This window comes from Lissotriton vulgaris, chromosome 9, assembly GCF_964263255.1.
Source record: "Lissotriton vulgaris chromosome 9, aLisVul1.2, whole genome shotgun sequence".
NCBI lineage: Eukaryota > Metazoa > Chordata > Amphibia > Caudata > Salamandridae > Lissotriton > Lissotriton vulgaris.
In genome coordinates this window covers 119,827,776-120,116,133 of record NC_141697.1, presented here as the reverse complement: position 1 = coordinate 120,116,133, position 288,358 = coordinate 119,827,776, and positions in this window count along the sequence as shown.

Below are 288,358 nucleotides of genomic sequence, written 5' to 3'. Positions count from 1 at the left end.
AAAAAGTCCCTGTAACAAAATCGGCCCCCAGGGGCCAAAAACCACCTCCCACCCATGCGGCGCACCGGGGATTGCCCGGTGCCCGCTACGGCCAGTCCGGCAGTGCTGACCACACATTGATCACCAACTACCGCACAAACACCACCACTTTTGGCTGGGATAAAATCCACGGCATATCTAGTCTGTTCCGAATATATCCACATACTTTCCAACTGAGTGGTGATGTCACCCAAAGCTGCCTCTGTGGTATTAGATAGAATTTGCAGCTTGCATCCGAAGTATTCTCTAGCTTTTTCACCCCTGGCCATGGAAGTACCACCAATCTGAAAATAGACGAAAGGATGTATCCAAAAGTGATATCATTACTGTAATTATTGACCTCCATATCAGTCACTCACTCACAGAATTTTTTTGTTAGTGTCCTTTTAACACATCGTATTTTAGGCTTTGTGTATTTACATGGCACACCCAAAGGCAATACCATTCCAAGAGCTATATCATCTGTACCATTATTGACATTGGAATAAGTCCCATTAGACAAAAATAAAAACCCTGGGTTTGCATAAATCGGTCCCTCATATTCCACTGTAGCATACCTAGAATTCATTTCAGATGTAATTTGATCCTCTTATTCACTAAGTGATCGTGTGTTTGTGCCGCACTATTCCAGAGAAATTTATATACAATGAAGTATTAGTGCTGTTCACAATAGGACAACAAGCAGGGTAATAACCAGCTTCTCGAGGGACTGTCAACTCCTGATAATGGCAACCTACTAATGTTACATTCTGTTCTTCCATATAAAAATGATGGCAATATGTATTGTTATCACAACCCGGATAACCCATCCCCAGTGGCTTTCTATGGTATAAAGACAGCTCCGGATACCCAAAACCAAACACTCTTTTCACTTCGGTAAATTGGGGTGGTCGAGTATATGTGTATTTACAAGTGACAATGGATATGCAGTCCACAGACTGGTGACAGATTGAGTGAGGTAACACCCTGTCCCTTTGCCAAAGAATCTCTTATGTGTTTCCAAACATACAAATATAAATATATAAATATAGAATACATTACTCGGAACTGTTCTTTTACTTCGCCCCGGGGAAATAACCTTTCCCTTACTGCGTATAGGCACACTTTGGGCATCTCCCAAAACCCATGCTACCCCACTCAGTATTATTATCATCAAAATCAAAAGAACAACACATATTATTTTGCTTTTTCTTGACCAGCATCGTATTATGCTGTGCAGTAGAGACCATTGACTGCTCCTCCTCCTCTATAACCTTTCTGCCAAAAGGGTGCATACTGAATTCAAAGGAGTAAAATACAAGAAAATAGAAAGTTCCCATTGTCCGTCACAGCCTCACTGGTACAATCCCCTATTGTCCATCAATAAGTTGGCGCTCTTGAGCACCAATGGTGCAGCTTGCTCTGTTGTAAGCTTTTCTAATCTATCCCACGCGGATACAGGTGGTATACCTTAAAAGTACAAAGGCAAAGTAAGCACAGAATTTCCAATTATTTTGTTGGTACTGTTACTCAGCACTACCCATCTTGTACAGTTCGTCCCTAATCTTTGTTTTCCTTTCACTCAATAGCCCCCAGTCGAGGGCACAAATTGTACCTGGCAGCCCAAGGCGCTGTATGATCAGTGATTAAAGGCTCCTGAGCAGCTCGTATTTCTGATGGAACAGCTTCATTCAAAACATCTTCATTTTCCTCATCTGTCTGTGTCCAGTTCACATTGGCATCACTGAAAGGAACAAACCTGGGTACTTTCTCACATCCGGTGTCACCTATTCCCTCTTTGGCCCACTGGTCGTATGGCAACAGTAAAGGAATCCCCCGACAGTGGGTGGCATGCACCCAGTTCTTTTGACCAACAACCTTTACAGATGTCCATGTCACCAACATAACCTGCTCAGGTCCTTGCCAGCAGGGCTCCAGATTTTTCTTCCTCTGGAAGTTCCCCTGGGTCCCTCGGGTATTGGAGGTAGGGACTCCCACACCTGTTGGTGAAAAGAGCGTAAACTTTCTGTTAACTGGCCACGATTATCAAGCAGCACAGTATATTCAATATCTGATTATTTACGAGTACGCAGGATGCCCTATACATTTGCTCGACATCCAAACACAATCTCATAAGGTGACAATCCTGTTCTAGAATGGCCTGTAGTTCTTGTTGACAGAAGAACTAACGGTAAAGCATCTGGCCATTTAAACACTGTCTTCTCCTGAATCTTACCCAATTTCAGTTTTAGAGTACCATTGTACTTCTCAACCAAACCCGCTGACAGCGGATGATTGGGAGCATGAAATATTTGTCTAATATGCAAACCTTCACAAATCAATGTAATCACTTTCCCATTAAAATGACTCCCGTTGTCACTCCAGAGAATTCGCAGCAAGCTGAACCGAGGAAAGTACTCTTCAAGTAGTACCTTCACAGTCAAAGTGGCAGTATTATCCTTAGGGGGGTACGCCTCAACCCACTGGCTGAATGCACAGATACCCAGTAAAACACACTTAAGATTATTACATCTCTCTAGTTCAATGTAATCCTTCTGGATGACTGCAAAAGGAAAAGTAGGTGGGATGTTTGACCAAATGTGCAGCTGTATTGGAGATGTTATCATTATGCCATACTGGGGATAACAATTTTCAAATGCCTTTCGCACTAATATGAGCTAGACCATCAGCCATAATAACCACAGGAAGTACATATGCATCGGGCAACATCCATTTCTATTGTCCAGATTTATCAATCCAACACCCTTCCTCATTTTAACTATGCTGTACTCTCCTGCCTTTTTACTAATTCCTCTATTGTACTTTCACTTTGCATCTCCTTCACACTTTCAACAGTGTTTTCAAACATAGCAGCTTCAGAAACACACCTAGCTGGACCTGCAACGAACAGGCGTTTCATTTTACTTCGGGCCATCTCCTTGCCTACCTGATCTGCAAATGCATTTCCTCTACCCACATCATCAGTAACCATCCTATGTGAGCTGTACTTAATTGTTGCTAATCTCTCGGAGTGTTAACACCATGCGTGCGGGCTCATTTTCCCGCTGTGCGCTGACTTTTTAAAAAACCCACGGTTCATGACGAGCTCAGCTCGTCATGAGCGTACGAGAGGTGTAACTCATGACGAGCTGAGCTCGTCATGAGCGTCGAAGGGGTTAAATCAGACAAAAACTGCAATATAAGGTGTCCATGCTGAATCTTGGCACAATGAGAGGTAAGGTACCCTCTCTCCACTCACATTTGCCCAAAATTATGCGCAACCCTGAATGCATACTGCCTGTCAGTATAAATATTGACAACCAGTCCTTCACTTAATTCACAAGCTCCGATAAGGCCAGCGAGCTCAGCGGCTTGAGCCAACTGATAGGTGGCCCATGACATAGTGATAGCATAAGCTGCAGTGGTGGTGCCATCTGCTAATTTAAAACCAGAGGCATCAACATATAGGAGAATATTACCAAGGGTGGCGATAGGCAATTATCGCCGGTTTAGCGGCCGTTTTCGCCCGCTAGGCGGTGACAATTCTATCGCTCTATTAGCAAGTTGTCCTAGCTGATGTTAGCGACAGGTTTTAGGCGATAGCGAGCGGTTTGGGGCCCGCTTTGCATGTCAGCGATATTTATCGCTAATGACATGCAAAGTGGGAGTACCCAACCTGTTAGCGACTGAAAGCAGTCGCTAACATCGCTATCGCCTATTAGCAAGGCAGGCGTAGCGATGGAAATATTCCGCTATCGCCAAAAACTAACGCCTGCTCAGACCAGTTCTTAGCCATGTTATCCAAAGGGAGGTGGATAACATGGCTAAAAGCATTTCGTCACTAATGCGTGAATATCGCCATATTCACGCATTTCGCCGCTATCGCTGGATATTTTAGCACAATTGAGAAAAACGTTGCTAATAGCATGTTTTCTCCGCTAACATATCCAGCGATAGGCAGCAATAAAAAAAATCGTCGATAAATATCGCTACTTGTTGGTAATATGCCCCACAGTTTCCCTTGAGGATCAGATTGGGGAACCTCAGTCAGGTCTACCTGTCCTTTTGTCTCTTCTTCCGTCCGGAAAATACAGTCATGTTTGTTAACTAGATCGTTCTCAGAATGGAGGTACAGTAACATGGCTGGTTTCCATGTTGCACATCTTTTGATCGTAATATGTTTAGCAAACAATGTCAATTCATAACCGGTAAGAAGTGCACTGTTGAGGTGCTGTGTCTTTGTCTTATTCAAAAGTGTATCCACGGCATTGGGTACCATTACTCTGAGGTCTTTATCAAGCATGAGTCCAGCTGATCAACTGATTGAAGTGGCCACAGCCGCACCCACTCTCAGACAACTCGGAAGGGCCCTAGTGACAGGGTCAAGCACAGTAGAAAAATAAGCGCAAGGCCTCTGTTTATCCCCAAATTTTTGTGTTAAGACAGAAAGGGCACAACCAGCCATCTCATGAACATAGAGCACAAACGCTTTCTATAATTATGTGTGGCAAGCACCGGAGCTTAACAAAGGACAGTTGTTAATTGCTCAAAAGACTGCTGGCATTCTGGTGTTCAAGGCAAAGGGCTCATGCACTACTGTCGTGTTAATGCAAGCAAAGCTTTGATTAGTAACAAATAATTTGGGATACACTGGTGACAGTAGGAAGCAATACCTATGAAAGTGCGTACACCTCTCTGAGTTAATGGAATGGTCATTTTATTAATGGTACTGATGCGCTCAGGGGTCAGTCTCCTATCTTCCTTCGACAGTAGGTCACCTAAGTCGGTAACTTCCTGTCGACAATACTGAAATTTCGAAAGAGAGAACTTATGTCCATGACGTGGCAAATGCAACAGCAGTTTCATTGTACTATCCTTACAACCTAGTTCCGTATCAGAAGCAATTTGCAAACCATCAACATACTTCACCAATACATTAACTGGAGAAAGTGAGAGTGGATCCAACTGCTTTTTAAATGCCTGACTATAGATACTAGGACTCTATATATAGCCGTGAGGAGCACAACAGAATCTAAAGCTTCTGCCGGCCAGTGTAAATCCCAACAAATGCCTACTGTCCGGGTGGATAGATATACTAAAGAATGTATTTTTCAAATGAATAACAGAAAAGAACTTTGCACTAGATGGGATCATCGTCAAAAGCGTAGTGATGTCAGGAACCACTGTAAACTGCAAAACTAGAATTTTATTAACCTCTCGCAAATCAATTACAAGGCGATAGACATCATCAATATCCTCAGAGGAACCAGAGGGTGCCCTCTTAAGGATGGGAAGAATAGGACTATTGAAAATGTTGGCAGATGTTACTCAACCACTCCCTTCCACATCAAATCTTGAATAATCTGAAGAAGGGCCCCTTTAAACTGCCTGCAGTATTTTATATTGGGGAATACTGGGCAGAAAAGCATTATATTTACCTGTACAGAGACTTGTGGTATATGCAACAAACCTACAACTGTATCACCTGTGGCCCATAGTGTGGATGGTATTTCAGTAAATTCGGCTGGGACGGGCGCATTCTGAGACAATCACTGTCTAATACTCACATCTGGACCCATGGTAATATAAACATCAGCAGAGGGGCAATAAATAGTAGCATGTAACTTCTTCAATAAGTCCAAAACCATCACATTTTCACCACAATTAGATGTTAACAAGAATGGAGAATCCACAGTGAAAGGACTAACAGTAAGTGCAAGGGGCGTGAAATGGGGCTGACAACCGGTACACCTGAAAAACCTACCAAAACTTTATTTTGGCCAGACAGGGCCACTCCAGGGGCCATATGTTGAGAAACAGAACTCTTTGTTGCACCTGTGTCTACCAAAAATTCCTTAGAAGAATCTTGCAAATTCGCTGTGCCACAGGTATCTGAACTTGTCCCCCATCGTGTCCTTGGCTGTCCTTAATACAAGACATACCTGTGACACCCTCCACATCATAATTATCATGATAATACTGCCCATCTCTAGGGTCATTGAAATAACTATTATCAGAGTGGGCCACAGGAGCTGCAGCATTCTGATTTCTTTCGGTCCCACGGCCTCTACCACCAGAACCCTGTCCTCTAGGGGATGCAACCTTCTGTAAAAGCACAGGGCACTGGCTATGCCAATATCCTTCCTCTATCCAATATGCACACTGATTTTGTACCAAAGTTATCATTGAAGGCTGCCTAGTATGTGGGAGTTGTTGAGAAGGACTTCCCCATCCCCTATCATTTCCCTGAAATGCCTGTTGCAATAACACTTTCGTCTTTAAGTCCTTGTATTTTTTTATCTGTTTTATCCTTTTCCTCCTGGTCTTGATCCTCAGAATAGTGAGCCATATTATAAATAAGAGAGGTAAAAGAAGTAGACCAAGTACTTTTTGATGCCTGCAACCTAGTCATAATTTATGGAAGAAGATTAGTAACAAATCTGTTAACAAAGAAACAAACTCCTACCTCCAGGGACATATCCTGCCTACTGTAATTCAAAAAGTTATCTACAAACCTAGTGAAGAAATCAGATACACTCTCATCCTTCTTCTGTTGATAAGCTGTCAATGTATCCCAACTTACTTTCTTTTGGTGGAATAAGGGTATGCATATATGTAATAATATGACCAGGCAAGGCATGTATCTCCACACATGGCTTATCTCCTGGATTCCTTTTTTGATCTCATCCCTTAATCACATCCCATGTACCACCCAACTCAGCAACTTGATCTTGAGTATGCACCTGCCTTCAAAATATTGACCAGAATAACAAGACCAAAAAACATTTCCATCTCAGCAAGAGACATTGAATATGTGAATTTATTCCGCAGCCTTTTCCCCCGCAGGGAATCACAACGCGGTCGTTACAACGACCATTACTCCGCAAGTCGGAACAACGGCTTGCGGAGGGGGGCGCTGGATGTTAAAATAGTATAATTTCCTATTCCAACATCAGTCTGTGTGGACACTAGGGAAGTTGTTGGATTTTAAATCCAACACCTTTTTTCCCCCTCCACAAGTCGGTGTTCCGACTTGCGGAGTAATGGTATGCTGAATCACAACGCGGTTCGTTGTAACGACCGTGTTGTGATTCCCTGCATTAAAAAAGTTTAGGGGTAAACGTTGTTAACCAGAGACATTACAGTAGAAGAGGCAGCCTCTGTTAGGGGCATATTATCAAGCAGGGCGTTAAAAATTATCGCTGTTTTAGTGGCAAAAAACTGCAGCTAAAGCGGTGATAATGGGCTTGATAAAATGGCCTTGTGAATTCCAATAGAAACCCATGTTCTGGTGTGATCATGGGCTTCTATTGGAATTCTGCAGGGCATATTATCAAGCCCTTTATCTCAGCTTTATCAGGACGCGAAGACGCCGACAAGAGGGACTAAAAATATCAGCCCTCATCAACAACACTGCCATCAGAGTCCTTTTAATATGGAAACTTCATTTTAGCATTCATGAATGTTTTAAGAAGAAAAATAATATCTACAAAAGATAAAAGAGACTTCTCTTTAGATCTGGACACTATTCTCTAAGAAATCCTTATGCTTATCATTGCTGTGGATCTATCTAATAATATTTATGAGATCCTGATCAAGAATATATTTATTGGACTATCCTCCATCAGAAAATCAACTATTGGTGTGATAGTAAAGTGTTTCATCAAGTTAAAGTGTGGACTTCCCGACGAAGACGCAGCTTGCATCGAAACATGCGTCGAAGATTTCTAATTTCTTTGCCACAAGAAACGCTGTTATTAATTAGAATTGTTTTTATTGAAATGTAATAGGAAATATTGATGTTTGTATACATAGTTATATGAGATATGACATGCTAGGCATGTTTTATTGTGTTTATATTTTAATAAAACTATGTTTTTAACTTGAAAAATATAGCTTTAATTGTTATACTTCAGTTGTTCTTTCATTTAACTGCATTTATGACAAGCATTGAGATATAAAGATATATGACATATGTTTATTTGTAAGATTGCTTAGGGATATACATTTGACTTGAATAGTCCCTGCCCTAGGAATTGTTGAATCAATTCTACAGGGGGTCCTAGTTAATTTTCAATAGAAGCAGGAAGAGAAAACAGCGTTGACTTGCTTGGTCATAGAGTGTGTTGAGTCCAAGATGAACTCCGGGTTGCTTGCGTTGTTGGTGGGTGTTAGACAACTCCCAATGTGGTCGCCACCAGGAGTCGTCCCATGCATTGGGGGAGGAGCCGAAGATGAGGACCTTCGTTTTGTCAGAGTTCAGTTTCAGACGGCTGGTCTTCATCCACTCTACAACAGCCTTCATTCCCTCGTGAAGGTTGGATTTGGCGGTGGCTGGGTCCTTGGTGAGGGAGAGGGTCAGCTGGGTGTCGTCGGCGTAAGAGATGATATTGAGGTGGTGCGCTCGGACGAGCGGTACCATGTAGATGTTGAAAAGGGTCGGGCTGAGGGTTGATCTTTGGGGTACGCCACAGGGGATCGTGGGGGCTTTGGATCATAATGGGGGAGGCAGACTCTCTGGGTTCTGCCGGTGAGGAAGGAGGTGATCCAGTTCAGGGTTTTGTTCCGGATCCCTGCCTCGTGATGGCCTGTACGCAGGGTGTGGTGGCAGACGGTGTCAATGGCGGCCAAGAGGTGTAGGAGGATGAGGGCCACTGTTTTGATGTTGTCCAGCAGGGTCCGCATGTCGTCAGTGGCAGCTATGAGGGCGGTTTCGGTGCTGTGGTTGCTACGGAAACCTGATTGGGAGGAGTCCAGGATGTTGTTCTCTTCCAGGAAGAGGGACAGTTGTTGGTTTGTGGGCTTCTCAATTACTTTCACTGGGAGCGAGAGCAGGGAGATGGGTTGAAAGTAGTTGAGGTCCTTTGGGTTTCCTTTGGGATTTTTGAGAAGGGTGTTGATTTCGGCGTGTTTCCAGCTCTCCATGAAGGTGGCGGTTACGACGGAGCTGTTGATGATTTTTCGGAATTGGGGTGCGATAATGGAGCTTGCTTTGTTGAAGATGTGGTGGGGGCAGGGGTCGGAGGGTGAGCCCGAGTGGATGGTGTCTTCGTCTTTGACGTTGTTCCAGGAGAGCAGGAGGTCAGTGTGCTTGGAGGGCGTTGAGAGCGTGTTGGCGACTGTCGTCGGTGTCTGGGTGTCAAAGCTGTTGTGGATATCTGCGATCTTGCAGTGGAAGAAGGTGGCCAGGGAGTTGCAAAGTTCTTGCGACGGCTGGATGTCGTTGGAGCTGGAGTGGGGGAGGCAAGTTCTTTCATGATGCTGAAGAGCTCTTTGCTGTTGTGTGCATTGTTGTTGATGCATTCATTGAAGAAGGTCCTTTTGCTGGATCAGATGAGTTGGTGGTGCTTGCGTCTGGCATCCTTGAGGGCTGTGTGGTTGTCTGGTGTCTGGTCCTGACACCACTGCTCCTCGAGTCTTTGGCAGGTTTGCTTGGTAGTCTGGAGGTCAGCGTTGAACCAGATGGCTCTTGTGTTGGTGTGCCTTGTTGAGGTTCCCCTGAACGGGGCGAGGGTGTTGACGTAGTGGTCGATCCGTTGTCTGAATTTGGGGGCTGCTGCGTTGGTGTCTGTGGGCTCGGATGGGGGGCCTTGGGCGAGGGTGGTGATGTGGGATTAATTGCGGTTGGCTGTGCGCTGTGTGTTTCTTGAAGGAGAAGTGGATGCTGTGGTGGTCGGTCCAGTGAAGTTTGGTGGTGTGGCAGAAGGTGACGTGATTGCTGGCGGAGAAATGGGGTCAAGCGTGTGTCCACCAGAGTAGGTGGGAGTTGTGAAGAGCTAGTTGAGTCCGAGGTTGGCGAGGTTGTCGATCAAGGTTGTGGCGTTGCTGTCGTTGGCGTTCTCGAGGTGGAAGTTCAGGTCTCCAAGGAGGTCGTAGTCTGTGGAGGTGAGGACGTGCGTGCTGATGAGGTCAGTGATGGTGTCTTATGTATTGGTTTAACCTTTGCACTGTGTTAAGTTGGCATGTGTTAGTTAGAGTTTTAAACACCATTTTTCCTTTCCTGCTGCCTCTGCACACAACACATTTTTGCCTAATTAGGTATTGGGCTTTACACGAGAATAACATGTTTGCTTATAATATCAGTCTTGCTTGGTTATGATATTTCTGTACAGTGAGTGCCAAGGCCTTCAAGGTTATCTCAACACAACGCTTATTGTTTGGATTGATCAGAGCACAGAGTAGACATAATATGGATGCAGCTGTGGCCAACTTTGGATTTAGGTGCGAAGGATATTGCACTGCGCAAGGCAGGAGACACACACTTGATGAATATCCGTATGCAGAGTGTTGGTGTAGGAGATGATGTGGTCAATTTGCACTGAACCTAAAGGTATGGGCCCGCCCCTCTATACCCAAAGAGACCTTCTGTAGATATCATATAATATACTAGCTAGGGAGGGTAAACTGAAGTTCTATTTAGACCTGTTTCCTTTAGCATTTTAATATGCTTTCACCCTTTGTATTTTATGGAATAGTAACTATGCTTATAAACTTGATCTTTATAATATGTTTGCTTGTATTAGCTAAGATACTGCGTTTGAGAACACTGCATTAGAAGAAATAAACATTTCAAACTCTCATGTGTCCTTATTGACTCCTCGTTCTGGGTTGATACGTTAGTATAACGAAAGAGTGTTAATGTGTTCCACGTTACCTGAGGTGTTCTAAGTCCATTTTCTGGGTTGTCTAAATCATTGGGGTTTTGTAAGTACCAATGAGACACTGGTTGCTAGTCTGGTAGGGGATTTTGGACACTAAGGGGAGTTTTGGCACACCCTAATTCACTGAGGTTCTAAGTCTCTATGCACAGTTCTGTAAAGGAGCAGAAATACCTGCTACAATGGAGTCGCTGAACTGTGGTCGGGGGCCCGGGGGTCTGTAGACAAGTTTTCCTATGAGGTTGGTGTTGTGATCGGCGTGGATCTGGAAGTGTAGGTTTTTGGCCATGCTGATGGAGTCTTTGGTTTTGGTCGAACTTCTGATGATGTTCCTGTGGATGATGGCGATTCCTCCTCCCGCTTTTTGTTGTTTCGGTCCCTGCGGGTGATCTTGTAGCCGTCCGGGATGGCTATGACTATGTTGGGCACCGAGGAGGCATTCATCCAGGTCTCCATCAGGAAGGCGACGTCCGGGGAGGAAGAATCGAGAACGTCCCAGACTTCGACGGCATGCTTGTTGACTGAGCATGTGTTGAGTAGTATGCATCTGAGATTGGTGTGGCTGTGCAGCACGCACTGGAGCACGCTGGCTGGTGTAGCTGCAGTTTCGGCAGGTAAAAGGTCTGTGGGTGAGCTTCGGAGTGGCCTGGAAGCAAATACAGTTTTGGTCGGTGATGAGTGCGTGGAGGGAGTTGGCGTCATATTGGCATCTGGTGTTGTGGCGTTTGCTGGGGCCAGGGGGTCTGGTGCTGAGCATGGTCCAGGCGCAGACCGGCGCAGACCAGCTTGCCTTAGGTGCGCACGTGGCACGCCCACACAGTAGTCTAGACTAAGTAGGGGCGGGGGAGGAGCAGCTGGGAGGCGGGAGCGGCGTGGGCGGGAAGCAGATGGTGAAATGGACATCGGGGAACTCAGAGAGGAGTCAGCGGGGGCAAAATCAAAACAGTCAAGACAAACCAAAAACAAACAAATACAATGCAGACAAGCCTAAAAACAGTGTCACAATGCAAGCAGAAATGCGGAGGAGAAAAAAAATTGCAGGACCGGCGCCAGGCACCAGCAAGGTACAGCCTCAAACCCTGCCTGGGAGGAACACAGGCAGAGGACAGTACAAAGGAGATGCTGGGGAAGTGCTGACTTCTGGCCGAGGGTCAGGGGTATTTGTATGAAAATATTAATTTTTTGCCTCAATATTTATTGAGAAGATCAATAGGGTACTTCTCTAGGAGTGGTACAAGGGATCATTTAGTCTGGCCCTGATAAAAAGCCTAAGGAAATAGGCTTGAAACATGTAGACCAGGAAACACCCACCCATCACAGCGTATTTCTCAAACATCTCCATTTTATCAATACTAGCCACAGGATTTAATAAAACTTAGGTTCCACATAGCCAGGTATTTTTTTAACTTACAAGTCTGACCCTCCCACACCCTACAAAGTGCTCCCACGTCTCAGTTAGTCGTAGCACACCCCATCCTCAGTGGGAAGAACCCGATGATGAAGCATGCCACCCAGGGATATTTTAGTGGGTGGGGGTTATTTTAAGCAAACTTATAGTTTTCCTTAAATACTACCAAGATCACTGCAAGGATAGTTATTTGAAGTACGGGCGGACTCTCTTTGGTTATTCATGTAAGATAGAAGGATGAGTCCACAGCAAACCTGACATCTTCTTCCCCCTTTCATTTGATTCGTAAGTTAACCCCTCCCTTGCTCACGATGAGCTCAGCTCGTCATGAGGCATGATTGCGCTGTGCTCATGACGAGCTTGTCATGAACCGCGTGGTGCTCACATGCAGGGATAATTCCCCTGCTGTGATGAACATTCCACGAAAATGGGTGTGGTCATGACGAGCTGAGCTCGTCATGAGCACAGCACCACCGTGCAGCGTGACGAGCTGAGCTCGTCACAAACACCGTGGCGCTGCGCGCGCCCTCCCTCCCCCCAGCACCGCGGGGGAATTAGCCTTGTGGCGAAGGGGCTAAATCAGCAACTGTGCCGCAATACCAGGTGCTGTTTTATGTCCACAGAACTTCTACAAAAAGGCTAAACAATATAGATCTCATGGTTCTGATTGGAGCCAGCAACCCAAATATGGACCCCCACTGCACAGGAAAGCCCTAGTGAATGGTACTATGCACAATAAAGTGGGCTCTGTACATGCTTTTACGACCAAATGGCAACCTGTGTAATCTCAGCAAATTAAATTTAATAATACATTTTAATATTCTAGTTGAAATGCAATAATGGCTAATGCTACAGTGACCCTCTCCAGTTCCTCAAAATATTTCTCCTGCTCGCAATAATTTTACATTTATATCCACAATATTTACTCAAGGGTAACCTGAAATGTTCTGTCCAGCTGTAAATCCATCCAGCATCTTATGGTTTATTTTAACAAGAAATGTGCTGATCACCTGTAGCTTAATCAAGCTTCTTATGGTTTATTTGAACAAGATAGAGTGATTAAGGCATCTCTGATATACAAATTAGTCACTCCCCAATTCAATCTTCTCAAACAATGATTACAATAATCCCAGGCATCAGTCGGGTGTTATCACCATAACTGATCAGAAGTATCAGTTGGGTACTGTCTACATAAATGTCGAAACCAACTCCTGTACTTTGGAACAGAACCAAAAGGGCCTTTATAAAAGTAGAATCATTGCCAATGATTGTGTATTATGATTTAACATTAGCCACAATTTCTTGTCCCCTCCTATCGACATGGTTGACGCTAAAGACCTCACTAAGCAATATTTTAGCTCTATATCCAACACTCTGGACTCCATTGTGCAAATCCATTATACAGGAAGGATGTCCTGGCTGACATCTCCTAACACCTAAAAACACTGGGGCTTATTTACAAGCCTCTTGTGCCACTGGTGAGTCACTCCTACTACCCTTATGGACCTGAATTATCAAAATATCTAATATGCAAGGCTCTATTCCTGACTGTCTAAAAAGCGGACAAATCCCCCCATTTTTAACAAACCCTGATGCCGACCTCTTTGAACTCATCAACTACTGCCTCATATCTAGCATCCCAACCTTAGCCAAGCTCTTAGAAAAATGTGTGCATCAGCAACTCTGCAATCATATTGCTCAATTCCAAGTCCTCAACCATTACCAATCTGGTTTCAGACTGGGTCACAGTACTGAAACTGCCATGGTCCATGTTGTCAACAGCACATTGCGCACATTGCGCTCACTCAACCAAAATTAATCCTGTTTATTAATCCTACGTGACCTATCAGCAGCATTTGACACGGTCAAACAGGAGGCTCTCCTTAACTTCTTAGAACACAGGATGGGTCTTGCAGGTATTTTTAGGAGAGTAGGATCTGCTTTTTATAGGTACCCCCACTTTTTGCTGATGTATCACTGTTTTCGACTTAGACTGACTGGGATCCTGCTATCCAGGACCCCAATCAAACTGCTTTCTCCTCTAAATGCATTGCATGTACTTTAGGTATACTCCAGATTGGATACTGGGGTACCCTTATCAGTCCCTAGTATATGGTACAAAATTGATGCTGCCAGCAACAGACATGCGTCTGCCCTCCTGCTGCTCAGCTGCGCTTGAGCAGGGGAGGCTTGACAATAGGTTTCCTGTCACAGGAACGTGTGACCACCTCCCAGCCAGGATTTAGTGTATTGGGGCTGGGTGGGTGCACTCTGAGTCTGCACTGGGGGCACATTTGGTCTCCCTGTGCATAGTCCAGTTCAAACCGGTTGCAGGAGCCATTCGCTCCTGCTCTGGCACAAAACTGGACAAAGGACTTGGGTGTAATCACCCCTCTGTCCTGACTCTCCCATGGGTGGGTCCCCAGAGTTTTTCCAACCCCTTACTTGGGTATAAAGTAGGAACCCTGACTACAGGACTTTGGATGTTATCTGGACTAAACTCTGCAAAGAGAAATCAAGTACTTTGATGATCTACAATATGCTGGATGCCTGAAGAATCTCCCTAGGAATAAAGGAGTTACTCCCCTGCAAGGCAGGCACCTTTAATGCATCTGAACGGTTTGCATCTCTGGAGCTCCTGAGGAATCTGAAGATTTCTGCAACACAGGAGGTGGGTTCTTGAGCATCCCTGAGGTTGATCTGCCCTCTCAGCAATCATGAGACCAGTATCCCTCATGGGGACCATGCAACCCAAACCCCTGTGCACTGTGTACTTTTGCAGCAGCATATGCTTTTTGGCAATCCCTAAGTCTGTGCATTGGGCTACGTGTAGTCTCAACCGCGATCAGTAATTGCACTGAAGATTTCTGGCCTACACTCCATGAGTGTTCTGTGGGCTGGTATTTTGTGATTCAGCTCAAAGTCCCTTTGTGATCCCTGGTCTATTGGTCTGTGGGTCCCTTTGAATATACATTTGATTTCTCTTGTGCTTTCCTGGTTGCTCCAGATGTGCCCTGTCACCCCTTAGTGTGGAGAGTCTCCTGGATCTTGCTGGTACTAACAGCGACAGGTTTCTTCTGTCACCAAGGGTTGCATTTGCCAAGGCTTGTTGGTGTTCAATCCGGACACTGACCCCTCAGCACTCTACATCCTTTGTGGGACAGCTTACCTCTGGACTTTGGTCCATTGACATCTCCTGGTCCCGTGGTTGCTGAGTCAAGCATCCCGTGATCTCTCCTGTAGCACCCGACATCTGTGGGCATCTGTCTACTGAGCTTCTGGTCCCCCTGAAATGACCCAGCCTCTGTCCTCTCTGCTTTCAGGTTTTTCACACCTCGGATACAGACTTGTATTCCACCGGACACTTTTCATCTTCCCGGCAGCAGCATTTCTTTGAGTCACGTCATTGAAAACGATCAAGGTTTCCGACTTCACTTGACACCCATGCACCCAGCGACCCTGGGATAGGTAACATGGATACTTTGGTACTCAGAAGGGTGCTGGCCCTAGAACTTTCTATGTTCCAAAGGGTTTGCTTGAAGTCCTCTCCAAAGTGTCCTTAATCTGTAATTTTCCAACCGTGACTTTCCCATAGAGTTGTACGGAACTCGCTTCTGTGTTCTCACACTGCACCCGTCCTCCGTGGGTCCCCTGTGTCACTACTTTGGGTGGTTCACTGGGGTCCCAGCAATTATATGTGCTCTAGGCACTGTGTATAGTCAAGTTATGGTTGTTATAACACTTTCTTAGTATATGGTTTGGTCTCCCCCTGGAGCCCACTGTGTATTGTGCTATTTACTGTTGTTCTATTGATTAATAATAATTGAGTGCCTTGTACTCTAATCTCGTATAGAGGTTAGTAGAGAGTGTTTAGTATTAAATACATATATTTTGTATATCTCTTGTCTGGTTCTCCTTTTATTTGGCTATTCAGGAGGTTCTAATCTGGTAAAACAAGCTGCTTTACATTCCTTCGAGACTTTGCCTGAAGGCTGCACTCCACAGCTACCACTAGGATAACTGTCTTTAATGGTTGTCTTTGACCTAATCATCAATAAGTGTTGTTTGGACTTTTGCAAGATGATCTTAGTCCTGAAGAAGGAACTGTCTCAGAGGAACTTGAACCTGATCAGATTGGGACAGGGCGCCCTTCCAGGGCAGATCTGAGCCAGGAGCAGCTGAGCTGCCCCTCTTTTGAACCCCTCCGACAGCAAGCTGCTGCTGAGGCTGCTGAGAGTGACAGTGGGTCCCATAGGATTTACTGGGATGATGGACTCTTATACCCAGAGAGTAGAGACCCCAAGCCTGTTGTTACCAGGAGGTTGGTTATACGTTTAGGGGTTTCTATTCTCACTGGCACATGATATCCCATTAGCAGGTCACTTAGGCCAAAACAAGACTTGGGACAGACTAGTTCCTCACTTTCATTGGCCACATATGTCAAAGGAGTGTTGTCGCTCCTGTGTCACTTTTCAAGCCAGTGGTAAGGCTGGTGGTACTACCAAGGCCTCCATGATACCACTACTTGTAGTGGGGGTTCCCTTTGAGGTGGTTGGGATTGACATTTTTGGTCCCATGGATCCTCAAACTGCATCTTGGCACAGAGTCATACTAGTGGTGGTGGACCATGCCACTAGGTATCCAGAGACATTGATAATGAATACTCAAAAAGTTACATGCCACCAAAATACGACTTGATACACAGTACATACATTCCAAATCAATTGTGATCAAAAACCATTACATAAGACATCAAGGGAAAAGACAGTCCTTTGACTAAAATACCAGTGGACAGGCGGAACTAGAGATTGAATAGAACTGCCTGCCTGTCTCACAAAACCGGTGACGGAGTATTTGATATGATTGCAAGTAAGGGCCCACAACAGTGGAATTGGTTGATCCCTAGCTGCACCCTTCTTTCTTGTCAAGGGCTGGGGGTCACCGCGTTTCGAACCAAAACAATTACAGGTTCTCCTCAGGACAGGGACTGGCTATAGACTTCACTGCACAGCGAGCAAAGGGATTGCAGGAGTGGAGGTAGACTGTGAATCAAGGAAAACTGTCTGTATAAAGTTGTGGAGATGTCAGGACACAGGGCGCCCGCGAAGCAGTGCGCTGTTGGATCGTAACAGGGCTCACATTCTTTGTATCAACTGCATGCCGCATGCCAAGTTGAACGGCTGTATTTGGGACGAAGCCGGAGAGTCTTTAGTTAATTAGTTTTGTTTGTTTTGTTTCGCGCGGGTATAATTCAGCCGCACGGAGCCGGTGTGCACTGGGGATTCATTCCATTCAGATGCCGGGGGCGTTAAGGAAATCCATGGATGGATCGATGGATTTCCTTAATGCCCCCGGCATCTGAATAGATTGAATCCCCAGTGCACACCGGCTCCGTGTCTAGATTTTGATGTAATTGTTTGATTTCTTTTTCCAGGTCTTCAATTACTTTAGCAAGTTCTTCCACTATTAGGAGGATTAGGTCGAGGGAACATCGGTTGAGAATCGCATACCAGCGTTCAGTTAAGAAGGCATCCAAAAACCTTGAGGCTAGCCAGGAATTGGAAAAGGACTGGCATGACCAAAAGGCTGTGTTGACTGTTCATCCGCCAGGACAGAAAGATTAGGGTGTTGGAGCCTGTGGTCCCAGCAGCCCTCCAAGACAAGTGGAGTGGCCCTCATATGATCATTGATCAGAAGGGAGAGGTTACCTACCTGGTGGACCTTGGAACTTTGGGGATCCCCCATAGGGTGCTTTATTTGAACAGGCTCATACTATATGTTGACAGGGAAGACATGGGCTTGCTCATGGCTACTGATGAGGGACAGGAGGAAGAGAGTTATCCACTCCCTGACCTTACAGAGCCTTGATGATGGTTCAGTTGATGATGGAGCCTTGGCAAGCAGCCTCACTGGCCAGCAGCAAACTGACCTGGTGTACTCATGAAGTGGACACTGGTGACAGTCTGCCTGTTAAAAATAAGATTTACAGGCAACCTGACCATGTCAGGGACTGCATCAGGTCTGCAGTCCAGAAAATGTTGGATTTGGAAGTACTTGAGCCCTCAGATAGCCCTTGGGCTAGTCCAGTAGTCTTGGTACCAAAACCTCACACCCAGAATGGCAAGAGAGAGATGTGGTTCTGAGTTGACTACAGGGCTCTCAATGCAGTCACCAGGAGTGATGCCCATCCAATACCAAGGGCAGTTGAGCTGTTTGGGCAGTTTGTTCTCAGCCGAGTTTCTGAGCACATTTGACCTGACAGCTGGCTACTGGCAAATCAGATTAGCTGAGGATGGAAAGCCAAAACATCATTCTCAACCCCTAGTGGGCGCTACCAATTTGTTGTGATGCCCTTTGTCTTGAAGAATGTACCAGCCACTTTTCAAAGGTTGGTGAATAAAGACCTTACAGGTCTGGAAGCCTATAGTGCAGCTTATCTAGATGATATTGCTGTCTTTAGCTCCACCTGGGAGGATCACCTGGTCCACCTGAGGAATGTTCTGGTGGCCCTGCAGAAAGCAGGCCTCGCTATTAAGGCCACAAAGTGCCAGATAGGGCAGATTGAGGTTGTATACCCTCCTCCTTGTTGGTGGAGGTCAGGTTCAAAATCCAGACCATCATAGACTGGGTTGCTCCAACCACCCAGACTCAGGTCAGAGCTTTCTTAGGCCTGACTGGGTACTATAGGAGGTTTGTCAAAGGATATGGATCCATAGTGACCCCTTTGAATGATCTAACTTCCAAAGGAATGACTAAGAAAGTTCAGTGGACAGTTAGCTGTCAAAGGGCATTTTGATGACCTGAATCAGGCCATGTGCACTGCTCCCATTCTGAAAAGTCCTGACTATTCCAAACAATTCATTGTTCAAACTGATTCATCTGAGTTGGGGGTAGGGGCTGTGTTATCACAACTGAATGAAGAGGGTCAGCCAGTAGCATTTATTAGCAGAATGTTGACCCCCAGAGAGAAACGTTGGTCAGCTATTGAGAGGGAAGCCTTTGCTGTGGTTTGGACTCTGAAGAAGCTAAGGCCATACTTGTTTGGAACTCGCTTAATTGTTCAGACAGACCAAAGCCCCTCTTATGGCTAAAACAGATAAAGGGTGAAAACTTCAAACTTTTGAGGTGGTCCATTTTCCTACAGGGGATGGACTATACAGGGGAACATAGACCTGGGAGTAACCATGCCAATGCAGTTGGACTCTCAAGAAATTTCCGCTTAGAACATGAAGACTTAACTGGTCAAGATTAGTTTAATGTCCATACGTTTGGGGGGTGGGGGTTATGTAGGAGAGTAGGATTTGCTTCTTATAGTTACACACACTGTTTGCTGATGTATCACTGTTTTCAACTTAGACTGACTGGGATCCTTCTATCCAGGACCCCAGTCAAGCTGCTTTCTCCTCTAAATTGATTGCATGTACTTTAGGTACAGATTGGCTACTGGGGTACCCTTATCAGTCCCTAGTATATGGTACACTATGTACCTAGGGCATAGGTACTCCAGAGGCCTCTCCGGAGCTGCAGCATGTATTGTGCCACCCCTGAGAGACCATTCAAAGTGACATGACAGGGCTGCTACTGCAGCCTGTGTAAGGTGGTGCATGCAACCCTTACTTAAATATTGGTTACCTATATCTATTCTAAATCACTGCACAAATAAACCTATAGGTTACCCCTATGGCAGGCCTTATCAGTCATGAAGGCAGGGTGCTGGGTTTTTATGTGAGAGTGTACTCCTGCATGAGCAGAGCCCCTCTGAAGCCTTCAGAACCTATTTTCTAGGATTGTTTGTGAAGCAGCCAATCATACATGATTAAGTGCATTATAACGCGGTAAATGCTATCTTTAAAACGGCTGCTTAGAAACATGTTGTGTTTGGTGTCAAACACCTTGAAATCATACCTCCACAACTGTAACTGGTGTGGGAGGTATGATTCCTCCCTTGTGGATGCACTACTGTGGGTCACCGGGCTACCCGGTACCAGCTTTCTCGACCTGGGCACCACAAAATAGATGCTGCCAGCCACAGAAACTTGTCTGCCCTTCTGCTGCTGAGCTGAGCTCGAGCAAGGGAGGCTGGACAATAGGCTTCCTGTCTCAGGGAGGTGTGACCACCTCCCAGATAGGATTTAGTGTATTGGGGCTGGGTGGGTGCACTCTGAGAGTGCCTGACCATCTGCACTCGGGGCACATTTGGTGTCCCTGCGCATAGTCCAGTTCAAACTGGTTGCAGGAGCCATTTAATCCTGCTCTGGTGTGAAACTGGACAAAGGACATGGGTGTAACCATCTCTCTGTCCTGACCCTCCCATAGGTGGGTGCCCAGAGTTTGTTCAGCCCCTTCCTTTGGTATAAAGTAAAAACCCTGACTACAGGACTTTAGATGTTACCTAGACTAAACTCTGCAAGCAGAAACCAAGTAATTTGACGATCTACACTACGCTGAATGACTGAAGAATCTCCCTTAGAGTAAAGGAGTTACTCCCCTGCCAGGCTGACACCTTTAATGCATCTGACCGGTTTGCATCTCCTGAGCTCCTGAGGACTCCAAAGATTTCTGCAACACAGGAGGTTGGTTCCTGAGCATCCCTGAGGTCGATCTGCCCTCTCAGCAATTCTGAGACCAGTATCCTTCGTGGTACTGTGCAACCCGTAACCCTGTGCACTGTGTTCTTTTGCAGCAGCATATGCTTTTTGGCAATCCCTGAGGCAGTGCTTTGGGCTATGTGTAGTCCTGACCCCAAACAGTAATTTGTTTATTCCGGACAGTGACCCCTCAGCACTCGACATCCCCTGTGGTACAGCTCACCTCTGGACTTTGGTCATTGTCTTCTCCTGGTCCCAGTGGCTGCGGAGTCAAGCATCCTGTCATCTCACCTGAAGCACCTGACATCGGTGGCCATTCGTCACCGAGCCCCTGGTCACCCTGAAGTGACCCCGACTCTGTCCTCTCTGCTTTCAGGTTCTTTTCACCACGGATCCAGGCTTGGATTCCACCAGACACTTTTCATCTTCCCGGCAGCAGCACTTCTTTGAGTCACACCATTGAAAACGACAAAGGTTTCCGACATCAATTGACACCTATGCACCCGGCTCCCCTTGGATAGGTAATATGGGTACTTCAGTACTTAAAAGGGTGCTGGCCTTAGAACCTTCTAGGTTCCAAAGGGTTTGCTTGAAGTCCTCTCCGAAGTGTCCTTAAACTGTAATTTCCCAACTACGACTTTCCCATAGAGTTGTACAAAGCTCGCGTCTGTGTTCTCACACTGCACCCATCCTCCGTGGGTCCCCTGTGTCACTACTTTGGGTTGTTCCTTGGGGTCCCAGCGATTCTATGTGCTCTAGGCTCTGTGTCTAGTCAGGTCATGGTTGTTATACCACTTTCTTAGTATATGGTTCGATCTCCCCCTGTAGCCCGCTGTGTATTGTGCTATGTACTGTTGTTCTGTTGATTAATAATTGTGTGCCTTGTGCTCTAGTATCGCATAGAGGTTAGTAGAGAGTGTTTAGTAATACATACATATATTTTATATATCTCTTGTGTGGTTCTCCTTTCATTTGCTTATTCAGGAGGTTCTAATCTGGTAAAACATTCCTTCGAGACTTAGCCTGAAGGTTGCTCTCCACAGCTACCACTAGGATAGCTTTCTTTAAAGGTTGTCTTTGACCTAATCATCAATAAGGGTCGATTGGACTGGTGCATGGTGCCCACTTTAATTAGTGGACAGCATATACCAGGCCAACTTCTCACAGTATTGTCTTTAAATAGTTTGGCTCAAAGAGTCCTTATTAATCAAGTTTTTCTCTTACTGCTCCTCCCTCAACACTACTTATGGATACTCTACAATTACATAACCCAGCAGTCAGTGCTTGTGTTATCACCCTCTGATTCTGTGTCTTATTTGTGCCCTATACATGGTTGTTACCATTGCATGGCATTCTGACATCCCCCTGTGATCTTATATATAACTCCTGGTACATTCTACTCTATTGTATGCTGTACAGTGCTCTGATACCCGAATTGGTCTTATTTGTGGAATTTAAAACTTCATAAATGAAAATAGATAAATAAAACATTTAAACACATGCATGCACAAGTGTGCATTTGTGCATACCTGACCAACGAGGAGCAGACACAAGGAGAGACAGGGAGAAGTAAAATAGTTTGTCTTGCTTTGTAATGCCCTCCATTATTGGTAGAAGCACACACCTAATCAACCAATTTCATTAGGTGAGAGAGATATAGTCATCTGTGCTGGGCCAAAATGTGATTGGATAAGCCTCAAGCCAATGACTGAAAAAGGCTGGTCAAAATCAAACCCAAACCCTGCTTTGTGTATATCAGAAGCAATTGAGCTGTTTTGACAACTGCACTGTCAAACCCGGACATAGAGGGCCCGATTCACAGAATGAACTTAAGACTCAATCCTAAACTTACTACTGTTTTGGCATTCACAGAATGCGCTTACTACTTTTGGTATTCACAAAGTTAGGATTTTGTCTTAAATTTGTCTTAAGACAAACTTAAGACAGACTTAAGTTAGGATGTTGTCTTAAGTCTGTCTGAAATCTGTCTTAAGTCTGTCTTAAGTTTGCCTTAAGTCTGTTTTAAGTCTGTCTTAAGTTTGTCTTAAGACAAACTTTAGACAAAATCCTAACTTCTGTGAATACCAAAAGTGGTAAGTTCACTCTGTGAATACCAAAATAGTAGTAAGTTTAGGATTGAGTCTTAAGTTCATTCTGTGAATCGGGCCCAAAAAGAATTGGAGGTGGGCGAGTCATTGTGGACACCACATGTCACTTCAGGCAGGGAAGAAAACCTCACCTGAAAGGCATTTTTCTACTTCCGTTCCTTGAAAGTGAATTGGATAAAGGAGTTTTTGTAGGTGTATCCAGTAATATTGTTGTATATTAAGTATATTAAACACAACTGCACAGGCGGAAATGTAAGGCGCGTGCACTAGCTTTCAACTTTGGACTGTATAAACAGCCGCGGTACGTCCGTTGGGGCGTAGGGGCGTAGCCCTACCAGCCACATGGACCCACATCGCGGCCGCCGGCCGCAATCCATTCCATTCCTATCTACATAAATTACTGTGACTGTAACATAATACCAGCGGCAGCCGCCGGGAATTGCGCAGGGGGGGTGGCCTGCTGCAGCTTGAGTGACACAGTCCACACACTCAGGCTGCAGCAGACCGTAGTGCGCAAGTGCAAGTTTGTGTGCAACTTGCACAAGCATGCGCACTCACCGCACTGTAAGGTCCCCAGCGGGGCCTTGCTCGCCTGACACAGCCCGGGTTTACAAGGGGCGACAGGGCGAGCAGCAAATGGGCCCCCCGCAGCGCCAGGATTGGCTGGTCCACCGGCGCGCAGCATCCCATTGGATGCCGCGTGTGGGGGGGGTGGGACATCCTGTCCAGCAAAGAGCTCTGTCGCGGCCAGGGTTGGCATCTCTTTCGTGTCGTGTGCTTCAGATCTCGGCCTTAACATGCTGAGGAACTCAGGCTCACACCGAGTGGAAGAAGACGAAGAGTTCCTGGAATATGGTGAGTCACTCTGTCGGCTGACGAGGGTCACAGGGTGAGTGGTGAGGCACGGGATTGAGAGGTACATAAAGATATGGGCACTGTTTGAGATGCGGACCGGGGTCATTAAATCATGGGGGGGGGGGGAGACGGGCACAGCACAGTGATTACTGCGAGCCTGGGGGCGCCCGGCAGCTCCACGATGAGAGACGCTCAGGACATGTGCACTTCTCGTTAGCAGGCCTGCAAATGTCACCGGCTCCTGCTCTTAGTTGTCTGCTTTTTTTTTTTGTTAACTTAAAAAAATAAAACTTGGAATACTTTCCATATTTCTTCTCTCCTGACTAATAGCGCAGTCTTTAAAGATAAGTGCTCCTTGGTTTTCATTGCCATGTGATGGACTATATTCGATGCTGACTTGTGACTAAATTAGGGCTAAGTTTCGCTGCCAATGATTTTATATTTATTTGCATTTTGAAATGAGCGACTAATGCCATTTGCCTTCTGTGTTGATTCCGAAATTTTTATTAAACCTTCAGTGGTTGCAGTCTGAACCTTGCCTTGTGTATTTTCCCGAGTAAAACTTTCTATGAATTTCCTCTGGGTTTATAGGATTTTCGGTTAGGGCTTTCATGTTTAATACTGACACAAAGCCCAGATCCCTCAATCTGCCCTTTAAATGCTGTAAAGCGTTGATACCGTTTACACTTTTTTTTAAACCCCTCCCAGGCACAATATCGCACATCAACTGCTTCACGGCGCTTCATAGCTTTCTCTAGTGTAATGATTATTTACTTCCTGGTGCAGGACAATGACTAAAAGACAACGTGCATTTTAAATATTTCATCTATGCTCTGACCCCTTGAAGCAGTGGGAGTATAAAAGAAATGTGTAATTTGTATTGCCTCGTAGTGCCTTGGAGAATTATTTGGGGGTGCCTGTAGCAAAGCAAGCCAGGCTGATTTATGTCCTGTTGAAGTTTTCAAATCTCCACTGATATGAGGAGTGGGAAGCCAAACACAAATGGATTTACTTGCTTCTTGATATTTCTCTTTATTTTTTGTAACAGGATATAACACATCACAAAATCAAAGAAGAATCATAGCACACACCCCACAGATGCCATGTAAGCATTTCAAATTCAAACAATTAGCGAATTATGCTTACCTTTGGGAAGCTTCGAGTTTCAATTCAGGAACTAAGCAGTAGGGGACAGATTTACTAAGGACTTGTGTTTACCTTAATAGAGTTTTATAGAGCGCGAACTAGACCCGGTATGGGTATCAGAGCGCTTTACATGAGCTGTTACAGTTAAATTTATGAAATATATCCAGTGAGTTGTCGATTTATAGTGATAAAAAATAGGAAGGTGGCAAGGGAATATTAATGTAGAGCATGTAGTTCTGGCTTACCTGCCTGATCATATGTGAAGTTATGCAAATTCTCATTATATTACAATAGAATTAGATTAACATGCTGCTTGACAAGAACCACAATGTTTCTAAATCGGATCCCAGCTTTGGTATTTGGTATTTGGGTATGAACTGGATAAATGCAACACAATAGATCTGCGAGCACATTAAAAACCAAGGAAAGGCTGTTTACTTCACTTTGCATTTTGAAACACTTGAATGTAATTTTAGTTATCTTACATTTATAAGTGCAAGGTTACAACTACTAAAACTCAAATCAAGGCAAGGCCTACTCACTGACATGGGGCAAGCTGATATCTCTAAATGTAGGCTGTGATCTGTGTTTGCCAGAATCTGGAATTGTGAATTTAGAGAATGGGATAATGGGAAATGTGTATTTTTACAAATTAACTTTCACTGACATGAAGAAAGTTTTAAGACAGTAAAATCTAGACTATCATCATTTTTTGCCAAACAAAACCACGGGTCTCCAATTAATGTTGACATGTTGCCTGTACATCTTGATATTTACCACGTCCACAACAGTCCTTTGCAATTTCGCTGTACTGAATGATCACATCATATTAGTAACATGTATAAATTCCTTTGAGGTGGCCCTGGAGAGAATATCCATACATTTAATAATTACTCTTTGATGTCATTGACAGCGGTACCTGTTTTCTAACATAGTTCCAGAATTAATCAGTTTGTGAGAAAAATGCTAAGACTGAAATTGGAAGGGAGCCTAGTTTTGAAAGTCTGACTACTTCAGTGTGTAAAATGTTAGCTGTTGTGATAAAAGTCAGTGTAAGGCAATAACTGTGCAGGATGCCGCTTGCAATCACTCAACTCTACATTTCATAGGCCTGAGATCGGAGTGGAGAGCCAGACTGCCTCTTGGACTTGTTAGAGTCCCATAAGGGCATAGGAAGTAAAGCAGGTGACTCAGTAATAAAACATCAACCAGCAGGTTTAAGAATATTTCTGAGGCCCACAGCTGGAAGTGATATTTTAGAACCACTGCAGTCTAGGAAAGTAGTTCAGGACTTTGATCTTGCTTTTGAAAGTTGTTGGCTATTTTTGAGAGTAAGACGACCCAAAGGAGGCAAAACACAATCATGTGTATATTGAAAATTACAGGTCTCTTTAAATTAGTAGCCATCTGCAGCCCAGTCACATTCTTTAAGAAAATACACCTCCCCCATGTCTTTCTGGTAATGTGAGTTATGAAAAAACAGGACATACATCTACAGGTAGTTTGTGCAACACAGGTTCCATGTGAACATTCAATTGTGAGTGTTTTGTATTTAAAAAATGCTTCCCTTCATTTATGAAGAAAAACCAAAGGTGGTGATGGACGGAGCGTTGACAATACAAACACTCACCCCCAGTCAACTGATCTGGGTTTAATCCATCACAGTTTTTTAGCTCACTCCGCCACCCCAGTTCAGACATGGCCATATGCAAATCAGTCTGGACCTGTGCCTCATGGGAACAGTCCAGCCCGAACTGCCAAGCCATGTCTTCCCTGGACTGGAATCAAGCTTCCGAGGAACGGTTTCTGGCATTCCAGCCGTCTTCAGCCGGGCTTGCTTGACTCCAGTGGCAAAGTGAGCAAGGGACTCACGTCTGAGCATACCCTGCCAACTTTGCCTCAAGTTTGCCTCTTGAGTATTGAACGACCACTGATCTCTCACTGGCTGAAAGGACTTGTGTGACAAGCATCAGTTCCCAAAGTGGATGTGGTTTTTAATAGGATGGATGGATGTACACTTTTAATGGGATATGCTAAAGTATTACCAAAGTATTCCTAAGTGCCCCCGGCTCCTGGTTGTGCAAGCACACCCGCACACAGCAACCTCGAAATGGAAATAAAAACAACAAAAAACTCAGAGATAGTGCAGGAGGCACTGAAAGGTTTGAAAAAATTGGAAGAGAAGTGTTGGGAAAGGGTTAGAAGGCATGGGAAGGTGTGCCAGGCAACAAATGGCTAGGGGCTAATGGGGAAAAGGTGAAATATTTTATAATAAGTTGAGCGGGATGGGGACGAGCAGAGGAAGCTATGGACGAGTAGAGGGAAGCAACAATGAAAGTGACGAGGTGGGGGAAACTAAAGGGGAAGCAGCACACAGAGGAGAGAGAAAGAGAACACACACATTCCTGAGCAAGAGACGGCAGCAACACAATCTCTCAAAAGCCAGTGCTTCTCTCAGACCCAGAGCATTTCTGCTGCAGATACATGGCGGTGAATGCATTAAAACCACATAATCTTAGGGTCTCCCCCAGATTTGTGCACTGGTTCTTCCGGATAGCCGTCCAACTGTGTTCATGGCTCTGTAGCCAGCCCTTGTAGTTCTTCTACCCTCTCTAGGAGGGAGAGCAGCCTACCGCTGGGTTGCTATTACATGCATATCTGATATTTTATTAATTTTACTAGTTTTTTATCACGCTGTAAATTTTGCTCTGTCATTTCTCTTTTTTGCCCATGTATGTTTCCTATTCCTCCCCTGTTTTTTGTTATTTGACTAGTTCATTCATCCTCTTTTGTATGGTTTATGGGAGGGGTAGTTCCACTAGTGGAGTAGTGTGGCTCACTGGTTAGAGGCGGCAGGCCCGAGAGCAGAAGTCGGCCCGGGACCAGGGTTCATTTCCCGACGCGGCAGGGTTGTGGACCTTGGTCAGCGGACTCGATAATTCTCGCTTCAGTGCTTACTCTAATCAGGGGTTCCACTCGGCAACTCTGGGCATTAGCTTGCCTAATCTCCACAACGGCCCCACCAATTCCGGGGATGCCTGGCTCCACCTTGGGGACCCCCAGCAAAGGACCATCCCACAGGGAAAGCCAGGACGGGTTCCCCAGAGTTATACAGCGCCGGGACGCCCTCTTGCTGGGGCAGCTGTGCGCTTTACAAGTATACTACATTTACATTTGTTTTGTTCTGCTTTAGAATATGCTGTAGAACCGTGCATGGTCATTCTGTCGTTATACAGAATAAGCAGCTACCTATGTTATGCCATCTATTAATGTAATAACTGCACTTTCACAATTGCTTTATTAACCTTCCTGCTTTCTCAAATTTGCTTGAAAATGCACGATTTTTCTTCTTTTTTTCCAAAATTTTTTTGGGGGGGGTTATCCCCTCCAAACCCCCCTTTTGGGGTTCATGGTTTGCTCGCTGCGCTCGCTCGCTACGGTGCAGTATGCTAATCCTTTTGCGCCCCACCACTTTCAAATGTCACCCACTGCCCCTGTGTATAAATGCTGCACAAAGATTTGAGCAAACGTCCACTGAAAATGAGGGTTTCAATTTGAAGATGCCAGTCATCCTTAACATAAATAAAAAGTTCTCCAGAATAAATTGAAAGAGTGGGCGCGAGGGGATATGCTTTCAGAGGAAGTAGAAGAAAGAAAGCAGGCTCTTGTCTATGAACACAAACATCTGACAAGTTAATGGTGCAGAATTGCATCAAGCAAAAAAATAGACCTATTATAGATAATGACTTTCTTGGTTTTGCTGTGAGAAGTAGACATTCTCTTTGATTCTCGGCTCTACAAAAAAACAGAGAAACCATAAGAACACAAAGGGAAGTAAACTGCATATTTTTGTTTGAATAATAATATGTCAGAAAACAGTGTTGAGATACTCTTGCCAGGGGAAAAATAGACGGCCTGTGTTTACCGGGTTTGCTTAAGTGTTTTCCTTTCACTGGCCTCTGCAGGAGAGCAGTGTGTGGCTCCCCATGGCTGTGACGGGAGCATATTCAATGTCAATCAAACCGAGCGCCTCATTTACAAATAATTGGCATAGGGCATTTGCTGTGCTGTCCTACGCCAACTTGAAAGGGCAGGAATGCACTGTATTTATGAAATACGGTGCATTCTTTTTTTTTTAAATAGATTTTTATTGATTTTCAGAAAAAAAGACAGATGAACAGTCCCATGGGCATGCACAGTAGCAGTTAGGAAGACAAAATATGTTGTAAATACAGTCATTAGTATTCCTGAAGTCCTCACAGAGCCAGTCGCACCGACTTCCCATCAAAGAGCCCCTACGGGCGTTCTACTGGCCCCCTTCCCTCCGGGTGGGAGCATACAGGTCAGCACATCCCTGCATCTGGTACAGCCCAATAGCAAGGTTCAAATAAGAACTCTACGGTGCATTCTTGCCCTTTCTGCCTGCACCAGCGCACAATTTGGTGCCTAGCGCCAACACAGGCACCCTTGCACCATGGTGCAATGGTATCTGCATTGCTGACAGGATTGTTTTTGTGCAGGAAGGGGCCCTTTCCTTCAGAAAAACAATTCATGGAGGCGTTTTCCTCATTTCATGTGTGCTGCACAATGCAGTACATATGGAAAGAGGAAACCACTAGGAGAAATGGATCTTTTTCTCCATGTTACTCCTGCTCTGGTGAGGCGTAAGGTTTTGGCGCTGCCCCTGGTTTAGGTGATTTTGTAAATCTGGTACAGCGTCAAAATCCTTGTTTTTTGTGTGTAGGAAAGTACCCCTTTTGACCTGGTTACCCCCCACTTGTTGCCTGACTCTAATGCATCTTTGATTTAGTGTGCAGTGAGTTGTTGCTAACCAGGTTTCCAGTGATTGTGTTCTTTTCCAAAATTGTACCTTTGTTTCCAGGGATAAGTCCCTTATCAAATGTATCAGTGGTACCAAGAACCTTGTGACCAGTGAGGGTCTTGAAGGGCTGCCCCTTAGGGTGGCATAATACATATGCCACCCTGAGGGTGGCATATGTATTATGCCACCCTAATTATTATTGTATGATGATAATAATAATATTAATTATAATAATAATAATAATAATAATATCAATAATAATAACAATAATAATAATCATAATGACAATAACAACAATAACCTCTTTGTTGTGCCCGTTGGCCGAAGCGGCCCCGCCCACTCTTCAAAGCCGTCGCCCCACAGCGGAATTGCTGCCACAGTTAAGGTGTTAGGAGTATGAATAATATCAATAAAAATAATAATAATAACAAAAAGAAGAAGAAGAAGAAGAAGAAGGAGAAGAAGAAGAAGAAGTAGAATTGCTTTCACTGCACTACAGTTGTTCCTAAATGTTATAAAGCAGCTCAATATCTAGTATACAGTTAATTAGACTTGGAAGAAGTCTATTTTCCGTCGCCAATGGCACAAAATATCAGTTGAGAATCTGTGTGAACACTGGCAACAACCCCAATTCACCGAAGGAGACTCTGCTGAAGAGGCACTGGAAAAATACAATAAATCTCTTAAATCAGCTATTGATTCTCTTGCCCCATTAAAACTTCACAAACAGTACCCTCCTACTAAACAAGAGAAGTGGTACACTTTGGATCTTAGGAAGGAAAAACAGAAATGCAGGAGATTAGAAAAAGCATGGAGGAAATCAAAAAATGAGCAAGAAAGGAAAATGTTTTTAGAAGCTCAGTCAAAATATTATAAAAACATAAAACTTGCAAGGAAAAATGATTTATCCCTACAACTAGAAGAGGCGGGAAACTGTCCGAGGGAATTATTTAAAATCTTGCTAAGTTTTGTCAAGCCATCAGCTAGTGAGAGCCCTGACGATGCCTCACAGACACTGTGTGACGAAATCTCCATGTTCTTTGAGGACAAAATAAATCTGATTTATAATAAAATCCTGGCTTCACAAGGCGCAGTAACAGGGCCCCCCCCTCCATGTGCACTCCCTGCACAGATTAAAAACACCTTTCTTACCATTCCTCCAGTCAGTGATTTAGATCTCCCACTCCTCATCAACCATATGAAAACTGGCTCCCCGAGCGATCACCTTCCTGCAAAAATGGTGGCCCCGTTAATTTCCATCTTGGGGCCCTCCATCCAGTCAGTTATGAACATCTCTCTGACGAAAGGACAAGTCCCGAGAGAATGGAAGATAGCGGTGGTAAACCCTATTAGGAAGAAGGCGGCTCTCCCCTGGACAGACTTGTCCAACCTTCGGCCCATTTCCCTCCTACCCTACATCGGTAAGATGACGGTGAAGCACGTTAACACCCACCTATCGAATCACCTTGAAGCAGCAGAAGGCCTGGACCCCTCTCAATCTGGGTTCAGGCCAAACCACAGTACCGAATCGGCCCTACTAGAAGTGACCAATAACATCAGGTTGACACTTGATAGTGGGGGGTCTATGATTCTGGTGCTGTTGGATTTGTCTGCTGCTTTCGATACGGTGTCTCATGAAGTGCTTCTCGATCGTCTGAGGGGTGTAGGGCTGGGAGGAACGGCCCTGTCTTGGGTAGAAAGCTTCCTTTCCTCCGCTCTCAAGAAGTCAGGCTGGGCTCCCATAAATCCATCTCTAGGGAGCTCACCAGGGGTGTGCCACAAGGCTCATGCCTTAGCCCCACATTATTTAATGTGTATTTGGCCCCCCTGGCCGACTTAGTGAGGCCATTTGGGTTTACCCCGATATCCTACGCTGATGACACCCAGCTGCTGTTCCCCTTTAAAACCTTCTCACCTGCTCTGCAAAAATCTTTTGCAGAAGGCATGAGGGCTGTGTCATGTTGGATGGCTGAGAATTGCCTACAATGCAATGTGGGCAAAACAGAGGTTTTATTGTTTGGGGAGGCAACATTATGGTCTGGGGAGAGGTGGCCCACAGAATTAGGACCAGTTCCTGTCCCAAAGCAGACTGTCAAAAACTTGGGGGTGCTATTCGATCAAGCCTTGACTTTTAAACATCATGTCAACCAAGTTGCGGGCACCTGCTTCAGAGCCATCGGACTTTTGAAAAGGGTGTTCCCCTATATACCCGATGGTCACAGGAAAACTTTAGTCCAGGCACTAGTGATCAGTAGATTGGACTACTGTAATGGCCTTCTTTTGTCAACTAATGAAGGCCAATTAAACAAACTACAAGTAGTCCAAAATACGGCGGCGAGGTTAGTTCTCAATGTACCATCTAGAACTCCCTCCCGCCCCCTACTAGCCAAACTTCACTGGTTACCAGTGCGGCAACGCACAAAGTTAAAAATTCTGTGTACCATTCATAGGTGTCTGATAGGAAAGGGTCCCAAATATTTGACTAAAGCTTTTCTACCCTATGTACCAGGCCGATCACTTCGATCGAGTAATCTTCACCTATTACAGGTCCCAAAAATTAAAAAATCTCGCCAGGGAGGCCGTGCATTGGCACATACAGGACCTGTCCTTTGGAACTCCCTTCCCATTCAACTGAAACTCATTACCAACCATTTATCCTTTCGCAAAAACCTTAAGACTCACCTTTTCTCTTCCAACTAATCAGTTTATGATTTACTATTTCTGTTTATGATCAGGCATGGGTCAAATGTACTTGTTCCATCATAAGCGCAGAGATATCCTTTCGGGGATCTAGTCAGGCGCTATAGAAGCACATAAAATAAATAAATAAAATAAGAAGGAAAGGCTGACTAGGCTTGCTGTGTTTGGAACATATGATTTGCACTTCATAGTGGCAAATATTAACTAATTGAGTTAGCTTGTAAAAAGAATTGCAAACAACTCTTCTTCCTTAGTTTCCTTTGCTCTGCAAGATTTGTCGTTGGAGTAAGCTGAGTGTGACACCCATGACTGCCTATGAATGAGATGGCTCATCTCATTCTTGATGGGTTTGTAGCTATTGATAAACATTCAAACAGATGGGACGTCTGTGTTACAGCAAGTGTTACCATCGCTGAGAAAATCCAACAAGGCAGCTAGTATTTCTCAAGGTGGTTTAGGCGTAGTTAATGGCTAATGAAGCACAGCTAGCCTCTGGACAGTTGTTGGTGTTTATCTCATTTTACCTTATCTTATCTTGTCTTATCTTGTCGTGTAGTTCTCATAAAACCTATACAGGATCTGCACGTTTGGAAATCATACACTGTAGGATTGGTGTCAGACTGATTCTGAACACCCCCACTGAATATGTATGTTATGTTATGTTGGATTGCGTTTATAGAGCGCCTATCACCGTGAAGTCTCTAAGCGCTTACAAATAAATCAGAGGGCCAGGATCCCTACACGCAGCTGCCAACAAACCACAAATGAGTAAGCGTATCTAAACGCCTCAGTAAAGAGAAGGGTTTTGAGTCTCCTCCTAAATCCTCTTGAATCAGCTAGCTCACAGTGTCACTAGAATCTCCTCTTACCAGGGAGAGAATAGTTCTTGGCAACCATCGAACATGACAATTCTGATCCCTCAGGACCATAGAAACAATATACATCTTTTCGCTCAGTCACTCGTGCTTACTTGGTCTGTCTTAGAGAGATGCACAGAATAAACGGTTGGGCGTTTTTCAGTAAGTGTTTATTGAACAGTTGTTATTCTGGTGTAGAATAGATGAGCAGCCACAATCGTTAGACAGTAAAATATATAAATGATTAGCAGTATTATGAAAGTAAATGGATGGTATAACTTTAAAATCTTGCAGTAATCATACGAGTATATAAAATACATGATAATTTAAAGATGCGTACTCCTACGATGCACTCCCTAACTAGATGTACCTACGTGTACCTAACATATGTGTAGGTGTTGAGCCAATAATACCTCTGGGATAAAGTCAACCCCATTACCTGGATTGAGAGACGTTGGGACCCCGTCCTGGTCTTGGGTTGGACACCCAGCAAGGGATGTTAGACCACTGCGAGCTGGAGAGTCTGCATGCAGGAACCTCAGCGTCTCTGGTCAGTGTGTCGGCCGGGAAGTCCTGTTATTCTCCTACCTTGCTGTATTACTGTGTTGGTGTAAGGATGACGCCTAGTATGAACTTTATACTTAGATATTATGCAGAAGATGGTAGTCCTGCTGCGCTTCCAAGAATCCTCATGCATAATGTAGGATATTTTGAACTGGGGAAAACCTGCGTTCTGAATGCAGTGTCGTATCTAGGTAAAAGGTCAATCCCTGTAAACCGTTATAAGTGTAATGTAGGGAATAATATAGATGAAGGGTAAAAAAGTTACCTGGGCCATTATTATTGTACCTATATGGAATATAACAATCTTACCTTATCTTATGCTGTGGTTCAACGAGTGGCGATGTGCTGTGCCCACCGCTCGATCCGTCGAGTGGAGGATTGGCTTTGTGATGCAGCATATTACGAGGGCCAGCTGGCAGCTTACTGTGATCTAATGCTCGTCCATGCGCTACCTTGATATATCTGGGGCCGTTTGCAGATCTACCTGAGGTTGTGGGTACAAGATGGGAGGCAATCCCCACCACCATACCCCATGTGTGATGACCTGATGTCAAAGAGAGTGATGATTGTCATTAATGTCTCTCTGTGTACGTGATGTAAGCTGAGGCGGTCAGTCTTCCTCCTCCTTTCCCTCTTTCTCCCCCTCTCTTGCCCTTTCTCCCTGTCCCTCTAATCTACTAGTTCTAGAGTTATCGAATTAAAAGACTTGCCTTATATATGTACACCATGATGGTATAGTGCTCCTGTACTAAATGATTCTGTGTAAGAAATGTATTGTTTCAAACAAAACTACAATGATACTGTACTACTACACTCTCTATTATGTACTGACCTATATCTTCAATAAACAGAAAAACATCTTATGCCGTAGTTAATGGCTACTGAAGTACAGCTAACCTTCATGGAGGTGATGATGTTTATCTTATCTTATCCTAAGTTATCTTATCTTATTTTATCTTATATTATGTAATCTTATTTAATCTTATCTTGTCTTGTCTTGTCTTGTCTTGTCTTGCCTTGTCTTGGCTTTTCTTGGCTTGGCTTGGCTTGGCTTTACCTGGCTTAGCTTATCTTGTGTTGTAGTTAAAGGCTACTGAAGCACAGCTAGCCTCCAGGGGGGTATTGATGTTTATCTTATCATAAATGTTCCTTCTTTTGCCCTACCCTGCCCTGTCCTGTCTTGTCTTGTCCTGTATTGTCTTGGCATTGACTGTAAATCTACAGCATGAGGCACCAACAGCACCGACAACTGGAAAAACCTACGGGCTTATGTACAAGCCCATTGTGCCGCCGGTATGTCACTTTTTGTGACGTGCCAGTGGTTAATTTTACTGCCCCATGTTTACAAGGACATGCAAAGCTACATTGCGTGTCCTTGTAAATACAGCCCCTTTTCGCGCAGCCCTTTGCGTTGGCGAGTGGCAGACAAATATGTCGCATACCTGTGCAGTTAAATGGCCTGCGGTGCAACAATGAGTCACTTTCTTGTAGAAAAGGCCCCAGGTTTATAGGCCTTTCCTGGAGGGAAGAAACTAATGCTTGAGTCACAAATAAAGAGAAAGCAACTTTACATCTGCTGTGGAGAAAGCACTACATCTAATTCTCAAATAGGTATTATGAAAACGATCCAAATGAACGATGAGGTAATACTACTGTCAAGGAATAGGGAGGACGGGCAAATGTAGACTTGTCATCTGTGACCAAAATGTGCAGTCGGGGCAGGTAGTAATGTAAATGATCATCCCTACGAAGGCCGCCTTATGACCTTGCAGCAGCAATTTAAGCTCATTGCTGAGCATTTTGAACTTGTTGATACAAGCTTTCCAGGCAGTGCAAGGTACATCCTGCTGCAGTAATTCACCTGGGACTAGGCCAGTGCATTGACCACAGTGAATGCAAGTGGTGGATTACACTAAGGTACCTCTAGGCAGCTGCTCCTGAATATTATAGATGCTGCATTTGCCTTGTCTCACCACAATCCCACCTTTTCTATAACATTTTCTGAGGTAGCAGGGGATGGTATTCACAGAAGGCACTTACTCATCAATGAGTAAGTGCCTTCTGTGAATCCTAAACTTACTCATTGATGAGTAAGTGCCTTCTGTGAATACCAAAATGGTAGTAAGTTTTGGATTTTGTCTTAAGTTAGTTCTGTGAATTGGGCCCAGTATCCCTGTCATCGCTGCCAAAACAACTACCAACCAGCTTTCTCGCCTGCAAGTGCGGCAACTCAGATTATTCCAGGTCCCCAAAGCTAAAGGAATGGCTTGTGAGGAAGGTATTACACATTTTTATATAGGGACTTATTCACAAGCCCCTTGCACCACCCTTACTTCACTTTTCCCATGTTAAAAGCCCCATGCGCCATTTTTGCACCACTTTTGCGCTACTTTTGTGACGCGGCAGTGGCGTAAAAGTTGCGGTCCATTTACAATGTGACACATCCAGGGAGATGTGTCACGTTGTTAATCCCTGCATCACATTATACCTTTGCGTCAGGTATAATGTATGCAGGGTGGGCGTTTCAATGCAAAAAAAGCCTTGTAGAAGTGATGCAGTGAAATCTACAAGATTTCACTGCGCCACTGCGTCAAAACCTTATGCCTGCTTCAAGGGGAAACATCCTTTACGATGCAACTTTTACCACGCAGTACCTTTACAACGTAGGTTTTTCAACGCAAGTCATTACAACGACTTGCGCTGGGGGGGGCGCTCTAAGATAGGTAATAGTTTAATTTACTATTCAACACCTTCCCTACTATTCACAGGGACTGGAGTTGGAATAGTAAATTAAACTATTCACTATCCAGTACCCCCCAACGCAAGTCGTCGTAATGACTTGCGTTGAAAAACCTGCGTTGTAAAGGCATGCGTGGTAAAAGCATGCGTTGTAACAACGTTCATCCGCTTCAAGCAGGCATAAGGAGTGACGCAGCACAATGTAAATGTAAATGTATATGTGGGTGTACTTGTAAAGCGCACTGCGACACCATGGAGTATCCTGGCGCTGAAGACCGCTGGGGAACCCGTCCTGGTTTTCCCTGTGAGAGGGTCCCTTTCTTGGTATCTCCAAGGTGAAACCAGGCATCCCCAGCGTCTGTGGGGGGCCGTTGTAGAGATTGTGAGAAGTTGGCCTGGTATATAATGCTCACTAATTCTTAGTGATCACTTTGTACCATGCCAAGCAACCCTTATGATGATGGTTGTAATTCAACCTTGTAGACCAGTTATCCTAGTGGTAACGTGGACAAAGCAGTCTTAGGCTAAACTCTGAAAGGCATGTGAAGCCAGCTGTTATACCATACACAACCCCCTTGAATACCAAATGAAAGGGACACCACACAGATATATATTGAAAATATATATTGATTTATTAACTATAAAATCCCCTGGACTCTTTATGAGCACAGAAGCACAAGCGTTAAATCACAAGACAGTTTAAAATACACAAAAGTTGCACAATATGGATGAGCCCTAGGGGCCACCTAAACCATATACTAAGAAAGTGGTATAAGAGATACCAGGAGGAAAGTGAAGAGGCCTAGGGCCTTGGGAATCGCTGGAGCTATTCGGGACTGGCAATGACTAAGTCGGGAAAGGCCCACGGGACTCGGGTGCAGTGTTCAAAGTGCACGCACTTTCCAATACAAAGTCTATGGTGCGTAAAAAGTACAAAGTTAGAAAGTTAGGAACCTTCCGAGTGACCTACGGAGTTAAAACTTTAGACACAGGCCCTTGAGATGTGTACCAGTGCAGGAGCACTGGCGGAGCTGAGTTACCTCACCCACAGGAAGCGGGTGCACAGGGTCGAAGTAGTGTCGGGTTTCGTCACGCTGGTCGATGGTGCTTGGAGCTGAAGATGCTGCAGGCGGCTCGATGAGAAGAGTTCCGGTGGATCCAAGGGTGGATCTGAAGATGTGAAGACCTGAAAGCAGAGGGGACAGTGTTCAAAGTCACTAGCCAGTGACTACCGTGGAACCAGATTGGAACCAGGCGATGTCGGGTGCAAACAGGCGTTGTTGGGTAGCTTCTTTCTGCAGCCACGTGGATACCCGGGGTCGAGGACGTCCAGGAGTCGGTCACGAGCTGTCCCACGCAGGCTTCTCGCTGTTGGCGGTGTCGGCACCTCGATCGGAGCAAACAGGCCTTGGCAAAGGCAAGCCAGGCAGAAGTTGAAAGATGCTTAACACTCGGACCAGCAAGGTCAGAGCGGGTGCTCCTTTTCACAGGAGCTTGGGTAGGTCTGGAGCAACCAGACCTGCTGTGTAAATCTTCGGGTTCGTCGCCAAGATGGCCGCTGACCACGTGGCTAGTGGCCGGGATGGCGCGTCGAGTGGCACAATGCAAAAGGGCCCTACGCAGATCGTGGAGATGCTGGAGGGCTGATCTTCGGTGCAAGGGCTGCTCGGTGGTGGGGGTTCTCAGTCCCCAAAGCACAACGTCGAGGATGCCTCAGAAGCTGCGCAGTCAGCTTTTCGAGTGTCTTCCAAGAGGTCCGGTCCCACGTCACTCGGTGCCTCCACGGGTCCCTTCTTCGCAGGGACTGTGGATCGGGCTCTGAGAGGTCTGGGAGTCTGGTTCTTGTCGGGCTCTGGGCTCGGTCTCCGGCGGGAGGCGGCGGCAAAGCAGACGTCGAGTTGCTGGTTGGTACCTGTGTTCACAGGGTGGCCACTCCTAGGCCACAAGGGAGATTCTCTTCAGTCTTCTGTGCAGCAGAATGTCGAAGTCCAGTCTTCTTCTTGTTTAAAGTTGATTTCAGGATGATCTGCTGTGCAATGGCACTGCTCCCTCTCTTATTCCCATCTGAGGGGTGGATCTCCTGCTAGGTCCCTCCCCTATGGGTGGGACCAGGAAGGGGGGCGGCTACACCCCCTTTCCTTTGTCCAGCTCCTCGCCAGGACTGGGGCTGGAAAGCCCCAGAACCGGTTTGGGCTGGCTTATGCACAGGGACACCTTGTGTGCCCCAGGCATGTCTCAATCTATTCAGCCCTGTCCTACCCAATACACAAAACCCTGTCTGGGGTGGTGCTCGCACCTCCCCAGGCAGGAAACCCTTTGTCCAGGCCCTCCTCGCTGGAAGGACTCCCAGCAGCAGGAGGTCAGACATGTGTCTGTGGTGGCAGCATCCATTTTGTGATGCTGAGGCTCTGGTTAACTTTAACCGGGGTTAAGGCTACACACATGTCGTGTCCCTCTAGAAGGGTGGAATGCTATCCCCGTCGCCAGAACTGGCGAGGGGATAGTATTCCAATTCGTATGACACCTTACTCGACATGTTTTGATAAAGCCAAACCAAAGATAGCATTTAACAGCGAGGATTATAATGCACTTAAGAGTATATGGTATGGCAATATCCCGGAACAGCTTAGGGAGTGGTTCCCGACAGCTGCAGACAGGCTCAGCTCATGCTAGAGCACCATCTCACATATTTCCAAGCACTCTGCCTCCAGGATTGATGAGGCCTTCCATAGGAGTGGCTGATAGGAACATATGTGTCCAGTTTAGGGTTAGGCACAGACATACTGTACCTAAGTAAGAGGTGATTACACCAACTTACCCCAGCTGAGTGATCAGCCAGTTGTGTCAAATATGGAGGCCAGGCCAGGGGTGGCACAATACATGCTGCAGCCCCTGGCAGGCCTTGGCTACACCTATGCCCTGGGTACCTATGGTACACTGTTACAGGGGCCTATAAGGTGAACCAATTCCAATTGTGTTATGCACCTAAGGTACATGGAGTCCATTTTAAGGAGAGAGCAATCAGCCTGGGGCCCTGAATAGCAGGATCCCAGGCCAACTAAGTCAAAAACCAGCTAAACACCAGGCAAAAAGTTTGGGGGTAACCATAGTCAGATATCCACCTTCCTACATAACCCCCCCCCCCCCCAAACGAAAGGAGATAAGGCTATCCTTGACCAGGTAAGCCTATATTGCCTAAGTGGCCATATAAGGAAGTACCAGCTCTGGCTTGGTAACCCCCTGTCTCATGGTCCACTAAGCAATCCCTCACCCTAAGGGTATCTGAGGGTCTCCACCATAGGGAATCTCTACCTGTGGTGTGTCTTTGCAAAGTCAAAGCCTGGTGTTGAGATGGAGTACTGAAGTGAGTTTCCTCTGTAGGGCTCAGCTTCCTCCAATCACTCTCCACCATGTGTGCCTTTCTTTCTCTGACTGAGTTGCACTGTGCTCTCAGGGTCAACCTCTGGCTACCTAAAGCTGGAGGCTGGGTCCCTCTGTTTGGATTACTGGAGGGACAGGTCAGGTTTGGGGCCTTTTGGTCCCAGGTTTGGTTGTGCCCAACAATATCCATCTGGGGGAGGTCCCTAACTACTTTTAAGGGGGATCCCTCAGGAGTTTTTAAAGTTTTCACCTCATTAGGGCTACTAGTTTCGGTGCCCCTAATCTGTTGATGGGGGTGCTTTATTTGACAGGGGGCCCTTTGGGTCTCACTGTCCTTCTTGTCCTCTGCAGCCCTGGGCTGAGTAAGGCAAGGTAGAGAGGGGCAGGTTACCTGCTCCAGACTGGGTCCCTCCTGAGAAGGGTCCACTGCCATCAGAGGCTCTGTCAGGCCAGGCCTAACAACCTCTGGGACAGTTCCTTCATCAGGGGTAAGATCAGTTCCCTGAGGAGGCTGATCCTTTCCTAAAGTCTGGTGGGAGGGAGATTTCTCTTCCTCCTCAATGCTCTCTGTTTGGGTGGAGTGATCCATCATTTCAGGCTTCACTACCCAGGTATCGGTTTGAGTTTGGGCTGTGGCCATCACAGCCCCACCAACCTTTTCAGGAGGAGACTCAGTTTGGGTATGGGCTGTTACTAGTACAGCCCTGCTACTCTTTCTAGGAGGGAGGTTATCTAAAGATGGGGCTGAGGTTTGCTCAGCCCTCCCAACCTTTTCAGGAAGGACATCTTGGATTGGGGCTGTAGCCATCACAGCCCCACTAACCTTTCCATGGAGATTTACCATTCTAGAATGGGTTTGCTGTTCAACCTCAGCCCAGGCTGAGATTTCCAAATCATTACCCAGTAGGCAATCTACAGGCAAGTGGGCTGACACTGCCACTCTCTTTGGGCCAGTGACACCTCCCCAGCTAAGATTGACTACTACCATGGGATGATTGGTTTCTATGCCATCAATGTTTGTCACCTGATATCTGGCATCAGGTAAAAGTTGCCTTGAGGGGACTAGTCATTCAGCCACCATGGTGATGCTAGCCCCTGTGTCTCTGAAGGCCTCAACTTTCAAGCCATTGATGAGGGGCTCCTGTCGATACTTGCTCAAAGTGTTTGGGCAAGCAGTGAAATTGGCAAACCCCATGCCAGTCTCATAGACAAGAGTATCTGAGTTAGGGGACCTGGATAGGCCAGAGTCCACCTGTCCTCCAAAAGTAAACCCACCCAAATTCTTGGGGGTGCTCCCACCACCTGGGGGACCACTGCTAACAGTGACAGGAGGTGTTGGAGCCTTACCTGGAGGTATATTCTCCTTATTGCCATTCTTGGGACAACAGCTATCTGTTTTGTAATGCCCCACCTGTTTACAGGTATGACAATAAGGCTTTTTCTGGGTTGTAGAAGTGTCTGGGGACCCACCCCCATTCTTGGAGTTTTGGGGCCCTGGGGAAGTCTTTTCCTTACTTTTATCCCCACCCTTCTCTTGAGGCTTGGTAGTCTCTTTCTTTTGGTCACCACCCTGGTTCTTAGGCCTTATCTGACCCATTTGTCTGCCCTCCTACCCAATTCTTGTGGGGAGGTCAGATCAGAGTCAACCAGGTGCTGATGTAGAAGCTGATTTTGACAATTACTTAAGATTTGCTCTCTCATAATTAAATTATACAATCCTGTATAGTCAGTAACCTTACTTCCCAGCAACCAGCCCTCCAGAGCCTTAGTGGCACATTCAACACATTCAGACCAGTCCTGAGTCTGTGTCTTCTGGGTATCTCTGAACATTAACCTGTACTGTTCAGTGGTTAAGCCTAACCCATCAATCAGAGCACTCTTCAGGACCATGTAGTTTCTAGAATCCTCATCACTAACTGTGAGGAGTCTGTCTCTGCCTCTACCTTCAAAGGAGAGCCACAAGATTGCTGCCCACTGCTCCTGAGGGATCTGCTGTACCATGCAGGCTCTCTCAAGTGCAGTCATCCATTTGTGGATATCATCCCCAGCTTTGTAGGGGGGCACAATCTTACTCAGGTTTCTTGTATCAAAAGACCTGTCTTTATCCTTCTGGATAGTGCTGCCACCAGTGGATCCTAATCCACTCTCTCTAGGCTGTCTTGCTCTAGCAAGTTTCTCCTTGGCCAGGGCAACCTCTAGTTCTTGCCTCTGAATCCTAAGCTCAGCCTCTCTCATCTTGGCCTCATGTTCCCTTCTCTGAGGGCTAGTCATCTCCTTTCTGGAGTGACCATGAGAACCTCTAGAAGCATGGGAGTTGTCAGAGTCACCTGAGTGAGTCCTTCTCCTCCTAGGCTTCTGGTTAAGTCCACCTGGGGGTCTGAATGGGTTGTTACCTGATTCATTCCCAAGTAAGCTTAAGTTAGCCTGGTTCAGTCTACTGACCAGCACCTGACTATCTCTGTCATCATCTGACTCACTGCTTTCCACCTCCTCCTCCTCTTCTTCTTCCTCTACATCTACCTGAGGAGCTCCAGTGGTGGAGGCTTCCTCATCTACCAGGATGATAGGGGCAGGGGTGTCTACAGTGTCATCCTCTGAAGGATGGCCTCCTTCAGCATCCCCTGTGGGGTTTGCCTTAGAGGGCTTTAGAGTCTCAGACTGGTCTAAGAGCTCTCTTAGGTGGTCTGTAGTGGGGGAAGGCCCTGTCTTCAGACCCCTTAAGACACAAAGCTGTCTTAATTCCTTAAAGGAAAAAATAGCAAATTTGGATGGTGCCCTTGGAGGGTCACTCTCAACAGGAGTAAGTCCACTGGACCCCTCTGCTCCAGACATTGCTCTAGTGTGGGTGGATGTGTTGCAATCTACCTACACTGGTGTTTACCTACTAAACCTATCTAGTAGTTGTAGCTAGGGTGTGCTACTCCCTTTGCTCTACAACAACTAAGTTCAGTAGAACTTAAGTATACTAGTCTTGTTTTATATGTACCTAGCAGGTACCTGTATGATCTTTCAAATGATAATCTCAAAGATTGTAATGGTAAAACAACAGCAAGCTCAGATCCCAATCCGCTGCTCACCAATGTGAGAAGTTGGCCTGGTATATAATGCTCACTAATTCTTAGGGATCACTTTGTACCATGCCAAGCAACCCTTATGATGATGGTTGTAATTCAACCTTGTAGACCAGTTATCCTAGTGGTAACGTGGACAAAGCAGTCTTAGGCTAAACTCTGAAAGGCATGTGAAGCCAGCTGTTATACCATACACAACCCCCTTGAATACCAAATGAAAGGGACACCACACAGATATATATTGAAAATATATATTGATTTATTAACTATAAAATCCCCTGGACTCTTTATGAGCACAGAAGCACAAGCGTTAAATCACAAGACAGTTTAAAATACACAAAAGTTGCACAATATGGATGAGCCCTAGGGGCCACCTAAACCATATACTAAGAAAGTGGTATAAGAGATACCAGGAGGAAAGTGAAGAGGCCTAGGGCCTTGGGAATCGCTGGAGCTATTCGAGACTGGCAATGACTAAGTCGGGAAAGGCCCACGGGACTCGGGTGCAGTGTTCAAAGTGCACGCACTTTCCAATACAAAGTCTATGGTGCGTAAAAAGTACAAAGTTAGAAAGTTAGGAACCTTCCGAGTGACCTACGGAGTTAAAACTTTAGACACAGGCCCTTGAGATGTGTACCAGTGCAGGAGCACTGGCGGAGCTGAGTTACCTCACCCACAGGAAGCGGGTGCACAGGGTCGAAGTAGTGTCGGGTTTCGTCACGCTGGTCGATGGTGCTTGGAGCTGAAGATGCTGCAGGCGGCTCGATGAGAAGAGTTCCGGTGGATCCAAGGGTGGATCTGAAGATGTGAAGACCTGAAAGCAGAGGGGACAGTGTTCAAAGTCACTAGCCAGTGACTACCGTGGAACCAGATTGGAACCAGGCGATGTCGGGTGCAAACAGGCATTGTCGGGTAGCTTCTTTCTGCAGCCACGTGGATACCCGGGGTCGAGGACGTCCAGGAGTCGGTCACGAGCTGTCCCACGCAGGCTTCTCGCTGTTGGCGGTGTCGGCACCTCGATCGGAGCGAACAGGCCTTGGCAAAGGCAAGCCAGGCAGAAGTTGAAAGATGCTTAACACTCGGACCAGCAAGGTCAGAGCGGGTGCTCCTTTTCACAGGAGCTTGGGTAGGTCTGGAGCAACCAGACCTGCTGTGTAAATCTTCGGGTTCGTCGCCAAGATGGCCGCTGACCACGTGGCTAGTGGCCGGGATGGCGCGTCGAGTGGCACAATGCAAAAGGGCCCCCCGCAGATCGTGGAGATGCTGGAGGGCTGATCTTCGGTGCAAGGGCTGCTCGGTGGTGGGGGCTCTCAGTCCCCAAAGCACAACGTCGAGGATGCCTCAGAAGCTGCGCAGTCAGCTTTTCAAGTGTCTTCCAAGAGGTCCGGTCCCACGTCACTCGGTGCCTCCACGGGTCCCTTCTTCGCAGGGACTGTGGATCGGGCTCTGAAAGGTCTGGGAGTCTGGTTCTTGTCGGGCTCTGGGCTCGGTCTCCGGCGGGAGGCGGCGGCAAAGCAGACGTCGAGTTGCTGGTTGGTACCTGTGTTCACAGGGTGGCCACTCCTAGGCCACAAGGGAGATTCTCTTCAGTCTTCTGTGCAGCAGAATGTCGAAGTCCAGTCTTCTTCTTGTTTAAAGTTGATTTCAGGATGATCTGCTGTGCAATGGCACTGCTCCCTCTCTTATTCCCATCTGAGGGGTGGATCTCCTGCTAGGTCCCTCCCCTATGGGTGGGACCAGGAAGGGGGGCGGCTACACCCCCTTTCCTTTGTCCAGCTCCTCGCCAGGACTGGGGCTGGAAAGCCCCAGAACCGGTTTGGGCTGGCTTATGCACAGGGACACCTTGTGTGCCCCAGGCATGTCTCAATCTATTCAGCCCTGTCCTACCCAATACACAAAACCCTGTCTGGGGTGGTGCTCGCACCTCCCCAGGCAGGAAACCCTTTGTCCAGGCCCTCCTCGCTGGAAGGACTCCCAGCAGCAGGAGGTCAGACATGTGTCTGTGGTGGCAGCATCCATTTTGTGATGCTGAGGCTCTGGTTAACTTTAACCGGGGTTAAGGCTACACACATGTCGTGTCCCTCTAGAAGGGTGGAATGCTATCCCCGTCGCCAGAACTGGCGAGGGGATAGTATTCCAATTCGTATGACACCTTACTCGACATGTTTTGATAAAGCCAAACCAAAGATAGCATTTAACCGCGAGGATTATAATGCACTTAAGAGTATATGGTATGGCAATATCCCGGAAAAGCTTAGAGAGTGGTTCCCGACAGCTGCAGACAGGCTCAGCTCATGCTAGAGCACCATCTCACATATTTCCAAGCACTCTGCCTCCAGGATTGATGAGGCCTTCCATAGGAGTGGCTGATAGGAACATATGTGTCCAGTTTAGGGTTAGGCACAGACATACTGTACCTAAGTAAGAGGTGATTACACCAACTTACCCCAGCTGAGTGATCAGCCAGTTGTGTCAAATATGGAGGCCAGGCCAGGGGTGGCACAATACATGCTGCAGCCCCTGGCAGGCCTTGGCTACACCTATGCCCTGGGTACCTATGGTACACTGTTACAGGGGCCTATAAGGTGAACCAATTCCAATTGTGTTATGCACCTAAGGTACATGGAGTCCATTTTAAGGAGAGATCAATCAGCCTGGGGCCCTGAATAGCAGGATCCCAGGCCAACTAAGTCAAAAACCAGCTAAACACCAGGCAAAAAGTTTGGGGGTAACCATAGTCAGATATCCACCTTCCTACAGAGATGAGGCAAGCTTAATGCCCAGAGTTGCTGAGTGCGTTCCCTGGTTAGAGTAGGCACCGAGGCGAGAATTACTGAGTCCATTTTGACCCTGGTCCACGACCCTGCCGCTTCAGGAATTGAACCCTGGTCTTAGGCCGTTCTCTGCTTTCAGGTCTGCCGCCTCTAACCAGTGAGCCACACCACTCCACCAATGAGGATAGGCCTCTTCCTGGATTGCTGGAGTTGCAGCGTGCTTGTGACCCGACTCCAGCAATGCGTGACTTTTGCGTCAACAAATGTGTCAGAATTTCTGACGCATCTGTCCATGGTGCTCCGTGTTGTAAATACGACACATCCATAGTGGCGCAAAGGTTTCTAATGGTGGCGCAGGGAAAGTGATGCATCTTTACATATGCATCACTTTCTTGTAAATCTGCCCTATAATGCCGATGCTAAGCACTGGAAACCACCAAAAGGCCCTTATATTCAGTCAGTCAGTCAGTCATATTGTATTGTATTGTAATTGCATTTATATATCGCTTACTACCCCTGACGAGGCGCCGAAGCGCTTTTTCGGCGGATAGCGCGCTACTCCGGGACCCACAGAGGATTAGTGTTGAATTAGTATAGTGAAACTGCAAGTACATTTTAAGTGGTGGATAGGTTAGTCAGTTATTTGGATTTGGAATGATAGCAGAAGGATAGAGTAGGACAAAGGTTTGTATTTATTTATCGCTCGCTTGTTGACGCATGCTATTCAGGTAGCCTATAAAGGATTAGTGGTGAATTAATATGGTGAAATATGAGGTAATTTCAGTGGTGGATATTAGTCTGTTACTTGGAGTGAGAAGGATAGCGGATGGATAAAAGGGGAAGAAAGATTTGCATTCATATAGCACTTGTTACCCCTGATGGGTGTTGAAGCATTTTTTTGGTGATTAGTACGCCACTCGGGAACCCATAAAGGATTACTGTTGAAAATTTGTATAGTATAAATATGAAGTAATTTGAGTAGTAGATATGGTATTCAGTTATTCGGGCAGTATATTAGTATAGTTGAATATGGAATATGGAATTTGAGAAGTGAACATGTTAGTCTGTTAATTTTGATAGAAAAAGGACAGTGGAGGGATAAAAGAGTGGAGGATTTTTTTTTTTTACTTTTTTTTTAAGTCAACTGATGGAAGGATCATTACATATTTGTTAGTGATAAAAGGTGGACGGTTAGGGTTAATTACAGCAGGGAGAGTGTGTCTGAAAGGGATGTAGGTATTTATGGTGTTGGCAGCACCGTTATTGAAGAACATGGTAGCTGCTCTTGCCGAACCCATTACTTTAGATTTTCGGACTATTGACTACAGTAAGAGTACCGGGCAGTTCTGCTGCAATCCAGAACCACAAACCCTATCAGTGTAAATATAAAAAGATCCGCAATTCATTATATAGTTACTGACAAAGTCCTATTCATCAACAACCTCACACCAAACAATTACGAAGCAATAGCGAGCAGCGAATCAAATACTGCAATTTATATGTTTTTTCCAGACATGGAAATCTTTTTCTGCCTACTACGAAACGCTGCACGCCACAGTCTACATCAGGCTTCTCCGACCAGTAGCTTTCCAGCTACCTGCAAGGAGCTCTCCACCAGTATACAGCTTACTGAGGGGCATATTACCAAGGGCCACTATCGCCGGTTTATCTGGACTTTTTCCCACTAAAGCGGTGATAATTTGATCGCCCAATTACCAAGCTGTCGCTAACACCAGTTAGCGACAGCTAGTAGGCAATAGCGATCATCTTGGGGCCCACATTGCCTGTCAGCAACAATTTTCGCTAATGACATGGTGAAGAAGTGTGGCTCAAATGGTTAGAGCAGCAGACCTTGATGCAGAGCTCAGGCCTGGGACCAGGGTTCGATTCCTGCCTCGGCGGGTCTCGGGCTCATAAATTCCTCTGACCTGATATTCTCGCCTCAGTGCCTATTCTAATCATGGGCCCCACGCTGCAACTCTGGGCAATAGCTTGCTTAATCTCCACAACGGCCCCAAACAGCACTGGGAATGCCTGGTTTAACCATGGGGGTGTCCAGGAGTGGACACTTCACAAGGAAAGCCAGGAAGCGTTCCTCAGCGGTATGAGTACAAGCGCCGGGAGACCCTTGTTGGGTAGCTGTGTGCTATACAAGTACAAAACATTTACATGCAAAGTGGGCGTGCCAAGATGTTAGCGACTGGAAACAGTCGCTAGTATCGCTATCTCCTATTACCAACAATGGCTTAGTTTTGGAAATATTCGCGCTAAGCGCGAATATCTCCAAAAGCGAACGCCTACCTAGAGCAGTTCTTAGCCATGTTATCCAATGGAAAGTGGATAACATGGCTAAGAGCATTGTCACGATAATGTGTGAATATCGCTGTATTTACAGCGATATTCACGCGTTTCGTCTGCTTTTTATCGTTTTAGAGATATACCTTGCTAATAGCAAGTTATCTGTGCGATAAAAACAGGTGATCTGCGGCGATAATATTTTCACCGCTGAGCCTACTTAGCGATAAATATCGCTGTGGATTGGTAATATGCCCCTAAATTCGAAGCTTTTGCTTTGTTGAATTAATGACCTATATCAAAATTAGGAGTGTATATTTAAGCTGATATATGGAGAAAAATGGCTGACTTCTAAAATATATATTAAGCTGCTATATGAGTGGTACATCATGTAACATTGGAGAGACATTTCACACATTTATTTATTTATTTATTTATTTATGCATTTTTATATAGCGCGGACTTTACCCGAAGGCGTCAGAGCGCTTCACATGTTACTACCTTGGTGCCGTGAGGCAGTGCAGCTGTGGCTGTTAGCTATCACCTCTGTAGATGCATTCCAAATTGAAAAAGCCTTTTATTTACATTTCTACTGGCAACATGACGTACTGAGGATATTACTGATAGTAATCCTACTGGTAGTAATCTAGTTTATGGAGGCCACGAATGTGAAGGTGTCTGACGTGCCAATGTGTTACAACACTTATTAGTAGCTGTCGACGAGTTTCATTGAAAATAAATAGCTCCTATTACAGAAAAGGTTTGATACCCCTGGTTTACGTACAACGTAATCATGCATTGTACCGCTGCATAAAAAATTGGCTGAGAAAAAAACCCATGGTTCATTTCCTCTGTATGTAATTGACCACTAGATGGCAGTACAGTGCAAGATTTGGAAACTGAAAAATTTACTTTTTCTTCTCGTACTTGATATAATTTTTAGACTAATGAGAAGAACACAAGTAACATTGGGTCTCATGAAAATAAGTCAAGAGAAAGGGAAACAATGAAATAACTAAAACAATCAGCAATTCTGTGGATTTATGGAGGTCACAAACCTAACTCCATCCGAACCACATTCAGCATTCAATCCTTCTGAGACGGAAAATTATGAACCAAATATTATTACATACAGGTATTTACCGCACCTGGCAATTTCTGATTCCCAGGGGCCAAGTATTTAGTAAAGTAAATAATGCTAAGTCTTACTGCACCAGGTTAAATGAGAAATAACATTGAAACCAAGATCCTTATTACACCTTTGTCTGAATGCATCAGAGTTTTCCTCCCATTTTCCACCTGATACGATGCACATGACACAGTGGAAAACCTGGAAGTCAGGCCCTGTGGTCAGGCCCGCTGCTACCATGCTATGGGCAGTGGGGTTGGCCTCTCATGCAGTGTTGGGGGCAGGGCCTGGACAGAGGTAAGGTACAGTGCCCAACCTTTACTGTGTGTTTCTGTAGGATATTCACTCTGGGTATTGGCCATCTGCACAGAGTTGGGTACAGGGGACGGCCAGATGCCAGGCTCTACCTCCAACGCCCCAGCGAACAAGGCCAAGAAAGCCATTTACAGAAGAAGCTGGTGCAAGGCCTGACCAAAGGCCAATGGAGAGTGCCTTAGGCCAACCCTCCAGCGCAATTACAAGGTGTTGTATATTGATTCTTCTTGTAATATGGCTGACAGTAGTCTTTAGCCCTTCCTTAGTGTTCTTACCTCCTTAGCTTCCCAGAACACCTGTGAGTGTTCTAATCTATCAGTTAATGGTCTGGTCAGCTGGCGAGGTTTTGTACTCAGCTGTGTCCTACAATAAATCTACATGTAATCAACTAGAAGTATCCTGTCATCTATCTTCATTTACCTACAACACAAGGCTGTGCGCAACAGGTGTTAGCTGCCTGCAATGAGTTGGGTACAGCGAATGGGCAGAAGCCAGGCCCTCTGGCCACTTCCTGCTGCACCCATCTGAAGGCCATGCGCAATAGTAGGTGGCCACTTGCAGAGTCCTGGCCCTGTGGTGCAAGGCCTTTGGTAGTGCACAATGAGGGATGGCCCCCCATCGAGTGTTGGGCATAGGCTGTGGTTGTCGGTGGTTGGCCCCATCTAGGGGCATCCTTGGTTCCAGTCTCTTTGCGTTTGGGATCTATCTGCTCCATTCTTTGCACATTTCCTTCCAGTTGAAGTATTTTGAAACCGTGTTATTTGCATTTATCTGTTCCCAGGGGAGAATATTTCTAATTTTTTCTAATTGTTTTTTATTATTTTTTTTGCTTTATAGCCTGTTCGGAGCTGCTGTTCATGAGAAGTGTATATGTTTTGTACCCAGGATGTATCTGTAATAATACCCACGACGCCTGTCTCTCCCCATCCTAGTGCTCTTTCTAGACTCACAAGTCGCCAGTGCCCTGAGGAAGGTGATGGCTACTTACTAGCCAAGCACCGAAACGCGTGTCGGCACCGTGCAACCAGAAACCATTGGGCGACAAACTACTGATTGCACTTAATAGATGCGATATTGCCCTCTATTTACTTTGAGTTTCTGCCTTTTAGACATATGGGGCCTCATTTACAAGAAGTGGCGCATCGCTGTGTGAAAGCAGCGATGCGCCACTTCTCAGTGCATCCTCCTTGCGACACCAATGATGCGTCATATTTGCAATATGAAGCATCATGTCGCAAGGAAGGACAGATACATCAGTATAACTGACGTATCTGTCAGTGCAAAACGTGGCGCATTGCTGGAGTTGTGTTAGAAGCCTGACGCAACTCCAGCAATATTCCTTTCACATGGGGCAAGCCCCATGTGAAAGGGCCTGTGTCACCCTTACGCCTGCCATGAGGCAGGAGTAAGGTTTTGACGCAATGCCAACCTAGAAGTGGCAAAGCAAAATCTCATAGATTTCGCCGCTGCGCCACTCCTACGACCCTTTCTTGCGGGGGAACGCCCACCCTTCACACATTAAACCTGGCACAGGTATAATGTAGCGCAGGGGTTTACGAACTGACACTTTCCTCCCTTGCTCTTGAGGGTGTACCTTTCCCTACCTCCAACGCCCCAGTGGACATGGCAAAGAAAGCCATTTGCAGTAGAAGCTGGTACAGGGCCTGGCCAAAGGCCAATGAAGAGTGACTGTGACCAACCCTCCAGGGCAATTCCCAGGCTGTGAGCAACAGGTGTTGACTGCCTGCAATGAGTTGGGTTCAGGGAATGGGCAGAGGCCAGGCCCTCTGGCCACTTCCTGCTGTACCCATCTGAAGGCCAAGTGCAGTAGTGGGTTGCCACTTGCAGAGTCCTGGCCCTGTGGTCTATCTACCCTGCAGTGCAAGGTCTTTGGCAGTGCACAATTAGGAATGGCCGCCCATTGAGTGTGGACATAGGTTGTGGTGTCTGGCCAGCCTCCACTGTCCAAGGCCGAAGGCTATATGCCATGGGTGTTGACCCCCTGCAGAGGGTTGAGACCAGGGCCTGGCTATCGGCCAGGCCCTGAGGTCGGCTGTGCTGGGCATGGTTAAAGACCATGCAGGCTCTTTATGGTGTGCCGCCTCTTGGATGTTGTATATCATTAAAAGTGAAGTTAGGGATAGCATCAGTTGTAACCCTGATTAATTCACATAAATATCACTTTTGAAGTGCATTACATCTGGTCTGTGAGTTATGGATTGCATGGCTTTTGTGCAAGTTAATGGTTGTTCTACTAATCAACACTTATGAGTTTTAGTGATTTTCTAGTTTTAATTCATAACACTAAGTAACTGCCCATCAATTGTAGCTTTTTAAGATAGTATTTTTAAGAATATGGTAAGGTCTAATAGCCAACGCTAAACATAGTTTCACTTTAACCTTCGGTTTTGGGCACAACTTTGTTTTGGGCACCACTGTGTAGTAATTGTTAAGTCATAGCTTCCATACTGCAGCTCGTTGAAGGATAGGTTTGCGGTGATTCATCAAGCGGGGAAGAAAGATAAAGGGTGGTCCCAAAATATCACCTGCCCATGATAATTTTGCAAAGCGAACAGAAAAAAATACCCAAAGGGAAATTTAGCAGAATGTTAGAACTTTCATTTTGATTTAATGCCAATTCAGTCATCCATATTCGAGAAATTTGCAATTAAAGAGGTGTTCGTGATGGTCATGAAGGTGTTAAAAATAAGTATAGCTGGACGGTTGGTTCAGCCGGAGTTCCAAGGGACATCCTTAATTCAATTCAATTTAATTCAATTAAATATACTTTATTCGGCATAAAACACAATACCATAAAAGTACAATTTATAAAAGAGACAAACATCACAATATCAATAGACGGAACCAAAAATACTTGTGCAATCCGTCGCAGACGTCAACCCTTCTCCTATATCGTTCTAATGCGGGTCATAAATAAATAGTCCTGGGTTTGAATGGGTCGAAGTGAATTAATAAGGGGGTGACATATAAAAACAGGCTCATAAAATGCACAAATAATGAATCCCTTGCACAAAAATGCCCTCCTCATTAGTAACACCTTTAGCAAGCCAGTACTACAACCCTGTATATTCACCCTTTGCCTCTTGTGTTTTTGAGTCTTAATGCCGACCTTAAAAAGTTTACAGTACAACAAAGTGTTAAAACCTCTGTGGACAGCTTCAGAAACAGTAAGGCCACCTTTGCCTACTTAAAACCGCCATTGTTTAAAACACTTTTAAAAAATAGCTTCCTGGGGCATGCATAGTAGGAACACAGTAAAACAAAGTGAAGGGTATCCTGCGGAGACCGTTGGTCTCAGCCGCATGGGCCCTTCAACTCTGTGGATGGTTTGTAACCTGCCTGCACTGCTAAACAATGATGTAATGTGTTTAGCCTAAAGCGTGTCTTTAAATCTGTCCTGGGCATTGTGGAAAAAATGACAAGTAAGGCTCAATACCCAGACAAGATTTGGTCAAAAGGTGTGCTCTCACAGAGGGTTTGATCAGCTCTCTGTCTTCCCTACGGGATACCACATGCTTAGGATTTTGTCTTCTAAGTCTGTCTTAAGTTTGTCTTAAGTTTGTCTTAAGACAAACTTAAGACAAAATCCTAACTTCGATGAATGTTATGTTATGTTAATTTCGATTTATATAGCGCCAACTCACCGACAGGTCTCTTAGCGCTTGCTTTGGGAACCCGTCCTGGCTTTCCCTGCGAGATAACCCCTACTGGGCATCCCCAAGGTGAAGACCAGGCATCCCATCGTGGTAGGGCCGTAGTGGAGATTAAGCAAGCTATTGCCCAGAGTTGCAGAGTGTGAACCCATGATTCAAGTAGGCACCAAGGCGAGAATTATCAAGTCCGTGGACATTTTGAGCTCAAGACCCTGCCGCGTTGGGAATTGAACCCTGGTCCCGGGTCTGACCTCTGCATCAGGGTCTGCCTCCTCTAACCAGTGAGCCACACTTCTCCACATACCAAAAGTAGTACGTGCATTCTGTGAATGCCAAAAGTAGTAAGTGCATTCTGTAAATACCAAAATAGTAGTAAGTTTAGGATTTAGTCTTAAGTTCATTCTGTGAATCGGGCCCATAGTGCAGTCGTCTGGGCTGTCCATAATGTCTATTGAAGTCTTCTAAATGTTTATGCTTTGCCAATTACCAACAATAAAATGTCAATGGCCAACGAGAATAAGATACTAGTTAATTTTTATATTGGATAGGAGGACATACTACTACTGTTGCAGGGGCTATACTGCACATACAGAACTATAGACAAGAAATAGGGCATTGGTTATAAATTATAATAGGCGCAATTAGACTTTCCACATACCTCAGTCATAACAGAAGTTGAATCCCCAATATCCTTACTGACTAGCTAGTGTGTCAGAGAGTCATTATTTAGCTCCCGAATGCAGCGATGATCCCCAATGACAACCCAGAACATAAGACTATGGAGTCAGAGTCCCGACCTCTCAGAGTCACGGACTCATGCTTGCAAATTGCAAACCCTTTGCTCACTCACTCATGACCAAAAACCACAGAGTCTATGTAAGTTTTAAAGCTCTATTAAAAGTAAAACAACTAGCTCTGTGTGTACTCTGTAAAAATTTAAATTGTGCATTATATAAAAGCATTTATTAAAATCAAAATCATATAACAAACGGTGAATGACTGAAAAGTGGCTGATTTCCCACATTAATTGTGGGAGAGCCCTCACCTGGTTGGAACTTAAAGTCTTGGTGGGGATGAATCGTTGACGACTCCTACAAACAAATGATGATGATCTTGCTCTTGTTCGTAGAAGGGAAGCTTCTGTCTGTTATGAGAAAAATGGTGCATGTTAAAAAGCAAGCATTTCATCAGTTGTGTCAAAAAGTGTAGCATCACATGTTATGGCTAAGCATAAATAAAAAACACCCTTTCTGAAGAAAGGGAAATTTTTTGTTTAGACATAGCATCCGCGTTTTTTTACTGTTTTGTGGGGGAGGCAGGGGTGGGTTAACTGTACGTTTGTTTTCCTGAAATTTAACTGACTGGTTGATTCAAATTGTCTAATCGCCCACATTTTTACAAACGTGCCACTGACAGAGTTAGTGAATTCAATTGTCCTACTACTTTACTAGTACTAGCGTCAGTCTCTCCTCTCTTCCTACTCCATTATTCTTCCTCCCCCAAAATGCTTATCTTACCTGTGATTCGTGTTTGAGAATAGGGCTAGGCACAGGGCTGGCTGCATGACAAATGGCGATTAAGGTTGGCTATAGAATCCTGGACGGATGAAATGTCATTGTTGTGGTGGTAGTAGTAGTGGTACACACTGGCAGTAGCAGCATATGAAAAAAAGGAAATGAAACATTGAGTGACCTGAGGGTAGCATTAGAAAAGTACGATAGATAGTATAGTACACAAGAACAGTGTCATAAATTGTAGCCTAAGCAATGCTAAAGTATTACAAACATAAGTACTAGTTGCGTGGAGTATGGCTACTACAAGAAATAGTACTGAAGGTGAAGGACACAGCAGAGTAAGCATTCGATTCGTCACGTGTAGGAGGAGGATGTTGTTGATGATCAATCCACTTGATGGCGCACATGAAATTTTGATTTGATTTGCAAATTCTCATGGTAGGTGTGTGTCAACTTGCGGAGTAAGAATAAGAATATATCCTCGGATTTCTTCACCAGCTTTGAAATTAATTTTCTGTTGCTTTGACCTTATCCTTCCCAGTAAGTGTTTGGAATTATTGTTGTCATTTAGTCACACCTCACTGAAAACCACACAGCCCGGGACAAGAGGGTTAGGGTTTGAAAATTGGATGGGAATTGGGGTTTTTGGGAAAGTTTTGTGGAGAGAGGAAAAAAAAACACAGCATGGACAAACAACAAATGAAGAAAAACAAATCTTGGGACATAAAGGAAGTGCACTACTGCATGCATGAAGTTGTTTGCTAAATGGATGGTTATGTTACTGAAAAGTTGTAATTACTACAACTTACTAACTATGAAGAAACAATTTGACAGTGAAGGGCTGCAGTAATTACGCAATTCCACTTGCCTATCTGCCCTCAGAAAGAATAAACACTTATTATTACATTAAATTAGTTTTAAAAATAGCAAAGAAACTTATCAAATAGCTGGATTTGAAGCAGAGAGCAAACAAACGCACAGAGTCACACTCATAGAAGTTCACACAATAACATTATTTAAAAGATAAGGAGAAGTGAAGAGGATACTGTAACTGTATGTTGTAGTTGTCCTGTTCAATTTGGGAAGTTGCATGCATCCAGCCATTCCTCTTATTCGCTGTACTCCTCCATTCCAAGTGACGCTCTGTCGATAAATCTTGGTGACCAGACAGACACACTGTCCACTGCCTGCCTGGCGGATGCAGAATTGCGTATCGCTAATGGTAAGCCTGAGTTAATAGTTTTTTCCCATCGCACAGGGTAAAAGCCGGCCTGTAATTGTTGATGGAAAAACAGGAAGTGATATTAAAAAACACAGCGGAGAAAAAAATATAAGGTACGGTGTGTAGTGCAAAAATAACACTTTCAGCTTCAGAGGCGATAGTATTACATACAAGCATCATTTCTAAAGTGCGTACGCTGAGTCTCCTTTTCAAGGATAGTAATTAGTACACAGCATGCCAGGGCCATGCAGATGGTCAAGGCAGGCACCACTGAGTGAAGCAACCTGATGTTGCATACCTCTTTGACACAGACAAACAAAGCATATCTAATTGTATGTAGCAAGCCACATAGCCGCAATTTTACATGAACTGCTGTGCTGCCTGTCTCTGGCATAACAACACTACACTGGCTCGACCACTCCACTCCATACCATAACTAGACAGACATGTAGTTCTGCTGTAGTTGTTGTTGACAGGTTTACCTGTTTGCCACTCACGAAATGGCCGTAGTTCTTCCGTATACCGATGATGATGATCCATCCATTCCAGTGAGTGACACTAAAGAAAAAAGATATTATGTAACTTTGATCATCAAGACTCATCATCATCATGGTATATTGGAAAACTCAATGTTGTTCATGCAGTCACAGTCTACACACACAGTGAGTCCAAGGACATTTTGCATATTAAAAAATGCAACGTAGTGGCCCCTGCAGTAGAGGTCCAATTTGAAATAAACATAGTAAAAAAACAGAGTAGACTTGAGTTACATTTAGTGTATAAAATATTAAATAATAACAGAAGACATATGATTCATTTCATGCACAACAAACAAACAGCAATTGCTTTCATCAGAGCCAGCCAGCCAGTGCTGTCCACTGCATGCCATCTCATTATTCATTACCTGTTCCACTTCTTGTTCTTAAAGTTAAGACTCACAGGGCAGCCTCTTGTGTCAATTTCAAAAGTAACTGTCAGCAATCAGCATATAGTCAGTAATTCCAGTCCCATTTCTTTTGAGGGGACTCGTCTATGAAGCTACAGTTTCCTCATTCTGCGTAATCCAGCCATCTGCCTTGAGGGAAATGGATAGGAGGAGTCTGGAGGAGGAGGCTAGAGGAGCATGACTGAGTTGTGAACTTGTGAACTTCAGGATTGCAGATAGCGGCACCTTCAATAAGGAAATAAGACGAAGACACTCAGTGCTGCTGATGGATTTGTTGTGATTAGAGTTTTGTTGTGGTAAAAGTTGAAAAACAAAGAAAGACACACAGGAGTAAAAGTGAATAAGGAGTCAGGATGAAAAAAAAGGAAGTCAATTTCAGGCCTAGGTGTCAGGGAAGTAGAGCTCATCCTCAAACTCTGCGAATTGAGACGGGAGTAGGTTAGCTAACAGAGAAGAACTTCCGTCACCTAAGTCGGTGTCCTCTTCTTCCTCCGCGGATTCATGTATTTTGTAATCTGGTGGTATGAAGTGCTGATTCATCTTGATCATTGTTAACCTCTCCACATTTTTGGGCAAGAGGCGGGTTCTTTTTGAAGTCACAATAGCACCAGCAGCACTGAAAACACGTTCAGAAGACACACTTGCGAGTGGGCAAGACAAATAATTTAGAGCCAGCTAGGTGATCAGTGGTCATTGACCCCTTTTCCCAGACCAATACAGCAATGGGTTCTGATCAATGTAAACCTCTGTTGGGTCATTCAGATAGGCCTGCACCATCCACTCAAGGCCATCCAGGGCTTCTCCACTTTGCGTACCATCTGTGGCCTCTGCATCAGCACTGGAACGAGCAAACCCTTGATGAGTTATCCAATCTGCTTCCGACAATATTATGGCTGGGCCTAGTGCAGGTGAGGATGATGATACGGTTGCTGGTGTCTGTAACGGCTGTGAGTGAAAGTGACTGCCTTCGGCCACAGAAGTGGACCTTGACGCCGGATGGCCTGCTGATTCAGTAGTAATTCTGCCGGTTCCTTCAATTTCCTGCCGCTCTTTTTCAAACCGAGTGGCGGACAGAGCTAGCAAATGTTTGTACTTTGAAACATCTGCTTCAGTAAAAGGAATGAATGCTTTGCTGGCCAGTGCCTTTTTGTACCATGGATCCAGAATAGTGGCACAAAGTAATGTTGTTCTGTATGTATTTTTTTAAGCCTTTCATTGTCAACTAGGCGGGTTAATAAGCTCTCCGCCAACTGATATGGTCTTGCTTGTCAGTATCATCTTGAACGTTGAAGACACCGCCTTCAGTTGGTGCTCTAGCATGTGCAACAATGGGATAGCTTTGCCCAAAGTACAGTCCTCCCTTCTCACGCGTGAAGACCTCTAAAGAACGAAGCATGTCTGTTAGGCTATTAACTAGGTCCCATTCCTCCAACTCTAGCCTCATGTCTTTCATAGAAGAACCCAGTGCAAAGACATACTCATTGATTACCAAGCACTGCTCAGACAGACACTCAAGCATGTAGAAGGTTGAGTTCCAACGTGTTACCACCTCCTGGATGAGTCCTCTGACTGGCACTCTACGGTCACGTTGAATGATCCTCAGCTGCTTCCGGGCCTTAAAAGAATGGCTGAAATGTGTGCAGATTCTTCGGGAGGTGGTCAGTAACTTGCTGACTTGGTTTTTTTTTTTCAAGAAATCTTGAACAACAATGTTATACTGTGCACCAAACACGGCACTCTGAAATAGCTACCATCATTCATGGCCCTAATTATATTACTGCCATTATCCGTGGAAACATAACCAATCATGCGCTTTCTTGGATGCAGCCATTCAAAGACCTTACTGTGAAACTGTCAAAGCCCAGCATAGCTGAGTTTCTGTTCAGTTCTGATGGAGGTTGAGGACAGTCCAACCCCACCCTGAAACTGCTTGTTCCAGCACACTAGTTTTAAAACAGTGCACTAAGAACCAGAAGCTCAAGGGAAGGGGGGAAGTGGATAAAATTAAAGAAAGACAACACCGTTCTTGCGTTTCTACTGTAGAAGAGCTGCTAAAATCTGCGGCCCTCTCTGACTTCTGTAGAAACTGGTGCCTAATGAAACATAAACAAAGAACAGATAAATTCAACCTATCCCTAAATGTGTTCCTGACTAAACCTTACTCTTATTAGAAATTCTCTTCTAAAAGTACCTCTTGGATCCTGGTCTCAAGCTTCCAGGTTTGGAATGTGTTACTGTTCTGGGATGTGCTTTCTATTACTGTAACACTTCTGTAAAATCAAACGAATATCATTACCAGAATCACCAACGTCTAACATTCACCTTAATATAACTAAAGTCTTAATTCTTAATAGCAAACTCACTTTTCACACATTTCCAGACTTTTTATAAAACAAATACTGTACTTTTACATCAAAATACAGGAGGTAATTTGTGCCAGTCCTTGATATACTGTTTGCCTTGCTGTCAATGGTTTCCTCTGTTCGATTCTTAAAAAAGTTCCATGTAAAACAATGTTTATTTCACAAAGTTCCACAAAGTATTCTTGTAACAAAGGGTTTGAACCACAAAGTTTGTGGGAGATATCTTGTTCCAAATTGTCTTTACATGAATCCAAAAATCGCCGATAAAGTTCTTTTAGGTAATAAAAGGTTTTGCACTTACTTGTTGCTGAAAATGAATATTGATCAGTCTAACCTTGACCTCTTTCTCTTTTGCAGGTCGATTGCAGTGGACAGAAGAGGGGCTCAGGCAAGAAGTAGCCGGAAACCAGAAGAAGGAAGAGCCAGACGCCGCACCCGTTGAAGTCAATGAAGGTCTGGAGAGAGCAGGAGCACTGGGTGAGGCTCAGGGGCTGCCTTTTATAGACAGGGCTGGGCGTGGTTCGAAGAGCTGGGTGTGGTTCAAAGAACTGGGTGTGGTTCTCACAAGCAGGTGTGCAGAGCTTCAGTTATTATGCTAATGAGTTGAAGTAACACATGGCCTAGGGAGGAGTGTTCTAAATAAGACTTGGTAAAAGTAAGGTCCAATGTTTTCTAAATAAGCCTTGGTAAAAGCAAGGTCCAATGTGCAAACAAGACTGCAATGTCCAAACTTGTGAATAGATTGAGCAACATACATAGAAGTCCTAGGGAGGGGCTGAGAGTACAAGAAAGGCTTTCAGTAGTATGTTTAAAGAGAGCTATTACAGAGACCACTAGTGCAATGAAAGGGGACATGCTCTTTGCTGTGCACAAACCCTAACAAAAACTCCCCCAAAATGTTTACTGCAGAATGAGTTCTCCATGGCAAACATGGCTACTGTTGCTTGTTTCCGCGTAGCTTGAAAAATTGTGGCAGTGTCAACACCTGCAGACATCTTGTCTCTAACCTCTGCAAAAGAGACCCAGTGTGCAGTGATGCACATGTAATCAAGGGCTTGGCAACTGGTCCACATGTCTGTTGTCAGGTGGATAGTGTGAACAGCACTCTTCTGTAAAGCTGCCCCAATCACCTCCAGCACATCTTAATGTAGTGCTGGAACCGCAACTCTGGCAAAATAGGACCGGCTAGGAACCTTCCATTTAGGGCAGATTGTTGCCACAAATTCTAGAAAACCCACCACGTCCACGAAAGAAAAAGGGAGAAGGTCCAGCGCTTACATTTTAGCCAGCATTGCATTATAAAGACATGCCGTTGGGTGGTTGCATTCCAATGGCGCCTCTGACCAAAAAATGCTTTTAATGGTGGGCAGGACGTGTTCATACGTGATGATGATGATCCAGACTTCTTCAACCCAGTTAGGCTCATTGATGTACTTTTTCGCATTGGTGTCTCTCCCAGACTCTTAGTGTGCGTCATTGATGTTGCTGGGGTAGAGGGTGTGGGCACTACCATTGCAGTGCTGCTGCCAGGGGTACTGTGTGTACCAGAAAAAATGTTGGTTGCTTCTTCACCTCCGCCTGCACGATCATCAGTCCCTCGTCATCATCAGATGCAATATCAATGGATACATTTGGATTTGTTGTACTTTTGGCTTCCCAGATCTTACTTAGGTGCGCCTCCCACTGAATAGTGTGGTGTTTTTGGAGATGACCTCTCTGGCCTCCGGTACCATAGTTGGTACCAAGCTTACCCTGACTAACTACAGTTTTACAAATCGAACAAATAACTAGGTTTTCCGCCTTTTTGCTAATACTAAAGAAGTCCCAAACTGGGGAGTTGAGATTTCTGGTGGTGGTGGTGGAGGTGCTACTTTCAATGCCAGATGAAGTGGAGGATGGGCGTGGCTGAATTTGACTCTGTTGTGTACTTACAGTTACAGCACCACTACTTGAGGTAACGGAGGTTGACCTGGATGGAGGTCCCAACCCACATCCCGCTCAGCAGCAATTCGGGATAGGGTAAAAATGCCTGTCTGCTGCATGCCCGCGGGGGCTGGAGTGACGACTGTGATGACTGGGTCATCATCGTCAGACTTCTCATCAGCAGTAGAATACACCACTTCTACCTCTTGTTCGTCATCATCACCCATAAGTGAAAGCCTTGCGGGAACCTTCCTTTTAGGCTTAGCTACCTTTGTCGGCTCATGCCGTGCCTCCCTCTCAGACTGCATTGGTGGGTTCCAATCAAGATCTAGATCATCAGAAGGAAGGGGGCTTGAAGAAGAACTTGTACTAGCCCTCCTTGACCTTTTTCTTGCTGGGGATCTGGAAGACAATAGATCATCAGGAGGGGTGGCTTGCTCAGATGATACCTCCGCTTGAATCTCAATTTCCTGATGTGCCCCTACTTCTGGAGGAACAAGCATTGTGGGCAGTTGTGCCTCTCCATGCGCCTCTACTTGCGCCTCTCCATGCGCCTCTCCATTCGCCTCTACTTGCGCCTCTACTTGCGCCACTCCTTGCGCCACTCCTTGCGCCACTCCTTGCACCTCTCCTTGCGCCTCTCCTTGCGCCTCTCCTTGTTGCACCTGTGGTTGTCGTTCCGGCTGTGATTGAACACTCGTCAGATGAGTTACACCCTGCGTTGATTGGATGCTACTTTCTTGCGATGAGTCAACGTCAACATCACTGGTCGATGGTGATTAAGCAATTAAAGTGGATGCCTCTGCGGCACTCATGGCCTTGGGCCTAACTTGGCGTGGTGGCACTGAGACAAATGAAGCTGAGGTGCTGCTCCCAGCTTGGTCCCCGGCGGACACTGCTGCTGCAGGCGTAGTTTTTTTCCCCCCAAAAAAGTGTCTGTGGGCACACCAGTCTCCTTGGTAAGTGGCGCCACTTGCTTCTTCTGCTCCTTCTTACTGGCAGTGGCACTGGCAACTTTCTTGGTAGAGGAGATAGGGCCACCTTTCTTTGGGCCCATCTTCTTCGGATGTCAGAACAGTAGGCCGCATTTGCACGAGTTGCAGAGTTGTCTGTGGCCACACGTGACGTCACGTGATGAAAATCACCATCACCACAATCCAATGCCATCCATGCCCTAAATGATGTTTAAATTCAAGACACCCCACAGAAAGACTTGGTCCATGCACCACTGAATACCCCTGGGCATAATGGCTGAAAGCAAGGCAGACTGGGTGCAGGCCTATGGCACAAAGCACACTGCCTGGCTTCAAAATAGCCCCTTGACCCCCACCCACATGGCAGGCCCTGCCTGGACCAGGCCTCATTGCCCCACCCACATGGCCAGGCCCAAACAACACCCCAAAAAATCGAAAAACACACAACAATCACCACAATCCAATGCCATCCATGCCCTAAATGATGTTTAAATTCAAGAGACCCCACAGAAAGCCTTGGTCCATGCACCACTGACTACCCCATGGCCTACTGGCTAGTGTGGCCTACACGCACCCCAAAATTAAAAAAAAAAATCCACATATAACAGGAACACGGCGGGGAATGCTGTGCTTCATGCAGCAAGCCATCATCCAAAAAGCTTGATCCAAAGCGTTCCCTATGGTGAATTCTTACGCTTAAAACGTAATTGCACAGTAACAGCAGAATTCACATTAGCGAAAAATGAGGCCAATAAAAGATTTCAAGTCAGGGGGTACAACAAACATACACTAAGACAAGCTGAAGATAAAGCCTCTAAAATACACAGGAAGGATCTCCTAGTGCTTAAACCAACTTCAAAATCGGAGGAACCTACTAGAATGATCACTAACTTCAGCACGAAGGCAGGTAAAATAGTGCAAATATTTAAGAAAAATTGGCACATCCTGACCACTGATCAGGTGCTCAAAAAAGTTCTTCCAGAGAAACCGTTGATAACATATCGACGCAGTCAATCTCTGGCCGACCACCTCGTCCATAGCCATTTCTCCCCAAAAACTCAACCGATGAAACTATCCAAAGCTAAAGGGTTCTTTCCATGTTTACGGTGCAAGGCCTGTAAAGGTAGTAAAAAGTATCCAGCTACCCAGGAAGAACAAATGAGAAAACACCTAACAGGGAGATCAGAAAACTTTTAAACTGCAACTCAGAGTACACCATATACTGCCTAGAATGTCTCTGTGGGAAACGGTACATAGGGAGCACCATTAACTCCACAAAGCTGAGAATTTTACAGCACATGCGTGCCATAACAAAGAACGATAGGTCTTATCCAGTGACATGCCACTTTGCAGAATTACACCAAAGCAACAGGGACCTGTTGAAATTTTACTGCATAGACCAAGTCGAACGCTCAGAAAGAGGGGGTGATAGGGTAAAGGCCTTACGTACTCTTGAATCAAAGTATATAATTGATCTAAAAACCATGGCACCTTGGGGGCTCAACAATGATGAAGAGATGTGGGTTCATCTGTAATGTCTGAACCATCTGACATATGAAAGAACTGAAGCCAAATAGAAAATCATGGAAGAAACAAAATTAATTTGGAAGTACAAAGACTGATAAGATCCATTAATGAACTCCGCATAATGAAAGACATTTTATAACCGTAGGATTTGAGTAGATCCATGCCCATTCAGGGCCATAAAACAACCACATAAGAATAAATATGCCCATTCAGGGCATAACAAACACAAATATAATGTAAAAAACAACTATGCACTTTATTCTTGTTCAAAGCCAGTATTCACTGTGATATGTTTTCAGTCTGCTGTCACATGTTTTTAAAGAGGGTATGCACTAGAGCACTTTATTTAAAAAAAAAACATTAAAAGGACACAAATAATATATGTAAAGTAACAGACTACAAGATGGCCGCCACAAAGGCTGCACAAATGTACCACACCATCTTATATTCAGCCATGGTATAGCTAAGAATTAGCATTTAAAAAACCTTAGAAATTCACTAAAATAAACATAGGTTTCACACATGTTATAGTTAACTGGACATTTCACTCATACAAAACCATTGAAATTCCCCCATTATAGTTAGTTCAGCTAACTATAACTCGCGTGCCCGCAATGCATTGCTGTTGACGTCACATATTACATCACTTATGACATGGTCAGTGACATCACTGATGATATCACTGATGACATCATCCAGTGAATGTGTGTCTTTCTGAAAAATAAATATTTTTTATGTATGTATATCTAGAGGTCGATGGAAGAATAAATGGGTAAATAAGTGTCTAAACAGATGTTTTTTTTGTAAAATTGATTGTATAACTGTCTTATAAAGGGTATCTTAGTGAATACATGTATTAACGAGTAATGTTTAAATATTTAAATATCTGTATCAGTGTCTCACTTTGTGAAAAAGTGGCTGCATGGGTTGGTGAGTAGCTACATGAGTCTGTATATGGGTTATTAGTTTGTTTTTTGAGTATCAGTATGCATGTCTGTATGGGTCGGTGGGGAATATTACCTAGCGTATAGATGCATGAATCAGTGACTCACTGTTTGTATGTGTTTTGTATAAGCATGGGCGAATTTTGCGAATTCACGATCTGCCAATTTGCGGATTTGCGAATTAGCAAACCGCAAACTTCGCAAATTTGCAGATTTTTTATTTTTGCGTGTTCGCTGGTGTTCGCGGGTGTTCGCGGGGAACTTTGCGTATTCGCAGGCGCTTTCCGTGTTCGCGTTTTTTTTTTGCCTGGTTCATCACTGCCTTTCTGCCCTCTGCCCCACTCTTGTTTGTGCCCTTATGCCCTCTGCCCCACTGGTTTCTGTGCCCTTCTGCCCTCTGCCTAACTCATGCCCTCTGTCCCACTTTGTGCCCTTCTGCCCTCAGCCATAAGTCAGCTTCAACAGGAAGCACTAATAGATAATGTATAAGCAGGTGCTTGAGTTGAAGGTCAAATTAAGTTACATAGTCATTAATCACCCCAAGATTGGGGTGATTAATGATTGTGTAACTGAATTTGAGATTCAACGCTAGCACCTGCTTTACTTTATCTATTAGTGCTTCCTGTTGAAGATGACTTTTGTAACTATTTTAGAGGCTCTGGCAGCTTGCCGGCGCCATTCTAAAATAGTTACAAAAAGTCAGCTTGAACTTTTGACCCAATCCGTTCCGCTCGCCGATTTTGCGGGAAATTCGCGAATCTCGCGGATTGCGAATTTACCGAAAATCCGCAAAATCCGCGAGCGGAACGGATTTTCCTCCCATGCTTAGTTTTGAAGACAGCAGGACTGTATGGGTGGATGAGTGTGTGTATGGGTGTGTTAGTAAGTGAATGACTGTTCCAATAGTGTCTTTATGAGTAACTACATATGTTTTAAACTAGTATATGTGAGTATTGATGTATTTAAGTGAGTATATGTGAGAGTGAGAGTTTGTAAGAGTTCCTGTATAAATAAGTATGTGTTTCTATAAGTGATTGTTTAAGAGAGTAAGTATGTTTCTGTAGAAGTAAGTGTAGTGGTGTGTGTATAGCTGGATATGCAAATACATGGATGTTTGATAGTTTATTTGCATGTGTAAGTATGTGTGTGAGTAACTCTATGGTATCGGTGTGGAACAGGATGTATAGGTGTAGGAGTACATATGCTGAGTGAGTACATGTATGAGTGACTTTGTGGATGTGTGTGTAGATGTTGGAATTACTGAATATGTTGTTGTAACTGGTATTGGTATCTCCATTTTTAAAACATTTTTAGTTTCTATTTTTGAATGTATGTATCAAAGGTAATATTAGGGTGGGAGGAGGTCTGCCACTCTTTCACAAGGATGATGTCATCAGTGATGTCATTTGAGATGTCATGAGTGATGTCATGAGTGATGTCACTGACCATGTCATGAGTGATGTAATATGTGACGTCATCAGCAATGAATTGCGGGCGTGCAAGTTATAGTTAGCTGAACTAACTATAACGGGGGAATTTCAATGGTTTTGTATGAGTGAAATGTCCAGCTAACTATAACATGTGTGAAACCTATTGTTTTTTCTATGAATTTCTAAGGTTTTTTAAATGCTACTTCCTAACTATAAGGTGGCTGAAACCTATGTTTTTTTCAGAGAATTTCTAAGGTTTTTTAAGTGCTAATTCCTAACTTTAACGTGGCTGAAACCTATGGTTTTTCAGTGAATTTCAAAGGTTTTGTAAATGATCATTTTTAAATGTATTGTATTATTTTTTATACTGATTTACTACATTGTTTTAAAGTATTTATTTTTAGATATTTTTTTTAAATTACATTACATATTTTTAATATAAATAGAAAAAAAATGTTTTTAAAAATATTGAAATTGTAATTTTTTTAATTTTATTTTATATTTTTTTAATTTATATATATTTTATATAGCAAACAATAATAACCTATGGAAGGAAATTCAAGTTACTGGTAAGTACGGTTAAAATTACTTCTCAGGAACAGTAGTGAGCTGAAAGATGCAGCACTGAGGTCTCTCCTGATAACAGGTGAGTAAATCGGAATTCGTAGTTCGGCTGATTTTAGAGTAATTTTTTCAAAGTTCCAAAACTCCACACTTAGAAGAATTTCCAAGTGAAACCAGTCAATGTTAGCCTATGGAAGGAAATTCAAGTTACTGTAACTATGATTAGAATTACTTTTCAAGATCAGTAGTGGGCTGAAAGATGCAGCACTGAGGTCTCTCCTGATAACAGGTGAGTAAATCGGAATTCGTAGTTCGGCTGATTTTAGAGGAATTTTTTAAAGTTCCAAAACTCCACACTTTGAAGAAGTTCCAAGTGAAACCAGTGAATGTTAGCCTATGGAAGGAAATTCAAGTTACTGTAACTACGATTAGAATTACTTTTCAGGATCAGTAGTGGGCTGAAAGATGCAGCACTGAGGTATCTCCTGATAACAGGTGAGCACATCGGAATTCGTAGTTCAGCTGATTTTAGAGGAATATTTGTATGTTTCAAAAATAGACACAGAAACTTTTTTGGTGAAAACCACACAATAAATTCCTATGGAAGGAAATACAAGTTACTGGTAAGTACACTTAGATTTACTTTTCAGGGTCCGTACTGCGCTCAAAGATGCAGCACTGATGTCTCTCATGATAACAGGTGAGTAAATCGGAATTCGTAGTTCGGCTGATTTTAGAGGAATATTTTGCTCAATAGTGAAGGAAGGGGGGCGGAGCCTGAGATGACATGTGTACAAACACGCCCTGTGGCGTGTTTTAGGTTGGGGAATTAATTCCTCTTCAATCCTGAGGTCCCCTTGTGAGCCAACTAGCTCTTGGCAGCTTGCCAACGCCATTCTAAGTGGGGCTGAGGGCAGAAGGGCACAAAAGTGGGACAGAGGGCAGAAGGGGACAAAAAATGAGTGGGGCAGAGGGCAGAAGGGCACAGAAACGAGTGGTACAGAGGGCAGATGGGCATAAAAAACGAGAGGGTGGCAGTGATTAAGCAGGCAAAAAAAAAACCCGCGAAATTGCAAAGCGCCTCGCGAACACCTGCAAACACGCAAAAATTAAAAAATCCACAAATTTGCACGAATTCGCGAATATTGCGGATTGCCAATTTGCAAATCCGCAAATTTGCGAATTGCCAATTCGCAAAATTCGCCCATGCTTATACATTGGAAGATCGCGTTGATACACGCCCGGCGTTTACGGCGCCAGTAAGTGAACATAGCCAGACACCTCGTATTACACGTTTTATATATTGGGTAGCATTGGAACATTGTCATTTAGTTTTATGGTTCACTTTATTGTCATTTAGAATTCTACGAGTTACATTGGCCCCTATTGCGTTTAAACATCGCTTTGCACAGAGTGAGCATTGAACTACACTTCAGTTGTTTCCCATTACCAGGTAGGCCACATTGTTGGCGTTTGAGTTATTGTTCATATATTAGAATTTTACATAACCATCTTGGTATTTACAAGTAACTTGTTTGTTTTCGTCGGCGAGCAGAAGTATTCAGCCAGGTACCCTTACTTTCAACTTGCATATCTATTCTTTCTCTTTTATTATTTTTCTCCTCATTTTTTCTTTTAAATGTTCCCACTTTGGTGAGGGTCACATTATGTGAATTCATTCTTTTTAGTATTTATTTTATTTTATTTATTTATTTTATTTACGTAATTTTTATAGCGCAACAAATACCCTGGGGTGTCTCGGCGCTTGAATTTCTCTCATGAATTCTAAGAAAGTTTTTTCACTTTTCACCTTTACCTTACCACAATATTTATTAAACTGTGGATCATGTAGCACATGTACTAATATATCTGGTGATTTGTGAATCTATAGCACATTATGACCCGCCTAAGGATTGGTTACTCTTCACAACATCAGGCATTTGCAGCAAGTAGTCAGTATCTTTTTTGTTAATCCTGAATCGTCGTTTTTTGTTTTTACAGATTTCCCCTGAAGAAGGGACATCAATGTCCCGAAATGCATTGGGCATAACATCAAATGTATCATTATCAATTTTAATAATGGAAGAGTTTGTTTCATTATTTAGTAGTATGTAATGGGTCACATGATTTCAATGGACCAGTGATATTTTTTGTTGTTGTATAATGAAATATTGAAATGCACTCAGCTATTGTTATAATCATTGAAAAGATATCATACATTAAAACACTGAAAAGTATAACTGAATAACAAGTTGTTTGCAATATTGTTTTACATGTAATGTTTTTTATATTAACTTGATGATCTGAATAGAGAGTCCCCACGGACTACATATGCACAGTGTGCAGCGTGTTCTGCCATCCTTGGTAGTCTTTTCATTTCATGTAATTTGCACTTGACAGACAGCAAGTGTTTCGCTGCAGCACCATTGTCATAAATTTGTTTATATCTGTTAAACCTGTTTGTTATTAAGCAGATAAGGGAGTGCGCTTCCAACCCTTCTCATTCATAGTTAGCTGCCTGGTTCTGGACCATCTGCAGCCGCTTGGTAAGGAAAAGTGCCATGCCCAGATGTACTGAGTTTGCATAGTCCAAGTGTGACAGTAGTTTGGCTATCACGACCTGTGTCAAGGCTTCCTGCGTGAGTACTCAGCAGATCTTCCTGATCTTCTGCAGCTGAAAGAAGCATTTCGAGATCACCATACTGACCTGGGTTTTTAATGAGAGATCATTGTTTAAGGTGACACCGAGAGTTTTGGCCGAGTGGGAGGGAAAGGGAGAGGATCCTAGCTCCGTTGGTCAGTAGTGTGGGCCCCAGAATTTATGGCTATCCCCTGTTAGGACTAGCTCTGTATTGCTGGGGTTTAGCTTTAGGTGGTTGTGATCCATCCATTGTTGGATGTGCAGGATGGTGGCCTGAAAATCGGTGACTGAGTCAGGTGAATTGTCGACAGTGAATGCCAGTTGAAGGTCGTTGGCATAATTAAAAACAGTCACCTTCCTATCTTTTAGGGACTGGAACAGAGAGAGGAGGTAGAGATTGAACAGGTGGGGGGAAAGTGAGGAACCTCGCGGCATCCCGCTGGTGGTTCCTAGTTTAGGAGCTGTGAACTTGCCTGAGCTAACAGCCTGGGACCGGTCTTCTAGGAAGGAGCTGAGCCAGCTAGAGCCAGCAAGCCTGACACAGTCGACTGTGTTAAAGGCGGCGTAGAAATCCAGTAGCATCAGGGCCTGGGGATAACCTCTGTCAGCTTTGTCTCGTAGAGTATCCAAAACCGCTAATATCACTGTTTCTGTTATGGGGGAAGCCCGCTTGATGAGAGTCAAGATAGTAAGATTCCTCAAGGAAATTGGCAAGCACCTTGCCGCATAGGCCTCCAGTACTTTAGCCAGATATGGGAGGAGGAGATGGGAGAATAATTAGATGGGCTCAAAGGGTCAGCTCCAGGTTTTTTCAGGATAGGAACCACCAAAGGCTTCTTTAAATGCTGTGGGAACGCAACCCAAGAAGAGGGACTCGTTCAGGAGGGCGAGAGCCGAGCCCGGGAAGATGGAAAGGGCGCCTTTTAGCCAGTTTTACTTTTTTGAGGGGTGCATGCTTATCGCTTGCCGCAAGCAGCCAGCCTGATAGATTTGCCTCAAAGATGTTGATATCGGAAGCAGCTATTGGGGCTGTGCTGACCAGTGTGTCCAGGAATTATTTTATCTCAAGTTGTTCTATTTGCTGGCAATCTCGCCTGCGACCGTGGGGGGTTTTACAGTGGCAAAGTTTTCGATAGTGAATTTTATTAGATGATGGTCTGACCATATGCAGGGGAGGTTTGTAGGTGCAGATATAATCAAGATGTTAGTTGAAACTTGATCCAGAATGTGCCCTTTGAGGTGTGTGGCTGAGGAGATTTGTTGAGTGAATGTCAGTTCATCTGACTGCAGCTCTCCATGTGGGTCATTATACCAGTAGTTGAAGTTACCATGCGAGAAAACAATTTTTACAATGGAGTCTTTGACCAGGTGCATTACCAGCAAGAGGAGGAGTCCCACTACCTGATGACTCGAAAGACTTTCTTTGAAGAAAAACAACATGCGCAATTCGAGCCCAGCTCTAGATGGGAGGGTTATGCTAAGCATGTGAATTTGCAGTTTAGCGATCTGTTCACTCAGCGATAGGGGGAATAGGGTGAGGGGGCCTATACACTACCACACAGATGATTGGGTCGAAGGCAGATTACAGTTTGATTATGACGTTTTCTGCTTCTGGGAGGCAGAGAAAGGTTAAGGCGCTAAATTTGAGTTTTGTATGAATAATAGCTGCTACCCCCCCCCCCCACACACAGTTTCCCTGGTGGATGGTTGGCGTGGATAATGTAGTAATCATTAGGTAGCACTGCAAACATGTCGGTGGTGGAGTAGAGTGTCAGTAAACTTTCATTCACCAGGAGGATGTCTGACTTATCAATTGCAAGGAGGAGAAAGATGTCAAGCTGGTGCTTGACTTGGGAGCGTGTATTGAGGTCATATTTTAGTAGTGACGGGCCTATGTTTATCAGGTCCCTGTAGTTATTGAGTGGAAGGGGTGGATTTACAGATTTCGGGGACCGAGCTCCATTTCTTGAAGATTTCCGTGTGGGTACTTGTTTCGGGGGAGGGCGAGGTGTGTCGAGTGGTGCTGTTCCAATGCCTCCAAGGAATACGTGATCAATCGGGCTTAGCGGCTGGGCCCTGGGCCCGGATGGGTGCAGACGGGCTTGCCTATGGCGCCCTGCCGGCGCACCCGCTGCGCACGTCCGCTGTGCTACTGCGCTGTGGCGGGCATATGTCTCCGTTGCCCACCCACTGCTTCTCCTTCTCTCAGCGTGATAGGCTGAGTCGGAAGGGAGTGATCAGGAGGAGCTGGAACGCCGGTGCAGCCACTTTACGCCCAATGAGCAGTTTTTTAAAAATGGTACATATCAAATTCATATAATTTTAAAAGAGATTCTAAAGGTAGCGATTCAGATGGGCTTGAAATTAGCCTCCCACTAGGCAGCGGCCCAAACCTAAAGTGACGTCTCCCGCGCTGCGACCGGCATATGTTTCCGGTCCCCATACGCTGATTCAGAGGGGAGTGATCAGGAGCAGCTGGGATGCCAGGGCAGCCGCTTTACGCGCAATTAGCAGTTTTTAAAACTGTACATATCAAAATCATACAATTTTAAAAGAGATTCTAAAATCAGAGATTCAGATGGGCTTGAAATTAGCTTACTGCTAGGCAGTGGCACAAACTTAAAGTTACTTCTCCCGCGCTGTGGCCGGCATATGTCTCTGGACCTCACCCACTGCTCCTCCCTCTCTCTGCGTGATAGGCTGATTCAGAATGGAGTGATCAGGAGCAGCTGGGACGCCAGTGCAGCTGCCTTACGCGCAATGAGCAGTTTTTAAAAACGGTACATACCAAATTCATTCAATTTTAAAAGTGATTATAAAAGCAGCGATTCAGATGGGCTTGAATTTAGCTTCCTGCCAGGCAGCGGCACAAAGCTAAATTGCTAAAAATGGTAATAGTAAATAGTAGTGTTTTCAAATGTTATATTTAAATTAATTTTTATATTTATAGTAGTTAGAATAGTAACTTTTATTTTTGTGTGATGTAAAGAATTTTTTTACTGTTTTTACTGTTGTTTTGTGTTAGGTGGGAGTACTTATTATTTATATTTATTTAGTATAAACATTTTTTTAAATGTAGTGGGAAATCTATATGTTTTTTTAGTTCTTAATAAATAATTTTATGTTGTAATTTATATAATGTGTTTGATCTATTATACAATTTACGAGTCATATTAAAATATTAGTTTATGTATATTTTTATATATCTATATGTTCAAATATATATATGTGTGTGTTTACATTTTTACAATTAATTTATTTTGTAATATTTGTTAAGAAATACATTTAAATGTATCTTATTTGTATACATTAATGTTAGTACTTAATATATGTTTATTTTAACATATTAACTAATATATATTTAAAACTGATACTACTATATTATTGTAAATTATATATATTTTGATATTTTTGTACTTACCTTTTTAAGTATAGTCAGTTGATATTTTTGTATTCTATATTTTTTCCTCAATATTTTAAGTGAGTGATTGGGAGTCTCACTGAATGTATGGGTGAGTGACTAGGTTGTGTGAATGCCTGTATCAGTCTATCAGTTTATGTCTAAGTGGCTATATTGGTTGGTGAGTGTGTACGTGGGTGGCTGTATGGGTCATTCATTGGTTGTCTGAGTATCTCTATGGGTGCATGAGTGTTTGTGTGGGTGGGTCAGGGTTTTTTTGTCTACCTACAAGGATAAGTGAGTGGGTGAATCAATGGCTGTATAGGTTAGTGAGTGTGTCTGTGAGGGGCTGCATGGGTGACTGAGTATGTGTATGGCAGTGTAAATGAGTGAATGGATGTGTCAGTGGTATATGGGTGAGTACTGAATATGTGAAAGGAAGTATAGGTGAGTGTTGGAATATATGAGTGACTGTGTGTGTGAGTGATTGTGAGAGTGGCTGTATGGGTGAGTGTGTGCTTGTGTCAGTGACTACATAGGTGAGCAAGTATGTGTTAGTATCTGTATAAATAAGTGAGTGGGCATGGAAAACTATATAGGTGAGTAAGTGGCTGTGTGATTCACCCTATGAGTGAGTAGGTGTGTGAGTAGCTCCATGGTGACTGACAGTGGGAAAGCCTGTCTGCTGTTTGTTTCACCCTGGGGGGACTGTGCTGAGGAAACCGAGGAACAACTCCGGGAACCAGGAAATGCTGAACTACACTCCCCAGCATCGCCCGCGGCACTCAGTGCAGCCGCGAACGTCTCTGCAGCTCTAGGAGGCGCATATTTAATCTCCCAAGGGCTCCTGTCCTTGCCTGTCAGTGTCCAAAAGAGGCTGGGTTGGGCCAACTCTCTTGGTCCTGCGGTCTGGGCAGACAAGTGAATTAATGGACACACGGAGTGCGCCATCAACCCTAGGGAGCTAAGGTACTTTTTCTAAAAGAGACGCTCTAACAGATGTACCAGTCAAGCTACGGTTAAAATAACACATGTGAAAAGGGGGTCTTAACTGCCTATTTTGTATAAGCTATACAGCCTCCTTAATATACATAACTGTGTGGTGTCAAGGGGTCTGAGAATCAAATCAAACAGACAGAATGGGGAATAGAAAAGCGGCAATTGCTCAGGCCCCAAATGTAAAAAAAAGTCCCAGGTGATACAAAGCAAACGTTATTGAGCTGCCTCACAGGTGCAAGGGGGGCAATAGAGAAGCAGATATCCTCTGTCGAGAGTCAGGCATGATAGGCATGCACGAAGGGCCAAATAATGAAAACGTAGGGGCGGGTCACTTACCACACAATATCGTAACCCAGTATGGTTGCATTCAAAATGTGAAAGACTCAGACCAAGCAATATTTAGCAATCATGACTCGTTTACACAACCCCCATAGAAGCGGCAAAAAAAACGACACAGACAAGCACCCAGAGATAGCTGAAGAAGGGGGGGAGGATAACATAACACTACAAAGATCACCGCGCCGAACACTGTCAAAACCGTTAAACTTGGCGAAAAAGCAACTGGAGTAAAAAAAGAACCTCCAAAAATGGTAGAAGAAAGAGGCAACAAGGTAACAACAAATCCCAGGGCATAGACATAAGGAACTTAACTATGTTAGTTGAAAAGCTAGACCTTTTTCTGAGAGACTCATTAGCTAAGATAGAGGAAAGAGTAGACCAGATAGAGGTACATTTGACAAATTTCTTATCCAGAGAGAAACCTACCAAACACATAACTAGTGACCACAGACAAGAGGGTAAGGGTAATGGTAAGCCTGAAATATGCATGAGTTCTAATTATCGGAGCGACCAATATTACATCAACAAGAATAGAGAAGCGATAAGGCCTAACACAATCAGACCCGACCAGTTAGGTCGCCCTCTTCCTACATGCACTCCCATACTTCATACAATAGCCCAATACCCAAATAGGGGCAACATGGGAGCAGCCACACAAGATTATAGTTCTAACTGGACTCCTTGTAACCAACCTTAAGCTCTCTTTCCTGCTAGGACAATTCTCACTGAACCATCCTATCTAGATTTACCACCAGCAGTTACACCATATACGGTTGTACTTGCAAATGTACCTAGGCTAAGGGCACAAGATAGCAAATCCCTAAGGAATAAAACACTTCATTGGTTAAGCTCAAAAGTTGGGTTCATGGAACAACTTTTCATGGAGTTTAAGATGGCCAGAAGGGTCAAGTGGGTTGGCAAAGACCGAAAAACCCTACCAGGTGATTGTGTGGTGCTCACGTTTAAAATGCCCCAGCTAGTGGAGAACATTTTATGGAAGGCAGGGAATAACATCAAGATCATGGGGGGTATTAACATACAACCCGTCGGCTTCTTTTACCAACCGCCCTTTGGGCTGGAGAGAGGTGGTAGCAGTGAAGATATTCAGGCAAGAAACAGTATACATATAACGTACCGGTGGAAATCGGTTTGCATTACTCCCCTCCCTAGAGGAGCTAGATTGACTTGATTAGTCACTCAAAGTCATTGTGAGCAATATGCATGCCCATACCTTTTTCGAACTAGAAATTACTGACACGAATCCTCAGAGAGCCCTTGCAGGAGAGGGTGATAGGTCACAGAAACACTACTTCACCAACTGTCGTAGCATGTGACACCCAAAATATACTAAGCGAGAACGAGAATAATATTATGATTTTGTACTGGAATATAGGGAGCCTACGTTCCAAACTAATTAATCACCTCTGGCATGAATTTGTGGGGAATTTCAACATCTTTTGTTTGCAAGAAACCTGGTCTCTGAATGAAATCCACATTGAAGGCTATAAGACCTATCACCCACCTGCTATACCATCCACACATGGGAGGCCCGAGGGAGGATTGAGTATATATGTCTCGAATCTGTTGGCAATAAACAAAATATCTTTCTTTATCACAGAACCCAATTACCAGTTTGTGATCATGAGTATGGATAAACAAAACTCTGTCATGCTGATTAACTATTTTAACAACGCACAGAAGTAGCAACTGGTGGAAATTCTAAAACAGTTTAGAAATACCGGACAGGAAATTCAGAATGGTTGTATAGAGAATGTTTTATTTGTGTGTGGGGGGGGGATTTAATACGACTTTTTGTTCACACAACAATGAAATAACATGCAGATTGTTGAATGAAGATAATTGCAACTTATCACACTTTCCGCATTCTGTCAAATACAATCAAATTGTATTTGTTTTGGACATGTGCTTTGTAAATGTATTACCTTCACGACCAATCCCTTTTACCCAGACTTATAACGGGAGAGGACTGAGCTCGATCATTGATTTTATAATAATCCCGAATAGGTTCGCCCTGCCTACTGAGATATAAAACATATAAGAATGCAATAAGTGACCATTTTCCCATATGTTTGACTATATCTCTTCCCTCAAAAACCAGTAGCCACCATAATAAGAGGATATACGTGGCCGATAACCTGGTAATCGATAAGATAAATAGTTAACCCTTAAAGTGGGATAAGGTAGAACCTCAGAAGATCACTAAGATAGTGGTCGAGAAAAGTTTTGAATCAATAATGAAATGTTTGAACAGCTCCACACCACATGAGGAAGTACCGGGTCCTATGCACAAATAACAAAAATGAATAGGAATACATTGAAAGTCAAAACAAAAAAGGGGAATGTGAAGAATAAGGGTTGGTTCAATAGTGAATGCACAAAAGCTTACACAAACTTAAAACATGCATTACACAAAAATGAAAGGGATAGAACTGAATAAATCAGTGCAGGAAGGCCTATGACCAGGCGTGAAAACACGTGAAGGAGAACCAAAAAACAAAACCTGGTCCGACATACACAAGGCAAGCGTCAAGACGGAGTACCGGTTGCCATCTTCAAAGACGACATGGAGCTATGGGGACCATTATAAACGCAAGTGTTAGCGGCCTGCTGCACGATCGGACTTATAAAAACATGGTCAGACTCCATTATGGTCCAGATCTTTAAAAAAGGTGACAGAAAGAATGCGGCATGTTACCGCCCCATCTCGCTGCTGGATTCTGTAGGCAAAGTGGCAGGTCGGATAGTCCTTAATCAGCTCCAACAAGGGGCTGAGGACAATAACATTCTATCCGACCTTCAATTTGGTTTTAGGGAGGGACTGGGTACAATAGAACAGGGCCTCAATTTAACCATTCTTATTGGAAAATATACAAAGGCAAGAAAGGGAAAAATGTACCTGGCCTTTGTTGACCTCACTGCCGCATTCGCCATGAAAAATTATGGAGTACCTTAGCGGCATTGGGGGTGGAGGCTCCTTTAATCCATTTCCTAAGAGAACTCCACACAAATGCAAGAGCTCAGGTGCGGTACTGACCCAAGGGAGAGTGTACAGCGTTGTTCCAAGTGGAGAGGGAGGTTGGACAGGGCTGTGTTCTGGCACCTTCCCTGTTCACTTATACATCACTGGCATGGAGAAAGCCATGCTGGAAAGGTGCCTGGACTCACCTCAGTTGCAAAAACGCCCTATGCCTGTCCTAATCTATGCAGACGATGCTTTAATCAAGCCCCAAACACCACTAGGGCTACAATGGGCTCTTGATAGCTACAATGAGTTCATGAAAAATGTAAATGTAAAAATAAACACTACCAAAACTTTCATAATAAACTGTGGGTGGGGCTGAAGGAAGCAGAGGGACATTTTTGTAGAGAGCAAAAAGGTAGAAGCCGCCACAACGTACCCCAATCTAGGAATCGTAATTGACCACAAGGGCTCGTGGCGTCAGGTCATTAAAAATAGGAAACTGCTCTTTATGAGAACAACGGCAGCCCTTGTAAACTTCTCACAAAAGCTAGGAAAGACGCCCCCAGAAGAGCTGATTAAAATCTACCAAGCCAAATGCGTTAGCACTGCTACCTATGGGGCGGGGATATGGGGTTATTGTGATGCAAATAAAATTCAGAGGGTAGAAAATGCATTTTTAAGGTATCTACTGGCCGTCCCAAGTGGTACATCAACCTATATTTGCCACACTGAGTTGGGGCTACCATATCTTACAGACATAATAAAGGTGCAACCAGCCCTATTATGGCACCAGATCTGGACCTCTTTAAAAACCACATTCAACAGGCACGTGTTAAGTGATAGTCTTAAGTTAGAATAAGCCTTAGATTTCAGGTGGTTGAAATATATAAAGAATTTATAACTGACCTGGGCCAGCCAGAATACTATCATAATACTTCCACGATGGGCTCCATCACTAGAAAGGTTTTTTAAAACAATGCATGACCCACATGGAGTCAAACAGGTTCACTAGTTAGGCTTCAAGGCCCACGGTTCAAAGTAATCAACTGATGCAGTCTACCACCACTATTCAACCATACTTATCTTCCACAACACGAGGGTGCAATAGATTTGTTCTCACGCGCCTTAGACTCGATATGTTCCCTTGTTTGGTAAGCTTTCATAACAAATTAATGACTGGTCAAAAATCCTACCAAATTGTCCTTGGGACGGAGTCTAACCCCAAACAACAATCCATGTTGACCTGTTCTGTAAATTCTATCTGGAACTGAGGAAGAGGTGGATCAAACCCTTACTGAAAATTTGGGGTATGAGGCAATGTCGCCCGGCACACCTTGCAGTGCCATATTTAGTTATTGAATGCTTTGTAAGAAACATTGCTCTATTCTTGAAGTGTACGATTAGACGTAGGAAACATATTTGAACGTTGTCCCTTTCTTAAAAGAAAAAATAAGCTACTAAATTGACAATTTTAACTACTTTTTTAACATGTATAATTTGTCCTAACTTTTATACTACTTCTTTTTACAATTATTGTAAAAAAATTAAAGTATTATGAAATGATAAAACTGTCCCAACTTTTTAAATTAATTCCATTTATTAATATTGCATAATAGTTGTAATGTGGTATTGTAAAACTGTGATTTTATGGGTTTTTTGTGCACGAAATTGAAAACCGAATAAAGCTAAATTCATTCACGACTGACAGTGTGTGAGTTGCTGTATGAGTGTATGAGTGGATATATCAGTAGCTGTATTAGTGAGTAAGTTGGTGTATGAGTGGCTGTATGGGTGACTGAGTGGATGTATGTGTAGATCTATGAATCAGTGAGTGGGTGTGTAAGTACTGGTATGGGTGTGTCAGTGGTTATGAGAATGCTAAGTGTTGAAGTTGGAGTGAGTCTATGAAAGGTCATATTGGAGTGTGAGTGGGTGCATCAGCGATTATGTGGATGACGTCATGAGTGATGTCACTGACCATGTCATGAGTATATATCATGTGAGGTCATAAGCAGTGCATTGCGGGGGCATGAGTATTAGTTATCTCAGCTAACTATACCAGTTGAATATCTCCAGTGTTGCAAGAGTAAAACCTGAGCCTGACTATAATGTCCCTGTAACCTTTGTTTTTTTCAGTGAATTTCCATGGTTTTTTAACTAGTAGTTGTGTTTGCTGAGTGATGGTGAAAGGGTGCTGGGACTCCAATCAGGAATCCCCGCTGTTACAGGAGGTACCAGAAGGGGTTCTTGGCCCCCAAAGTCCCTTAGATCCCACGGGAGTAAAGTGGACTTCATCCCCCAACCAGTAGTGCACCACAAGCTGCATTTGCAGGGTGGTGGAGAAAGGTGGCGTGTACTCTGAAGTTTACTAATCAATCCCTCTGTGTGAGACTTATTAGAGATAACAAGAGGGGTAGTCTGCCCCCAAGGACATTCTTCGGGGCAAACTACCCTTCCTATTACCTCCAGTAAGTCCCACAGAGCAGTATTGCTGAGAGTTGATAGTAGGCCATGCCCCCTTTCTCCACCACTCTTCAAATGTGCCTCCTGGAGCACTGCTAGTAGGGGATAAAGTCTCCCAGGCTATTGAAGGTCCTTGGGGGCCAACTACCCCTCCTGTTACCTTTAGCAAGTCCCAAACAGTAGGTTTGCTAAGAGGCTTTTGGTAGCCACCCGTGCCCCCTTTCTCCACAACTCTACAAACGTGCCTTCTGGTGCACTTCTCGTTGGGGGAAGAAGTCCCCTTTAGTCCCAAGGCCCTCAGTAAGCAAGGGGACCTCAACTCCCCAATAGCTGTGCACTGAGAGGCAAATTTGCAGAGTGGTAGTGAAAAGGGTGTGTGGCCTCCGACCACCTCTCAGCAATCCCACTGTGTGGAGCTCACTGGAGGTTTCAAGATGTCTTGTTGGCCCCTAAGGACCCTCAGCAGAGAAGGGGGCTTCAACCCCCCAAGCAGGTGAGCGCCAGGAGAACAGTTTGGAGAATATTGAAGAAGAGGGCGGGGCCTCCTGTGAGTTGCCGGCTTATGTTTTTGTTAGGAAGGGGGCCTTGTGGACTCCCTTCCCGGGACCATTTATGGCCCTGGGATCCACAATGAATAACATTGTGCGTAAAAAATACGAAACCACTCCTGATATCTCATATGGATTTTTCTGCCAAAATATAGCACCTGAAAGCAGATAGCACAAGGGTACAAAAACAGCCCAGGTGTATTTTCAGCAAGAGTAAGAGAGTCTCTTCACAAATTTGATGAAGAAGCGTTGTCGTAAGTGGATGATATTTATCTGAAAGACGACCATTTAGAGAGGCACTTGACCAGGGTAAGCACCATTATTATAGGATTTGCCACGGAGGACTATAAGTTCAACTTTAAAAAGTCTGAAATCGCCCACCTCAATGTTCTATTTTTGGGATATGAGCAGTCAAGTGAAGGCAAAAGTCTGGCAGCTAAAGTTTTAGAAAAGTGTGCATGGCTCCAGCCTCCAAAATCTTTTACAAAGTAACAATCAATATTAGGATTCCTAAATTTCCTCAGGACATACATTTTAGATTACGCACAAAGGGTAAAACCATTCTATGAATTAATAAAACCTGAATTTTCGGTCAAAGATTGGACACAAGAACATACTAATATTCTTTGTTTACTCCAGGAAGACATGATTGCTTCCAAACACTTCCAAACACTCATAAACGTACGCCACTTAGTGATCTGAATAATCGGGGGTCAATACGTATACACTTATTTTACCTTTAATGATGGAAATACTATACCAATCGCATACTGTAGTGTAGTTCTTATATTCACAATAGGCTCTGTGCATTGGAATAATATATCCTATAGATTTGACTTAGGACTGAGGTCTACTAGGTTTCTATCGAATATACTAAACTTAATAGTGAGTGCCAGCTAGCTCAGAGGTCACTAGAAACTTTCTCGAATTCACAAGAAGGGATTATTTTCTTACAACCGCATAAACTTTGTTTCCCAAGAAAAAGAAATATATCTCTCAGTCATAGAAACAATAGATAAGTATTTCACTCAGGCAATTGTGCATGCTTCCTTTCAACAGAGTTGTAGAGAAATAGAGACACAGCCGTTTTCAATAAAAAAGGTTTATTGAACAGTCTTCTTTCTCATACAAGAGAAGTGAACTCCTACAATCGTTATGCAGACTTCAAAGTATAATGCGTACAGCAAGAATAGTATTATAAAATAATACTGTATAAGCATTGTATGGTTTCTAAGCGATATAAAAATACATACATAAATATACAGGCTAAAATACTCAACTGGTGCTTCTATTGTATTATTGTGTAGCATAGGTTTAGTTGTTTTTGCCAAGAATCTACCAAAGCTTTCTCTAGGTTCTAATCAGCTCCATAGCTGAGTTAGAATGAAGGAGGTCTGGTATCTCAGTCTCGGGACTCGATTTACCCACACCCCGCAAGGGCAGCCTCTTGATCAGTGCGTCAGCTGGAGAGTCGGCTTCCTTCAGCGCTTGCTGAAGCAAGCTGCGTCGGGCAAGTAGATAGTCTAACTGCTCCGAACCACTGTGTCTTGCTAGAGCAATTAAAGGTATATTTATACCTTGAAGGTGTTTAGGAATGCCATAGTTTGATGTAAAGTTGGGCGTATGAACGTCAGGAAAGAACCCCTAGGGAATAGTTGTTCTTTGCAAAGTACATGAGATCTTAGACAAATCAATATTCAAGCAAGTGGAAGTTCCCTAACTGCTTTAGCCAATTTTCCAAGAAATCGTTATGACGTTTGGTACGGGTGGAAATAGCCATGCCTGCATTTGGGTAGCATGGGCTATGCCTAAATAAGGGATTGATTTCTTTGCCTGTATAAGGGCAATGTGAATTGTACCTATATAAGAGCATAAATTGGGCAAATTCCCTCGGAGCTCTAAACGCCACATAACACCCACTCCACTTTCTTATGTACGACATTACTAAGTTCTAAACACATTAAAACATATCTAAACATGATGTGTCAAAACCCGCCCGAAATACATAAAAATGCATTGGTACTGATTGTACACGAAAAAGCATATGTGCTGGACGCATTTAAAGCAATGTTTCCTTCAAAGCATATAGTTTTGATATATTGAAAATGTTATCCGAATGAATCACGAAAATACATTTATGAAATGGCTCTTAAATACAGAAAAAAAGTTGAGACAATTCCATGGCAGATTATATAAACTGATTGAATGTGCACAAGGTCAAATATTTACTTTAAGCAGATTACTTTGTGCCAAAAAATACAAATTTGGAAAAACAAAAGTTTGATCATAGAAAAAAGAAATAGAGTTAGAAACTTGTTTTGAAAGAATGAAGGTCGAATTCAGAGTCTTTCAGAACACTGCGTGTCAAATCAAAGGTCAGTGTTATTGTTTGGGGAGAACATCAGGTCTTTTAAGTCTTAAAAGAATTTGTCTACCATTGTAGGTGAAAGTTTGACTTCCTCGTTAAGTAGATCAATTGCACATAGATGTGAAGCATCGCTGTCAACGTTGGTCACGTTAGCAATGTTTGAATTGGATGGTACCTGTGTGCCGCTTTGCCCTCGTACCTCACGGTCAGCATTTTGGCCCGTGAGGTCTCAATGAATGCCGTCATCAGAATTGGTAGCCACTGGGTACAACACTGCGTATGGGCCTTTACCGCGTCCAGCAAAGTATCAACTTCCGTTGGCATGACTGATGGGACTGTGAAACAGATGTCTAACACGCATTCTTCTCCACATAGCAGGCATCGTAGAACAGGTAAAATGCAATCTTGTCAGATTGGTCTGAATGACATAAACCATGTGGTATTTAATTCCCTCAAACAAGTTATTCCCAAAATTTGGACCTTGCCCTCACAACACTTCATGGCCAGAAGAGTGTTCTCCACAGTGAACTGGGTATCGCTGGTGATTTGGCTTGTTATATCGGAGCAGAAGGAGCAAAAATAGTATCCCTGCTGCGAGTCCCAAAACGAGAGGCAGTCCGCCAAACACAGAGTGCATGAAGTTTGGAAATATTCCTAGGACTGCTTCAAAGGGTGCTAAGAGTCCCGAAAAAGTCATTTAAAATACATGCACAATACCACATGTATCAGACATGTTTAAGATACGACCTAACATTTCTGAGAAATGTACAGGGCAGTTTGTAGTTAATAGGGTGTGCATCTCTGCAGAAGTCCTTGCTACTTGCAGATCCTAGTTATCTTTGGCCGAGGTCAATAGCACAGATTTTTGTAAAAGAATGGCTTTCATTCTGCTTAAAGTATCAATTCGTATAGAAGAGATGTTCAGTGAAGGCCATAACAGCCACGGTCTGTCTTGGTTTTTGTAAACAGTACTTGCATACAGCAAGTGACCCTGGCTGACACAGTTATGAGATAGGCTAAACCTGGCAACATGCCGCAGCAGCTGTGATCATTCAACATAATGTACATTCCATTAGAAAATTTGCCTAAAAACTGGATTAATCACTGCAGCTGGTGACCCTTGCAGGTGGCAGGATAAATTGTTAGAGGAACCATCGCAGGCCCCGTGTAAGTTTATACCCTGACATAGGAGAGAACCGCTTAGGGTGTTTTCACAATTATTACCACTAAGAAACACTTCTTTCCCCCCACTCTAACATCTGTGTGTGTAAGGTAATTCCCAGGATGTCCTGATGTATTCTTTACCCAACCTTTCATATAGGCCTACTGGTATACGTTTTAAGCAATACTGAATATGGAAAATTCTAACAGGCAGAGTGATTGTACAGTTTATTATCCATTCAATAGCTGTTTTTTCAGCGACTGTAAATGGCAATCTTTTCAGTTGTTCAATGCTCAGCACTGTATAGTCTGCTCCCCTCTGTGCCAATTTGATTTGTTTATCTATGAGATTAAATTCATAAAACAGTGACGTTGTGTTGATTAAACGCCAAGGCACATAGCCTGAACGAAGGTTTTGTAACGTTCAGCCTAATAGCAATATAGAATGTATTGCGACTGACCATGTTGCAACATGACCAAGTTCTGTTCCATTATGTCTATGGCAGAGAATACTATGCTGTCCAAACAATATATCCTGGATGACAGAGTCGTTAACCCGTTGGAAACTACAAAGAGAGATTTCTCTATATTAATACGATCAATTTCTCGTATTTGTTCTGCAGTCTCTGCTTGCGTAATCTTCCACGCTTCATTATATAGAGCATGGATACCTGCGTATATAAAAGGTTTGCAACGCAGTTTAGTAGGTCCTTGTAAGAAGTCCCTCAGGTCAGCGCCATATTTAAGTAAAGATAAGTGTTGTTTTACTTCCTTCAGTGTAGACTTGTGTTGCCACTCAAGGTACAGTTTCCCTACACTGTATGTTGTTACTATCCCTGGATGCTGTCTCTGAACATATCTTGGATCTGGCCTAGTGAATGTGAACCCTTGTGTCTTATTCATGAATCTATCTTGACAGGTGTTTGCGTCTGGCCTAGTGAATGTGAACTCTTGTGTCTTATTCATGAATCTATCTTGACAGGTGTTTGCGTCTGTGGGCCAGATTAACCATTCTTTCCAATAAGGATCTGTTCTGTTGTGAAGCAAAATAGTATGTACGTTGACCTGCCCCTCTGAAGTGTTACTGCTATCAGGTGTAGGTATTGACGGTTTGTTTAAATCCTTTATCTTGGCTAACCCAAGACAAGATGTCTGTTAGACAGTGTCATTCAAAAACATTATTTGCTCTGGGATGATGCAGGCTCTAAATAAAGCTTCTAATCCCTGCACCTGCCAGTCTTTTGTGCCCCAGACAGTTTTTGCCTCAATTGTGTCTTTCCAAAAGTCAAAACCTAATGTAGACAGCTGAGCATAAAAGGCCGCAGAATAAATTTGCTTTGTATTTGTCAACATACTTTTCATTCCTGTCCTATTAACATTTTTAAAGTAAAATGATACTGGATTTGAAAGATTATACCTTGAAAATTATGGAAATTTGCCCAAAAATGTTTTTGAGCTACCCTTTGGTGGCTTAGGACAATGTTCCTATTGGTTAATACATTCTAGGATTTGCAGATGTATGCAAGAAATTATGACCAAAGTGATTATAATAGTACATTGGTTTATAATCTTGATGAACCTTCTAAGTCTCCATGATTAGTACATTTTGTAGACACTTCTAAGTCTGACATCATGTTATTAACAGTCTTGAAGTCCCAATCATCAGAAAAGGTACTAGATGAAACAAATTCATTCAAGGAAATCTTGAATTGGTGTAGTATTTTCCACAGCTCCGCCGGACCAAGAATGTCATATTCAGTTCTGTTGCAAGCTATACCACCAGGTATAGGAACAGCTGTGATGTTTACCAATGACAAGTCTCTTTGTTCGCAATGAGATGATTTTGTGTGACTTGAGGAGTAAGTTGATGTTCTTACTTGCTGTGTCCTTTTTAACATATCTTCCATTTATCAGCATTTCCAAAGAAAATACAAGAGTCAACCAAAGTAGAAGAAAAAGTACACCCAACACAATCCAAAGTTTAATCCACGGTGAAACCAGATACGTTTTTTCCTGTTGATGAAAAAGTTCTGTTCCATGTTCTTTAAAAGTTCTTTCAGCTGGCGTTGTTTCAGGTTCGCTTGGATCCTCGGAAAACATATCAAAGTTAATGAAATAGCCAGAGGCAGTTCTGTCAATTGTAGGGATTGCATCAGGATTCGTTGAAATCGCTGGAACAACTCGATCACTTGTTATATTAGTATAGTCAGATGCTATTTCACTGTAGACAGGCGTTTCTCGACAAACTGTTATTTGGGTATCAAGGGGTACAAGTTCCATGGCTTTGTTGCATAGTCCTTCTTTTCGCACTGCAGATTCTTCAAAGGTGATGAGTCTCTCAGTTTGAACCTCTTGGATGGTAGCTAGATTCGGGCGTCTGCTACATCTTTGGAGTCCACTTGGCCTACTGCTTATGATTGGCCACATGATGTGGTTTTACCAGGTCGATGGACACCAACCTGTTCTCCTTTTTACCAGCAATGGGTGGCAGTAATACTGTTCTTCATTCATGGATGGCTAGGACAGGTACTGGTTGTCTGTAAGAAGGCCCAAATTCCTTCTTGTCCAGGATTGTTTCTCTGACTAGATCCCCGATCTTTGGAATCCAGACAGGTCTTGCTGAGATGGATGGTTTTTCTTCAGTGGTTATTGGCTTCAGGACTACGTTCCTTTGTCTGGATCTTGTTTCATTCAAGTCTTACAAAACAGACAAACGTTCTTTGATATCAAAGGTATTTTTTTTCTACCACTGAAGTGTGACAATCGAGGTCCGGCACAATCATTCTAGTACCAAAAAGGATTTCATAGGGAGTAATGCCCCCTAGAGAACTTCTTGGCAGATTGTTAAGACTATCAATCAATCAATCAATCAAAGACATTTGTAGAGCGCACTACTTACCCGGAGGGTCTCAAGGCGCTTCGGGGGGGGGAGCTGCTACTGCTCGAACAGCCAGGTCTTGAGCTTTTTCCTGAAGGAGAGGTGGTCTTGGGTCAGGCGCAGGTCGGTCGGGAGGGAGTTCCAGGTCTTGGCGGCCAGGTAGGAGAAGGACCTTCCTCCTGTTGTCGCTCTTCGGATGCGGGGGACGGCGGTGAGGGCGTGGTTGGTCGATCGGAGGTGGCGTTTGGGAGCGTAGAAGTTGAGGCGGTTGTTGAGGTAGCTCGGGCCTTGGTCGTGTAGGGCTTTGTGTGCGTGGGTGAGGAGACGGAAGGTGATTCTCTTGTTGATGGGGAGCCAGTGCAGGTCTCTCAGATGTCCGGAGATGTGGCTGCGTCGGGGGATGTCGAGGATGAGTCTGGCTGAGGCGTTCTGGATCCGCTGGAGTCTCTTCTGGAGCTTGGCGGTGGTTCCGGCGTAGAGGACGTTGCCTTAGTCCAGTCGGCTGGTGACGAGGGCCTGGGTGACCGTCTTCCTGGTCTCGGTGGGGATCCACTGGAAGATCTTCTGTAGCATACGCAGGATGTTAAAACAGGACGCGGAGACGGCGTTGACTTGTCTGGTCATGGAGAGGGAGGAGTCCAGGATGAATCCCAGGTTGCGTGCGTGGTCTGTCGGTTTGGGTGCGGTGCCCAGGGCGGGGGGCCACCAGGAGTCGTCCCAGGCGGATGGCGAGGAGCCCAGGATGAGGACTTCCGTCTTGTCTGAGTTCAGTTTCAGGCGGCTGGTTGTCATCCACTCGGCTACGTCTTTCATCCCTTCGTGAAGGTCGGCTCTGGCGGCGGCGGGGTCGTTGGTCAGGGAGAGGATCAGCTGGGTGTCGTCAGTGTAGGAGATGATGTTGAGGTTGTGTTGGCGTGCGATGGCCGCGAGGGGGCTCATGTAGACGTTGAAGAGGGTGGGGCTCAGCGAGGATCCTTGTGGGACGCCGCAGATGACTTCGGTGGCCTCTGACTTGTACGGTGGTAGACGGACTCTCTGTGTTCTTCCGTCGAGGAAGGAGATGATCCATTCCAGTGCCTTCTCCTGGATTCCGACGTTGCTGAGGCGCTGCACTAGGGTGCGGTGGCAGACAGTGTCGAATGCCGCGGAGAGGTCTAGGAGGATGAGGGCCGCTGTTTCTCCGTTGTCCATCAGGACTCAGATGTCATCGGTGGCAGCGATGAGGGCGGTCTCGGTGCTGTACGGACTACGTTGGACACTTATTAGATGTTTGACCCACCCATCACCCGAGCCTAATAACCTAGCTGTTATAGACTGCTTTATGTCCTGTTTTTTTCTCTCCACTACCGAATTTCCCTAAGGATAGAATGGACTAGAGTACCCCAATGCAATGTCCATTTTGGCCATGGCCTCCTTGTAAGCTTGAGAGCTAAATGCAGGACCCTGGTCAGAATGTAGCGTGCCGACTGCGTATGTGCTGATAAAGACTCGCAAATCTTTTATAACAGTTCGAGCGTCAGCCGAGCTCTGAGGCCACATCCAAATGAATCTCGAGCACAAATCCACTGCGACCATGATATATCTAGAGTTACCATCCCTCTGTAAGGGACCGAAGCGATCCAGGTAAACGCAAGCTAATGATTTGTCTGAAATCAATAGGGGCGTCTGCGCAGGACATTTCACTGTAGACACTTTCATCTTTTGGCAGATTTCACATTCCAAAACATAGTTTCTGGTTTGCTTCCTCATGCGCAACCACCAGTATCTCTGTTTTAATAACCATACTGTAGTGGAAACACCTCCGTGTGCAGAAGCGAGCCCTTCATGTGCTTCTAAAATTAGTCCTAATCTATGTTCCATGTTTGGAATTACTCCATCCCCCACTCCAGGAATTTGAGCAAAAGGAACATTATTTGCATCAGTTATATTTGAGTGGAAAGCCTGTTGGTAATGTTTTACCACTGTCTTTGCTTGAAGCATTGACAGCTTGCATTATTTTGCCGTCTATTTTTGTTTTTGTACGAGTGATTGCAGCTACGGAAGCCGTTTGCACAGCTGCCTTCGTGGCTTCATCAGCCAATGAATTCCCTGCAACGTGAACGCCATCACGTTGATGACTCAGTGTATGTATCACGTGAGCCTTTTGCCAAAGCAACTTATGCTTGATTGTGCCACATTTTGTATCTTTGAAACCGTTTTCAATCCAGTTCTGAAAGTATTCATTGTAAGATTTAACTCAATAAAATGAATCGCACACTATAAGTGTGGGGAATTTGCGATCAGTAGTTTCAAGCGCCATCTTGAATGCTTGTAGTTCAGCTCGCTGAGCTGCCCAATCTTCCAGAGATTGTGTTTTAGTGACCATAGGTCAGAATTTATCATCGAGCCAGCGACCTTTAACAATCAGGCACGCTGCACTATAAGCGTGTTTACCCCCAATAGCGGGCTGTGCTGATCCGTCAGTATAAATGATACATTCACACTGTTCTACAGGCAGAATCTCAGTAGGCAGAGGACATTCTTGTTCATATTGTAGAAATTCTTGTGTTTTCAAATATGGGTCAAAAACGTATTCAACGTCTGTTGCAGCAAGAGAATTAACCCATTGTATCCATCTTGGATATAAAGCTCTACCATTCGGAATGCCTGCTTTTGTCACTGCAACAAAGGCAGGTACAGGTGTAACGACCATAATACCCATAATGCGCTTACCCTGTGCTCTCTCTTTTGCTACTGCAGTTTGAACCACTGTCAGAATTTTTTTTTAACTGTTTTAAAATCGGGTTTGATTAGTTTGTAGAGAGGTTGAACCCTTTCTGCGTAATTTAGTATGTATGTTCTTCCGAAATTTAGGAAACCTAGAATTGACTGTAAGTTTTTCAGTGTTTTTGGAGGTTGGAGCAGTGAACACTTTTCTAGGAAGTTGGCTGCCAGGCTTTTGCCTTCACTTGATAACTCATATCCTAGGAAAAGGACGTTGAGGTGGGCAATTCTTGATTTCTTAAAATTGAATATGTACCCTTCAGAGGCGAAGCCCAATATTATGGTGTACACCCTGTTCAAGTGCGTATCCAAGTCACTCCGTTACTCTAGCTGAAAGTAACTCTGGACTATTCTTGAATCCCTAGGGGAGACAACAGTATTGATGCTGTGTCCCTATAATTGAGAAAGCGGTCAAGTGCCTACTTTCTGGTGCAATGTTTTGACAGAAGAATCCGTTACAAATATCTAATGTGCTTTTGTATTTTTTACGCACGCACAATGTTATTCATTAGTGCTGCACTGTGTGCATTTTGTACTGCAAAAGTTTTGCAACAAGAGTTTTAAATGTCTGTAATCCAAAACTAGACGATATGTATTGTCTGGTTTGGAGACAGGAAACAAAGGATTGTTCATGGACAAGGTGCGTTTTTCAATCACCCCTCGGTATTCAAGTTGATCTAATATCTCCCTGACCTGTTTTTAGCTTCTTGCTTAACTGGATACTGCCTTTGTGCAGTTGGTTAAGTTTTTTACTGGATTTTATGTTGAGGAGAATCCTCATCCTATCCTACATGATTTTTGTATAATGTTGGAGCCTGGGCTACTGCCCATTTCCTGGCATAAGTGTATTTTAACTGACTTGGAATATGGTTGGAGAAAGCTGGCATAATGATGTTTTCGCCATGTGGGCACTCCCTGACAAATTCAGGTGACCAGTCCTGTTCAGCTAGAAGGATGTCATAACCCTAGGAGAGCTTCTCCCGAAAGAGTACTCTTATTTTTCTAGTTATGACCCCTCCATCCGGAGTGTTACTTCATATAAATGATGTGGGACACTAACCCTGGTGTCTGCAGTTTCAACTTGGATGTACTCAATCAAGTCCACTGTCTCCAGATAATCCTTCAAGTTCCTGTGAGCTATGGTGACTTCTGCTGCGCTGTCCAACATCGTTTGAGCCCATTCCCCGTTCTTGAGTTGTGTCCTCAATATCCTCGGCATGTCTGATTTTTAGACCTGCTACCTTTTACTTGGTGAATTGAGTTTTCTTATTTTTTGGAACGTGTTGATAGTTTTTGGACTTCACACATTCTTCCTTGTGTTTTGATCGTCCTCTTCTTTCCGATTTCTGTGATGAAGTCTGAAAGGTACGAGAGGAACGAGTATCAGTATCTTGATATCTATCAGGGTTTCTCAAATTATCCCTATTCCTGAGGTTATACCTCCTTTCAGAGGGCTCCTTTTGAGGAGACCTACCTCGGGATTGAGAATGCTTCACTTTAGAAGTTTGTTTAGTGTTCTCCCACTTATTCTTGGGAGGAGTAGTAGTGTTGTTAATAAAGACCTTTTCAGTCAGTTGTGGTTTCACTGGTTTACCACCCAAACTGTCTCTACGTAGTTCTTCATAGGATTTTTCAATTATTCTGGATAGTTCCTGAGGTTGCTCAGTTACATCAAATTCTCTTAACTTTTGGCGGATCGCCACGGATGCTGCTTCACCTTTAATATTAGCTAATATTATTGTTGAGACCTGTTTGAAATCCTTCAGTAATTTCATACCTAGATTTAAAGAAGGCTCTGCTCCATATTCATTTTGAATCTGTTTCAGGACGTCTGGGATTACCGCCATTGACTGAACACCAAGTGTTTTGGTGTATATTGCAGCAAAGACTGTACCCCAAGTGTCGCAGTCCTCCAGATGTGGTGCGAACCCCATTGGTAAACAGATTATTAGAATTCTGTGTTTCTCATGAGGGGTAGTATCAGGAAATACTGCCTCGATTTGAGTCATTTTTGAGCTATCCAAAATCTAATTTGTTCCCGTTTTGCAGGTAATTTACCAATGACCGATTGTATAGTCTGTGGTGTGATTTTATTTGGCTTCCCCTGGTAAGGGGTGTGTTGTGGAATCCTAATTGCCAGCTGGGTTGTAAGAGTCCGCATGACTTATTGGACCAATTGTCTGTGAATTTTAATTAGCTCTTTTAGTTGAACTAATAGTTTCCCATTTGTCATTTCTTCAATGGCAGGATGTGGTGTATAGCTGGCTAATACTGGCCATGTTGCTCCTGGTCTACCTAGTGGACCGTGTCTGGTTACGTGATTTATATGATTTAGGGCGCCTTTAAACCAGAGTCCATGCTCTTGGTATGTTAGTGGAATTTCAACATCCTCGAAAGGAATGTATTCCGTTGGGGGTTAATTTTCTTTATAGAAGTGAAACAATTTAATTACTGGATTTGCTTCAGTGAAGACTATCCATGAATAGAATACCTCTGTCTGATGATATTCATGTGCACCCTATCACAAAAACTACCCTACCACCTCTTGCTGATAGGCCATTTCTTATAAGTTTCATAGTGATGGCTCTCCTTAGATTTTCTGGAATGCCTATAGCATCATCGTCGTTGGCTTCATTAAGCCCTAATGCATTAAGAGCTCGTACAGCGTTTTCGTCTGTAGCACCACTGGCCTTGGTGCTGTTGCCGTTATTCAACATTGTTTAATGAAAGCTACAGAGCAAGTTTTCAAGGAAACAAAGATAAGGTGCACAATATTTTGGAACACTGTATCCTTCAACGTTAAAAAACAAAAAACTAATACATAGGATTTTCATCCTACTCAGCTATGGCGGATATTTTATCCCTTTACCCACTCCAGACGTCTATAGGAGTATTTTATGGGAAAAGGGGTCTCTGAGAAAAGCACGACTGAGTTACTTTAGTATCTAGCGTTAAAGTAGTGCCTTACCAAATGTTGGGCGCCAGCTATAGATTTGGCGAAGGACTGAGGTTGACTAGGTGTCTATCGAATATACTAAACTTAATAATGAGTGCCAGCTAGCTCAGAGGTCACTAGAAACTTTCTTGAATTCACAAGAAGGGATTAGTTTCTGACAACCACATAAACATGACAACTTTGTTTCCCAAGAATAAGAAAAATATCTCTCAGAGTCGTAGAAACAATAAATAAGTATCTCACTCAGTCAATCGTGCATGCTTTGTTTCAACAGAGTTGTAGAGAAATAGAGAGATGCGCATTTTCAATAAAAAGGTTTATTAAACAATCTTCTTTCTCATACAAGAGATTTGAACTGCTACAATCGTTAGGCAGACTGCAAAGTATAATGCGTACAGCGAGAATAGTATTATAAAATAATACTATAAAAGCATTGTATGGTTTCTAAGCCATATAAAATACATACATAAATATACAGGCTAAAATACTCAACTGGTGCTTCTAAAATACGCCCAACCCAATATACCTAACCTAAGTCTAGCACGCAGGAAGAAGTAAGTATTGTGTAGCATAGGTTTAGTTGTTTTTGCCAAGAATCTACCAAAGGTTTCTCTAGGTTCTAATCAGCTCCATACCTTAGTTAGAATGAAGGAGGTCTGGTATCTCAGACTCGGGACTCGATTTCCCCACACCCCGCAAGGGGAGCTTGTAAACACTGGAGCTGGATTCTCGGCAGGAGAAGGGCAGCCTCTTGATCAGTGCGTCAGCTGAAGAGTCGGCTTCCTTCGGCACTTGCTGTAGCGAGCTGCATCGGGCAAGTAGCTAGCCGAACTGCTTCGAACCACCGTGTCTTGCTAGAGCAAGTGAAGGTATATTCATACCTTGAAGGTGTTTAGGAATGCCATAGTTTGACGTAAAGTTGGGCATATGAACATCAGGAAAGAACCCCTAGGGTTCTTTGCAAAGTACATGAGTTCTTGGACAAATCAATATTCAAGCAAGGGGAAGGTCCCTAACTGCTTAAGCCGATTTTCCAAGAAATTCGTGTGACGTTTGGTACGGGTGGAAATAGCCATGCCTGTATTTGGGTAGCATGGGCTATGCCTAAATAAGGGATTGATTTCCTTGCCTATATAAGGGCAATGTGAATTGTACCTATATAAGGGTCTGAATCAGGAAAATTCACTCGGAGCTCTAAACGCCACACAACAATACAAATCACACCTGTACACAAACGCAGAAATGAATTTACCTTCAATAGAAAAAATCCTGACAGCAGTTCAGACAGCGGTAGTCAGAGAAAGAGTACTGGCTCAGGGGAAATGCATTATTGTCGTAACTCCAGTACTAGCTTTAGAAGCTGTTTCAAAAGCCAGCATTCCAAATGCAAAAGTGTTACATCGCAGGTGGATACAATGGGTTAATTCTCTTACTGCAACAGACGTTGAATACAGATTTGATCCCAGTTTAGAAACACAGGCATTCCTGCATTATGAAAAAGAATATCCTCTATTAAATGAAATCTTGCCTCTAGATCAGTATGAGTATATAATTTACACTGACGGATCTGCTCAACCGGCAATAGGGAGGAGGCAGAAATATTTTCCAGCGTTTGTAATCATAAAAGGTTGAATGCATGATGGCAAGTTCCATCCTAGTTGCACAAAGACGCAATCTCTAAGAGACTGCACAGCTCAGTTAGCAGAATTAAAAGCACTGATACTGGCACTTGTAAATACGGATCACAAATTCCCCACATTGTTCGTCTGTGATTCCTTTTACTATGTACAGTTGTACAATGAGTACTTACAACATTGGGAGCAGAACGGGTTTAAAGATGCAAAAGGTGGCACAATAAAGCATAAAATGCTATGGGAACAGGTAGCGGAATTGAAATCTTAACTACAGAGGACTCATGTGATCCACACATTGATTCATCAACGTGATGGCGTGCACGTTGGAGGGAATTCATTGACTGATGAAGCCGCAAAAGGGGCTGTATACACAGCTTCGGTATCTGCACTGACTCGTTCTAAAATGAGAATAGACAGAGAAATTATGATAGCTGTCATCACATCACGTAAAGGCAGCACAGTAGTACCTAAAACATTTCCACTCAAATACTCCTACAAGTTAGATGCACAAAACATTCCATATGCTCAGATTCTTGGAGTGGGCGACAGAGTAATACTAAACATGGATCGTAGGCAAGGGTTAATACTAGCTGCACTAGCTGCAGAGTTTGGGCTCTGCGCACACAGGCGTTACAGCAACTATTTCTTTACTGAAACAGCGTTATTGGTGGCTAGGGTTATCTAAGCAAACTAAAGACCATGGGGTCTATTAGGATGGCGGGCGGATCGCCACTGCCCTACCAGCGGTCCTCACCTTAGGTACTTCCCCTTCCGCCTGGGACGACTCTTGGTGGCCAGCGGCCCTAGGAAAAGCACCCATCCCAACGGACCACGCACGGAACCTGGGCGTCATCCTGGACTCCTCACTCTCGATGACCAAACAAGTCAACGCCGTCTCATCATCTTGCTTCAATATTCTTCGCATGCTCAAAAAAACATTTCGCTGGATCCCCACCGAAACTAGAAAAACGGTCACCCACGCACTAGTTACGAGTCGCCTGGACTACGGAAACACCCTATACGCCGGTACCACCGTAAAACTTCAGAAAAAACTCCAACGCATCCAGAACGCCTCAGCCAGACTCATACTAGACATCCCTCGCAAAGACCACATTTCTGGTCACCTTAAAGACCTCCACTGGCTCCCTGTCAATAAGAGGATAACATTCCGCCTCCTCACTCACGCACACAAAGCACTTTACGATCTTGGACCCGATTGCCTCAACACGCGACTTTCCTTCTACACCCCCTCCCGCCAGCTACGCTCTTCCAACCAAGCCCTTGCTGCGGTTCCACGCATCAACAAAACCACCATGGGAGGAATATCCTTCTCATACCTGGCAGCTAAAACCTGGGACTCCATCCCCACACACCTCCGCCTCACTCAAAACGACTTAGCCTTCAGAAAGCAACTTAAAACCTGGATATTCGACAAGTAAGTCCACACCCTTCCTCAAGCGCCTTGAGACCCTCTGGGTATGTAGCGCGCTATACAAATTATTTGACTTGACTTGACTTGACCCCACCGCCCATTTACCCCCCACCACATTAGCATGGCCGGGGTACAGTGGCAGACAGAAAGACCGTCCGCCGCTTTTCTGCCGGTAGGTAATCATCCCGATTGCCTACTGGGCGGAAAAGGCCCATAACATGGTGGCGTTGCCTGCATCCATATTATGATGTGGCATTTTAAACGTCTTTCCGTGGTGGAGACTCCGTCATGGAAAGGCATGCAGAGTTTTCTTTGGGGGCCCGTTGTGGGCCCCCAGGAGGGTGGGGAGGTGGGGGCAGCACTTGGTGGGTACCTATGGTACCCCCTAACATTGGCATGCACAAGGTGGCAGGCATCGTGTGGTGCCTGTCACGTTGTGCATGCCAATGCACAACATACATATATTGCATTGTGGCAGGTGCTGCTTACACCACCGCCCGCCACAATGTAATATATACGGAATGCCACCGCGACAGTGGCATCCTAATTGGCGGTGCGGAACCGCTGCTCCACTTGCAGCCAGACCCAGCACCTCTAGGGTGACGGGCAGACTGAAGTCCGCCCGCCATCGTAATAGACCCCCATGTCTTATAATGCAACATCTGCCAGCAGATGAAAGGCTCCACTGTGGCACAACCGGCACAGACGCCATTACTGAAGTCAGACAAACCTCTCACACGTGTCTACTTGGACCACTGCGGCCCCTTACAAATGGTCGGGCTTACAAATATATGATGGCAGCAGTGGATTCCTGCTCAAGGTTCCTATGGGTATGGCCCCAGCGTTCTGCTGACGCTCAAACTGTTATAAAAGATTTGCGAGTCTTTATCGGTACATATGCAGTTAGCAGGTTACACTCTGACCGCAGCCCTGCGTTTAGCTCGCAGGCTTACAAAGAGGCCATGGAAGAAATGGGCGTAGCATTGCGGTTCTCATCTCTGTATGATCCTGAGGGAAATTCTGTTGTGGAGAGAAAAACACAGACTTAAAGCAGTCTTTAACAGCTTGGGTATTAGGCAAGGGCGGTACTTGAGTCACACACCTTTATGGGGTTCAGCGAGCATTAAACTACCAGCCAAGATACTCACTAGGACGTGTCACTCCATATGAGGTCCTCCATGGGACACAAATTTGGGTACCTGATCTTGATTGTTAAAGCGCAGTGGCGGATGAAAAACCATTTGATTACCATGATCAGTTAGCTGTTTTACAGGATCTGAATGAATTAAAGACTAAACAAAGCAATGTCCATCTAAACCAGTCTGCCACTGAAGAAGTCAAGGCAAGACCTGTCTGGATATCAAAAGTCAGGGATCTGGTCAGAGAGAAAATTGCGGATAAAAAGGAATTTGGACCCTCTTACAGAAAACCTGTACCAGTCCTTGCAGTACACGGAACAAGAATTGTGCTGCTACGGCCTCTTGTCAGGAAAAAGGAGAAGGATTTGTCTCAATTGACTTAATCAAGCCACACTATGTGGCGAATACTAAACAGTTGGCCCATTGGAGTCCGATGTAGCAGATGTCCTCCTCTAGCTACAATCCAAGAAGTTCAAACAGAAAGACTCATCACGTTTGAAGAGCCACCTGTAAGGAATAAAGCACTGAGCAACAATGCTATGAAATTCTTTCCACTTGAACCGAACATTCAAAATCAAGATAAAAATCTGAATATTTCACAAGTTGCAATTTGACCATAGGCAGACGTCTACATCAACTTGCCTCATCGAGAGGATACTACCATTTCAACCAATCCCGATGCAATTCCTACAATTGATCAAACAGCATCTGGCTATTTCAATAACTTTGATAAGTTTTCACTGGATCCAAGTAAGCCAAATAAGACGCCAGCCAAAACACCATTCAAGCAAGAATGAAAGAACTTCCTTCTCTTTCTTCAAAAGACATACCTGGTATCACCTCTGCTTGAAATCTGGGTAATTTCTGGGATAATGTTTTTCTTTTATGGCTAGGTTTAGTATTGACTTTGATCATGCTTATTAATGGACATTATCTTCAACAAGATCCCACAGCCCGAAAGGTCAACATCCTCCTGAAGCCACACACATCGTCACATCATGAAGAAAGAGACTTGTCATAAGTGAACATCACTGTTGTTCCTGTACCTCATGGTATGCGACAAAGTTGATTTGAACATATTCGGACCGACCAAAGTTTTAAAATGTTTAAATCTCATTAAGTGATTTGATTAATTCCAGTACATGATTGGGACACTGAAACAGTTAATAACATGTTATCTGATCTGGAAAAAACTGCTGCATTTTCTAATACTGAAATGTTGGAGGGTTCATCAGACTATGACAAATTGTACTGTTATCAACTAGTAAAGTACAATAGATCAGACCCAAATTGGAAGGAGTGGGTGGTTTGGCCCTTAGACACAATAACGCCATGATAACGCCAGTGTTTGAGTTACTTTCCAATGGAAGTTTCTTGATGCTGAATGATGAAGGTTGCTGTGGCATGCTTCTATGCATTGCATATCAGGTAAACGTGAACACCAGGGTTACTTGCTGTATGCAAGTATTGTTTCGTCCAACAAATACAGCCAGGGAGGCACTAGTATGGCCTTCACTGAATGCTTCATTGATGCAGTTTGATGCTTTGAGCAGAATGAAAGCCATGCATTTACAGCAAACCGTGCCGTTAACCTCCGCTCGAGAAACCTTTGAATTGCAAATTGCAAGGACCTCGACAGAGACACAGGCACTAATCCACACCAACTGCCCCCTACATTTCATAGAAATGGTGGGTTGTATCTTTAACATGTCTGATACGAGTGGCATTTGTCACCTATTTAAGACCATAGGGTCCGGATTCCTTAGCACTGTCTAAAGAATCCTCGGAGTTATTCCTAACTTCATACACTCCGTGTTTGGGAGCAATTTCAGGGGTCTACCTCTGATACTGCTTGCTGTAGCTGAAATCCTGAATATCGTTTACCTGCTTCGCAATGGATGGACCATCCGGCAGCAAGATTACGAGAGCTCTACTGGAAAGATATTCCCCTCAGTGTATGGTACAGCATCTGCGTATACCTCGCCTACGGGAACTAAGTGCTTCTTGGTTCCTATTCTTCAGACCTATTTTTGAGGACTGCGTCGTACCTGTCTTCCGATGCCTGTTCTGCGCAAGCGATTGCGAGTTGGACATCTGTCTGACACCGGTGACGCCAGCGGTCCCATGCTCAACTCTGTCCCCAGCATATTCCCATCTTGACGCGTTTCTTCCTTGAGCAACCGCAGGTGCCTTTTTCGACTGAATTACATTTCAGCTCAAACATTGACACCGAGGTTTCGAATTCAGAAGCGGAAGCCCACATGCAAGCTGTTGGCAACGAGGAGTTACATCTATGCACACTTGATGTACTATGCGAGGTACTACAATGTTTGTCCACTGACTACAGCAGGCAGCAACAATGTTATGTCTCCCAGCCAGGACATTTAATCTAAATCTGGCTCACCATGTGTTGGCAACAAATATGGAACTTTTCCTTTCCCTTCGTTTATGCTCAAAATTATTTTATTTTCAAATTGACACTTTCTATCTCAGTGCATGGCCTTCTAAGTACGCGTACAGTAGTTCAACTTGTACGATCAAACTCATTTAAAACTGTGATATCCGGAACTTTACCACAATATCATACACTACCAAAGAATCTTTTTTCCTCCTTTTTTAAACTGTCTTTAAATGAAAATGTTAACGTTTTTAAACATTTCAAATGACTGTTTGATAATTTTATGCACTGACACTTTTATCAATATGTATTTAAAAAATGTGTATTATTATTGTTAAGTATTAGGTGGAGTGCGTGTTATATCTCATATCAGTACCCTAATATAGGTCCAGGGAACATCGTACACTTTACCTACATCAGTTCCCGTCATTTCATATAAACGAGCCTTATAAGAACATAACTCCAAATAAGGAAAAACTGTCTTCTATGGATATAACACTTTATAAGGTCTGCAGCCTTTTATGGACTAAACCTTTCACCTAGTTCATGACGAGGGTGGGTTCTGCCCGATCGATCCTGCTAAGACGTCATCCTTAGCACATATGAATAATTAATGAGTACACTCTTCAGGAGGTAAACCTCACCTCTCCTATCAACGCACAAGGTTTAATCCTACAACTTCATCCTCATACTGAACAATGGGTAACACACGTACATAGACTGTATAAATACAGCACCTCTTGCTATCATTCAGCAGGAAGGAACTGAGACTTCAAGGCTGACACACTGACCAGAGACGCTGCAGCTCTGGCAAGACATCCCTCCAGCTGACAGTGGTCTAACCATCTCTTGTGGGCTTTCAAACTCAAGTCCAGGATGGAGTCCCGCACTTTCACTATTCAGGTATGGGGTTCAAATAAATCCTAGTTGGATTCTTGGTTTTTAGATTCTAAGCTATTAGGCTCTTAGGCTCATTAGCTCTTTCGCACCTACTCACACGCTGGGTACACTTAGGTACATCTAGACAGGCATGTTAGGAGTACGCACTTTATTTTATAAATGCATTTCATATTCATGTATATGTTCGTGACTATTGCAAAAATTGTAGAATAATACTATTCCTTTTTATTCACTGTACTGCAGGTTCTATATCTCTGTTACTGTGTTACAGTCGTAACAGTGCACTTATTCTACATGAGAAGACCTACTGCCCAATAAATTCTTATTGTAAACCAGTTCAACTGTTTCTTCTCTGTATCTCTCTAGGAGCAAAAACAAACAAGCAAGAGCAATTGGGTGAAAAGTAATATATTGTTTCCACGAGTCTGAGGTTATTGTGTTCTAAAGTTGCACAAACTAACCTCTCTGATAACAGGAGATACTAGTGGCACTGCGAGCTAGCTAATGCAAACCATAGGCTAATATATGCGGTGGGGGTGTACAGAGTCAGTCCGTAATCGTCGTAGGTCCTGCATGACAGAGTACTTTTTAGGACAACACTACACTACAGAGACACCATAATCTGGGGCCATGCCACTTCATTGGGGACCATGAGGGGAGCTTGAAGATGTTTAATTTTCTGTCTTTTTCTGTCCCTCTCTCTGCCTGTCACACTATATTCCTGTCTTCTGCTTTCTTTCTTCTCTCATCTATTTCTTTGTTCTGCTTTCTCTCTCTTTCTGTCGATCTAACTATTCCAGCGTCTCTTTCTCGGTCCATCTCACCTATTCTCCAGTGCCTTTTCTGTTTCTCTTCCTTGCTGTTATGCTCTCTTGTGTGCTCTTTTCCTTTCTCTCAGTCATTTTTGCTTTAATTTATTTCTTCTATCAACCCCTAATCTCACTAATTTCTACCTCTGTTCCTCTTTCTGAAGTCCTCTTTCCAAAAACAGAGCAGTAGTATAAGAGACAGGAAACTTTCAATCTTGCCAAACCATGAAAACAAAAAAAATGTAATTGCACAGTATGCACTAATTAATAGCTCTGTAGAGCTTTGGCATGATTTGCACATCATAAAAAATACCATTACAGCATTAATGCTTAAAATACACTGTGGGCGGTATAGAGAGGGATCCACGCTTTCAAGAATGTGCAGTTGCTGACCTAAATTTCCAGAAGCTGGTGCGAAGTTATAGATTCAAGTAAGCAAACCCTCAAAATGACAAGATATCTCAGCAGTTCGTTTTTAAAAACCGGTGCAGAAGGTAAACTGAACCTGGTGATCCTGTAAGCATTTTATCTCAGCTGGATAATCCTCCTGTTCCGTCCACTAATGAAACTTGGGGGCAATCAGTCAATCAATCAATCAAAACATTTGTAAACGTGCACTACTTACCCGTGAGGGTTTCACGGCGCTGGGGGGAGGGGGGAAGAGGCTGCTACTACTTGAATAGCCAGGTCTTGAGGAGTCTTTGGAAGGTAAGCAGGGACTGGGTCTGTCATAGGAGGATGGGGAGGGTGTTCCAGGTCTAGGTGGCGGGGTGGGAGAATGATCCGCTGCCGGTGGTCGCTCTTCGGATATGGGGGACTGTGGCGAGGGGGAGGTCAGCAGAGCGGAGCTGGCGGTTGGGGGTGTAGAATCTGAGTCGTCTGTTGAGGTATGCTGGTCCGGTGTTGTGGAGTGCTTTGTGTGCATGGGTGAAGAGCTTGAAGGTGATCCTCTTGTTGATGGGAAGCCAGTGCAGGTCTCTCAGGTGGGGTGTGATGTGGCTGCGGCGAGGGATGTCATGGATCGGGTGTGCCGAGGCATTTTCGATGCGTTGAAGTCATTTCAGGAGTTTGGCCGAGGCTCCTGTGTAGAGGGCGTTTTCGTAGTTCAGCCTGCTGCTGACGAGGGCCTCGGTGATCGTTCTTCTTGTTTCGGTGGAGATCCACCGGTAGATCTTGGGGAGCATTCGGAGGGTGCTGAAGCAGGAAGACAAGACGCCGTTGACCTGCTTCGTCATGGAGAGAGTAGAGTCGAGGATGTACCCTAGGTTGCATGGGTGTTGGAGCTGTTCCCAGTGTGGTCGGCCACCAGGAGTTGTTCCAGGCTGACGGGGTGGAGCCGAGGATGAGGACTTCAAGGAGGTTGATTTTGGCAGTGAGGTGGTCCTTGGAGAGGGAGAGGATCAGCTGAGTGTCATCGGCGTAGGAGATGATGTTGAGGTCGTTCAGTCGGGCGATGTGGATGAGCTGTTCCATGTAGATGTTGAACAAAGTCGGGCTGAGGGATGAGTGCTGGGGTACGCCGCAGATGATCTCGGTGGCTTGGGAGCAGAAAGGGGGAGGCGGACTCTCTGGGTTCTGCCGGAGAGGAAGGAGGTGGTCCAGTTAAAAGCCTTGTCTTGGATTCCAGCATCGTGGATGGGTGTGCATATGGTACGGTGGCAGACTGTGTCGAAGGCGGCTGACATGTCCAGGAGGATGAGGGCCGTGGTTTCTTCGTTGTCCAGCAGGGCCCTGATGTCATTGGTGCCAGCAGGACCCTGCTTGCACCACTAGAGTTTCAGTTTTTTTGACGCACCGGTGGCGCAAGCCTCTCAATCATATCTATGAGGCTACACAAAGCCAGTCTGCGTGCCTTTGCATGGCCTCATAGATATGGAATAAAAAAGCTATTGCTGCCCCTCAGTTGCGGCTGATGTAGGTAAGAGCAGTGAAGCAGAAGCGGGCGTTGGGGGAGTGTAGTCGACATACGATGAGGGGGGAAAAAACACTTCCCTTGTGCTCGCCGTGAGTGCAAGGTGAGTGGATTTATTTTGGTTAATTTTATGTTCCCTCTTCATTGACTTCAGCCACCTAGGCCCTGCCCCACCCTGCAGCACCGCTCTAACCTGCACAGGCCGAAACTGCATTTCATGACCATTGCTGTGGGTTTTACCACGCAGCCCCCATGGATTTTGCTGCTGCCCCAAAATTACATAATCAGGTAAACCCGTTTTCATCCTTCTGAAATAGATATTATGAGTTTCATTGAGTTGAGGGATGATAGCACTTTTTATTTGAACACCTAGGCACTATTAGGTTTATGGGATATAATGGAGTCTCCAATCCTTCATCAATTCTACCTCAAATTTAGATGAACCAAAATGGCTTTCCAGTCCTAATAACTATCCCAATATATGCCCTTCAGCACATCATGTGCCCGTTGTTCTTTATGGTCTGATTCCCACATTCCTTGTCTATGAAGTTGAATCACTCACACCACGTTCAGGTTGAGTGATCTATCCTAATTCAAATGACTTCATTAGTTTACTTGTTGAGATCACTGCTGCGAGCATCCAAGTATTTTAAAATGTCACAACGCATCAGCATGGTTTGGTGTGGGCACTGGGAGGCAGCAACACATGTGGACCTCAGTTGGAGTCTGCAGAACAGACATTTATGCACCTGGGTACAGATTTACTAACATTTGGAGCAATGCAGCAAGAGACTTGCTGTGCTGTGCTGTATCACATGAAGAGAGGGGGAATGCACCATATTTACTAAGGCATAGCACATCCTGGCTCTGTCTATGTGCTGATGTATTGAGTACTGCAAAGTGCAAACACAGGCACTCTTGTGCGATGGTGCAAGCGTGCCTTCATTATAGACAGGATTTTTTGTGTGAAGGAAGGTACATCTTCCATCACAAAAACATTCCTCGGAGGCCTTTTTCTCTTCCTGTGTGTGCTGCAGAATGCAGCACATGTTGAAAGATGAAATAACAAGGAGAAATGAACACATTTCTCAGTGTTACGTCTCTGTTGGGATAGCATAGCATTTTGACACTTTCCCAGGTTCTCTATTCCAAGTATATCTGGGAGTATGCCAAAATCCATGGATGCATGGCAACTCCCACACTTCACCCATGGAACTCCTTCCCAATCTAGAGTAATGTCAGGCAACGAGTTGCAATGCTTTGCGTTACTCTAGATGAACTGATCCCTGCAGAGCCACACAAGGTGGCTTTTCATGGTCTAGTAAATCTGACTTAAGAGCTTGCGTTGTCTTGCGTGACACACCAGACAATGCAAATCTGAGCCCTAGTCTCAAATGTCCTGATGGTGGTCGTAGAATCTGAAACCTGTGCCATTTTGATGAATCTACTTCCTTGGCAACATCTTCTTTCCAGTGAGGTTTTACTAACGGTCCCTTGCAAAATGCACTAAATGCATGATATATAATGGGCATTATATATTGAGAAGAGTCACCCTTTGGTATGTAAATTGATCCGTCTTGAAGGATCATGTCCACAGCTCCCAGTAAATGCCTAGATGCAGAAGAGTTGCTTCTTTAACTTTCAGAATGGCAATGAAGAGCATTTCAAATGATGTCTCTGTGGGGTGTACTAGTAACTCACAGGTCAGCCTTACAGTGCTCAAAGGCGCATCTTCGAGCTCTCACACTGTGGGGTGGGACAGTCTGTCGTCAGACATGTCTCCTCCTGCCTGTCCTTGGCAGTAAATCTCTTGAAATGTAATTACATTAGCATTAAAAAGCCTTTCCTCTGTGTGTTGCTGAAGTACTGCAGGGTTTCTATTGTCACATCATTTCCCCTGACAGTGTGACTGCCAGGGAATTGATATACGACTTGGTTGATGCTAAACATTTAATGATCACGTTGACATAAAGAAGAACAGGAAACTTTGAAATAATTTACATTCTAAATGCAGTCATTTTTATGTGTGTATGAGCCTGTGTTTGTATAGACCACCGTCTATATTTTTGCTAAATTAAACGAACAGCTATCTAAATGGGACCCAAACTTTACCCTGCACACAGGCCTGACATCTCTAGGAAGGTATAACAAAACTTCAAGAATTTTTAACTAGTACCTGCCTGCCAGTGCTTTGCTGACATATCCGTTATTACATCTGCAATGACGTCACCTCATTTGTAAGGTCTCACATTTCACTGTTTTTACTGGGACCAATAAAAAATGGACTCGACATGCTTCTTACAGGGAAAACCCTAAAGAGACTAGTGGGCATTTCCCCTATTTAGGACTGAATAGGTTGAGATATCTTGAGTGCGATTGTGACAAGTGGGAAAAGATCTTGCAACTTTGTACATTTTTTTTTAAACTTCAAATGCTTCACAAAGTTTGAAGATTCCAAAATTTAATAAGAAAGAAAACGGGACAGAAAAGGAACACTTTTTCAGGTTTTCTGCAGTAGCTAGAAAACGTTTATGCAGTGGCTCATGATTGCGAGCAGCAGCAAGTAAAGAACTTAATGTGACCCCAGCTCCAAAAGATAGATGTAATGATGCTTAGATGAAAGGCAGTGTGCATATCAGTGAAGCAGGCCCTGGCATCGCAGACAGCTTGCTGACAGCAGTGTCTATTGAAGAGAAGTTGTTTTCTGGGGGAGGTTGCTAAAGGTTAGTGGGCATAGGCATAACATGTACTTGACACCTTTCGCCCAGTGCAAGTGGTATGGTGATAAACCTGTGCACTCTGCTGTTGGTGCATCTCAGAAACTAGTGTGAACTTTGAGATTGTCTTACCATGAGATGATTATGGTAAAACTTTACAGTACAAAAGGGGGTGGTAATGGACGGAGCAGCTTAACCAATCAAACACTCACACCCAGTCAAAAGAGCTGGGTTTAATGCATCACCGTTCTTTAGCCCACTCTGCCACCCCAGTATAGACATGGCTATATGCAAATCAGTCTGACCCTGTGCCTCATGGGAACAGTCTAGCCCGAACCGCCAAGCCATGCCTTCCTTGACCGGAAACAAGCTTCCGAGGACCGGTTTCTGGCATTCCAGCCGTCTTCAGCCCGGCTTGCTTGAATCCAATGGCAAAGTGAGCAAGGGACTCACGTCTGAGCATACCCTGCCACACTTATGGTGGCCTAAAGCGGTACAAAAGGGGGTGGTAATGGACGGAGCATCTGAACCAATCAAACACTCACACCCAGTCAAATGATCTGGGTTTAATCCATTACTGCTCTTTAGCCCACTCTGCCACCCCAGTTCAGACATGGCTATATGCAAATCAGTCTGACCCTGTGCCTCATGGGAACAGTCCAGCCCGAACCGTTCAAGGGGGCCTGGGTCCTTCTGTCTAGTTCCCCGTTAGTGATTTACCCTTAGAAGTGTCAAGTGCATATGTGAATTTATGGACGCTCCCTAGAGCTCGCTTTAAAAGGGGGCTGCCAACAAGAAACAGGTGCTTGGTTTCGTTATTGGTCCCTTGCCGAGTGATTCCTGTTCCTGTGTTTCTACCTTGTTTCCCTTCCCTTCCTTCGAGCTCCTTTCAAGTGGTCTTTTTTAGTTCTAGTGCTGGGTTTTGACCCCCTGCTTTCCCTGCCCTCCCCCCTCCCAGTTTTCCTGTTCCCTTGGGTATTTCTGAACCCTTTTAATTGGGACCTGTTTTTGATTTTTTGTGACGTTCCAGGATTCTTGGCTGCGTTTCCTTGAGTTGTATCGTCCCCGTAATTGTCCCTTTTTAGTCCAAAGAATTGTGAATTCCACCCCCTTAGTCATTCTCGGTGTTTCCCGAGGGGACGTGGTTGGTCTGGGGTTACGCAAAGAAACAACCAATACGATTGCAGTTGATGAATTCCTGTTTCGTATCAAGCTACACCCGCTTGTTATCCGGGGTAAGTAGGGAGGTCAGTGGTTTGCGTGTGTACTTGGCACTGGTCATAGTAATAGAGGTGTGTTTAACCTTGTCCCCTTCTTTCATTTTAGTGGTCTCATCTGTGTCAAGCTGTCTGCTGCCAAGAAGCCAGAGGAGACGAGTTGTGTTCCCCAAGACCTTGGGTTCCCTTGTTTTGTTACCCACCTTCTCCCGGTGTCGTGTTCTCCACCATACGTTTTGATTGCGGGTGTTGGGGGTCACGGTGGGGGTAGAGGATTGGGACATTTTTCACTCCTGCGGTGTTGGGCCGGTCGGCAACGGAACAGAAAACCAATACAACGAATTAACACACCACCCGAGTGAAGAATGGATGAAGAGGCAGCAGGGGGGGTGCTTCTTCGATACAGGATATTATGCAGGCTTTAGTGCATATACAGGGAGAAGTCCAATCCCTGCGTCAGGAGAATCAGGAATTAAGGGGGACACTGAGTGAAGCTAAGACTAAGCCCCCATTGATTCAACCAGCCACATTTAAATATGAGAGGAGTGGGGGGGCAGTGCGGTTCTTCTTCTCCTTTATCCTTTACAGTGAACACTCCTGTGCCAGTGCCTCTAGAAGCTCCAGAGAGGTTTTCCGGAGATAGTAGCAGATACGCTATATTTATGAACCAGTGCCATTTGCACTTTATGTGTCGACCAACCGCTTTTACTGACGACACTACTAAAGTTGCGTTTGTGATCTCATATATTTCGGGTACTGCAGCTAGTTGGGCGATCTCCTTAGTGGAAAACAATGATGCTGTATTGAATAGATTCCCAGCCTTTAAGAACCTGGGGCCTTATTTATGAAGGCCTTGCGCCACCGGTGCGCCACTTTTTCCCATTTTAAAAGTGACGCACCGGTGGCGCAAGGCCTTCATAAATAAGGCCCCAGATGCATAGTCTGTTTGCTAAGCATGCTTTTATGCAGGCAAGTTATGTTGAATTGTTAAAACTACGGCAGGGTAAGCAGGATCTTTTGGGTTATGTGGCTACTTTTAAACGCCTAGTAGCAGAGACACAATGGCCTATGACAAAAAGAACCTCTTTATTTTACCAGGGCTTGTGCGAGGACTTGAAAGATATAGTCTTCAGGTTGTAGACCCCCCTGCAAATTGTGTTGAGTTCATCGATTTGGTTGTGAAACTCAACCATCGAATGAGTGAAAGAAAAGGGGAAAAGAATAGGTTTCAACCCCCAAGAACAACTGTAACCAAGATAGAAACATCTGAGAATGGGGGCGTGAAAATAGATCCTGAACCTATGCCTTTGGGTGGGGTGCGGGGTCCCTTATCCAAGGAGGAAAAGGAGCGAAGGCGCTTGTTGCAGTTGTGTTTGTATTGTGGGAGGGCTGGACACTTTGCTCGAGAGTGTCCTGTGAAACCGTCCCGGACCCCGGAGAATAAGGCTGTGGCTTTTGTGGGAAGGGATTATGAGCGTCCTTTAGTCCATGATAGTGGATTTTATAACCCATGTGATGTACAAGGAGTGGTTCAAAGAGTCCCGCATCATTTCACGGTATTGGCTTGCTTCACTTATTCATATTGTGGTAGAGCCTCCTTGTCGGTATTACTGGATTGTGGGGCCACAGGGAACTTTATGGACATTGGGTTGGCTGAGTCGTTGATGGTTCCCTGTGTGATGAAGAAACAACCTGAACCGGTGAGGGCTATTGACGGCACGGAGCTAACTTCTGGGTCTATAGTACGACAAACCGAACCTTTGTTGATGACATTCGATAATGGGCATTCTGAGACAGTCTGTTTCGATCTGATTGCTGCACCGGTCTTTGGGGTGGTACTAGGGGTACCCTGGTTACAGGCCCATAATCCCAGAATCGATTGGGCGCGGAGGCTGGTTACGCTTGATTCGGAGTATTGTCTTCTTCACTGTTATTGTGAGGCGGCTGATTGGGTGTCTCCGTTGTCTTGTGTAGCGAGTGGTTGTGATCAGAACGGTTTGCCTTCTTCGTTGGTAGCATATAAGAAGGTGTTTGCTAAGGACCAGGCGTGTGAATGAATGAATTTGGGATTTCTATAGCGCATGGCTGCCCGTGAGTGTCCCAGAGCTGAGATTGCAAAACATCTGGGGTTGGAAGCAGAGGAGTAAGGAGGAGGGTTATTGCGGGAAAAGGTGGGTCTTGAGTATCTTCCGGAATTTCATATGGTTGGGCTCGGAGCGAAGTTGAATTGGCAAAGCGTTCCAGGTGGTTGCGGCGTTACCGAGAAGCGCCGTCCTCCAGTTCGAGCTTTTTTGGTTCTGTGAACTGTAGCCAGATTACCCTGGGCTGAGCGTAGGGGCCTGTTGGGTATATATGGGAAGATCATGGTCTTCAGCATTGGGGGCCCTTGATTTTGCATGGCTCTGTGAGTGGTACATAGGGCCTTAAATTTGACCCTTTCGCGGATCGGCAACCAATGTAGTGTCTTTAGGGCGGGTTTGGCTGAAGCTCTGCGGGAGGTCCCTGTGAAGATCCTTGCAGCGGCATTTTGTGTTCTTTGAAGAACATTGATCGTAGATTCTGGGGCAGCCAAGAAGAGAGCGTTGCAATAGTCTAATCTTGATAAGATTAGACCTTGGATGAGCATTTTTTGTGAGGGTGCAGGGAGTAATGGGAGAATCTTTCTGGTAGAGCGAAGTACACCCACATACGTACCGGCTGTTTTTTTTGCTTGCGTTTTCAAAGAGAGGTCCTGCTCAAGCCAAAAACCCAGACTTTTAAGTTCAGTCTTGGGTTGTGGGAGGGGTCCTAGGCATGCTGTCCACATAGCAGTGGGGAGGGATGACATTTTATGTCCCAGCAGCATGAGCTCAGTTTTCGAGCCATTGAGCTTGAGCCTTGAGTTGGACATCCACGCGTGAATTCCTTCTAAACAGTCATGGAGGTTTTTGAGTTTGTCCTCTTCCAGTGAGAATGATACAATCATTTGGGTGTCGTCAGCGTATGTGACGGCTTTTATCCCAAAGGGAGAAACCACATCCTCCAGGGGGGCCATGTATGTGTTAAAAAGTGTAGGGCTCAATGAAGAGCCCTGGGGGACCCCACACTGGAGGGGAAGGATATCCGATCGCATATTCCCTTCACAGACCTGAAATGTTCTGTCTTTCAGAAAGGATGAGAGCCAGCAAAGTGCCGTGCCCCTCACACCCAAACTGAATAGTCGCTGGATCAGGATCTTATGGTCCACCGTGTCAAATGCAGCGCTCAGATCCAGGAGGATCAGTAGAACCGATCCTCCCGAATCCAAGATGCATCTGGCCTCCTCAACCACTTTCAGGAGGGCTGTCTCAGTCCCCTGACCTGGACGGAAGCCTGTCTGTAAGGGGCGAAGGAGATTATTGGTTTCAAGGGAGGCTGACAGTTGCTGGTTGACCACCTTCTCTGCGATCTTACTTAAGCCTGGTAAGAGAGAGATTGGGCGGAGGTTGGTCAGATCTGAGGGGTCATGGCCTGGTTTTTTCTGTAGTGCCTTGACTATTGCGTGTTTCCAGTTGGGGGGGACCACTCCTTGACTAAGGGAGGCGTTAATAAGGTTGGAGGCCAAGTGAGAGATGGAAGGTCCGACTTGTTTGAGGATGCGGATGGGAGCTGGATCGTTGGGGGAGCCACTTTTCAAGTCTGAGAGGGCTTTCAGAAAGTCCTCATTGGACAGCTGTTTGAAGCTATCCAGAGTTGGGCTGGTGATAGGGGCTGAAGGAGCAGCAAGGGGGTTATTATCAGCTTTAGGTGGGAGTGAATGCAAAATATTAGTGATTTTACTTTGAAAGAAACAAGCTACTTGGTTGCATCTGGCAACTGTAGGTTGCTGAGTTGAGGGGGGATTGGGTATTTTGAGAAGCTCTTTGACTATTTTGTAAGTCTCTCGGGACGAGTTTGAGGCAGCTTTGATTTTCTTATCAAAGAAGGAAGCTTGAGCTGCTTTTCGCGCTACTTTGTAAGTCCTCATTGCTAATTTGTATTCTTCCTTGATGAGAGGGTCCCATTTTTTCCTCCATTTCCGCTCATGAATTTTGCAGATTTTTCTTAGGTTCCTGAGCTCTTGTGAGTACCATGGGGATTTAAAGGTCTTACTTTTTTTCTTTAGATCTTTCTTGGGAGCGACTATATCCAGAGTGGAGGTAAGCCAACTGGTAAAGTTGTCGTCAGCTTTCACGGGGTCGGGGTCTGCAAGAGGAGCGGAGCGTGTTAACTCCTGGGTCCAGCGTTCAAATGATATTCTGGACCATATTCTGTCACGTTCTCTCGGGGTTGGTATATGAGCAGTATTTACAATGGTTTGCCAAATAAATGGGATGAGAAAATGATCGGACCATGGGAGAGGGAGTGAGGGTCGAGCTTCAATCGTTGGCAGATTAGCGAAGAGAGGGTCCAAAAGATGTCCCTTGGTATGAGTTGCCTCTGAGTTGATTAAGTGAAGGTCAAGTACTTTTAGTTCTGAGATGAGGTCCCCAGCAGTTTTGTTTGTGCTGTCCTCAAAGTGTAAATTTAAATCACCAAGCAAGATGAAATTAGGGGCGAAGGTGCAGGAGGAGATTGTGGATTCTAATAGTGAGCTAACAAAGTTTCCTGGGCTGCCAGGTGGACGGTATATTAGGATACCTGAAAGGGATTTGTTGGGGGTTAATTGGAGTGAAAAATGGACACTTTCGCAGTCCTCAATTCCTCCTTCTTGTAGCCTGCATATGAAGGAGTTTCTGTAAACAATCGCTAAGCCACCTACTATTCCCTTTATTCTGTTCTGGTGCTGTATGAGGTAGTCCTGGGGTAGCATGTTAACAATGTCAGCTTCAGAGTGAGACGTCAACCAAGTTTCCGTGAGAAATAAAATATCTATTTTTGAATCTTGGATCAGTAATTTAATCTCTAGTGCGTGCTTAGGAGCTGATCTGCAGTTCAGTAGAGCAAGGCTGACGCTGTTGGCTGACTGGGAAGTGGATATCCCAGAAGACTCACCTTGGGGCGTGAGTGGAGGGGTGGGGGTAGGGGATGAGGCTGCCGAGCAAAATTGTAAAAGATAGTCGCGTAAATGTCTAATTCGGTGACCGTGCGAAACGGGTATAGTGGGTGGCCCTGTGCCCGGCCTGGCCCGGACGGGCCCAGACGGGCTTGTCTCTGGCACGCCTCCGGCGCGCCATCGGCGTGCCCGCTGAGCCCACCCGCTGCGCGGACGGGAAGATGGCTCCATTTTATAGTGGATTGGGCCCAAATCGCCCAGCCACTAGAGCGCTGTCCAGGCCCCGTTTCAAGATGGCGGCCGTGGATTCTTGCCTCGAGGGAAATTGTTAGTGGGACCGGTAGGCTAGAGAATGGCTTTGTGCCTTGGAATCAAATCTCCAATGATAGCGACTCAGTTCTGTCGTCAGGGGCGGTTTTGCAGAGTAATTTACAGAGAATACACAAGTTACACAGTAAAATCAATAAGGCAATTTATTTTTTAAAAAGCGCTATGCTGAAATAAAGTGGTTGGTAGCATATAAGGAGGTGTTTGCTAAGGACCAGGCGTGTGTGTTGCCACCACACAGGGCTTTTGATTGCCGTATTGATTTGGTTCCGGGGGTCATTTTGCCCTGTAGTAAGGTTTATGCATTGTCGGATCCAGAGGAGAAACATCTACGGCTGTATTTGGATGATATGTTAAAAGACCAGCTGCGACATGCCAAAGTGTTCACAATGCTTGCTTTAAGAGGTGCTTGCCATCTCGCTCGCGTCCGCGAGGGCAACGAATGGAAAACGGCGTTCCGTATTAAGTTTGGTTTGGTTGAATATTGCGTTATGCCTTTTGGTTTGTGTAACGCCCCTGTCGCTTTTCAGTTTTTTATAAATGAGGTTTTGCGTGAGTTTTTGGATGTCAGTGTGATTGTTTACATTGATGATATTTTGGCTTTGTCCCCGTCCTTTGAGGAACATGATGCTCATGTTTCGCAGGTTTTGTCTAAGTTGTTGGAACACCGTCTATTTGTCAAGCTTGATAAATGCACTTTTAGTGTGACACATGTTAAGTTTGTGGGATTCCTGATATCTGTGGATGGTATAAAGATGGATCCCCGGAAGATCGAGGCTATTGCTAACTGGCCCATACCCACATGTGTTAAGGATATACAGTTGCTACTTGGTTTCGCAAACTTCTACAAGCGTTTTATGCGTCTTTTCTCTGACATTGTTTCGCCTATGACTTCATTGTTGAAGAAGGGAGTGGTGTTTGAGTGGACGCCTGCGGCTCAGTTGGCTTTGGAAAGATTGATTGGGCTTTTTACATCTGCTCCTGGGTTGATGCATTCAATCGCGTATTTTTCAAAGAAACTACTACCTGCAGAGCAGAATTGTACTGTAGCCGAAAGGGAACTATTGGCCATAAAGCTGTCTTTTGAGGAATGGCGCCATTATCTTTGGGGGGCTTTTCACCCCATTACCATCTATACAGATCACAAGAACTTGGAGTATGAGGTCAGAACTGCTTTGAATTCCAAGTGGTTGAAGGGTTATCCCCCTGAGGATCGTTCTTCGGTTCCTGCAAGTAGGGTTCATGCTGCCCAGTTGGTTCGTTTGTTTCATCGCCTGCACCCTGGGAAGCCATGGCTTGTGGAGAGGCTTTCGGGAAGGGGTACTGTTGGGGTTCAAGGGGGCCTGGGTCCTTCTGTCTAGTTCCCCATTAGTGATTTACCCTTAGAAGTGCCAAGTGCATATGTGAATTTATGGGCGCTCCCTAGAGCTCGCTTTAAAAGGGGGCTGCCAACAAGAAAAAGGTGCTTGGTTTCGTTATTGGTCCCTTGCCGAGTGATTCCTGTTCCTGTGTTTCTACCTTGTTTCCCTTCCCTTCCTTCGAGCTCCTTTCCAGCGGTCTTTTTTAGTTCTAGTGCTGGGTTTTGACCCCCTTCTTTCCCTGCCTCCCCCCTCCCTGTTTTCCTGTTCCCTTGGGTATTTCTGAACCCTTTTCATTGGGACCTGTTTTTGATTTTTGGTGGTTTCCAGGATTCACGGCTGCGTTTCCTTGAGTTGTATCGTCTCCGTAATTGTCCCTTTTTTGTCCAAAGAATTGTGAATTCCACCCCCTTAGTCATTCTCGGTGTTTCCTGAGGGGGCGTGGTTGGTCTGGGGTTACGCAAAGAAACAACCAATACGATTGCAGTTGATGAATTCCTGTTTCGTATCAAGCTACACCCGTTTGTTATCCGGAGTAAGCAGGGAGGTCAGTGGTTTGCGTGTGTACTTCGCACTGGTCATAGTAATAGGGGTGTGTTTAACCTTCTCCCCTTCTTTCATTTTAGTGGTCTCATCTGTGTCAAGCTGTCAGCTGCCAAGAAGCCAGAGGAGACGAGTTGTGTTCCCCAAGACCTTGGGTTCCCTAGTTTTGTTACCCACCTTCTCCCGGTGTCATGTTCTCCACCATCCGTTTTGATTGCGGGTGTTGGGGGTCACGGTGAGGGTAGAGGATTGGGACGTTCTTCACTCCTGCGGTGTTGGGCCGGTCGGCAACGGAACACCTTCCCTGGACCGGAAACAAGCTTCCGAGGACCGGTTTCTGGCATTTTAGCCGTCTTCAGCCCGGCTTGCTTGAATCCAGTGGCAAAGTGAGCAAGGGACTCACGTCTGAGCATTCCCTGCCCCACTTATGGCGGCCAAAAGCGGTACAAAAGGGGGTGGTAATGGACGGAGCATCTGAACCAATCAAACACTCACACCCAGTCAAAAGATCTGGGTTTAATCCATCACCGTTCTTTAGACCACTCTGCCACCCAGTTCAGACATGGCTATATGCAAATCAGTCTGACCCTGTGCCTCATGGGAACAGTCCAGTCCGAACTGCCAAGCCATGCCTTCCCTTGACTGGAAACAAGCTTCCGAGGACCCGTTTCTGGCATTCCAGCCGTCTTCAGCCCGGCTTGCTTGAATCCAGTGGCAAAGTGAGCAAGAGACTCACGTCCGAGCATACGGTGCCACACTTATGGCGACCAAAAGCGGTACAAAAGGGGGTGGTAATGGATGGAGCATCTGAACCAATCAAACACTCACACCCAGTCAAAAGATCTGGGTTTAATCCATCACCGTTCTTTAGCCCACTCTGCCACCCCAGTTCAGACATGGCTATATGCAAATCAGTCTGACCCTGTGCCTCATGGGAACAGTCCAGGCCGAACCGCCAAGCCATGCCTTCCCTGGACCGGAAACAAGCTTCCGAGGACCGGTTTCTGGCATTCCAGCCGTCTTCAGCCTGGCTTGCTTGAATCCAGTGGCAAAGTGAGCAAGGGACTCACGTCTGAGCATACCCTGCCACACTTATGGCGGCCAAAAGCGGTACAAAAGGGGATGGTAATGGACGGAGCATCTGAACCAATCAAACACTCACATCCAAACTTTGCACAAACCCAGCGGCAAGAAAATTTAATGAAGGCAGTATTTTGACAGGGCCAGGTATGGTTTGAGAGGGCGCTGGAGGGGTATCAAGCGTGTGCTCCCAGTCTACAACCATGCTAAGGATCACTTCAGGGGACAAATGGCATCTGGCAATGAAACTCCCAGAGACATCACAAAATGTTGATCCTTTCCCTGTAAACTCAACTGTTCCTCCTCAACTTATTGTTTCTGAAAATGGCGGGCAAAGCTACAAAGACCTTTGCCGACATAAAGAATTCAAATAGTTGTTTGGTTTATGACATCATGTATTCTTGCTATGTATATGGCCTAGTGTCAGAAGTCACTAGGACTCTAGTACGCACTACAACAAAATTTTCTTGAAAACTATATCATTCAGTTTATTTTGAACCTTTTTTTTCAAAACCATCAAACATGTAATGTTTTCATTACTCTCGTCAATTGATATTTTCTATCAAAATGATACAGACATCAAAACAAATGATTAAATTGTAGGCAGCAAAAGCAACATTTTGTCAATGCCTAGGTTTGCCAAAGTATAATAACAGAAAAAAGAAAAAACCCAATGCATTTCGGGGTGATTGCCCCTTCGTTGGGGGTCTGAACAAGAAAAAGAATATAAGCAAACAAGGAGACTAATATGTGTCAGTTTATCACAATATATGAACACTTTACCCTGAAAAATTATTGACCAAGGCTTACCTAATAATTAAATGCTGGAATGTAACCTGCGTGTGGTTGTTCCTATTTAACCAAACAATTTCTGCAAGACCATGAAAAAAATGAATAATGAGGGACTTATCCAAGGAATATCTTTTTTTACTACGTAAGCTCAATGAAATGAGAATTGTGTGTTACCTGTCCTTTAGTCAAGTTTGCATCTACGGGGGAAAAAATAGTTTTCTATAAATGCATATAGCCCAATGTAAACAGATAATACATATGCATTTACCGAGAAATCAAGATCGTGAAGCTCACCTGCATATAAAACTTGTAAGCATGAAGGAAACCTAGTGAAACAAATAGTTTCTGTCAATGTGCTGTTCGATACTTTACACAGAAAAAGCGGGTTTACAAAAAGACGGCGTCTTTTACCTGCGTGTCTAAGCGTTGGCGTTTCGACCTCACTAATGTTTCTCTTCACAATGCTATTAAAACGAAAAGAGAAAGACTGTAACCATTGCCCATTGTGTCATGTAGAATGGCCTCATATGACAAGCGGAATGCTACAAACTAACTCACTGAGCAATATTCAAATATTCTCTTCTAAGGGTTGAACCGTCACCTAGCTAGCCGGCCGGCAGCTGTGTAAGATCTCAAAGTCCTTCATCTATTTCATGTGTTTACTAAGAAGAAGTAAACAGCGACGACAGACTATATCCCGATAGCATAAGCGATCAGCTTCTTTGCTCATGACAAAACTTTATTTGTTCAAAACGTGGTGAACATCAACAATAATACTCAGACACAAGGTCCGTTAGTAAAGACAGTTATATCATGATACATTATGAATCAAGCGTTTATAGTTGATGTTGGAGCATGTGAATCATCTGCTCCGACGAGCTTAATAACGGGATGTGAGAATATGGGAATCTTAATCACGGTCACTAATAGAAAAGAATGAACTATATGCGTCAAAAAATACGTGAGACCGAAACGACTATGAAAAGCCACAAAAGTCGCTCTATCAAACCTCCAATAGTTCAATTTAAATATTTTAATTGAAGATATTTTGTATGCCGTCAACGTATTTGTCATGAAAAACAATATACTAACACGAGGTCCGCTCATTCAAGCAATATAGACAGATGATAATGCGCGGTGATATTGATTACAAAGTTGATTCTTAACAAATGTATGTGTTAAAATCGATACATGGTTCGAAGATATGCGTTAAAGCGTCTGGCCTGTTGATTTTAGATTAACGTGTGTTCCTGAAAAAGATAATTGCACTGTAAAAAACAATCATTCCCTGCCTATTTACAAACTATGAACATGTTACAAATAGTAGAAGCAAACTAGTTACAGTGATAATGGTATACATACATTTTGGTAATAATAACTCTAGGTAATATAACAATGAGAGTGTTATATTAAATAGAGTTATATTAAATAATATAATATAATATAATATAATATAATATAATATAATATTAAATAGTGTTATATTAAATAGAGTGTTAACAGGGATATAGTCTGTCGTCGCTGTTTACTTCTTCTTAGTAAACACATGAAATAGATGAAGGACTTTGAGATCTTACACAGCTGCCGGCCGGCTAGCTAGGTGACGGTTCAACCCTTAGAAGAGAATATTTGAATATTGCACGGTGAGTTAGTTTGTAGCATTCCGCTTGTCATATGAGGCCATTCTACATGACACAATGGGCAATGGTTACAGTCTTTCTCTTTTCGTTTTAATAGCATTGTGAAGAGAAACATTAGCGAGGTCGAAACGCCAACGCTTAGACACGCAGGTAAAAGACGCCGTCTTTTTGTAAACCCGCTTTTTCTGTGTAAAGTATCGAACAGCGCATTGACAGAAACTATTTGTTTCACTAGGTTTCCTTCATGCTTACAAGTTTTATATGCAGGTGAGCTTCACGATCTTGATTTCTCGGTAAATGCATATGTATTATCTGTTTACATTGGGCTATATGCATTTATAGAAAACTATTTTTTCCCCCGTAGATGCAAACTTGACTAAAGGACAGGTAACACACAATTCTCATTTCATTGAGCTTACGTAGTAAAAAAAGATATTCCTTGGATAAGTCCCTCATTATTCATTTTTTTCATGGTCTTGCAGAAATTGTTTGGTTAAATAGGAACAACCACACGCAGGTTACATTCCAGCATTTAATTATTAGGTAAGCCTTGGTCAATAATTTTTCAGGGTAAAGTGTTCATATATTGTGATAAACTGACACATATTAGTCTCCTTGTTTGCTTATATTCTTTTTCTTTTTCAGACCCCCGTCGAAGGGGCAATCGCCCCGAAATGCATTGGGTTTTTTCTTTTTTCTGTTATTATACTTTGGCAAACCTGTGTATTGACACAATGTTGCTTTTGCTGCCTACAATTTAATGATTTGTTTTGATGTCTGTATCATTTTGATAGAAAATATCAATTGACGAGAGTAATGAAAACATTACATGTTTGATGGTTTTGAAAAAAAAGGTTCAAAATAAACTGAATGATATAAAGTTTTCAAGAAAATTTTGTTGTAGTGCGTACTAGAGTCCTAGTGACTTCTGACACTAGGCCATATACATAGTTTGAATATTAGTTGGCAGGCACTAATCTGGTACAGCACACGTATCACTATATAGGATTAAACCGCAGTAACAACCACGAGTGCAGCACCCTACTTCATTCATATCATGTATTCTTGGCCACCCTCTTTGTGATTGGTTGCTGTTGTAATATGTTTCACCCATAGAACAGTCTCAACTTTCACACACTGATCAGGGCCCATTTTAGAGATTGGACACACTGTTTTTGTTTGCACCACGGTGAACTTTTCTGTAAGTGCACCAGGCACAAACAAGGACAGTGCACCCTATTACAATTATTGTACTGCCATCAGGGCAGCTGTGAACCCACAACTGCCCTGGGGGCACTTCATTCAGTAAAATATTGAGCAGCTGTTCCCACACTAACCATGTTTCACAGTGCAGCTGCAGTGGCGCCTACACTTTAGAAGGGGAAAGAGATCCCCTAGCTGGCAAGTGCAGTGAGTACCTGCACCGGCCTGCAGAGGTGTACCTGGGAGACTATGAGATCTCCTTTGCCACCTCCAGAGGACTGGCCTCAGTGCGCTTATTTAGGGCCCTTTAGCCTCTGCGCACACGCCCATAGCTCAGGTGAAGAGTGGGCTGGTGCTGCATATGCACTATCATTATTACATCAGGGGCTGTTCAAGTGTCTGCAGCCCGTCTATAATACCATAGTGCATAGAAGGTGCAAATAGTTGGCACACATGCCTGTTGCATCCCCAGGGCCGTATGTGTACGGCCCCAGATAACTCTGGTCAGCTGGCCTCCTGCTCGCCCGCGCCCCTCACATCTGAAGAGCCAGAGCTGGGGCTGTGCCTTTTTGCACCTAGCTCACACAACCTGGCACAACCTCCCCCTCCACATCAGAGATGCCAGCAATATCATAGAATTCCACTGGAAAATGAAAACCTAGCTATTTAATAAGGCACTGTCAGGGCAACTCCCTTCCTTCTTAAGGTGCCAGGATACCTCCCTGGGTGATATCTCCCCATACATCTATAAATAACATAACACCACTATATTGTCCATCATCTAGCCTCAAGCCAAGCACGGCAGGAAAGTCATCCACCATGGCACTGAAACCTATTCCATCCCCACTGAAGCATGCCCACTTTGCTGTGATAACACCCCAACTTCCACCCCCTTAGTCACAGCTGGAGTGCTGACAGCCCTTAATAGTATGTGTTGGCTTGGAGAACTACAAGGTTGGTTGCACCTCTTAATGTTGTTAAATTATCAGAACTCCTAAACATACTTCTCAGACAGCTAGGCCATACTTCCTAATGTTTAATTAAATGTAGTGCAGCAACAAATACAGCACAGAGCCCTACTTAGTTAGATCAGTCTGCTGCTGCCATGGGAGTCCGCAGACATTTTCCCAGTGGGGGGTAGGGGGGCAAAATGTTAACGTCATCACCATCCTCCGACATGATGTGTGCCATGTGGGGCACAAGAAACACTGGGGCCCATAACTGTTATATACTCAATTAAATGCCAGGAATCCAGGACGGACATGTGACGGACCCTGCCACAGGCCAACAAACACTACCTGTAGGGAAAACGCTAAACTTTCTGACAAGGTGCTTTATCTCTGTCTGCTAGGTGTGCAGACTTCTGGGTCCTTGATCCAACACCAATCAAGGCTGTCTTCAGCATGATTCGATTGTTTTCAGAATACTTTAAAACAGCCTATGATTAAAGCACCAGAATAAATATACTGTATGCACAGTGTATGTTAGGGATTATTTGTAGCACACATATTTACCAATATTGGCTTCTTGGTGATAGAATTCATGATAAATGTTATCCAAAGTTGAAGCACAACGGCAAAGTTAGTAATAAATAATGCAGCAATCACACATGCTAGTGATGCGCCAATGGGTGCTCCCTTTACTAGAATTCCCCGGGCATAGCTACATTTTACACACATTCAATTAATTTATACAAAATATAATGTATAGGTCCAAATGTTAGCTATATTTTTTTAAAGAAACTTAGAGTCCCTCCGTGTGTAGTCAATGTCAAACTGACAACATGCGCACGTTTAGGGATACAAAAATGGCAAGCTCCCTTATGCGGAAGCCAGCACCGTAAATGTGTGGCACCTGCGGCGCCCGCAGCGGCGGCACATCACAGGTCCAGGGATGCTGAGTCTTACACAGTGGTCAAAGTGGGGGAAAAAAAAGTAGAGGAACGGTGGGCGGAGAATCAAAGGGCGGGAATAACCCAAGGATTGGATCTGTGGGTGGAGCCAGAGGTGTGGCCAGAATGCGCAGACATCCCAATTTTTAGTATTTGTTTGGCATTTCACTGCCCAGTGTAATCAACCAATGAATACACATGATTATGTAAGGTTATAATGAGTTATTGACATTAAAATATATTCACAAAGTGGGATATGCTTCTAATCACAGAATGTACCAAATACGATAAAATGTGGAAACACAAGCCATTTGTCTCCGAGCCATGGAGTTTCTGTCATCAGCACTACTCCCTTTTTCCACAACAGCAGTTCAAACATGAATGGCAAAATATCCTAGTTTGCAAATGTTTTCTCTAAAATGATGGCTCTGCCATATTTGCCTCATAATGCAAGATCTGCTGCATGATCTGACCATTTAAACTAATAAATTGTTTGTAGCTCAAACATATCAAAAGTTAATATAAAATGTGACTTGTGTTGCTGCGTAGTGGATGGCCTATTGTAAAGGTTGACTGGTCACCTTTCTCACTTCTGCGTTTGTATGTTACACTGGTACTATTAAGGCAAAATCTTTCCAGAGACTGTTAGCATGTGTACACACGTCAAAATAATAAAATATCAGAAAATATACTGCATTACGCTGCAGCATTTTTTTTATGCATAATTTAGTCAACACTATGGCATAATGTTGTCATCCTTTGCTGCATAATTAATTCCAGTGGTCCCACAGCAGGCAGCACATGTTAAAAGTGCTTGTTAATGAAGCAGGGACACTGTGAAGTTTGCAAACTTAGTTTTGTGTGCGTGCAAATCCTGCATTTCCAATCCCTGGTGAGTCGCAGCTACTACTTCTGAAACAAGGCCAATGGAGGTACCTATAGGTGAGGCAGACTGGCCTCAAGGCCACTAATGTGCATTAATGTTTGTTAGTCCCCCCCAATGACCACCTCTGCCATGGATTCCCTCACTACCATCCTTTAACTGTGCCCCCCAAGTTTCTATAACCACTCTCTCTCAGATGCATTTAATTTGATTTACAGCACCACTTATACCATTGTAGGGTGTCAGAGCACTTTACATCACAGACATTACACAGAGACAATCAATATCAGCCCGATTCATGAAGCTAAATAGCGCTCACAAAGGGCCAGATTCTGAGAATCTGGCCCTTTGCGAGTGCAATTTTTGCATTTGGGATATATCATCCCAAATGCAAAAATCGCTATTTGCGATATCGCATATTTGTGAGGAATTGCATTTAAGGAATCTCTATTAGAGATTCCTTAAATGCAATTCATAAACCAATTTTAAATTGCGAATTCGCAATATTTGGTCGCTATTTACCACGAAGTCTGACTTCGTGGTAAATAGCGAAAAAGTAGAAAAAAGCACGTTAGTGCATTTTTCTCTGTTACATGTTACACACACACACATGTCCTTTGGACATGTGTGTGCGCAACACCTGTGTAAATTTGCATTTCAGGGGTGCTACAGGGTGTCCTTTGGACACCCCTGGCACCCTTGAAATCGCTATCTCATTTGCAATTAGCAATTTGCTAATCGCAAATAAGGAATGTGTAGGAATCGCAATTTATTTTGCGATTCCTACATGAATCCCGTTTTGCGAGTCTGTAATAGCAATTCCTTATGAATCGCTATTAAAGACTCGCAAAACGGGTCTTTGATTAATCTACCTATATGTGTGTAAATCATTGTATAGAAAATGTTACATAAGACTAAGGACTACAAGGTGTAGGAGTCACATGACAACAATACTAGTAGCCTGTATAGTTCTATAGTGATTGGTCTGGAGAAACACAATACCCGGAATTTAAAACGTAATACCGTGGTTGAGGGTTCTCCTTAATAATCTGAATTGATTTCTGTCCAAAAGAACACTTTTTGGGACATTAGGATAATCAAAGACTGGGGGGGGGGGGAGAAACATAACGCTCTAATTTATACCTTGCAGTTTGTATGCAGCTCCTAGATGACAGATCATAGCTCACTGTTCTTAGTTAGGATTTTAACTTATAAACTGCAAGTAACAAAAGGATCTCTCTGACAAAAGCAGTAGCCCACTGACCTATTTACATTATGTGCACTTTGTGACCTGTAATTCGCATGTTCTTTGCAGCTGGTACATTAAACCTCTGAGCTACCTTTCCATGAGTTAAAACTTCCACTAGACAAAATTCTGATCTCTCTCTAGGAAGAACATTAATCACCAGAGTCATCATGACATTTGGGTGTTGCCGAAAATTGCTGGAGGCCAGGAAGGAGGCAGCAAGCATTTTTAAAACCATATTATACTTGCAAACATGTTGCCTCCACCTAAAGTCAACACCCGGTGTTTTTCACACTGGTTGAACCGCCCTAGAGATGGCCCTTCTCAAGGGTCCTGTGACCTCAGTAAATGTTGTTCTAGGGTGTGCTGCTTCATAGGCCTGCCCAAAAGACTGGAGGTGAACTTCAGTATGGATAGTGGTGGAAAAGCCTTGAAGGTTAACCTACACTTGTCATGCTAGGGTCCACCTGCTGGTGCGAAGACACCAGGACTTCTAAGGTGTTGCAAAGCCTTCAAAGGTGTAGCATGTGATTGTGCTCTCGCAGGAGAGTGGTCTGGTGGGCTGATTATTAAGGCTGAACCTGGTTCCCAGTTCCAAGTTCAGCAGCTCTGACCATAGTGCCACCTCCTCTCCCCCAATGAACACCGTACTGCCCAACTGAGAAAAACTCCCACTGTCTTCAACTACAACCCAATTGTTGCCCGCTATAAACACCTGAATGCGGCTCAATTTAAGTTACGCTCTAGAGAAGAGCAATATGCGGCCTACAAAAAAAAAAGTAACAACATCCTGGAAAAAGCAAACACTTATAGGGAATGCAAATTTTAGCAAACCATGGGAAATGTAAGCGGGAACAACATGGTTACCTTAATGCTTTTACACTCACTATTCAGAAATCAGTGAGTGCTTTTGCCTGAAACATTAAGGACACGACTACAGGGCCCTGAATGGACCCATTTCAATGGCCATTGTTTATATCCTTACAAAACATAAGCAGTGTGGTAAAAAGACCACATCCCTGGACGAGGAGCCGCAGCACACATTTTGTTTTCCAATCCACACATTGCAGTACCTCCAGGATTAGTGCACTCGTTGCAAGTCCAGGGAAAACAAAGACAAAGAAACAAAAATAGCGCTTCAGTGGCAAACTCTGTAAAAGTGGCGCTACTGTGTTTCAGTGTGAATAAAATCAGTTTGGCCAGTTTGCTACCACTCTGTCTTACTTTATTTAGTTATTTATCTATTTTTTTATATTTTTAGCCTGTTGGTCCCATTGCTACACTTTGGAATTAAAATGTCAGAAAAATACGGCATTTCCAGCAAAAGCGTCTTTCTTTTTCACAGAGAAGCAAATAAAAGAAAGGAGAGGAAAGCGAGTGAGAACCCTGCCTTGAAGTCATGGTTTTCATGGGTGTCTGAAGGGGGGCAAGGAGGGTCGCTCCAGTGGGGGCAAGCGCCCCTCCTTGACGCCCATGGCTGCTGCTGCTGTCAATCCCATGTGTGGCACGAGCGGTTTCCAGTGGTTTAAATGAATTCAAGCACTCCATCCATCACCTTGTTTTTGTTGTTGTTGCAGTTGACATCCTAGGTGAGACAGGAATGCTTAGCCATTGGTCCTGTGCTCAATGTGCCACTAGAACCAAGCTATTCCCATTGGATGAGCCGTAATCAGTGCGAAACCGGACTGGGGTGGCTTGTGTTCCAGTTCAGGGAGTACCTGGCTAGGCGGTTCATGCTGGACTGTTCCTATTGGAGCAGGGTCCAGGCTGATTTGCATATGACTGCATACAAACTGAGGTGCCATGGTGAGTGAAAAATGACAGACTGGGAGGCCACAGTAAGCGATTGCTAGTGGTGGAGACCAATTCTAGTATTCCATTCACCCTTTGTTGCAGTTAATGCTCTAGGTACGACAGGTATGCTCAGAGATAGGTCCCCTGCTCACTGTGCCATTAGAAGCAAGCTATACCCGACTAATGAGCCCAAATCAGGGAGAAATTGGTCTTTAGTTGCTTGTGCTGGGACAGTAACAACTAGCCTGACTGTTCAATCCGGACTGTCCCTTTTTGAGGAGGCTCAAGATTGATGTGCATATGGCTGGGTCCAACCTTAGGTTGCATGGCTGGCAAACATTGATGGACTGTGATGCGACCCCAAGCATTTGCCAGTAGCTGAGATTAATTCAAGCATTCAATCCATCACCTTGTTGCTGTTGCATTTGACTCCCTATGTGCTATAGTTATTTCCTGATGTTAGTCCCGTGTCCACTGGAACCAAGCTCTAAACTGGGTTAAAGTGATCTTGGGTCATTTGTGTTCAGGTTGAGGGAGGACAACATAACACCTGACCTGCCAGTTCAGACTGGACTGTTCCCATTGGAGCAGGATCACGACTGATTTTCACATGGCTAGGTCTAAACTGAGGTGGCCTGGTAGATGAAAAGCAATGGACTGAGATGCAGCCCTGAAAAATTGACAGTGGCTGAGATGAATTCAAGCTTTCCATTCACAACTTGCTGTTGGTGCAGTTGACACCATAAGTGCAAAGGATTTACCCAGATGTGGTTCCTGTGCTCACTGTACGACTGCAACTAAGCTATGCCTGACTGATGTGCCCTAATCAGGGAAATAATGGTTCAGGGCGAACCTGGCCTGGCAGTTCATTCTGGAATGTTCCTACTGGAGAAGGTTCCAGACTGATTTGCATATTTATGGTTCCAAACTGAGGTGGCATGATGGACGAAAAACAATGGACTGGGATGGCAGCCCCAAGTGATTGCCAGTGGCTGAGATTTATTCATCCATCACCTTATTGTTGCAGTTGTCTCACAGACAGGATGCCTTGCACAACACAAGCTTCACATCATGGCACCAAGAAGAGTGTGTAGGCAAACATCCTGAACAACAACTCCCAGTACAACGAGTTCCAGAGTCACGAAAGCTGAGCAACGACTTGCCTGTACAACGACTCAGCCAGCTGGGTCAGTCTAATGTTCGGGCAGGGCGGAGTTCATCGCAGCGTCGATGTATGTGATGCAGTGATTTGAAGCAAGACCCCGACACTAAACATTGTCTCCTGGGTGTGTGCTCTCAGCATGTTGTGTAAACCCTTCACAAAACTCCACACTATCACAATTACTGTAATACTGTCCGCTGCCACTGAGAAGTTGATGTCTGTTTAGAACAAGATACTAGTGCCAGCCCTCACTAGGGAAGCCGTGGTTGTGGAACTCGTTGTTTCAACATATAACTCAGTGTGTGCATTCTAGTATAAGATTTATACTGGAACCATAATCTTCCTGTGAAAAGACTTAAATGTTCTACGAAGTTACATAATAACAGTCCACAGCACACATATGTCAGGGGCAGCCAATGCAATTATTTCATAATGTTCATCCAGGAGTGCAGGGGGTCAACCCACCAAAATGCACAAGTTTCAAGCAGCGAGGGTAAAATGCTCTCCTAGGAGTGATAGAATAACAACCAATGACATGCCTTGGATAAAGGCAGTGTTAGACTTGGCATCCTTGGTGTGGTTCTCGTCAAACTTTTTTACCCTCAATGCTCATGTTTTGCTGACTTCGTTTTTGCTTGGCTTTAGGACTCTGCACATTTTACCACTGCTAACCAGTGCTAAAGTGCTTGTGCTCTCTCCCTCCTAGTAAAATTGTTTTGCACCCAATTGTCACATTTAATTTACCTGTAAATCTCTAGTAAAGTTGTACTGTCTGTACCCAGGGCCAGTAAATGAAATGCTACTATTGGGCCTGCAGCACTGATTGTGCCACCCACTTAAGCAGCCCTATTAAACATGTCTCAGGCCTGCTACTGTGCAGTTTTAAAACTGCTGTAGGAAGGTAGTATCCTTCTAGTATGGTTACCCCTACTCTTACCCTCATGTCAGTGTGTTTTCCACTAGTCTGCTGGAATGCTGTTAATCAGGACCCCAGCAAATATGCGTTTCCCTTAAATTGACATGGCAGGCTCTTCAGCGCTGAGGGTAGGGTGCTCAGTTACAAGTGTGAGGGTGTCCCTGCATGAACAGGACACCCATACAAACCCTGGAGTTGGTTCTCCAGTCTTTGTAAGTGCAGTCAGCCATTTAAAGACATATAGTGGACATCAGTCATTAGGAGATGTCCAGCTATTTAATGACTGCACTGAACTCAGTCATGTTTGGCATCAAACATGTTGGAATCATACCCTGATGCTGATTACAGTGTTGGAACTATGATCCCATGTACTGGGGTGCCTCTTAGGGGAACAGCCTTTCAGAGTCTGTCAGCAAACAAATGCTTCTGCCCTCCTACTGCTGAGCCAAGCTCGAGCAGGGGAAGGTAGAATAATAGTTTTCCTGTCACAGACAGGACTTAGAGTATTGGGCTGGGGTGGGGGCACTTGCCAGCGCTACCAGACTGCTTTGGAGGGCACATTTGATGCCCTCCCCACATACTCCTGTTTGAACCAGTTCAGGAACCCTTGGTTCCTCCTCTGGTATGAAACTGGACAGAGGATAATGGAGTATCTTCCTCTCTGTCCAGCCCCTCCTCTTGGTGGGACCCCAAGTCATCCCAGCCCTTTCTTCAGGGTACTAAAGGGATCCTCAGTGGGTGGGTCCTCAGACTCGTCTTGGGGCAGGCTCAACCCTGAAACTACATCGCTCTTCAATTGCTTGGACACTTGGACGTTGGCTGAATCTGAGACTGCATCAAGGAAGACTCCTGCTGCTCCTGGTCTCGCTGTTCTTCAAGTCTTCTGCATTGTCTGTGTTTCATCCAGGTACTCTAGAAGACCTGTGGGCATACTGGACATTCAAAGAAATCTCACTTGGAGTGAAGGAGTCACTCCCCTGCATCTGTAGGCACCACAAAAAAGATGGCCGGTCTGCTGCTCATGTCGTTCTACACACTTCCTGAAGCCCAGCAACACAGGAGGTGGTTCTTCAACTCTCTAGAGGCTTGACCTGTCTTCTCAGCAATTTTGAGGACAGTATCCCTCGTCGGGTCTGCTGGGACCAATCCCCTGTACACTACATTGACTTGCCATTTCCAAGGTGTGTTAGCTCTACACTCCAGAGATCTTCAGGCTACAAGAAACTCCAGCCTCCAACACCTCACTTCCTGAAGAACAGAGTCCTCCCTGCATCTCCTGCATCGTGGACCTCTGACTTTGATGAGCAGCTTGAGGTCCTCTTGGGACTCCTGTGCCTCTAGCCTATGGGTCCTCTCGACGGTCTCCATTTGCTTCAGTGGGCTTCCCTGTTTGCTCAGGGTCTGCTCTGACTCTCCTGTATTTGGTGAGTCCCTTGGATTTGGTTGGTCCCAACGTTTACTCCTTTTTGTTCTCCTTGCCAGTTGCGACTACCAAGGCTTTTTGGTGCTCCCACTGGACACTGACCACCTAGACACAAACATCCGATGTGGGACATCTTGTGTACAGCTCCTGGTTTTCCTCAGTGTCATCTGGTCTTCACAGCTGCAGCAACAAGCTCACCTTGTCTCTTCTGAACCTTCTGACATCGGTGGGCGTTGTGCTTCCGTGCCCCCCCCCCGTCACCTCCGAGTGGCATACACTCTGTCCCCTCCATTTGCAGGTTCTCTACTTCCAGCATCCAACTTTGGATTCCACAGGACTCCTTTGAAGTCTTCTCCTGAGGCTTCTTCTTTGAAGTCCCCCATTGTTGTCTACAGCAGGTTCCGATGTCACTTCACCCTCGTGCAGGTAACCTGATTTCTGGTAAGGATGGGCAGAGCTTGCAGAGTTGCACTATGTGGAATTCTGTGAAGTTGCAAAAAAGCTCAGTGGAATTCTGTGGAGGCTCCACTGGCCCACCTCTACTTTTGACAATGTGTTACAATAATCTAACAGTGAAAGTAATGTATCGTTGATGAAAATAAATGGTGGGGCATAACACAGAGGAAACTTCTTAATTTCCTGATAGTTATGAATTTAAAAAGGGTGCAGTGACTCTTCTTCAAGATGAGAACCTGGGATTTTAGTTACATGAATAAGTTAGAAATACTTTGATCACGATGTTCTGCCAGACCGTGTGGTGTTCACCTAGAAGGGCATTTTTAGTCACTGACTTACAGGAAATGGTCATCAAAGAAACAAAGAAGTCAGATGGCTGACACTCAAAATGAGAAGAAATGTGCAGGGTCCGGAACAGAGATATGTGTGTCTCCTGTTGAGGATGGAGGCCAGTTCAGCAGAGACTCTAAAGAAGCCCATTTTCGTTCTGAGACAGCACTCTGCATTCCTTTCTAAATACTCCTCACATTTTATTTTGAACACAAGCTACTGCTCTCAGGTCAGAAGGAAAACTACAGACTGTCTCACAGGCTGGAGACAAAAACGTTTAACCTAATCGCGAGGAGAGATAACATTAAATTGCTCATACCTGCCCGGCAGTCTTCTGGCTCTCAGGCTGAGCTGTGCACAACCATATCTATCCTTCCTTTAATGTATTAATTATTTAATTGTGGGTTTGTAATGCTCTAGAATCGACTCCTGAAGGAGTATCTCTGCGCAGTAGACTGCTGGGGAACCCGTCCTGGCTTTCCCTGTGAGATGGTCCCGACTGGGTATCTCCAAAGTGAAACCAGGCATCCCCAGCGTATGTGGGGGGACATTGTGGAGATGAGGCAAGCTAATGCCCAGAGTTGCCAAGTGTGATCCCTGGTTAGAGTAGGCACCGAGGTGAGAATTATCGAGTCCGCTGAACCTGGTCCATGACCCTGCCGTGTTGGGAATTGAACCCTGGTACCGGGCCGTCCTCTGCTCCCGGGTCTGCCACCTTTAACCAGTGAGCCACACCACTCCACTTTACCTCTGACTACCTTTTGTCCTGCTAACAAGGCAAAACCGAGAACAGCTCGAGATTGGCTCTAAACAAATCAGTTACAGGCCCTGACTATAGACCCATCTCTCCTTCCCTCTGGCATTTTCACGTCCGCATTGGTAGCTCTCCCAAGGACAGGCAGGCAGTGTAGAGCCAAAATTAGGGGGAGAACAAGCTGCCCCGGGCACGGCAATGACGCCCTTAGGAGGCGCAAAGAGGAAAGTGTCACCACACATTATTAGGACAGTTTAGCATGTTGTTTACTTACTTTGTTATAAACTCTCAGACAGCTGCGTGGCCCTCATGGAGGCGGCTCTGTTTCCTTGTCTGTTGTTTACCAGTCTCCATGGGTGACTCACCGCGCGAGGCCCACGCGTCCATCTGGAACTTGACCAGGGGCTGTTTGGTTAAATCAAAGCCACCTCGTTGAATCCCTGCCATTTTTAGATTATAATTACTTCACTAACAGCAGCGCTAGGCCTGAGAGGAGGGAGGCTAGGTGGGGAGGGAAGTGGAAGAGGGGAGGAGAGCTTGAGGCAGAGTGGTCCGGGTGTGTTACCTCATCATTGACTCTGCAATCCAATGTAATCAAATGGGAAGGATGATCATGGGACTCACAAGGGTTAGTTAAGCCTTGGCTCCTGTTCTACACACTTGCACTCACTCCGGGGCTCTCACTTTGGATACATAGGCCCCCATTAGGATGGCAGCCGGACTTCAGTTCGCCTGCCTCCCTAGCGATGCTGGACCACACGCCAGTGGTGTGGCGGTCCCACACCGCCAATTAGGATGTGACCGCCATCCCGGCGGTCGCATCCCACATCTTTGACATCACGGCGGGCAGTGCTGGAAGTAACACCTGCCGCAATGCCAAAGAGGCATGTTGTGCATTTGACGGAGCGAGGTGGAAAAATAAAATTTTATACACCACTCGTGAAATCATTTCCTCATAAAAGTAACCTTTATTAATTGTGTGGTTTGGAAAATATTAACCAACATAGTAATAGAATGCACACACATATACACGTGGGAATACTAATTTGCTTGTATGGCGAAAATATAACTAACTAATAAATGTTGTTGTCGTGATGTGAATTAATGCAAAGCTTCATAATAAACAAAAACGGCATAAGTGTGCTTTTTGTGCATGTATTTGTGGCAGAAACCGAAGGATAAGTCAGTATAAATTACATCTATGTGGCTTATTTGCTAGGTAATAACTTACAGGGAAACCTTAGCATGGGGGGAGGTAAACAGAAGGGCTATAGTTCCATATTAACATTATTTTGTGTTTGTTTCTATGATAGTTCCCATTCTGGCCTGTGAGGCCTAGTGAAAATAAGGCTGCTCTATCAACTGCGAATAGATGATGAACTGAGCATGCGCAGCCCAAGTCCGAGTTGAACGCGAGCTGCTTGTACACGAATGAAGATAGTTCAAGGCCAGTATACCTTGTAAGTCCTGATGACTGCCAAGAGGATGGACGTTTGAGTTACTGAACGTGAGAAAATTACACGAAGTTGCAAGTGGAGGATGTGACTAGGCTAAAGACTGTCTTAAACAAAGGACCTTTTAAATTTTCTCTGACATAACGGAATTGAATGTTAAAATGATGAGGTGATGCTCATCCACAACAAATTTGTCCAATCAGAAACTGAGTTTGCATTGGTAGTTACTTTTTGGATAGATAAAGTTAGTGAAATAGTGTATAAAAACCCCTGACTTTACTTAAAATTATGCTTCACTTCGATTTCTTCCCGAGATGCTGTCGGTATGCTGATTTTCCTGAGATGTAAGATTTCGTGAATAAATGTTTGTTTCTTTGAATGAGGCTGAGCTTTAGATGAGGGTATTAGTTAGGGAAGCTAGGAGAAAATGAATTTTGGGAACTATCTGTCTTTTGCTAAAACTTGTCTTTTCTGAAATCTAAATAATAATGTCTATTTACTGAGTCTTTTGAAATAAATGAAAATGACTATTTGAAATAAAAATGTTCTCTTTTAAAAGTTACTTTGAATAAAGAAATAATTAAAGCGAATAAACTGTCAAACTTGCTAAACTTTGCTTTTAATAAAAATTAGATAAATGGAGAATGAAGCTGGTCTTGTATTTTCCTACGCCTAATTTTTACTAGGGGATTAGTCGACCATTATGGTTGGTGTGTCTGAATAAAATGTCTTGTTAATGAACCATGGTAAAACTCATTTAAACTGCAGGTGTAAATAGAATAAGGATTTAGTTTTGATTTAGACACTCCAACATGATACAGCAGCTCTCCTTTGAATTTCACTGATCCATGAAGTAGGATGAAAGAGTATTGCGAGTAACTCACAGTTTTATGGGCCCCACTGATGAGTAAATGTGTGATTTGATACTTCAGGGAAAGGTGACATGGTTTTAGAAATTATTTCTGGAGTAGCGCTGCATCACATTACCATATTCAATGTGACAGGCACCATGTGGTGCCTGCCTCCTTGTGCATGGCAATGAGTACCCCCCCAGTGAAGCCACTCAGCCCCCAACCCCCGGGGACCTCCAACGGGCCCCAAAGTCATTCTCTGCATTTCTTTCCATGGCGGAGTCTCAACCATGGAAAGGCATGCCCACCGCAGTCATCATAATATGGATGCTGTGCCTGCAAGGCACTGCCACCATATTGTGGGCTTTTTCCGCCCGGCCAGAAATCGCGACGATTGCCAACCAGCAGAAAAGCATCGGACTGACTTTCCATCCGCTGCGGTACCCCCTGCCATAGTAATATGACGGGGGTAAATTGTGATGTGATGGCAGCCGGATCGCCACCACTGTCCGGGCGGTGGCAATCCACCCGCCATCATAATGGCCCCCATAGTGTAAGGACTTACTCATTGATGAGTCACTATTAACTAAGATTTTATTAAATGTGCATTATTTTACATGTTTGCTATAACTAGTGGTGGGTGCAACACCGCTATGTGGCGTAGGCAGAGCTTTTGCCAACCTCCACGCCCAAGCGGAGTGCAGAGTGATAACAACTCTGTGATCTCCACTGGCGGAGAAGAATTTGCTGCTCACGCTTAGTTTCTAGGACATCCATGGTGGGGTGGCTCTCCAACCTTCTGTCTTCCAAAGGGTTTCTTCAGGATGCTCCCGAAAGGGCCCTTCTTCTTTAAAACTGCAACCACAACTTTTCTATTGACCTCCATTGGGCATGCAGCTGGGTTCCTGCTCTGCACACAGCTTCTGTGGGGTTCCTGGGTACTTACCTTGGGTGGTTCCTGTTGTCCCCTGCACCTCTGGGTTTTCTGAACCAAGTCCCGTTATCCTATGCAAGCAATTTTCAAAGGAGACCCAGACCTTAAATACCACACTTGGCTACTTTTGGATAAACAATTTTTGTAATATCAAGACTAAAGGATTTCTCAATCAACAAACGCGGCTCCATAAATTTGATTGAGATCTACTGAAAGTGAATTTGAATTCTTTTGAGATATAATCTACTCTTCCAAATCAATATTGAAATAATCTGCCTCAATGATGATGTATTATTGGAGATAATCAAAACATAGTGGGTGCTGATCGTTTTGTTTCTGTTCTCCTATGCAGTTTGCATTCCACTTTCTTAATATATGGCTTGGTCTCCCCCGAGACCAGTGTATATTTGTGCTACTTACCTGATTATTGCAAAGTATTTCACTACTGAAGGCCCACCTCTCCCATAGGATAACATTGTAGATACTTTATTACATTTAATAAGCTTTAACTTCTAATTAGGAGCAGGTGACAAGACACATTTGGTGTCTAAAGAATTGTAATTTAAAGACCTTTCTAATGGTAAAGTTGGATTTTTACTCACAATTCTGAAAATCATTCCATCCATCATCATCTTGCTGTAGCAGATGAAGTAGATGACGTGTATACCCCGACATGGATCCTGTGTTCCCTGTGCCATTGGAACCAAGCTATAACTGATTGATGAGCCCTAATCAGGGCAAAACCTGTTCAAGGTTGGTCTGGCATGGAAGTTTGCGCCAGACTGTTTCTATTGAAGCAGGGTCAGTACTGATTTGCATGTGGCTGGGTCCAAACTGAGGTGGCATGGTAGGCAAAAAACGATGAACTGTGATACAGCCCTCAAGTGATTGCCAGTGACTGAGAATAATGTAAGCATTCCATCCATTGTTGCAGTTCATCCTCTTTGCTGGCACACAACTAGTGTGTGTTGCACAACACACAGCCTCATAGCATGGCCCCCAAGATGAGTGTGTACTGTCTAATATAGAATTTATTCTATATTAGACAAACGCAGAAAGATCATACACACACTGGAAGTGACCTGCTCAATGCAGACAGTATAGATTTTCTATGGTGTCCACGCAGGAAAGAAAGAAGTGTAACCCATGGGAATGCACAGGTTAGAGTCAGCCAGTCAACAAATGCTCCAAGAAGTTATATAATTCCAGTTCACAGAACACATATGTTAGGGGCAGTCAATGTAGTTGCATGAAGTCCAGCCATGAGTGCAGTGGATCACCTCACCAAAAGCAGCAGCCAGGGTAAAATGCTCACCCAGAAATGATAAAATGGCCGTACTTGGCTTGACTTGGGTATAGGCAACGTTAGGGCTGCCATTCTTGGATTCTACCTTAACAGTTTGCTTTCAATCCTCCTGCTTTGAAGGTAGAATTGGCTTACACCCAACTGGCACATTTAATTTACCTGTAAGTCTCTAGTAATATGGCAATGTCCGTCCTCAAGGACTGTAAACGAAATGCTACAAGTGGGCCTGCAGCACAGATTGTGCCAACCCCTTAAATACCCAGTTTAAACTTGTCTCAGGCCTGCCATTGTAGCTTGTGTATACAGTTTTAAAATTGCCAATTTTACCTGGCAAAATAATAAACCTTTGGCCTGGCTGAAAATTGCTGCTCTATGGTACTGCTGCACTACTGTGCTGACTTGCTGTCTGCTGTCCTCTTGCCTGTTTGAGAAGGACTACACCTGCATCTGTTGAACCAAGGAACCCAAAGTGACTTCAAGGGCTAGTTGGCTGGCCTCCTGATCAGATGCCTCAGGGACAGAAGGCTCTGACAACCTTGAACCCAGCACCTGGCCTCTGCCAATCTGTGAGTCCTAATCTGCAAAGTGGTGCCACTCCAGTCCTGGACACTTGGAAGTGGGCCTGAAGATGCTCTACCAGCTCATCTGTGAATCCTGCAGAACCAACGCATCTCCTCTGCTGTGCAGCGTAACCCCGAGCTGAGCTGATGCATCGCCTCTGCTGTATGGACTTCCCCAATGGAAGGACTTTTTTTCTAAATAGTGTGGGATATTTTTTCTGTTGAGTTTTCACGTCATTACTGTTTGAAGGGCTCCATACATACTTTACAAATTGCCTTTAAGTTAAGCCAGACTGTGCCAAGCTGTCAGAGTGTTGGAGCACAGGTCAATTAGTCGCTTTTGGCTTCATCCTGACAAGGATTGTGGTTCCTGTTTGAGTAGGGTTTCCCCCGCCCCAACCAGTGACCAAATTTCATAAAGGCAGCCAGTGCAGATGTAGAGTACAGTCATGAGAGACTTGCAGGAAACAATGCAGCAGGTGTTGGTGTTGAGTGATGGTGCTGGTAGAAAGGTAATGCTGTGGAAAGAGAATAATTAGTAAATTAAATGAATTGAAGAGAACAGGATAGGGAATATTTGTTTGAAAGTAGAGGCAGGGCTCTGGACAAGAGCAGCTTTAGGGCCAATCAGGGATAATACCATAGTGTAGTAACCTGGATTTGTGTTGCAGTTGTCTCCCACTTTTTGACCCAATTAGAACCACCAGATGCTGATTTTCAATTCTGACAGTGCACTGAAGACTGCTAACCAGGCTCCAGTGCCAGTGCTCTTTCCAAAGTATCTGTTCAATTGTACCCCAATTAGCAAATACTTTAGCATCCCTATAAGTCCCTAGAAAACTGTATCCCTGGTACCTAGGGCATGGGTACTTAAGGGGGTCCCTAAGGGCTGCAGCATATATTATGCCACCCTTGAAGACCCACTACCAAATCCATGCAGACTGACATTGCAGGCTGCATGAAATGGTGCAAACCATTGTAAAAACATAACATGACACATTTCCTGTGTGCCATGCAAAGGTTACTGCATATAATATATGTAATTCACACCCTACAGCAGGCCTTAAAGTCCTAAGGCAAGGTGAATTATATTTTATGTGAGGACATATCAGCATGAGCAGCTATGACCCTGTACTCTCTACAATTACTAGATAGTAAAAGAGAGCAAGGAAGCCATCTTTAGAATATGTACTGGGCACTGGTCATTACCGATTACCCAGCTACATGATGGCATTACTGAAACTTATAGTGTGTGGTATCAAAAACATTTTCTTAATAAATAAATCGGCACCAGGACAGGAGCGAAATTATTTATGCAGTAGGCGTGTTGCACCTCCAGGCCAGTCATACTTCTAAGGTGGTGTCCCTAATGTTCTCTGTGAAAGAAGGGATCCACCATGAAGTTTTTGGTGGAATTAGAAATTCTGGGATTGTGTTATGCCCACTTCCCACAGGAAGTGGTCATATGGGGTGTAGTGACCACAGTAATAAGTAGCCCATTAGCTTCTACCCTTCACTCCCTTAACACCACTAACATTTGTATTTATGTAATCCCTAGACACCAAGAACTCAGGTTCTTCTGTTTAAAAGAAGTAGAAGGACAAAATAGAGCCAAAATAGAGAACTCAACTGTAGACCAGCACCTAACCTTGTGCTGGTCTAACCTGGTGCAAAACCCTGCCTAGCTGCTGCACTCCTGATAATTACTGACACCAACTCATCCAGAAGTGGAACAGACACTCCAAACACTTGGAAGTCTGGCCAGCAATTCATCAACCTAGCAATATCTCCCTTTGAGTGGAGGAGCAACTTCCCTGTACCAGCATCTGACCGGTACAGCGTTCTGTTGTCCCCTGGGCCCACGGTGGGAGACGCACTTTAGAAAGAGTTCTTCATTGCTCCAGGGGGTCAGATCCATCTCCCTGCCCAGTTTGGGGATGCCAGGCCCCAGGTGCAGCCTAGCACCAATACACAAGCTACCAAAGTCAATTGCAAGCACCAAGGCTTGTCTGTGTTCAGTCAGAACACCATCATCGCCAAAACTTACCTGCTTGTCAAGGGACTTGGAGAGAGGCTGGCTCCATATCAAGAGTGGCCCTGTTGTGTTTCCTTTCCCCTTTCTGCAGGTGCACCAAGAACCATGAGAGCTTGTTACTTACTGACCTACTGGACAAAAAACCTCTGCACCCAGCTCCCAACTGGGGATCAAGTAAACCAATAGTGTTTCTGTAGTCCTGAGACCCTCAAGATCTGAGCCCTCCTCTCCTCGGCTCTGCCAGACTGGTCCCCCAGCCTTTTTCTTACAGATTCTTTTCCCATTGGCTATAGTGTGTAATGTTAGAGGCTACCACTGTGTACAGCACCTCTGTACCCGGAAACCTCAGGACAGAAAACTTGAATCTTTAGTGTTTTCTTGGACCGTGGCCCCTACTTACCTTAAGTTCAGGAGAACAGTCTTGTAAGTCATTGGTAAGTATACGTATGCAGAGGATATTTCTCCCTTAGGATAACATTATCGTGTTTGAGGCTCATGCCTCAAATATAACATCTGTCATTTTTGTATTGTTTTTACAGTAAAAATTGATAAAGTGTAAAGTACTTACCTGATTGCGATGATCTTGGTGTATAAAATTATGTGTAAATCTGTGTTATTTTTCTAAATTGGTCTCGTGTTTCTTCTTGAGTGTGTCTCAATTATTGATTCTGTGTGTACAACCATGCTTAACATCACCCTCTGATAAGCCTAACCTGCTCGCCCACACTTCACAAAGAGAGCATTTCGGAGTTATTAATTTAAGCCCTGTAAACCAATAATGGTTATCTTGGCTTTCTACATAAGATGAAGCCCTTAACTACTGACCATTTACCTAAATACTGAGTCAGGATATCCTGGGAAGAGAGGTTAAGTAGGGCCAGTCTAAGGCATTTGTTGGAAAGGAGTTCAAGGAAGTGACCCGAAAAAGGTCAACCGGGTCGTTTATAACCACCTAATCGCCTTCCAAAAAATGAAGAGCCGGGCCGACAGTAGAGAATACAAACAGTTATTTATTAGTAATACTCTGCAGAGGAGTTTAATCTGACCTGCATCCTAAGATGTCTGCCGAGAGACTGGCCCCCTAACAGTCTGCAACGCATAATCATTCCTCCAAGAACCCCCAACCATGCCCACAGTGGAAAGTTACTGGCTCAGGCCGAACATAAACAAAGGAGGCACAGAAGGATAGGCTACCACCTGCTAGATGGGTGCACGCTATTACTATCTCAAGGTTGCCTTGCAGGGGCTCGGTGTGTTCTAATGTGGGAGCAGAGTTACAAACAGGGATAGGCATGCAAGGGCAGAATGGCCTATTCAATAGTAAGTCAAAATCCAACCTTGAACAGAAAGGGAAAATAATAACTGAATACAGTGTTCTGCTGAGGCAAGCAATACAAAGAATGGGGATTAGTTCAGACACAGCCTAATAGTAATTACGAAATAAAAAATGGAGACACGCGCTAACTGAAGCTTACACATTGCAGGGATTACTCAGTGGGTTGCATAAAATGAATATGAATGATGCCTAATTTAGCCGCACACTGCTAACCTAATATAGCATAGAACAAGTGTATAATGATAAAGGATTTTCAAAACCTAACAAACCCTCCTTTTAGCAGTGGAGGCTAAATTACTTTATTGCCGCTATCAGGTAAGGGTCTTTACAATTCTAAGCAGGAGGAAAATGAATCCTCTCATGTATAGCAAAACATATTTAATATTAGAAAATACCCTCATCAATTTGCATAATATCCTGTATTTCTTGCATCATGATAACAGATTTCTAATCATCACATCCTGGCAATTTAGGGGTAGTGGTGATTTTACTCAAGCAATAGGTGCAACATGCTGGAAGGCAATTTACACATAGACAACACTAGAAGACAACGCCTGTTAACTGGACTACGTTACACTTTTTAGATAGGCTTAGATTGGCCCGCGAGGACCTGGAATTTCTGAAACCCTCACTTAGACGGCATTATATGCTAACAACCTCTCCTGCACCTGAGCCATATCTTAAGACCATAACCAAACCCTTTCATAGAGCCCTACTGACTAAATTCAGATTCAACCTGATACATTATTCCTTGGGTGGTTATCAATCGTGGTGCAAAACAGAAGATGGCCCGCCCTGTAATTGCGCCAACTTTTCGCAACAAGACACCATGCATTTCATTATGTTCTGTGGGTACTATGCGGGGATAAGGAAAAAATATTTGCTACCTATCTTGAAAAAGGCTGTTTTATCCAAGTCAGACCTGCTCTCATCCACCTTCAGATGTTGCGTAGTACCCGCATTAACTTCCATGTGGCTAGTTTTTTTGTGGCGGCAATTAGAATTAAAACGAAAAATACGCCATTGAATGTATTATTCTGAATTTTCTTATTAATTATTTTTAATTCATTCGGTAGAGCATATGCTTCAAAAGAGTTTTTGCACTGACTTTGTAAATACATGAATTGCTCTATTTTTATGAATGTATGTAAATTTGTATGCCTTTTATTATTTTAACAAATCGAATAAAGTGTATTTGACTGACTGGCAACACCTGTGATGGCCACTAGAAAAAGAAGTATCTTCCAACCCCAAGATATCAGACACCAAAACCACCCTGTCAAGGACCATGAACCATTGTCTTGATGAATGTCACACAACACATTCATTTGCATTGCAGAAATCTATAAATGTCATATCTGGAACGGGAGAACAGAATTGAAGGTGCGCCAATCTGAGCACTTGTATTATCAGTTTATGTCTTCCAGTTTTCCCCTGTATGAGGAGTTAAAGTAAGAAACATGTTCACAAGAGAAACAGATACTGTACGAACTTGGGAGCACAAAATACTTCTAATTCAGGGAGTAGGATATCCCTAACACTATTATTAGTGTAATAACAGATATGGATGCAACTTGTACTTTCTGTGTACCAACCCCGCTCTGGACAGGGAGGTGCAAAGGGCTATTTTCCTCATCAGTTGGGCGACCAAATGGATACATGGTGATTGGGAGAGAAATACAAAACAATAGAATTGGTGACCAGGGAACAAGAAGATTGGTAACACTCTTCTTTCCAGTGTCTCTCAAATTGCCATCACTGGCAGGCTCCTATTGTTCATCTGGCGTAGGCGCTGTTGAGCACTGGCGCTGAAGCTACTCGCCTAGCTCTTTCTGGAAAAATCCTCTTCACTCAGGATAGGGACCCCTCCCTCCTGGGAGGACACCCTCAACTAATCCGTCCAGTGTCCAGGCCAGTGCGCCAATATCCCTTACTTTGCTCCGTCCCTGGCACCTTAGGCAGGGCACCTGTACCCTATACTTCAGCCATGAAGTCCATCCCTACTATCGTCATCAATGAAGTCCAGCCCTACTCATTCAACTTTCCCTCTGGTGCACTGTCCTTCCGTCGGGGCAAAAATTGTGCCTCAATACTCCGGGCACAGGGGGGTAAAGGAAAACATGGGGCAGACTCAAAAGGACCAGGGGCAGAGGCTCAAACACAGGCGAGCCCACAGGTTGGGCTCAATGGGCTGGGACTCAAACACAGGTGGGTCAACGTACTAGGGCTCCTGAATTGCCCCTCTTCCTTTTATTTTTCGGTGGTCCTGCCTCATCCAGCACTTCTTTGCTCTGCAGCTCAGCCCCAGTCATATTCATATGGATGGTCCATAACGTGCAGCCAGGCTGTGCATCACATCCGGGCCCCTCTACCCTGACTGCCGGGCTTCCCGGACCTAATAGTGAATACAATTCAAACTTCAGTTAACCGGCAAGGATAAAACTATACACAATTAATTTATTTTCCCTCCCAACACCAAGTAGTGGGGTAAGCCTTAATTAATTTACCAAGCTCTGAAAGAACAATCCAGACAAACTTTAAGTCATTGCATCTGTCTATTCCTATATTATTCATCTGAAGAACTTCAAAAATGGAATTTCAAAGCAATGTCCTTTTTGTCTTTCTTGTCTTAGCAAGCTTGTGTTTAATAAATCATAGAGATCACGGCACACCTTCTACTTTTTGATCCGTCACTGTTGTGCAGATCTGTAGACACTTCTAGAATTATGTTTCCAAGGAGGCTTGCTGGGGCTTGGTGTCTTCTAACATGGAAGCAGAGTTACACACATGGATATGCATGCGAGGGCAGAATGGCTGATTCGTTAATAAGTCAGAATCCAACCTTGAACAGAAAAGGAAAATAGCAACTAAATACAGTGTTCTGCTGAGGCAAGCAATACGAATAATGAGGCCTAGTTCAGACACAGCCTAATAGTGATTACGAAATACAAAATGGAGTCACACGCGCTAACTGAAGCTTAAGCAATGCAGGGATAACTCAGTGAATATGAATGATGCCTAATTTGGACGCACACCGCTAACCTAATTTAGCATAGGACAAGTGTATAACGATAAAGGATTTTTCAAACCCAACAGGGTGTAAGGGATGGAAAGTGCTGACACATTAACTGGTTACGGTGGGAAGTGGGGGACACCCAGGCCCTCTGTCACTCCATGACTTTGGTTTACAAATTATGGCAGAGTAAGAAAAGTTGTCATCTAAAAGTCTGTACTGTACACAATTGAAAATCTGTGGGCCTTAAAAATTGATCTGCAAAATATTATTCTTACTCCCTTCAAACAATGTACCTAAAAAGTGGTCTTACACACAAGCCATATCCCCGACCCGCTGCATTCACTAAAGTGCATGAAAGTGAATAATTCATCCAGTTTTGTATCTGGAACACTTTCTACATGGCGTGGGAACAAAGAAAAGCAAAGACAGCAGAATCTAGTGACTCTATGATTAATAGTTTTGTTAAAGTGTGGCTGCTCCATCTAATCCATGTCTCTTATTACCAAGAAAGAGCAGACAATCACCAGGACCGCACAAGCTTATGAAACAGACTACTGATTGCGTGAGCACTTCGCTCCTCTTTGCTAGTGGCCCAGAGCAGTAGCCCAGATACAAGCGCTCCATATAATTCCAGCTTGCCCAGTGTTGGCAAGCCCAGAATCTGCAGACACAGACTCTGCATTTGCAAATTTCGGACCCATAATGGATTTTACCAAATGCCGGGCTGGTGAATGCCTGTTCAGTGCCCAACATGGTCTGTATTGTTAAACCATGCCCACAGGCAAAAACAATTGGGGCCTGTTTTCATGCAGTGCAGCAAATTACCTTGCAGTGCTGCACTGCGTGACAAGGAAAGGGCAGGAATGAGAGGTATTTAAGGAAATATGGTGCATTCCAGCCATTTCCTCTTCGATGGTGCTCTTTTGGTAGCCTATAGCCAATGCAGGTAGCCTTGCACCATGGTGGAGGAATGCCTGCGTTGCATGCAGGATTGTTTTTCTGTAGGAAGGGACACCTTCTGGCACAAAAAGGGGCAGATTAACTCACCTTACTGAGTTACCCTGCATCACAGGGAAAGGGAAGGAATGCACAGTATTTATCCAATATAGTGCATTCCTTTCCTTTTCCGTTGCTCTGCAGACGTTTTAGCAGCCTAGTGCCAATGCAGGCACACTTGCACCATGGTGTAAGGGTGTCTGTGTTGTAGGCAGGATTGTTTTTGTGCAGGAAGGGACACGTTCCAGCACAAAAACGATCCTGAGAGGCGTTTTTCTTTTTCTATGTGTGCAGCAGAATGCAGCACATAGAGAAAATGTGAGTAAAAATATTTCTTCTCATTGCACCACTCCTGGGGAGGCATATCTTTTTGGTGCAATCCCAGGTTTACCTGCTATTGTAAATCTGGGAATGCGTCGAAATCCATGTATGTTGCAATTGAACACCCGCGCAACACCCATGGAAATGCCTCCCTGGAGCAAAGTAATGCAATGCAGTGAATTCCACTGCATTACATTACTCAAGATTTATGAAGCCATGCAGGGCCAATCAAGGTGGCCTTGAGCTGCTTCCTTAATCTCATTTTCCATTTCCATCAACCTTGCACCATGTTGTGTGGTGCAAGAGCAATGCTAAGGGGTGTATAAATATGCCCCAAACAATCAAGAGAGGCATATTCCACTTTCTATCTGTGCAGCAGAATGCAGGACACATAAAAGAAGAAGTAACGAGGAGAAATAAAGATATTTCTCCTCATTATGCCTCTCTGGGGAAGACGTATCTTTTTGGTGCATTCCTAGGTTTACCAGTTCTGGTCAATCTGGGAATGCATAAAAAAATCATGGGAGTTGTTTGGAAACACCCACGTAAAGCCCATGGAATGCCTTCCCAGGGCAGAGTAGGGCAACACAATGCTTTGCGCTCCGTTGCCTTACTACAGATTTATGGAGCCACTCTGCGCCAGGTAAAGTGGCTTTGTGTGGCTTCATTAATCTCATTTATGACTTGCGTCGCTCTTGAACCACCTTGGGTGGTGCAAGAGTGAAGCAACTTCATCCATAAATGAGCCCCTCGGAGAGTGCTGCAAGTCCACAACCAGGGAATTGCAACAAATCTTGGGGCCTAATTATGATAATGTCACACAGTGCAGCGCAGCAAGTCCCCTTTCTGCACTGCACTGTACAGCAAGGAAAGGGCAGGATGCACTGTATTTAGGGCAATTCAGCACATTCCTGCCCTTTAACCTGCCTTTGGGCCCTTTTGGCAGCCTAGCACCTATGCTGGCACCCTTGGACAATGGTGCAAGGGTGACTCCATTGCATGCAGAATTATTTTTGGGCAGTAAGGAGCACCTTCCTGTACAAAAATAATCCTAGAGGTATAATCCTCTTTCTATGCGCCCAGCAGAATGCAGAACACATAAAAGGAGAAAGCAACAAAGAGAAATAAGGATATCTCGCTTTGTTAAGCCTCTCCTGGGAAGGCATATATCTTTGGGGTAGTTCTGGTAAATCTGGGAATGTGTCAAAAACCATCAAAGTTGCATGGGAACACCCACGCAACAGCCATGGAATGCCTTTCCATGTCAGAGTAGGGCAACACCGCCATTGGCCCTGCATTAATTGTGTGCTTATATTAATTGTGTGCTTATATAGCGCTGAAATCACTCCCGAAGGGGTACCTCCGCGCTTCGACCGCTGCGAAACCCTTCCTGGCTTCCCTGAGAGATGGTCCCTTAATGGGTATCTCCAGGGTGAGACCAGGCATCCCCAGCGGTCTGGTGGGGCCGTTAGTGAAGATGAGGCAAGCTAGTGCCCAGAGTTGCCGAGTGTGATCGCTGATCAGAGTGGGCACCGAGGCGAGAGAATTATCGAGTCCGCTGACCCTGGTCCAGAAACCTGCCGCGTCGGGAATCGAACCCTGGTCCCGGGCTGTCCTCTGCTCTCGGGTCTGCCGCCTCTAACCAGTGAGCCACACTATTGCCCTACTCTAGATTTATAGAGCAACTAAAGGGCTCTCAAAGTGGCCTTGAGTAGCTTCATAAATCACATTTAAGGTCACAATTTTTGGTTTATGGCGTGTACCACATTGTGTGGTGCATACCGGCTCAAAAGTAGGCCCCTCAGAGCAATTATGAATGCCCATTTCTGGAGTAACAGCCTAGACCTGAGCACAAGTCCTCAGTTTAACCCCTTCCATGCTGCCGTCGGCCATTGGCTGACGGCAGCACTACCTCCCCAGTGTTGCCGTCGGCCAATGGCCGACGCGGCCCCGCCCGTTTTATGGAAGTGCCACACTGCCGCGAAATCGTGGCAGCATGGAAGGGGTTAAATGTGCTCAGCTATGCACTCCTAAATATAAAGCCCTTCTGTGCAGATTCAGGCAAAGAAGGAAATTCCATTAAAATCCTATTAAGTGTGAAGTGCTGCAATGGAAAACTTGTTTTACAAAAAAGCCTCTTCATTATTGTTTGAAAAAAGGGATTGGTAGTTGGATACATTCTGTTCCAGAACAAGTTGAATTGAGTAACATTATTTTAAGCACTTCATGGATGTTTCCACAATAAACTGCACAGGACCCGAGGCAAGCTTGAAACAGGCACTTCTCTGATTTATTTTACATGAAAATGCATTGGACCTGGCCCTCCCATGCCCTCCAGGCTTCAAGGACAGGGTAGGGACTAGAGCTGTCAATGCCAGGCCAGGGCACCTGTCCAGATTACTTAGGGGATATGGTCTTTCCAAAGTCTTCAGTTTCAAATCGTTCTCTGTGAATTATCAGATCGGATACTCAAATTTATTCACACAGGAGAAAATTCAATTATTCATGGACAATTTAGACAGTAACGAGCTCGCTCCTGTGACATTTCAGTGATGCAGCGGTAGCACTCGCGCCTTCCTTTCCATAATTTATGCAGCCATTTTGCTCAGAGTTTAAGTGAGGAACTAGCTGTCTGCTCATCTCACTGGTAGGCTGCAAATATGTTAAGATGCAACTCTACACTGAGTGAGTTTTAAAAAAAATTCTTATGTGAGACTTTTTGGGATGATTGTGCTCCGTTAGGAGACATTCAGATTATTAAATTAAGGTTTTATGTATTGAAAGCCTTCTTCAGTGGCGGCAGGATTTATAATGTACTCCATAGCAGTGGCGGCTCCTCTGCTAAGGCGGAGGAGCATCACCCCACTGCCAGGAGCAGGAAAAAAATGAAAATAACGTAATGTTATTATCATTTTATTTTTTCCTCCTGCTGCAGTAGTACTTGAGGGGGCGGGAGGGGGGCAGCAGTGTTCCTACCAGCCCCCCTCCCCGGACCGGTTGGACATAACTGCCAGAGCTGGTTTGTGAACCCAGTCCGGCCCTGCCTACAGGCTCACTCATTTAAAGTTCCCCTGCTATGTGCTGAACTCACCCTTGGCCCACATCGATTTGGTGTGTTGTGATGCACAGTGCATGTGTTGTGCACATGTGCTGAACATAGGTGTGCCTGTGAATGGTACAATACTAAGGCAGGGTGCACTATACCTCATGTGAGGGCATGACAGCAGCAGCAGATATGCCACCATAGTTTCTAAGTCCATTCTTAGACATTGTAAGTGCACAGTGAAGCCAAACTGAGTACATGGGATGGAAGCTTTCACCACAAGTTCCACAGCTCCATGAAGGCTTCACTGAATTCTAAGATGTTTGGTACCAAACACCTCAGCTTAATTAACCCACACTGATGCCAGTTCATGATTTATTAAGAAATGCACCCAAAGGGTACCTTAGAGGTGACCTCTGAAATCCTACCACCTTGCTAGTGTGTTCCTGACTGGCCCTGACCAGCCTTCTACGTCTAGACATGTTTCTGACACTCAGGTGTTAGGCTTTTGCTCTTGTGGGTAAAAAGCACAGCCTAGACTGGGTGGAGGTGCTGCACACCTACCCCCAACAGTACTGAAAGGCAGTGAGCTTCAAAGGCTTCACATCATTTGTTATGCTGACCAAGGCCTCTCCAGCTAGTGGAGATGCTTGCCCCATGACCAAGCCCCATTTTGGCAGCATGGTCATCTGGGAAATTAGTAAGCAAGAGAGGTGTTTCCCCTCTCAGTCAGGACCTAAAGTACCATGAGCTGAAGTGACCCCCCACTTTGAGGATCCTCTATTTTGTTTTGCAGGATTCTAGTGTAGGAAAGTTTCCCTTTTTGCATGGCTATCCCCCACTTTTTGCATGATATCTGATGCACTATGACTGAATGTGCACTGGATCCCTGCCAATCAGGTTCCCAATGCCTGTGTTCATTCCCAAAACTCTACCTTTTCTTCCACACTTGACCCACCTCTGGCCCACATATAAGACCCTTGTAAAACATACCACTGGTACCAAGGGCCTTGTGTCAGAGAGGATCTCTAAGGGCCACTCTCAAAGACCCCTCACCTAACAAATACACTCTGCCATTGAAGCCTCTGTTGTTTGGTGCAGACAAAACGTAAGAGTCGGCATGGCATACCTGTGTGTGTGTGCCATGCCTATAAACGCTACTTGTGGCATAGGTAAGTCACCCCTCTGGCAGGCCTTCTGGCCTTAAGGCAGGATGCACTATGCCACAGGTCAGGGCATAGATGCATGAGCGATATGTCCCGACAGTGTCGAAATCCATTCTTAGACATTGTAAGTGCAGTGAAGCCATATTGAGTACATGGTTTGGAAGTTTGTCATTACAAACTTCATAGCTCCAGTATGGCTTTACTGAATGCTAAGAAGTTTGGTATCAAACATCCCAACTCTCTATTGTAAAGCTGGCTGGTTCTCACCAGCCTGTCACCCTCAGACATGTATCTGACCTGCTGAGGTGGGAGCCCTTGTGCTCTTGTGGGTCAGAAACAAAGTCTACTTGGTGTGCAGGCGCTTCTCACCTACCCCCAAGCAGGAACAGCACTCAGGGCAGTGAGTCTCAAAGGCTTCCTGCCCTTTGTTATGCTGACCAGGGCCTCTCCATCTAGTAGTTATGTTTACCCCCTCTGACCAAGCCCCACCTTTGGTGGCAAGGCCAGGGGGGAAATTAGTAAACAGGAGAGGTGTATCCCCTCTCTGCCAGGACCATCCCTAAGGTGCTCTGGACCGAGGTGACCCCCCTCCTAGAAAATCATCCATCTTGAATGGAAGGATTTTAGCCAATCAGGTTAGGGGATGCTCCCTCCTCAAAGTGAGGGGACATACAAAGGGTGTAGTCACCCTACAGGCAAGTAGCCCATTTGCTATCATCTGCCAGTACCTGTAATGCCCCGAAATCTAGTATTTAGGGGGTACCCCTGAACCTTGATCCTTAGATCCCTGCAACCTATGAAGAAGAAGGACGAAGAAGACGCCATTCAGCAAAACCTGCAGACGAGGACTAACTTAGCCCCAGCCCTACCTGCCTGTCTCCAGCTATAAAGACCCTGCAAAGAAGACCAGACCTGCCCTAAGGCCAGTGATTTCTAGAACCCATAGGAAGACTGCCTGCTCTTCAACAAATACCAGATTTCCCAAGGACAGTAGCCCTGTCCAGAAGAATCCAACTACAAGGACTCCGGATCAAGCAGGAACGGTGGCTCCTGCCCACTCTGCATCCGACACCCACGGCCGGAGTCCGAGTTTGCTCACCTGTTCAGTGAGGTCTACCCAGTGATCTTGACCTCAACACAATCTGTGAATGACCTCTCCTGGATTCCATGAAATGCCTGCAGCCTCATCACGAAGGGTCCCCCTCTTTATCTGAGCCAGCAGCCTCTTTGTGCGACCAAGATTCCCCTCTACTTGCATTGGGCGCCCGATGCTGATTTGCACCCTGCACCCAGCCACCCCTCTACTGCTGGTGGTATTTGGTTGATTCTGCCTTGTGGTCCCTCCCCCCTGTACATACTTTAACCCCAGGGCCTGTGCCCTGAAATCACATATACTTACATGCAACCAGCACCTCCTGTGGGTGCCCCCAGGCTCAATTGACTAAGATTGGTTCTAGTGATGTATGTATAATAGGGGGCTGCATATCTGGTACAGGCAGATAAGTGTTCTTCAGATTCCGGCCTAACACAATGGCATATTGTTTTGTGCCACGTCCTGAAGTGACTTTCTGTATTCCCAACTCTTTATTGAAAAGAGAGCACTTTTGAAAGAGGGGCTCGCACCAAAATAGTACTAAGAATTGCAAAGAAAGCTGCTTAGTAGTAGTTTGCCAAACTGGGGCCCTTTAAAAAGAAATCCATCACATTCCTCCATGTGCTCCCGCTTTACATTTGCCCTGCACCAACCTCGCTGCAGTTTTCAAACCCTGGACATTCAATACACTCAGCTGCCATTTACTATCAGTTTTAGAGAGGGGGTAGGTGTGTAATTCCCGAGTCAGAGTCTCTCTGAATGCCTCAAATTACATTTTCACTGAGATTGTTCTTGCCTAGGTAACGGTGAAGGTGATTTCTACTTATTTATTATGAAAACCTAAATTCTGTGGGGCTTAATTACAAGCCTGTTGCGCCACTTTTGCATCCTTTTTCCTATGTTAAAAATTCTGCAAAAGTGGTGCAAGGGGCTTGAGAATCTGCCCCTGTGTTCGTTACAACCTTGCTCTGTCTCTCCAGGTCACCTTTTGCATGTTCACTCCGTGAATCTGCTGGTGTTTTCAGGGACACAAAAGCATAGCATTATAATTGAACCTTAAGAATTACAGCGAATGTCATTTATCAATTCATTGTTATAATCATTCCAAGAGCGAAACTTTGAGGGGCATATTCACAAGGACTTACCTCTGATTTATCTTCACCTTAACGAATCAAAAGTGGAGATAGAACTAACACCTGATTCACAAGCTGCTGCAAACAGCAGACATCATCAGAATTCCCTCGATAACATCCCCAAAACGTACCCCACCAACTAACCCTAATGAGATGCAGAGTAGGCGTTCCCGTGCAGAAACACACGAAAAAACAACAACACTTTCACAACAAACTCACAGATCTGCAAAGCGAACCAAAGACAGGCAATAAGCCTCGGTAGCCGAGGTATTTAACACCTGCCTCAAGCAGGTGTAAAGACGGAAGACTACCTGCAGTAGGCAACGGAGCCCCGCACAGAGCCATACCCGCAGAACAAACAACGCCATGGAGCTACTCATCATGCAGCTCGGAGCTAACAAACAGGGCCACAACACCCACTGCCAAGACCCCCATGACCCCTACCACCCCCAGGACCCGTACCACCACTGAGGCAGCGCAGAATAAGACAGCGGACCTACCAAAAATGCTTCACTTTCACAGACCTAACGTTCGAGGAAGTCATTGCCCACTACAGGCTCAAAAGGACAATCATCATCCACATCATGACCCACATCGCCCACAGGTTGACTGTGGCAACACAGCGGAGAACCAACATCCCTCCGCAGACAAAGATGCTGGCTGTGCTGCGCCTGTTGGCCTCTGGTACCTTCCAAACAAGAACTGCCAGAGTCGGAGGTGTCTCAAAGCCAGCCCTATCAAAGTTCATCACACTTGTCCTGGATGCCATCCTCAGCGTCATACCCCAGTACCTTCACTTGCCCAACACTGTGCAGGAACAGCTGGAGACAAAACAAGGCTTCTGTGCCATATCTGGATTCCCGGCTGTGTTGGGGTCAATCGACTGCACACATGTCCCACTTGTGCCCCCTACGGATACTGGATTCATATGAGCTGTTTTATTTAAATCATTCAGGATGTGCCACAATATAAATACACTGGATTCGAGGCATGATTTCTCGATTGAAACTACACATATAATACTCTCACAACATGTTCCAGACACAACCTACAACTTAATAGACCATGACCAATAAGGTCGATAGGCACTGTACTAACAAAACTGGGATTTTAAAGTTTCATTGACATAGTGGTTGCATCTTACTTCGTAGCATCTGGCATATACATTTGTTGCAATTTTGCAGAGTTTCCGCAACAAACGTCTCATTGACCTGTTGATATATAGTTGGTATGATTGGCATACCGTCCATACCGTCCACACTGTCATTACTTTACTTGGACCTTAGGATTTATTACATAGCAGTATGCATTCCATTCTAATTTGGAGAATATGATGTATTACTCTGCGTGGCCCCAGCATTTAGGGTTCATGAGCTGGCTTCTTTCATACGTGTCACAAGAATATTTAAGAGCAACACATGCCCAGTTTCCTTTTTAGGGTTCATCACTATGTGTTTGTTTAGAATCATTTTTGCTATTTCCTTATGTCTAGCCATATAAGTTTCCGGTTAGGATCACTCTGGTCACAGCGGTTCAGTTACAATCAGATGTGTCGTCCTAGTACATACTGTACCGACAGGATTTTTGGACCAGATGGGATCAGCTCCTGAGAGCCCCTCTAACCCAGTGGGAACGTAACCATCTCCCTCCTCAGGACCATCTATCCAGGCACCTGGGTACCTACCTGAGGATGGGGAACTCGCAATATACAAGCTCATATTATCAGAAACACCACTAAATCTATAGGGATACTAAAAATACTCACTGATCACTAAGGATATCCATGCCCTACACCACACTCATACCTTATAGTCTCGCGGCCACTCAGACCCAGACTAATCTACCCTGGGGCAGATATGACACACAATCCGGCGTGTCTACACACGTGGGTCTGCAGCCCCAGTGCTCTCATTTTCCAAACGGTCCACAATCTGGCAGACCTCCACGCTGGTCTCCTCCCCAGCGCTCTCATTTACACACGGCCCGCAATCCGGCAGACCTCCACGCTGGTCTCCTCCCCAGCGCTTTCATTAACGCCACTTACCAATGACGACCACTTTCCTATGAATACCTTCAGCTCTCTGTCTCTTTATGTTGGGAAGTCTCTCTCTCTATTCACTAAGGGTTTGCTACTACAATAATATTATGGGATGGCGTATAAACTTTATCCCTTAGTTGCAGGTCTCCTATCCCCCTAATTACTCACTATTACTTACCTGATCAGGGGTAACATCTGTTCAAACAGTAATACCTGGCTAGGAAAACAAGGCTACCTTCACTGTATGGGGACAACGATATGCACCACACTAGTTCATTATGGCTTTCCAGATTACAATATGTACCTTCTGCTCCTGGCATCAAAGGTCCCCTCGCTTCCTATTTGTTTGGTCACTCCTTACCTGATCGGGATTTCACATCCGTTCATGCAAACAATGCTCAACTAGAAGCGTGAGATACCATGATTGAACAAGAATACAAGGCACATGTCAGTTCACTAAGAACTGGGGTTACTTTTATTACAACAATATAGACACATACACAGATCTGTATTATAATGGACACATCCACATGTAACTGACAAAGACTATAGATAGAACACACCGCTGCAAGGAAAAGGATTAGCAATACAATAGCCTAGGGAATAAAGACAAGATTAAGATATAAGTGTAAAGTAAACTAATATGACAGGACCGATATCACCTGATTAGTGTGAAGTCTTGTTTTAGCTGTCATCTGGGTTCCTCTCTCGTCTGTGCCTTGGCTCATCTCAGACTCTCTCTCTCTCTCCTGCACTCTTGGATACACCTCTGCGCTGATCACTGTGCACTGGACTCCTCTCCCCCACGAACTGTCTCCACCTTCCAGCTTCAGTCTAATGGTTTCTGCCGCTCTGATACTCGTTCATTCCACTAGCTTGTTCCTTCTGGATACGATCTCTGTGCCAATGTCCAATTAACTCCAGCTGCTCCCACAGGTTAATCCACGATATAACTTTAGTCTCTTCTAAAAGGCATTACTTCAGACTCCAGCTATTCACACCTCCTCCTGATAGGTAACTGCTTCTGACTGCTTCCTTCAGTTCCAGCTCACTGACTGTCTGTTTGTCTTCTCTCTGTTCCAAGCATTTTCTGTCTCTTCTCCTCTTGCAATTCCACTCCTCCAACTCTACCAACACTCTCTGCTCCTCCAATTCAACTAACTGCAACTTCAGCTCAGCTCTCTCTCTCTCTGCTCTTCCAACAACTCCTCTCTCTTCTACCACTCCAGCTCAACTCACTGGCTCCGCCTCTGCACTTCACTAATATAGAATGCTGTTTCCTCATGGAAAGTTCCAGCCATCAGCCTGCCGCCCACCAGATCCCTGCACCACTCCGCGTCAAGGACACACACCCAGCTGGCCAGCCTTTTGTGGTGTCTTCGACATAGAGAATAATACAGCCTACCGATAAGGGCTGGCCCAGACCGGTTCTCTCCAAGTGAACAACAGCTTTAACTATAAACTTTACCTTTACCCTTGAAGCCTCTCAGCTCCATCAAGATGGAGTCCCTCTAGTTCTAGGCCTGTAGGCCTGAAAAGGATGAAATAACCCTTAGCTCTGTCAGAGTACCTACATAAACCATACCAATGTGTAATATAAAGTCAGGACCACAGGATCCAACCTCTACTATAAGCAAAAATAACAGGCCAAAGCCAATAGGCAATAGATGGCCTCTTCTAGGTCTGGAAGAAAGGGCTTAAAAAGGCCAACACAAGCTAAGAATACCTATCCTAGATGTGAGCAAGATTAAAGTCTATATCACTGCTAAATAGAGCCAAAAACCCTGCCAAGACACATACTCAATATGGAGAGTGGCTATTGCGGATTATCGTAAGTTATTTTTTATATCGCTATCTTCACTGTGGTTACGCTGTTTACAGTGGTGCATGGTGGAAACCTAGTATGGATAGAAGACAGAGTGACCAATGCGTACTTATGGCAGTTTCTACCCAGTCTATTTTTACCTTGTAAACTTCTTTGCGGTTTACCCATTAGCTGTTTTTAATTAGGTTTATCTTTTTTGTTCTTTCGTTCATGACGGGCGTTTATTTCGTGCTTGACCTCTTCATCAACAACAGCGTGTCTATTATTAATATGAATTCCAATATGGCGGACTGTTCACATGGATTACGAAAGCTTTGGCGATACTGGTCCATTTTTAGTCTTCACACCGTAGGCTTTTGCGCAGTTTCTAGTCAATATTTAACAGCACTCATTGCACCTCAGACATGAGACCCCATGATCAGATAACTGAAGCGCCAAAGACATAATCACTGGTAAGCGGACTTAGAGTGTGTTGGTGAAATTAAATCGTTGTTTTCTTGTTCTTAGTTGGATTAGTCACCGGGTAGTTAGTAATTTTAAACTTGCCGGTCCCTTTCAGGAATCTATCATTGGGAGTAAGGCAGACTCGCTTGATGAACTCTTATGCTTGTAAGGTGAGCGAGAACACATTAGTTCTACAACAAATTGATTGTAGCACAGTCATCATACATAAATGATTTCACGTAAAAACATAAGTACTTTTTTAATTGTTCAATTATAGAATGCACAATGAAGTGGCATAAATACCAGGAATGGTACATTAGCACCCACAGTGCATGAAGGATCATTTTTGATGTAAAGAATATGCACTAAGTACTAGCATTATGGTACTAAGGATAATGAATTGATTATATGATGATCAAAAAATAAAATGTTTGAAAAAAGCAAAACAAAGCAAACTGTGGTTTAAATTGTGAGGAATTCAGTATGAATTGACGTGAATAGTGCACACCGCAACCAACAATGTGTTCTCGTAGATTTTGCTTCCCGTCTGATGCCTTATTAGATGTTGTTTTTAAGAGTGAAGTGTAAGACGCGATGACAGAGTATTTTCAGATGAATATTGGCTCTGTGCCCCACTACACTACCTTACGGGAGGCTGTTAAGGTGTATAATAGGGGCATCTGCATAGCTAAGCAAGCTGGGGTGCTGTGCACAATTCCCCGGGACCTGGATGCTACCGAATGGGAGCTGCTAGACTAGGATGTTAAGAAGCTGGTGGGTCCCGACCCCTCTCTGTTACATCAATGTGCTAAGCTATTGAAAGAGTTTCAGGAAATAGCGTTGCATGAGATCACTTATCTGGGGAAATATGAGCGCACCCATGTGTATGAGGAAGGAGAGGACGCACTTTGGCCCATTTGCTTGACCCTCAACACCATGTCACTTATATTACCCACATCCAGACAGAGATCCAATCTACCTTCTTGTCCTTCTACACTCGGTTATACACCACGTGCTCCCCTCCAAGCCCTTTCCGATTATCTAAATGACGTGGCGATGGTGTGGATGGAAAAATGATAGCAAGAATTGTTGGCATCGCCCATTAGTGCGGCCAAGATTATTGAAGCTATTGACAGTTTGGATGGCTCACGCACTCCCGGCACAGACGGACTTACTGGTGTGTTCTATAACCTATTAAATGCAATTAGTCCCACATCTCCTAGAGGTCTACGTGAAGGCACTGGACTCGAGTGGATTGTCCCTCACCATGCGGGAGGCAATTGTAAAATTGCTTCTTAAGCCGGGCAAGCCGCCTGATAGGTGTGCCTCATAGAGGCCTCTGTCACTCTTAAACCAAGATTATAAAATATTGGCAAAGGTACTCGCTACCCGGATATCGCTGCCTGGTTTCTCCTCTGCTTTTTATTATGGCGATAGACTCACTTGTGGGGCATCTTCAGGAACGGCACCTTCATCTAGAGATAGTGTGTCATCAGGGTGCCCTCCTGGCGTCCTTATATACGAACCATATTCTTCTCTTCATTCGAGAACCTGTTACAAGTCTCTCTATAATTATGTGGGAGGTGGTGTCGTTTGGCATCTGTTCCGGACTGGTCATCAACTGGAACATATCTGAAATATTCCCACTAACAGACGCCACTGCTCCATTCACGCTGGACTTCCCTCTGCGCTGGTGTGATGACCCCCCCGCACCTCACCAGATACCTTGGTGTAATTCTATGCCGCGCAACCTCGGAAGTTGTCCCACTTAATTATGGCCCGGCCATAGACCGCCTCTCTGGACAGATAGACCGCTGGATAGCACTCCCACTGTTGATGGCAGGCAGCATTGAGATCATTAAGAAGGTTGTTCTACCCCTGTTTTTATATTTGTTTTTAAATATCCCAATTCCAATCACAGTCACCTTTTTTAGCATGCTGATGCGGCTGGTCTGGGCGGCGAGACAAGCTGCAGATACTCCCTAAACCTTTAGAGCGAGGGGGGTTTGGGGTGCCCAACTTTTAATTGTGTTATCAAGTGGCACAGGCGCATTGTGCCTATTTTTGGTACCACCCAGATGTGCAATTACAATTCCTGAAGCCTGACTGCACCCAGGCCCACCCTTACCCCCTCTCAACTATTCTCCCCCTCAGACTCAGGAGGACACCGACCGAGATTCATACACTGCAGACCACAAACTGGGCTTGGGGATGTCTACGCATTTGCCGATTTTGAATAATCCGTGAATATCCACTACAAATGGAGTTTTAACTCAACTAGCTCTCACTCTTTGTTGGCTATAAACCATAGGAGGCATGTTTAAAGATGGACAACTGGGTTCAGTAACAGACTTGACAAAGGACCAGATATAACTATGTTAGACCGTTTTCTAGTGCACAGAAGACGAATATCAATGGTCACTGCATTGCGCCCTGAGACAGAGGAGCCCCCTGAGTTCCTTCCAATCACTACAATCCTTACAACTCCTGACAGCGCACACCTGGTTTCTAGAATGTACCATCTAGCACAGACACTTCGACCAATGGTGGGTGGTGGGGCGCGCGGCCTAAGAGAGAAGCCTGGAGCAGGCTATGACAGACACGATGTGGGCCTATTGCTGTGAACAAACTCGCCCGGTGTCAAATAATTACAAACTGAAACTCTTAAATTTTTAATATTTACATAGAATCTATATCATCCCCGTGATGCTAGCAAAAATGGACCACACGAAGCATAATAACTGTCAGAGATGTGCGATGGCGAATGCTGATTTTACCATGGCACCAGTGTTAATTGCTGTTGAATCCAGCTGAAGTTTTGTTCACAAATAAAGTTCCAAACAAAGGTAGTTTTGTTCAAAATAAATTGTATTCCCAATGGGTTCAAATGTCATCACATTGTAGATTAATAGCATGTAGCAACAATCTTGTTTAGTTCCTATGCATTTCGGTGAAATGAGTCACCTTCGTCAGGGAACATCTATAAACAAACGAAATGTGTACATTGTAATCATATGTGATAGAACCAAGTTTCAGTCACTTGTATAAAACGTTCTTTCTACTCTCTATGTGGCGCGTTGTAAATGTGCTTAACACGTTTAGTGCCTATGTTTAGAAGCTGGTGAGGGCTGATCTGCATTGTGTATTCAAGCGCGTGTACTTGGGACATTGCAGTCGCGCTGGTTTAGGGGTTTTAGCTGTAAAGTAATCTATAGCGTGTTTTTATGCGCGTGTCTTTAAACGTTGCTATGGGGTTGATTAGGAGCTAGAGCGGTCGAGTTATCTGTGGCATTACGCCGTGGCGGTTGACTAGGGTCGCGCTGCCGCTTACGCATGGACTCTGTGGGTCTAATTTTAGCTCACCGTTTGTTGCTCGTAATCTCTGTTACTCTCCGGTTCAAAGGAGTGTCCGCATATCGGGTTCAAGAAACGCCGCGTAGTTAGCGCATGCGCTGAATATCACTATATAGGAGTGGTTAAATTAAAGGTGCAGGCTATGCTTTCCGGGTCGTTTTTTTTAAAACTAGCGTGAAATTGACATACTAAAGCTTTAGTTAAATTAAAGGTGCAGGCTATTCTTCCGTGTCGTTTTTTTTGGCGAGTTAACAAAACGAAACTTTAGTTAACAAACATATCAGGTGTTACATTGCATGTTATACAAGTAGAGTTCAATCAAAAGGCCCCCTGTTAAAATTACAGGATGATATATTTAGCAGTTCCACATTTTATGATACCGGATACTTTACTGGTGTCTCATGTTGTTACAAATAACACAAAAGTTCTGTCCGATCATTGAGTCCATGTGGCTTAAGACAGTTCAGGTAGTATATCCAATGATTCTCTCTTTTGAGCAAATTTTTTTTGTTCAATGCTCCTTCTTTTTTTGGTACAATCTCTAGAATGCAAGCTCTCAGTTGATTTAAATTGTGGCGTTTTTCTGTAAAGTGAGTGGCTACTGTTGATTTGGTGGAGTGTGTACGGATGTTACTCTTATGTTCGGTTAACCTCACTTTTAGTTTTCTTTCCGTGTGTCCCACGTATACACTTCCACATGGGCATTTTAAAAGGTATACCACATTGGTGGTGTCGCAACTGGCATTTACTTTGAGTGGTATTTTGTGTCCTTTCATGGGGTGATTTATAGTTGACCCCTTCATGATGTTGTGACAGTTTGCGCAGTTCAAACATGGTACCGTTCCTCTGTAGATTTGATGCGGAAAGGTCTGTTTGGGTTGTTTCAATAGCTCCCCTAAGTTTTTGCCTCGGGTATGAGCGAATAGAGGTTGTTGATCAAATATGCCCTTAAAATCACTTTCCATTTGCACAATTTGCCAATTCTTGTAAATGATTCTCTTGAACTGGGAGCTGACATTTGAGTATTTGCTTACACATGTTATTCTCTGGGGTTTGGTGATGGTTTTATATGTCAGTAGTTCTTGTCTCGTTTTAGTAAGAACTCTTTTTTGAGATTCCTGGATTGTTTCTTTTGGATATCCTCGAGAGGAAAATCTGTCTGCCATGATTTGTAGTTGTTCTTGGCACTTCTGGTCCTCAGATACCACTTTCTTGACCCTAAGAAATTGGGTAAAGGGGAGGTGTTTTTTCAGCGTTGTGGGATGGTGGCTGGTGTAATGTAATAAGTTATTTCTGTCTGTGGGTTTCCGGTATAAATTTGTGGTGATGTTGCCATTGTTTAAAAACCTCCAGTAACTACATGCCACCAACATCACACAAAATGATCGACCTCTTTGAAAACTTATGCAAACAAGACATCAACAAAATCAATACCAGCAAAAGGTCCAAAAATTTAAACATGTCTTAGGGTCAAGACAGTTGTATCTGAGGACCAGAAGTGCCAAGAACAACTACAAATCATGGCAGACAGATTTTCCTCTCGATGATATCCAAAAGAAACAATCCAGGAATCTCAAAAAAGAGTTCTTACTAAAACGAGACAAGAACTACTGACATATAAAACCATCACCAAACCCCAGAGAATAACATGTGTAAGCAAATACTCAAATGTCAGCTCCCAGTTCAAGAGAATCATTTACAAGAATTGGCAAATTGTGCAAATGGAAAGTGATTTTAAGGGCATATTTGATCAACAACCTCTATTCGCTCATACCCGAGGCAAAAACTTAGGGGAGCTATTGAAACAACCCAAACAGACCTTTCCGCATCAAATCTACAGAGGAACGGTACCATGTTTGAACTGCGCATACTGTCACAACATCATGAAGGGGTCAACTATAAATCACCCCATGAAAGGACACAAAATACCACTCAATGTAAATGCCAGTTGCGACACCACCAAAGTGGTATACCTTTTAAAATGCCCATGTGGAAGTGTATACGTGGGACACACGGAAAGAAAACTAAAAGTGAGGTTAACCGAACATAAGAGTAACATCCGTACACACTCCACCAAATCAACAGTAGCCACTCACTTTACAGAAAAACGCCACAAATTTAAATCAACTGAGAGCTTGCATTCTAGAGATTGTACCAAAAAAAGAAGGAGCATTGAACAAAAAAAATTTGCTCAAAAGAGAGAATCATTGGATATACTACCTGAACTGTCTTAAGCCACATGGACTCAATGATCGGACAGAACTTTTGTGTTATTTGTAACAACATGAGACACCAGTAAAGTATCCGGTATCATAAAATGTGGAACTGCTAAATATATCATCCTGTAATTTTAACAGGGGGCCTTTTGATTGAACTCTACTTGTATAACATGCAATGTAACACCTGATATGTTTGTTAACTAAAGTTTCGTTTTGTTAACTCGCCAAAAAAAACGACACGGAAGAATAGCCTGCACCTTTAATTTAACTAAAGCTTTAGTATGTCAATTTCACGCTAGTTTTAAAAAAAACGACCCGGAAAGCATAGCCTGCACCTTTAATTTAACCACTCCTATATAGTGATATTCAGCGCATGCGCTAACTACGCGGCGTTTCTTGAACCCGATATGCGGACACTCCTTTGAACCGGAGAGTAACAGAGATTACGAGCAACAAACGGTGAGCTAAAATTAGACCCACAGAGTCCATGCGTAAGCGGCAGCGCGACCCTAGTCAACCGCCACGGCGTAATGCCACAGATAACTCGACCGCTCTAGCTCCTAATCAACCCCATAGCAACGTTTAAAGACATGCGCATAAAAACACGCTATAGATTACTTTACAGCTAAAACCCCTAAACCAGCGCGACTGCAATGTCCCAAGTACACGCGCTTGAATACACAATGCAGATCAGCCCTCACCAGCTTCTAAACATAGGCACTAAACGTGTTAAGCACATTTACAACGCGCCACATAGAGAGTAGAAAGAACGTTTTATACAAGTGACTGAAACTTGGTTCTATCACATATGATTACAATGTACACATTTCGTTTGTTTATAGATGTTCCCTGACGAAGGTGACTCATTTCACCGAAATGCATAGGAACTAAACAAGATTGTTGCTACATGCTATTAATCTACAATGTGATGACATTTGAACCCATTGGGAATACAATTTATTTTGAACAAAACTACCTTTGTTTGGAACTTTATTTGTGAACAAAACTTCAGCTGGATTCAACAGCAATTAACACTGGTGCCATGGGAGACACACCTATGGGCACATAGGTGCGCAACCAGATAGTTTGACTACATACACTCCAGGAGGGGAGTGATTCCCATGTCAGCACAGTAAAAGCAGATTCAGAACACAGGCGGTGCACATCCCTCTTCCATAAAGAATGCTGATTTTATTCACTTGGCATGGAACTGCCCCTCTGTCCTGGCATTCTTGAAAGCAGTATTTGGGCATTTGGAACTGATGGTCGAGACAGAACTCCCCCACACACCCTTAATGGCTTTGCTGGGGCACGTACTCCCTGTGAGTCCTGGGATCAGGTGGCTCACTGCGATTGCACTATTACTAGCCAGGAGACAGGTTTCCCTGAACTTGTAGGTAGTTGCATCGCTGGTGGTGAGGTTCTGGTTGAGGGATTTAATATACTGCGACACTACCAGTGACATTTATGCATCTTTGTTATCTCTTGCTTCCCGCCCCAAAAATATTTGGCAACCACTCCGCTCTTATTTGCTGCTCCATCCTGAACATACTGACTAAAATCTCATTCACCATAGCATGTTTGCTGGGTCAGCCAACCGGTAATACGGATCAGATTTATCAAAATCTTACTACTGTAAAAGCCTGTAATGTTGTTTTGATTTTGAAGTTTTTATGATTATTGCCTTTATGTATGATATTATAACTGCCAACGGTTGGTAAACATATTTGACATTGTAAGTGCAGTGATTTCTTAGTATATTCTTTTGAAAAATTGCAATAAAAACAAGTAAAAAAAACAAATCCTCTTGGATCATTTTCAACTGTGACGCATTTGCTGTACAGATGAGCTCCAGATCTTCCTCTAACAGTCTCAACTGAACTACATAATCAGCTATTGCCCCAGGCTGAATGTATATAATCATTGTTAGACCTAGGGGTCGCTAGTTGGCTGAGGTAGGTACCTTAAGCCAAATAGGGACCCTTGCTTCCACGTCAGGGAAAGGAAGGACACCTTCTCAGATGGCCCCCGCTCACCCCCTTGGTAGCTTTGCACGAGCAGCCAGGCTTATCTTCAAGGCAAGTGTGTAAAGTATTTGCAACCATGCTCTCAGTTACTCAATGATGACACCACAAATGGACTCCACATAAGTTTAATAAAAACTAGTAAAATTTATATAAAAAGATATATGATGAGACCACACAATATAAATCCAACATGTGCATATTTGTAATATTCCTCCTGGCCGGTTATTAGGTCGGCCAGCCCTTGTCAATTCTGGCGATATTAATAAGCAATTCTAAATGATCCACTGCAGTCCTAATACAATTCAATGCAGTTTGTAATGCAAGAATCAGGTACTTTGCAATGTAAAAATAATGCAGTTCATTATGGCACAATCAAGCAGTTCGTAATGCAAAAATAGTGCAATTCGTAATGCAACAATCAGGTAGTTCATTATGCAAATGAACGCAATGCATAATGCAACATTCAGGTACTTCGTTATGCAAACATAGGGCAATGCATAATGCAACAATCAGACAGTTCGTAATGCAGAAATAATGCAATGCGTAATGCAACGATCAGGTAGTTTGTAATGCAGAAATAATGCAATGTGTAATACACTTCATGTAGTTCATAATGCTCAAATAATGCAATTCGTATTACAACAATCAGTTGCAGGTAGAGGTGCAGGGAATGGCTTAGTACATGGAGCTGAATGGGTCACTAGAGGAGTGAAAGGGGAGTGACAGGGTGCTTGCTGGAAGTGTATGGATACTGACTTGGTAATTGAAGGTGTGAAAGACAAGTGTGTTAGTTAGTTATAAGACTGCATGCATAGTGGATAGGAGTTTGTAGCAGTCCATGTGCTAAAGCCTGGCTCACTGCATGAGTACTTAGGTACTGACTGAATGATTAGAGTACTGCAAGGAGAGTGCCTGCATGAATTTATAAGAGGTTGGTTTTTGGCATAGTGAATAGATTAGTACATCGTGCTGAATGGGTCACTAGAGGAGTGCAAGGGGAGTGACACGGTGCTTGCTGGATGTGTATGGATACTGACTGGTTAATTGAAGGTGTGAAAGACAAGTGTGTTGGTTAGTTAGGAGACTGCATGCATAGTGGACAGGGATTTGAAGCAGTCCATGTGCTAAAGCCTGACTCCCTGCATGAGTATTACTGTACTAACTGAATGATTAGAGTACTGCAAGGAGAGTGCCTGGGTAAATTTATAAGTGGTTAGGTTTTGGCGCAGTGAATAGATTAGTACATGGTGCTGAATGGGTCACTAGAGGAGTGCAAGGGGAGCGACAGGGTGCTTGCTGGAAGTGTATGGATACTGCCTGGGTAATTGTAGGTGTGAAAGACAAGTGTGTTGGTTAGTTATGGGACTGCATGCATAGTGGATAGGAGTTTGAAGCAGTCCATGTGCTAAGGCCTGGCTCACTGCCTGAGTACTTGGGTACTGACTGAATGAATAGAGTACTGCAAGGAGAGTGCCTGAGTGAATGTATAAGTGGCTGGGTTTTGGCACAGTGAATGGATTAGTACATAGTGCTGAATGGGTCGCTAGAGAAGTGCAAGGGGAGTAACAGGGTGCTTGTTGGAGTGTATGTATACTGCCTGTGGAATTGAAGGTCTGAAAGACAAGTGTGTAGGTGGTTAGAGGACTGCATGCAAGATGGATAGGCGTTTGAAGCAGTCTATGTGCCGAGGCCTGGCTCACTGGATGAGTACTTGGGTACTGACTGATTATTTACAGTACTGCAAGGAGAGTGCCTGGGTGAATTTATAAGTGCTTGGGTTTTTGCGCAGTGAATGGATTAGTACATGGTGCTGAAAGTGTCATTAGAGGAGAGCAAGGGATGTAACAGGGTGCTTCCTGGAAGTGTATGGATACTGACTAGGTAATTGAAAGTGTGTAAGACAAGTGTGTAGGTGGTTAGAGGACTGCATGCATAGTGGATAGGGGTTTGAATCGGTCCATGTGCTAAGGCATGGCTCACTGCATGAGTACTTGGGTACTGAATGAATGATTAGAGTACTGCAAGGAGAGTGCCTTGGTGAGTTTATAAGTGGTTGGGTTTAGGCACAGTGAATGGATTAGTACATGGTACTGAATGAGTCACTGGAGGAGTGCAAGGGGAGTGATAGGTTTTTAAACAGTGTCAGCAAAGACATGAAGTAACCAAATGTTTCTGTCACAATGGTTGCACAAATGCACACAGACTCACAGTGTGATTTTAGACAAGCAACGCTATTCCTTGGACTTTAGCAAAACAGACTCACTAGTCTGGAAGGGGTAAGGTGACTGCACACATTCTACATATTTCACTACTGCACTCTAGTGTGAATACCTGACTCATTCTGCGAATGCGTCAGCAATGACTGGCTTCTAATACTACCAAAACTTGACAACAGGATAGGTTTTTAAGCATTTATGTGTCAGCAAAGACATGAAGTAACCAAATGCTTGTCTTACAATGGTTGCACAAATGCACACAGACTCACAGTGTGATTCTAGACAAGCAATACAATTCCTTGGACTTTAGCAAAACAGACTTACTAGTCTGGAAGGGGTAAGGTGACTGCACACATTCTACATATTTCACTACTGCACTTTAGTGTGAATGCCTGACTCATTCTGCGAATGCATAAGCAATGACTGGCTTCTAATACTACTAAAACTTGATAACATGATAGGTTTTTAAACAGTTATGTGTCAGCAAAGACATGAAGTAACCAAATGCTTCTCTCACAATGGTTGCCCAAATGCACACAGATTCACAGTGTGATTCTAGACAAGCAAGACTATTCCCTGGACTTTAGCAGGAGAAACACAGTAGTCTTATTAAAAACAAAGGCACCACTAAAAACACCTCACAAATTAATACCTCACCTTTCAAATTGATTTGCAGATTAAGAAGTATCTCAATCACACACCAGATTTTCTTATACATAATTTCTGTAGTGCACTGCTCTTAGCAAAACTAAAACATGGCAAACTTTTCCTCTCATTTTGCACAGATACACATGTAAATATCAAATCCCATTGCTTCCCACATTAATTCAAACGCTAACACACATTTCTATTGGCTACATATTTCTAACCTTTCCAATTGACATAACTTTCAACCCTAGCCCCATTCAACCTAATGCCTGTTACCATAGTAACAGTTCATGGAACACTCAACTGAACACACAGGTCACAAGTTCAGAACACAATGTTGCAAATTCAAACAGCAAGTGTGCTTGACTTTTCAAAATATCAGCTTATCCTATGTAATGTTCCTTTCAAACTGTTTTTATTAACCAATAAGAAACATGCTTTTAAAACACAGAAACATGCACCCTACTTTTCAGCCTACAATGTTTTCAAACAGCCATTCATTTCTCTTCTTTGTTCAAAACTGCATCTTCTCCACCAGTTTAGAAAAATCTTAGTTTTCAAACTGCCCATTTCTCATACAGACACCTTCTGAGTACATCCAGACCTCCCATCAAGATGCTTAGAGTGTGGATTGGTGGGACACAGCTATATTTTCTGGAGCAAAAGGTAGGCAGAAAACAGAGGTATTGACAAAGATTTAGCTTTGCAAAATGTAGACATTAAATGGATTGGACAGAGAGGATTAAAGTGGCACCAATTGATGACATTGGTTAAATCCTTTTTGCATCTCCAACACCCTGACCTCATAATTGTGCACTGTGGTGGCAATGACCTAGGCACTTTGACTGGGGTAGGTCTGGAAATGCTTATGAAGGACACCTTTGGAGAATTAATGTCACTTCCCCCAAACTGCCTTTCTCTATTCTAACATATGCCGAAGACAGAAATGGAACTGGTCCAATCAATTTTGTCCACAGATTGAGAAAGCTAGGAAATATGTCAATAAAGTTGTTTCTGCTCATCTCAGAGATTATAGGATGGGGTCCATTTACCACAACAATCTGCTTTTTAATATGGATGGCATCTATAGGAGAGATGGTGTACATTTTACAGATGAAGGCAACTGAGTCGTCCTCAACATTTTTAGAATCTGCATAAGTACTTACTTATAGGTACCAAAATCTCTCAATAAACACAAGGGCTCTTTTCAGAGCCACCCAAGATCTAAACACATAAGCTTGATGTATATTTAAAAAATATTTTTAAAAAATGTGTTTGGAGTCTGGCACCCAACACGTTTTGGAGTCGCGCACCCAACGCATTCACACCAGGGGGTCGCGCTGGGAGTCGCGCACCCAACTTATTAACTCCAGGGGGCCGCGCTGAAATTTCTGTTCTCCCAGGGACCCCATCCTCCGGGCCTATATACAACATTGGGGACGGTGGGGGGAGCCCCAATACCCCCATGGTCCCGCCGGCTCCCCGCGTACTTCAGGAGCCAACATTGCTTTTCCACATGGGGAGCTGCTAACATGCAGCTCCCTTTGTGGAAAAGCAATCTGGTTTGCATTTTGAAAGCGAGAACAAGTTTCCCTGCTCTCTCTTTCAAAATCCAAACCAAGCTTGCTATGGCATTTTTGTAGACTCCTGAGGAAGGGTCCTAATAGTGACCCGAAATGCATTGGTACAATTCATGAAATTGATTGAATTTGTCGAGGATTAATGAGGAATTTATGAAACGAATGGAATAAAATAAAAGAAGTTCAACATAAAAAGGATACAAGTTTTCATTTAACCCTATCCATGCTGATGACGGAACCGCTCCGTCATCAGCCACGGTGGCGCTGTGCTGATGACGGAGCAGTTCCGTCATGGCCCGGCCGCGGCGCCTGCGCGGCGCTGATTTCGCGCCTGCGCGGCGCGTTCTATTGAGCGGGCGGGGCCATGACAGAACTGCTCTGTCATGAGCACAGCTCAACCGCGGCTGGTGACGGAGCGTTTCCGTCACCAGCATGCGCCCGCTGCGTGGCCACCCCGCCCCCTTAGCACTGTGGCAGAATAGCCAAGTGCAACGAATGGAGCAGCACTAAAACGATTGTTTGATTATTTTTGATTGAAAGTAACAGTGTGCTCAGAGCATCTTCTACATTATTTACTTTTCTTCGTCAACCTGACTTTGTGGCACCTGTAAAAATGGATTTTGAGGATATCGCTCAAATCACCACGAATAAAGCAGAGACACTAGTCTTTTCATCTGAAGAGGCATCAGGAATTTTTGATTTGATTCAGGGAGATAGAACTTTTAGCCCAAAAATCAACACGGTCACACAACTCTTAAAACAGCTGGAATATAGGAGTCGAAAAGAAATCAATCAATGCCTTCATGCAACCACGCTGATCCATTACCATAAAAATAATCGCATCCCACACGGTTTAAAAATAGCACTCAAGCCTATGCTGTGTCGAAACAATAAAAAATTTGTAGAGAAATGGTACCAAATACTAAATAAGTGTTCTTTGGACCTCATCTTGTTAATCGTGGAGGAATTATCTCATATTTTGAAAAATCTTGAAGAAGAACTGTCAGTTATCAAAAACAATTTGACTAAACATGAGAATCTACAAGAGATGTTGGAGGATATCAACAAAAAATTAGAGAAATATGAAAGGGAAATACATGAAAGAAAGATTAAAAAGTATCGCAGAGATACTATTGACTATAAACTTGAGGAAGTTTATACGTGGGCGGAAGTGTATAGCCAAAGAAAATGGCAACAGAAGACACAAACAAGCTCATCACAAGAAAACATGGTTTTAGATTTTGAAGTAGCCCAAAATAGGCCACCACTTTATGAAGAAGCAGGCACATCTGCTAAAGTGAGTATCACTCAAGGAACAAAAGGAGGAAAGGTGGCTTTTTTGTCCACAAGCCCGGCAGCAAACAATCCACCAAACATAGAAAAACCCGGAGGGGTAAAAGAAACAGAATCAGAAAAAGCAAAGAGATCACAGAGGAGTACAGTCAAGGTGACTTAGTCATCAACATTTCAAGCCTAGAACGTACACAAGATCAAATTCAAGTTCTTAACAAAGGCATATCATTCTGTCCGACATATAGTAGTAACATTGCTGAAACTGAAATTGCCATTTTTAAATTTCTACGTACACTCAGACTCAAACACTTTTTCAGTATTTTACGCACTATAGAAGAGAATACAACAAGTCCAGAGTATGTGGAATTCAAGAAAAAGAGCTCTTTCTGTGCACCATCATCTCATAAGACTATAGATATCTTTGAACGTTTGGTTAAAACCGATTGTAACAAAATCAATTTCGGTAAATCTAAGAAATCTAAGAACTCTAAGAAATCTAACTTTACAAAAAAGGAATGGAATATCCTTCAGAACTTGGCGAAGAATGCTAATCTTACCTTTCAAAAGGCAGATAAGGGCGGCGCACTAGTCGCAATGGTTTCAGATTTCTATCACAACAGTGTGTTAAAACACATACAAGATCAAGGTATCTATATGAAACTTGAAAAGGATCCAACAGAAGATTTTCAAAAGATTTTGAGAGAAAAACATATAATTTTCTGGATAATCAGTATCCTAGATGTCCACAATTTTATATGCTTCCAAAGGTTCATAAATGTTTAACATCACTGCCGTTCAGACCCATAGTGTCAGCATGTGGGTCTATTTCTGAGTCACTGGGTCAATACCTAGATCACTTTTTGCAGCCGATGGTACAAGACTGTAAGACTTACATAAAAGACACTACATCTTTTTTAAACCACTTGGCATCTCTTTCTAAAGAAGACATGACGAATTGGTCACTATGTACCATAGATGTAACCTCACTATACACCTCAATCTCTCATAATGAGGGTTTAGAAGCCATAGAGTGTTTTTTGTTGAACAACGAGTGTGCTGGAGCCAATAAAGTCTTTTTATTAGAATTAATGCATTTTGCTTTGTACTATAGTTACTTTGAGTGGGAAAATAACTTCTATGCCCAATTTAATGGAACATCTATGGGCTTTGCTGGAGCCCCCACTTACGCGAACATGTTCATGTTAAAATTTGAGCAAGAAAATATTCTTCAGGAACCAATTTGGATTGAACATCTAGTATCATCAAACAATATATAGATGACATCTTTTTAATTTGGGATGGAGAAGTAAGTCAGCTTATTGAGAACATTCAGAAATTAAACGAGTGTCATCATCACATCAAATTCACACATACCATCAATAAAAACTGTATACATTTCCTGGACTTGTTAGTACAAATCAAGGACCACACCCTTAAAACCAACGTGTTCACAAAACCCACCGATCGTAACAGTGGTTTACATTTCAACAGCTTTCACCAACTAGCTTTGAAAAGACAATTACCTTTTTCACAGTTTTTATGTTTGAAACGCATTACTAGCACAGAAGACGAGGCCAATCAAACCATTGATCTGTTTGCTGAAAGGTTCATCAAAAGAGGATATCCTGTAACCTTAATTAAGGAATCCAAACAAAAAGTAGGAATGATGGAAAGATGAATGCTTTTGAGACAGAGGGAAAAAGTGGAGAAGAACTTCAACATATGTGTGTTGAAATATTCTACTGAAGCGAACAAAATAAAAAATATCATCAAAAAACATTGGCATCTGATTGAAAAAGAGACTGATCTAGAATGCATAAATAAAAACAAAGTCATTTTTGCATTTCAAAGATCCTGCAATTTAAAGGAACTGTTGTCAAAGAAAACTACTGGAGATTCCACTATGAAATTCAAAGGGATGCAAATCTGTGGCAACTGCACACCTGTACACATTGTAACAATGTCATAAAAGGGTAAACAACTAACTCATCCTCTGAAAGGTTTTATCATTGATTTAAAACACACTAGTACCTGCGATTCTAAAAATGTGGTGTACTCTATTAAGTGCCCATGTGGCAAAATATACGTGGGTATTACTGAAAGGAAAATAAAGGTCCCTATCACGGAACACAAAAGCAACATCAGGTTGAAGAATGTAAAGTCAACTGTGGCCATGCACTGGCAAGAAGCAGGACATAATGTTTCACAGTTAAGATATACTGTACTTGAAGAGATCCGGGTACAGACCCACATAAACAATTACTAAAGGCAGAATTTCTTTGGATCAAAAAATTGAACACTTTACAGCCGTTTGGGTTGAATGACCGTATTGAATTATCGTGTTTTCTATAATGTCTCACAGAATGTCTTATTTCCAGATTAGATTGTTTATGTAACATTATTAACCATTTCTTTGAGATTTTGATTTAACGACTTATCATTTAGTCCATAAAAAACTAAGTGATTTTTTTAATGATTATTTCAGCCTTAGAACCTTAAACAACGATTTACTGTTAATATCAACTTCGCAAGTGAAGACATGTGACTTAGCAATTCACCATTAGAATCTACTGATTCTACTTTAACTTTATCTTCACGCAACTTTATTGCACAGGTTCACTTTAACAAACGTGTAATACTTTGACAGCACTTGCCACTTTAAATCTAGGGAAACTTTCAGCACGTGATCAGCTCACGATGCTACTCATATCACACATGACCGCACCAGGACGCTACTCGCAGAGCGCAAGAAAATAGTGCGTTTGTTACTGCCCGCTTAGAATGGCGTGCAGCGTGTACGAGAGTGTTTATTTTGATGAATTTCTAGTACGTTTAAATCTTTTGAGCTTTTTCATTTTCGTGGAAATAGTGCAGAATGACCCTTGAAGATACCTTAAGAATTCTAGAGGGGTGGAATCACAGTCTGTGATTACTGCGCTAAAGTAATTTATGTAGTAATGCTTTGAGATTATTTTTTTATACAATTGCATTTAGTTGATGTTCTAGAATTTTGTTTTTATATTTTGCGGCATTAATTTGCCTCTTAGTTGTAACCATAATTTTCTTTACAGTAACTAATATATATGGTATTCACAATAGTACCTGCATTTTCATTAGATTTGAAAAGAGGGATTATATTTTGTATTCAACATGATGTGTTTGAGATACTATTTATTTATTATTTATTTATGTATTTATGGATCTTGTAGAGCGCACAGCTACCTCCGTAGGAGGTGTCCCGGCGCTAAAAGACTGTCAGCGGAGATAAAGAGGAACCTATCTAAGATGAGGAAAATAGCCATGTTTTCAGGCGGCTGCGAAACAGTGCTTCAGATGAGGCAAATCTGAGGTCCAGAGGGAGGCAGTTCCAGTGTTTCGCAGCAAGGACAGCAAAAGCTCTGCCACCCATTCGAGCGCGGCAGAAGCGTGGCACAACCATAAGGCGTAGACTGTTGGAACGTAGGTCTCTCACTGAATGGGATAATGTCAGTCTCTTTCTCAGGTAATCTGGACCGGTACCGTTGAGAGCACGGAAGGCAAGAGTGAGTATTTTAAACTTAATCCGAGAGGCTATAGGAAGCCAATGGAGCTTTTTGCGAAACATGGAGATCGAATGTCGGAAAGGGATATTGCCAATCAGTCTTGCTGCCGCGTTTTGAACTGCTTGCAGGCGTTCAATTTGATACAGAGGGGCTCCCGCATAAAGACTGTTGGCATAGTCCAAATGGGACGTTATTAACGCCTGGGTAACTGTTCTGCGTGCATCCATTGGCAGGAATGGAAAGATTTTTTTCATCATTTTTAGCTTTCCAAAGCAGGCAGCCGTGACTTTATTAATTTGCGGGCCGCAGGAGAGCGTGTCGTCAAACTGGAATCCCAAATTACGGGCGGTGTGCACCGGAATAGGGGGGGGTTAAGTACCGTAGGCCACCACAGTGAGGGGGGTATTGTCATTTTTTGATTAAAGAACAGGACCTCCGTCTTATCCGCATTGAGACGAAGGTGGTTCGAGGCCATCCAAGAACAGATTTCTCCCAAACAGTGGCGGAAACTAGAGAGGCTGGAGTCAGAGTGATCTCTAAAGGAGAATATCAGCTGTGTATCATCAGCATATGAGATCACTCTGACTCCGCATGCCTCCACAACCTTTCAGATTTGATGTTTGGGATTAATTCGTTTTTTGCTTTTCATTTTTTTAGACCCCTGAGGAAGGGTCCTAATAGTGACCCGAAATGCATTGGGAACAATTCATGAAATTGATTGAATTTGTCGAGGATTAATGAGGAATTTATGAAACGAATGGAATAAAATAAAAGAAGTTCAACATAAAAAGGATACAAGTTTTCATTTAAGATACTGATAAGGAACCCATTGTTCCCTGAAAATAGTGCGCACTTTCAACAGGATGGGAAGTTTCCCAACCAGATCAGTTACCAAGAAAGGTCACCTTCCCAGCCTCGACAAAGCGCATGATATTTGGGGCTGATTAACTTTGCCATCGTGCCGAAGGGCGCTGGGGTCCCTCGAGTGAGCTGTCCATCATAATGTGTAAAGGGCGGGAAGACGGTGCACACCGCTAGTGTGTGGGGGGGACAATTCGGGGGGGGCTTCTTTGCGAGTTCACATGCCTCTTCTTGTGTGTATAAAAGGTCAGACACAGATCAGAGTAGCAGATGAGGAGAAAGAAGCTACTGGTTACAGGAACTGCACGGGGATTGCACTTGTGAAAGTCAAGGATGCAAAGGCCTCCATCAAGCATCATAGCTAATTTTCAACTGTAGATATGGGGAGAAAGCACACCTGCCCAGCCTCAACAAAGCGCACATTTTTTTGGGGCTGATTAAGGAGTTACTGAATTTGACCTTCAACTCAGGCACCTGCTTTATCTATATCTGTAAGTGTTTCCTGTTCACGGAGCCTCGTTGTCTACTTTTAACTATTCTCTGACCCTGCTTCGAAGGTCTGAGCAGGGGCAGAGAATAGTTGCAAGTAGGCAATGAGGCGCTGCTCAGGAAGTACTTACAGGGTTACAGCAGGTGCCCAAGTTGAAGTTAATTTCTTTGTAACCATTTTGTAAATGGTTACAAAGAAATTAGCTTCAACTTGGGCACCTGCTGTAAACCCTGTAAGTGCTTCCTGAGCAAAATTCGTCCCGCTCGCAAATTCTCGGATTTTGCCGCGATGTCGCGCGATTCGCAGATCTCAAAATCGCGGAAAATCCGCAAATTCCACGAGCGGAACACATTTTCCGCCCATACTTAAACTAACCAACACACGTGTGTTTCACACCTTCTGATAACCAGTCAGTATCCATACACTTCCAGCAAGCACCCTGTCACTCCCCTTGCACTCCTCTAGTGACCCATTCAGCACCATGCACTAAGCCATTCACTGCGCTAAAACACAACCATTTACAAGTTCTCCCAGGCACTCTCCTTGCAGTACTCTAAACATTCAGTCAGTACCCAAATACTCATGCAGTGAGCCAGGCCTTCGCACACAAACTGCTTCAAACTCCTATCACATGCAGTCCTCTAACCACCTATACAGTTGTCTTTCACACCTTCAATTCCCCAGTCAGTATCAAAGTCAAAGTCAAAGTCAAAAAGCTTTATTTCGATAAAATTTCATTATCATAAAAGCAAGTTTACAAGAATGATTAATTACTAAAAATAGATGTCACATATATCCAGTTAATAACAACAAGCATAACATTTGTTTAAAAGAATTTTTAAAAAAAGATTAAACAGTGTTATTTAAGCTTTCTGGCTCGAATAGCCCAGGCCCAGAAAAGAAATTTGGCTAAGGTACAGGCATAGGGTACATAGCAGTCTGAAACAAGTATCCTGATTGCCACATCATGGCTCCTGGTTCCCAGTTGTCGGCACAAGTTCTTCAGCCAGGCCCTTCTTGGCTTGGCATATTCGTCACATACAAACAGAAAATGGGCCAATGTCTCTGGGTAACCTAGACACGAAGGGCATAATTCAGTTTTATGTAAACAGGAGTTCCATTTCTTGGTAAAAGTATTCAAAGGCAAAGTACCCGTTCTAAATTTAAAATATAAGGATCGAGCAAATGGTTTCCCAATTATATCAAGATAGGGTTCACGCCTAGGAGTGTCTTTGAACTTCAAGAAGTCCTCGGAAAGCCTTCCAATAGAAACTCCGGAGTGCCTTTGGGAGCAAATCCAGTCTCGAAATAACTTTTTGAGTACTTGTTTTGGAGGAGAGGATTTGCTAAGCCAATAGTCCAGCAGTCCCAAATTCGACAGTATGGATTTCATGTCAGTTAGCCATTTGATTCTTGCCCAATGTGGTGACTCCATTATTTCTTTCAATCCTCTGGCATAAGCGCTCAGTTCTTCTACTCGCCAAATACGAGCCCATAGCAGCAAAGGGCGAAAGTTCGCAATTTCACTAATCTGCGTGCAGCCAAAGTCCAGAAATAAAGGTAAAAGTGGGGTGCTTTGGGGAAGTGACATTAATTGTCTGCAGAAGTTGTTCTCGGATTTTTGGAGAGCTTTTGTGGATGCGAAGCCCCAGAGTTCAGCTCCATAAAGTGCAGAGCTGACCCCCTTGGCGGCATAGATCTCAAGGACTGTTCCTATTGGTTTGAACGAACTGGAACGTTGCTCCCTCAATAGGGCACCTGTGATCCTTTTATGATTCAACAGCATCTTATCCAAATGAGGAGACCAGTCCATTTTGTCAGAGATGCGTATCCCTAAATAATCAAATACTTTCACCCTTTCCAGGGGCTCGGTGTTTAGAATAGGGGGACGCACATGTTGTTTGGGGGGGTTGAGAACAAGATATTTTGTTTTGTTGGTATTTATAATCAGACCCCGGTCAGTACAAAAGGACTGGAAATTATCCAAGAGTTTCTGCAGACCCATAGGCGTTTTGGAAATTAGGAGCGTGTCATCCGCGAAGAGGAGGGTCGGTACCCGTACCCCCGCCAGCGATGGTTCATCAGATGGAGTTTTAAGTAAGTGCTCAACCACCCCATTAATATACAAAGAAAAAAGGGTGGGAGCCAGCACACACCCCTGGCGGACCCCTCTCTCTACGGGAATGCAAGCCGTTTTCTCCCCACCAGGACCCCACCTAATTTGGGCAAAGCTATCCTGATGCAGCCTTACCAATAAGGAGAGCAAATACAATGGGAGCCCCATATTAGCCAGGACCTTCCACAAAAGGTCCCGAGGGACAAGGTCAAAGGCAGTCTTTAAATCGATAAATGCGAGATAAAGACTGCCCTTGCCTATCACTACCACCTTCCAGTAAATCATCATAAGCCTAAAAGCCTGCTCTATTGTTCCAGTGCCTTCTCTGAAGCCGGCCTGGAAATCGGTAAGTATTTTATTTTCGTCTACCCAGTTAAGGATCCTGAGTAGAATGACTTTACCGATAACTTTTTGGGTTATGTCTAGCAGGCTAATTGGCCTATAGTTGGACGGGTCATCCCTTGGGCCTTTCTTGTAAATGGGAACCACCTCTGCCCCCTTCCATGAGGCGGGAATGGGGGCTCCCTTGCAGATGGCAAGAAGAAGGGAGTGGATTATCTTTCCCCATGTAGCCCCATCAGATTTTAACAGGTCCCCCGGGATGCCGTCAGGTCCTGGAGCTTTTAGTGGTGTGATGGAGTTAATGGCATATTCTACCTCCTTTTGAGTAAACTCAGGGTCACTGGATAGAAAAATATAATTAGTGTGCGGAGAGGATTGGACAGGATCTCTCGCATTCAAATCATTATGGCAGGAATAAAGTTTAGCAAAATGGTCCTCCCATACCTGCCCCGGAATGTTGCAGGTTACAAGGTCGCTGTCTGGTTTATTCCGTACCCTTATGGCGTCCCAGAAGGATTTAGCGTCTTTCTTCATACTGGCTTCCTTAAGGGTTAGCCAAAAGGTATCCTCCCACTCCCTCTTGGCAACCTGTAGGACCCTTTTATGGTCTTTTCTAGCAGATTGAATTGCTAAAGGGGACTTTCCTTTGACTGCCTCTATCAGGCGAGTTTTGGCCTTCCTGCACGTTGCCGAGTACCAATCATGTTTGCCTTTTGTTTTTAGTAGGGATTTTTGTTTACCTACAGGCAATTGGACCCAGAAAAGGTCACCTATGATTTTAACGGCAGCTTCGAATATAACAGTAGCCTTATCTGCTGCAATAGATAAATCAATTGAGCCGATTTCAGCTTGCATATTCTTTGTCACTTCATCCATTGCCGTTAGTTTATCAATATTTAACATTATCTTGCTCCACTTTAGGCGTCTGCCGCAAGTGGCGACAGTGATCCCCTGTTGGCGACTTGGAGGGACTGGGGATTTATCAGCAGGCCAGGGGTCTTTTAAAGATAAGGAGAGTGGATTGTGGTCGCTCTCTGTAGTGTTTGAGATAACCATGTCAAGGACATGGCTCCAGAGTCCCCTATCCAGCAGAATATAGTCAATTCGTGTGCTTTGACCAACTCTGTTGAATGTGGGAGCACCATGGGGATCCGACCGCGTGCGACCGTTTACAGCTCTTAGGCCGAACTCCAAGGTGAGTGCATTTAGGTGGATTGCACTACGAGTCCAGCGTTTAATGGGTGGAATGGAGAGAGTGGGGATTCCCCATCTATTATCCTCTTCTGCTAGATCCAAATCTCCTTCTATGGGGAGGGGTTCATAAGTACAATTAAAATCCCCTGCTACTAGAATATGCCCAGGTCCACGCCGCTCTCCTAACTGAGCCTCAAGCTCTTCCATTGTGGGTGAGATACCCCCATTTTTTGTTCCTCTAATATATACATTAAAGAGGTCAATATTCATACTGCCCTGTAGGCCTAGTAGAGAGACACTAAGAATGTCAGGTGTTCTTGGCTTCTTAGTGATTATCCTGCAATTAAGGAGTGCACTTATCCATATAATAAGCCCTCCCGATGGCCGGCCCTTCCCTGTTTTAGGTTTTACAGCTGGTGAAAAGAAGGTAATATACCCCACCCGGTGTAGTGGTTCAGTAGCCCAGGTTTCTTGAAATATACAAATTGTATGGTCATCGACCAGGGCATTCCACTCGGGAAGACCTAATTTCCTTGATATCCCAGCAAGGTTCCAGCTGAGGATTTTAAAGTTGCCATTTGCTAGGATTCCATCTGGAGACACAGGGCATTGGTGATTAAAAGCTTCGGCACTGTCCCTAATCAGGGAGGGTAATACCACCTCTGAAATAATAGGGAGAGATGCACCAAGCTCTGGGTCATGTGTGCTGTTATTATCACTATGGAGGTCAGTATCTAAGCCTCCATTTTGAGGAAGTCAATCAACCTCATCCAAAACACAGTACCTGTTTGGGTGGGCAAACTGTGTGTAGGAAGGGTTGAAAGATAAAGGTAGAGATGGATCCTGCCATGGCTGCTGCCATTGCTGCTGCCATTGCTGGTTACTGGGTGGAGGCTGAGGTGGTCGTTGCCACTGCTGGGTGGGTTGGAAGAAAGGGGGGGGTAGGGGGGGAAGAGGTTGCTGCCACTGTAGCCCAGCATGAGGCGGGACTAAAGATGGAAAGTTGAACGGTTGCTGCCAATAGTTGGAGGCATAATGGGGGGGACGTACAGGCCCTTGGTTACCTGGGCGATGGGAATTGGGTCTAGTTGGAATGGGGAGGAAATAAGATAAGGGGAGTGGTTTGATCTGGGTGGCAGGACCGCTGTTGGATGCATTGCAAATAAAGGTCGCAGCTCCCACATCTCTGAAATTGACCGTAATTACATCCCCTGATATATTTTTCTTGCTTCTTCCCACCCAATCCCCTCTTCGGACAGTAAGGATTTCCCCACACATCCCACTAGGTAACGGTCTATGCACTTGAAGCCACTGGGCACATTTATTCCTTAACTCTACATGGGTTTCTCTAACTCCTTCCTTCAGTGGAGGGACAGCAGTCAGTACCACCACGAAGGGGGAAACTTCTGGCGGCAGACTAATAGACTTAAAACGGGTCTGTCTAGGTTTGGAGACTACAGGGTTTTTGGTAGAATCAAGGCCTGAAGCATTCGTGGGATTCCCTTTGGGGTCCACGACTTGGGGAGTTAAAGATTTCGGGCCAGCCGCTAGCTGCTGGACCGGTGAGATATTTTTCCCTGCTTTTGGTGATAATTGGGGAGGGTTATTCCCTGAGTGAGAAGGATGTGACCCAGATTGCTCTTTAGAGGGCTGAGGGGTTTTTACCTTGCCAGAAGTGGATTTAGTAGCCTTTGCTAGTGGATGGGGGTTGGATAGTGGTTCTCTGTGCCCTTGTTTCTGGGCATGCCCAGACTCATTGGACCTATTAGGCCATTTAGTATTAATGAGGGATATTAATTTGTCCAATTTGGAAATCAAGGGTTTGATTTGAGCCACTATTGTTGTTTCAAGGTCGTGCTTAAGGTCCGTGACCATGTTTTCAACCCAACATGGGATGCCAGGCATTGATTGGGGAATGGGTGCCACCAAGTTATGATTACTAACTTTATTCTTCGACTTCTCTTTGGGTTTAAGCTCCTTGGTTTTGAGCTTGGCTTCTGCTTTTGTAGGGGTGCAGATAGTCTTTCCCCTAGAGTCACTTGGTACATAAGGGGTCGACTTGGCAGATAATCCATCCAGGCCTGTCTCCGCTTCTCCGGTTATTTGACAAGCTTCTAGATCTGGGGTTGCCTCCAGATCCTCGAAGGACGGGTCAGACTCTGAACAGGTAACTGACAAGTCGACAGCGCTTGGTACTGTAACAGTGGCTGTAGAGGATAGGGGCAAGGGCAAGGAACAATTAGTCAAAACTTGCTGGGAGGGTGAATTAACATTTGCAAGGGCCCCCAATGAGGAGCGTTTGGCATGCATAAGATCCAAAGAGACTCTTTTCTCTAGGAGTACGATAGTCAGTATCCATACACTCCAGCAAGCATCCTGTCACTCCCCTTGCACTCGTCTAGTGACCCATCCAGCACCATGCACTAATCCATTCACTGCGCCAACACCCAACCACTTATAATTTCACCAAGGCACTCTCCTTGCAGTACTCTAATCCTCCTGACAGAACCATGGGCCATATGTATCATAGTTCCGTTTTGCGTTTCCTAAATAGCGATTTTTAAGGAATCGCTATTTACGAATCGCAAAATGGTATGCATGAAGAAAATCGCTCTTCATTAGCGATTCCATAAGCTTCCGTAATTGTGAATCTGCATTTTTCGAATTTGCAATTAAGAAATAATTTCCAATGCATTCCTATGGGCCAGGAGGCTCATAGAAATGATTTTCAAATAATTCTCAAATTGCAAATTCGCAATTTGCTAATCGCAATTTGCGAATTATTGCTAGGGTGCAGGGGTGTCTCAAGGACACCCTGCTGCACCCCTGTAAATTACATGTGTGTGCATATGGCGCACATACATGCCCAAATGACATGTATGTGCGTCATATGCCACCCTCACAAATGTACAATTGTGCATATTTACAAGAAATCGCAAATTACCACCAACTACAAGTTGGTGGTAATTTGCGATTTCTAAACCTGAAATCGCAATTCTTAAAAGCTTCATACATAGCATTTAAGGAATCGCAAAATTGCGATTCCTTAAATGCTATGGCAAATTAAGGAATCGCAAGTATTTGTGATTCCTTAAGATTCGATTGTTTCATACATATCAAACAATGCAAAATAGCCTTTTGCGATTCGCAAAGGCCGAAATTCGGCGAATTTCGGCCTGTGCGATTCACAAAAGGCTTGATACATATGGCCCTTAGTCCTTATCTAATCACTGTGCCAAAACCGAAGCTCATATAAACTCACCCTACTGTCAACTTGCAACACTCTAACTTTCCAGTGACTGTCAATGTACTTCTACAATGACACAGGCATTAACACATGCAGTGCTGCAATCAAATGTGCATAATCTATGCAGTCTCATTACCCTCTTCACAGTACTGATTCACTCCTTCAATTACACAAGTACTACCCATGCAATTCAGCAATTACACTGTCATTCCCTGTCCAGTCCTCAAATCATCCTAAAAGAACCTTATCTAATCACGTTGCCATAACCCAAGCACTTATAAACTCACCTTGCTGTCAACTTGCAACACTCTAACTATCCAGTCACTGTCCATGTACTTCTACAACGACTGAGGCATTAAAACATGCAGTACTATAATCAACTGTGCACAATCTATCCATTGCACTCTACTGATTCACTCCTTCAATTACACAGGTAGTACTCATGCAGTCCAACAATCACAATGCCACTCTCCAACCACTTTTCCAATCATCCATCATCATGTGTTACAAATACACTTGTTCAACGCATACTCTACTAATACACTCATATAATCACCATGCAATACTAATGCATTCTTTAAATTAATCATTCTCTATACATATACTCATGCAATCTTTCAGACATTCCCATGCAAATGTTTTCTTTTTTTAACCAGATAAGTTAGTTCTGAAAATAACTTTTTTTTGTATTTTTTTAACTATTTTGAAAAAAATGTTTTTTTTGAAAAACGAAAAACTACAAAATAAACTGAAGAACTTTGCAATTAAAGTACCATTGCAAAAACAATGCAAAAAACAAAAAAAATAACAGTAGTGGTTTCTTGCAGCACCACAAATAGCTTCAGTAGACTGTTCGCCACAGCATATTATTCTTTTGCACTTGATGCAGTGCTGCTCTAAATTTCTAAATTCTGAACGAATGTCTGGTGCATTGTTTACTCCAGAGGTGCTTGGTCCACCAGCCTGCTCTCTTTGTCTTCCTGCTTTCTGCACTTCACGTAGCTCTTCACGTGCCAAATGACGAGGATAGATGGTTCACATGTGGAGAAGTGTGGCTCACTGGTTAGAGCAGGCATACCCTGAAGCAGAGGTCAGACCCGGGAGCAGGGTTCAATTCCCGACGCGGGTCTTGAGCTCAAATGTCCATGGACTCGATAATTCTCGCTTCGGTGCCTGACCTAATCATGGGTTCACACTCTGCAACACTGGGCATTAAGCTTGCTTAATCTCCACAACGGCCCCCCGCGGCGGGATGCCTGGCTTTCACCTTGGGGATGCCCTGTAGGGGCTATCTCACAGGGAAAAGCCAGGACGGGTTCCCAAGGCAAGCGCTTAGAGACCCCTGGGTGATAAGCGCTGTATAAATCCAATATACAATACAATACAATACATGTGCTTCCACATGCTGGCAGTCCCGCAAGAATATTCTTTGGATTCGTCACCTCGTGAAAGCACTCATGGACACAAAGTGCAGCTCACCTTTGTCGCATTTACTTTTTTTCCCCTCTGGTATAGTAAAAAATTTCAAAACCAGAGACTCCTTCTTCTCCTTGACCTCCTGTATGTCTTCGTCTTCATCTTCCTCCAAGTTCTGATGTGGATTAGATGAAGCCATTTTTTTGATTTGCCCTAAACACCCAAAAAGAGTTTCAGGACAGCCAAAAAACAGGTGTGTCTTCAAAGATGTCCTAAAAGCAATAAAGGAAAGGGAGGGGCTCTTTCACATTCTAGAAAGCAAAGTTTTAAACCAATCAAATGCTTTCTTCTGAAGTCACATTGGATCGGCGCAACGTGCGCTCATGAAGCGCGCACCCTACGCGACTTCGCAAAATTGCATTTCAAAGTAATATAAGTTTATTACAAGTACAAATATATTATTTTTATGAATACCTTAGATAATGTCTTGCCCTAATATGTATATTAAAGACATAAATATATATAATTTTAGACATAAAAAAACGTTCACAGGAGTAGCGCACCCAACATGTCCAACACGCATATGACATCAAGCGAAAGCACGCGAGCATCTCGTACCGTAAGGAGCATGTGTCGCGAATGTGTGGGAGCTGGAGTCGCGTACCGGTCCCTAAACGATCGCGCAGGAAAATACACATCCATCGCACACCCTACACAGATCCTTCACAACATTCCTAAAATGGTGGCTAGGTTCCAGGCAGTGATCGAGAAAGGTACGCTTTGAGTGTGCGACTCCCCCCAAAAAATTGAAAATAATATAAATATATTAAAATAAAAATATAAAACAAAAAAAACAATATTTCAGTTTCTATACTTTAAAAAACATTTTTTTCCATTTATATAAAAAATATATAATGTAAATTAAAAAACAAAATAGGTAAAAATAAGGAGTTATAAACATGTAGAAAACCAGTATCAACAAAATAAATATAACTATTATTACATTTCAAGTCAAGTCAAAAACCACTTTATTCGATTTTGTTAAAAATCATAAAAGCATGCTACAACAATTAAAAGACAATCCAGGTACATGTTAAAAAAAAATTTCATACAATATAAAAACAGTAAAAGAGTCAGATTAAAAAAGAGATCATCGTGTGCAAAAAAGCGAGGTATACCACGTTCATCACAGTCCCCAATGTTCGACTTGTAATTTCCTCTTCCTAATCCGAACAGCAGCAACAAGATAATTTGCCACACTGAACATTACCAAGGGCGATTCAAGCATTTGTAAGAACAGAAGAGCTGGTTTTGCTTGTGTGAAAGCTTTCCCCTTCAACAAAGGTAGCAAATACTTCTGCCTTGGAACATTATAAAAGGGGCAGAACAACGTAAGGTGCATATTGTCTTGAATGGAGAAGTTATCACATTTGCAAACAGGTGCGTCCTCAGGCTTGAACCAACCCTGTCTATCACAGAGTACCAAATAAATCTGGTTAAATCGAAACTTAACGAGAAGCCACCTGTGAAACGGATTATTACATTTAAAAATTATCATTTAAAAAACCTTTGAAATTCACTGAAAAAAACGTAGGTTACAGATATGTTTTAGTTAGGAATTAGCATTTAAAAAACCTTCGAAATTCAATGAAAAAAACATAGGTTTCAGGGCTGTTATAGTTAGCTGGACATATCAGACGTACAAAACCATTGAAATTCCTTCCTTATAGTTAGTTCTACTAAATATGACTCGCACGCCTGCAATCCACTGCTGATGATGTCACATATTACATCATTCATGACATGGTCAGTGACGTCACTGATGACATCTCAAATGACATCACTGATGACATCACTGATGACATCATCCAGTGAATGCTCTGAGCTCTTACCCCGACAATTTTTTTAAGTTTCTAAAACCTAATATCTACGTTTTTAACGTAGATATTAAAGGTCGACAATATCTGCTTAAATGTAGAAAATGTTTTTTAACAACTTTTAACAACAGTATATTACTTTTTTGAGTAGTAACAAATCTCGCGAGGGTAAGTCTCACGTGCACGAAACGTAAGAGCACCATCCGCGCACCGTAAAAGCTTCAAGCTCTTACCCCCGAAAGTTTTATAAACTTTAAATCGTTATATCTACGTATTGATTGCACAATATAAAGGTACACATTACCTGGGATAATAAAGAACATGTTAATTTAAACTTCTAAAGACCATATATAACTTTATTTAAACAATTATAAATCTCCCGAGGGTGCGTCCTACGTAAACGCATCATAAGATTACGTTAGCGCTCTGTAAATAGAGCGTAAACGCAACGTCAGCTTATGTAAGCGCTCCGTAAACGCTCCGTAAGCTTACGTCCAACCATGTGACCTCAAACCAAAAGATTTAATTGGTTTATAATACTTCCAACTCCAATTCTTGAAAAACCCCTCCCATGTTCATCATTCTTCTTTGGCTTTCAGAGAAGCAACACCTTTTTACTACAGCTCCTAGCTACAGAAAAATACTTCCAAATGGCTGAACATCCAGACTCTGACCATTCTTCTAATGAAGACTTTGTTGAAGAGGACCCTCACCCAAGTAAGAAGAAGGAGTCCATAGTCAGGAATGTTTTCAGCTTTCCAGAACATCAAAAGAAGGTAAATGCACCACTAGTCACCTGCAAGATCTGTGACACAGTGTTATCAAGAGGAAATCCAAATAAGAAATATTCATTTGGAACCCACAGCATGGAATGCCATGTAAAAAATCTACACCCCAACAATTGGAGTAGAGCTGTGGTGCAAAGATCTCAGGAGGAGGACTCTTCTCCTAGTACATCTACAGCAACAACCGGAGTACCACCAATGCCATCTTCAATGGTGGCAAACATTCAGCCAGAACTGAAAAATGTAATGATGCAATGCACCCTATAAACTAAAAGATACAAACTGTAAGCACACACAGCTAACATTATGGAAAAAGATGAAAATATAATTCCTTAATTCACATACACACACAGTGTGATCCTTGTGAAAAATATTTTAGCCACACATTTCAGCAAAAATCATTTAACATGGTAAACCGATTTAGACACAGAACACAGCCCATTTCAATATGCACTACATTACATTGCTGAAACCTACCTCGTTTCAAAATGTCCTTTCTAATATGCACCATTCACTTAACATTATGGAAAAAGGTGAAAATATAATTCCTTAATTCACACAGACACTCACTGTGATCCTTGTCAAAAATCTTTAAGCCACACATTTTATCAAAAACATTTAGCATGGTAAATCATTTTACACATAGAGCACAACCCATTTAAATGAGCACTACACTACAATGCAAAAACCGGACTCATTTTCAAAATACAACAGTAATGAAGCCCAATATGCTTGTTATGCTTCCCAATACTGCAAACAGCACTCTCTCTATATTACTCACCTTTAAAATCGCTTTTGAAAATGTAAAACAGTGTGAAACACACACCAAATTTCAAGCACAATCCCTGAACTGCAGCTCAGACACTGGAAACAGAAATGGCAGTTTCCCACTCATTATTCTCACTTATTTCTGCTCATAACCAATGAAATGTCTTCCCACACTATTTCAAAACTAAACTAACATTTCAATTGGTTATGCATTTCCACACTTTCAAACTCACATAAAATTCACCCATCCCCCTACTGCTCATTCAACCTGTTACCATGGTAACTCCCACCTAAGGAAGAACAGAGTTTAAACGTTCATCATACTATGTTGCAAATAAATCCATCAAGGTTGTTAGAGCTTTCAATATAACAGCTAATCATGTGCAATGTTCCTTTCAATGATCTTTTCTGAACCATTAGAATTGCTTCTTCCAAAAAACAAACCTATGCACCCTAATATGCTCTTTTGCATTTTCAGAACACCAATCATTTCTTAAGCTTCAGGTGCAGTGAATGTCCTCCTCTTTTTTTTCTAAACTGCAAGCTTTCCAACTGCCATTTCATTTACAGCCCTCACCAGAGTACAACCAGATCTGCCTTGAATATGCTTTCAGTATGTTTTTTAGGACACAGCTTTGTATTCTGGTCTAAAAGGTATACAATAAACAGAGGAATTTTAAACCTTGATTTACCAAATGTGGATATTTTATGGATTGGCCAGAGAGGATTGAGATGTCGCCAATTGATACCATTGGTGAAATCCTTCATGCATCTCCCACATCCTGACCTCATAATTGTTCACTGTGGTGGAAATGACTTATGCACTTTGACTGGGGTTGGTCTGGAAATGCTATTGAAGGACATCTTTGGACAGGAGGAGGCATCGCTATCGTCCATAAGAACTCCATCCGCATCTCAACCAGCTCAGACGTCAACCTTGCTAGCGCCAAACACCTTCACTTCCAGATCCACACCGACCCCAAGACCACAATCAGAGGCACACTCCTCTACCGACCTCCAGGACCCCGTGCACAATTCAGCGACGTTATCACTGACTTTATCACCCCACACGCCCTCCCATCCGAGGAATACATTCTACTGGGAGACCTCAACTTTCACCTGGAAAAGAGCAATGACAGCAACGCCACCTCCCTTCTGGACAATCTCGCCAACCTCGGACTCAAACAACTTGTCACAACGCCCACCCACATCGCAGGTCACACACTCGACCCTATCTTCACCTCCAGCAAACATGTCTCCTTCAGTCACACCACTACTCTCCATTGGACGGACCACAGCTGCGTACACTTTATCTACAATAAAACCACAACTCACAACCATCCTCAACCTACTCTGCGAAGAAACTGGAACAAAATCACCATCGACCAGATCTCCTCATCGCTTCTTCAAAACCCCCCTGCCCACTCCTCAAACCCCGACCAAGCAGCCATTAACCTCACCCAATGGCTATCCAACAGCGCCGACATCCTAGCACCGCTGAAAAAACGTCAAATCAAACTAGGCAGCAAAAACGCCTCCTGGTTCAACGATGATCTTAAGAAATCGAAGAAACTCTGTCGCTCCCTCGAGAAGGCCTGGAAAAAAGACCCAAACACCAGCACCAGGGACGCCTTCAAAAACGCCACCCACATACACCACCAACTAATCCGATCTGCCAAGAAAGCCGCATTCAAAGACCGACTAGACAACAACGCCCACAACAGCAAGGAATTATTCAACATCGTCAAAGAATTTACCAACCCCTCAGCCAACTCCAATGATATCACCCCCTCTCAAGCCCTCTGCGACTCCCTAGCTTCGTTCTTCCACAACAAAATCGCAGACATCCACAACAGCTTCGACAACCGGCCTGGAGACCAACCCACCCAACCTTCTGCAGAACCTTCACCCCCCTTGAACATCCTTAATGACTGGAACCCAATCTCCACTGAGGACACCATCCACCTGATGAACTCCATCCACTCAGGATACCCCACAGACCCCTGCCCTCACCACATCTTCAACAAAGCAGACTCCATCATAGCACCACACCTCCGAGACGTCATCAACTGCTCCCTCAACTCCGCCACCTTCCCAGAAAGCTGGAAACACGCAGAACTTAGCGCCCTTCTGAAAAAACCCACAGCGGACCCCACCGAACTAAAAAACTACCGCCCCATCTCGCTCCTTCCATTCCCGGCCAAAGTCATCGAGAAAGCCGTCAACAACCAGCTCGCCGCCTTCCTCGAAAGCAACAAATCCCTCGACTCCTCACAGTCCGGCTTCCGAGCCAAACACAGCACGGAGACCGCCCTCATCGCAGCAATAGACGACATTTGAACTCTACTGGACAATGGAGACACAGTCGCCCTCATCCTCCTCGACCTCTCCGCAGCCTTCGACACAGTCTGCCATAGCACCCTTCTACAGCGCCTCAGAAACATCGGAATCCAAGGAAAAGCACTGGAATGGATCACCTCGTTCCTCACCGGAAGAACCCAGAGAGTCCGCCTCCCACCATTCAACTCAGAGGCCACTGAAGTCATCTGCGGCGTACCCCAAGGGTCCTCACTCAGTCCCACCCTCTTCAACGTATACATGAGCCCCCTCGCGGCCATCGCACGCCAACACAACCTCTACATCATCTCCTACGCTGATGACACTCAACTGATCCTATCACTCACCAAAGACCCTAACACCACCAAAACCAACCTACATGAAGGAATGAAAGAAGTAGCCGAGTGGATGAAGCACAGCCGTCTGAAACTGAACTCAGACAAAACAGAAGTCCTTATCTTAGGTACCTCCCCCTCCGCTTGGGATGACTCTTGGTGGCCAGAGGCCCTTGGAAAAGCACCCATCCCAACGGACCACGCACGGAACCTGGGCGTCATCCTGGACTCCTCACTCTCTATGAACAGACAAGTCAACGCCGTTTCATCATCATGCTTCAACATTCTTCGCATGCTCAAAAAAACATTTCGCTGGATCCCCACCGAAACCAGAAAAACAGTCACCCATGCACTGGTTACAAGCCGCCTGGACTACGGAAACACCCTATACACCGGTATCACCGCAAAACTCCAGAAAAAACTCCAACGCATCCAGAACGCATCAGCCAGACTCATACTAGACATCCCGCATAAAGACCACATCTCTAGTCACCTGAAAAACCTCCACTGGCTCCCCGTCAATAAGAGGATTACTTTCCGCCTCCTAACCCACGCACACAAAGCACTTTACGAACTTGGACCCAAATGCCTCAACACACGACTTTCCTTCTACACCCCCTCTCGCCAGCTACGATCTTCCAACCAAGCCCTTGCTACCATACCTCGCATCAATAAAACCACCATGGGAGGTAGATCCTTCTCCTACCTCGCAGCTAAAACCTGGAACTCACTCCCCACTCACCTTCGTCTCACTCAGAACCACCTAGCATTCAGAAAGAAACTTAAAATTTGGATATTTGACAAGTAATTCCCCACCCTTCTTCAAGCGCCTTGAGACCCTCCGGGTATGTAGCGCACTATACAAATCTTTTGACTTGACTTGACTGGACAATTGATGTCACTTTTTCCTCAAACTGCCTTTGTCTATTCCAATATATACCAAAGGCAAAAATGGAATTGGTCCAATCAATTTTGTCTTTCTCTGTAACATCAGACTCTGCATTGGTACTTACTTGTAGGTACCAAAAAAAAAACACAATGAACACAACGGCTCTTTTTAGAGCCAGCTAACATGTAAACACTCAAATATGATTTTTAACTTAATTTTTTTAATTAATTTTTTTACCGAGGTCCACGCACCGAGCATTCATTGAGCACTCCCTGTGCGCGGACCTATCGTGTTTTCTGGTATTTTTAAAATAAACATTATTTTTAACCTTAGGAGTCCTTGAAGAACTCCATGAAAAGACCTAAGGGGTCAGGGACACTCTACCCTACCCCCTTCCCACGTTTTTAAGTTATATTTTTCACTCTCTTCTGAAACCACAAAATGGCGGCGAAAGGGTTTGCGCACCGTGCATTCACCGAGCACTCACGGTGCGCGGACCAAATGGAATTTTTTTTATATAAAACTAGATGGAAATGGTCATTGTCTCCTCTGTAGATACCTTGAAGGTTGTAATGCAAGGTATTATGGTATATTGAATCCATACTGTAGTCTTTCAGGAAAGCAGAAACAGATTTGTTCACATGATTCCTTCCTTTCTCAATGTGTGGCCAGAATTGGCGTAGGAGGTCATGAGTTCGTACTCTGGTGAAACACACTTGCTATTCTATATAATTACTTATGTTGTAAACTAGTGAATCAGAGACAGTCAGTGAAAGAAAGGATGCAGGACATGAAGAACACAAAATTGTATCACTTTGCTACTACCTCATAAAGTACATTTAAATAATTATAAAAATTTAAAACAAATGTTTCATTAATAAATTCAAATTTATTTATCTGAATTTTCAAAATCTAAAAAAAATTGTAGCATTTCTTCATCAGGAATTTCATCTGTCAAAGTGTCTGAAAATGATTTGTCCAACTCAACAATGTCTACACACTCCATTAATTCCACGTGCAAGGACAGTGCAAGGACGGAGCATGCCCGTGCGCGCACCGTGTCCCGCCCATAGATATATTATTCGCAAAAAAGTCAATTTTCTCAACAATTACTGGAGGGATTTTCACCAACTATACAAAAGGCACTTCTGCATACCAGGCTCTACCATTTTGCCAAGTTTGTAGTAATTCCATTCAGCCGTTCGGGCTGTAGCTGAGTCTAAAGGTCCTATGGAAAATTGCATTGGACTCACTTCACATTCAATTTTCTCATAGACTACTGGAGGGATTTACACCAAACATACAAAAGGCACTGCTCCATACCAGTCCCTACCATGTTTCCAAATCTGGTGTAATTCCGTTCAGCCGTTCGAGCTGTAGCCTTGTCAAAATGTCCATATGGAAATTAACATGGGGAAAACACGTTTTGGGACCCCCCTTTTTCTCAGCCCCCGCGTGATGAATCCCCCTGAAACTTACAGGGGCGGAGCGCAACAAGGCAAATTTTAAAAAAATTACAGGCAGATCCCTCAATCGGTGCCAAAGTTATTCCCAATAGAATGTTCGGCATTTCCTATGGTAACTAGGTCCTAACTATATATACCTACTTGCTATCGCCAGTAGGTAATATATATATATATATATATATATATATATATATATATATATATATATATATATATATATATATATATATATATATATATATATATATATATATATATATTCAAAATAATTTATTTTACCATTATGTCTGATGCAGTATTATTTCAAGTCTCTGTCTCCATTTCTATGGGAAGGTTTTGCAGTACCTCTCAGTAGCCATGGGTGGTGCTGGACATACTCTAGGTCTGAGCTACAGTACATTTACTACTGTTTTGGGAATTGTATGGCTGCAGTACTTTTAGAAGTGCAGTTTGTAAATAGGTATAGGCATAGTCTTTTGTAGGTGGGTGCATGTTCCATCCCAACCTACTCCTTACTCCTCCTATAAACACCTCCTTGCTCCTCCATAAACCCAAACTATTTAGTTATTAGTATTCCCTGTTTTCCATCTGATTTTCCATCCTGCTATATTTTCTACAAATACAGGAGACAGAGTGATCTCCACAAGTAACAGATAGGAGAGTTAAAGTTGGAAAATTCCAGACACAGGTTTGTGAATAGCATTTTGTCATATCATCGTAGTACTACTAAATGTCCTTCAAAATGCACTCCATACCTGGACCCTTAAATGTGGGTTTAAAATGCCCAGCCATCCTCTGTGGATCCAGCAAACTGACACATCTCCTCTGCTGCATGGCGCATCCCTGAGCAGACTAGACACATCGCCGCAGCTGCTTATTTCGCAACCGTCACAAAGACCCGCATTGCATGTCTGCCTGTTGCCTCTTTGGAACTGCCACTGTGCGTTACGTCCCTGGGAAGGCCCTTGCATCCCTCGTCAACCCTGGGCTCCGCCTCACAGCTCATCGGAACCGACTTGTCGCCTCGACTGTGCAATGGATCTTCCTTTCGTCCTTCATTCTTTTTCTCCTTCACTCCTGAGCTCCTTATTTCCCTCCTTCCTTCCTTCTTTCTCCTTCGTCTCTCAGTGAGTTAAAGTATCTTCACAGACTTCTGTATGTAATCTGTATATTAAAGCTATACATCCCTTGGCCATATCACACAGATACTGTCATGGTATGCTGAAGTATTTTTATTAGCAAAAATAGCCTGTAGTTTTCCTTGCAGACTGGAAACTTGCAGCTGTAATTCCACCACAAAAGAAACAACTTGCAGATCCTGCTACCCTTTCCAATCTGCGTCCTATTTCTCTCTTACCCTGATTGAGTAAGATTACAGAAAAACTTGTCAATACTCAATTCACCACATATTTGCCGGAAGCAAATCTACACCACTCCAGTCAATTGGGATTCAGAGCCCAACACTCTACAGAATCTGCCTTATTACACACAGCTGAAACCCTAAGAGTAGCTCTCGATCAGGGGAAAAAAAGCAGTCTTGGTGCTGTTAGACCAGTCGACTGCTTTCGATACAGTCTCACCCGCTATTCTTTTAGACCGTCTCGCATCTTTTGGCAACTCTGGTACAGTCCTAGCCTGGATAAGGAACTTCCTGTAGGATCGTAGACATGTGATCACACTAGGTCAATACAAATCGCAAGAAAAACCACTGCTCTGTGGCGTACCCCAGGGTTTGGTCTTAGCCAGACCCTTTTCAATGCCTATATGGCTCCACTGATCATGCTGATATCATCCTTTAATATAGAGACTACCTCATATGCGGACGATATGCAGGTAATTTTGGTCTTGGACAATAACACCACTCAGGCGGAAGAAAATCTCCGCCTGTGCCTTACCGCTACTTTCAGCTGGATGAACTCTAACCATCCTAAGTGTAATTCCGAGGCCAAGTATCCTTTTTCTCTCCTAAGCCCTAGTGACCAGCGAATACCACCCCTTCACCAAACACATCACTGGCAGATGCCTTCACCTCTTTTCACATTATAAAAAGCCGAAATAAATTATTTGATCTGCTTCCCATCTCAGCCAGACAGACAGTTGTTGTTGTCCTAATCACCTCCAGACTGGATGATTGTAATAGCCTCTATGCAGGTATTAATAAGTCGGTCCTACACAAGCTTCAAATGGTCCAGCAAGCTGCAGCACATTTAGTGCTGAAATGGCCTAGGAGGTCATCTGCATCTGCAGCTTTAGAAACACTCCACTGGCTGCCAATCCATAAACGCGTCCTGTTCAAGGTCCTCATCATTACTTTTAGGGCATTCCATTCCTTGGGCCCTCAATATCTCAGAACCAGATTTATGCGCTACACTCCCTTCGAAGTCTAAAATCATCAAATGCCAATCTGTTGAAAATGCCGGCTTTTAGATTTGCCTCGAAGGGAGGAAAATTGCTTACAGTGATAGGATCAAAGGCATGGAATAAACTTCCTATTCAGCTCCGCCAGATCACATCCGAGTCTCTCTTTAGGAAGGCCCTAAAAAACGGGATCGTCACTGCATCAGACACTCTCTGCAAAACTCTGATATGAGGCTTCTTTCTTACAGATAGCAGTTAACCAGTTTTTCCCTCCTTCTCTGAGTTCTGCTTAGCGCCTTGATGCTTCTAGGAGTGACAGCTGCGCTATACAAATAGCCTATTACATGACATTATATTACATTATCACGAGCTACACAAATTATACCTATGCCTATGATGATTAGCACAGGCATATTTTAATCACTATCATTCTGAAACAAAATTGAGAAGTAAGATTTCACACTGTAAATAGTTATTAATCCATCGTTCAGTGTACAATTTGATCTTTGAATCTTGAATTGTGATTTTTTTAATGAATAAGACAACTATTTTATTCTTAAGGGCCACATTGTAGAACATCTAACATTGTTTGCCGAACTAATATTAACCCATTAATCATAAGCACATTTTTGTGCATTTTATTTGGCAAGGAAGGCGACAAGGGAAATATCAGGCCCTTTTTAGGCATTGTAACACTTTCACATCACCTAGTACTTCTCCATGTAATTCGGCCTTCAGGTGGATTCAGTACCTCCCTATAGTTTGTTATTTAATGATGTTGAAATAATAAACATTATTGCACTTTTAGATCTTTCCTCCATTTCTTACCTTGTCCATTTCCATCATTTCTCCCTTCTGTTCATTTTCCACTCCTCCCTTCTCTCCTTTCGTTCTCCTTACTTCATTTATTGCATCCATTCCTCTCCTCTCCTTCTCTATAATTCCACTTGCTATTATAATTTAATTTTCCATTTCTTTTAGCAAGCACTACTGTAATTGTGCAATGGATAATTAAACGCAGTCAGACCAGAGCTCGCAGTTAGCAACTCCTGTTTATAGGACTCTAAAAGGATCCGGCCTCCCTAGATAATTATCCTTCTATTGATTCCAGAACATTGCATTCATGACAAATTTAGTATTTTGACCTGAAACTGAGCTGCAAGAGGCTGAGGCAGCTTTTATGCCATTTTAAACGGAGCTATTTTACTGGCATCTTCAGCTTTACAAGACTCACGATTTATCTGATTTAAAAGGAATCATTCCACGGAATGACCGCGGGAGGTTTTCATTATCTTTGTGAAAAGCGATTAGTAACCGTAAATTGAGCATTAATTACCGCATCCAGTGTTAACAGTATGTGCCCTGAGAATTGTTGCAATCCTTTGGGAAATAAATTGACTTTTCTCAAAGTTTAATTCCCACAATGAACACACAGCTTGTACACTTTCTTTAGTTTGTTTTAGGCTGCTAGTCTAAACTGGAAATGTTAAGTGCAAGGTAGGAAAAAAAACAAAAAATATATATATATTGTGTACCTAAGTACTTTACTTACAGAGAACTCAAATCTGAATCGTGAACATCAATTTAATCATGCACTGGATTTCGAACTGAGGATGGCTGAATCAAATATTATTACCACTTACACTGCGCATAAAATACACTTCCGAGTTCGAAATGAGACAAAGGAGGGGGAATTACAGCACGTATATCCAAAGGTACCATCACATTCTTCAAAACTAGCCTCCAAGCATGATCCCCTACCTTCACACTTTCTATCATGCTAGTGTATAACCACCAGAGGAATCATGGCCTCTTTAATGTCATATTTTATGGAACCTGCTTCATTTTACGTAGTATCAACCCCCTCCCTCTCGCACTGGGATTTTAAGCTACACACTGAAAGCATCTATGACAAATTCATTGATTAAGTTTAATACACAAACAACATATTTTTCTTTAAAAGGCATTTTAAACTTTACCAGTAGATTTGTCAACTAAGGCTGAGGTGTAAATTGAAATTACAATGTAGAGAAACTCCCTTTGTGACCTATATTTCTTTCACAGATCAGAAATTTCATTCAACATGGGCTAACCAGCTATATGATGCCAACAGTGTGCTTCGAAAAGAGGAAAGACTTATATAGTTTGACATTTTGTCATTATTTCTTTAACCTCATTTTTATATTTTACAAATATATATTTTTTTCTTAGCTTATTTCTCCTTTTTTTGTATAAAAATAATATCTTCAACCTGTACATACAGATAAACACAATTGAAATATACAGAATAGAATGCAATACAATCTACCATAATTAACCCCTGAATGAAGGACGATACAAAAAATACATACATGCTACAACACCAACATACACTCTCATACCAATTCACACAACATTCACTGATGCGGTAATCTGGAAAGTGTGTGACAAAAGATTGCACTGTCTCCAAGATCAATTACAAAGTCTGCATTCAGCAGGATCTGAACATTATTGGTCGATGCACGTTTCGGTGGTAAAAAAGATGCTGATACCTTCTTCCTTAAGACCCTGGCCAGATGCCAAAAACACAGAAACACCCAGGGGATACTAGTATTGTTAAAAAAAAATAATATCAGCAGAGGAAGACACATCACTTAATTCTTCCATGATTTCCCAATGCCCAGAGGAAGCCCCAGGCTGGATGGTCGTGTAAAGGGGTGAAACATGTGCTGGCTGTCAGTCTGTTTTTCACTCACTCTCACGGATAGAGTGGCAAAACCTATAGAAACAACCAACAAAATGAATCCTTGTTTGATTGGAATTCTATCCTGAAATAGTATGAGAAACCAGTCTTGCCCTGACAACCACTTTGAATCTCAGATATGAATACTTCCTTGGGTAATCCATGTGTGGATCTTCAAAGCAAATTTACCTCTGTCCGACAAGATGTAGACTCTGTGGGCACCGGTACTATATACCTTGAAACTAAAGCACACGTCTTAGAACAGTGTCTCAACAAGGTGGAGGCTACAGCAAAGCATTTCCAGGATCAACTTCAGACATCTCTTTTAAAATACGAAGATCTAGGGAATAGATCTCGTAGGGAAAACATTTGCATTCGTAATCTGGAAGAAGGAGCAGAGGGACCGGATTTGAAAGCATATTCTCTGAACTGTTGGGTTCTGCCGGCCTAAAAGTAAAAACAGATAGAATACATAGAGTGGGACCACCAAACTCAAGGGGAAATAAGAGACCAAGAGACGTTTTGGTAAAATTAAACTCCTTCAAAATAAAAGAGGCAATCCGACAGATGGCATGGCGGGCTTGCGAGGAGACTTTTCAAGGCTTTTTAAGGCTTCACATGCAAACCAGTACTCTCAAGGAGCCAGCAACCTATCACTATGTGATATCAGGCAGAGTGAGGAGGAAGAACCCAGAGAGTCCGCCTTCCACCATTCAAGTCCGAGGCCTCTGAAGTCATCTGCGGCGTACCACAAGGATCCTCTCTCAGTCCCACCCTCTTCAACGTACATACATGAGCCCCCTCGCGGCCATCGCACGCCAACACAACCTCAACATCATCTCTTACGCGGATGACACTCAACTGATCCTTTCTCTCACCAATGACCCCAGCACCGCCAAAACTAACCTACACGAAGGAATGAAAGAAGTCGCCGAATGGATGAAACAAAGCCGTCTGAAACTGAACTCAGACAAAACAGAAGTCCTCATCTTAGGCACATCCCCCTCCGCATGGGATGACTCCTGGTGGCCGGAAGCCCTTGGAAAAGCTCCCATCCCGACAGACCACGCACGGAACCTAGGCATCATCCTGGACTCTTCACTCTCAATGAACAGACAAGTCAGCGCCGTATCCTCTTCCTGCTTCAACATTCTTTGCATGCTCAGAAAAACATTTCGCTGGATCCCCTCCGAAACAAGGAAAACAGTCACCCACGCTCTGGTCACGAGCCGACTGGACTACGGAAACACCCTCTACGCAGGTACTACCGCAAAACTCCAGAAGAAACTCCAACAAATCCAAAACGCCTCAGCCAGACTCATATTAGACATCCCACGCAGCGAACACATCTCTGGTCACCTTAAAGACCTCCACTGGCTACCCGTCAATAAGAGGATCACTTTCCGACTGCTTACCCACGCACACAAATCACTCTACGACATCGGTCCAGAATGCCTCAACTCACGACTGTCCTTCTACACCCCCTCCCGCCAACTACGCTCTTCCAGCCAAGCCCTCGCCACTGTACCTCGCATCAACAAGACCACCATGGGAGGCAGATCCTTTTCATACCTGGCTGCCAAAACATGGAACTCACTCCCCGCTTACCTGCGCCTCACCCAGAACCATTTAGCATTCAGAAAGCAACTTAAAACGTGGTTATTTGACAAGTAATCCTCCTCCCCTTCCTAAGCGCCTTGAAACCCGCTGGGTATGTAGTGCGCTATATAAATTCTTTGACTTGACTTGACTTGACTTGAGGAGAAGAGGGAGAGGATCCAGAGTTTGGAAAAGAAATGTCTGGTCCGTATCACTGGCAATCCTAGAAATTGCAGCATCAACAACACAAATATTGAAACTTTCGACGAAGAAGCTAATTTCCTCCTCAGCCCTGGTATGGATGCCACATAGATAAAGCTGATTTGCCATAGTCTCCTTGGGACATATAAATGTCTATTTTGAGGGGATGCTCGAGAATACTTTAGAATGCTCACTGTAATGAAGGGGTCCTGGATGCATGCCAGTAAGACCGTCTTTGTTGTACTACTAGAAGGTCTTAAGTTAGAAACAGTATGGTAAACCATTTTCACCTTACACCAGCAGATTCTGAGCTATATGCCCCAGTAAATGTTATCCTCATCGGAGAAGACAGTATTGCCTAGTTATTGTTCATATGTACAGACACATTGTGGATTTGTTTCTTCATTTTCTTCTTTCTGTTTAACCTAGAGAGTACATGGACATCAAAATGCTGTTAACTACTTCAGGAACATTGGGAGAAGGGACGATTTTCCACAGGTCTGGAGATGGGTGATGGGAGGAGCACACAGACACCTAGAGGTTCTCGAAACGCTACAGGGGGAGACAGTACGTGTGTTTAAGTCACAATGGTAGTAACCTCACTGACATGGAACGTTAAAGGACCTAACTCCCCAGCCAAGAGGCACAAATTGTGGAAGTATCTATTATACCAAAGGCATGATGTAGTAGCCTTACAAGAGTCATACATGAAACACTCCGAGGACTATACACTACATCAAAGGGCCTACCCGATTATATATAGATTGTCTGCGCCATCAAAACACAAGAGGTTGGCCCTACTATTCAGCCGGATGGATACAAGTCAGATAGGGAGGATTGGTTGGTCATTGTCAAAGGGCAAATCATGGAAGTATGTGCACTTTTGCCGCTGTATATGCTTCCAATAGTAACCAAGGTCAGTTTGTGTGCTCTATATTGTCGCTCCTGGGTGGATTTGCAGGAGGAGATACAGTGTTGATCGGGGATTTCAATCTCACCTGGAACTGGAGCGAGAATACCACAGGCCCAACACTTGTAGCTTATCGGGAACATTGAAAAGGGAATTTAAAGAATCAGGCCTTGTAGACACATGGCGCTCCATGCACCTCACTGGGAGAAACTATACCTTGTTCTCCCACAGCCACTGCACATATTCCCTCCAAGATTGCATTTTTGTAAACAAGGCACTGATAGGGGGGTGACCTCTGCCTCGATTCACCCAATCACGATATCCAACCACGCCCCAACTATTACTATGCAGTGGGACATGGCTCCAGCAAGACATTGCCGCTGGTTCTTCCCAAGTTCCTAGATTTTAGATTGACTGTGCAAGATGACCTTTGAAAAACCATCAATTTTTTTTTACTGAATACCCCCCCCAAGAGACAACACCAATAACATTGGGGATGCATTTAAGGCAGTACTTAGGGGCCAATGTATTGCTAATGTTGTAGCACTCAGTAAACAAAGAATGAAAGAGAGATTAGAAGTAGAAAAGGAGCTGAGAGGCAGGAAAAAACATTAAGAAACCCCAAAACTAACATTACAGAAGTAACAACACTTAGGGGGAAACTTAATGCCATTTATAGCAATAGGGCTGAGCTCACGAACGCACCACATATGAACAAGGTAACATAGTGGGTTCACATCTTGCCAGACAACTTAGGGTTAAATGGGAGAAAGAATACATATAAGATGTCCTATCCAACACGGCAGAGAGAGTAGTCACAGATTCTGGAAAGGCCCATGTGTTCGTCCACTGTTATAGACATCTATACACTGAGGAGACCTCAGATGAGAAAATCCAAATTGACTACCTAGAAGGGGTTGATCTCCCACAGGTGACCCTGGCTCAGAACGAACAATTAGGAGGCCCCATCACTGAAGAAGAAAGTTGCACGGTGACAAAAGGGCTCAATCTCCATAGATCCCCAGGACCAGGTGGGTTGACAGCCCAGTTTTATAAGACCTTTAGCTCAGAGCTACGTCTGCACCACGTACCATTATTTATCTCCATGATGGAAGGGTGCCCGTCTTTATGAATGAGGCCTTAATCTCAGTTACCCCGAAACCAGGGAAAGATTCTCAAAAATGTGAATCTTATCGCCCTATAGCACTCCTCAATCTAGATGTCAAACTATATACGAAGATCATAGCATCTAGGCTAGATAGCCTGCTCCCAGACCTCATCCACCCAGATCAATCAGGCTTCATAGCAAGTAGGCAGACACATGATAATCCACAAAGGGTGGTCCACCTGGTTGAAAAAGCTACAAAAAATTCAATGCCAGCGGCCCTTAGGGTGCCTGATGCAAAAAAGGCCTTTGACCGAGTGGACTGGTCCTTCTTATTTCATACCTTACAAAAGTTTGGCTTCTGTGACTGATTTGTGGATATGGTTAGGGCTACCTATATAAGGCCTTGCGCCTGGGTCCTGGGTCCTGGTCAATGGAGTGAGCTCTGAGATCTTTAATTTGTAGAGGGGAACTCAACAAGGGTGCCCCCTTACTCCACTACCATTTGCCTTTTGTATCGAGCCTCTGGTAGCAAAGATTAGATCATTACCCACTATCAAAGGCATTCACTTTGTCGGAGAAGAACATCTTTCTCTTTACCGATGGCTATTACAGACCCCATGAATATATTGATAGCCTTGCAGAGAGAGCTCCTAAACTTTGAATTTTCATCAGGCCTTCACATAAATGAGACGCAGGGGTTGATTACGATGAGTTAGGAAATGGCTCTGACTGTCGGTCGGAGACATTTCCTTACGCATTGTAATCAGTCAGTCGGATTCCTTTCCGACTGACCCATTTTGATGGTGTCGATCTCAAAGTAATCGGACTGGTCATTCCGAGTCCATCCGCCAATTGGAATGAGTTCAGTAATACCAAGGGCGGCTCTTTCTGCCTGAGGGATTACAATGTCAGATTCTGACAGCCTTTCTGTGCCGGACTTTCTGACACAGAAAGGCTGTCCAAAGTCGACCCCCAGAGGGGCCCCTATGGGTGCACGGCCTCTGGGTGCAGAAATTAAGTGCACCTCTTCATTTTACAATGAGAGCATGCATTCCGGTCAGAATGCATGCTCCCATTGTAAATAATTGGAGTGCAACCAAACACTGTTCGGTCACATCCTAATTGGTCAGTCGGGACAGTCGACAAGGGGGCGGCTGGTCCCACGACCAGAACGTAAGCCCGCCCAACATCGTAATTAGGCTCTAAATAGTTTCTCCTTAATTTGAATTTACCGCACAACGAAGAGGAGCGGATTGCGGAAGGCACTTCCTTCTGGTGGGCGAAAAGAAGGATTACTTATCTAGGCATTAAAATGACACCTAAACGCTCTGACCTTTTTAACGCTAACTATCCCCCACTTCTTCAACAGCTGAAAAATGACCATCAGCGATGGACTCCCCTTCACCTCTCCCGGATGGGCCGCATACACGCCATAAAAATGAATGTGCTGCCCCGACTATTGTACCTCTTTCAGGGACTACCAATCAAATTAGTTCACGGATTCCTCATCACCTTACGCTCCATGTTTCACAGAATTATCTGGCAAGGTAAAAGAACTTGTCTCGCATATAAACCGCTCCTCTTGCCAGGAATCCTGGGGAGTCTTGTGCTGCTAGACCTACCCCTCTACTATAAAGCCTCACAACTCGGGTGATTCAAGAATAGTCCACCAGAGTCTCCGATAAGCACTGGCTCCACATGGATTAGGCAGTGGCTTGGGGATGTATATGGGAACTCATATGGAAACCCAAGAAGGACAGCCCAATAAATACATATTTGAGCACTCCTAAAGGAACCACCCTTAAAGTCTGGGATGAAGTCAACCACTCAGCGTCTTGGACCAACTTTCCTTCTCCATACACCAAGATCCACAGCAACCCAGCATTTGCCTCAGCCCTACACACAGGCTCATTCAAAGCGTGGAAAGAGGGGGGCTCCTAACTGTTTCCGACCTCTTACACAAATGACATTTTAACATTTGAGCACTGTCGGAGAAGTTTTCAGGTTCCTACAGAGGAGCAATACCATTACACATAAGTTGGACATTGGGAGCTGGGGGCCGAAATGAGGGAGGCAGCAACAATGTACCTCACACCAATTGAATGCTTTGTGAAAGGGGTGCTTTCAACCCTCGAACACCCCTTCCCAAAACTCATCTCTTTCTGGGAGCGGATGCTAGATAAAGACATCTCTTTGGCCCAGTGGGGTAAGTTGAGGAGGGACATGCCTAAATTCAACCACTCCATGGGAATAAGAGAGACCCTTTACAAGGTGATTTTTGATTGGTACCTATTTCCGACCAAACTAAAGAAAATGTTCCCTACAACATCGGAGATGTGTTGGAGGGGGTGTAATATGCTAGGTGATTTCTTACACAAACGGTGGGATGGTCCCTCGATTAAACCCTTCTGGGTTGAAATTTTAGCACAGATTATGGAGATTTTAGGATACCCAATGCCAAATGATCCAGGCTCTGTACCTTTAGGTATAGATCAATTTTTTGCTTTGTCTAGAGGCAGTGAAAATGTCAGCGGCAGGAGCATGGAAAAAGACTGAGGATCTCCCTGTAAGACAATTGCATGCTCTTCTGTGACAGGCTTTAACAATGGAACATATGACACATATACTATCAGATACCTTTAAGAACTCTGAATATACATTGGACCCCTTGGTTCGTCACCTGTCTCGGGGACTGCAATTGTGCGCCTGCCCGACACAAACACAACCCTCCGTTTGTTCAAAATGTAATAATACCCTAGGAGATAACATGATAAGATGACCAAGTGACAGCTTGATACAAGCCTTGACTGTGTGACCCCCATCCTGCTTATGCTAAGACCTATAGTGTAAGCTTATTGTACTAACTTGAACATGTACCTTTCATTGTTGGATTTTTCTTTTGGTTCTTTTTTCCTTTTCCTTTTTTCTCAGGGGGAGGGAGGGTAGGGGATCACAGAGGAAACCAATGAGAGTTCTTAGTGGCAGTTACTTGAAAACCATGATGTACGTAGATAGTACCTGAGAATGTCTTGCAACTGTTCTTTCTAATAGCCTTTCTGTACGCTACAGGTACAATTATGATACCGCACAAAAACTAATGAGACTGTATAATTCTAACTTCTAAAAACGTAATAGAGAAAGTCTTGAGAAAAAAATGAAATAAAATCAGAAGCATAAAAGTTCAGTTGTTCCCGGCTATAAGAAAAGAAGACCTGTCTCTGGGTTTAAAACATACTGTCAAAGATGACGTGTGAGATTTCTTTGGGAAACAAATTTGATTTAAAATAAAGCTGAAACCAGGTACTATTTATTGTGACAGAAACAAAAAATGAGGATTCAGTTTTTAAAAAAAATCACAAGAGTCCGAAGTTTAGTTGTTCCAAGTTCAACATAAGAAGACCTAACTCTGGATGTAAGACATACTTTCAAAGATGAGGTGTGGGATTTCTCTGGATATAAAATTAGATTTTTAAAATTGATGAACCAGCTAAAGTAAAGGTGAAACCAGATGTAATTTTTCCTAGCACTAAACGGTATAGACTTTTGAAGGGTGCAGAGGATGGAATGAAGCTGGCAACTAAGGACTGGGACATAAGTAACTGAGTAGAATATGAAGAATGGTTCAGGATGTGAGAAAGATAAACCGAATTGTCATTCCATGTTGTCCTGTGGTAATGAAGCTCACAGTAATTTTGCTCTAAGTTTCCTCAAATGGAGAATGTAATACAGTCTTTGACTTATGCCAATTACTTTTCCCAAACCCTTTGCATTAGTAAAGTCAGCTCCTCTTTGTGTTTCATTTTCAAAATGAAGGTTTTGTTTGGGGTAAAATTCCACAAAGGGTATACAGAAAGTTCTTCAAATTGTAATTAAATCTTGATGAAAGATCTAGACAATTTGAGGTTGCTTATAACTCACTCTTACACAGTGTATAGATGATTTGCTAGTTGCATCCGAATCAAAAGAAGACTGTAAACTTGATACTATTACCCTTTTAAATCATCTAGCTTATAGTAGACATACAGTCTACCCCCAAACATGCAATACTGTTAAAGAGACATAATCTATCTTAGACATTATACTGAAAAAGGTGTGAGGAAAGTCTAAAAAAATGTGTTTCTGCAATCCTGTATTTGAGCCCACCTTCCACCAAGAGGGAGGTTTGTGTGGTTTCAGGAAATGTTGGCTACTGTTGTCAGTAGATACCAAACTCTTCCTTGGTTGCAAAGCCTTTTCAAGGCTTACCCACTGTGACATACAAGATATGGCTCCATTTGACACAATATTTTCTGAAGCATTCAAAGAATTCAGAGAGAATTAGTGTTGTGTACCACCATTAGGAAAGCCTGACTATACTCTAAATTGCTTTCTGTTTTGTCATGAAAAACAAGGATTTTTATTATTAATCCCTGCACAAAGGCATGGTGGTTGATGCAGTCAGTGGCATATTTTTCAGCCATATTGGATCCAACCTCAACTGGTGAAACAAATGAATCAACTGCAAGGGCACTACTTTGTCAGTCCAACAAAATGGAGCTGCAAATTGATTTCTATCAACAATAGCACAATGCTTGGTGGAGCTAAACAACAAGGTGGACTTCATAGAAAATAAGCTCAGTGACACGCAGGACACCCGACACTGTACTTTCACGTGCGCTGAACTCATCGATAAATGGGCAACACTCCCTAAAATCCTAACAGCCTTGGTAGCTGCACTGAAGGAACATACAAAAGGGACCACTTGCCAATCAAACAACAGTGGCATGGCATCCACAACAAACAGTGAAGAGCATCTAAGCCAATTTGGCTATATTTTCCCCGAGTAATTCCATAATAAAACCCGACAACCAAGCTGTACCCACATCCACCAAAGTTAACACCAGGTCATTAGGCCTCAACTCCAGCCCTAGATCTACACACCTAGCTAAAGTGCTTGAGAGCAACGATTCCACCCAGGGAAGAATGAAAGCTCCTCTCTCAAGGAGGGCTAAAAAAAAGATAAGGAAATTAGAGAAAAAAATAAAGGCTATTAAAAAGGTTGCCTGCTCCGTGTCAAGCTGTAATCAAATACCACAAGTCGACAATGGGAAAATCCGGAATTTCCAATCTTCACTATAAAACACGCTTTGAGCGATGAAATATCTACAGTATCAATTCCACCTGAAGCAAAACAAGTGACTGAAAGACCATTACAGTCAATTCCCCGAACGGGGACTCGCTTAATTCACTTGGTCTGGCAATAAATACACAATCAGTTCCCACACCAAACATCAACGTCAAGAAGTTGAAGCACAAAGATCAACTAAGTCCGCCTAATGAACAAGGATCTGATTTTGCTATCTGCGCCCCACAGGGCCCTTTCCCATTGGTTCCTTTGAGGACTAGTCCGCCAACAAAAAATCCTAGGACCGGCACAGAGACTATTTAGAGCGATATAGGCCCAAGCATCAACCAAAATATATTATACACTGGTCCAAACATCAATCATAAAGTAGAGCAAACCAGTAATTCAAGAAAAGTCTGCAAAAAAAAACCATGAGGTAATCCTTACGCCTAGATATTTCATCAAAGGCCAACATGACATCTTAATTAGGGGCAATATACTTTGTCTAATTAAACACATTCCGAGTTGTCAGGAACACACTCGGATGAATTAGTCTGGGTTAAGTTCCTTTGCCTTACCAGTGATACCCATGGGGATTAAATCTCAATGGGGCTGAGTCGCCACACCAGTATGGGGCTAACTCCAGAAGAAATATCGCAAATGGCAGCCTGGGGCATTGATATTGCCTACCCTGTCCCAGAGAAATATCTGCACGTGTTAGCGGCACCACCACCTACTAAGGAATTCTACTCAGTCCTAAATGGGACAGAGTGTAACTCACAAGTGAGAAAATTAGCCACTGAGCCGAGTATGTACCATACATTTAGGATCACAAGTACCTCTGAATACAGGACAGTGTATGCAAGTAGGCCAAGCCATCCCCCTGGGATGGGCACCAGGTCTCGTCCAGCAGAGCAGCAACTACTATGGCACCTCTAACACAGACAACATCTTAGTACTGGGCCACCTGTCTAACCGCGCTACCCAGACATCTCAGTTACTACTTTTCTGTTGCTTTGTGGATTATAGTGCAGCTTTTGATAGGGTTGATTGTGGGAAGCTGTGGGAAAAACTACATACTTGGGGAATCCCTCAACAGCTGCTAAAAGCCATAATTTCCCTATATCAGGGGACCTGGGTCCGCATTAAAATCAGTCAAACATTAGTCACTGCTAAGGTACCAACTAATAACGGCTTAAAACACGGGTACGTACTTACCCCTATACTTTTCAATCTGTACACAGCTGATCTGGGGAAAGCACGGCTCCAAATGCTCCAGTATGCAGATTACATTGTTATTGTGGATCACACAAGAACTGGCTTACAGAAGGCCCTAAAAGCTTTGCATGGATATAACCAACAGGACAAACTCCTGGTGAACCAGGAGAAGAGTAGGATACTTATATTCAGGAAGTACCCTCGTAAGAAGACCACACATTGGCAACTTGGGGCCTGCAAATTAAAACAAGTATGAGCTACAACTATTTGGGCTTCAGGCTATCGAAAGGGGCAAAACCGACAGCCCATCTGAAACATTTGAGAAGGAAAGCGGCTGGCATAATTTTCTCTTTAAAAAGCCTTAATCAGCGACTTCACAGTCCAACTGCTGAACCCATTTTGAAAGTTCTTAAGACAAAACTAGTGCCCTCTCTTTACTATGGCCATTAAGTTTTCCTCAGTGCCTTCAATAAGTTCCTCGTGAACCATCAAATTTTGGCTTACAAAAAGGTCCTAGCTCTCCCTAGACAGGCCAGGAGAGCAAGAGTAAGGCTTGAGTTGGGTCTCTCCAGTCTGGACATCACTTGCTCAAGTGATTTAATAAAATATTATAGCAGGACCACACAAGCACCAGAATTGCCATTAAAAAGACAAATTAAAATGCTCTTCGAAGAGGAGGGTTCCCCATGGCAGGTGCATTTGGCAGCAGGCATTAGATTATTGGAAATCAACATCCAAAATCTGCATAACCCTGACATCCCATTAACATCCTGGAGGAACACAGTGAATACTCAGGCAAAGAGAAAATCTTTTGAAAGGGACTTGGAAAGCCTGCATTACCAATTCAATATTTCCTTGCTGGACTCCTCATAGACCATGGAAAAACCGCAGCCCTACCTGGAGCATGCTTTGAGAGTCCTGGCTCGGGGAAGAATCACTTATATGAGACTTCTCGCTTTGCTCATCACAGATTTTAACCAAACTTGGGCCCGGCAGGATAATTCAGTGGCATGCCGACTCTGCAATTACCACCGTGAATCTTGGCTCCATCTGTTGTCCAGTTGCCCAAAGCTAGTCAGTGAGCGGCAGCACTTGGTTCTCCCCATCTGTAGGTTGCTTGGCCTACAAAGTTGCAAGGAAGTCTGCAACCTGTGCTTCTCTATTAAAACACCTCAAATTGCGGCCCGACTAGGGAAATTCACAAACTCAATACAAGCCAAACTGAAACTGAAAACTGGATTATAACAGTACTTAGTCGGCCATCAAGCAAGAGAGACTACGATAAAAACTTTTTCTTAAATCCATTACACAACACCTCACTGCTAGATAAAACAATAATCTTAATTACAGTCATTTCAATTACTTTAAATCTTTTTAAACGACTACTTCATTCTTAACTAAATGTGTGAGATCTTAAACAAGTTTTTGTTTTTAATGATAGAATATCGTAACAATTTTAATTAATTGAACAATAAAGATTCATTTCATATTGGATCGAGTAGCTGTAAGCCTTCCCGGATATTTTAAATTGGTTGCTGCTATTTGCATTGTTATTGAACAATGTTAAGGAATAGTGATGGGTCATATATTAATTGTATATACCCCTCACTCATTTGAGATTTTGATGACACGGCTAGAACTCAGCATATGACAAACAGTAGATTGACTTGTTATCTGCCAGTCAGTCTTGCAAGATAGAACATTTCTATTAAAAGGTGTAATTCCTTTAATCCAGAAATACTGCTTCTTATTTCAGACAAGAGCTGTGAACACACGGAAAGTGATGAAATTAGTGCCAATGATGACGAACCAGAACACAACTGCATTGTAGGTATAGAGTTTTGTATCAAACCAAGGCCAGATATTAAAGAAACTCCTTTGGAAATAGCTCATCTGATATAATTTGTTGATTGTACTTCTTTCAGAGACCAGTATTAAGAGCTGTCTATGCAGTGTGTTCTATTTTTTAAGCATCTGGAACCATCTTTTCTGCCGAATGTAACCTCAGCATAGGTGGCAGAAATATTAGTGTTAATGAGAGCTTGCTGCATATCAAAAGATTTGAATGTGACAATCTATACAGACAGATAGTATGAGTTTTGGAGTGGTTCATGATATTCGTCAACTGGTGTCACAGAAGGGCTTAATGACATCTTCTGGAGCTCCAGTAAAGCATAGTGCCTACATATTGGATTTATTGTCAGCAATATAAAAACCAAAGCAAATTGCAAGTGTGTTGGCCATAAATCTGAAAAATACTTAGTTACATTTGGTAATAAATATGGCGAACAAATTTCAAAATACTGTGCATTACAAAGTGAGACAGTAGTACAGGGAAATTAATCAAGAAAAACACCATACAAAATGGGGAAATTGTAAATTTATTCAATATGAGGTCAATTAAGACTTCTTTGGCTGAGGTGAGTCTTGCAGAAGGAAGCCTCAGATAATTAGACAATTTTAAGGGAGAAATTGTGCTACAAGAAAGATGATTAGAATGTATATGTTAATGCTGAAACTCTATACATTATCCCAGATGCAATGTTTTACACAGTGGGTAAATATCTACATAGTCAGACAAATGCAGGTAAAGATAGCATAATATGTGTAATTAGAAAATACTGGGAAAATACAGAATTTACAAATGAATCTGAGGGTTGTGAGAATTTATCTTTTTTGCCCTGATCACCCCCATTTTTTGCTGGATATTGGTGGTAACTCTGCTTGTGCTCTTGACTCTGCTTACCAGACCCAGGGCAAGTGCTCTGATTATAAGGTATATGGTAATTGGGGATCACTGACTACATATCAACGGACACAATATAGACTACCCAAAATATCGACGCCAAAATATCGACGGACAGAATATCGAAGTCCTATCTACAAACAGGTAAGTACCAAAATATCAAGTCCAAAATATCGTTTAAATATACATACATTGTAAAAATATCAAATTTGTTAAAAATGATGTAAAATTAAAAAATTCTTAAAAATAAATAGCTAAAATATACTTAAAAATACTTCAATTACCTTAAATTGATAAATAATTAATGTAACATAAAAAAAATACAATCATATCTGTTAAAACACATATCTATATATAAACATGATAATAATTAAAAATACACAATATTATTACCGTAGGATAGCGTAGGGGTAAAAATTACTATTCCAACTCTAGTGAGTGCAACAGTAGGGAAAACGTTGGATAGCGTAGGGGTAAAAATTACTATTCCCACTCCAGTGAGTGCAACAGTAGGGAAAGCGTTGGATAGCGTAGGGGTAAAAATGACTATTCCCACTCCAGTGAGTGCAACAGTAGGGAAAGCGTTGGATAGCGTAGGGGTAAAAATTACTATTCCCACTCCAGAGAGTGCAACAGTAGGGAAGGCGTTGGTTAGCATAGGGGTAAAAATTACTATTCCCACTCCAGTGAGTGCAACAGTAGGGAAAGCGTTGGATAGCGTAGGGGTAAAAATTACTATTCCCACTCCAGTGAGTGCAACAGTAGGGAAAACGTTGGATAGCGTAGGGGTAAAAATTAATATTACCACTCCACTGAGTGCAACAGTAGGGAAAGCGTTGGATAGCGTAGGGGTAAAAATTACTATTCCCACTCCAGAGAGTGCAACAGTAGGGAAGGCGTTGGATAGCATAGGGGTAAAAATTACTATTTCCACTCCAGTGAGTGAAACAGTAGGGAAAGCGTTGGATGGCGTAGGGGTAAAAGTTACTATTCCCACTCCAGTGAGTGCAAAGGTAGGGAAAGCGTTGGATAGCGTAGGGGTAAAAATTACTATTCCCACTCCAGAGAGTGCAACAGTAGGGAAAGCGTTGAATAGCATAGGGGTACATTTTCATATCCCCAGTGAAAATAAATTAATATAAATCACATAATTATAAATTAATCAATTATTACATTTTAATTACCAATTAAAAATTCATTTATTACCAATTAAAAATAATTACCAATTTATTCTAAATAAATACCAAATAATTCATTAACATGTTTAATTAAATATATTAAATTACTTCCCACCCTATTCCCCTATAAACCCACAACGAGCTACTAAAAATAAAATATTATTATTCACATAATTAATAATCAATCAATAAAAAATAATTATCAATTAACAATTAATTAATTACCAATTAAAAATTAATTGACAATTTATTTAAAAAAACAATTAATTAATGAACATGCCTAATTAATTATAATTAAATTACTTCCCACCCTATTCCCCTATAAACCCACAACCCGCTACTTAAAATAAAATAATATTATTCACATAATTATCAATTAATCAATTAATAAAAATTAATTATCAATTAACAATTAATTAATTAACAATTAAAAATTAATTAACAATGTTTTCAAAATAAATACCAATTAATTAATTAACATATTTAATTAATTATAATTAAATTACTTCCCACCCTATTCCCCTACAAACCCACAATCCGCTACAGAATTAAATTACACAAAAATTAAATAACATACAATAAATTACAAATAAATATACACTTTTCACACATAAACTAACATATAAAACACTTAAAAAAATTAGATATTAATAAAAAGTCGATATTTTTAATCACCTATATTATGTACTTCGATATTTTGACTGTCTATATTTTTAAATTCAATATTACAGTACTTACCTTCAAAACGATATTTTGGATGTCTGTATTCTGTCCAGTCGATATTTTGTCCATTCAATATTTTGGACTTGATATTTTGGTTACTCGATATTTTGAAATCGATATTTAGACCATTTACCGGTAATAAGGTGTAATTGCAATTCGTACTGACACCCTGGCAGTACATCTCTAGTATATAATAGGGCATGTAGGTTTAGAGGCAGAGTAAACCTAAAGCATTTGAATGTGCACTACCGTTTTGCCTGCTGCCATTTTAAAGGCAGCTGCAGAAGCAAAAGGCAGGATTGGGGTGGAGTAGCTAGACTAGTCTTCAAAGGAAGAATGATACTTTAGCCCAGGCTCACCCCAGCCACACAGGAGCCCCTGCAATTAGATTGCTGAAAGGGGAGTGTGAGGGGATCGTGTCCACAACAGTGGATTGGCTTAGCCAGATATGGCCCTCCAGTAAAATGTTTCTATGTTTTGGATTTTAGAAGAATATGGCTTTCTGGGATGCAAATATGCCAAAATTAAGATGAAGTGTTCATTCCTGAGGGAGGCAACCTGCATCCCATTGGTCAGGGGTGCCCCCCTGCTTGATGCCCAGCAACACTGAATAAATATGGAAGAGTTGCCAAGAAACTCAGATCTACTGCCTGAAACAAGAAGGACTGCCCTGCTGTTCGAGTAGTTCCACCTTGTGCAAGTGCCTGGATAACCCTCAGGTGATTAGAACATTCTTCAAGTTCTGATTGATTGAATGATTGATTTCTGTAACCCTGATCTGCACCCAAAGGAAGGCACTCTGAAGTACTGCACCTGCAGCAGCATCAGGTACTACAGCCCAAAGGACTTTGCTTTGCTACCAGAGGATTAAGGAGGGGACTCCCTGAATCCTACTGGCTAACAGAGCCCACGTGCATCATCTCAACCAAGAAGTCCCCATCCTGGAGTACGTCCAGTGGACTTTTAAGGAATTGATCAGGTGCATTGTGGGAATTGTAGTCTCAACATCCCAACGCCATCTCAGAGCTTCTAGACCATTGGATTGGTGTTTTAAACACTTTGAACCCACAAGAGGAACCTCAGGAAGAAGGTCCAAAAGTTTGGAGAAGTTTGGAGCAACTATTTGAAAAAGCTCCATAAAGTGGCTGACCTGACATCAAGCCACCGCGAATCTGTGCTGCTGGAGAAGCCCACTCGACATTGAGAGAAAATCTTCCAGAAAAGTTTCTAAGAGCAAAGGTAAAATTATGACTGATGTGTCCCACTTAGTGTATCTGACCAGGGCTTCATGGCAGTCGGCCTCAAACCTTGACTTTGTCCAGATCAAGCGCAACTAGACAACTCAAATTGGTGCTATTGTTTTTTAAGCCCTAGAAGTTGTTTATTCTTTAAAACCTATATCTCTGTTTCTCTACATTAGATGTTTGTCATTTTGGTGTCATTGTGTTCATGAAAATATAACCCACTTTTATACGTGAGTGATGAATTGTTATTGTGTGTTGTGTCTTATTTAATGTTTTGGTGTTTTTGAATACTTTACACACCAATATCTTAAATTACGCCTGCCTGCTCATTGCCAGCTATCAAGGGTTGAGTAAGAGAATAATTTATTGAGGCCTTCACTGAACCTTTTATCGTGTTTGTAGTAGTGGTAGGCCCCCACTTATTACTACTAATAAACAACTTTCCAACATGGAAATATGTGTAAGGTGTCTGGTATGTCACAGTTAGATGACATTTATAGTGATAAATCAGATTGGCAAATTAGAGAGCCCATTTACATGACTACAAACAAACTGTAGAGATGCCAACATACAATGGTTTAAAATACATCTTGGTCATTGTTTGCGTGTTTTCTAAATGGGTGGCGATCAGAAGGCATTACAGTTGACAAACTTTTGTTGAGGGATTTGATACCCAGATTTGGTACTCGAACGTCTCTTGAGACAGATTGTAGTATTTATTTTAGAACTGACATTTTGCAAATAATCTACACATCATTCTAGATAAATAAAACGTTCTATTGTAATTATCATCCTCAATATTTAGGATTTTTAAAGACAGCTAATGAGACCATAAAACAAAATTGGCCAAATTGAATGCCTCAAATGGTTTAAAGTAGCTTGATATACTTCCTCTTGTTTTGGTGAGCATGAGAAGTACTTCTGAAAGACTGGTTTATAGCTGCATGAGGAGACCATGGGAAGAGCAATGAGACTTGCGTACATTCCTTCAGCTGCATTAGCGTCAATAACTGATGATGACATTGTGCTTGTTCTTTGTAAAGGTCCGACAGATATGTTGAAATCTATCTCTTATCAGGTGAACGTAGTAATAGAAGCAACAAAGGACATCAACTGTCACAAAGTTAATCCTGGCAACTGGATAGGGATCTGGAAGCACATTGTGAAGAACTGCTTGGAAGAGTGGTAGTGTGGACCCTATCAGGTAATACTGATAACCAACACTCCAGAGTGCCACAGTGGATCCACACTGCACATGCAACAAGAGTGAGAGCAGCAGACGAAGTGGTAGAAACTAAATAATGAATCAGCCCCAGATTGACAAAGTCAAGCACAAAGTGAAGGCCAGCAAAAAGCTGACGTTTCCGTCATGGATCCAGCGGGAGGTTTTGTTGAATATTTTGAAACTGGTGAAGAAAGAAATGGGCTCGTAAAGTTTCAGGTAAGTGAGAGCTCTGATGAAGAACCTGAAAAGTGTAAAGTATCGTTTTTAAGAAAGTTTCAGAGTGAACAACTGTTACGTTGTAGGAGCCAAAAGCATGTGTGGCAAAAAAGAAGTAGTAGTCTCGGATCCAAGTTACTCAAACCCCCCTAGAAAAAAACTATTTGCGGTAAATTGTAAATACAAGGCTGATCAAAGCTTAAGCACACGTTCAAGTCCAAGTTTTTTAGAGAGTTAGGAAACCTTGATGAAGATTGTTGATGCAAATAGAAAAGCAGAATAAGAAATTACACAAAACAGTATTCGTAGAAGAAAACATTGTGAAGCAGAAAAGTTACAGAGATTATTAGATTCTGAAACCTGTGGGAGTTAATCACCTATTGTTAAAAGGTTGACAAGGTTGAGAAGGTTGACAAGGTTGACAAGGAGAAGAGTTCCAAATGGAAAATATGCTTCACCTGAATGGGCGAATCTAGCTACAGTGTCAGAAGAAGTGAAATCAAAGTTAGGAAGTTACAATTCAGTAAATCAAAATCAGTACAAATTTTAGAGTGAATCTGAGAGTGGACCAGAGACAAAAGTAGAACCACTTTGAATTAACAAAGAGACAGTTGAGACAATGTTAGATCAAGAAACAGTTGTAGAAAAGATAAAAGACTTACAATCACAAGACTGAAATGAACCTTTGAGATAAGTAACAAAAAGGATTATTTTGAATATTTGATTTGATGAACGTTTACAGAAATAAGAAGAAAATAAAAAATCTATCACTCAGTTAAAGAATTTTTTTGTTGCTTTTGATTTTTTGAAGTATCACAATGTTTGTTTTTCAAATCGAAGATGGAAAACAGTAGATGATATAAAACTGTAGGGTTAGTAATAATATTAACAATAATATCAGTCCTAGAGGGTCTGGTCTGCTTTCTGGCTCCAGTGGGACATGCCTCTATGAATGCTGAATTAATTACTAATAAAGATGAAAGGAAATATGATATGCTAGTGCACAAAGGAAGCTTGGTTAGTGTATTTCAAGATAACGGGTATACTAGAATGATGCATGAATATTATGAAAATTAAAGGTTGATTTGTTCGTGCTTTTCTATCTATTTCTGCTTCTGAGGGATCAACATATATTCAATGTCCGATTTCATATATAATGTCATATAATGTGTATGTTGCTATATTTAATAATGCTGAATTTCATTCTCCTTATCTGAATGGTTTTTACTGTGTCTTTAGAGAATGTACCTTTTAGAGAAGATAATAAAGCTGATAAACTCTGCATTTGGTAGGGTAGGTACGTGCTTTGAGCAGTGCCTAATTTGTAAAATATTAAGTGCCAGGGCTCTGATCAGTAGGCCACTGCAGTTTGCATCACCCATTGCCCTTGTCACCACTGTCAAAACAACAACTAATCGTCTCTCTTGGATGTAAATGCAACAGTTCACATTATTCCAGGCTCCCAAAGCTAAAGAAATGGCTGGGAGGCAAGTATTAGTAATTGTTTTTATGTCTATTGTTTTCCTCAACAACTGATATACTTCTCATCTCTAAATTACATGAGCAGGGCCACCTAGTGGCAGATAGCCCTAAGTGTGGTGTTGACAATCGGGTGCGGTTCCAAGCACCGGAAAGCAATTAAGTGCCGATGCTCAGCCCCGGAAAGCTCCTGCTCAAATTAAGCACTGGCTTTGAGTAGAGAAGAACATGATTTATTCGGGAATATACTGAGAAAAGAGTGAAGATTGTGAGAACTTGAAAAGAGGGAAAGCTATCATGGAACAGGTCAAGGAAAAGGAAGAACGTCGATTGTTGAATTTGCATCCTAGGTTGAAGATGGAGTAAGAATGAAAGTGAAAATTGTGCACAATATGTCGTAGTCCTTTAAAAGATAGAAAGTCTGAATATTCGGAAGAAAGAGCATGTGAACGAAATTATGAAGTAAGTGGGAAATATTTGTGGAGTGGGACGCTAATCCTAAAAGGAATTTATTATGTTTGCAAGAAGGCTGCCTAATTTAATTTGCCTCATAATTGGCTTGGATCTGGCTTTGATGTTTCATAGAGTTACCATAAAAAGGGATAATTGGTGAGATTGCCATTACAAGAGTGAAACAAAATTTTGGACATGTAGTTTTCGATATAGTAGGTGCTATAATTCCTTCTATGGTGACAATGAATGATAAGAAACTTGGACATCTATATACTTTAGCTGTTAAGCTTACAGTAGATACAGCAGGATCATAAATAAAATGTAAGGATGATAGCTACTAGGCCTATGGTCATGCATCATCGCTTAGCATTAGGTATTCTTCAGGTGAAGGAAGGTGGAGTTTGTAAGGTGATTAAAGAGAAGAGCTGCTGCACCATATCAAGATTATTAATTTTGACATCACTCTTATTACTAATATTTCACCCAAACTTCAATCTTTCAAAGACCATGGCTTAAAGGAGCCTGTAGGTTCCTGGTTAAGTGGGTTAGGAAAGGCATTGAATAGGGTTAGGAAAGTGTTAGATAATTTGGGTGGAAATGCATTGAGTAGATCGAGACTAAACTTAACACCTATACAAATGATAATGATTTGTGTAGTTGTCCTAGTTCTTGTTCTAAATTTTTGGGGGTGAGTGTTTTAAGTGTGTGGGAACTGAAGTAATAGGAATAATCTAATGTGGAAAAGATCCTAGGAATATGAAATGGAGTTTTATCAAGTATCACATCTACAACCAGCTAAAGATGGCAGAGGAGAGTTTCAGTAAGAAACAGAAATGTGTGCTGATTGATGATTTCCTGATTGATAATGGTATTAAAGGGTTTTAGTGATTATATAATATTCAGAGGTGCAAACTGTGGGAGTGTTTTTTTAAAAATCTAAATGATAGTACAATTAATGATAACAATTAGAAATAATGTCATCTTCTATCTAATACTCAAAAGGGGAGTTAATATGATTACAGTTGAAATGAGTCATAGAAGTGTATTTATTAATAGAAGTTTGTTGTGCCACATTTACATTACATATTAGATGTAGTTTCTTCATTCTATCCTGTATTCACCCCTCCCATCATGTTCCCCTGCTAACCTTAATCCTCACAAGCTCTGCAGACAGAAGACAGCTGATGCAATATTGACTTCCTACTGTCGTGAATTCAAAGCTTTCAATGAATTTTTTAGTGTTTTTGCAACATCAAAGGTCTTTCCCCTGTAGTCCGCTGCGTAGATGGGTCCTACTCATTTGTGTGAAATGTTATTGTTCAAATGTTTCATATCTTCTTTGAACATCTCTGGATGACAGTAGCACAGAAGATTCTGTGTGCTTAGTTAAAATGAGTTTGTGCTTACTTGTTAAGATAATGACGTTTACCTTCTGACTTGATAAAACATTGTTACTTAAGATCCTGCTATGATAAATCCACTGTTTTAACTAATTTGCTTTGCGATAATTGTGTCTAAGAGCCCCATGATTTGGGGGGTGGGCCTGAGATTTATTTAGATTACTGTGATGCTAATAAAGATTTCTGTCTGACATTTTTCTGATTTTGTTGCTCATTTGCAACTTAGAGATTTCCTATTTTTGACTATTCTGTATACCTCTACATTTGAGACTTCATAGCCTTTAGTCTGTATCCTTTGATTTTGAGATTTCCATACTAAAACTCTTTACGTTTTTCTTTTGATCTAGACTCAATTAATGAGTGCTCCAAGTTACTTACTTTTGATACTCCGCTAAAAAATGCTGCTAAAATGGTGTTGGGAAGGGTAATTATTTCTAGTGAGAGAACCGTATGGGTTATATTTTGGGGTTTAGAGCGCCATAAAACATTGGGGTGTATCTTTTTTTTGCAATTTTATTTTGCATTTTTAATACAAGAATATGACACACAGTTCATTTCTGGATGAAGCATGGTGGACATGAAAACATGGGTAGCACAATCTCCACACTCTTATTAACAATAATAATGATCATGCAGTTAGTATAGTCCCACCCAATGGGGATACACGCAACACCTGGGATCCCACCATCTTGTCCCAACAAGCCACAGTAATTAGGTCAGGCTTCTGGCTCCCAGTGAGCTAGCGTCCATGCCACAGGAGGTCATGATATTTATCTCAGATGCCCTCAATATTTTAGACATCGTTATTTGTAGCCACCTGCCCTATGTGGTGACCAAGTCTTAAACCACCACATAGTCAATGAAGGGGCTGTTGGCCTCACTAAACTGAGCAGCTAATAACAGGCGGGAGAGCAAGCACCCCTGAGGAGTCATTTTGGTGAAGAGTCTATCTGCCCCAGGCTCCCAAGAATGATCGTAGGGGTATCATGTGGTAACAAGACATTTGTGATGTCTTGGATCCAAAATATTTGGATTACCGGACCAGACCACCAAGTGTATAAAAGTGTGTTGCGCTGCCTGCGTACCTTGCAACATAAGTCAGAACCCCCAAAAATCTTTGTGGTTCTAACTGGTGTGAGATACAAAGTGTTATTGTTTTATATGCATTCTCTTTGTAGCGGGACATATGGCAGATTTAGCAGCTCTCTGCCATATGGTACCTCGGGGTTCATCAAAAATCTAGATGTCTAACTCTCTCTTTCATTGCGGCACATATGCATGTTTTTGATTCAGGGCAAGGGCCAAAATATATTGTTACAAACATGAAATGCCTTAGTAGCAAATGCTGTAGAGAAATAAGGTCTCAACAGGAGTGTCGTCCCATTTTAGAGCCAGGCATGCCAGAGGTCTACTCACCCAGTGTAGTGCCTGACTTAATCTGTAGGAGCCACATTGTCACGTCTGGTCAGTACGCATTCATCAATCAAGTACCCTCCTGGCCCCAAATCCCTTTCATCATAAAAGTCTTGCGGTACGGATGAGTGGGCCCAATTTCATCTAAAGAAGCCAGGGTTGTCTATGCCCGGGGAAAAGTCTGGATTGTGCCTTAACCTCTTCGCCGCTAATGACAAGGGTAACTCGTCATGGAGTTTCCATTGATTTCAATGGAAATTACATTGAAGTTCCACCAGAAGCATAGCATCCAAGTGGTTAAGGGGGTTAGCGGGAAAAGATAGGTCAGAAACGTCTAGCTCTGTCATACCTCCCGCCAACGCACTATGAGAGTAGATGTCAGTGGTAGGAGCTGAGACACCCCTGACTAGGCTGACAAGGGAAGCCACAATATGCCCAACAGAGGAACTAGGGAGAAAGCTTGTTCCCCCATACCCAAGGTTTGCCGACAGGGTTGTGGTTATAGTCAAGGGAGAGGCGGAGTTGTGCTGCAAGGATCTAGGTGAGAACATCTGGAAAACCCAGACCACCCTCTGCTACCGGAAACATAGAGATGCCCTCGCTACTCTTGGGGATTTGCCTCCCCACAAAATAGGGAATCGTTTTTGCCCTCACAATGAGATCAGATGCCCAAGATGGGCTTTACTGCAGTAAATGTCATTCTTGTTGCCATAATGTTGTTGTTGGAGTGCAGAGTCTTCATACAAGAACCAGGGGCCATTCAGGGAGAAAGTCATTATTCTATGTTAGGTCTTTAGTTTAAAGCCAAAGCAGGGAGGTCCTACCAGAACTCCATTCCTCCTCCACCTACACTTAACTTATAGGTTTCACCCTGCACACACACACTCACCAACATTCCTTGTGACATCACATTCTCACAGCATCTACACTCAATATTATACAGCAAACACACTCAGCCATGCATACATAGACACATCACATCCTTGCAACATCCCCCTTCCTCACACACCGGACAATGTACAGTGTCCTGTTAGGGAAATAGGACAGGGAGCTAGAACATAATTGTGTAAATTATGGGGTGGCTGACATTATATTGTCTCCCCAGGAAGGAATTCTGTCCTCTTTAATCCATCACAACATACATTGGTATGAGATTCTATGATACTTGTTGATGGGATGTACACACCTGATTCTGAAGTGGCATAAAATCCTTTAAACAGTCCTCAATCAGTTTTTTTGCTTCTTTATAAGTGTACTAGAAAAGAGAGTGGGTGTTTGACTGGACTGTTCAGGCCTTAGATGCTCTCAGTTAATTTGCTGCAGGAGCTCATCATCAATGCAGTAGACCTCCTGGTCTTGTCGCTCCACACTGTAACAGACCTGGTCACAATTTGGTGCAAGAAATTTGAACCACACATTAACTAGCAAAACTTGAACTTGTAATTTTGTCATCTGTCTTCAGCAACTTGCCTTAAATACTGCTTCTGTATGCCAACAATAAGCATGGGAATAGGCCTTGGTTCTTATTAAGTTTTTTTTATCTATGTAGTTCTTGAGGGTGAGAATGCTCTGGGCCATTTCCTCAAATTCTGCTCTGGTCAATAGACCTTTTTAGCAGCCTGAGTGGAAAAGGGGTTAACAACAATTTAAATATCCGGGTACAGTGTGATCACTAAGACCACACAATAAAAGTGAGTCAGTAACTTGAAGTTAAAAGATTCATTACAAACTCAAAGCCAGACCAATATAAATCAATCTCAAAAACATACTGTAGACATACAAGATTATTAAAGGAAGATCAAAATGTCTAACAATTGTAGTCCTCAACAGCAAAGAGCATGTAAGAATTTTGGTTGCGGCGATGCAAACTATAAGGAAAATGACTTGATGGCTGGATGTCTCAACTGTAAGCTTACGGCACTCAATCATGCTAACGTAACATTTCTCCTTTGCTTGCATATTTTATTCTATAACCTACATATAGTCTGATAAATGAAATTTTGAATATAAAATCAAACCAACTTATACTGTACTCTTATATGGTACACTATAACTGATACATGTATTTGTAAACAAAAACAGTAAGCATTCATTCAATTTTCACTAATCCACTGCATTAATTGAATTTTAGTGCCCCGCCTTATAATCCAAACCTATATAATACATCTCTGAAAAGGAAAACATTAGTTTGCAAAAACATGTATATATATCTAAACAAACAATAAAGCAGTGCATAATTTGAGCCAGTGCTCAGCACCTGCACCTAATCCTCAACACAGGCGCATATAGCACCAGTTAAGAACACACTAATTTGGAAGGCATGTGATTTTCCCCAGAATCACATGATGTTGAGCCAAGCCAAAACTCAAACCCGGTTCCCCAGCTCCCAAACGGCAGCTCTAGCCATTGGGCCAAGTCCTCTCCAGAAAAATAAGTGCCAGGGTGCTAGTAAGGAGTCAGTTTGCACCAGCACATTTCTCATGTTAGTTCTGCTTCATGAAGAGAGCCCCAGCAGCACTTTTGATTTTACATATTAACCACTGCAATAAAGGCACTTGCCATATAGTTTGTGAACCATATTCATTAATAGTAAGCATCACACGAGTACATAAGGCAAAATGTAGAAGGATGGACATACATTTAGGCTACTCCAAGGGTAAATGAGATTTAGTTTCGGTTTCTAAAGTGATGTTCATCATTGACGTCAGCACAAAAAAGACATGAGGTGAATGAAAAAAAATCATAATTTAGACCTTCACGTCATTGCCGCACATAGTAAAAAAAAACCTGTAAAGGCAAAACTCAAGTGAACTTTTACATTTAAAACCTACACGTACGCTGCAGCGTCTCTCTGTCTCAGAATTCCGTGGCCTCGCGTGAGCAATTGTTTCCATGACAGCAGGTCGAAGCAGCTCTTTATATGACGTCAGACTGTTCCGTGGCGCTTGTGCGTGTTCACCTCTGAACGTCGTGTAAAGGACCGTTTTCTGATAGCCTGTCATAAGTCTTAAACTTTCATATGTTTTTGGCGGGAGCTGCTACCAGGTGCGACTCTTGGATTTGAAATACCTTGCGAGATATGGATGACGAACTGGTAAGAGGCCTCGTGTTATCAATCATTTGGTATCCAAAATGGACGCAGATAAACAGTGTTTTCAGATTGTGAACAGCTACATAGTTCCTCTAGTATGGCTTTCGGTGTCTACAATGGTTTGATTGAGCGTGAGTTTTTTCACTGGAACAAATGAGGAGTTAAATTGCTAAGAAGTGTGAAGACTGTGTCACCCAGTGAATGGAACGCGTTTGCGCATAAGAATGGGATAGCATTTTAAACCATTGTGGATGAATGCTTTAACAAATGACTGTAGATGCACCCATTGCTTATGTTGCTAGTGGAAACCAGTCAGGTGCGTGATGAAAAACTCTTATTTTTCCTGACAAATAACTTAGTGTTCCTGTGTTGACATTTTCACTATATGTACAAAGAGCTCTTTTATTCCAAATACTCACGTTTTCAAAAAGGAAATAAAAGCATTTTATGGATGCAAATATTCCTCCTAAAGAAAGTATCGGGAATCAAAACATATTTGAAATTCAGTAGCTTCTTAAGTCGATCCACACGGAGTTTATTCAGAGTAGATTATTTGCATATATATTGTCAACAGGGCACAAGTCCTAAACAAGCATTTACAATGCAATGGTCTCGGCAATATTATAGGTAGAGCTATTGGCATTGCTTATTATTTATTTATTTATTTATTTTTATCCCTAAGTAAATGTTATTGCCATTTCTATTGTCAATAGCTTAAGTGTTTGCATATGTGTTCCATATTGCATTAGACATATTGCATTATCAGAGAGAGAGTGAGGTAGCGAGATAGAGAGGTAGTGATGGAGAGTGATGTTGTGAGGTAGTGAGATAGAGAAAGATTGATGTATTGAAAGAGAGGGTGAAGTAGTGAGTGTTAGTGATGTTGTGAGGTATTAAGATAGAAATGAAGTGATGTAGTGAGATAGTGAGGTAGTGGAAGAGAGCGTGTAAGTGACTTAGTGTATTTGAGAGTGAGGTAGTGAGATAGAGTGAATTAGTAATTTAGAAAGAGAGAGTGAAGTTGTGAGGTAGTGAGAGAGTGATGTAGTTATTTTTTGAGAGTGTGTGGTGATATTGTGAGGTAGTGAGAGTGAGATCGAAATAGATAGAGTGATGTAGTGATAGAGAGGTGGTGAGATAGAGAGAGAGTGAATTTTGAGTAGGGTGTTAGAGTGAGAGATAGTTACTGTTGTAGTGATATTGTGTTGCTGTGAGAAAGAGAGAGTTGAGTAGTGAGTTAGAGAGTTAGTGAGAGAGTGTAGTATAGTGAGAGATAGTGAGGTAGTGAGAGATAGTGAGGTAGTGAGAGATAGAGATGTAGTGAGAGTGTTAGTGAGAGAGTTAGGGAGAGAGAGAGTGACGTAGTGAGAGGTGTGGGGGAAGAGAGTGGTGTGGGGTAAGAGAGTGGTGTGGGGGAAGAGAGAGGTGTGGGGGTAGAGAGTGGTGTGGCACAATGCAATGGTCTCGGCATCATTAAAGGTAGAGCTATTGGCATTGCTCATGACATTTCTTTAAATCATAAATAAATGGCATTGTCATTTACATTGCCAATAGCTTAATCGTTAAATAAATGGCATTGTCATTTACAATGGGCAACTGCAAGACTTTGTTTGTAATGTAAGCCATGCTTTCGCAGTACTGTTGAATTTCATTATCGTCGCCTAGTGCTATTTTTCAGCCGTATATAGCGTGAGTTTTGTGGAGGTGCACCCTGCACGCTCACACACGCTCACCCTACACACTCACACACTGCTCACCCTGCGTAATGCGAAAAGACCTAGCTCTGCCCTTCGGCCTGTGTTGTAATCGTACAGTAGGTTGTGAGTAGCTGTGCTTGATTGGTTGAGGCATCCCCTCCTTGCTGCTCCCCTCATAGAGGGCCATCTGCCTCAATGAAGCTCCCACGCGTTCAGCTGTTCTTTGTTTTAGCTCCTGTGTGTCAGTGCACCGTGTAAGCGCACAAGCATACCCTGCTCTCTCTGGAACAGGCACTCAGCACTCACCACTCTGCACTCTGCACTCACTACTCTGCACTCACTACTCTGCACTCACACTCTGAGCAGATGCATGACTGGGTATACATACTTGTTTTTGTTAAGTCCTACACTGGATAGTAGGTGCCGTTGGTTCTCGTATTTGGCATCACTGGTAGTGGCCTGAAGTAGGGCAAGCAGCAGTGGCCTCCTCAGAAATATCTTGGGCCCTGGCACTTATTATGGCACAAATTAAACACTGCTAACAAGTGATTTTGCTTTCTAGCAACCACGTCACTGCCTCATTATTTACAGCTCTGTTTTTCACTTATGTTCATGGACACATCATTGTTTTGTGCTTCTGCGCCAGTGGCGCTTTCCGTTAATGTACTTGCACGCAAACCGCAACCTGTTGCATAACTTGCAGATTTCAACAAAAAACATACTGTGCCTGACCCGGCAGACTCCCGAGCAGCCTTCGAGGCACGCACCTCTGCCGAGCCGAGGCCCAGGAGGACAGGCTGGAGTGCACGCGCGCCCAGCATCATCCAGTCCTGACACTAAATGCACACGCTCCAGGAATGCCAAATACAGTTCCAAGGCTTCCGAGAGCAGACAGCAAAGAATGGTGCACGCGCGCCCACCATCTGGATTCAATTACGGCGCCCCCTGACAGCTGGTAATTGATAATTTATAGCCTTCTGCTGCGCGTCTCCGAACAGAATATGCAGGAAGTGGAGAAACTCCACAAACTATGGCCTATTGCGTGCTGCCTTGTAAAAAGACAGCCATGCGATGGCCAATTCCCATGCAGCTGCCATAAATAACTAACACAATTCACGCGCTTCTCTAGATTGTCTAGGTTACTTTGCCGAACTGCTCTCTAGAGGACACTGGCCACACCCACTTCGTGGGATGTAGGCTGAGCCCTAAAAACCGGGAAATCCTGTGCATGAGCCTAATTGGTGACTCCAACGACTGCAAGGGAGGAAGCACTGCAATCTGCTTCAAGAGGGGTTACTGCGCAATTCAGAGGCATCGCAAAGAATATGCGATCAGCGCTGCTAATTTTCCCCCCATGAGGCACTTCAGGCATCTCATGCAAAGGGTGACAATGACTTTCTACACCCATACGCCCGCTGCCCAGTAGCACAACAAAGTTAAATTGCTGCCATTACTTTATACTCCGAGATGGTTTCAGATGTGGTCTCTCTTGAAAACCTCAGTGACATGCACTATTTCTGTCATTCACTAGGTGGCACAAAGTTACTAACTTTGGCGCTCAGGGCCAACACACAATTTGTCATTCATAGCGTAAATAGAGAACTGCATTATTAATGTATACCATTGTATCTATTCCACTGCACACTTGGACTATTTAGAGTCTTGACTCGATTCATTTTACATCAGGAATATTCACCAGCGTTTGAACCTAAAATCATCGAGCCTGCACTGTTGTCGTAGAGGAAGCCACTAATGATGCATCGGGTCGTAATCCCAATAATTCTGTGACCCCGGCATAGATATTGACATCAGGTGGCAAAGTGGAGAGGCCCGGCTGGAGTGCGCCTGCGCACCAGTACAGCCTTGGCATGCAATGCCCCTGACTCCGAACTCAAGACACAGAGGACAGAGGTCGGACGGAATATTCTTGGTCCAGGGAGTGGAAAAATGTACAGTGAATGCATTCCTCGCTGGATATCTCTCGATACGCATACGTGCTTATGTCAGAGCGAGAGAGTGGCTGCACCGCTAAGCAATGTCATACTAACCTCAACACCCTACCACACAAGTAGATTCATTTATGGGCCGGTCCCCGTCACTCCTACAAGCCCTCTACCTTATATGCCCAACAAACACCTACCAAAACACAGCAGGACTCTACCATTAAAATTGGTCGACATTGTGAAACTCAGGGCACAGAAAGGCGCTCAGACACGACCCAGAGCATTGTTCGCATTCTCCCAACCAAGCGCCAATATGTGCGCGATCACAGCAGGAAAAGGGTTGACCGGGTGCCTTTCTTAGCGACATGAATGAGGGCAGGTCCTCCACGCAATCAAGTAGAGGACACTACCCAACCAGTATTGTTACTGTTACGAAAAGCAGGCACGGCCACCACTAAAACCTGACGGAAGCCTCTATCTGCGTCCACCGATTGCTACCTAGCTAGCGCTCCAAATTGCACAACACATGCGGGGTAAAACTTACGAAAAATCACCCGCCCCTGCGCCATCGCGCCATACACGACGGGATGGTGACGCTGACAAATCGGACGGGACAAACAGGACACATCGGATAGGACAAACAGCTCACAGGACACAGGGAAACACAGAAAGCAAACACAAAAAGAGAAAATATAAGCAAAAAATATAAAATAGCTTACCTGCCGGTCCTTGCATCACAGAGAAAGCAAGACGATCCTCATGGGAAGACAAACCAAATAATGGCGGACACACCGTTCAAGATTTTTCGGATTGGGGGCGTGTTCTGTGTTCTCAGAATGGGCGTGGCCAAAAAGTGGAAAGAAGATCACCGAACACACCTCCAAATCCGAAAAGGACAGAGCCTATTCGAAGGGACAGCTCTCTCTTCCAATGGCTGGCCTCCGTTTAGGAAGCCAGCCAATGGGCGAGAGGCAAAAACAGAGGCGGGACAAATAGTCCATACTAAGAAACATTAAATCTCGGTACTTCCAGTTCTGCCTTTGGCAGACCGGATATTACCTCGACCTAAAAAGAAGTGCGGGGACCAACCAAGTTAGGCAGTATACAAGTGACTTCATGGCGTGTGACATCACAGTGCATGGTGACATGGCAGGTGGCATCATAGGAAGTAACATCACAGGATGAGACGTCAGACATTAAGACCTCAAACGTATGTTTAACAGTTCTATCATGAGTACATATAGGCACATTACAAGATTTTGTGTTGGGCCAAAAAAGTGGGGCAACCCGACGCAAAATCTGTGCCACAACTAATAAATGCTTTTTTAAAAACCTTGCAGCATAGAAATCGGCAACAAGGAGAATCCTGGTAGTATATCTGTTATGCTTAATTGGTTGCAAAGTCTGCATTTTTCATTATTTTATTGGTATAAGGCACCTACTGCAGACACCTTTGTGTGCCCAGTACATCTAAGGGAATAATAACAAAGGTAAAATAACTCTGGAGGTACAGCTTTTTCTGGAGAGATCTGTGTTGTTTCTAGTCCCAGATTTTAATTAAAGTAATGTAGAAGGTTAAAGTGTTTCTCGTTGAGCACACCATGTAACTTTCAGATGACAGATTTCTTTTTTTTGGTAGATAGGTAAATGGGTTACTTCTTTTAACACAGAGATCCTTTAATTACTTACAGTTAATACATTTTAATCCTTCTATTAGAACATTGTAATGTTGAGAGCTCCATCAAAGTCACTGGAGCTGCAGTGGCCTATATGAACTGGTATAGGCACGCTGCACTCAACATTTCAAAGTTCTAATAAACTGCCTCTGTCTTTCTCTTTCTCTGCCTCTCCAAAATACATGGCGTAGGCAGGGGAAACAAAAGACTTACGCTGTGCTGCAGGGTGCAGAGGGGCCTTCCCCCTCCCTAGCTCAGAGTCACTTAAGCATCAGAAGGAGTCTGGGGGGGGGATTGTTGCTCAGGCCCTGTGTCAACCTGGCTTGGCTGAACTACAAACAAGCATTTCTAATGCAATAGGTCTCGCATTAGGAAAGTATGAGCTATTGGTACTGTAAATGAGATTTTTTTTATTTATGTGTTGGTTTTGAAAATAGCAAAATTAATAGCTTTGTCATTTACAATGCCAATAGTTATAACTTTCGCAAATGTGACACCTATAGCATTTATAATGCAATATGTGTTGTATTTACGTGACTTAGATGTATTGATATTACAAATAACAATGGCATTTTTTTATAATTAATACTTAAATAAAAGTTATTGTAATTTATAATGGCAATAGCTTAAACTTTTGTAAATATCTTTGAGAAGATTATGTTCAGTGTTTTTTATTGTGACGAAAATCCAAGAACAGAAGTGAAATATTAACATCTTTTTGTAACAATTGTAATAAAGCTTGAAACATTGAGAGAACATATTTGAACCAGTTGTTGTGGAATGGTTGCACAGATTGATGCTGTGGTAGCGCATAGTGATGTTGTGGTGCCCCTGAGTGATGCTGTAGTGGTGCTGAGTGTTGCTGTGGTGATGTAATAGATAGAGTGAGTGCGATAGATAGATAGAGTGAGGGCGATAGATAGATAGAGTGAGGGAGATAGATAGACAGAGTGAGGGCAATAGATTGATAGAGTGAGTGACGGCAATAGATAGATAGATGGAGTGAGGGAAATAGTTAGACAGATAGATAGATAGAGTGAGTGCAATAGATAGCGTGAGGGCAATAGATTGATAGATAGAGTGAGGGCGATAAATAGATAGATAGAGTGAGGGCGATAGATAGGTAGAAATATAGATAGATAGATAGATAGATAGATAGATAGATAGATAGATAGATAGATAGATAGGTAGATAGATAGATAGATAGATAGATAGATAGATAGATAGATAGATAGATAGATAGATAGATAGATAGATAGATAGATAGATAGATAGATAGATAGATAGATAGATAGATAGATAGATAGATAGATAGATAGATAGATAGATAGATAGATAGATAGATAGATAGATAGGTAGATGGACGGACGGACGGACGGACGGACGGACGGACGGACGGACGGACGGACGGACGGACGGACGGACGGACGGACGGACGGACGGACGGACGGACGGACAGACAGACAGACAGACAGACAGACAGACAGACAGATAGATAGATAGATAGATAGATAGATAGATAGATAGATAGATGGTTGAGTGTGTGGTTGTGGTTGTGTGTGCGGTTGTGGTTGTATGCGGTTGTGTGTGGTTGTGTGTGTGGTTGTGTATGTGGTTGTGGTTGTGTGTGTGTGGTTGTGTGTGTTATGCTATGCTATGTTTTGTTATGCTATGCTATGTTTTGTTGTGCTTTGTTATGCTATGCTATGTTTTGTTGTGTTTCACTATGTTTTGGTATGCTATGCTTTGTTTTGTTATGTTATGCTATGTTTTGTTATGTTATGCTATGTTTGGTTCTGCTATGTTTTGTTGTGTTTTGTTATGCTATGCTATGTTTTGCTATCTTATGCTATGTTTTGTTTTGCTATGCTTTGTTATGCTATGCTTTGTTTTGTTATGCTATGTTTAGTTATGCTATGCTATGTTTGTTGCATTTTGCTATGCTATGCTGTGTTGTGTTTTGCTATGCTATTTTTTGTTTTGTTATGCTATGCTATGTTTTGTTTTGCTATCCTATGCTTTGTTTTGTTATGATATGCAATGTTTTGCTATCCTATGCTTTGTTTTGTTATGCTATGCTATGCTGTGTTTTGTTATGCTATGCTACGTTTTGTTATGCTATGCTATGCTTTGCTATGCTATGCTTTGTTATGCTATGTTTTATGCTATGCTATGTTTTGTTGTGTTTCATTATGCTATGCTTTTTTGTTGCTATGCTACGTTTTGTTCTGCTATGTTTTGTTATGCTATGCTATGCTTTCTAATGCTATGTTGTGTTATTCTATGCTATGCTATGCTATGTTTTGTTGTGTTTTGTTATGCTATGCTATGTTTTGTTGTGTTTTGCAATGTTTTGTGCTTGTTATGCTATGCTTTGTTTTGTTATGCTATGTTTTGTTTTGCTATCCTATGCTTTGTTTTATTATGCTATGCTATGTTTTATTTTGCTAACCTATGCTTTGTTTTGTTATGCTATGCTATGTTTTGTTGTGTTTTGTTATGCTATGTTTTGTTATGCTATGATATGTTTTGTTGTGTTTTATTATGCTATGCTTTGTTTTGCTATGCTATTTTGTGCTATGCTGTGTTTTGTTATGTTATGCTATGCTTTGATATGCTATGTTTTGTTATGATATGCTATGTTTTGCTATGCTATGCTATGTTTTGTTATGCTATGCTGTTTTATTGTTTTTGTTATGCTATGCTTTGTTTTGCTATGCTATGTTTTGTTATGCTATGCTATGCTTTGTTATGCTATGTTTAGTTATGCTATGATGTTTTGTTGTCTTTTGTTATACTATGCTTTGCTATGGTATGTTTTGTTATGCTATGCTGTTTGTTGTTTTTTGTTATGCTATGTTTGGTTGTGTTTTGCTATGTTTTGTTATGCTATGCTATGCTTTGTTATGCTATGCTATGCTTTGGTATGCTGTTCTGTTTTGTTGTGTTTGTTATGCTATGCTTTGTTGTGTTTTGTTATGCTATGCTATGTTTTGTTATGTTTTGCTATATTTTTTTATGCTATGTTTTGTTGTGTTTTATTATGCTATGCTATGTGTTGTTGTTTTTTGCTATGATATGGTTTGTTTTATTATGCTGTGCTTTGTTATGCTATGCTATGTTTTGCTATGCTATGCTTTGTTTTGTAGTGTTATGCTATGCTGTGCTTAATTTTGTTATGCTATGCTATGTTTTGTTATGCTATGCTTTGTTTTGTTATGCATTGCTATGTTTGGTAGTGTTTTGTTATGATATACCATGCTATGCTTTGTTTTGTTAAGCTAGGTTTTGTTTTGTTATGGTAGGTTTTGTTTTGCTATGCTATGTTTTGTTATGCTATGCTTTGTTTTGCTATGCTACGTTATGCTATGCTATGTTTTGATGTGCTATGCTACTCTCTGTTTTGTTGCGATAATATATTCTTTGTTATGCTATTCTATGTTTTGTTATGCTATGTATTGTTATGATATCTCATGCTATGCTTTGTTTTTGTATGCTATGCTATGTTTTGTTTTGTTATGCTATGTTTTGTTGTGTATTGTTATGCTATGCTATGGTTTGTTCTGTTATGCGGTGCTTTGTTATGCTATGCTGTTTTGTTGTGTTTTATTATACTATGCTATGCTATGATATGTTTTGTTTTGTTATACTATGCTTTGCTATGCTATGTTTTGTTATGCTATGCTATGTTGTGTTGGGTTTTGTTATGCTATGCTATGTTTTGTTATGCTATGCTATGTTTTGTTGTGTTATGCTATGCTTTGCTTTATTTTGTTATGCTATGCTATGTTTTCTTATGCTTTGCTATGTTGTGTTTTGTTATGCTATGCTATGTTTTATGTTATGGTATGTTTTGTTTTGTTATGCTGTGCCTTGTTATGCTATGCTATGTTTTGTTATACTATGTTTTGTTGTGTTTTGTTATGCTATGCTCTGTTTTGTTATGCTATGTTTTGTTATGATATCTCATGCTATGCTTTGTTTTGTTATGCTTTGCTATGTTTTGTTTTGTTATGCTATGTTTTGTTGTGTATTGTTATGCTATGCTATGGTTTCTTTTGTTATGCTGAGCTTTGTTATGCTATGCTGTTTTGTTGTGTTTTATTATGCAATGCTTTGTTTTGCTACGCTATGTTTTGTTATGCTATGCTATGCTTTGTTATGCTTTGTTTAGTTCTGCTATGCTGTTTTGTTGTGATTTGTTATACTATGCTATGCTATGTTTTACTATGCTATGATATGTTTTGTTTTGTTACATTATGCTTTGCTATGCTATAATTTGCTATGCTATGCTATGTTGTGTTGGGTTTTGTTATGCTATGCTATGTGTTGTTATGCTATGCTATGTTTTGTTGTGTTATGCTATGCTTTGTTATGCTTTGTTTAGTTATGCTATGCTGTTTTGTTGTGATTTGTTATACTATGCTATGCTATGTTTTGCTATGTTATGATATGTTTTGTTTTGTTACATTATGCTTTGCTATGCTATAATTTGTTATGCTATGCTATGTTGTGTTGGGTTTTGTTATGCTATGCTATGTGTTGTTATGCTATGCTATGTTTTGTTGTGTTATGCTATGCTTTGCTTAATTTTGTTATGCTATGCTATGTTTTGTTATGCTATGCTATGTTTTGTTACGCTATGCTATGTTGTGTTTTGTTATGCTATGCTATGTTTTATGTTATGCTATGTTTTGTTTTGTTATGCTGTGCTTTGTTATGCTATACTATGTTTTGTTGTACTATGTTTTGTTGTGTTTTGATATGATATGCCATGCTATGCTTAGTTTTTTATTGTAGGTTTTGTTTTGTTTTGCTATGTTTTGTTATGCTATGATTTGTTATGCTATGCTTTGTTTTGCTATGCTATGTTATGCTATGCTATGTTTTGTTGTGCTTTGTTTTGTTGTATTTTGTTATGCTATGCTATGCTCTGTTTTGTTGCGATATGCTATGCTTTGTTATGCTATGTTTTGTTATGCTATGTTTTGTTGTGTTTTGTTATGCTAGGCTATGCTATGCTTTGGTATTCTATGCTATGTTTTGTTATGCTATGTTTTGTTGTGTTTTGTTAAGCTATGCTTTGTTATGCTAGGTTTTGTTTTGTTATGCTCTGTTATGCTATGTTTGTCATGCTATGCTATGCTTTGTTTTGTTATGCTATGCTACATTATGCTATGTTTTGTTATGCTATGCTATGTTTTGTTATGCTTTGCTTTGTTTTGTTATGCTATGCTATGTTTTGTGATGCTATGCTATGTTTTGTTGTGTTTTGTTATGCTACGCTATGCTTTGTTTTGTTATGCTATGTTTTGTTATGCTATGCTATGTTTTGTTGTGTTTTGTTATGCCACACTATGTTTTGTTATGCTATGCTATGTTTTGCTTTGCTATGTTATGTTTTGCTGGTGTGTGGTTGTGTGTGTGGGGTTGTGTGTGTGGGGTTGTGTGTGTTGGGTTGTGTGTGTGGGGTTTTTTGCGTGTGTGTGGTTGTGTGTTTTTGTGTGTGGGGGGTTTGTGTGTGGGGGTGTGTGTGGGGGTTGTGTGTGGGGGGTTGTGTGTGTGGGGGTTGTGTGTGGGGGGTTGTGTGTGTTTGGCGGTTGTGTGATGTGGGGTTGTGTGTGTGTGGTTGTGTGTGTGTGGGGTTGTGTGTGTGTGTTGGGTTGTGTGTGTGTGGGGTTTTGTGTGTGTGTGGTTGTGTGTTTTTGTGTCTGTGTTGGGGGTTGTGTATGTGTGGGGGGTGCGTGGGCGTTGTGTGTGGGGGGAGTTGTGTGTGTGGGGTGTTGTGTGTGTGTGGGGGGGGGGTGTGTGTGTTTGGGGGGTTGTGTGGTTTGGGGTTGTGTGTGGGGTGTGTTTGTGTGGGGGGGTTGTGTGGTGTGGGGTTGTGTGTGGGGGGTTTGTGGGGGGTTGTGTGGTTGTGTGTGTAGGGTTATATGTGTGTCGGGTTGTGGGGTTGTGTTGTGGGGTTTTGTTGTTGTGGGGTTGTGTGTGTGGGATTGAGTGTGGGGGTTGTGTGTGGGGGTGTGTGTGTGCGGTTGTGGGTGTGGGGGGTTGTGTGTGGGGGGTTGTGTGTGTGAGGTTGCATGTGGTTGCGTGTGGGGGGGGTTGTGTGTGTGTGTGGTGTGTGTGTGTGGGGGGGTTGTGTGTGTATGGGGTTGTGGTTGTGCATGTGTGTGGGGTTGTGGTTGTGTGTGGGGGGGGTTGTATGGTGTGGGGTTGTGAGTGGGGGTTGTGGTTGCTTGTGTGTGGGGGTTGTGTGTGGGGTTGTGTGGTTGTGTGATCGGGGTTGTGTGGTTGTGTGTGTGTGGGGTTGTGTGTGTGTGTGTGGTTGTGGGGTTGTATGTGTGTGGGGGTTGTGTGTGTGTGTGGGGCGGGTGTATGTGTGTGGGGGGTTGTGTGTGTGGGGGGGGTTGTGTGTGTGGGGCTATGTGTGTGGGAGTGTGGGGTTGTGTGCGTGTGGGGGGTTGTGTGTGGGGTTGTGTGTGTGTATTAGGGTTGTGTGTGGGGGTTGTGTGTGTATGTGTGTATGTGGCGATGTTTGTGTGACATTAATACTAAAAGCATCTCAAAATAAAGGAACACAAACATCGAGTTTGTGGAAAGAGAAAGCACATTGTAAGTCAAACGGGTGCAGCAAAGCATTAACACAACAACTTTCTTTGATGTTTGAAGTTCTTTGAATGAGAACATCAAAGGGGCGCTGCTTAAGTTTTCGTGGGTGAAAGTGACACATGTTCTTTGATGTTTGATGTTCTTGAAGGAGAACATCAAAGAGGAGCTGCTAAAGTGATTGCCAACGAAAGTGATCTTGAGCGCTTAATGAGGCTGACAAATGGTGCGCGCGCCAAGCGTACATGCACTGTACCCGATCCGCACTTTGGGAGCATTTTTTAAATCCCCTACTTAATATCTCGCCTAAGCATCGCTAATGTGATTGCTTATACGAGACCTAAATACAGCTGATGTAATAGCAGCGAAGGCGACAGTAGAGCAGAGGGGCACGGTGTAATAATGTGATAGTAGTGATAGTGAGAATATAGAAAAGGAGTACGATATAGTACTGTGATACTAGTGATGTTAGGGATAGAGTTGAATGAAGCTATAACATATATTGACGGCAGGCCCCACAAAAGGAATACTTTTAGCAAAAAAATATTCGCAATATTTCCAAACATAATGCAGACAAAATACATGTACAGTAACACAATTTCACTATAAGCCTGCGTATGTTTTTATTTGGTACACGCTATTGCCACACAAGTTTGTTAGCAGTAGCTTATACGTAACTCCTTGCAATATCCTGAGTATTTGTAACACAAGAGGGCTTTGGAAGATGGTGGGAGCCGCTAATGTACTTACTTTACTTGCGCAACACAGTGAGGTTAAGCATAACTGTATTCGGGAATCTGTTCTGGGCGGACGAAGTGCAAAAGCAAGATAGATATTTTGCGAGTATCTGCAAATGTTGTTGCTGAATTATGTGGCAGTTTATAAATGCTTACACTATTTCACTATAAGCCTGTGTAGTTTGTATTTACCACTCCTTGCAATATTAGCTGAGTATCAGTGGCAGAAAGGGGCTTTGGAACATGGCGCCAGTGAGACAGCCGCCCATGCCTTCACAACAAAGCAGGAAAGCAAGAAGCTAATTAAAGTGGCATGCCGCCAGCTAACCACGTGCTGTGTAACACTGGATGCTACCTCGTGTTTATGAGTGCGTTCACAAGTTAACCACTACACCATGCACTATAAAGCAGCAGTGTTAGCGACGACAAAGCACATTAATCATCAGATTTGTACATGTCAGTGCTGTCATAATACATAGCTAAGAATAGAGCAAAGGGGCACAATGTCATAGTGTAATAGTAGTGATGACGGAGGTACAGCGCAGTGTATAATGTTGTAGTGTAATAGCAGTGATGGCAAAGATAAAACAAAGAGGCACGGTGTTGCAGTATAATAGTGATAACATAATAGAAGAAAAGGGCATGAAGTCTTCGTGTGATAGCAGTGATGGCGGGAATATAGCTGAAAGACACAGTGTTGAAGTGCAATAATAATAATGGCGGGAGTAGAGCAGAGAGGCCCGGTGTAGTGTTGCGATAGCAGTGATGGCAAGGATACAGCAGAGGGGCACAATGTGATACTAGGATATTAGTAACGGTGAGAGTTCAGCTCAATGTTACTGTTTTGGAATAATAAGGCATAAGACATGCACGTAGTAATTATCTGTATGTAGCATATTTATAAATAAATATTTAAATGCATATGTTGTACTGTGATATTAGTTATGGCAATGATGCAGCACAGGGCACATTGTGGTAGTGCCATAGCAACTATTGCGAGGGTAGAGCAATATTTCTAAACATAATTATATAAGCATTTACACAATTTCACAATAAGTGTGTGCAGTTTTTATTTGGTTCACGCTATTGCCACACAAGTCTGTTAGCAGTACCTTTTACATCATTCTTTGCAATATGAGCCAAGTATCTCTGGCAAAAGGGGGCTTTAGAAGATGGGGGGAGCCGCTAGTGTCTTTCGTTTGCTTGCGCAACGCGGTGGGGTTAGGCATGGTGCTAGTGAGCTGTGGTTTTCGTGCGGACGATGTGCAGGAGAGAGATGGATATTGTGCAGGCACCTGCAGAGTTTGTTGATGTTGTCAATGCACAGAGAGGGCGCGCCTTGAATCACACTGCAGTTTGAGGGACACCAAAAGCAGTAGCAATACCGACAACACTGGAAATGTGCTAAATGTATTAATAAAGTACACAAAATGAAGCTGTAACATATTACATGTCTACTATTGAAAGCTGTAAAGACCACAATTGATAAACAGTAGCAGAGCGAATTTGCACGAAGTCCTACTGTGATAGCAGTAATGCCAACAAGAGCCTCCCGCTGGCACACCGACTATGTGTAAAGGGGGTACCATCGAGTAAAACATCGAGTAAAACAAGGAGGCGGGCTCCTCACACCTCCACGGAAGGCGCTGCCTTTAAGAATGCAGATGCTGCAATGACGCCGCAGACAAGCAGCATTGAGGTCAGGAAGCCAAAATGTGAGAGAATTTGATGGGGGAGGGCAATTAAAGGAAGGGGACGGAGAGGAGCCTGTGAGAACTCGCTGTGGAGATCAAAGGAAGGGTGGGAGGGACTTGGCGAGCGATCATATGGGGGTAAGGGGGTGTGCAGCCTGGTTAGCTGAATGCGCGTGGCAGAAGAGGCGGAGCAGGGAATGCGCGCAAGAAGTGTCTGGTGGCAAATGGAAGCTGTACACAATGCACGTAGTTGTTCTCACATGCACTGTGCCCGATCCGCACTTTGGGTGCACTTTTGAAAGCCCTTACTTTAATCTCGCCAAAGCATCCCTAACGAGATGGCTTCAGCGAGTCCTAAAAAGCAGTTCAGCTAATCCGGGGAGAACCAGGGTCTGATTTCAGCACCTTTTCACAGCTTTACCTGTGAATGTTTAAAAGCTAACAGAAATGGCCCTGCACGTGGCTGTTAGCTGTACAACATTCACAGTAACAGCTATGAACAAAGGCCTCACGGAGCCAGAGGGGATTTCAACCCTCTGGGGCTCCGTGAGGCCTTTGTTTTACTAATTAGAACATTATGTCCTGATGGGGAGGAATGTTCTAATCGCTTTATAGTCCCTTGTTGCCTGGCTATACCGCCATGAAAGGGCCCTTCAGCTGGCGCCTTTAACGCTGGTCCAGCCTGCTCTGGCGGGTTATAAAGCTATAATATAGCACTGTGAGCTAGGAAGGACATGTGACTCCTACACCTTGTACCTCTGCCGATGTGTGACTTGATATTTTTGTAATGTCTCCCAAAGATATTTTATATGTAACAAATAGATGTGTGTTCAGTATTTTGTATATGCCCGTTTTCTTTAGATTAGTTCATTTTCCAAAAATATTTACACATATGTGAATATTTGTCACTATTTGGGCTATTATTTCGGTGTTGATTTCTGAAAATGATGATTATGAATAATTCCCATCTCAGCCATTGGCTTTTACTGCTGACTATACCCACATTTTCAAGGGACTACTGGGTTGCCCTTTTCTGTATAACACACTTTTAGAAAGTTGTAATTTTTCCTGCCTTTAGCCCTTCTGTACCTGTAGCCTGTCCTGGGTCACATAACTCGGTGTAACTGACAGACTTCATGAATTCTTCCCAAACAGTCATACACTAGAGGGATCAGGTGTGTATTAATGGGCCATCTGCTGGCAGGATGAGGGGGCGGAGATGAGAACAGCCTCACTTGCAACTGAATAAAGAGTTCTCTACCCTCACACAAAGGATCTAACACCTACTCATAGTCACTGTAGTCAGTTTGGAGCCAGGGCAGGGAATTCAGGAAATTTCATGCACTTTAAAGCCACTGTCTAGGTAGCTTCTCCCACCTTTCATATTCAGGATATCAGGGTACAAAAGTAGGACCCCAGACACCAAATCTTGAGTACAATTCTGGTTCTGTGGATACTCCGTCAGAAAGAAAGACTGCTGTGCTGCTGGAAGGACTACCACTCTGCTGGACTGGTGCCCTGCTGGATTGCTGCCCTATTGCCTTGGAAAAAAGGTCTGGACTTGCAACTTAAACCCAAGACCAGCAGAGTGACTCTAAAGGGCTAGTTTGCTGGCCCTCAGATCTGATGGATGCTACAGCTCTCTGCCTCATCTCACTGGAGATGTTTGACTTTCATTTCAGAGACTAAGTCCAAAATAGAAATCTTCACTGCAACTTTGACCAAAGGTTATCTGATGACGATGCTCCCTGATCGGACACCTCCTGCAGCCATGCCCGATTGAACTTTATCTTCTGAGAACATTTTTCTCAGAATTGTTTTTAGTCCGAAGGCAAGTGCTGATCCGGCACAGAAAACTTCTCGTATTCGAACAGCGCTCCGTCGCAGTCACCCATATTCTTTTACTTTGACCTGGTCTCTAGTGACTAAATGTCCACGGTTTGCGCTTTGAACTTTTAGGTGCTCATTTTTACTAAATACTTTACAAATTCATAACTCTGGTTCTACTTATTGAATTTTTGTCATGTTGGTATCAAATAAGAAATTAAAATGTACTCTACTTTTCTAAATTTGGGATTTTTCTTGTGATGTGTTTTCCCTTGATTACTGTTTGTGTGCTATGTAAATACTTTACACATTGTCTCTAAGTTAAGCCCCACTGCTTTTTTGTGCCAAGCTACCATGGGCATAATCTCCTCTCTACTGTAAGACATCTTGAATTTTATGTCAGATGACCTTCAATTTAGCAAAAAGGAGAAATCTGATTTAGTTGACTGCCAGACGCAATCATAAATATATCGTCGATTGTTTTTTAAAAAAGTGTTGTTTGTCAGCAGAGTGTAAAATGGTTGTATACCTTTGTGAATTATTTAAAAAGTTAGACAGTCTTGAGAACATTAAGGTGGTTAGACACATTTGCCCCCTTTTCCTATACTTTTTGCTATTGTTTATACACGCTAGGCGCTTGGTAGACGTGTGCACTCCCAGTGACATCACACTATTCCTTTTTTGTGAGACAGGTAGCACTCTGGTCTTTAAGGTGTTTAACCGCTTCCTAATATGGGGTTTAAAGGTTAGCAGCCTGTGAGTAGAAACTGCCTCTTGTGATAAAGGAATTTCCAGCTGCTAGCTCAATCTGGAGTCTTTGTAGTTTTGCCTCCACCAGGAGGGGCATGGGCTGACTTTATTATTTTATTCTTGAATAACTCTGATGTGGAGGTCCAGAGATCTCCTCAAGTCATACCAGATGAGGATTTGTATTACTGTAAGCCGGTTATCGTATTGAAGCTGATGCCACTGTCTCATATGTATGAAAGGCTGTGCTTTTCAACATAAATAATAAATGCTAAGTAAGCATTATTGGGAAGGAACTCATCTGGGATAGGCTGCTCAAAAATAATTGAACATCTTGGGTGGTGAGTATCAGGTAGCTATGAAACACAATGGAAACGGATGGCATTGGATAAAACTACGTTGGTGGAAGGCACTCTTATGATGCCAGGCAGATAACTGCACTTTACGCAAAATTGGCGATCTAATAAAGGAGGTGGAGGGCTTACTTGCCACGAAGGAACCTGGGTATCATTGTGGAAGAGGGGTAAGTGGCTACACAGAAGGGCATTACCTTGTATTTTGTTAAATCAAACCCTAGCAGTATTTTGGGTGTCAGGAAAAAAGACTATACCCCTACCGGAGAGTCCCAAAGAGTGTTCCCAGCAACCTTGTTTGAACAAAAGCATATTCCCTCCTCCCTCATACCCAGCATTGATTGCTCAAACTGTATGCTGCACTAGAATCTATAGAAACCAACATAGTGCCAGATTAAGCAGGGTCTGATGCTCCCTTGGTTGCCAGCAGTAAGGGTGAACTAGAAACAGCTAATCAGATCAATGTATTTAGGGGAGAGATTGTTAGCTTGTGTGAGTGTATGTGTAAGTTGGTTAAGGTTCTAAATGAGAAACAAGATAACTTAGTGAACATTACATCAAATATAAATAGTCACATCGATGATGGCAAAAACAAATGGGATGTTATGGCCAGTAAACAGCTTTCTTCTCATAAAGTACTCCTTGTAGGTACAAAACAGAGGCACCATTAACCTCTTGTGCCCTGCGCTAATTATCCTGCTGTGCGGGAGAATTAGCGAGTGGGCGGGATTCGGATGGCCGCTGGCCGTCCTCCACACACGCCCACCATCACGTGTGATGGCCAGTGGCCGTCCGCTGCACCGAAGAGGTTAAAAGGCAACCATCATTGAGTGCATCTACTTTCTTGTGAGAAAAGTGATAAAGGGGAAGTGATAGGAGGCACCAATATACTTAAGACGAACTGTCCTCAAGGAAACTACATATCCTCAAGACAGAGTGACCCAAGGCTCCATAGGCATTTTAGTCACTTGGGTAACAGTAAATCTTCAGAGGCCAGGAACACATCGTATGATATCTTTTTGAGAAATGTCCCACAAATTGTCCCAGAAGATTGCACATCTCACGATTCATGTTTAATAAAGTGAATCACCTGTAGAAACACGTTAGAGGGTGTAGATCTATAATTAGGGAAGATATTTTGCAGGTGACATGGTTCAGTGACAGAGAGAGCCATTTTGACAGCATAGGGCTCAAATTAATGACAGAAGGCTGAACGGCTAATTGCTTTTGGGTTGAAGTTTAGGCCTCCTATCAATCCCAAATAAAACCTAAGCTGAATATCCCTGACCCACAAGTAAATAGCACAAGGTATCCAATCCGTAACTAGGCAGCTCCCCTTCAAGAGTTGCATAACCCAGAAGAGCTTTCTAATCTCGCCGAGATTGACTGACTGTATTCATGCTCAAGGGTTTTACCAGGCAAGCACCTCAATATAAGAATGATATCAATTCAACCTCTGGATTGGAGTCCTCTCACAAATTAATAGTGATTTAATGACTGCTGAAAATGTTTCTGTTAATACAGTACTCAAGAATTACTGTATAAACCAATATAGTGATGGGGATAGGATAAATGAGGATGATCTTCATAATCTATTATCAAGGAATCTAGCAGGGGTTAGAACGAAGGGCCTGATTTCAACTTTGGCGGTGCTGTGCCGACTTTGCACGGGCAAAGCCCAGCCAACGCCTCGCAAAGACCGCCCGCCAAATTTTGAGTTGACCATGTGCAGGCGGACGGTCCTTTTGCTGTTCCCACAGTGGTGCTTTGAAAAAGGGCACCACAATAGGAACGGCAAAAATGTTCCTGCACTGCATTGACTGTGAAGTTGATGCTGTGCTGAAACTGGGAGTTCAAGCAGACAGGAGGCACATTTTGTGCCCGCCTGAATGCATCGCAATGGTAGGGGGTGTATGGGGACCCCTTTGTTTCCCCACCACCAGCCTTTTCGTGGCAAGCTCACAGCTATGAAGAGCCTGGCAGTGGAGGAACTCTAAATATGCTTGCTGGGACAACAGCGCCAGTCCTGCTCAGCATATTGTATTGCTCCTTCTCAGCATCACCACCAGGGATGGCATTTCTCTCGCGCAGCCAGCGGTCTACCACCGGAATGAAGCAGAAGGTTATAATCCGGCAGTCAGACCACCGCAAGTCTGGCAGTCCATGGTCCGCCAGACTCGTAATTAAACACTAAGGCTATTTCAGGAAACGTTAGCAGTGGATCCGGTATTTAGAAGTGGTTATATAACATTTTATGTTAATGTTCTACTGTCCAGATCGGGAAGAGCTTCTGGTGGCCTAATTTGGTAGAGTACGGAACTATTCCCAACAGTTAATGTAGTTCCATTTAAAAGTATTGATCTCCTAGGATCAGAAATAACATTAACTACTCCACAAGGGCCTAGACATATTGTTATTGTGACTATGTATATTAGATTTAGATCAGTCTCTCAGAATAAACAATCTCCAATGTTGGATCACCTTGCAGAAGTTTCGACCCACTCACATTGGAGTGCTTTAAAAATATTTGCGGGGAACTGTAGTGCAAGACTCTATCTTGGTAAAAAAGATGTAGACCAGATTATAGGAACCTTTGATGCGGCATCCAGAACAGGAGCCCTGAAATAAGCTGCATCAAAGACAACTTCTTTGGCAGTACATTTGGAAGATATAATTGTTGAACATGTTGTTAGAATAGTTAATGGTAACACCAGATCAGATTACCCTCCATGCCCAACTTTTTGAAGAGGATCTACAACCAGGAATGTTGATTATATATTGCTGGACCAAGTGTTATGGCCATTCTTGATAGAGATGACAATTGTCCCAAGAACGGACAGCGACCATCAAGCTTTAGGTGCAAAATTTGACACATCGATGATTAGGAGCTCACACCTGGCGCCTTTAACCCAATTGAGACAGTAAATAATAGGAGAAATATCCAGTGAGCAAAATTTGCACCAAGCCCTACTATACAGAAACAAATATATGAAATATCTTTAGAGCCTTTTTCCAAACTGGGCCCAACGGATACAGCAAACTTTGATTTTGTCACTGTGCATTGCCAGTTTATGGAAAAATTAAGGCCACTCTTTGTTGAAGACCGAAAGCGGGGGTGCCACCAAACAATGTTACCTAGCTGGTACAGCGGAAACTGCAGGTATGGTAAGAACCGTCTACTAGATGCTTTGAAAAAGGGTAGTAAATCAGACATAGCCCTTGCAAGAAAAAATCACAAAAATCACCTTGCCAAAGCTGAAAGAAGCTAGGAAATGGAACAGTGGTCAGAGCTCACTAATGCACTTGATCACTAAAGCACAAAGGCTTTTTGGAAACTTGTGGCAGTTGGAAAGCAGACCATTGATAACCATCTAGAGGCTGTTGTTCAGCAAGGTAAGTGAGTCAGACACTTTGGGGCTATTGATAGTGAGTGGGACCAGAGAGAGAAACAGAACAAGAATAAGGTGAAGTATTGCGCAGCAGAGCAAGTAGTCCAAATCTCCCATGAGTGTAGTGAGGCTATAGCTCCCAGTGAGCCTACCTACTTCAACTTAAGTGAGCTGAAGCATACTCTTGAACAAATTAAGAAAGAAAAGGCTGATCTATAATTGTCACATCCTGAATTCTGGAGGCCAGATGTATGAGCATTTGAAATTGTGACTTGCAAATTGCGCTCGATTGTGAGTCACAATTTGCGAGTCACAATTTCAAATGTACAACAGTGTCTGAGACACTGATTGCGATTCCCAAAATGTGAGCCTCATCAATATTCATGAGGCACTCGCAATTTGCGACCCCATTGGGAATGTCTGGCCGTCCCAGGGATGGTAGCGTGCTGGGCTCAGCAGACCTCCATGTCTGGTACTGCTTTTAAATAAAGAAGTTTTTTTTTAAAATCAATCCGTTTTCCTTAAAGAAAAATGCATTAAAAAAAAAATTAAACGTTTTCATTTCCTTTTATAGTGCAGGTGGTGGTCCCTGGGACCACTGCCTGCCCCTAAAAAAATTTTTCCCCTGCATTTGCAAAGGGGAAGGGGTACCCAGGAGACCCATTCTCATTTGCAACTGCATTGCCACCCTCTTGAAGAAGGCAGTAAATTGCAAGTGCGGTCGCTAAACATTTGTATGTGGCTTGTGACTCGCTATTAGAAAGGGAACGTCCCTTTCTAATAGCTAGTCGGAAAACACTATATTGCGAGTCACAAATTATTTGCGACTCACAAAATAGTGTTTGTACATGGCCCAATCAGATTTAACATGCGCAAACGTGTCGCAAACCCGTTTGCGCATGCTAAATCTCGTCATACATCTGGGCTTGGATTCCCTACATTATTCATTTGGACCATATTATAATGAAAGGTAGTAATATTCCACCCTCCTGGCATGGTGCTGCTATGATCCCAATATATAAAAATGGGGGGAGAGAGATGCCGTCTAATTATAGACCTATCATGGTAAAAAACAACTTTTGTAGACGGGTAAACCAGATCTTAGAAGATACTCAGGCAGGGTTTAGGAAGAAAGTAGGTACTCTCAATGAGTTCTTTCACTTCCAGCTTCTGTGCTGGAAGTATGACACCAGGACCATTTATATGTTATCTTTATTGATTTGAGGTCAGCTTTTGACTTAGTACCGAGGGGTAACTTATGGAGGGTGTTGGATGCTTACGGGTTGCTGGTAGATCTTCTTTGGATCCTGAGAGTGCTCCATACAAATAGATATGCACAGGTGAGGTGGAACATGTGAGGTGATCTAACAGATAGGATTCCCATTAAAAGGGGAGCTAAACAGGGATGCCTACTTCCTCCAAAACTATTCAGTCTTTATATCAATGGGGCAGTCAAATGGGTATCTGAAACAAAATATGATGCACCCAAATCTGCAGGAACATCAGTCTCAATCTTTATGTTCATGGAGGATACCCTACTAATTTCACAAACTCCAATGGATCTGCGGATGGAATTAGACTACTCTGGTGCTTTTTGTAAAAATAGAAGCTTAGAAACAAATGCTTCAAAGACAGCATTTATGGGTATAAATCCACACAGGTCCTTTAGTGGTAACATGTTGATTGAAGGCTCCCCGATAGAACAGGTACTACTTAGGTATAGTATTGACAAATACTTTGAATTGGGCTAGAGTAAAATAGCACTTAATAAGCGAGCATTCCTAATTAGATGAAAGCACAAGGTAACTGCAGGAGGAACAAGTTCACCAGCGCTTAAAATGTATAAAGCTATGGCGGTGGCGGCAGCGCTCTTTGGGGCAAAAATATGGGGGTATGCTGACGCAACTTCTCTTACGTAAAAAGAGAATACATTCATCAGAGGCCTTCTTAACTTTCCAAGGAGTACTCCTCTTATTCTTTTGGGATTATATTTAGCACCTAATCTTATTCATCTGGTGTCCCTCTTAAAGTCGTCCACCTACTGGGTTCGGGTATGGGTAACGCCGGAGTTAACCTCTTATAGGGAGTCACTAGGAGTTTTAATTCCTTGCAACAGACATGTTTGTTCCCCGTGGCTGAAATATGTTAAGAAGCAGTGAGAATAGCTGAAATTGGGCAAATTGTGGAATACCCTTGCAGAAGTCGCTAAAGGTGTAAAACAAGGATATTGAAAATGAATATTGGGAAAATGTTATGCTCCGAATCAGGTTAGAGCACAAAGAGGGAAGCTCTACAGGCCAGTTCCAGAGTCACAAATGCTTACGTAAATTTGACATGGACATGAATAGAACATATATCCCAATGGCTTAATGTGCAGTTTAGAAGTGTTACGCTACTGATGGAGCGGTAATTTCTTCTGGTAATTTCTCAATGCACAACCTTCATGCTACCTCTAATTTACCACTGAAAAGGTGTTGGGCCCTTGACACCATGTATTACCTTCAGGAGATTTAAATAAACCTGAATAGTCAAAATGCAATCATTATTTAAGCCAATGAAGAGAGTTCTTGAGTATTTTAAAGGGTTTTATTTTTTAGTCAAAAGTTCATTTTTCTCTGACCCTTTATTCATTAGTAAAATATCAATCAGGTTACAGAATTTGGAAAACAGGAAAAATAGCATTAATACAGAACTTATTACAGTCTGCATATAAGCATTACATGTAGGAAAGAAAATGTGGCGCAAAATGTCAGTCAAAACTCTTAAAGAGTTTCCAAGAAAAAAATAGTCTTGCAAGGCTAATCACTAATTAAATAGTTCTTCTGCATCTCTGCCACTCTGATAGGAGCTGCTCCTTGAAAGCAACCCTCCTTCACCAGACCTTAAAGGAATGTGGCCTGGTGCCAAAATATGACATGCTAAGACTCTCTGAAAAAAACATGAGTAAGGGAACCCTCTATCTCCTCGGACGCAATCTTTACCCTCAGCAATCTCTTCCCGTGACGTTCTTGTTCCTAACCCATATGAATGAAGCAGAGCCTAAGCCAAAAGCCAAAATGAGCAAATAAGCCAACCACGCCTCCAAAGAGGTCATTATTTATACTCTATTTCTTGGCAGACTACACAAAAATGTTGCATCTTCAGGAAAACTTGTACATGATTGGTCAGCCATGATAGCATGAGGTCTCACTATCCTGACTCATTCTAAAATCCTGACTATACCAGTTTTAACAAAAGAAGCATAAATGAGTAAATACATTTTATAAGTTTGCAAAATTTGCTAGGAAAAATGTTTCTATCCTTTCCTCTTCCTTCTTTCCACAGTGCAGGCTAGAAGGATACTTTAGCTAACTGGTACATTGGCACAATCACAAGAATGTTCAAAGTTCAAAGTGGCCTTAACTCCTTCTGCAGTTTGAGTCAAGCTGGTGTCTGCGCATGCTCTCTACTCTTTAATGCAAGTCATAGCCTTGCTGGATTCACAGGCAACCATTTAATGGTAGGCCCAAAAGCAAAACAGACACAAAAGAGAATATTAATTTCATGTAAATCAGCCCATTATGTTTCCCTCCCTCATACTAATACCCCTTATACATGTTTACCTAGCCTAGCTAATAGTTTAAAGCAGCTTTTATGATTGGTTATGTACAACATGCAAAAATGTGCACTGTACAACATAGCATTTTTATGTTTTAGTGTACATTTTAAAAGCGCACACAGGTAATACAGTGCACATTGTTAATACAGCTCACACAGCAACATGCTTTAAAGTTTTAGGTAGCTTTTCATGCCAAAAAGCATTTAGCCCCATGTGTAGTGTTTGGTGCATTGCTAATTCACACACATTATAAAAAGAGCTGTTTTAAACTAAACTTGTTTATCAAAATATGCAATAAGTCAAAGTCTCTTAAGACAGAAATAGTGAATTTAGATTACAAGGGATGAGCTGGGAAGAGAGAAACACCTTCTATTAATCTTTAAAGCTAAAAAGGCCACTTGTCTCGACATTGCAAAAACACATGTTAATCAGCAAAAGCATTTCAGACTGACTAGGCCTTATTTTTCTTTATTTTCATGTGCCATGTTTTTAACTTGCACCAAAATGTGTGTGGCAATTTAAATGCAGTTTGTCTAAAGCACAAAATAAACAATGCCTGGCTCCAGATGAAATCTGCTCCATCACTACCTTTAAGATTGGGTACCTACCAGATGGGACAAAACAGGTATATCTCCAGTACACTGTCCTTTCTTTCTGCAGATAGAAGAAACAGAAGAACATTTCCTCCTATTATGTCCTAGATACAACATGCTTGCAAGAAATGAAAAATAGCAGTTTGCAAGGTCGAGGGCATATGGCATTATTGGGAGACGCTAAGAAGTGACCTTCAGGAAAGTATAGTTCTTTGCAGTGGAGATATACTTAACAAAGGGCCTGGGCTTGTAGACAGAAGGGGCTATCTGGGGGGAATTTTTAACCTACAACGAAAGGAGAAGGTATTAATCCTCCAGGGATGTAGAGCAACCTTTATGGATCTTGTAGAATAGCTGGATGTAATAGGCTATTATTTACAGATTAATTGAATATATTTATGCGTTGATTGTTTTATTTGGTCTTAATTCATTGATTGCGGAAATGTTAGAGTGGCATGTGATCTAGGTTCCTGAAAACCACTGATTGACATTGACTATTTCAACAGCATGGCATACACTGTTAGCCCACTTTCAGACTTTAGAGGCTTATGTTGTTAATGTTTTTTAGTGCAAAAACCACAGTTGATGGACAGAATGCAGAACAATGTCATACATTCACCCAAGTACAGAGATCTGGGCCTAAATCCATCGTTTTTTTGCACTCCAAACCAACCCAGTTCAGACATGGCCATATGCAAATCAGTCTGACCCTGTGTCTCATGGGAACAGTCCAGCCCGAACTGCCAAGCCATGCCTTCCCTGCACCGGAAACAAGCTTCTGAGGACCGGTTTCTGGTATTCCAGCCGTCTTCAGCCCGGCTTGCTTGAATCCAGTTGTGTGAAGAGCATGGGACTCAAGTCTGAGCATACCCATCCCACTCGGGTTGACAAATGCAAAATCCACAGTTGATGGACAGAATGCAGAACAATGTCATACATTCACCCCAGTACAGAGATCTGGGCCTAAATCCATCATTTTTTTGCGCTCCACACCACCCCAGTTCAGATATGGCCATATGCAAATCAGTCTTACCCTGTGCCTCATGGGAACAGTCCAGCCCGAACTGCCAGGCCTTGCCTTCCCTGGACCGGAAATACGCTTCTGAGGACCGATTTCTGGCATTCCAGCCGTCTTCAGCCCGGCTTGCTTGAATCCAGTGGTGTGGAGAGCATGGGACTCATGTCTGAGCATACCCATTCCACTCGGGGTGACAAATGCAAAAACCACAGTTGATGGACAGAATGCAGAACAATGTCATACATTCACCCCGGTACAGAGATCTGGGCCTAAATCCATCGTTTTTTTTGCACTCCACACCACCCCAGTTCAGACATGGCCATACATCGTTTTTTTGCACTCCACACCACCCCAGTTCAGATATGGCCATTCTGTCCATCACCTGTGGTTTTTGCATTTGTTAATGATTTTTAGAGCCTGATCATGTTGGGATAGTTAGGTCCTTGATGCCTTCACATGTGATATATATTTGTGTACTGTAATGTCTGTAATTTTAACCCCTTCCATGCTGATGACGGCCAGGAGCCGTCATGGCACACAGTGCTCGTATGCTGATGACGGCTCCCGGCCGTCATGACCGCACCCGCGATCGGAATGTGCCGCACAGGCGCAGAATCGCAGCCTCGCCCAAGGGGTTAAAATGTATTTATTTGAACTTTGCACTTTTATGGTCATTTGATCAAAATAAAATATATATGTATCCATACTAATATAATAAAGAGAGAGCCCAAACCTTTGAGGCGGGTAATCTCAGGAACCACAGCATCAATCACAACACCCAATACAGCATTGGAAAGGGCAGTTACAGCAGAAGGACATAGGCTATGCAGATGCCCACCATATACATTTAAAAGGTAAAAGAACTGCGCCAGTAAAGTAGTCCCTTGTGGGCGTGTCTGCGTTGTGCTGTGGGCGTGTGCTGGGGGGCGTGACAAACGCTGGGGGCGTGTGGTACGTTCCACCCTTCATGCCATGTCTCATATCGTGTGCTAATCCCACCCTGCTCCCTTTAAATACTTCTGCACCCCATAATCATAACCCACCCTTACTCCTTAAAATACCCCAACACCCTTAAACACTAACCCATCTTAACCCTATAAATATACCCTGTACCCCCAAACCCAAACCTATCCCTAAACCCTAAAAAATACCCCTGTACCCCAAAACCCAAACCTAGCTCTGAACCCTATAAATACCCCTGTACCTCAAAACCTAAACCTACCCCAGAACCGTAAAAATACCCCTGTACCCCAAAACCCAAACCTAGCCCTGAACCCTAAAAATACCACTGTACCACAAAACCCAAACCTACCTCTGAACACTAAAATACCCCTGTACCCCAAACCCAAACCTAGCTCTGAACCCTTAAAATACCCCTGTACCCCAAAACCCAAACCTACCCCTGAACCCTAAAAATACCCCTGTACCCCAAAACCCAAACCTAGCCCTGAACCCTAAAAATAACACTGTACCCCAAAACCCAAACCTACCCTTGAACCCTAAAATACCCCTGTACCCCAAAACCCAAACCTAGCCCTGAACCCTTAAAATACCCCTGTCCCCCAAAACCCAAACCTACCCCTGAACCCTAAAAACACCCCTATACCCCAAAACCCAAACCTAGCCCTGAACCCTAAAAATACCCCTGGACCCCAAAACCCATACTATCCCTAAACCCTAAAACTACCCCTGTACCCCATAACCCAAAACTATATCTGAACCCTTAAAATTCCCAAACACCCCAAAACATATACCTCAGTACCCCAAAACATATACCCCTATACCCATCCTTACCTTATCCAAACATTAAAAAAAACATGCTTTTACCATTCATGCATTTACAACGAATTTCGTTGTAAATGTATGCGTGGTAAAAGCATATAAAATGTAATGCCATGCGTTATAATGGCACTGCGGAGTCATGGTACTTTCGTAATGAAAGTATGCGGAGTGATGGTATGCCGAAAGAAAGTTGCGGAATAATGAGTGTTTACCCTCCCCCGGTAAGTACATTGGTGGCACGGCGGCCCACATCTCCAGCAACATACTCATATTTTTTCACCACCCATTTGAAAAATGCACAGGTCTCTCTCATTGATGGCCAGCGCCGACATACACTTTTAGACACACCACCCGCCATAAGTTCTAGAATTGCGAACTTTAGAGCTGGGGAGCTACGTCCGAATCTTGGCATCAGCTCAACATCCTGTGATTCCAGGCAAATCGCTTTGTGTCCCCGTGCCTACCACAAATGAATGTGTTCTTCTGTAATGTAAATTGTGCTAATGCCATGTTGCCGAGTTTGCGCTTTATAATATTGCAAGGAAAAATAAAGTAGGGAAACTCGAGTTTACACACTACTGAACGCGCACTCTTAAGTGCATCAGCAGTGCACTGTGAATCGGAGCGTTTCACAGGCCTGTCACAGATAAGAAATGCTGTCAAAACGAAATCCTACAAAACAATATACTACTGGCCGGCAGCAATTCATACCTGGACAACGTCGGGACGGGCTGCTAGTCTATCTATACTACTATTATAAAGAGAGAACTTGCACCTTTAGGCAAGGTAAACTCGGGAACCACAGCGCCAATCTACACACCGGATACACCGTTGAAATCGGCAGGGTGAGTAGATGGTCATAGGCTTTACATTTTTTTAAAATAAATGTTATATAAAAAGTTACATTTTTACAAAAAGTAGTTCCCCCAAAGTAGCGCCGGCCGCGACTGTGCATCGACACGTCAGGAGCAGGGGAGGAGCAGCGTCCCAGGAGCGGCGGACATGGCGCGCAGGGGAGAATTGGTGAAGTGAGGCCAGTGGCAGAGCGGAGAGGCGGATATGGCGCGGGGAGGAGCGGCAGCGGACAGGTGGTGAGTGGCAGAGCGGCGGAGCGGAGAAATATGGACCGGCGGTGTGAACAGCAGAGGCAAGGTAAGAATCCGGGGCAGCCAGGGTCGGGGTGGGCGGGGCACGGGCTGCTGGGGAATGTCAGGGCAGGCAGGGGTAGGGGAAGCCAGCATTTTAGTTTGCGTGCTCTCCCGCCCCGGCCCCGCCCGCCACAACATTGTCCGGAACACAGACACAATGTCGTGGCGGGCGGGGGCCTGGGAGGGAGAGCACGCAAACCTGAAATGCAGCCCCCAGCCCCCTTCTACCCCAGGCAACGCTGGGGCGGGCTGCTAGTATATATATATTTTTAAAACACTCACATCTCATTTAGTGGATTTTTGACTTAAGCCACAGATAGGTGAGTGTTCTTTTCTACACTGAACCTCAGGTACAGCTTCCTCTTGCCCGATGCAAGCTTATCATTATTATATACATATGTCTTTGACTCATTGGTAATTTTGGAAAATTAACCCCTCCCTTGAAGATAATATTGTGGATACTTGGTGATCCTAGCTGCTGGTTCCATTCTGAGCTGAAGGAGTCCTGTGGTTCCCAGGCACAGTATACATTGTCACATAGTGGTGAGCGTTTCATGTCCCACTTGGTCACATGCGCATTCCTTGTGCATTGCAGACCAGGTACTCATGATTTACAATTTATCCTACAGGGAATACCGCATTTTTTAATAATTTTCTCCTCATTTAAAGAACTTTGTGTGGCTACTGGTTGATCCTTTGCTGTGGGTTCCATCCTAGGTTGGAGAAGTCCCGTTCCCAAATAATCTTGTTGCAGCTAGGTGAATCACCATGGCATCCTCCTTAGGTTTTTAATTATTTTCATCACACAACACACATCATTCTTACATGAGGCTTTGTTTCCCTGTACAGGCTGTTCTTAATTTACTAGTCCAGAGGAAGACTTTCAGGGATTGTGTCCACTAACACATACACAAAGGGTCGAAACGTCAACAACAATCTTACTGGTCCATGTTCTTCGTCAACCATTTTTTAAGAAACTACTGATAATATTGGCTGTATGTTGAGCCAGTTGATACACAAAGGAAGGACATCTCTTTAACCCGTTAGTTCCTGCCATCGGCCAACGGCCGTCGCGCGCACTACCTTGGTAGTGCTGCGCACGTCCGTTGGCCGATGCCGCTCTGCCCACATTATAGAACCCCCCGCATTGCGGCGGAATTATCGCTGCGGTAAACGGGTTAATTGTTACTTGTGCATTTTTTGTACTATGTTCTGTCAAGTACTTTTTGTACTTTGTTGCACCTTTTCGCTAAGTCACTTTGTTTATTATTTCTGTGTTCATGACAGCCACATGAAAAGAAAATGACAGCCAACGAAAATAGTGCATATTATTTTGGTATGTGGTATATGATTTTGAATACACAAAATAATTAATGGTTGTGTTGTGTATTGTCTAGCCTTGCTCCTTAATTGTATTATGAGAGTGTTAAATATTGGTTGGATATAGGCCCAAACTCCTCTGTTGTTGCAGACCATGCATTGATCTGTATACATTGGCGATATATTTTAAACAACAATTATTCACGCAAAATGATTGCGATTCCCGACAGAACTTATTGTATTGTATATCATTATATACCCAGGTTCAGAGGGACATAGGGCAAACCCCATTATAGTTGACAGGAAAGCCAGACTCACTCACTATATTGCTTCCATATGTCTAGTTAGCACATTATGGGCAGTTTTATTTAATCAAGTAACTGTTTATTACTAGCTGGTAGTTAATGGAGGACAGGTAATTATGTGCAGGCATTACGAATCAACACAAGAATCTGTTATGCCCATTTAGCGGTTCATTCAAAGTTTTCATTATGCCCACTTACAACATTGTTGTCGCTTTCAAGTATGCACGTTGAACACAACCAAAATGGATTGTTCCTACATCAGGAAGGATTTTGCTGCTTAGGGCTAGGGTGTCCTTTAAGAATATTTTATATTCTCAGGACAGCGGTTTTCTCTTTGCACAAACTTACATGTCTAGAAATGACTATTTCCTTTCATCACTTCACTCTTTTCAGTAGTGCTGACATTCTTTTACAATAGAGTAATAGTAAATAGTCACCTCTATAACAAAAGGGGATACGTTGATGAAATTCTTTAACTGTGCATACTTCAGAAAACTACAGTTACAAATGCCTCCTCTAATACAAGTTAACAGAGATGAAGGGATTACAAAGGAATTATGAGTACCATTTCCTATGGACTTATAATTAAATAATGAAATGTGCCAATTGTGTGTATTCTAGTATTAACATTTTTTTCAGGGAGAGGAAAGGCATTTTACGACTGGTTAGCAGGGAAAGGTGCACAGAGTCCTAATGACAACTAAACCAAATACAGCAAAAAGCAGGGAAGTGAATGTGAAAAGTCTTGGGGACTACTACTCCAGAGGTGGTCAGGTCTAACACCCATCCTAGATTTGTGGCAAGGGAAATGAGCAATCCTTTCTCTGTGCATGCAAGTAGAAAACCAGTTCTGGAGGTAGCTCCTCTCCCACGGGGGTTGGTGCCTGGCTGACTAGCAGAACAAAGGAAGCGCCAGGCTGGTGTTAGTTACATCTGCCTGTGACATGGTCGAGCACGTTCATACCTCATAAACGAGCTATACAGGTCCTAGGTGAAAGATGGAAGCTCATGTAAATGAACTTCTAAAGGCTGTAGTCAAGTAATAGATACCACAAATTAAGTTTGTCTTTGTTTCGTAGGCCTATAGAAAAGCTAACCCTGAAAATGGCTTTTGGAGCCTTGCCCCTGCCTTATGGGAATTTAGGCAAACAAAGGAGCAGCATTAATATTTAAAAGGAAGATTGTGGGCATGTCAAAAGAGGTAATATTGATAGGTTGAATCATTAGCTTTAAAAGTGTGAAGACAGGGTTTACTAGCAGGCCTGCAGTTAGGTTGCATTGTCAATGTAGTTGGTGGCATTAGATGCTTCAATCTACAAGTGATATTTAACTTAACATCCCTTGGTACACTTTATACCATATATTAGGGACTTCCCGGAAAGGTAAGTATGCAAATTAGGAGTATAGCCAATTTCCATATGATGTTGGGATCAGAGCACATCAGCCCAAAAAAAAATGTGAATGATAAAGCAAAAAGAGGCATTATTTTTAAAATGACCTCACCACGTTACTGCTTTACTGTGCTAGTTCTATTGCACCCTTTATCTTCTACACTCCACTATCAAACGAGCTCCAAAATACAACACGTTGATCCTGCAGTTGAATTCCCTAACATTACTTTTCTCCCAATAGCAAACAATTTGATACTATGTCACCACATCCCCTCACCAATCACCACTCACCATTGTGACCCAGCATCCCTACACTATATCTCCAACACAGTAACTCTGTCCCGTACAGGTTTGTCACCCCAAAAAAAGCTCTTCCTTCTCTCATCCATATATCACACTATGCACCGTTATACTCCAATATCTACTCACAGAAACAGACAGTGTATTGACACAACTACACATCATATTTACTATAAATATGTCTGACCTGACAACACAGAAAAGCTTGTTTTGGGATATTGTAAGTACTTTCTAACTCTCTGTTTTATGCTAGAATGGACCAGAGACTGGCCAGCCAATAGGAGAACCCCGAACTGAAAAAGTAAGTGCATGTAACATGCAGCAGACTTTGTTGTAAATGTATAAGATTGTTTTAAAGTTCCTTCTCATGTCTATCTATATTCCTCAGTTTTTTTGTCCATAAACCCAACAAAGTAGATTTCCACTTGGAATTTCTTGTTCATGTAGCACTTTGTACTTCTTGCAGGACTGATTCCCCTAGTTATTCTTGTCATACTCTTGTCTAATATTTCATTTCTGGTGCCGTTGTGACTATATCCGTTGATACTCACCTTGGGTTAACAGTATGTACTGGTGACCACAATTGTTAGTGGTTAGAGCATGGGTACTACCTGTGTTTAAAAAAAAAAAAATGTGTTTGCAAATACGGCCGCAGCAGCGCAGACTCAGAGACTCTACTCTGTGGGGGCCGGGGGATTCCAGTGATTGTCAGAGGGGAGCTACAGGGGCGCTAACAGGTGAAATACAACAAAGCCTCATTAGCATGCAAATGGTCTTTTAAAGAAGTACTCAAGTGCGGCTGTGTGTGTGTGTGCGCTGAGGAAGCTGTCTCAGCCCGGGCTCAGGGCTGACACACACACAGGGTGAGATGACAGAGGGTGAGTGAGGGAGAGGGAGACAGAGGAAGAGGGAGGGAGGGAGGGTGACAGAGGGGGGGATGACAGAAGGAGGGAGGGTGACGGAGGGAGACAGAGGGAGGGAGAGGAAGGGAGACAGAGAGAGACAGAGAGAAGGAGACGGAAAGAGGGAGTGAGATAGAGGGAGGGAGACAGAGGGAGGGAGAGAGAGTGGGAGACAGAGGGACGGAGACAGAGGGAGGCAGAGAGTGAGGTAGACAGAGGGAGAGGGAGACAGAGGGAGGGAGACAGAGGGAGAAAGACTGAGACATAGGGAGGGAGACAGAGGGAGGGCGAGAGGCAAGGAGGGAGACAGAGGGAGGGAGAGAGACAGAGGGAGGGAGGGAGAAAGAGGGAGGTAGAGGAAGGGTGACTGAGAGAGACAGAGAGAGGGAGGCAGAGAGGGAGGGAGACAGAGGGAGAAGGAGACAGGGAGGGAGACAGAGGGAAGGAGGGAGACAGGGAGACAGAGAGGGAGGGAGAGGGAGGGAGACAGAGGGAGGGAGAGATAGGGAAGGAGACAGAGGGAGAGAGAGAGACAGGGAGGGAAACAGAGGGAAGAGACAGACAGAGAGGGAGACAGAGTTGATTGGTTGATTGATAGCTTTATTTCAATATGAAAAATATCATAAAAGCATTACAGAAATATACATAAAAAGTAGAACATTGAAACAGAAAAGACTGTACAAGTTAAAAAGCAGGGCAGATAAAAGTTCTATGAGCTGTATGACATTAAATTATTTAAAAAATAATTACATTCCCATTTGAGAAATTTAGATACGCCACAGACTATGGGGGAAGATGTATCGGTTAGTAAAATCCGTAAGGCCACCGTACACTGGCGGGTTCCCAACTGTCTACAAAGAGGTTTAAGCCAGTATCTTCTTGGGCGGATGTAATCAGGGCATTCGAAAAAGAAATGAGCCACAGTTTCGGGCCTACTTATACATAGTGCGCAGTGCGGTGACAAATGCGCGGGCGTGTTCCATCGTGAGAGCAGGTCTCCTAATGGCAAGGTGCCTACTCTGAATTTAATGTAAAGTGCCCGGTCAGCTGGGATTGTGATTAGATCCAGATATGGCTCATAAGCAACAACGTCTTTTATTTTCAAGTAGGCTGCGGTGGTATTGCAGTGACGTGGGTTGCTAATGAGCTGGGCAGAGACCCACTCCCAGTAAAAAAATTTCAGAGACACTTTCGGCGGGGCAGATCGTGTAGTCCAACATGTCCCCAAACCTAGGTCTCCCAGGAGGTTTTTAATGTCCCTTAGCCACTTTATCTTGTGCCGGCCGACTGTTCCCATCACTTCTGACAACCCATCCGCATATGATATCAGTTCTGGGACCCTCCACAAGCGAGCCAATAACAGAAGGGGCCGAAGACGAGCCTGGTCCTTAATTGATTTGCAGCCCGCATCCAGGAGCACCGGCACTGTTGGAGTGCTCAGCGGAATGGCCAGAAGGTCCTTCAGAAATTTGTTCTCTGCCTTGGATAGGGCTTCCACGTTACCAAGGCCCCATAACTCAGCCCCGTAAAGAGATGCCGTGACAGCTCTAGCTTTGTAGATGTCGATTACTGGAGCCACACATTGCTTTGAAGAGTTACGGTACTCACTCAACAGAGCACCCCCCACCCTTTTGTGACTAAGGGTCATTTTAGCAATGTGGGGTGACCAGCTCATGACCTCACTCACGCGGATCCCTAGATAGTCAAATTCTGAAACTCTCTCCAGGGGAACAGAGTTCAGTACAGGAGGGTGACCAATCCTGCGTGATGGGTGCATGGTCAAGTATTTGGTTTTGTCCACATTGATGGCAAGCCCTCTTTTTGTGCAGAAGACCTGAAAACGGTTCAAACGTTTCTGGAGGCCCTGAGGAGTCTTTGAAATGAGGAGGGTGTCGTCCGCAAACAATAGGGTTGGAATCCTCACGCCCCCCAGGGAGGGGGCGTCTGCTGGTTCTTCAAGCAGGTGCTCTACCACACCATTCACGTACAGAGAAAATAGTGTGGGAGCTAGTACGCAACCCTGTCGGACGCCCCTTTTTAATGGGATCCTGTCGGTCTTTTCCCTGTTCTGTCCCCATCGCACCTGGGCATAGTTGTCTTTATGTAGTTCAATGAGAAGCAGTAGGATATAGGGGGGCAGCCCAGGACCCTGTAAAACCCTCCAGAGCTCCTCCCTAGGAACTAGGTCAAAGGCAGTCTTTAGATCTATAAAGGCCAGGTATAGACTGCCTTTGCCCAGTTCCACCACCTTCCAGTGTAGAAGCAGTAGCCTGAACACTTGCTCAATAGTTCCTGTGCTGGAACGAAAGCCTGCCTGCAAATCCGACAATACGTGATTTTCATCCACCCAGTCGAGAATCCTCCCCAGAATCGCTTTTCCCGCCACTTTCTGGGTTGAGTCGATGAGGCTTATTGGCCTGTAGTTCCCCGGTTGGTCCCGACAACCCTTTTTGAAAATTGGAACTACCTCTGCCCCTTTCCATGACTCAGGGGCAGGACCTCCCTCTAGAATGGCGTTCAAAAGGGCGGAAATCATAATGCCCCATTCGCCCGGGTAGGCTCGGAGAAGATCCCCTGGTAACCCATCAGGACCAGCTGCTTTCAGGGGTGTCAAGGATTTGATCAGGTTTGAAACCTCCCGTGCAGTAAAGGGATCAGTGGCTCTGTCTAGTAGAAGTGGTGGAAGGGAGAATGGGTCATCAAGGGGGCCTTCTACAGCTGTATATAGGGCCTTAAAGTGGTTAAACCACGATTGTGCCGGGATCGTGCAGGTCCTCAGGGTGTCATCGGGACGATTCCTGCTGCCCACCATGTTCCATAAGCCCTTAGCATCTCTCCCTCGACTAGCAGTTTGAAGATCCTGCCAAAAGTTATCTTCCCATTCCTTTTTGGCAAGTTTCAGACATTGTGAATAGAGCCTTCTGGCCTCCCTGGTCCTAATTTGAGACTTTGATTTCACTACTTCAACAAGCAGTGTCTTGGCTACCCTACACTTATGATTAAACCAACCTTGTCTTTTCCGGGGACCCCTCTTCCTCCCGTTGCGACTGGGTGGGACAATAAACAAGTTGCTTATGGCCTGAGTTAGGTTGCAAAACCGGTCGAACAATTCCGCCGTCCCTCCCTCAAGGGAATCCAAGTTGTCTGAGGCTGTGGCTAAGAGCTGCGAGATAATGGACATCTTCTCGGCCGAGAGCGTGAGCTTAGCCCACTTCAGCCGCCTGCCACAGTTCGAGACAACTGATTCACCGGAAATGGTAGCACAAACGGGCAAGCCCCCTATGCCTTCAAACCACCCGGGAGACAAGGTGAGAGAGAGCAAGTTGTGATCGCTCTCAACGGAGGATATAATCTCCATATCTTCCACCGAGCTCCAAAGGTGGACGTCAAGCAGAATGTAGTCAATTCTTGACGTATGATTGGGCCTGTTGTACGTATGGGCTCCCGCTTTGTCCGAACTAGTCCTTCCATTAAGGGCCCTCAGATCATACTCCATGGTAAGGGAGTTAATCTGGAGTGCCACTTCCGTCCATCTCTTAATAGGGCTAAGCTCTAGGGCCGGTATTCCCCTCCTATAATCGTCCTCCTCCTGGTCTTGAGTGACTTCTGATCCAAGTGGCTCAAATGTGCAGTTGAAGTCACCGCGACCAGGGTACAAGACCTATAGGCGGAGGATCTTAGCAAACCTTCTAGCAGGGCTATGGTGGGTGATTGTTTGCCTCCCTTTGTACCCCGTGCATAGATATTAAAGATGTTAAGGATTACTCGGCCCCTGGAGTTTTTTAAAGTGATATTTAAAAGATCCGGACTGTTTGTTTGGTGTTCCTCCACCCTGCAATTAAGGGAGGAAGATACCCAGACAAGCAGCCCTCCCGAGGGACGTCCCCTGCCTGATACCGGGTAAACAGCAGGTGTATAATAGGAGGAGTAACCCGCCTTGTGTAGGGGCTCCCTACTCCATGTCTCCTGGAACACGCAAATGGAGTAGTCCTCCACCAGAGCGTTCCAGTCAGGCAAGGCCAACTTTCTGTCTGGTCCAGCTACGTTCCAGCTGAAAACCCTGAAAGATGGGTCTGTCACAGCTTCAGCGCAACTGGATGCGGCAGTATCACCCAAACCCACCTCTGTTGAAATAGTGTGGTCAGTGTGTGCTTCCCTTGGGTCCCTCCCCTCACCTGATTCTTGGCTAGCCATTGTGGCTGCCTGCTTCCCAGTTACAGTAGGTGAACCCGTCAGTTTTGGGGATGGGTAGAGTACTCCTACAGTTTTTGACGCCCCCTGAGCCTCCCCCAGGGAGTCAGCAAGTCAGTATCCTTTAGGACCCCAGCCCGGCCTCGGCCACACTGCGTGCGGCTGGAACAAAGGTATAGCCGGCTGCCATTGACTGCCAAGGTTGTTATGGCAGGTAGGAGTTGGCCAGGACAAATCGTGGGCGGTCGTGGGTAAAAGTATGTTACATCGACTGCATTGATACCGGGTCCTCCCGTGACCTGCTCGGGATTGCATATTGCGTGGGCAACTCTCGCATCTTGAAAGTTGACTATCACACAATTGCCCTCAAACGGTTTCTTCCCCTGTCCGATCCATTGAACCCTCCAAGAATCAACCCATCCACGCCCCTAGGAAGGGGTCTATTGGCTTTTAGCCAGTGGATGGTTTTGTTCTTCAGTGCCTGGTGATTCTCTGGCTGAGCATCCTTCAGGACGGGGACATTAGTAAGGACTGCAACATATGGATGGCAGTCTGGAGGGAGATGTACTGGTGGACATTTTCTAACCCGCTTCTGAGGTACGGCTACAGGAGGATGGGCTTCAAGGTGGTTCGTTGATGCATTGGCCTTTAAGACCGGGGTAGTTGCCCTCGCGTCAGCGGTTTGGTGAGCCAACCTTTTAGGCTTAGCAGGGGCCCCTCCCACTTGCGGCTTCTTTTGGACATGTTTGGGTTCTACATTCCTTACTATCGGGGTGGTACTGGCATGAACCTGTGCAGTGTGAGTTATGGTTCTCGGTTTAGTAGTTGCAGGGGTCTTGAGAACGTTAACCGAGTCCTTCCCTGCTGCTATATCTGGTACTGGCGCGGGAGGAGGTGTTGCCTGAATTAGGTCCCCTAAATCCCTCTTCCCGGCGTTCCCACCCACATTATCCTCCCTAGATTTGGATTGTAATTTTATAAGGACTTTGAGAGAAAAGAAGTTGTCCCGGGTAGACTGTTCAAAGCTGTCAAGCCTATCCCCCAGGCTCTTGTCTTGGTCAATGAGCGGGACCAGTAGGGACCTGACCATATCCTCAATGAGTTTGGGCGAAATTATTGGTGGTGCAGGATTGGTGGACTTTGCCTTTACGGTTTCTGCAACAGATACCGTTACCTTGGAATTATTTCCTCTAATTGGATCAGTGGTCGTTGTAGCGGGCCTATAGGTTTTGGGCAGGGCAGGGCATCTAGGGGCATGCTTCCTCGGACGCTTATGAAGCGAAATGAGGCTACCCTTCTGTGTACTGGTAACCCTTTTCCTTTTAGCACTAGTCAGTGAGGCACGTGCCAACCACGGTGGATTGCGCGTCAGGGAGGGGTTCTGAGGGGGCGGATGGTGCTCCTGGCTGTTAGAGGTGCAAGGGGGTGTGATAGGACGGGAGCAAGTGGCCACGGGACTAGAGCTAAGGGGCAGGGATTGCGCAACCATGCTTTCCAGCCTGTCAATACTTGGCCCTATTGCATCAATCCGTGGCTGTTCAGACAGAATCTCAGGGAGAGGGGAGGCAGGATGGGAAATATATGGAGACAGGGCATGAGCCACTGCCCCCAGCGAGGAGCGTCTAGCCGGAAAAGAGTCTTGTGAAAGACAGCGTTCCGTCATCACAATCTCCTTCTCAATGACCGCCGCTACTCTAGTAATAAATTTATTAATCGTGCCTATCACGGAATTCCCAGCAGACCCCTCTCCCCCTCCCCTCAAGGCTTTCCCAGAACGAGTAGACATGACAGCCTATGAGTCCCCAAAGGAACTACGAGTACTTGCCCACAGAGTGGTGGATGAAAGAGAGGTTGCCCAGCCCAGCCTCTGTCAGCCCCTGACTGCCACAGACAGCCCGCCCTTTGCTCGGGCTTCGCTCGGCGTCCCGCTCGCGTCCCGCTGAGCGTCCTGCGTGTTGTTAAGTGGGGGGCGTTGCAGACGCAGTGGGCGTGTATCTCTGGGGGCGCGGCCGTGCATGCCTGTGCAGCGCAGGGACTCCTGGTCTTTCGAGTCCCTGCGGCGCGCTCCCTCAGCAGCCTCCGAAGGTTAGCCCCTTGTGCCCCTTGTGCTTGCAGCCCTAAGCGTCCGGTTGACTTCTCCTGCCCCTCGCCTCTCACAGCGAAGCGCACCCGCGGAGCGGGTGCGGCGAGCTGCTGCAGGAAGCGGGAACCCTCTCGGGCAAGGGCAGGCTGGACCAGGTGAAGTGTTGCGTAGGTGTTTCCCACCGGTGGAAGGTGTAGCACGCCTTTTGTCTTCAGGCGCGGTGGGCGTGTCTCTCTGGGGGCGCGGCCGTGCACGCCTGTGCAGCGCAGGGACTCCTGGTTTTTCGAGTCCCTGCGGCGCGCTCCCTCAGCTGCCTCCGAAGGTTAGCCCCTTGTGCCCCTTGTGCTTGCAGCCCCAAGCGTCCGGTTGACTTCTCCTGCCCCTCGCCTCTCACAGCGAAGCGGCACCCGCGGAGCGGGTGCGGCGAGCTGCTGCAGGAAGCGGGTACCCTCTCGGGCAAGGGCATGCTGGACCAGGTGAAGTGTGGCGTAGGTGTTTCCCCAAGGGAGACAGAGTGAGGGAGACAGAGGAGGGAGGGAGACAGAGGGAGAGAGAGAGACAGGGAGGGAAACATAGGGAGGAGACAGACAGAAAGGGAGACAGAGGGAGGGAGACAGAGGGGTACAGAGACGGAGAGAGGGAGACAGAGCGAGAGACAAAAGGAGGAGGGCGACAGAGGGAGACAGACAGAGGAAGGAGGGCGACAGAGGGAGGAGGGCGACAGAGGAGGAAGGGAGACAGAGTGAGGGAGGCAGAGGGAGGGAGACAGAGGGAGGGAGACAGGGACCAAGAGAGAGTGGGAGACAGAGGGAGGGAAACAGAGAGGGAAGGAGACAGAGAGAGTGGGAGACAGAGAGGGAGGGAGACAGAGGGAGGGAGACAGAGAGAGTGGGAGACAGATAGAGTGGGAGACAGAGAGGGAGGGAGACAGAGGGAGAGAGACAGAGGGGGAGACAGAGTGGTAGACAGAGGGAGGATGGTGACAGAGGGAGACAGACAGGGACGGAGAGAGAGTGGGAGACAGATAGAGTGGGAGACAGAGAGGGAGGGAGACGGAGGGAGGGAGACAGAGAGGAAGGGAGACAGAGGGAGGGAGACAGAGGCGGGAGACCGAATGGGAGACAGAGAGGGAGGGAGACAGAGCGGGAAGGAGACAGAGAGGGAGACAGAGGGAGGGAGACAGAGGGAGGCAGACAGAGGGAGACAGAGTGAGGGTGACAGAGAGAGAGACAGAGGGAGGAGGGTGACTGAGGGAGACGGACAGAGGGAGGAGGGAGACAGATGGAGGGAGACAGAGGGAGGGAGAGAGAGTGGGGGACAGAGAAGGAGGGAGACAGAGGGCCAGAGACAGAGGGAGACAGAGAGGGAGAGAGACAGATAGGGAGACAGAGGGAGCGAGACATAGGGAGGGAGACAGAGAGAGTGGGAGACTATAGATAGAGTGGGAGACAGAAAGGGAGGAAGACAGAGGGGGGAGACAGAGTGGGAGACAGAGAGGGAGGGAGACAGAGAGGGATGGAGAGAGAGTGGGAGACAGGGAGGGAGGGAGACAGAGAGAGAGGGAGACAGAGAGAGTGGGAGACAGATAGAGTGGGAGATAGAGAGGGAGGGAGACAGAGGGAGGGAGACAGAGGGAGGAGGGCCACAGAGGGAGACAGACAGAGGGAGTGAGATAGAGGGAGGGAGACAGAGGACGGAAGACAGAGGGAGACAGACAGAGGGAGTGAGAGAGAGTGGGAGTCAGAGGGACGGAGACAGAGGGAGGGAGACAGAGAGAGTGGGAGACCGAGTGGGAGACAAAGAGGGAGGGAGCCAGAGAGGGAGAGAGATAGAGGGAGGGAGACAGAGGGAGGGAGACAGAGAGGGAGACAGAAGGAGGGAGACAGAGGAAGGGAGACAGAGGGGGTCAGAGAGAAGGAGACAGAGGGAGGAGGGCGACAGAGGGAGACAGGCAGAGGGAGGAGGGTGACAGAGGGAAGAGTTTGACAGAGGAGGGAGGGAGACAAAGGGAGGGAGACAGAGGGTGGGAGACAGAGGAAGAGAAACAGAGAGGGAGGGAGACAGAGGGAGGGAGACAGAGGGGGACGGAAACAGGGAGAGGGAGACAGCGCGAGAGACAAAGGGAGGAGGGCGACAGAGGGAAACAGACAGAGGAAGGAAGGCGACAGACAGAGGAGGGCAATAGAGGAGGGAGGGAGACAGAGGGAGGGAGACAGAGGGACAGAGAGAGAGTGGGAGACAGAGAGAGGTAGACAGAGAGGGAGGGAGACAGAGAGAGTGGGAGACAGGTAGATTGGGAGACAGAGAGGGAGGGAGACAGAGGGGAGAGAGAGTGGGAGGCAGAGAGGGGGGAGACAGAGAGGGAGGGACACAGATAGGGAGACAGAGGGAGGGAGACAGAGGGAGACAGAGAGAGTGACACAGAGAGAGGGAGACAGAGAGGGAGACAGAGGGAGGGAGAGAGAGGGAGGAAGACAGAGGGATGGAGACAGAGGGAGGGAGCGAGAGTGGGAGACAGAGAGGGAGGGAGGGAGACAGATGGACTGAGACAAAGGGAGGAGAGAGAGTGGGATACAGAGAGGGAGGGAGACGAGAGGGAGGGAGACAGAGAGGGAGGGAGACAGAGAGTGGGAGACAGAGTGGGAGACAGAGAGGAAGGGAGACAGAGAGGGAGGGAGACAGAGAGGGAGAGAGACAGAGGGAGGGAGACAGGGGGAGGGAGACAGACAGGGAGGGAGACAGAGAGGGAGAGAGACAGAGGGAGGGAGACAGAGAGGGAGACAGAGGGAGGGAGACATAGGGAGGGAGACAGAGAGACAAGGGCGACAGAGGGAGACAGACAGATGGAGGAGGGTGACAGAGGGAAGAGGGCGACAGAGGAGGGAGGGAGACAGAGGGAGGGAGACAGAGGGACGGAGACAGAGAGAGGGAGACAGAGAGGGAGACAGAGAGAGAGAGAGGGAGACAGAGGGAGGGCGACAGAGGGAGGGCGTCAGAGGGAGACAGATGGAGGGAGACAGACGGAGGCAGAGAGAGGGAGGGAGGGAGAGAGAGGGAGGGAGACAGAGGGAGGGAGACAGAGGGAGGAAGGGAGAGAGAGGGAGAGAGAGAAAGAGAGAAAGAGATGTGTGTATGCTGGGTCTGGTGGCTCAGTGGATGAAAGTGTCTGCTGCAGGGACATGTGTTCAACCTTATGGTCACAATTATTTTTTTGCTTTAGTCCTGCCCCCTCCCCCTCTGACCCTGCCCCCACCGGTGCAGGCCTCAGCCACAAACCACACTGTAAATTTGACCCCAGAGAGAAAGTTTGTGAGTCCCATGGGTTAGAGGGTGGAGGGCTGTTGAGGATTTAAATACTCCTCTAGGGTCACTACTTGATACATGTAAGCTATAATACCATTGCAAAGAACTACACTTATATCACCCTTAATGCAGCACTGACAATTACGTAATCACTACAAGCACTGGCTTTTTACTCCCACCACTACCTTTTGGATTCTTAAAGACAGGAAAAAGAGGGCTGTCGTGGAGATGGAGCAAACAATTATGTCTTGGGCTAGACTAAGATTTTTTGTGTATTGTGTATTTTAAGTGAAATAATCCTCTATCCCAGCGTGGAATTATGAAATAATGAAAGATAATAATTGAAAATCATCTGAAAAATGTAAAGCCCAGAAGAGAATTCACCAGCTAACAAATGTTTATCTGCTGAGATATAGGATGATCTAGAAAAAACGCAAAAGGCAGGTCCATATTACAGCATATGCATATTATGCATTTTCTGTATACATATTACAGCCAGAAACCGGTCTTAGGATGCTTGATTCCGGTCCAGGGAAGACATGGCTTGGTAGTTCAGTCTGGACTGTTCCCATGAGGCACAGGGTCAAGACTGATTTGCATATGACCATGTTTGAACTGGGGTGGCTTGGTGAGCAAAATAACCATGGATTAAACCCAGATCTGTGACTGGGGGTGAATGTTTAGCCATTGTACAACATTCCGTCCATCATCTTTTGTGTTTTGCTGTTCACCCTATGTGGGAAGGGTATGCCCAGATGTGGGTGCCGTGCTCATTACGCCCCTGGAGTCAAGCTATCCTGGCTGAAGACGGCTGACAGCCAGAAACCGGTCCTAGGATGCTTGATTCCGGTGCAGGGAAGACATAGCTTGGCAGTTCGGTCTGGACTGTTCCCATGAAGCACAGGGTCAAGACTGATTTGCATATGGCCATGTCTGAGCTGGGGTGGCTTGGTGAGCAAAATAACAATGGATTAAACCCAGATCTGTGACTGGGGGTGAATGTTTAGCCATTGTGCAACATTCCGTCCATCATCTTGTGTGTTTTTCCTATTTACATTGTCATACTTACTTTTTGCCTAATGTTAATGGTGATTGACTCTGAAAGTGTCTTGGGCTCTGCTATCCAGACACCGAGGGCCTGTTCTATTGACTCCTAAAACTGTACATTTGATTTGGTTATATCTAATTGACATGACATAACTTACATTATGTCCCTAGTATATTGTACCATGTGGGCCTAGGGCCTGTAAGTTAAGTGTCACTCGTGGCCTGCAACACTGATTGTGCCACCACGATGCTGAGAAGGGCAAACACAGCTCACAGACAACCAGTGCAGCCTGGAAGGGTAGTTTGAAAATTGCCAACTTGACCTTACCATTTAAATGAATGGCAAAGACCTAATGTTCCCTTGAATTACTTGTAAGCCACCTGTAAAGAAGGTATTTGATGCCAAGCAGGCATGATGCAAGGCATTGTAAGATGTGATAGATTTGTTATATCCCAACAGCAAAAATATATATATATATATTTTTTCTGTAGCAAGGCTGGCAGCCCCATAAGCTAACATGGGAGTTACCCCACTAAGCTAACTCTTCAATCAGCCACAAAAATGTGTAGTTTGGTATTAGAGACATTGTCTCATTAAACCTACATTTATTCCAAAGTCAGATGTAATGTACAATTATTACCAATGGCACTTTTAGTATGTTGCCATTTATTTGCCAGCAGCCTGGCTAGTACACATCTGATTGCTGTGCACTGTTTTATCGCCTGCCAAGGTTGGAACATCTCTCCTGATATGAGAACAAAGTGCTATGCAGGGCAGAGGTTACACCTCCTGACAGGCAGGGGCACAACAGATTGCTGGCTTCAACAAGCTGCTGTCTCTGGTGAGCAAATGTTGCCATTGTAGCCCCAGACAACCTGGCATCTTTGGGGAAGCAGTGAAACCCACATACAACCACATTCCCAAGAAGCATGTATGCCTTGGCTACCCACAGCAATGGGGCTTGTAAGATCAGCACGCTTATGCTATCCTCCTTTGGCAAGGAACAGTGACTTCTGGGATTATCAATGTCACACTTCTCAGAAAGAGGTCACCAGGGGGGTAGGGCAGCCTGGGGTGGTACTTGCTTATTGGCTAGTCTTCATCCACCTCCTCCCTGAGTGCGGTTATAGGGTTAAATTGTGCACCACTGACCCCCAGAGCTCATATCTGCTGAACAAACTGCAATGATTTGAGCCTATGAACCCAGAATGTACAAGAGAGAAGTGGTAGTAAGGACTGTGCCTGCTGCACATGCCTGGACATAACCAGACTGCGTCCTGCACTGGACAAAGGGAAGTTTCCAAATTGCAGCAGTGTCCCCAAGTACCCCAGAGAATCTCCCAAAAGCTAATAGTCCTAGCTCTTTGTCTGGACCACAGGCCTATAACAGGTTACAAGTCTGACCTGCACCAGACTATTGGGCCTGCAAAGGGAATCATCATTTGATGAATCAAGTGTATGGTGGGAGATGTACTCCTAATCCCTGAAGAGCATCAGAGACTTAGTCCTACTTACACCAATCCTAAGAACAACCACAGTGGATTATTTCTTGCACATCAATTAAGCACCTAGAGCACCAGAGGGCCAGTTGGGACTGGTCACCTGCTTGGCACCGTCGAGGATGCCGAGGAACATTAAGTCTCCTCACCCGGGGCCGAAATGCATATCGAGAACCACAGGAGTGGGCACCTTAGGACTCCCCTTGCATCCTCAACAACAGCAGTCACAAGGCTACACGCTTGGTCCTAAATCAAGATTTCACTCCAGGTGACTGTTGGAGACAAATTAGTAGGGTCCCCCTTAGTAGGGCTCTCCCTTTGTTGTGTCCCAAAAGTGCACTTTGTAGCCTCACTGATCAGTGTTCCACTTTTCTCCAGGGACCGCAAGACTTTTCTGACCAGATAACTTCCATTTTATGTGCATTCAAACTTATTTTTAAATGTTCTAAAGTCCACCATTCCAGAATTATCCTGTCACATTTTTTAAGTACAAGATGTCATTCATTTATTGGATTCTTTATTCGATGAATAAAAATCACCATAAAAGTACAAACATTCAATATACATTCAATTCATTTCTTTTTAAAAACAAACCATCAAATTAACATGAATCCTAATGTAAGTACAACAACAAATTCCCAGTGAATTAAATAAAATATTATAATCCATTAAAAACAATCACAGAAGTCTCACATTCCTCCCCCCCCCTCTAGTTGCTCTTAATCAAACAGCTACTTTAATAAAATTGATAACGCAGCACAATGTGAGGGGATCCGACGCCTGTTGCAAAAAAATCAAAGCCTCTTCAGCACGTTTTATATTAGATTTTTTCAGGATGTCTACCAAGAATCTACACCTGGGTTCAGAATAAAATGAACATAGCAATGCAAAATGAAGGGAATCCTGCGGAGACCTATTGTCGCAACCGCAGGTTCCCTTCTGCTCAATAGTAGATGAATACCCTAATGGTGATCACAATAAATATGGTAAAAAATTGAGCCTAAAATGGTTTGTTAAAAACCTTTCCTGTGCGTTGTGTAACAGATATAGGTACGGTTCCATTCCTTCTGTGGTTTTTACAAGGTTATATGCACACACCGTGGTTTTAGCCCTTTCTTGTTCTGTTCTCTGTGCGGCTTTATGTTCAAGGAACGATTTTTTAACAATTGTCTTATGCTGGGGGATGATCGCTTTCGGATTGGTAAAGAGATTCCCTAGGCCCAGGCTAACCAATACAGACTTTACGTAACTGAGCCACGGGATTTGCAACCATTTTTCTCTGCCCAAGCAGTCCTTCAATATTTCCCTGCTTAGGCTCGCCTCTGGGTTTATCCAGATTTTAAGCCAGGCTAAGATTGGCCAAACCTTTATCGAATCTTCAAGGTATGGTATCCCTAACTCCCTGTGTGCTATTGCAGCTGCTAAACTGTGGGGCTTTCAGGACGGAGCGTAGATGTTTATTCTCCTCCCGCTGCAGTTGGCAAGTATTTACAAAGCCCCACACCTCTTCCCCATAGATAACTTTAGAGCAATACATTGAGTTGTACAGGATCATCACCTGTTCGGGGCACCACCTCCCCAGCCTTCGGCCATATCCAGCTATTGCCCTATTGGCAGCATTCATTTTACGGCAACGATCCTCTATCAGGGCATTATATTTTAATAACCCGTCAAATAGTAAGCCTAGATATGAGAATGATTTAACCTTCTCTATCTTTTGACTCCCTATCGTGAAGGTGCATTTATTGGAGGGTTTTTTACCAGCAGATAAAACATAGGATTTACCCAAATTAACAGAAAGGTCTAATGAGCCCATAAAAGAAACAAAACCATCAATTAAAATCTGTAAACTCTTTGGTGTGCGTCCGAGGAGGACCGCGTCATCTGCGTAAAGTAACACAGGAACATGACGCAACCCTACTCGGGGACAGTCAGATCCCAACTGTAAGAGACACTGCTCAAGATTATTAATATAAAGGGAGAATATAAAAGGCGCCAGTATGCAGCCTTGGCGTACCCCACTGTTACATTGGAAGGAGTCAGTGCATCCACCCTCAATGTTATACCTGACTTGCGCTGAGGTATTACTGTGCAATTCCCTTAAGATGTTAATGAGGCCAACCTCTATCCCCATGCTGGTCATCATGTTCCAAAGCTTGCCTCTGTTGACATGATCAAAAGCAGCTGCCAGATCCATGGACCCCATATAAAGGGATTCATCACTGGCCATAGTGTATTTGGCTGCTATCATATAGAGGTTCAAGCATTGGTCACTCGTGGAACGACCCATCCTAAAACCATACTGTGCGTCTGAGATGATATTATTTTCTTCTGTCCACTCAGACAACCGGTTTAATATCCCCCTTCCCAGGATTTTGGCGGATACATCAATCAGAGAAATGGGGTGATAACATTGTGGATCGTCCCTGTTTACCCTTTTTGAAAATAGGAACAATGGTAGCAGTAGACCAGGAGGGCGGTAAGCCACAGCGGATTGCGGTATTAATAACTCTCGTCATTATAGGGGCCCATAATTCCACTGAACTAAGGAACAAATCAGGCAGGATTCCATCCGGGCCAGGTGCTTTATTTTTAGACAGCCCCTCAATCCCGACCTTAATTTCCTTTAAGGAAAAAACTACAAGCTGACCTTGGTCTACATTCCCTTTTTTCACACTGTGTGTCTGTCTCATGATTATATAGACCCCTATAATGAGTAATCCATTTTTTCAGGCGTAATGTTTGTTCCTAATTTGGGGGCCATGTCATCTTGGAAAGTGGGTCTGTTGATAATTCTCCAAAATTCTGTTATGTCCCTCTTTTCCCCCGCTTCTCTAAGGTCTGCCCAACCTTCTGCTTGTAATGCCTTTTTCCTCCTGCTCAGCTCACTTTTGTATTTTTTTCTGCAGGACGCAACCCGAGTGGGGTCCCTGGGCTTTGTTTTGATACTATATTTGAGCTCCCTCAGGGCTTTAGAGCAGTCTCGGTCGAACCATCGCGGCTGACTACCAGTCTCTTTTGACGGGGCTCTAGTCTTTAACATCCCATCTACCAAATGTGCTATGTGTCCAAATGCTATGAGTAGCTGCCGCCCTTCAATTGTCTCGTCTAAACACGCCTCTAAAGCTGTTTTCCCTTCTCCATCAGTGATTTGTAAAACCTTTCCCCGTCAATCTTAGACCACCTTAGGCGTCTGCCCTGGTCAGTAACCCTCTCAGATATCGCTACAGGCTTTCACCGAATTGGGGCAGACTGGTATAATCTGTCTAACACCAAAGGGTTATGATCGCTAAACGGGTTCCATTCAATGCCAACCCTAGAGATTCTGTTTGTAAAAGCCCTTGAGGCGATAATGTAGTCAATATACGATGAGCATCCTCTACCCTTAAAGGTAGGTGTCAGGATCTCGTCCTTTTGCATATGCACCATATCCATGGTGTGAACCAGATCCTGATTCAGCAAGAATTTTGTTAAGGCATCACCTTCTACTGTATGCTCAAAGTGGGCTCCATTATCCTCTGGGCATCGCAACCAAGTCACGTCTGTTGGAAATAGGACTGGGCAGAGGTGACAGTTAAAATCCCCCATGACTAGACAAATTAGTAGGGTCCCCATTAGTAGGGCTCTCCCTTTGTTGTGTCCCAAAAGTGCACTTTGTAGCCTCACTGATCAGTGTTCCACTTTTCTCCAGGGACCGCAAGACTTTTCTGACCAGATAACCTCCATTTTTATGTGCATTAAAACTTATTTTTAAATATTCTAAAGTCCACCATTCCAGAATTATCTTGTCACATTTTTTAAGTACAAGATGTCTAAACATTCTTAAAATGTATTACATTTTTAGTAATTAGTGTAGTCTTCTAATTTCTACCTAGTTCCCTGATTCAGTTATTTCTACCTAGTTCCCTGAGTCAGTTAGGATTGTCTGGACAGACCATCAGCATTGGCGTGTTCTGTACCAGAGCGGTGTTCCGTCTTGAAATCCATCCCCTGTAGGGAAACGGACCTCCTCAACAGCTTTGGATTCTCAACCCTCATCTGCATCAACCATATGAGGGGCCTGTGGTCTTTTTGAATCCGGAAGTGAGTCCCAGACAAGTATGGTCTCAACTTCTTCAGTGCCCAGACCACAGCAAATGCCTCATGCTCAATTGCACCCCACATCTGTTCCTGTGGAAGTAACCTCCTACTGATGAAGGCTACAGGTTGGTCTTGGCCCTCCTCAATAATCTATGATAGAATAGCCCCCACACCAAGCTCTGACGCGTCTGTTTGCACAATAAACTCTTTTGAGAAGTTGGGTGACAGGCGCACTGGCGCCGTCCACAGGCAGTCTTCAGGGAATAAAAAGATTTCTTACAGGAGTCAGTCCAAATCACTCTCTTAGGCTGCTTCCTGGAAGTCAGCTCTGTCAAGGGTGCAACAATGATGCCATACCCCTTGACAAACCTCCTGTATTACCCGGTTCCCACCTCTTTCCGGGTCTTGGGGGTTCCCAAGCCAGGATGGTTTCAATCTTCGGCTGTAGGGGCGCCACCGTGGCGCTCCCAACCTGGTGTCCAAAGTACACCACGGAACCCTGCCCGATCTGGCACTTACTCGCCTTAATTGTGAGGCCTTCCCTCCGCAGCGCCATCAACACTTCCCAGAGGTGGCACATATGTTCTTCCCAACTGGCGCTGAACACTGCAATTTCATCCAGGTAGGAGGCACTAAAGTCATCCAGTTGAACCAACACCTGGTTGGACAACCTCTGAAAGGTGGCAAGGGCATTCTTCATCCCAAAGGACATAACCCGGAATCGATAGTGCCCATCTGGTGTGGAGAATGCTGACCTCTTTCTTGCCCCATTATTCAAGGTGATCTGCCTGTACCCAGACGTTAAGTCAAACGTGCTGATGTACTGGGAAGCCCCTAACCGATCAATGAGCTCATCAGCTCTGGGTATGGGGTGCGCGTCACACAGAACTGCAGTTCTGGCATGACACCTGGTGCGGCAGCCTTTGGCACCAAGACTGTTAGAGGACTCAATGACCCCTAACGCAAGCATCTTGGAGACCTCCTCCTTGATGCAAGCTCTCACCTTGTCAGTCACCCTGTAAGTTTTGTGCTTGACAGAAGGACTGTCCCCAGTGTCTACATCATGGACACACCAATCAGTGACACTCGGAATCAAGGAGAACAGGTCAGAAAACTGTCCCAGCAACTGGTGACAGTCATTCTGTTGCTCAGGGATCAAAGTGGAAGATAGGTTCACACCATCCACTGACCCATCTCGATCTGTTGCAGACAGGAGGTCAGGAAGAGGCTCATTCTCCTCCTCCATTCCAGCATCTGTTGCTAGGAGCATGCCCACTACGGACCTCTCTAAGTGGGGCTTCAGGCGGTTGACATGTAGGACCCGCAAGCGGTTCCTGGGAGACCTCAAGTCCACCAAGTAGGTAACCAGACTTTTGCTCTCCACCACCTCAAATGGTCCGGTCCACTTATCCTGGAGTACACAGGGCTGCACTTGGGCCGTGACCCACACTTTCTGACCAGGCTAAAGCTCTACCAGAGTGGCATTCTGGTCGTACCACTGCTTCATGTCCTCCTGGCTGGCTTCCAGATTCGCCTCAGTGAGTTTTTTTGAATCACCTAATTTGGTTCCTGAAGGCCAGCATATAGCTATATATATCCTGTGGAGGTTTCCTGGGAGATTGCTCCCAACCTTCCTTGACCAAACTCAAAGGTCCTCTCACAGGGTGTCCATAGAGAAGTTCAAAGGGACTGAACCGTAGAGATTTCTGTGGCACCTCACTGTATGCAAAAAGCAATCATGGTAAGAGGACATCCCACGTAGGCCTCATAAGTTCCTCAAAACTTATAATAATGCCTTTTAGGGTTCGGTTGAATCTCTCAACCAACCCATTTCCTTGGGGGTGGTAAGGAATGGTGAACTTGTATGTTGCACCACACTACTGCCACAGGGACTTCATATACTTAGACATGAAAGTTGGTACCCCAGTCAGACACCACCTCTCTAGGGAATCCTAATCGTGAGAAAATTCCCAACAGTGCTCGTCCCACCACTGGGGCCGTCATTGTCCTCAGAGGTATGGCTTCCGGGTACCGGGTGGCATGGTCCACCAACATCAGGATGAACTTGTTGCCCATGGCTGTCTTGGGATCCATAAGCCCCACAATGTCAATGCCCACCCTTTCAAACGGGGTGATGACAACAGGGAAGGGCTGGAGAGGAGCCTTGTGCTTCCTCCCACTCTTTCCACTTGCCTGGCTAGTCTGACAGGTCCTGCATTGAGTGTCTGAACTCTTGCACATTTGGGGGCCAATAAAAATGGATGACAAGCCTTTCAAAGGTCTTGTCCAGCCCCATATGTCCTGCCAAAGGCACATCATGAGTCAGCCCCAGTAGGAAGTCTCTGAAGCGCTGGGGTACCACCGGCACACGGGCTGACCCAGGCTTAGCAAACTTAGGCTCACTATACAGGAGACCATTCTCCCAGCAGATCCAATGTGGTCTAGACTGATCACCTGCTGCCTGGTTTGAAGCCTGCTGCAGTAAACACACAAGAGAAGGGCACTTGTTCTGCTCCTCACAGATCTCCTCCCTGGAGGGACCTCCTTCCTGCTGCCAAAGGGTCAGCTCAGGCAGGTCTCCCAGTTCACCAATCTCTTCCCTGGTAGGTTCCAGGGCATCCCCCTCCGGGACTGCCTCCTCCTGGGCCGTGGGAATCTCAGGGGCCGGTTTCCCATGCCCCCTTCTCATCTCTTTAAGACAGGCGCCTGGGCCATTTTCTTAGACTCCAGGTCCTCTTGAACACCCTTACTGGCTGCCATAGACCGAGGTGTCACAAAGGCCCACGCAGGCAAACCCAACATCTCCAAATGAGCTCTTAGCTCCATCTTAGCCCAAGGGGAGTTCTCCAAATCGTTACCTAACAGACATTTAACAGGCATGGCTGGCCTCATAGCTACTTGAAGAGTCCCTGAGATCCCCCCACTCAAAGGGAACCTGTGCCACCTTGCAGTGGCTCTCTTTGTTGTAAGCGGCAACAACTGGGTAAAATGTATATGGGACTACCTGCTCTTCTCACAATGGCTCTGGTGTCTCTAAGAGCTTCCACCCTCTTGCCATTGATGGTCACACACTGCCTGTACTTCTTAGTAGGGGGGAGCGGAATTTGCGTAATCGCGTTATGCAAATCTCGACGAAACTGTAAAAATTCTCAGCGAACACGCAGAAATTCCGCAAACACGTGGAATTGCTTGTTCGCGATGCTTTTTTACTGTTCGCAATCGCTGCTTGTGTGCTCAGGGGGAAATATCTAGTGAACACGCATTTGAGAACGCGAACAAGCAAAAAATTTCGCGAAGTTGCGGAACGCAGAATTTTGTGCAATTTTGCGTTCTCCGCAGAACGCGCAATTACCCAAATTCCGCAAATTCCGTGAACATAACGGAATTTCCCGCCCAGGCCGACTTCTTAGTGTTATCTGGGGTTAAACCAAATCTGGACATTAGGGCTCACTTTATGATGGTGTAGGACATCTGCTCCTCTGTAGATAAATCCAGCAAAGTGTCCCTTCCATCACTAACAAAAATGGCCCCACAACCCCGCTCCCCAATCCTTCTCAGGGACCCGGTGGGCCAACATGGCAGCTTCATAAGCCCTAAACCACTGACCAATATCCTAATTTTTATGGAAATCTTTTACCACATCTGTGGGGATGTAAGCTCTTGTTTGTACATGCACTGGCGGTATGCTGCCACCAGAAGGAGGACCCTCTAAACTTTTGTCCTTGAGTTGCAATTCCCTCAATCCTCTCTCATGCTCAAAATGCATTCTCTTTTCTTTTATGGCTAACTTCTTCATCTCTAATTCTATCACAAGATCTATTTTCTTGCTCACTATATCTTTCTGACTATCCATTTTGAGCCTAGCTAGCTCCAACGTATGCATCCGCTCCTTTGCTCTGTCCTCCAGCTCTCCTGGGTACAATCCCTTGGAAGAAACACTGCTACTCGCCCCTGAAGGTGCTTTCCCCCCCAGTTGGGCCTACTGGCCAATCAACCTGTCCATTTAAATCCTCTGCCTCCATTACTTGCTCCTCGGGATGCTCACTGGCATTCCTAGACCCTACCCAGGCCCTCAGCGCCATTTGGTATTCCTCCTTCCTGGTGAGGCCTTTCACAGAGATTTTAAATTTCAGGCACAAAGCTTTGAGATGGGGCACAGTGTAGGTATCCAATTCTCTCTTCTTCCAATACAATGTCTACAGATGCTATGGATGCTGAGTTGCTCCTGGAAGCAAAAAGACTGACAGTTCTCAAGAATCAAAAATAGAAAAGAAGTTCCAAGAAAAAATTCTCTCAAAGTATGTGGTTGCGTTATGGTCTGCACTCACTAGCAGTGTACAACAATCACTGTATATGAATCACAAATGCAAGTCCAAATCCTCACCGCTGACCCCCAATGTTAGATTTGGGGGTCTCTAGTTGGCCCAGGTAGGTACCTGTGACAAATAGGGACCCATGTGTCTAGTCAGGGTAAGGGGCTACACTAATAAAATAACCCCTGCTCACCCCCTTGGTAGCTTGGCCCGAGCAGGCAGGCTTATCTCAGAAGCAGTGTGTAAAGCATTTGTGAACACATACAGAAATACAGTGACAACACTACAAAGGGACACCACACAGGTAGTATGATAAAAATAGTTTTTTTATATAGACTTAACACAAGACTAAATGACAAAAATCCACAATACTCTACTTAAAATGGTAGAATTTGCTTAGTTCTCTTTAGATCTTAAAATGTGACAATGTACCTTAAATGCATAACGCAAAGAAAACAAAAGTGTTGCAGGGAAGTTGATGCGTCGGTTCCTTACACACAGGGGAGTGGATGCGTCCGTTCCTTACTGCTGCGCAGGGGAGTTGATGCTCGCTTCCTTACTGTATGGGGAGTTTCTTACTGCTCTCCGGTACAATGCGTCAAGATAGCACCTTGATGCAATACTATTCTCTGGTGCGATGCGACAAAATGGCATCTTGGTTGCGATGTGACGTTGGTGTGATGTGAGCATGCCCAACGGCCGTGTGGCGACTCGAGATCTTTGGAGCCGTGACAGGCCCTGCAACGTGCTTCTCCGGTGATGCGACGATGACCTCTGTGACAGCGTCCCGTTTCTCCAGCGATGCACCGCGCTTCGGCGATGCGATGATGACAGCGGCAGCGGCGACTCGCTTCCTCAGAGATGTGATGACAGCAGCTGCAGCAGCGACACGCTTCTCGCATCGTGCTTGCAGCTCACAGCACCACGCAGTCTCTCAGAAGGCCCAGCTCAACAGCAGGTACTTCAATTCCCAGCAAGGGAACTCAGGGGGGAGCTGGTTGGTGAAGTCTTGTATCCCTGAGACTTCAGGCAGGAAGCAAGCTCTACTTCAAGCCCTTGGAGATTCTTCTTCAAGTTGATAGAAAGCACACTCAGTCCTTTTCTCCTTTCTTTGGCAATGAAGCGACCACTGTAGGTGACCCCAAACACACAGCTCCTCCTTCAGCTTCCTGGTTCTTCTCCTCAGCAAAGGTTCGTCTTGATTCCCAGAAGTGATCTAAAGTTCATGGGTCTGGGTCACAATATTTATACTCTTTTTCACTTTCTTCTCTGAAGCCAGAGAGGCCTTTGCCTAGTCCAAACCAGTTCTGGTCAGTCCTGGAGCACTTTGTTGACAAGTCTCCTTCTTTCTTTTTACAGTGTAGGCCAGGGACATCAGACACACCACAGGAGTTGGAACCAGCATTGAGGAGAGAAGGCAAAGCCCTATTCAGGTCCCAGGTGCAACTCCTCCCTCCCATCTGCATGCAGATCTCTTTATTCAGCACTATGCTGACTCACCCTGTCTCCTGGAATCCACCATCCCATCACTCAAACTCCAGACAAGGAATACACAACCTAGCAGAGGCAGGCTTGGATAGTTAGGCAAGAAACTACCTACTTTCTAAAAGTGGCATTTTTAAACACAGAATGTTAAAACCAACTTCACTAAAATATGTATTTTATCATTTTGAGTTTAGGCCTACTAAACTCGAATTTCTACCTAGTTCCCTGAGTCAGTAAGGATTATAAGATGTAATAATTTAACTGCCCATTCTGGCCTATGGGGACCAGGTAGCCTGGCAATAGTAAAAAATGGAATTGGTTGTAATTCACTACTAGGACATGCCACACACATCAGGGCATGTCCTACCTTTTACCCACAATGCACCCTGTCCTTGGGCCTACGATAGGGGTGACCAATATGTATACAAGGGAAGGTTTAGGGACTGGCAAGTGGGTGCATTTGCCCAGTCAAGCTGGCAGTACAAGACTGCACACAGGCTCTGCAAGCTGCTCAGGTCAAGTCAAGTCAAGTCATGGAATTTGTATAGCGCACTACATACCCAGAGGGTTTCAAGGCGCTTAGGAAGGGGAGGAGGATTACTTGTCAAATATCCATGTTTTAAGTTGCTTTCTGAATGCTAGGTGGTTCTGGGTAAGGCGAAGGTACGCGGGGAGTGAGTTCCATGTTTTAGCAGCCAGGTATGAAAAGGATCTGCCTCCCATGGTAGTCTTGTTGATGCGAGGTACAGTGGCGAGGGCTTGGCTGGAAGAACGTAGTTGGCAGGAGGGTGTGTAGAAGGACAGTCGTGAGTTGAGGCAATCTGGTCCGATGTCGTAGAGTGATTTGTGTGCGTGGGTAAGCAGACGGAAAGTGATCCTCTTATTGACGGGTAGCCAGTGGAGGTCTTTAAGGTGACCAGAGATGTGTTCGTTGCGTGGGATGTCTAATATGAGCCTGGCGGGTGGGTGGCACAATCAGTGCTGCAAGCCCACTAGCAGCATTGGATTTACAAGCCCTGGGCACACGCAGTGCACTGTACTAGGGTCTAACAAGTAAACCAATCAAGCCAATCATGGAGTCACTAATCCATACATCAATTTACAATAGAGAGCAGTTGCACTGTGGCACTGAACAGCAGTGGCACAGTGCCCAACAGCATCTAAAACCAGCAAAATCATGAGAGGCAACAGCAGAAGGGAGACCCAAACCAATGGTGCCAGGTCTAATATGGACCTTACCCTCTAGCTGGTTTAATCACCTATTGACTACTGCAGCACTATGAACAACGTCAACTTGTCCAACACTGGGCAACCAAGCTAGAGCTAGGATTACACAATGCTGCTCATACCAAGCACAAAAAGAGTTATGGCCTAATGGTGAAGTACGTATCCAGACATCCCTGTGTCCACAAACAAACTCCCCACCTTGGATCCACTTATGAGAACAGTCTCATTCCAGCATAATTTAAGAAGACGAGTGTCGGCAGAAAATGCTGTTGTGGTCCAATTTTCTGGAAGAATCTGCAGCTAAAACGTTGGAAAGGGGTACAGCCTTCACCACACAGTCTTTACCCTCCAATGCCTTTACTGCACAGCTTTTACCACGAAGATGCCTTTAAGGTGCATACCTTTACCAAACTGATGCCTTTACCTCTCAATGGTAAGTTTTAGTAAAGGTAACTTTGGGGTAAGTTTGATTTAATATACATTAATAAAGTAAAAAGGAATATTAAGATCATTGTATCACTAGTATACCATTTTTATTTTTTTTAATGAGGAAATGTGGGTTTACCCCGAAAAGATTATAGTATGAATAATTTTTTATATATGTTTTAATAGTATTGATTTTAATGTTAAGTTTAAATTATTACAGTTTTTTAAAATAAAAAAAGTATTAGTTTTAATACATATTTTTATGTGTAGAAAAACCTTATTCACAGTCATGGGAGTAGGATTCTTTGGTTTTGGGTTTGGGGTGGGGAGTACGTTACCACTTTTGTTTTAAATGTAATATATTGTTTAATTCATTTTTTGTGATATTATAGATATATAAATATTACATTTCAATTATTTAAATTTGAAGAATCTTTTCTTAGGAGATGGATTCTAGGGTTATAGTGCAGTCGGGTGGGGAGGGTATTCATACTAGGATATGCATTGTAATATTTTATTACAAAGGTATTTACTTCAATATTATGCAATTCAATTATAATTAAATTCTGAAATATAATTTTGAATATGGCAGTAGTACATATTTTAAAAGGGGGATGATATGATTTTGGTGGGGAGTGTAAACCTACTCAGGTATTTTTTTAAATATTTTTCTGTAAAATAATTATTCAATTTCTAAAGACTTCTTTGAAACATTTTATATTACAATTTTTAGAAGCTAGTAATAAGGTTATAATTAATTAGGGTGCTGATTGTATTAATGCTCATGTATTAGTTTAACATTTAAATACTAGGAAATGTATTGAAATATTAATAATTAAAGTATGAAATATAATCTTTTTAAATTATAGTGATACACTTAACAGTAATGGGATTCAAGCATTATAACGGATTAGGGTGGGGATTCCCCAAGGATACGAGATCTCCAGGCAGGACGGCCCGACCTCCCTGGAGGATGAATCACCATCGTCCAGAAATCCACCCTCCACCTGAGCACACTCCCCGACGAGCCCACAGGTTCTTTGGATCTGTCTGCCGCCTTTGACACCATCTCCCACAGCATTTTGAAACATCGGCTGTGGGAGGTGGGTGTCAGAGGTAAAGGCTTTGCCTGGTTTGAGAGCTATCTGTCCGACAGGTCCACCACCGTGGTTTCCGACTCAATGACTTCCTGTAGTTACCCGGTAACTGTTGGGGTTCCACAGGGCTCGATACTCAGTCCTATGTTGTTCAACCTTTACCTCACCCCTCTAGTGGGTATCATCAGAGCGCACTGTTTTCAGACCGTGTCTTACGCTGATGATACCCAATTGTTGGTCACCCTTGACTCTGAACTTGGCACTACCCAAGTCCGCTTCAAGAGCTGCATGGTTCAAATTAACAAATGGATGAGTGCAAACAAGTTACAACTTAACAGTAGTAAATCAGAAATTATCTTGTTTGGAAGGGCTGAGGAATTCTGGTCGCCGGATTGGTGGCCCTCTGAACTGGGCACGTGTCCTCTTCCCAAACCAGCGGTACGTATTCTGGGGATCACCATTGACAATTCCTTGTCCTTGAAACCCCATGTTAATCAGGTATTAGGGGTTTGTTATGGGATTCTACGCACTCTTCGTAAAATCTTCAAATGGCTAACCAAGGAAGTAAGGAAACATTGGTGCAAGGTCTTGTCATTAGCCGTTTAGACTACGGTAATGCCTTACTTGTAGCTTTGAAGGATGATCTGTTGATCAAGCTCCAGATTCTTCAGAACACGGCGGCGAGGCTGGTCCTTGATCTCCCTCAAAGAGCTCCATCTGTCCCGAATCTCCGGACCCTCCACTGGCTTCCAATTCGACAAAGATGTCAATTTAAAATTCTAAGTCTTGTTCATAAGTCAATGTACGGGGCTGGTCCTCATTACCTGAAAAATAAACGTAAATGGTACGCACCTGGTAGAACTTTAAGGTCATGTTCCAAGCCATATCTTGTTCAGTCCTGTATTCGAACCTCACGTAATGGAGGTCACGCGTTTTCATACCTGGCACCTTCGCTATGGAACAAACTACCCGAACAAATTTCCTCCACTACGGATGACAAATGTTTTCGCAAGAAACTTAAAACTTGGCTATTTCCCTAGCAGCCTCTAGTTGTGTACTGCTGGTTGATCTACCGTTCTTAATTTGCTGCGAGTGCCATGAGTCCTTACGGTGATTTGTGCGCTATATAAGAACGTTTGACATTGACATTGACATTGACAGACCTGATGGAACACCTTCACTTCAATATACTGGCCAGCCCTACCTCCACCCTCCGTGGAACCCTCATCTACCGACCCCCTGGACCTCGTGGACTTTTCGCCAACTCCATCACAGACATCATCTCCCCGCATGCCATCGCGTCCACCAACTACACCCTACAGGGAGACCTCAACTTCCACCTGGCTAACCAACAGGACCCCAGCACCACATCCCTCCTGGAGAATCTCCACAATATTGGACTCCCACCACCAACTCATCAGAAAAATGAGGAAAAAAGCGATTGAAGACAGAATCTCCACTCATGCACACAACAGCAAAGAACTCTTCAACATCATCAAAGAGTTCACCCAACACCCCAGCAAGTCGACCGACATCCCTCCCTCACAAGAGCTCTGCGACATACTCAGCACCTTTTTCCACCACAAAATCAAGAGCATCTACAACAACTTTGACGAAGACAACCAACACACTGAACACTCACCAACCACCCCCGACACCCTGAAGCCAGCGATCGACAACTGGACAGCCCTCACCACTGAAGACACACTGAAGACGATGGAGTCAATCTACTCCGGGCCCTCACGGACCCCTGCCCCCACCCCATTTTCAACAGAGCCGCTGACACCATCGCACCCATGCTCTGCCACACCATCAACCTCTGCCTGGCAACTGCCTCGTTCCCTGATGACTGGAAACACGCCGAGATCAACCCCCTCCTGAAGACACCCTCGGCGGTTCCCACCAACCTCAAAAACTACAGACCTATCTCCCTGCTCCCATTCTCAGCGAAAGTCATTGAGAAAGCCATCAACAGCCAACTCGCCACATTCACCGAAGAGCACAACATCCTTGACTCCTCCCAATCCAGGTTCAGAAAAAACCACAGTGCGGAAACCACCCTCCTTGATTCAACAGATGACATCCGTACCTTACTGGACAAAAGAGAAACAGCAGCCCACATCCTCCTCGACCTCTCAGCGGCGTTCGACACAGTCTCACAGCACCCTAATACGCTGACTCCACAATGCAGGGATCCAAGACAAGGCTCTCGACTGGATCCACTCCTTCCTCTCTTGCAGAGCGCAGCTGATCAGACTCCCTCTTTCCTCTCAGACCCTAAAACTACCCCCTGCGGAGTCCTCCAAGGGTCCTCCCTCAGCCCTACGCTCTTCAACGTCTTCATGGCTCCGCTCTCCCCCATCGTCAGAACCGACAGCCTCAACATTGTGTCATACGCAGAAGACCAGATGACACCCAACTCATCCTCTCCCTATCCAACGAACCTAACACCGCTAGACACAACTTTCAAGAAGACATGGAAGCCGTCGCTAAATGGATGAAAAACAGCTGCCTACAACTAAAGACAAACAAAACGTAAGTACTCATCATGGGCCCAAACCCAGATGCCTGGAGTGACAACTGGTGCCCCCCCACGATCGGAGGCCCGCCCACCCCATGGACCATGCATGCAACCTAGGAATCATCCTGTATTCAGAGCTCAAAATGGACCGCCATATCAACTCCGTCTTGTCCTCCTGCTTCCACACCCTCCGCCTCTGCCCAGCTGCTTCCACACCCTCCGCCTCCGCCCAGCTCTCCTACTCCATGTTCCCCCGCACCAGAAAGACCAGATATGGAGGCCGCTCCTTCTCCTTTTGCACGGACAGTGCCTGGAACGACCTTCCGCTCCACCTCAGACAGATAACAACATTGGAGTGTATCAAATTTAATACCTGTGTAATAAATATATATAATAATAATTAGACAGAAATAATAATTAACATGCCCTATGATACCAAAAATCCAGAATAACATAATGTAATGTAATGTAAAACACTTTATTTTCTTTTGCAGTTGAAAAAACAAATATTTGTTTTTAAAAAAGGAACATATAAGCTGTGTACTCTCAGTCATGTAGAGCTGTTAAATGGCCCCCAACTAATTGAACACGGATGCTGTTTAATAAAACACGAGCCTTACCTCATTGTGCCAGAGGCGCAGAACAACATCTTTAGTTAGCCTGGGAAAATAGTTGTCTCCTACGAGCATGTAGTCAAGTATGGACATCAGGTTATAGTTTGTGTGCCTGGAGCTAACTGTGCAGACTATTGAACAACAATTTCTTTCCAAAAATAAATGTGTGCTTACCGATTTCTCGTGCTAGTGTAACACATGTTCAAACCACCACCTTAAAAAGATGCTAAGTTAAAAAGGAAAAATAAAATCTTGGGGCCTGATTCTGAGTTTGGCTGTCTGACCACTGGACTGCTGTTGCCACAGTCAGGACAAGCCAGCGCCACCCCGACCACCATATTTTGATAACACTGCAGTGCTGGCGGTGTTGTGTTGGTGGTTCCATTGCAGTGACATGCTTCGACTCAAAGAGCCTGAGGATTATGCCGGCACCATGGCGGTGCTGCTTTAACATCAGTGCACTGTGAATGCATGACAGTGCAGACAGAGAGGTGCCCAACATGTGACCCAAATTCACCCTGTGGCCCTGTTTGGGCCCCTTCTTTGCCTTTCCGCTGACCTGGCCCAGCCATGAACAGGTCGGGGGAAAGGCAGGTCATGATCATCACTTTCTCACTCACTACACTGCACACTCAGCGTACATACCAGCTCCGCAGTAATCTGGCGTCGAAGCACACCGGGACACATTCAGTGTCAGTGTGGTGGGCCCGATGATAAAGCATGCCACGAACTAGGTCCGTGGGTGAGGAATTCATAAACTGTCACCAAGATTTGAAAAAAGAAAACATCTGAAGGTAAGACAACCTTTATGTTTAAAAATAAAATTGAAAATAATATTTCATTATTATTAATTAAATGAAATACTAAAAAAGGAGTGATGCTTTATTGAGTATAGTTTGTATAATCAGAAAGGTTGGTAATGTATAATGGTATGGTGTCCATACAGACTCCTAACATTGATAACTGTTAGCTTTTCCCCAATAATCTTCCACTCATTTCTTAACTTTTTTGGCTAGTTGAGGCTGCAGAATACCTGTTTATGATTGCACCTGTATCATTTCCTGAAAACATTTTTTTCAGGAAAAATGTAGTTTATGCTAACTTTCTCCAGTTTCACTACTAGAAATGAGTTATGCCAACCATATGGCATTATTAGTCTTTGCAGCTCCCTCTAAGAAAGTTAAGTTACCCTTGCAGTATTTTATTGGAAAATGTGTTTTTCTTTTGCGACCCAACCTGTTTAATTAGACAATCTAGGTTTCTTCAAAAAAATTCAGGAGTGGTGCAAATATTTTTTTGTTTTTAGTGAAATGATCATATTGAACTATTGATGTCTAGAAGCCATCTACTAGTTTGGGGCATACGAAGCATAATCTGTTCATTTTCGTAATTAAAATTGTAATTTGCTACTAGATTTACATTCTCTGCTATAGATGTGTTTTTTTAATCTTTTTTTAATGTGCCTGTGAAAAATTAAACAAACATCCTTACATTACGGTATTGGGATATTTGTAATAGAAATATTCATTTCTAATCTATAATCAGTCATTACGTTCCTAAGACTTTTGTTAATGGTTTTAGATTTTTTGGTATTGACAAAAATGCAGTAGAGGTAGAAGAATCTTGCTATGTTATTTATGTTATTGTGAAAGCATGCGTCTGTTGAAATGGATGGGGTGTTGACTTGAACGTCCCAGCCATCAGCCAGATTTTATATTCTCTAGAGTATCTGTGTTGTGTAGAATTGTGAAGATTTCTGTTCTTTCTTGAGGGTCTGTGTTGTGGTAAAGGAGTAAGATTCCATGGCTAAAGAAAAATCTTGCGAATAGGCAGGAGGGGACTTAGTCGTAGAATCCACCTCTCATTGACTATTATGTCTAAGTCAGGTTTTTACAAGATGTAATCCTGGCGCTAATGGTGGTTAGCACACGTTTTTTTATCGCGTCGTGGATATTGCTAATAGGCGATAGCTGTGTGAGCGACTGCTTTCAGTCGCTACCAGTTTGGGTACGCCCACTTTCCACATCATTAGCGATAAATATCGCTGACATGCAAAGTGGGCCCCAAACAGGTCGCTATCGCCTGAAAGCTGTCGCTAACTGCTGTTAGCGACCCCTTGGTCATTATGCGATAAAAAAATCACCTCTTTATTGGCAAAAAGTGCCGCTAAAGCGGCGATCTGGCCCTTGCTAAAATGTCCCTTATTGTGCTCAATATTTTCTCAGATTTCCAAGTCAGTTTCAGAGGCAGTGTGTGTTTATGCTTGGTTGTTTTCTCAACAAATGCACCAATAGTAACTTCTCTGCCTATGAGTTGAGAATTAGTTTACATTCCTCCAATGAATCTTGGTCTCAGTATGTCCTACAGTGAGTATACGTATTGTGTTTTAGTAGTCTGGCACATCATTCTGACACAATTTAATTAGCTTTCTCCATATTTTGATTTTCTTTCTTTATTTGACTCAAAATAATGAATATTTTGATTGCAAAAATATGTTTATTATAGTTATGTTCAAATCCTTGGATTGTTTCCGTTCAGCTGTTTTAGGGATTTTAAATAAGTATTGCAGCTGTTGGGAAAAATAGTGTTTTGGTTATTTAAGTTTTTGGAATTGGTATTATGTATTAGCTAATTGGTTACCTTTTAATTTATTGTGCTGACTTGTTGAAACAAATTGTTGAATGTGTGTCCGGGAGGTATTTCTAGTGGAAAATAGGTGAAAACATAAAACAAAATGTTTAAATATTCATTGTTTCATTATTCTCAATATTGTATTTTCTTGTAAATAGATTTTAATGAATGGTTGGTGCTGTTCGAGGAGAAAAGTTTTATTTTTTGTTGTGTCTCCTTTATCGGAAGGAAGAGATGTTATTGGTTAATCTTAAAATTAATTTCTGTTTTTTTTAAAAGATATTTACTTATTTTATGTTTTCTTCTCTGGCTCGTTCTTTCTATTCAGAAATACATACAGTTATCATTTTGTGAAGAAATGCTTGTTTTTTTTGCAAGTGTCTAAAATAATAATATTATTAATATGTTAATTAAACCTGTTTAAATTAATTAAATACAAATATTAACTCGATTTTTAATAGTTACACAAAGGGTCCTTTGTCTGCAACAACATGGTTTTTAACCAACGGAAACAAATGTCATGGTTTTTAAAATAGTAGGTATTTAATACCTACTTCACTGAAAAGTAATCTATAATCGTGGTAAAGTTTTGTGATTATCACAGTTTATATGACAAAATATACATGTCCTCAAATTAAAAACGTGCCTCTGATGATTTTTTGACTGAATTCTTATTTTCTATTAATACTAATTTACTTACTACTTAATAATTTTGATATATCAGTTCTATCACTTTTTTAAATTACGTACTTTAACATGAAGTTGACAGTATCTTTGAGGATACTTGTTGAATGGAGAGATGTGCTCAGTTTTGAGTCTTTCATATAACTTCTCACATAATGGTGGTTGGCATATTTTAAACTAAAGGAATGGTGACACAGTAATTTAAAATAAAAAGTAATTTGATTGTTACATTTTTCACTTTCATTTAGTGACTAAAAGTGTTTATATTGGATTAGTACCTGATTGTGGGAAAGAGTACAAATTAGCTACAAACACTTGTAAAACTCAGATTAAAAATGCTATTGACGTGTTAAAAAACAGCGCCAAATTCTGGAGCGTAGTGAATAGACCCTTTTTCTCTGACTGTAAAAGTGGTATGTTGGAGTGTAATATTCCTGAAGAGGATTGGTACAATCATTTTAAAGTTATATATGGAGACCAGGGTGAAAACGAACCGAGGGATTCCATTTATGTGGGTAAGAAATATTTTCTAACCTTTACAGTTAGTGAGGTAGCACAGGTTATAGTTCAAATGTCTAAAAAGAAAGGCCCTGGCCCAGACAGGGTTCCCGCCGACCTCTTCTTAACAAATATATCTCTTTGGTCTAAACTGATTGCCAATGTTTTTAATAAAGCCTGTAAAGTGGGTTTACTTAAATCCTGGTCGCTGTCAGCGATAGTACCAGTTTTTAAAAAGGGTTCTAGAAGTGACCGGCCCTGGTATTGGCCAATTTCTTTCATTGATTCTTCTGTGAAAGTGCTAGGATGAGTGGTTTTGGCCAAGCTTACAGACTGGCTGTATGGGCCGGGATGCCCGCCACCCCTCCCAACACCAATTCCCCATGGGAGGAGACAGACACAGATTTGAAATTTTGGAAGACGGGGGGGCCTCACGACCCCCCCGGCTGTATTTATTAAAATATGAAACAAAATTTAAAACTTTAAATTAAAACGTTTCATGAATCATGTACAAATTCAACTTCAATTACATCTTGATGAAGACAGATTTTTCAGGCTAACCTAACAAATCTCTAATACAAAGGTTTCCTAGCCGAGTCTAGCATCCTGATAAATGCATTACATTTGAATTTGTACAACCTAACATTAAGGGCCAACGGCAAGGTCTTAACCGGTGTCAGATCCCTATCACCAACTTCCCGCCCTCACGGTGTGAGTGGCGCATGCGCAGAGGACTTTACCCTCACTGCCAATTGTAACTTCCCTTGTCGTGGGGGCCCCCTTTCACTCGACGCCATCTTAAGGTCGTCTGAGTTCGTGCGCGAGGTATCCGTAAGAAGGACAGCGTGGACTCCCCCCTTCCCCACACTCTCTTCCGCCGGAGCGGGAAGGGGGAATATAGCCGTCTCCCCCTGGGAGGGGTCTATGTCCGTCTCCCCCTGGGCGACCCATCCGTAGTGGGTGTCGCCCCCCCCGTGGGAGGGGCCAATGGCCACCTCCCCATGGGCGCTCCCATCCATAATGGGTGGCGCCCCCCCTAGGGACCTTGAAATCACTGCTCACCGATCATGACCTTACCGCCACAGGCCAGATAGTTGACCGACTATCTGGCCCCCCCACACCTCCTATAGGTCATGTCTCCTCAAACCCACTAGCCAAGCTACGATGTCTCCTATCAGTAAGTCATTACCAGTCCTGGACAGGTGCACCCCATCATTCAAATAACAGTGATCGCCCCTGATACACCCATGAGAAATGCTTTGGAGATGAGCAGAGCGGAACAATTTCTCTATTTTATTGTTGACCCTCTTTACCGAGTGGTTCAACGCTGTCATAGACAACCCCCCCCCCCGCCATATCCTCCTGGGAATCATGTGGGACCAGGCAATCGTACATCCCGGGAGCCTTTTGGCTAACCAGCTAACTACAGACAGTATGTGCTCAACTAACACCCGTCTTCCCAATCTCACCAAGTCATTGCCACCTACGTGCACTATAACTACAGATGGCGGTGACCTGTGCCGCCCTAATAGTTCCTCCACAAAACTTTGCAATTGGTCAATACAGAGGCCGTCCTTCCCATGGAAGGTCACTCTGAACCCATATTCCTCAGATGTGTGGATCGCATCACCTGCTTTGAATCTGTCCCCAGCACGCCTCACGTATGAGTGGCCCACGACCCAGACCACTTGATCTCCATTTTGTGATCCTTTCCTGCTGGTCAGCTGATGCTGGGCCGATCCCAATTTCCGCCCCGCGTCACAGGCTCGCGAAACTGTAATCCAAACAAAAGACAACAAGCGTGAGTGCATTTCAACAGTCTTTTACAACATGTGCAGCCGCACATATCTCTTAAAACAATTCGAGGACCAACGGCCTAATTGTTTCACCTCGTCTGCCTGCAGACCCCGAGCCGTAGCTTCTGTAGCGGCCCCTATTCTAAATGAATGGGTCCCAAAGTCACACGGGTTCAAGCCCGCTGCTGCAATCGTAATTGCCAGCACCCTCTGGAATTGAAATCTTGTCAATGGGGTGCCGTCCATATGTCTAAGCAGGGCCCCCCCCCCCATGTTGTCAACCTTTGTTTCAGGTAGGCCTCCACATGCCTTACTGGACACCCGGGATTCCCCGGAGCGCGCTGCAACACCACACTATTCCCCAGGGCCTCCTGGTCCGTCTTTGACCTGTCTATCCAGATCAGCAGAGAATCCCCCCTTACTTGGATGTGATCCTTGCGTAGGCCTCCTTCCACATCTTTCTTATTCCCTGCCACAAGTTCACTCACCCGCAGGGCCCCATAGAATGCCAATGTGAAAGCTGCTCGGAACAGTATTACCTCACTGGGCGAGGCGCATGTCTCGTCCAGTTTCGCCAGTAAGGTGGTCAATTTATCAAACCCAATCGGGTGCTTGTTATCCTGTCTGCGACCCTCCAGGCGCCGCCAGCCGCGGAGAGCCTTCCTGACTAAGAAGGAGTTTGTCGGGTCCCTTATCCCGTGAAGCTGTGCCATAAATGATATGGTGGCCTTATACCTATTGGCGGTTGCCGCTGACCGGCCTTCCTTATGAAGTGCCACCAAAAATTGGGGCAAGGACTCCTCCCACCCCCATCTATGTTCCCCTACCGGCCCCAGAAAGGCACAGTATGAATAGAACGCCCCTTCATACGCTCTCCTCGTCCTGGGCGCTAAACTGGCTGCCACAAGGTTTTGTAGTCCGGGGCACCGATCTGCCACAGTGCTTCGGGGAAAGGTGCCGCCACTAGCTCCGCTGAGGGTAGACAATCCCTGAAAGCCTGCATTTTGGAACGAGAGAGTGCATCAGCTGCATTATTCAGTACTCCCGGCACATGTTTTGCCCTGAACTGTACGTTCAATCTCATGCATCGCAATACAATCTCTTTCAACAATCGCAAGATCCATTTGCAGCGAGCTGCCTGCTGATTAATACACTCAACCACTGTCATGTTATCTAACCAAAATACCACCGAGCGGTCCCTAAAGTCTTCCGGTCATGCCAACAGGGCCACACAGATGGGGAATAATTCCAGGAAACCAATGTTATTCGTTAGGCCGCTTGTTCGCCACCACGCCGGCCATGTTTCTGCCGACCACCGGTTTCCGAAGATTGCACCAAACCCCACACTGCCCGCCGAGTCGGTCCATAAGCCGAGTTCCACCGACGAGGCAGGGGGTCTGCTCCATACCACTCGGCCATTGAAGTCCGCCAAGAATGCCAGCCAAATGAGCATGTCCTGGTGAACCTCTGCCGACAGCCTTGTGCGGTGGTACCCTTCCCTAAGGCCCACCATGGATTGAGCAATGGATCGAGAGAAAGGGCGAGCCATCGGTATCACTCTCAGTGCAAAGTTAAGCTGACCCACTGTCTGTTGTAACTGGTGCAGGTTCACCTTCTGCGTCCGGAGACACTGTACCAGGGAAGCCCTAAACTTGGCCACCTTCTCTGTCGGCAAACGGAAACACCCCTCCTCTGAGTCTAGTTCTATACCCAGAAACTCGAGGGAGGTAGTCGGCCCCACCGTTTTACCTGGCGCCAATGGGACCCCAAAACCCTGCATGAGCACGCAGAAGTCCTGCAATGCCCGCGCGCAGTCCTGAGGGCCCGCTGGGCCCAGAAAGAGGAAATCATCCAGATAGTGCATCACTTGTTTGTGCCCTGTGGCCTTCTTGAACACCCATTCTAAAAACGAGCTAAACATTTCAAAATAGACACATGAAATTAAACAACCTATAGGCATGCACGTATCCATGTAGTATTTCCCCTGAAACGTGAATCCCAGCAGGCACCGGTCCTGAGGGTGTACTGGGAGCAACCTGAATGCAGATTCAATGTCTGATTTAGCTAACAATGCACCGGGGCCCAGGCGATTCAACAGAACTACTGCGTCATCGAACGATGCATACTTCACTGAACATACCTCGGGGTCAATCGCTTCATTTACTGAGGCCCCCCTCGGGGCCGATAGATTGTGAATGAGTCTATACTCCCCCGGGTCCTTCTTCGGAACCACACCTAAGGGGGAACACACAAAATCCACTACTGGTGGGCCGTCAAATGGTCCTGCCACTCGCCCCAAGCTAACTTCTTTCGCTATCTTTTTGGCGGCAACAGTTGGGTTGTGTTGAATAGACAACTGGTTTGTACAGGAAGAGTTCCCACGAAAATTGCCCGCCGGGATCCTGAAGCCATATGAAAAGCCATCCCTCAGAGTCCCGGCGGACGCTTGATCAGGGTATCCGTTTAGCCACGGGGTCAAAGCCAGGATATCTACGGGCGAAGGTGTTGGCACCGCATCAATCCTGCTTGGGACCCCCCTTTCCTCCTGCACCATTGGCCTTAGATAGGCAACTGGTTTCCGGGTGTGAGGAATTTCCACAGCCCGAGCACCCGTGCCGGAACCTACACGTTCCCTGGGGCCTGTTACAAGTTCCTTTTTTAAAGCCCCAACATACCCCTCGCTTGCTTCCGTTCCCTCCCGACCTAGGCTGGGACTCCCCCCGGAGCTCGCCCGAAAGGTCTGTGACTGTCTCTGATGGAATACCCCAGAGCCGTTCGTGCTCGACCCTGAAGCACTCGCCGGTCCTGGCAAGAGCTGTGCATGCCATGACACTGTATCCAAACAATCCCATGTCAAGGCCTGGTTAAATTCCTTCGCTTTTCTAAAGGCCATATCATAGCCCTTCCATTCATCTCCCCCATATTTCGCATCGAAATTCGTTATTCTGCTCTGATAACATGCCAGGTCACTCAACACCTCTGGTGTACGTTCTCCGATAATCGCCACAAAGATAGAAAAGGCCCTGATCCAGTTCATCATCGTCTCATCGACCCTGAATTCTGCAATCTTGGCCCGCCATACACTGGGGTGCCACAAATCTTTCTGGGTCTTTGTATATTCTAACTCACGATGATCAGTCAACAGTGAAAACATGTTAATGTACTTGTTGGCCCACACCATCTCTTTCGTAACCATGGGAACATGTTGAGCTAAACTTTCCCGCCTTGAGGGTACCGCGCCCTCCCCCACCATCGGTAACGATCTCTTACCGGCTTCAGCCGTGCTTTCAGCCGGGTCCGTTGTCTTCTCCTGGTTGTCAGCCGTGACCACCTTCGCCACCTGCGGGGAAATAGAAGGCACATTCGCTGTCCCGGCATCCCTTGTCTGCCGTAACTGCTCAATAATTAGTCTGGCTTCTTCGGCCGGGTCCCCCGCCGCCGCAGATCCCCCGCTCCCTTCTTTAGCCATGGTAACACTGCTGCTAACTGAAGCGCTAGTACCGGGGGCATCTGGTCATCCACTAGCGGCGTGATAACCATGGGGATAGGCAACCCTCCGTCCGGTCCCGGTACCGGGCTGGTCGCTGGAGCTACTGGAATTAGTGGGTCTACCGGCACTGGGGCCTCGCTGGGACCCGCCTTCCCCTTCCTCTTCTTACCCTTATTCCCTGGGGTGACGTTCGGCAAAGCTGGTCCAATGACCCTCTTAGGTTGTCCCGAGGGGGCATTCTGGGCCTCCACCTGTTTTCTAAGGGCAGCCAAGCCGCGATCTAGCCGGTCTACCTTACCGAATTTTCGGTCCATCACCGCCACTTGGTTCACCAACGTGCGCAGCATCCTTTCCATCTCGGAGCTCTTTCCGGGCTTCTTGCCAGGCATGTCTGTATTCGATCCGCACGACCTGTCCTACGGAAGCGACTCGATTTCCAGCTACG